Here is a 288,358-nt window from a genome sequence, read left to right on the forward strand (position 1 = left end):
ATTCATAAGTAAGAATGTCTCCATGTGTGATGTATTTGGGAGGTGGGTGGCAGTACCCCCACCAAAAAGCCAAAAGACTTAAAAAAAAACCAGCTACACAAGTCAATGCTATAGGACCAGTGACAAGAAAGAAATGCTGAAGACTAGGGCAGGGAGTGGAGGGAAACTTACGAGGTGGGGATTGATAGTCTTGATGAGTAAGTTGACCTGTAGTGTAAATGGACAATGCCATTAGCTTGACTTTGGAAGATTCCCATCACCTGTTCTAAGACACTTAACAAGAGACCAGGTATTTGTAGATGTTAAAGAGGCAGGAGGAGAAACAGTCTGATGCTCTATTAAGTGGTCAGATCTTGGTTATAACTGGTGCTTCACGGTTGTGCTATTCTGTGCTGGCATTTGTGTAAGAACCCTCACTTCATCTTCGCAGCAATACTACGGGGCCAACATCAGTTGTACTATGGATAAGAACAGAGTCTTATCTCTACTAGGCATCTTTTGCTGGATGTCAGTCAGCCTACAAATGCTAGACCTGGAAATCAAAAAGATTTGCCTAAAGTCAAAGTAGTAAATTCCTACTGACTTGCTTATTGTCTTAAAGAAATGCTTGCCAATTGTGATTCATGCTTGAAAGACACCGGAGAAGATCATCTCTTTAAATGAGAAGAATTTCCCTCCACAGTAATAGATTCCTTCACTTCATTTAAGATGCAAGAACAATTCAGACTGAAGCCAGCCTACCCTCCTCTCTCAAATTGCTTTTTATAGAAGTGGCATTTGACTAAGACAAGCATGATGCTTGCACCCCATCCCTTGTCTGAATTCATTTGTTTATTTGTCACTTAGTCACCTACCACCGATTGAGAGCATCCTACCAACACTCTCTGTTCATTGTGTGATGTGTGATGTTCTAGTACTGTTCCTCTTGTTTGAAGATGTCTGGGATCCTTAGGAAACCTGGGTATTTGAGAGTTCAATGAAGAATGAGCACTCTTTTGGGTATCTTACTTATTTCTGAAATCACTGGAAATGTTGTAGGTCACCATTTGAGGAAATATGCTGGGATCTGCCCCTCTGTCTTCCTGTAAATGAGGGGTTTCATTTCAAATCAGTCTTCATGACTGGCTGGCTTACTGATGGGCTAGGGTGACTTAGGTATGGACAATTCATCCACAAAACATGTTTGCTGACAAGTGTTGGTAGATACTCTGATCACTCCATGAAATAATCAAGAAGTTTCTGCCTGTTGGTCTTTGGCCCACAAACTGAATGAGGAGACAACGGTTGGGTGGGGGCCATCATAGTGCTATGTGCTCATCTCTTGTAGGATCTAGATGTAAGCATTGCACCACTTCCTTGGTCTGGTATATCCAATATATTTTACCTGATGATTTTTATACACCCCTGTACCTCTACCATCCAATTTTATCCTGATAAATTCATAGGGTCATATACTTTCTATTTCCAGGAATAAGTTAAACTCTGTGACTTGTGGATGGTGCCAGGCAGGTAATGTGATTTATTACTCCATCCACATACACAGCACCAAAATGCAGTTAAAACCTGCTTATAAATTGGAGTCTCACAGGGCAAGGCAAATTTTAAACAAAACAAACAAACAAATCCCTGTTTTATGTTGTATTTCTGTTTGCTTTCTGTTGCTGTCAATAAAGACCATGGCTAAAATCAACTTGGGAAGGAAAGGGTTTATTTCACTTTACAGGTTATAGTCCTTCATGAAGGGAAGTCAGGGCAGGAATCTGAAGGCAGAGGCTATGGAAGAGCTCTGCTTACTCTCTTGTTCCCCATAGTTCCCACAGCCTGCTGTCTTATACAACTCAAGACCACCTGTCCAGGAGTGGCATCACCCACAGTGGCTGGGCCCTCCCACATCAATTAATCAAGAAAATACCCCCACAGGCTTGCCCACAACCAATATGGGGGAGACAATTTTCTCAGTTGAGGTTCCTCTTCCCAGATATGTCTACGTTTGTGTCAATTTGACTAAAGCCAGTCAACACACACTATATGGAGTACCCCAGGACACACAAAACCTGATCTTGACATTATACTTCAATTTAAGGCCGACATTCAGGGCTTTGTGAAGTGCGCATTAGGGACTGAGCTGCAACCACCTTTGAATATCTTTAATAAATGGTGTCCACAGATGCTTCTTTAGTCAAAGCTGTTGGCAAGGACAACCATAAAGCTCCAGAAAACAATTTAATTTGCCCAAGATTTTTCCCTACACTAGTTTTACCCAAGATGTCCCTTGCAGGGAAGTTGGGTAAATGGCTCTCTAAATAAAGACAGATGATAATATTATAATATTGTTCTTTTACTATATATCTAGGATGTCATAAGATCTCACTAATGAAAAGTAGACAGAATTACCTTTGGTCTTTTCAATTAGCGTAATGGGAAATCTGAATTCAGCAATAAGAAAGATTCAGACATGTCCAGGCATGTTTGTGAAACTGGTGGGAGCAGCTGCCAGAAGCCTGTTTGCATATGGAATGAGGGTCCTCTGGGGATTTTTCTCATTCTGAAGGAACTAGTTGCCTGGCAACAAGAGTTTGACCCATGGAGAGGTCCTTACTCAACAGAAGAGCAAGGAAGTCTGAGTACAGTGTGGTGCTTGTCATCTAGATATCTAGATTCATCTGCCAGCTGGACAGCGTGAAATATATATATGATTATCCTTCAGAGAATGGGGAGTGTGAATGTTGAAAGTGAAAAAAAATGTCTTTTTTTACAACATAGGAGTAAAAGGCAGTTCTTCTGGTTCTATTTAACAGACTGACACAAAAATATGAGGAAGGTATCCTTCCCTTCACCACAAACTTTTCTTTGATTTTTGCATATGGTAATGTCACCAAAGCATTCATAGCAATGCATGGCCCAACAGCAGAAGTCCTGTGAAAAACGCCCTGAAGGCTAAGGCAGCATGAAGAATTGACACTTGTGGGATGTAGTAGCATCCAGATGGTATTTCCTTTTCCCACCATTCCTGTTAAGGAGTTCATGTTGCTATTGGGCTAGGAATTGGTACTCCAAATCCAGCCATCTTACTTTCACAATATGGTTCAGCATTGCCACCAGCATGCCATGTGAGTCTCATAGTCACTGCAGAATCAATTTCTACATTTCCTGTAAGCCCAGTCCTGTATGGGCCTGTGAACTAGGCATCAAATAAAAGCTTTTCCCAGCATAAAGAAGAGAGGAGTGATGAGCAAATTGGCAAAGAATGGGCTGGCAAAACCAGCAGAGACAGCTGATGTGAACAGGGGAGAGCTCTTGGATCCCAGACCGACAGTGGGGAGGCCAGCATGGGACTGATCTGGACCCCCCAAAATGGAGTGTCAGCGAGAAGGCCTGGGCAACCTATGGGGCCCTGAGCTGTGGATCAGTGTCTATCCCTGGAATACAAACAGTCATCGTGTGCCTATAGCACAAAGAGGGATGCTCTCTCAGCCTGGACTCTTAGGGGAGTGCCTGGACCCTACCCAGAGTGAAATGACAGACTCTAGATATCCCCTATGTGGAAGGATTTGGCAATAGGGTGGGAGGGTGGGGGGGAAGGGGAGTGCGGGAGGAGAGAAGGGAGAGGGAACTGGGATTGACATGTAAAACAAGCTATTTAAAATTAAAATAAAAAATGATAAAACAAAAAAAAGCAGGAGAGGCTTTGGCCAATCTAACTTACTTGGAGCAGTATTTAACTCTAGGTTCTAAGTGTTAAAGCAAGTAGAACACATGAGAGTAAAGGAATCAAGCAAACAAAACAGCTCTCTACATTTCCAGAACACAGATGTGGCAGGACTTGTGCACAGCTGGAGTCCCTAGGGATACAATGTGTGGGTAACCAAATTCTATGTTGGTGACTCTGTGGAGGATTTTAAGGCCAGACCATTTATTCACCACAGGAGTAAGAGCAATGGGTACCCAAGAGTCGCAGGAAATTCTCACTATACACCCTTCCATGGAAGAAGGCTCTCAGAATGGGTACATCTCCAGCCACTCCCCTCAAAGGGTGGCCAAGATTGCCAGCAGTTCTGAACGTCTGTAATCTCATGACACTTGCAGAGACTAGATGTGACAGTGAACTTTAAAGTACATGACCAAAGGTGCCTCCATACTCCCCTTATTTGTTTGGGGATGGTGGCTCAAGATTTCAAATCTAGTTCGGCCCATCTTCTTTATTCATGTTTTGTTATGTATGAACAGCACAACACTAACTTTTGAGTGTACTATAGATTTGGAGGCATATTTAAGAGACATGTTCATGCACCCAAGGAAACAAACATGGGAAAGTTGTTCATGAAGCATTCATGTTATGGTTGGATAAGGCACTAAGGATGTTCACGAAGGTGACTGGGAAGAGTTTGTACTAGCCTGAGCTTTTAAACGTTAAAGGCTACACAAAAGGTATAAACAGATAACCCTAGAAGCAATATGGTAGTTAACTGAGAATCCTAGTACTAGGTGTGGGTTACCTCCCTAGGAGTTGTTGACCACAGAACTCTAGAAGCTCTTGAAACAATAAAGGCTACTGCCCCAGTTACTTGTACATCCCAGTACCAAAAGATAAGAGCCCATTGCTGAGGATGTTGCATGTCTTGGCTTCTGGATTTTGAGAAATAAATCTGGACTTTAAATGTCTCCCTCTGAGCTAGCTCCTATAGTACCAGAAGTTACTACCAGTGATTTAACGGAGAATTAAGCCCAATGTCCCTAATCAGCTGTGGCTCCTGCATGCTTCACAATGGAAGTCAGAGGCAAGAATTGCCAGCTACACATTGTAGCGTGAGTGGTTATGGGTAGAACCAATCTTCTCATTGGATTTAAGGCCCCCAAAGGGAGAAATTCACACCTGATATGGAGAACTTAAATAAAAGCCTGTGGTCAGAGAAGTCATAGGCTTTGGTGGGGAAGCAACTACTATTGACTGTTGGATCATGTAACAGCTAAAGTCCTCCCTACATTTGTGTTTATAATCATTATCCCTGAGGCCCATGTCTAGATATTTTTCCATTTCTCAATTTTTTCCTCCTTTTTCTCACTTGTATCTTATAGTAGGAAAAATACACCCATGACTTGCCAACAGCTGCGTTCTGGAGATGAGACATGACAAAAGGGCACAAGGTTGGTACTTCACTGCAGTTGAATGAAAATAGTCAGACATCTGTGTCAACTCACCCTCATCCCACCCCAAGGCTCAAGAACAGTTGCAAAAGAGGCAGGCAGAAAGAATGTAAAAGCCAGAGGAAGGGGTGAAGGTGTTGTACAAGACTAACTTCTGAATCAAAAAAGAAAAAAATACAAACCAGATGGGGAGTGTAACTGTGCCTGCTTTCAAAAGATCATCCCATCTGGGTTTGTTGACTGTTTCCCTCCCCCCAGAGTGGATGGGGAGGTCCTGAGGACCTCACCTGAATATCCAGCCACTCCCTACCACCAGCTGTACACAATTCTGCCTTAACTGCACCCAGCCCCAGAGAGGGGCTAGAGGGTAGAGATCTGGGAAGGCTGCTGGTTGGAGGGGCTCAATCCATGAGGCTGTGGGGAAGCCATCCTGCTTTCTGGGCAGAGATTTTCTAACTCAGACTTTTGTGGAGTAGCTACCACACCCCCGTAAGTAATAACTCACATATTCGCTGTGTGTAAGCCTAATGAACTCAGTGGTTTCTGAGTGAACTCTAGTGGTATAGTGCCTTGGTTTGTCATTTGGACTTCAAGAAGAGGATACATGTTGCATTGCTTGTTTCTACCCTGTGACGAGAGAGTTTAAGCAAGCTCACTAACAGTAGCGTTGTTTCATATTTTAGATTCTGGGCTCTATCAAAAGATTTTACTAGAGAAGTTGAAGGAGTTGGGGTACCCTTGTATCACAGTTGTATCTCTTTAAGCAAAGTTTTGAGAAAAGTAAATGCGAGCTAAGTGACACACTGTTGGGAAGGAATGAGGCAGCTCTGTCACACATGATCATCTTTAGATGTTCTCAGTGCTCATAAACTTTTAATTACTGGGTAACCCATGGTGACTTCTGGGTCTCATGGGATTGCTTTGTGGGGCAGTCTGGATGATGTGATAGGTAGGAGGGGACGTCCCAGTTCCCTTTCCCCACAGAGATTTTGCATACACCCTTCTTTTCCTATGGCACAACGAACAACTGTCTTGACTTGTTAACTCATGAAACTCATGCTATTGGCAGGACTGGAAGTGAGGGAAATTGAAATACATTGAAAATATGGTTGAAGGAAAACAGCTATTGAGATTAGTGAGAACAGGTAAAAAGTAGCCGAGCAATACAGCTAACAGAAAGAAGCTTTGATCAGAATGGAGATTCTGGGGGTAGGGAGGTGGTTGTGGTGCTGGTGGTAATTGTACCAGGTGGTAGGGGGGTGGTTGTGGTGGTGGTGGTAATTGTACCAGGTGGTAGGGGGGTGGTTGTGGTGGTGGTGGTAATTGTACCAGGTGTATGAGTTTTGATGCAGGGTGATTGTGTTGTAAAGATCCGGTGTTGAATACTGTGCCTCTATTTGACAACAGTGCATTTATGTTTAAAATATGTTAAGCTGGTAGAACTCCTGTAGAACTGTTCATACCACTGTGAAAGAGCAGGGGTATAGAAACAGAAAACAATGGGGAAAGGTACCAAAATAACTTGATATCTGGCTTAAATTTGTGAAGAAAGCCTTCTACAATGTAGCTTCAACCTATTGGTGGGGCAGCTTAGCAATCCATCATGTTTATGGTAAGAGACTTATCATGGAGTCATTAAGTAAGTAATGAAGGGAATATCTGGCATAACAGAGAGAACTTGGGCTCCCTTCAGATAGCGGTGTGTCGGATCAGCCAGAAGATAAACCGACTCCTAAAAGAGCATGGCTTCATTATGAGTGAAATGAGTGAACTTGCCAGGTCAGGGACAGGACAGTCACAGTGTCAGTCCCTGGCTAACAATGCATATCACATGCTGTTGGATTTTTGCCCTGACCCCTTTCAGTCTATATTCCCACTTAGTGATTCCTTGTTTGAGCTTTTGCTGCTAAAAGCTAACAGTGTTCAGCCACAAGAATACTGTGCCTTCTCCAGGATTTAAAGCTCCAGGTGATGCTGGTGAAGAGCCATTGGCTGACTAGTACCAGAGTCCAGGAACCCAGTTCCTTTAGTAGAGATGGAATGGTGACCTCCAAAGCCATATTAACACTAGGCTACTTTGTTTGGTTTTGATTTTGTTTTTTTCCTTTATCCTCCTAATTCTGTGGCCTCTGTTACTGATTTTGCCAGGAAAATCTTACTTAGTCACTGCCCTGAGCTCTTTGGCTCTGTATCTCCTGGGACAAAAATGGTTATAGTGGAATGGTAAAAGTCTCGGTTCTAGTAGAGATTAATATCAGATCATGTTGCTTGCTGTTGCTATTCTTGTACTGTGATCACACAGTCAGAATACTTGCGATGATGACAGAAGCATCTTGATTTTCAAGGTTTCTATGGGGGCTTTATCCATGAGAAATACTAAATGACCCATAATCAACCCAATTTTACCATGCAAGTGCAGCTACTCACCAACTAGACTAAACTTGTGGTCTACTTACATGTTTTCAAGCAGAGGTGGCATGCTATGTAATTTGAGAAACTAGTTTTGAGTCCAAACAAAAAAATGGTATGATTAACAAAATAAATCCTAGGCTTATACAGAAAGAAATTTTAAGAGTAGCTAGACAATGGAACACTTAGGATTGAGGAGACTTTGGTCTTCACTCTTTCTGGGGAAGTGTGCTAGCTGGACACTTTGCTTCTGAAAACAAACTTCTCCTGCCCTGGAAAGTTGCCTTGAGAATGAGATAATGTATATAAAGTTCTTTGTGGTCATTAAGAAACAATGAAATTTACAGAAACCTATGGGTATATGCATGTGTGTGCAGGTGAGTGTTGATGCACATGACCATATATGTATGTCTGAGACCAGAAGTCAATTATTGGTCTCTTCCTCTAGTATGTCATTGATCCTGGACTTCAATGATGGACAAAGCTGGCTCTGACAGTCTCTCAATGCTAAGGAGCACAGCACACACTTTACAGACAAGCACTGGAGATCTGAACTCAGAACCGCAAGCTCTTTACCCACTGAGTCAGTCCCTAGCTTCTATGTTTCTCTATTAGGAATTACATCATATTGAGATCCACAACCATACAAATCTGTGGCCTTTAGTTTTTGGAGAGAATGTTAGAAATATTATCACTGTTGTGAGATGGAGGGGCAAAAGTTTGTTTATTTAAATGTAAGTCACTAACATTTTTACTTCTGGTAAAGTAAGACAACTATTGGGAGGATTGCTAGATTTATTTATTTCAATTTTTTTTACTCTCTATTGTTTCCTAAAAGCAAACCCTAAATCCACAAGGATGATGCCGGCTAAGACTCCTAGCAATCTTGGAGAGGATGTCTGAACAGGCCTTCCCCATAATCAGATAAATGACAATCCTAATTGTCATCATAGAACCTATATCCAGTAACTGATGGGAGCAGATGCAGTGACCCCACAGGAAAGCACTGGGCTGAACTCCTGGAGGTCAGTTGAGGAGAGAGAAGGGGGATCATATGGAAAAGGGGGGTCAAGACCATGATGGGGAAAAAACTACAGAGATAGCTGACCCGAGCTAGTGAGAGCTCTTAGACTATGAACTGACAGCTGGGGAACCTGTATGGGACCAAACTAGTGCCTCTGAATGTGGGTGACAATTATATGACATGATCTGTTTGGGGGGTTTGGCTGTGGCACCTATCCCAAGGGCATAAACTGGCTTTTTGGAACCCATTCCCTATGGTGAGTTACCTTGCTCAGCCTTGATACAGGTGGGAGGGGCTTTGTTGATGCCCCCAAGGAAGGCCTTACCCCCTATGAGTAGTGGACTGGGGATGGGGATGCAGAGGGCAGGAGAAGGGGAGAGAGGGGGAACTGGGGTTGCTATAGAAAATTAAAAATAACTTTAAAAATCAATAAAAAGAGAGAGGAAAGAACGTAAAGTTGGATGAGTAAGGAGATAGGAATCATCTGAGAGGAATTGAGGGAGGGGAAACATGATCAAAATTTATATTACATGATGAAAGTTTCTTGATAAAACCATAGTTATAAAAGCTGTGCACTGGGTGCCCCCAGAACTTGGGAGACAGATAGGAGGGTCTCAGTGAGATCAAGGTCAGCCTGATCTACAAAGAGAGTTCCACAATAGCCAGGGCTGTTATACAGAGGAAGAAACTCTATCCCAAAAAGACAAAATAAATAAATAAAAGTATATAAAAAAAGCAAATATTTTTATGTAAGTGTACAAATGAAAGGCAGATACTTTCTTACTCTACAATCTAGTGGAATGTAGAAATGGATACATCTTTGATTATAAAGCTGAGAGCATAGTTTCTGACTGAAAGAGTTATTTGTTCATCATGTCACCTGGACCAATATAAGTAGGAAATTTAAGGCTATTAAAAGAGAGCCTACTGCAATCCAGGTAACACATGGAAAAAAGATGATTTTCTATTAAAACTGAATTGCTCTTGTAAAGATCTTTTCTATGTGTCTGTTAATAGAAGAATAAGAAAGATACATATGCTGCTTAGTTTTCATCAACTAGACACAAACCAGGTCACCTTGGAAGATGGAACTCTAATTGAGAAAATGCCTCCATCACATTGTCTCTGGGCAATTCTGGCCAGACCGGGGGGGGGGGCATTTTCCTCACTAATGAATGATGTGGAAAGGCCAGGCTCACTGGGGACAGTACCACCCACCCTGGGCAGATGGTCCTGAGTTGTGTAAGAAAGCAAGATGAGTATGTCATGTGGAGCAAACCAGTAAGCGGTGCTCCTGCCTCCAGATTCCTGATCTGCTCTTACTTCGTCTTACTTCAGTGATAGACGTGATGAGGTTATGTAAGCCAAACAAATCCTTTCCTCCTCTTACTGTTTCCATCAGTGTTCTACCACAGCCATAGATACACAACTAGGATAATATACAAAGCTGCTAAGCTTATACATTTTCAGAAATTTATTTTTCTATTTTAAATATTAAAATATAATTACATGAATGTTTCCCCCTCTATCCTCTATGTTCATCCTCCCTGCCCCTATCTCAAATTCATAGCCTCATTTTCTCTTTTAATAATTACCATTGTTTTGCACATGTGTTTGCATGTGTATATTTTTTCTTTATTGCATAACCAATTAGGGTGTTAACCCCTGGTAAAGACTGCTCCCTGCCTCAGGACTTAATTGGCTATAGTTCATCACGTAGTGATGAGTCCCTGTGAGATTTCCCCTTTCAACGTTAGCTTGTCTACTGGTGTTGTTACCAGCGTGAATAGAAAAGCTATTCATTTGTGCAAGTCATGTGTCCTGCCACAATGCCAAACTTGTTTACTATTTCTAGAAGTTTTCTGGTAGAATTTTTGGGATCTCTAATGTAAAGTATCATGTCCTCTACAAATAGGGACAGTTTGATTTCTTTCCCTACTTGTATCTCTTTTGTTTCCTTCTCTTTGAAGGATAGTACTTTGAGCATAATACTGAAAAGCAGTAGTGATAGTGGGCATTACTCTCTTGTTTTCTACACCAACAGGATTGCTTCAAACTTTTCTTCCCTTAGGGTGATGTTGGCTGTGGTTTTCTTGTATACAGACTTGATTGTGTTGAAGTATATTCCCTCTAGCCTTATATTCTCCGGGGCTTTTATCATTGAAGGCATGTTGGATTTTGTCAGTGGCCTTTTCTGCATCTATGGGATGATCATGTGATTTTTCTCTTTAAAACCATTTGTTTGGCTTATTACATTTACTTAGTTGTGTATGTTGAACCATCTGTGCATTTTAGGGATAAAGCCAGCTTGGTCATGCTGTATAGTGCTTTTTTTTTTGTATGTCTTTATTATGTTTGCAATAATTTTTTTCTCTTTGGTTTTTCAAGACAGGATTTCTCTGTGTAGCTTTGGAGCTTGTCCTGGAACTAGCTCTTGTAGTCCAGGCTGGTCTTTATGTGTTTATACAGATTTGTCTTAAGTTCCAGAATGTTGTCTTCTTTAGAAAATCTGCTATGTGCTGCTGAGTAGCAGAATATATTTTTTTTGCTTGTATAGATAGAATGTTCCAGAGATATCGGTGAAGGTCATTTGATATTCATGTCAATTAATTCTGATGTTTCTCTGTTTTTTATCTGGATGGCTTGTCTACTAGAGAAAGATATTGGAGAAAGTAGTGGTATTAAAAACACCTACTATCAATGGATAGGTGTTAATTGGTGTCTTTAATTCTAGTAGTGGATTTTTTTATGAAATTGGGCATCTCTAAGTTTGGTGCAGATATGTTAAGAAACTGTCTTTTTATTAACTGATTAGAATGACTTGTCCCTCTTTATCTCTTTGATTAGTTTTACTTTGAAGTCTTATTTTGTCAGACATTAGGTTAACAATGCCTGTTTGCTTCCTGGTCCCATTTGGTTGCAGTTCCTTTGTCCACCCTTTTACTCTAAGGTGATGTTTATTTTTATAATTAAGATGTGTTTCTTATAAGCATCAGATAGTTGGGTTTTGTTTCTTGATCCATTTAGTCAGCTCATGTTTTTAACTGGAGAATGGAGGCTATTGTTATTAAAGTTATTATTGAAATATGTGTGCCAAATTGTGGCCATCATGTTGTTTATTTTTTGTTGTTGTTTCTGTTCTAGGTGTTATTTTGTGTTCTAATAATTAAGCCCCATATTCCTTTCCATGATCTCATTGCTATGCTCATTGTCTCTTTAGCCTGAAATATAGTTTCCTGTATTTTCTTTAGGTTTGGCTTGCTGGATGTATGTTTTTTAGGTTGTTTATATCATGCAATGATTTTCTTTCTCCTTCAATTATAGCAGATAGTTTTGCTGGGCATGTTAGTCTAGGCTGGCTGTAGTAGTCTTTTAGGACTTGACATGCATTGTTCTAGGCACTTTTGGCTTTTAAAGTTTTCCTTGAGAAATCAGCTGTTATTCTGATGTATTTAACTCTGTATGTGATTTGTGTGTGTCTCTCTCTCTCCCTCTTCCCCTCTGTTTCTCAGCTTTCTTTGTTATGTATACTTAGTGTTTTAACTATGAAATGCCCTGGAGATTTTCTTTTCTGGTCTTTTCTATTTGGTATTCTGTTTGCTTCTTGTAACTAAGGTGAGTTTCTTTATGGATTTTGTTTTTTCATCCATTTAGCTAGCTTTTGTCTTTTTATTTGAGCATTGAGGTTTTTAATGTCTAAAGCAAATATTGAAAACTTTGTGTTGACAGCAGTAATTGTGTTCAATAAGTATAGCTTTATTTTTTTTCTACAGATTCTTGGCTATGCTTAGTATTCTTTTCAGTTGGTAACACTGCTTCCAATATTCTCATTAGGGCTCATTATGTGAACATGAATTCTTGTATTTTTACTTCAACTATGGCAGGTGTTTTTTGCTGAGTAGAACAGTCTAGGTCAGCAACCATGATGTTTTAGATTTGCAGTGTATGGCACCAGGCTCTGCTTGCTTTCAAAATTCACATTTAAAAACCAACTGTTAGTCCCATAGGTTTTCCTTTATATGTCTCTTGTGTTTTTTTTTCTTTTGCTGTTTTCAACAGTTTTTCTTTGTTCTACATATTTATCATCTTAATTATGATACATCATGGAGTATCCTATATATTTAGTATTTTAACTATTATATGTCTTAGAGTGTGTCTTTTTTCTGGTCCTGTCTGAAGTTTTGTTTGTTTCTTGTATCTGTAGGTATATTACTTGACTTAGTCTGAGGATGTTTTCTTCTATCATCTTGTTGAAGTCTAAGCATTGACCTAGAAATTTTCTCTTTCATCTATGGATATAATTCACAGATTTAATCTATTCATATTGTCCAACAGTCCTTTTTCTCTTTTCCAGTATTTTTTAAAAATTCATTTTCTTTGCTTGTGTGGTTTAACTTCTCTGCTTTATTTCTGAGTACTGATGTTCTGCCTTCTACTCAATCCATTTTGCTTGTAAGAATTTCCCCTGGGTTATTGAGTTTTTAATTCATCTTTAGTTCAGCTTAGCTCTCTTCAACATTTCTGTCTCTTTATTGAATTCGGTTTTCAAATCCTGGATTTTCTCTGTTATATCATTCAGTGTTTTCTTTGCTATCACTTAGGTCTTTATTGTATTTAAGTTTGTTGAGCTGTTTATTCGTGTGTCTTCTTTAAACTCCTTGAATTTTTTAATGAAGTTTATTTTAAGTTCTGTGTTCTGGGGTTCAGGTAGGCAATTTTTATTGGCAAAACTTTCTATAGGATTGCTGGACTTTCAGGGGCACATACATCCTTGATTTTTCTTATTGTTTGTGTTTTTGTTATGAGACCTGGACATGTGGACTTCTTTCACTAATTTTGTGTCTGATATTAGACCCAGGAGGATGGGCCTGGAAGTTGTATAGAGAGTTTTTAGGGTGAAGTCAGATGAACACAAGGACTAAGGCGGTATACAGAATGAATATCCTGGCCCAAGCCTGAAGGTTGAGGATTGTGTAGGAGAGGACACCAGACTTGACTAGAGCTCTGAACTTGAGAGTTGGTGAGGTCTTAGGATTGGGGATGTTGTGAGTAGGGCAGGTTCGGGCAGACTCAGCATGCTGGGCCCAATACAAGATGTCCTGCAAAGGATGTATAAATAACTTTTCAAAGATTGTGAGTTGATCCAACCATGAGTTTTAAGTAGGAGTAGAATATGATTTAGTGGTAGTGCACCTACCTATAAGGCATTATAGATAGATTTGAGTTTTGATCCAGTGTTGTCTTGTTCTTCAACAAATCTCGCTGTTCTCCTATGCTACAAAGGTAGTGGCCATGAAGGCCTCTCTGAACAATGGTGGATTCTTTAAAGTCACAGTCAATTAAATTTTGTAATGAGGAATTAAGATACATGTAAGCATGAAGTTTGGCAACGTATCAAGCCACTCTTCCTCTCCTCTCCTCTCCTCTCCTCTCCTCTCCTCTCCTCTCCTCTCCTCTCCTCTCCTCTCCTCTCCTCTCCTCTCCTATCCATCACCCTTTGTCCTCATTTAACACCCGAAATTCCTACATTCCTTTGTTAATGTAAAGAATTGCTTTGGTAAAGTGACAGACAATGTTGCTAGAGTTGCCCAAGGCATAACTTTTCAGTATTGATTATCAGAGGCTTAACAACAGAAGGAACTGGAAAGATGAATACATTTTGAAATTTAATGTTTTTTATGGACAGAGTAAACCACCATACTCTGCCTAGTCAATAAATTTATACTTCGATCAAGACCAACACTGTCTCTTTGCCATCTGCAGTGATGACATGGGAAACAAATCACCATTCTGTTGTCATGGGAAAGAAAAGAGATAAAATGTTTGAATAGGTGAAGCCATGAAGTAGACAGATTCTGGCAGGAATGAAATGTACAGTGAAGCTAAGCTACTTTGGAAGCCTCACAATGGCGCAACAGTGTGAAAAAAAATTAAACAAGAAGCCTACAACCCTCAGCTTCAGGTAGAGACAGTTCCTTCTCCTAAAACATCAGAGCAGCCACTCCTTTTCTCTCCAGGGAATTTCTGTCTTAAGGAAGGAATTAACACAGCAAAACTCCAGCATGAAGCTGGCTTGCATGAGAAAAATGAACCCTGAATCATTAACAAGGCAATCGCTGCTACATGCTAATGATTCTATTTCCCCAACTCTCATCATCTTGTACTAGTGCACCCCATGGTATTCCCTGAACAGTACAAAGTTATTACATGCTTCGGAGATTTTTCTGTGCTTGATTGTTTTATGCCATACACTGCTTGCTTAGATTATGAGTTAAGTAATAAATCTGCTGTTTTCCAAGTTTTAAGAATTAAAGGCCCTACTCTTTTGTCTGATATCAATTCAGTGTAACTATCTCTGATGACAGAAAAACAAAAACTTAACAATGCCGTTATCATGATTTACCTCATACACACAAGCTCCCTAAAAGTTCCACTCATCTTTCCTAATGATTGAGATATGTGTCTCTGTCATTGTGAATAATTCATCCTTAGTGAAGTATCATTTGTCTCAGCTTGTAATACATTGCCTTGTGCACATTGGCCTCAACAGATATTTGCTTAAATGTGCCATTTATTCTAATACTTTGACATTTATTTGGGAGAAAATAACTAAAAAATATAACAAAAACTTAAAATACCTCCAAGATAGTCACTTTACCTTAAGATATAAGAAAAAAATACTCTCACTCTCAACATATTATTCAGTATTGTAACATCAAAATTTGTACGTGATATGGCATAGGCAAATTCAACTTTTCTTTACAGAAATTTCTACAAACTTTTCCTTACAGAATTGCTCATACAATGCAGAATTCTTCTGTGACAAGACCAATCAGGGGCTTCTCCACATACCAAGTCATTCTCTAACAGACACTACTGAATGTCTGTCTTGCTTAGTTTTGTTAACTTGACACAAGCTAGAGTCAAATGGGCACAAGAAACTCAACTGAGAAAATGCCTCCATCAAATTACCTATAAGGAACGTTTTGGAGGTATCTTCTTGATGGCTAATTGATACAGGGCCCAGACCTCTGCAGCCAATGTGACACCTGGGCAGGTATGTTATCCTGGGTGATGTGCGAAAGCAGATTGAGCAACCCATGAGGAGCAGCAAGCCATTAGTCAACATTCATCCATGATGGTACTTCAGTTCCTGCCTCTAGATTTCTGCCTTGTATTCCTGCCCTGATTTCCTTAAATGATGGACTCTAATTTCAAGGTAAAATATAACACTTATCCCCAAGTTTTTTTTTTGAGTTGTTGTTTTATCATAACAACGGAAACCTAACTAAGACTGTGTTCTGTGGGTAGACTTTGTTCAGACACTGCCTACCTAGGGAGAGCATCAGATGTCAGTTCCATGTGTGTCCTTCCCATTTCAGATTATCTACTTCTTTCTCTTGATTTTTATTTAGCACATACCCCTTATCCAAAGTGATGTTTCGTATTGACATTTTCATCCAAGCACATCATGTACTTTGTCCCATGTTTTCAGATGCTATGCTTTAAACCTGTTTTCAATGGAACCAATATAAGTTGGATCCCACTACTCACCCACCAGTTTCAATTAATTTGCTAACATGGCTCAGAGAACTTGGGGAAAATACTCTACCTATATTGACCTACAGTGACCTGCTTCCACCAGCTGTGTCTGCCATCCCCAAAACTCTATCTCCTTTCAAACCTATGCTACTATATGGGGCCCAAGTTTGCAAACTTGTGAGCCTGAAGGGTATTATGTTATATCCAAACCAATATATGGTTGAATTAGGCAAATTTACAAGGAAGCCTATAGTTTCTACGAAGCCCAACCATTTGGAGGAATTTCTAGGGTAATATAGGTTAGTGTTTATTCTCTCTAGAGTTAAGAATTGGCTCAAACACAGGTTATTCTGTAGGACCCTGGAAATCCTCTATACCAGCCTCATAGGCTGACTATTTGTTGGCAATTAATGTTGTTAGAAACTGGATTAGGTGAGTATTTAGGGGAAAGAAAGATTTATGCAATATTCCAATCAGAAGCACCTTACCTTCTAGAAAATTCTGAAGGGTCACAAGCATATGCTCTTGCTTTTACAGCAAATGGGTTAGTGGTGGAATCATATATCCTATCCAGATTGCTAATTCACAAGATTCTTCTCACACATTAGGCTGATGCTGATAAGATCATCATATTTTAGGTCAAAATAATAGAATGCTATTAATTTTATTTATTCAGCCCATTAATCTACTTTGCTGTCACTTTCAGGGACCTAGAGAAAAATCTCAACAAACAAAAAACAAGCAGCAAAAAAACAACAAATATAAATATTTATTCTTACTGATGCCTGAATTTCCTATGAGTAACACAGCCTAATGTGTTTAAAGTTCTGATGAAAAAAATTAAATCTACAGCTTTAAGAGAGAATTTTTCCAAGTAAAAGTGAAGCATTTGTGCTTTCTAAAATACTCAGAGTCACTGATCATAGTAGTGCACACTTGTCATCTCAGCACGAGGAAGGTGGAGGCATGAGGTTCCCAAATTCAACATTAACTTGAACTATATAACAGGACCTGATTCCTCAAACATAAATAAATAATTTCAAAGCAAGCCTTCTTCTAAAACAGGACAAATGACTATCTATTCAACAGTGGTCACTTCCTAATACTGAGAAAACTCTTCCAGTAATTGTTACCATTTTTAACCCCTCTCACAATCTTATGAGCTGGTCATAAAACCCAGAAGCTTTATTTCCAATGCTAGAAGAGACTCACTTTAGTTGAGCATTATTTAAGTTTCTCTTAGTCATTTTAAAAGCATTGCCAAGCATGTAATTTGCAGGGATGTAATGTGTGTGAGAAGAAGGTTGTAAGAGGGGAAGAAAGGAGCAGGAGACTGTCAGCTCTATATTTTACAGAATTGTTAGCATACTTTTGAAGTAGACTGGTATAATTTAATATTGTATTATAGAACCCAGTAGGTCAAGAAAGTGGCAGAGGCACAACCAACTGACACACTCTGTCTCTCCATGCTTCTCAGATCAAAAAGACCTATTTTTCTAAGCCCCTCCCTACTTTTTCTTGTGCCTCTCTATCTGCCAAAATCTCCATGGCTAATTCTGGTCAGTTAGTCATTGACTCTGCCTCTGATTCAAGGTTAACTTAACAGTCTTGGAGTGTCATAGTATCATCAAATACACTGCAACATATAAAGATGAAGGTTTACAACTTGGAATGTCAGAGTACCATCAAATACTCTTCAACATATAAAGATAAAGGTTAAGATTGATGCAACAGGATGGAAACATAAGTACAAAAGGCATGTGCTTACATACACCACCATATTTTCAAAGATGCTATGACAGCATAGTAAGGAAAACTGTCCAACGATTGCAACCCATGGGTTGAGAACCACTGATAATGCCTTACAAACCTGGCAGCCTTTATCTGTCCTATGTGGTAATTTTAAAAAGCAGTGCACAAGACAAAGATGCCATGGGATAGAGCTTGGGTGGAGGGGTTTTTTATTGAAAGAACGTGAATGGGAAAAGGGGAGTGGGGGTGTAGGAAGGAGACCAGCCTATGGAGAGAGACAGAGACAGAGAAGCAAAGAGAGAAAGAAGGATGCGAGGTGGGCCAGGCCCTTTTAAAAGGGACCATAGTGAATGTGCACAGGTGGTGCTCTTAGTAGCTACTGCTGAAGGTGTATCCTGTCAGAACCCCAAGAGCAGGCCAGTACAGATGCCTGAATACTAATATCCTATTTATAAATCAAATGTTTTTACTTTCCCTGTTGGCACAAACACATCCCCTCTTTTCCTATTCACTCTATGGCCCCCTCTTGCTTATACCTATTTCAGGGGGCTTGCGTTTTAGAGTGGAGTCCTTTGTTCTCTGTGAGGTTTTCCCAAAAGACCTTAGTTTTACCTAGTCATTCTTGCATCTTAATGGCCCCATCATTCTGGATCTGAGCAATGTCACTGTTGTATGTCTTCCTTTCCTGCTAGAGTCTAGCAGTAGCTCTCAACCTTCTTATTGCTGCAACCCTTTAATACTGTTCCTCATGCTGCTATGACCACCCCCAGACATAAAATTATTATGGTTGCTGCTTCAAAACTGTAACTTAGCTACTGTTATGAATTATAATGTAAACATATGATATACAAGATATCTGATATGCCGCCCCTGTAAAAGGGTCTCTGGACCCCAAAGTGGTCATGACCCACTGGGCAGACTGTGAACTTTGCCTGATGCAGAGAATGTGTGACACATTGTAGTGCATTGTTTCTGCTTCATTGCCTTAATTGGTGCCAGCAATCCAGGAGGTTGTCTTCAGACCTCTTCTGTCTCTCACAGCTCAGCCTTGCTTACATCCATGAACTGAGAACATCACTGTCTGCAGTACTGAAAATACTGCTCTCCAGCAGGCCCTGCATAAGATCAGAACTACCAATGGGACAGCAGGAATTATTGGTAAAACCATAATTTTTTATACCACAGGAGAGAGCACCGCTCTCAGCCTAATAGCTCAGTCTGAGAAATGTATGTTTGGGAATCACTAACAGGCAGACTACCCTGCTTCAGTGAGGAAGCATACTGGATCAGTCTGCCAGTGAACAGTCTTGCATCTCCCTCTAAGTGCCTATATCACAGGGGAAACCAACGTTAATAATCTAACACAGTGTCAGAAATAGTTGGAACACAATGAGAACAATGCCCACCAATACCCACACTGCCATCTCTTGGTCACGTTACAATTAAGGCACCTTATTTGCATTATCTCCTTTAGTATAAGGCTTTCTTGTCAGTTAGGGAATTCTCATTTTATAAATGGAGATTCCGAGACTTCAGACATTCACTAATTTGGCAAAGATGACACAGCTGGTTGTATGGAATCATGATTTGAAACAGGGAGGTCGACTCTCAATCTGCATGATTAACCTGATGAAAGGCAGGGTTTGGGGGATAAAGGAATAAATTCAGCTTACCCTTAAGTCTCTTTTGTTTAAACAGAAAAATAATAAATAAGAAGGCAGGGGATTGGTGTGATTTCATTAATAAATTTTGTTTACGTACCTACAAAAAAAGGGGTCATCTTTGTAAGCATTCATGGGGCACTTAACAGAATGAGTTCAATACTGGGCCAGAAATAAAACTTGGCAGAGAAAAATTATGCAAGCCATATTTGCTGATGATAAGAGTTTAAAAATAACAAATTTTATGCCTGGTTTGTTGACTCATGTCTGTAATCCCAGGATTTGAGAGGTCAAAGCAGGAAGATGCTGTGAGTTCAAGGCCAGCCTGGGCTACTGATAGAAAAAACAAGCAAATTTAAAGATACGAAGAGTGAATATGTCTTTCAAACCTTAGTAAATCTTTAAGAGAAAAAAATTATAAGACTTAAAGATTATGAGTGATTCAATGGCCTAGAGAGCATGCATTAAATAAGCATTGACGTGAGAGGAGATACAGACTGCATATTAACACAGTAAAAACCTGGCTTTAGAGTTTTCTTTTAAAAATAAACAGCAGTAAAAAAAAATCACAACACTCCCCTGTTTCTTTCAAGGACATACTTCCCAAATATCTTTGGGTGCTGTGGCTGGCTGGCGTGCGAGTATACCCATTTCTTCCTGCAAGTGTGGAATAGGACTGATACTTCACGAGAAACAAGGACTACTGCCCACTCATGACACTGTATGGTTATGCCTTTCCCCACTTGTGGACTTCTAGAAGTCACTAATGTGGGTCAGACACAAAATTGGTATTGTCTGCCAGTGCCAAATTCTACGTATTTGGTTTTAAAAATTTTTTTATTATTTATTACATTTTTAAAAATTAGAAACAAGCTTGCTTCACATGTCAATCCCAGCTCTCTCTCCCTCCCCTCCTCCCACAACTCCCACTAGTCCCCCACCCCAGCTTCTCACTCTATCCCCACACTCCCCCCCGCAGAGTTTTTCATTCAGGGCAGGGCCTAGGCCCTCCCACAAGAGTCCAGGCTAAGAGCACATCCCTGTTTATGATATGGACACACAAAATCCATTTGTATGCCAGGGATAAATACTGATTTTACTGCCCAGGACCCCATAAATGGTCCAGGCCTCTTCACTAACACCCACATTCAGGAGGTCTGGGTAAGTCCAATGCTGGCCTCCCAGCTGTCGGTCTGGGGTCCAAGAGCTCCCCCTTGTTCAGGTCAGCTGTTTTTGTGGGTTTCACCAGCCCAGTCTTAACCCCTTTGCTCATCTTTCCTCCCTCTCTGTCACTGGTTTCCAGGGTTCAGTTTCTACATATTTTGAAGCAGTTGAAAATTGGCAGATAAACTGCTGGTAAATTTGTGGTTTCAAATGTAGAACTAGTCAGCTATGTGTAAGACCCCCCAGTAATTTTCTCCTCCGAAATGTGTTCACATATATTTGTGTTGATTGCTATCAGCGCACACATTTTCAAAAAGGCCTGTCATGTGGTGCACTCCTTTGCAGTGTTAGACTGATTTTCCTCTTACTTCTATGAAATTCTATTAAATTTTGATGTTTCTAATCACATGTGTGATTATCTTAAAGATTCTATCATAAGATGCTATGCATCAATAGCTTCATTAGTTTTAGTAAATGGGCAAAGCATTAATTTAAATAATGCCCTTTTCAATACTTTCCAAGCTTGCCTTACTCTCCATTTCTTCTGTTTTATTTCTGTTTGGCTAGCCTGTGAGTAAGAAATAAGTATTGTTCTGCATCTTTAGGGTAATACATTAGTGTGTCCTTCTTTTGGGGTGACAATATTTTCCTGGTTCTTTGATTCAGTGTAATGATGGAATTTTTTCTCACAAGTGCTCATATTTTCTACATGTATTAGAGTTCCACATGTATAAAGTGAGAATGTTTTTTCTAAATGTGTGGTCACTTGAGAGGGAATTACACATTTCAGAGTCTTCTGTTCTTTCACACATGTATTACACATAGACAGACAGACTTTGCTTAAAGATGGGACTTCAATCTCAGAAATAACTTGATAGATTTTGTTGTTGTGCCCTCCTAGAGTGTAATTTCATGTAAGAAGTTGGCAATCATACCTGCTTGGTGCTATAATAATTTCACGTTGTCATCACATCCATTCTTGATGGAACCATTCTTATACAAATCATGACATAAATACTATATATAGAATATACAGGTGTATGAATGTATATGTATACACACAATATTGAAACAGAGCATAGATATAGTACTTTGCATAGACTACCTTTTCAAAAGTAAGGAAGCAAATGATACATTTGTGTTTTGCAGGCAATTTTCCCCCTTTCACTTCTCTTGGCTTCTCTGCATTTTGCATAGCTAATTCTACAACCCTTCAAAAAATATGTGTTCTTTGTTTGCTCTGTGGACTCTGTACTATGAGACAGATTATAAATATTAAGTATCCCTTGATAAAAAAGGCACGCTGTTATTTTGTAGAAGTCAAACTTAGCATCTTGTAGAAACAGAAGATATGTGTGGATAGCCAAGTTTGCTTTAACAATTTTTTAAGTAGTTCAGAGTTCCACCCTGTCTCAGGTTGCTGTTGCTATGATTAAAAATAATGATCAAAACAGCTTAGGAAGGAAGTGGAGGTTTATTTCATTTTACGCTTCCAGGTTACACACCATTACTGAGGGAAGTCATGTAGTGAACTCAAACAGGGCAGGAACATGGAGGGAGGAGCTCACGCAGAGCCATGGAAACATGCTGCTCACTGGCTTGCTCCTTGTGGTGTAATGTGCAGCCTTTCCTGCCAGCTGCCTGGGTCCTGTTACTGTCTCAGTCCTCAAATGACACACAAGACACTCTATTAATTATGAAGCTGTTGGCCATTTCTTAATGGCTAGCTCTGACTTAACTATTAACCCATAATTGCTAATATATATTTCTATAAGGTCTTATCTTACCGAGAATGCCAGACTTATACCCTCTCCTCCTGGGATCACATGGCAATTCTCTCCTCTTGACTACATTTCCTAGAATCCTCCTCAACTCCTAGTCCAACCTATCTTGCTTCCCTATTGGCCAACATTGCTTTATTTGTCAACCAATATGACAAACATATACACAGAAGGACTTCCCCCATCATTATGGCTTTACTTGCAAATATTAGGAGTTCTATGATGATAATTCCTGGATTTCAAGTAGACCCTCAATGGAGAGAGTCTTACAAACAATAGAGGTCCTGATGATTTGATAAGATATAAAGTAAATGAATTGATTTTGAATAATATTTTCAAATACAATTTTATAAGTTCACTCCTTTAAAAGGAAAAGTTAAATTGGGAGTCACAACCTGGTCTGCTTCTGGGAGGTGATACATTGTAATGAATATTAGCTTTTGATTAAAATTCATAATTCAAATTCTAGCTAGATATGCCCTATTTGGTATTTTAGAACTCACCTATAAAGTGGCCCTTCAACTTACTATGAAGAAACGCTTAGAAACTCAAGATAAAGTAATATGTGCCTGGAACATAACATGCATTCATACATAAAGCTTACATGTATATGTGTGTGTGTGTGTGTGTATGTGTGTGTGTGTATACTTTGCTCATATTCACTACCTGCCCATTGCTCTTTCTGTTTTCCCAATATATTTTAGAGTAGAATATTAGCTCCCATTTCAAAACTACTTTTTTAAGGTGTGGTTTTGCCTGTCTGTCATCCAAGAGTGGAAGGCAGAAACCAGAGGGTAAGCAAAGATTGAGGCCATCCTGATTTACACAGCTCATTCCATAGTTCCTGATGTGTATGACTACTTTTAACAGACAAGGCATAGCTACACAGCAAAGACCAAACAAAAATACAGACAGAAAATCAAAACCTTATTTTCTGTACCTGGTATATAAGAAAACTTAGCATGAGCAAGTTTTACCAAGGGAAGACCAGTGATCACCAGTGAAGCAAGATGATCACAAGTTTGAGTCTAGCCTGGGCTACATAGTGAAGAAAGATTATGTACTGCGACTCCAAGATCATTATTTTAACTAACCACATTGATAGGCATAGTCAAGTTTGCTGTGCAGAAATATCCTTTCGACCCCACAGTATGCCAGGTGTTGGTGACACACGCCTTTAATTCCAACAGAGGCAGAGGCAGGCAGATCTCTGAGTTTGAGGCCAGCCTGGTCTACAGAGTGAGTTCCAGGACAGTCTCTAAAACAATACAGAGGAACCCTGTCTCAAAAAACAAAATAAAATAAAATTGATCCCATAGTATGGTGGCAAATATTAAAACTAGGTGAGTGCATAGTGGCTGCCCTTAGCAAGCTGTTACTTAGTGAAAGTGTACTCCTGAAGTTACTCCTGGGTTCTGATAAACACAGGGAGGGAGCCATAAATAGGCTTCTGACCTGGTAAGCAACGAGGTGGGTCGGGGGTATCCTAGGAGGAATAAAAGGAGAATTTGACCCCCTTCTTTCACTTGTATCTCTGACTTTGGGTGTGTCCTTTGCTTCCTTATGGTTGGTTTTTATATTAAAGACCATACCAGACTCCCTCCAGCCTTAAATCTGGCCCAGCCTATAGGATCTGGTCTCACCACACACTTACCTACAAAATAAGCTACATAAAAATAAGTCTGGTTGGAGGGAACAGCTTGGTATCATTGCTCTCCCCACAATCCCCAGATATTTCTAAAATAGTTCACCTGCAAGGTCATTGTGCTGTTTCAGTGAAGGAAGCACATGTTTTTCCAAGCTTCTTAATTCTCAGAGGGTAATATGTTGAAAAGTAAAGTGAATGATCCACGTAACCATTGTATAACATAGGAGAGCCTTAGGGTTGAGTTGGTATGGGAAAACTGTCAGGAAGCTAGCCTAAGGATCGTTTCAACCCCACCCCCAAAGCCTAGCTGTCCTGTGCTCACACTGGGGCACTTGGCAGCCAACAGGATCTGAAGGCAATCAAGGAAAGTGGCTATTAAATGCTCACAAGCTTTACTGCATGGAAAAAATGGCTTTTGCTAAGAGCTGGATCTGTGGATATCCTTGAAGCTATTTTCCCTCTTGACATGTCTGTGTGGCCCCATGCATGCATCTTCACATTTTTCCCTCTTTTTTTGTGGCAATAATCTTCACACATACTTAAATGTGACACTTTCTGAGCGCTTACATGGCTGAGTTAAATAAGAAATCTCTTGAGTGATTTTGGCTCCTTGCCATTCTTTGGAATTTCATTGTGGAGGTTTAGCTTGCAGGACAGAAGCCAGCTTCTAATTGCTTTATGTAATCAGAACACTTAATGACGAAATGAACTCCAAGACCTGGTTCCTCTGCATGTCATGAGTGGAGAGGTGACTGTTCTAGAGATTATCTAGAACCTTTCCAACACTGAACAGTGGGATTGGGAGGGATAGGAAGGGTCTTTGCATCTATCTGCAGGGGCATTTCTCAGGTAGTTCCCCATTTCCGCTCCTCTACTGCATTCTATGTGAAAATCGATCAGATTTGCCTTATTGCAACCAAGTGGAGGGTTATATATCACTGAGTCTATAAAATCCTCCAGTGGCAGAGCCAAGGAAGCAACTGTCCTAGATGAATTCTCCTTCTCTTTTGGCCACCTGAAAGAAAAGAAATTGTTCAATTGGCAATTCATCATGGAATTGAAATAGTAATGGAAAACAGCACATTAAAATTGTGCATGGAATTACTTTGAGTCATCTTGACATTGACATTATCAGGCAGTAACTGCTCCACATCCTAAGACTCAGAAGGGTTTTCTTTCCTCTCAATGTTGGGATTATATGACAGAAGGCAAAAGAGTCCATGACTTTTCTAAGCAACGCTGAGAGGCACAAATGAATGGTAGGAACACTTGAGAGCTGCTTAACCAACTGAGATGAGTTCTTTTTAATTATCATTTGAAAACTAGCTCTAAAAATTCCAATCATACGTACTTTAATTGCATTTGGATGTTGGAAGCAGTGTGCTATGGTCTGGACAAGTGTCTCACAGAGGTTCATATGCTATAGCTTTGTTCCTCACCCTGTGCCATTGTGGGGTGGTTGAGAACCTTTGGATGGTGAGACCTACTGGGCGGTTAAGGTCAGGGGGCCATGCTGTGGAAGAGAACTGTGCATCCTTTGCCCTTTTCTTTCCCTGGACTTTCTGAGGCCATGAGAGGCGCAGGGTCTTCTTCCATGATACATTGACTTCTCACTGGCTCAAAGCGAAGGTCAACTGACTGACACTCACAAAGCTGTGAGACACACTATCACTTCTCAAGAGTCCATTTGTGTCAGGTATTTTGTACTCCTGGGCCAGTAGGTAAATGAGACCAACTCCTAGGGAGATTGCTAAGGACTGGGAAACTCAAGGTCTCTGATCAAATCCATTGGGATTCTTCATTAGAAACACAGATTTGGACAGCTCAGAAAAGTTGAAAGAGATATTCTCTATATGTTTACATCACCGTTTCCATATAAACTAAAGCTTAACCCTCTAATCTGAATGAATGTGTCTGAGAGTGCTAAGGAGACCCTGGATCCTGAAGTTTATTTTCATGAAGGTTTTCTCTCTGGAGTATGGTTCACATACCAATGGGGCTATTTCCTGCTTCCTGGAGGATTTACAAGGTTTACCCAAGGGCATTTAACAGAGTAAAGTCATCTTAGATTCCCAGCAGCTTTTCACACTAATCCAGCATCATGTTGGTTTGGTCTTGTTGTCTCTTCCCTTCATCTGTGAGACTGACTCCATCCAGCTGTTACTCCTTGTGATTCTTCACAAGACAGCAGTGACACCTGGTGAAGGCTTGTACATCAGTAGCATCCCCACCCTGTGCCTGCCCTGTGAGCAGCTAACTACCCCAGGGATGACAGTATCCTCCTGATCAACTTGCCTAGAAATTTCTTAGGGCAGCCTCATCACTTACTTACAGGAGGAGTGGACAGTTCTTTGCTAATAAATCATGTGTGTGTGTTGTAAATCTGGATACCTTGCCACTCTGATGGCAGAAAGAACGTGATTTCCCCAAAGGGCAAGCAGTAGACAGAAAGTAACTCCACCCTCATCATAGACGATGGATGAGGCTTTTAGTTATCTGTATATGTAGAAAAGCTGGCTCATGCTCTCATGGCCCCCATCATTCTAGTTGTTCTACACCAGCAGAGGTTAGCACTGGAAGGCCTCTATGGGTCTATGAGCAAAGATACAAAACAGAATCATGATATGTTTATTGAAACTTTGAGAAACCAGGGATTTGTGCTAAGCATTTACAATATTTCATATTTCAAAAGCTGTACTGTGTTCTAAGAGGCAAGCACCATTATAATCACTGTTTGCAGTGGAGAAACGTGAAGCTCCTAAAGGTAATCATTGAGTAAGGCCTTGCAACCAGAAAAAAGAGCCAACATTGAATATGAACTGTTTACATGTAAACCCCGCATCTGTGGCCTTCAAAGAATGACCTGAGAATATGATGATCTAGGTCTCTTGCTTCACAACTTAAAGCGCAAAACCCAGATATCCAGGTTAGTGGAAGAGAATTGGTATCTGGTGGAGTGGTCTGTCTTTGAGTCCGGTTGCTCACTGGCCATCAGTCTTAGTAAAGTCATCTATTCTTATGGCCATTTGTGGACAAAGATGTTGAATCATTTGTCTTCTAACATCTTCACCAGTTCTTGCTTACTGTAGTCTGTGTGGATGAGCCTAGGACAGTAGGTTAATCACTAGATTGAATAAAATGGTCAATGTCGCTCATAAAACCAGTACCTATTACAGAGAAAGTTGCAAAGCATGGCTTGTAGACTATATTCTGTAAGAGCTTTTAAAAAGGACTTATTAGATATCATATTAATTTTCTTCCTGTAAGTTTATGATTATTGAATTGAAAATGCAAAAGAATGAAAATTAATAAAAACTATAAATATTGGCTACAATTCCATCACAGTTTTAATTTATCATATATAAATTAATATAACTATTAATATATAATAGTTTGGTGACTACATTTACAGGATACACTCCTTTTCTGAGCCTCTATGTGAAGGCTGTTCTTTTCTTTCTTCTTATTTTGAGTCTTAGTTTTGAGACAGGGTATCTATACATAGCCCAGACTGGCCTCAAACTCGATCAACCTCCACCATGTCTAGAAAGCTACAATTATTTCTTTTTCTTTCTTTCCACAGAATGAGATAGCATATAAACTTGAATATATATGTATATGTATGGGTATGTTTACATATATATATACATACACACATGTACACATATTAGAAATAGTTGCATAGTGTTCTACAGAGCATGTGAACAGCGTTTGATGACATCTCTATTCCTAAAAACTTCCATTTTTAGGAATCTCTTTGACTTTTTTTTTCTATTGTGAGTAATTTGACAAACACTCTCAGAAGTATATGGTAGCTGTGTTTAATGGAATAAAAGAATGTGAAGCATGCCCTATCAAAGACTGTGGAAAGTTTATTAGTTCCCATTTTCACCTGTAGCATGGGAGAATGCTGAATTTCCTATTTCTTATCTAGTCTAGAACCAGCTTTATCAAGTACCACTAAATGTGCCTTCCCAACAGCGCCATGACACAAAATACAATCTGGAAAGTCTGACTGCTTAGGTAGCAGTGTCCACTTCTAAGTATGGCTGATATTTTAAAATTCTTACTTTAGCTTACAAGATAGTAAGGTCACCACTTGCAGTGGAGAACATGAAGCTCAAAATGTTATTGTTCCATAAGGCCTCTAAAGTAGCAAAAGGAATTGGAATTGAACATGGGTATCTCTGTGCCTGAAAGGATGTAAACCATAAGCAGAACTGACCCGAGGGTTGCATTTTATCCAAGATAACATGGGTAAAGGAAGCTAGCTTGCAATTGATTATTATGATTATTCTTTCACTATAAATACATCTGAGCCCTTTAACTTCAATAAACTCGTTAATCATTTGTTTCTTGTTTTCTCACCTACTGATTCTTATGTTTAGTCCATTGGCCTGTTTATTTTATCTGAGAGCTGCTTGTCACCCACAACATAATTCCTGTTAACTAGGCAGATTAGACCCAATCCGGGATTACTGTGCTAAGGTAAAAAGCAAAACAGAGTCATGGTGGTACTTTCCAGAGTATGGAAAACGGAGGCAGGAGGATTACCCCAAATTTAAGTCCAGCCTAGTCTACATGGCATGTACCATACAGGCCAAGACTATATAACAAGACCTGTTTCAAAAAGAAAATGTAGCAACTGAAACTAATGTTCAATCTTTCTATAATTGTTCTTTTTTGGACCTTTCATTTCTAGGAATGCTGTACTTTCCAGAGAATGGAGCCTGGCTGGCCAGGTCATGCTTAAGCCATGTGTCTGTGTTCAGTCTGCACCCTCTTGTGCTTTGAAATTTATGTGGCCACTTTCCCAGTTACCTGCTAGGTCACTCCTCATTCTTCTTCCTTTCTCAGAGTGCTGCAGGCTTCTTTCCAGTGTTTGAAACTCCTGAAGTAAACGACAGGAATATGTTTAGCCTATTTTCATACCTAGGCTCCACTCTCATAAAAATCTTCCACAGGGTTTTAGGGGAGAAAATCCTGCTCAGTGTCAGCATTTGCCTAGCATGTGATACTGTTAGATGCTGGGGATATTTTCTGTTGCCTCAGATATTGCAAATAAGCACCATGTTTTCAAGTAAGAACCCCGAGACCCACACAGATCAGCGCCCATGGAGATGAGCTGTGACCTGCTCAGAGTTGCTTTGTATTTTACAGAGCAGTAGTGTTCATGCTGCAGTCTGCCCTCAGATGATCCAGGATGCACAGGGCAGCAGTTTTCTGGCTGTGCTTTGCATTATGTCCCTCTATTTTTACAAAATGGCAGCTGGCTCTCTCTGTTCTGAATGCAAATACATCTCATTCAGGCAAGTAAAGAACTGCCATTTGTCCAACATGGACCACATAGCACAGACCAATAGCTCACCAATCCAGGAACACACGGGCATGGCAAAACCATGTAAGGAAAACCAGGTCTATGAGGGCCCAAGACATATTAGACTGAACCAGAATGGAGCCCCATCACTAGGGATAAAAGAAACAGTGCCCCAAGAAAGAGCTATAACAGTATACTGACCTGTCATCCAGACTTTGGTCGTGAGTCATATGTAGGAAAATTGTCATAGTAAAAGATCTCTGCCCTTGTCACCAACTCCAGATCATGCAGTTTCTCCTGTCAGTGACCCTCAACCCATGTTGAACTGGCTTATGAAACTGCCTCCCACTGGGTTTGCACTACACAGTTCTGCATTGGGAACTACTTTGTACCTGATTGGAAATGTTGTGTATTTTATTACCACAGAGCCACAGAGCTCTTGGCTTTTTTTTACTGTTCTATAAGATGTTTCTCATGGCATGAAGCAGAATATGTGAGCTGAGGTTAATAGTCAATGATCTAGATTGGGATTGAGGAATACCCATACTAGCCAGCAAAATCTAGATGACTTGATGAAGTTTAGTCACCGAAAGTGACAAAACTTGTGAATCCGTTATACCCAATAAAGCCTAACATTGTGGGAAAGACACAGCTGCCTATGTTTCTGTCATAGAGAACTCCCAATACCCCGTCTTCTACAGCTCTAGCCAGGGTTCTTCATTTTATTTTTCATTGACTCTTCGAAACACGCAGATGGCTTACTGTTTTCTACTCTTGCTCACTTGTCTGTGTTATTCTCTTTTTCTTCCAGTTCAGTTTAACTTGGGTTTAAATAAATGAAATGAGACCTTGTGATCCAAGACCTCTTGAGAGATAGTAATCTTAAGGAAATTGTAAGACTAATTTGTCTTTTCAGATATTTGCTTACACTAGTCTTTGTGCTTCAGTATATACCTTGAGAAACTGTGCTAACCATAATCTGTAAAATGGTATTGGGCCTGTGCTATAGCCTCCCTGGAGTGTGAAATGGGCCCATGAGTGTAAAGGGTTTTCCCTTCTTTGTTTCTTGACATTACATAACGAACTGGGCAAGCTTTCTGAAGATGTAACAAAAGCCATGGCTTAATTAATTTGGGGGTAGCCAAAAGGAGGCTAGCCTGAGTAGTCTTGACTTAACAAAGAAAATCACTTAAAAGGGGTGACTACTCAAATGAAAAGCTTGGTCCTCCTGGCAATTGATAGGATGAGTCACACCCAACAGAACTATAAGTAGCCCCTGGGGCTGAGACTCGCCCCTGGTTAAAAGCCAGCAAGGAAGTAAAGACTTCAGTCCTGTATGCACAAGAGACCGAGTTCTGCCAACAAGCATGTGCATTTGGAGGAGGCCTATGAGTCTTTGAGAGGAACACAACTTGGCCAACACCATGGCTACATCCCCATGACAACCTGAACGGAGGACTTGACTAAATAGGCTAGAACTCCTGAGCCATGGAAAATATAAATGTATACGTTCTTAAAGCCACCAAGTTTAAAGGCATTTGTTATGTAGTGACTAACACTCCTCAGCCTTGCCTACACAGGATGCTTCTTCCATGGATGTGCACCTTGGCATATGTTGACAGCACACTCACTTTAGAATTGGATTTTTTTTTCTGTGTATGTGTTGGTATATCTCAGCAGACTGATTTTCATAAGACAAGAAAGCCAAGTTTCCTTTGCCTTGTCATCCTGGGCACCTATGAGCACTTGGAGGATGCTGATTCAGAGCCCCAGGACAGGATGAGTGTTGGCAGAGCTGCATGTCCATGTGCTGCTGGAGAGCCTCCTTCCAGATGAGTCTTCAAGACAAAGTGGGCTAAATCTAAACTTAGCTTTACTACAGTAGAGGTATTAGGAGTTTAAAGAACACATGCATGTACACACACACACACACACACACACACATGCATGCACACACATACATACACACAGAGGCATGCATATACACAGAGTGCCTAATTCTTAGCATCTTTTACTAATTTACTGTATGATCTTGGGCATGCCACTTGACCTTTATGCACCCTGTTCTCCTCATGGACCAATGACGTATTTGGGCTCGCTGCATGCACTCCAGGTAAAATTCCAATCCAAGACTTCAAACTAGAAAACATGTATCTGAAATGAAAGAACTAAAGGAACTAAGGAGTTGATACCCAAAGAAAACAAAATAGTCATGGAAATAAAATCAAACCAGGCTTCACCCTGTAAGGGTGCATATCTGATGAGAAAGTCTTATCTTCCTTTTTAATGGGGTTGAAATGCCCTTCCCCTATCCTCTCCCTATCCCATAACCCTCTTCTCCCAACTCCCTCCTTCCCTGTTCCCCTGCTCCTCCTCCCCTGCACTCCTACCCCTCCTTGTTTTGTACAGCTATAAAGAACCTTAAAGGGAAGAATAAGGAAATCACGTTTGTGGTACAGCCACAGCAGCAGTTGCTCTGGTGTTCTTGTTCTATTCCAGTCATCCCCACTCAGCTCATTTCTGTATGAAAATAAAATCAATCAGCTCCAGTGCATGAATCCCCATTAACCCCAGTTTCCAAGTGATATTTTCCCCCAAAGGTCACAGAGGGCTGCCCAGGAGCAACAGGAATTTTGCAAGCAATGAGTGTCACATTTGCATATGGTAATTAGTTTTTCTATAAATACAATTTGTTCTGCAGATTAACATTTTGTGTCCTCATTAGATAGCAAACATTTCCATATTAAACCCACAAAGCTCCCAGAACTGGTTTTGCTTACATTGCATGATGGTGTTAATACCTCTGTTTATATGAATGCCAATTAGTAGTGCTCTGTCTTGGAAGAATAAAAAAGATCACTAATGCTATTAATATAAACAGTAATAAGAAAGCTGAGAAGCTCTTGCAAACCTTGTTAACTTCAAAGATCATTAGCAGTAAAGTACCTCTGGGTGGTAAATGGCTGCATCGGGAAGCATAAAATGCAAGCATGTGTAGAACTCTTTGTTCTGATCGGTGTGATAAAGAGGAACATGCAATTAAAATATTTTGTTTTGCTACAAGCATTTATCCAATCAGGCGTTAGATGTGCTTTTAAAATAATTTCTTCAACTTGCTGGGCTAAGTGCAACACGGTTTGCTCTGGTTTAGGAGGCCACCTTCTCCAAGGGGATGAGGTATTTTATGGTCCCATAAAAGGGTTTTATAAAGCAAGATCTACCAGAATTTCCCATGAGAGGATTTCCTTTTGTTCTGGGCAAGAATGAAACATTCTCTGTTGAGAATATTTTGGAACATATGAGCTAAAAGGAAATGTTTGTCGCATGTACACACACATATCCTCACACACACAGATGCTTAGGTTCACACCACTGACCTGAAGCCGGATTGGAGGATACTGCCTTAGGCATCTGATGAGGTGCAAGTGCTACATTAGTAGGCAGACTAAGGCTCCACTTACTCATGAAGAGGACCCTACAGTCACCACTGGGGAGGGCCCAAGAAGGGGAGGGAGGTGAGTGGGATCAAGTTACATTGTGCGGATACATCACAAAGAAACCTAGTATTTTGTGCAAATAATATCCACCAAGAGTAAAAGGGCAAACCCTGCAGAGATAAACTTTGCTTCCCTGGTCAAGTTTTGTTTTGATACAGCACACACACTTTGGTTCATCATGATTTTAAAAGCATTTGTGATGGGAACAGGTAGTTAACTTTATCTTTGTCTGAAACCTAAGTACATTGCCATTGAAAACTAAACTGCACTGAAACATAGAATTTTGTGTAATTTCAGACTTAAAAGCTCTATAAAAATAGCCTTGTTGCAGTACTTCCATGACTGACTCCAGTTTGGGATGGCATAGTTTCTGTGGGTCTTCGTTTTCTCATCTGCAAAGTGGGGATGAGAATTGCACATAAGCCATGGGGTTGGATTGAAAACTCATGTTTAACCCTGCACCCATACAACACCTGAATCACAAAATGGGCACAGTGGACAAGGGCTACTGTTATTACTGTTTGTGAAATGTTTTGCCTGCTTTGCGGGGAGAAGAGTAACAGAACATCTTTGGTAGATTAGTAAGAACTCTACCTTTCTCCTTCAGTGTGCTGAGGATCAAACTCAGGGCCTGGTGCATGATTGGCAAGCACACTACCTCTGAGCTATCTCCATAGCCCTCTTCCTGCTGTCTCTTAACCTCTCCTGTTACTTTAAGGCAGTGGTTCTCAACTGTGACCCCTTTAATACAGTTCCTCGTATTGTGGTGACCCACAACCATAAAATGACTTTTGTTGCTACTTCATAGCTATAATTTTGCTGTGGCTATGAATCATAATATAAACGTCTGTGATATCTGTTAAAAGGTTCATTCTCTATTTCTATCGCTGTCCTGCTGTAGAGTTTATGCTGCTCCTCTTACATAGCATGATGATCTTCTTTAGCCCAGTCCTTCCCATCTTAGCTGATGTAATCAATCAAGGTTCCAAACCATACTTTGTAGCCATGTGCTTTCAGTGTTGACTGAATGTTTTTGTGTAGCTGGCCTTTAATTCTCACCACTCCATCTTCCTAAGCCTTAGGACACATGGAGGAAGTAAATCCATAGGTAGTGAGCTCCTTCCCTAGTCAGTCTTCCTTTCTCATGATGACTCCCAGTTGGCTAGTAGGTATGGTGGCTTGGGTGTGGTGCCTGTGTCCTTCGGAGTTCAATGTAGTAGAAACTTGATCCTCTAGGTGATGCTGCTGAGAGACACTGAAACCCTTAAGTGGTAGGGACTGTGGAATTTCAGTCTTTCTCAGAGACATGTCTGGTGAATTAAGTTTTTCTACCAATGTTTTCCTTTACCATGATGTACTACAGCTAAAAGAGAAGACCCACACCATAACTGAGAAGTCCAGTTGCCATAGCCTTAAACTTCTAAAACAGTGGTAGGTAAGACCTTTTCTTCACATGTGCAGCTGTCTCTGGTTTTGTGTTGTATTAACATAAAGCAGACTTATATTTGTAGTTAGCTCTTTGGTCCTTCAAGGAAGTGGATCCCTTGCTGGTCTACTCTGTCCGTTCATGTTTCAGTTCACAGGGTGAATAGATACAAGATTCCCAAGCTTAGATTTCTGCGATACATTTCTAGGGGGAAAACAGGGAGATTTCGTATACAGAAGGCCAACTTTAAGAGGGAAATGACAGTTTCTCTAAGTACCTGAAGGATTTCCCAGTAGAAAGATTGATTTGGTCTGACAATCAAGCCTTATGGGTGGAGGCTGTAGAAAAATAAAAGATGCTAGCTAATGGAAAAGAATATTACAACCATTTAAGTATGTAATAAAGACTGCTTTTGGGACCAAATGAACTTTCTGTTCATAGTGTTGTTCAAGCAAATAATGAATAATAACTCATAGGAGATAGAACCACACAGCCTTGTGTATCAGAAAAGCATTAGTCTAAATGACCTAGGTCAGTCATAGCTATGTGTTTCCTTACAAGGTAGTTTTAGAGCAATGGTACAATTTGAAATTCATACTGGAGTTGAAGAAAGCTTTAATAGTTTCCTCCCAGGTATAATTTACATAAGATTATCAACTATCCTTATCACATAATGGAGTGAGAAACCAAAGGTGACTGTTTATGGCAATCATTTGTAAAACATTTATGGATGTGGCAGGTGTGTCTAGGTTTTAAAAGAGAGTGATGAACAAGACAGAGTTCTTGCCCACTGGAGCATGTGTTCTGCTCAGAGGCAAGGATGATCCTAAGATAAAGGGAAGGATGGATTGTGTAACATACATATTGTCTCAAAACACTACAATCTCCCATTGCCTCTTCTTCCAGGGAAACTTTGTAATCTTCAAGTTCTCTGAGATACTCTGCAGCATCTCACAGACCAGATTAGAGGGGATGCTTTTATGGGATTGATCCTTTGCTCCTGCAATGTGATCAGTAGAATTTTTTCTTAATGGTTTGTTTTCTAATGCAAGAAGTGTGCATTGGTGGTGGAAGAGTTGCAACTTCTCTTGCACACAATTGATGTTAAATGATCAATGAAAGAATGCAGAATGGGTTATGAGGAGTCACTATGAAGCTCTGCTCTATATTACCTGGGAGAAAGGTGACATTAAATCATCTCTCTGGGTCAGGTGTTTGTGAATTTCCAAAAATCAGACTGCACACTTCCCTGAACCCTCACTATTTCTACCACAAAACAGATTCTTGGAAGTGAAACAGGCCTGTTAAAAACTTTTTTTTTGCACTGAAGGATGTAAGGAACCTGGAGGAAGTTCAAAGAGGAAGAACACGAATGATTAAGGGGTTGAGTGCATGATTTATTTTGAGTGATTAAAAGGATTAAAATGCAGAACTTGGCCAGTGCTACATATTCAGCTATAAAAGAAAAATCAAAATTAAGTGCCAAAGCTCTTAGCCCCCATGAAAAATACGAATTTGCATATAATTTGGCACATGCTTTGACTCATAGTTCAGCAGATCCTTTCTCTGGCAGTATTCACAGTGTCAAAACCACTAGTCGATTTGGTCAGTTGAGAGTGCAGCTGATAATGTCAGGAAAAGCTTGCCATGTGAGAGACAAATAGACTCTTGAATCCTACCATGGCCACACAGAGCCACCATGTGCAAACAAGTTAAAATAATGTAACCCATCATAACACCTAAGGATTGTAGACCAAAGCCTCATCCTAAAGGTGAATAATTAGGAGGTGAAGACCCCTTGGAGGGGAGCAGTCACTCAGATCTCAACAATTGTCCTCATGTAGGAATTTTAGTCAATAACTGATCAGTCTTCTTGTCTGTCCAATGAAGCTTGTGATTTGGCACCCAGTGAAGGAGGAGTGGGTGGAGACATCTCCTCTCAGAACTGCCTCTCTCCAGAGAAGAGAGATAGGACATAGGTAGCAAGAGGCTATGTGGATAAATATAGGGAGAAAGCCAACTGATAGTGATTGGAATTGAAAAATTATATATTGGTTATTCTATTAAAATTTCATTTTCTTAAAAATAATTGTCTGTTATCTTTAAGCTTTCCCCCAATTTATATTACCTGGATAATTTCTTTGTTTTAGAGTAAGGAAAACTTGGTTTCAAAGAAAGGAATCACTGCTGTAGGCACCAGTGAGGTGCTGTGGGTTGGCAGTAACTGGGTTTGAGTAATAGACTCAGAGCTTCCAGCTTTCTCTTTAATGCCTCCTCATGTTGGTGAAACAGACAGCATCATGTTTTCCACCTTACCTATTAATATTGAGGGATATTAATGACCATTGATTTCTTCGATTTGCAATGGTTGTTGTTGGTGGAATTATGTGTGGAATTTCACCCCTTTGTTCTTTTGGCTGTTGGTAGAGAGGGATTCTCTAATGCCTATGTTTTTCTGGTTGTAGTTAGCTTCCTTGGGTTGGAGTTTTCCTTCCAAAATTTTCTGTAGGGCTGGGTTAGTGGACACATATTGCTTGAATCTAGTTTTGTCATGGAATATCTTGTTTTCTCCGTCTATAGTGATTGAGAGCTTTGCCGGGTATAGTTGTTGAACAATTAAGTCCAGCTAGAGCGCTGTTGGTTACCACCAAGATAAGTGTGCCACTATTTCACCCTTAGGGTTATCAAGATTGTTTTTGCTTACTTCTTTTTGGAAATTTCATGGCTCCTTTTGCAGTTATAAAAGCTAGTCCTCAGGTCAGTTTCATCTCAAGGGTCTCTGGGGCCCTGTTTCTGAAGTAAATGGCGTCTTCAACAATAAAGATTTTCTACCTCTGGGGGATAACCAAGGGCAAAAGCAATAGGATATTGGCCATATATATATGGCCAAATGAATCCTGTATACTGGCTACTTACTGTGGGACCTGGGCTAGAACTTGTGGGCTGTGGAAAAACTCAGAATTGGATGATGGGAGGTATTCAAAGACTAGTTCCTGGAATAGGATGTGAAATGTCTGGGTATGGAGTGGGGTAAGAGAGGCAGAACAAAGGGGTAATTTAATATCTTAAATCTCTATATTGTTTTCCGCACCAACTGTATCATTTTACACTTACATGTATAAAGCATGTAATCCCTCAATCATTGTTAATCTTTTTTTCTATTCCTTTTTATATTGCCTACTGTGATGGATACAAAGTGATAACACTGAGGAGATTGGGTTAGATTTTCCTGATGAATGTTGTAGTGATGTTGAATACCATTTGTTTATCATTTATGCATCTTGCAGGAAAATGTCCACTTGTTACACTGGTTAGTGTTTAGGGTTCTAGAGAAGAAGTCATGGTTTAAAGCACAGCCTCAGTGTCAGTGGAGACGGAAGCCTATTGGAGATGAAAGGCTGTGGTGTGTTCACCAAGGACAATGGCAGGTGTGGTGTGGAGCAGTCCTGCGCCTCGGAGATATGCTGTGTGTGCTGCAGATGGCAGAGCTGAAGAAGAGGAGCTGCACACATCATCTGGAGCCCATGACTTGATGAGTGGGTACCAGATGCTGAACACTGAGCTACATGACTTGGATATACACTGCTGGGTTTTGGTTTTGGTTTGCTTTGATTGTCCTTACACTCTGGTTTTTCTCTTGTGGGATAAGAAGTATTTAATTTTTTTTAAATTTCTTAAGAGCCTATAGGCAAAGCATTGCATGTTTTAAAGAAACGTTGAGTTTTTAAAGTGTTGGAATTTTAAAGGCTGTGGGGGTTTTTACAGTTTTATTATAGTTTGTATTGTGATACTACTATGAGATCTTGGAGACAGAAAGGGAAGATTATGGTTTAACAATGGTATTTACTTCTGTGGTGATGCATTTCCTTCATCAGGCTTCAAGTTACTGTCTAGGCTCCTTTCACTTAACCCACAGGCATCCTTATAGAATCTCTAGCAGGCAGGTTCTAGTGTTCATGAATCTCTTTCAGAGATTTTTGTAAAAATCTGGGGGCATGCCAGTTTTTATGTCACCTAAGCAGCAAGGTTGACAGGTATATAATTCTTGTTTGACCTTTTATTTGTTCATTTTGCACCTGATCACCTTCTAATATCCGATGTTTCTAATAAAAAAATCCACTGATAGTCTTGATGAAGAGTGTTTCTATCTGCCAATTCCCTTCTCTTTTGCTTGTAAGATTCTCTCAGTGTCTTTGACTTTTAGTAGTATGGTGTGGTGGTTTGAAAGAAAATGGCCCCCAAAGGGAGTGGCACTATTAGGAGTGGCCTTGTTGGAGTAGATACAGCCTTGGAGGAAGTGTGACATTGAGACCTCTTCCTGTTGCCTACAAGATGTAGAACTCTCAGCAACTTCTCCAGTACCATGTCTGCCTATATGTCCCTGTGTCCTACCATAATGATAAGCATTTGAACCTCTGAACTCTAAGTGAACTACCCCAATTAAATGTTTCTCTTTGTAAGAGTTGCTGTGGTCATGGTGTCTTTTCACAGCAATAGAAACCCCAACTAATACATATGGTTGTAATGTGCATTTTTCACAGTTTATTGAGTTATTGCATGTTTATGTTTATATCCATGGTCTTCATCAAATGGTAATGGTTAGCATTTGTCTCTTGACGTGCTCCCTTTGACTCTTACACCAACTTTTCCATCTGGTACTCTTTGTGATGCATCTATTGGCCCACTTGACTGCATTTTACTGGTCCCTTAGATTCTCTCTTGATTCTTCTTTAATCTACTAGTCACTGATATTTGAACATTTCAGTTGTTTATCATCATTTTAGTTGTAGCACTTTTCAGCTCTTACATTTCATTTTTGTTTCCTTTTAGGTTTTTTTAAATCCCTTCATTGCTATTTCCATTTTAGTTACATACTTTTTCAGTTATTTGAGCATCCTTAAATGGTTGTTTTGACAGCTTTGTCTGGTAGTTTTCTTCAAGATGTTTCTATCATTTTTTTCCTTTGAATGGAGCACATTTACCTATTTCTTTGTATCCTTTGTGATTTAGTGGTTGTTCTGAACACAAGACATTTGAAACTAATAATGCAATTCTAGACATCAGACAATTCCTCCTCTTCCCTGGAAACTGCTGCATTTTTTTCCTTGATTTTTGTAGGCTGTCCTTGTACCAAATATTACTCTGAAACATAAACTCAAGGTTTTTTCCCCTGGGAATATAGTGACCTGCCTCTGCACATGCATAGTGTTTTTCTAGTTTCCACTGTGTACATTATTGTTTTTTAGTATCTAAGTCTTCTCTTTCTTGTTCCCTATATTAGTTACTTTTTGGTTACCATGACCAAAAGCATCTTGAACAAGAGTTTACTGTGGCTTATAGTTCGACAAAGATAGAGAATCCCTTATGGTAAGGAAGGCATGGCATAGTGGTAGAAGCAGGAAGCTGGAAAATTACACTTTACCCACACCCAAGAAGCAGAAAACAAGCAAGAAAGGGATGAGGCATTCAACACTCAAAGTCTGGCATTATACTGCCTCCATCAAGACTCTACCTCCTAAAGACTCCATAACGTCCCTCAACAGCACCACCAACTGGGAACCAAGTCTTCAAACACATGAGCCTATCTTTGGTGTTAATTTTCCATTCAAACTACTATACTAGTATAAGGGAGAAGAAAGAAAATATTTGGAGAATAGACATATCAACTCTTTAGTTTTCTCAGAGGTCATTTCAGTAAGAAGGTGAGAGACTATCAGCAATAGGGAGTATTTGGACACAGTGAGCACATGTTCTTTATCTATTCTTCCATGATAATAAACAATGACTAGACATTGGAGAATAAATCCCTAATTTGTGGGGTATGGGTGGGTGGACACCACCTTCACTCCTTCTGGCTGTATTCAAACTCTTCCAAGAACATGAGACTATTGCCTTATCATGGGCTAAGGGAGTGGATTGCTCCTACCTGTAGAGCTAGGATCTGAAATTGATATACATTAACAAAATGGACCATCTAGTTCTTCACATAGAAGTTGCAAACCTTTAATAGACTTCATATTCTAAAATTATTCCATCAGGCAGATTCTGCCAATATAATTATCTGAGAGGGGAGGTAGATTCCTGGTGCTTTCTATTCTCTCATCTTTCCAGAATTGTCCCATAACTTCTAACTTTTCTATATATGTTAACTGTGAAATACAGAGTGTGGATTAGCTAGATTTATAGCGCTGTGGTCTACTAAGATACTCACAAATATATACTTAGGAGTTGTAATTGCAATCCTAACATGTATAATCATATTTGAATTTTAAGTGTACCATAAACACTCATATGCAAAAAAGTAAATGGATCCTTAGTGAAGATAAATGATAAAAACTCATAAATGAAGAGTTTTAAAAATAACTTTATAGGAATGTGTAGATCTGTTGAGGATATTGTACATCCTTCCTTCCCTTCTCCCCCTCTCCCCCTCTCCCCCTCTCCCTCTCTCCTTCTCCTTTTTAGATGAAACATCATCTTGTAATGTATTTCAGACTTCAACCCATGATGCTCCTGCCTGAACTTCCTGTATGCTAGGTTGGGATTACAGGTGTTTACCACTGTGCTCAGTAATCATTAATGAAGATACAAGTATAAAGAATCCATTCAATATGCATCACAGTAGGAGAACTATCAAGTTAGCACTGTAAACGGTACAACTGTGGGAATAATTCTGCTGTTAGACTGCGTAGACCTCCAAATCAGGCTGAAATGCACCTGACAAATTGCTACCACCCGCTTTATATGTCTCCTGACCATCCATTGCTATGATGGCTTCTAGAGGGAGAAACGAAACAAAAAGTCTCAAAAGGGTGGAGTGCTTATTCTGACAGGTGAGACACCACTCCAAGTAAGAGAAAGCAGTTTCCATTTCCAGAAAAGGAACATTTGCACTAAACACCATGAAACATTTTGACAGCAGGAATTATGACTAGAGAAATATGCAGTAAAGGAAGTGGTGGAAGTCCCATCCCTGGAGACATCTGAAAGTCAATAGGATAAAGTAGTAGAAAAATCTGTACTGGGAAAGAATCCTCCATGGATTCTCCTGGGACTGCAGGATGACATCATGGGTATCTTCCATCCCTAGAAATAATGGTTCTCAGACTTCATGTGTTTCCCAGAGTTTTATAGTGTTAGATCAAATGGCTGTGCTCTCTCCAAAATGAAACAACAACAAATCAACAAAACTTGAACTACAAACAAATCCTAACCTTGTTGTTCCAAGGAGCATAAAGACATTCCCAAATGGGAATCATGCAACACAAAATTTTTCAGTATGAATTTACTATGCCCCAAAGGCGGTCCGCTGAAAGAGGTGGCTTCATATAGCTTGTGTTTTTTTTCTTTATGATTTCTTTCAACTTCATGGGAGAAAAACCAATGGTATAACAAAATTTCATAGCAGCAGCTGAATGGTATCTGTATTTTTCTTTCTCATCCACTGATTTTTCAATAAAAAGCCTGGTTCCCCTTATTGACAACAGAGAGAGGGGGATTAAAACACAGCAAGGAGAAATGGAGGCCTCATGCTTGTCCTTGGACACTGAAAAACTGAAGAGAGAGCTGGATCCTTTCAGTGAAGTGAACTTGGAGTTTGCGGGAAGCAGTTCTGGTTGTGCGTGATACTACTGTGGTCTATTTACACATATTTCCCAGAATGCCTTTGTGCTTGCCTGTACATAATACTGGTAGCTTGCAGGCTCTTTTGGAAGATACATACATTCATTCATACATACATACATACATACATACATACATACATACATACATCATGGCCAGGTACATAGTCTTGATATTACAGTGTCCCATCTGTGGTTAGCTACAGGGTATCCTAGCAGCACAATCCAAAACCATTTCCAGGATGTGATGAGAGGAGCAAATGTGTTCATACAATTCAGATGCAACACAAATTACAATTTGCATTTGTGATAAACAGGTGGGAAACCTGGCATAACATTTATCTCATTTTAATCTAGGTCATAGAGCAGTGGTCACAGTTCAGCACCCACTAATGGTAGTTACATACCTTAATTTTGCCTGTATATCAAAAAGCTATACTTAGAAACCTACGTTTGATAAAATTTTCAAAATTGCTCTAGATGTATGGTAATTTTTAATTTTTTTCATGGCTATTCCTTTAGAGACTTCCGTTTGATCTGAAGTCATGGGAGGTCTTCTTACGGATGATGACCCTAGAGTATCCTAGTGACCATGTGTTCATATTGAAAATATCGCTGATTCTAATAGGAGAGCTAAGGACCATGAAGTATTGATAACAAAGAAGATTTGAATAAAAAAGAAACAAATTATTTGAATGTTGATATCCTCCTATGAATATCTGTTACAATTACTTATAGAGTTACTAGAACACCAGAAACAACAGTATAATCACATCATTAAAAATGTACCAAAACAGAGAGATCCAGCAAAGACTACCATAGAACCAAATATTAGATTGATAGTTTTCAACTGTATTTCTCCATGTCACAGTGACTACAGTAGGGTAGTCACTTCTTTCTCTTCCTTTTCAGAAATGTCTAAGGACAGCTTTCTCTTAGGATGATTTCTCTACACAATTTTGGAGCTTTATTGATATGTTTCCTCTCTGTTGGCAACAAGAAACATGTCTTTAGTATCTAATCATAAAGCCTGCATGTGCAGTGACAGTGTCACAAATATCCAACGATGTCAGAAAACCCTGGAAGAACTGGCGAAAGCAGAAACCTCCATTTCGTGTCCTCAGAACATTTATTGGTACCAAAAGGACCGTCACAGCTCTCTTCTGTGCACCAGTTGCAGAAGTAGTAAGGGCCTAGTTAACTTAAGGCATTAGATGTTTGTCCAATTTCTGTAAAATACTGTGTAGAGAATACAGACATAAGGAGATGAAGTTATTAAAATGGGGTGGAGTAAGAGGAAACATGCCAATAAAAACAGACATTGTGACTTTTTAATCCTTGCATAGGAATCCAGGCAAGAAGGGAATAGAACAATTCCACAGGGTCACTTGTAATTCAGCTAAAACTAAGCTCTAGAAACTGAATAATATTTCTCAGAGACTGATTTATGCACTTAAAGTAACTAAGTCCCAGGTGCCATAGGAAGTAATACAACTTCTATCCATGTCCTAGCCTGCATGCTCAAGTTAACTGCCTAAATCAATTTCTAAAACATTTCAGAGTGAGTTCTGTGGGGACTGCTGCAGCCTTGGGTTCTCTGTTAGCAATGGCTTCAAAGAGGGACATTTCAGGGACCAGGTAGACTGCACATTACAAACAAGGCATGTTCCAAAGCTGATGGATGAATCATTTCTTTGTGAACCCTAAATGTGAGAGAGGGAAAAAAGAGAGAGGGGGCAGACGGATAAAGAGATAGGTGGATAGATGGTTAATTGATAGATAGATAGATAGATGATAAAGAGAGAAAAGGGTATGAAAGAAAGAAGAAAGGAAGAGAGAGAGAGAGAGAGAGAGAGAGAGAGAGAGAGAGAGAGAGAGAGATTGAGAGACCAGAAACAGAGGTAAATACAGTGAGGGCCCCTGACTCTTCAAGCCTCTGAAGTCTATTTACCTTGTGCACAAGCCAAAACCCCTCTACTACATAAAAACTAGATGATAATCACACAGCTCGACAAGAGGGGATGTGATTTAGTAAATTTCATTTTTTACTCCCCCCCTCTATGAATCTCTACATTAGGAGAGGATAAGAGATTTTTGGGTATTTCCTAGACATTCTGATTCATGTTTTTCAACATTTTCCAGTGTTTTAGAGACTTAGGTGGGTTACAGACTCTTTATAAGCAAGTATGGAGAGTTGGCGTTTTCTGATATGGGAAGTAGCAAGAAAAGCATCTCCACAGAGAACAAAAAGGAAATACTTAGCATTCACATCCACTCCTGCCATGGCAGGGCACGTATCAGAATGCAAGAATTTCAAAGCAAAAGTCACCAGGCACCATGAAGCTTCGTTTCTTTCTCCTTGGTTCCAGTGACCTCACTCATCCGGGTCTTTATTAGGCATGCTAATCAAGAGTGAATAAAAACACTTCTGGCAATCTATGTAAGTTCTTTCTCCCCTCAGAAATGGCGTGCAGTGGTAGTTCAGTGTGAAACTAACAAATCCCAAATGTAGGTATGCAGAAGGAGGTAGAGGGGCCAAGGAGAGCCTGGAGGCTTTACATCTGGATTAAGACCTGGATAGCTTGGTTGGCTGTTTGGAATTTCCCTAGTTCCTTCTCAAAGAGACCCTGAGACATGCATGAAATGCTTATCTAGGATGTGTCAGAACCCGCTAAATACGTTGATGCAGGATGTGTGTGAAGCATGCTGCAGGTTCTGGCAGGTATAACAGGGGGCATAACTGGTTGAGTGTATTTTCTCACTGTGAGTCAAGTTGTACTCTTCAGGTATCTAAGGAATAAGGACTTCAGATAAAGTCTTCAAGGAACTCTGCTGGGTTCATTCCTCATGAGGAGCTCAACATCTCAACTGCAAGATGGTAGAACTGAACTTTTTTTTTAACAATTCCTATGAGGAAAATCACTGGGAAAGCTAGCTAGGCGTAGAGCCTTTGGAATAGTCTACTTGGAGCTTAGGGATAAAGTGATGGATCATTCCTAACAGGTTAAACCCACCCTTAAGTGAGAAGTCATTTGAAAAAGTGCAATGTGGATGTCACAGGGCAGTTTTTTAGAGGAAGAGTGATGAAGGCAGTGAATACAAGTGAAAAAGTTTAATTCATAGGAGCAGACTGAAGCAGTACACAGCTCACACCCAGAGCTTCAAAGAATATATTGTATATTGGCCAGAAGTTCTTAAATCTTGGCTCACAGACACACACGGAAAATTTTCCTTTTCCTTCTTCATAAATCATAGGGATTTTTAATGCAGATTGAGCATTTTTAACCCCAAGATTGAAAGCCCAAGACTTCACAAGTTCTGACATGCTACCACAAAAGAAAAATTTTACACCTGGCTTCAATGACAAGCTATAGCTAAAAGGTAAAAATAGTATCTAAAACTAACCTCAATCTATGTGCACAGCTGTATATCAAATGCAAATGAATTCTGTGCTTGAGTTAGCAAGACATTTCATTTCTTAAAATTCATTTTTATTAATTCTTTGAGAATTTCAAACACTGTTTCCTTGTATTATTATTATTACCTCCACTAACTCTTCCTAGATCTGTATCAACCTCCCTAACCACTAAACTTTGTGGGTGCTTCCACAATAAAGTTCAATTTGGATGCCCACATATTTTTGGATATGTGATCTTCCATTGGAGCATAGTTGACTCTTAGAGGAAACTGACCCTATCTCAGAAGCTGACAATTGCCAATAGTTCATCAGCTAAGATCATGCCCATCTTCCCAATTCATGCTGGGATTAGGTCTGGGTTTAGTTTGCACAGGTCTTATGTACAATGTCACAGCAACCGTGAGTTCTTATATGCAGAGTCCCTGCTACAACCTGAAGATAACAGTTCCTTGTAGTTATCCACCACCTCTGGCTCCTACATTCTTTCATCCCCCTCTTCCACAATTATTTCATAGCCTTAGCAGGAAGCTGTATGGTGTATATATTCTCTTGGGGCTGAGCATTATTCAACTTATTATTCTCTGAATCTTGTCTACATGTGGGTCTTTGTGTTACTGTCATCTCCTCCAAATAGAAGTTTCTCTGGTAAGTGATAAGAGAGATATGTTAACCTATGGGCATAGCAATAAGTCATCGAGAACTGGTTTAATACTATGTTCATTCAACAGAATAACAGCACAAGGTTTTCTCCATAAATTCTTGGCTTGATAATGGTAGCAAGTATGGGTTTTATCTTGTGGAGCAGGACTTATATCCAATCTGAAAGCAGTTGATTATTCTCATAACACATAGACCACTCCTGCACCAATTGGCATGTCTTTCCAGGTCAGTCAGTATTACAGCTCACATGGTTCAGAGCTAGCTACTTTTTCCCTCAGGTAGTGTACGAAGTACAACCAGCACTATGAAAGCTAGCCAGCCAAGCCAGAGCCTGCAAGTCAGTTCCAGCTTGATTTTTGCATGTTATGTGATCCAAGTATGTGGTGTCCTTAGTAGCAGGGTCTTACCATCATGTTTTGGAGTGTGACCAAGAATATTGCAATAACCTATAATGTCTGGGGACATCTCACCTTTTACATGTAAATATCCTGAAATCCCAAAAGAAAATTCCAATTTCCAAACATAATGGATGCTCAACTTAAATTGAAAATATGGGGGAATGTAAAGAACATTCTTCCCGCCAGCCTGTTCCCAGAGCCGCATCAGTCCCAAATGAACACACAGGATGCTATATTAATTATGAAACTGTCAGCTGTTTACTATGGTTTCTTATTGGCTAGCTCTGACTTAATTATTAACCCATAACTGCTAATCTGAGTATTTCCATGCAATCGTCTCTTACCAGAGAAAGGGTCCGAACCTCTTACTCATCTCGAGTCCTACATAGTGACTGACTGTGCCTCCGTTTTCCAGAATACTCCTCAGCTCCTAGTCCCATCTATCTTGCTTCCCTATTGGCCAACAGTGTTTTATTTATCAACAAATAAGACAAGCATATACACAGAAGGACTTCCCCATCAGGGGAAAATCATGTACCAAACTTACACAAGACTTGAGTAAAATGGTAGTAAAATAGAAGAATTTTTTATGGTAAAAATAACTTTGATATTGCACCCTATAGTGCACTTGACATTGAGGGAGCATAAGATGAAGTTATATTTTTTAAGTATGAAATCAAAGGCAAAAGGAAGAGCTTGTGGTAAAGAGCAAAGATGAGAGATATCATGGTATGTACAGAACCAAGAGAATCACACACACACACACACACACACACACACACACACACACACACGCAACACACACACACACACACACACACACACACACACACACACACACACACACACACACACACACACACACACACACACACAGAGACAGAGAGAGAGAGAGAGAGAGAGAGAGAGAGAGAGAGAGAGAGAGAGAGAGGTAATATAGAGGTAGTCATGAGTATACAACAGAGAAGGTAAAGGAAGTGACAGGTGTGCAGCATGCGGTCAGAGAAGAGACTGCAGTGGCCACACCTCTGGTAAACATAACAACCATATGAAACAGGAATTTATACAGTAAACAGAGGAAGGAAGAAACCAAAGCTTAAATTGAATGGAGAATTTTGAAGGTGTCTGGCCTCTGAAATGTGGATTTGGGTCTAGATACATCTTCAAACACTGAAAGGCCTGAACAGACCAGATTTATTGAAATAATTTAATTTTTACTTTTAACTTAAGTTTTAACTAAATTTTAATTTATATGTACACTCAGAGGATGCTATGATGAGATATACAGTAAGGCTTCATGAAAACTACACATATTCTCTCCCAATGATTCCAGATGAGATTTTTTTCCCCTAAACAAATGACTTCATTTCAGGGTCTTTATAGAGAACATTAGGAAATGCATGAGGTGACTAACAGATAAAGAAATGTTTTTTAGGGATATTTTCAAAGCTAGAAGAAAGATAATTTCTGGAACCTATTATTTGATAAGGTTGTGGTGGGTTTCTTAGCAAACTGTAGAAATGGTTGTTCCATGTTGCCTCATTTTGCAAAGTTGAGGATCAGTTCCAGGTCTCGTGAAAACTATGCTAGGCAAGGGCTCTACCCCTTAGCTATATATCTCTTGCCCTTGTTTTTTTTTGTTTGTTTGTTTGTTGTTTTTGTCTTTGTCTTTTTTGAGAGAGGGTCTTATTAGGTAGCTCAGAGTGGCCTTGAATTCTCAATCCACTAACTAGAATGATTTCACTATGAGCAAGTTGGAATACTTACCTATGTTTTTAGAAAATTTTCGTTTTAAAATAATTAAATTGAATTTAAATTAACAAAATGAAACTAAGGAGTTTTTACTATGGCATTAGAGTGTGCATGTTTCATAAGACTTAGTGTAAGTTCATTCCCCTCCCTCCCCATACACTGGCTGTTTTTCTCCTGGCTCCCAAATAGTCTGCCCACTTTTGTTTCATGTCACCTGTATTCTACTATCTTGTAAGAGCATTTCTGAAGTGATAAAGACAAGTGACTCTGGCCTGTTCTACATCTGTGTTGCCTTAGGCTGTTTGAAAATTTCCTTCACTGAGCATCTGTTTTCAACAAATTGGTTTTAACTGTAGTTTAGTTTGTGAGTTGATGACCCGTTCCATGAGACAAATGAATTGGTATCAAAAAGAAGGCATTTCTTTTTGTGGGAAGACTAGAGCAAACCTACCATGAGAAGTTGCGATTCTTTTTAAAGAATTGCACTGTGGAGGTTCAAGATGTGAGAAATGTGTTTTTAATAGCGATAATTGTGAAAAAGACTTTGGGATTCTAGTTGGCAACTCAGTATGAATCATAAGTGGGAAAACACAGGATAAGTTGGGACAGAATGTGTTTATCACAAGAGAGGATGGCATCCCACCCCAATGTGTACTGCTAAATCTGCCTGGAGAATTAGGATCAGCTTTGCTCCTGATTTTCAGGTAGACACTGACAAACCATTTCTTATCCAGAAAAAGATGAGATGTGGTGAACACTTTTTAAAAGGAGATGCTGGGATCTCTGGGTTTGTCAGCATGTCCTTCATATAATAAAACCACGTGTGCTCAGCAGAAACACCAGATAGCATATACAATTTTAAATTAATCTAGGGAGAATGAAAATTACACACAGGGGTCAGAGATCATGTTTCAGTAAGTTAATTGATTTGAGCATTTGAAACATGAAGGGGAAGTATGAGAGGAAGGCACAGATTCAGGGGTAGAAAGCTTCCAGTTTTAATGAAATAACTAGACAGTGTTTGTTGTGTATGTTAATTTCCAGGGATGCATTTCTTTCTAGTGGGTGCCTTCCTAGCTTCAAGAAGCTAACTTGTGCTTGTCTGTGTAAATCTCTGGGGAAACAGATTATTGTAATGCTCAGACTCCCAAAGATTTCTAAGCCCTAAAATTGAAGCATGTACAGTATTCAACCAGAAAGATTTTGGCTCATGCAAGGACACTTGAGAGACACCAACCTTCACTGGATAAAACTGTGAATAAAAGAATGGAAAGAGACACAATGATAAGTGGGAAAGGATGAAATGGTAAAGAAATTTGAACTGCTAGGAATGACCAACCGGTCAAATACTTCGGAAAGCTTTCTTGAGACAAGAATGACAGCATGAGTGGAAGGGGTGAGACCCACCAGATGGACGTTGTACAAAGAGACAACACAAGACCTTTCTGTTGCGGGATGTTTGTACACTGCATGAAGGTGTAGTTCTGCGATTGGTGTAATAAAAAGCTGAGTGGCCAATAGCTAGGCAAGAGGTATAGGCAGGACTTCTGGGGAGAGAAAGGAAGAGCAGAAAGAATCTAGCCATCTCAGAGATGCCAGGAGACAAGGAGGAAGCAGGATGGATAGTAGTGACAGAATGTAGATTAATACATTAATGGGTTAATTTTAAGTTACAAGAGCTACTTAAAAACAAGCCTAAGCTACAGGCCGAGCTTTTATAATCAATAATAAGTCTCCATGTCATTATTTGAAAGCTGACCACCGGTAGGACAAAGAAAGACTTGTCACAGTCGTCAGAAGCCATGTGACAGACCAATTTAAATAAATGGTGCAGAGAAGGGCTGCAAGGGGAAATAAAGGAAGACTTTAGCAGGGAAGCAGGAGGTTTAAGGGACACAAGGACACAGGGGGCTGGAGGAGGCACTAAGGACAAGGGCACCCTCGCTTTTATTCTTAAGGAATTGTGTGAAAATTTCATTTTCTTAAATATTTTTCCAAGAAATTGCTCATTCTTCATGCAAGAAGGCCCTGGTGGATGCAGATAATGCTGTGCCACCTCTTCAAATTTTCTACTTCTTGTTTTGAGTGTTCTCCCTCCATGGGAAGGAATGAAGCCAATAATGAGCTCCCTCTCAGAGACTGTAAAAGGTGTCACAACTGGTCTGGAGTCAAAGTCAAGAGCTTCATCTAGATACTGTCTAAGACTTATGCCATAACAAGTCGCAGCAAGAAGGTAAAAATAAAGGTACAGGAAAGTTTGGGGAAAGTCCAAGTGTGGCTCTGTTATGGCTGGTCTCCTACCCTGACAGTGGACACAGGAAAGGAAGAGCAGATTCGAGAAGCTCAGACGAGGATGGCAAAGCAGGGTCTGACTGCTGGGTGAGGTGAGGGCCTGACATTTGGGGATGGACATGGATGCACACATGTAATCCCAACCCTCGGGAAGTGGAGGCAGGAGGATCATGAGTTTGAGGCTATCGTAAGCTACACAGTAAAACTCTGTTTTCAAAGACCTAAAAGTTGAAAATGCATCTCATTTGTGTTTTGTCATCTGGCTAGAGAAATTCTAGGGGGAAGAGTATGTTAGGGTTGTCTCTGGAAGTGTTCTAAAGCTAGCTTGGACACTAAGCTAAGCTCTCTGTGCATGCTCTGTACAGGGAAGGGAAGAGAAAAAGAATGGAAGGGACTGGTCACACATGGCTGAGATCAAAATGGTATTCATTGTCCATCATCTATTAAGAGGCAGCATTCTAACAATAGTTGTTTAAGCTATAATAACCCCCACAAAAATAATAAACTATAAGGGAAGAAAAGAAGAGTCATACCTATGAATCTTGCCGGCTGGCTTTAGTTGCTGTAGTTGCTGGTAAAGCCCCTTTCCTGTAGATAAGTAGCCTCCTCGTGTGGAAGCCTGTGCCTTCTAAGGCAAGGGGAATGCTCAAGATAAAGAATCAGGAGCTTTTGAGAGGAAGGCCTACCCTGTGAATGTGACCTGTGCATAAAAACTGTCAAGGCTAGACCTCAGGATCAAAGAGTATTTGCTCATGCAGTGGACAGGGTCATGAGGTCCTGTGGTCCCCACCCTCTGTGACGACAGTGCCGTTATCACTATGCTTTGCCTCTAAAACAGGGCACACTGGCCAGGTGGAAGGAGAACCAGAAGTGCAATGAGCACTTGCTTCCTGCTTTGGACCTCTGCAGCCACCCCACCCCCACTCCCATAGTGGATGTCTTTGCCAGAGTTAGTGAAGCATAGTGATGCAGGGCTCTGTTATCCCAGACTCTATATCCTGCAGAGGAACTGAGCTAGCATCTACGGTAAACCCATACATTATCAACTTGGATAGCTGATTTATTTGGTCTTTATATATTTCATCGTTCCCTTTCCTGTTGAAGAGATAGGGCTACAATAGCGTGTAGCCCTCTCAGGACCCACGTGGAAAATGCGGTGAGGCCGTGGGTTAGCCACTTTCTCTCAGAGATGGAGCACTTGAAAGAAAACAGCTACTTGCTTCCAGAGCTTGCTAGAAAATAAATGTAGCTAAATCCTTTCATGCTGGGTAGATTTAGCTGCACTCCCCTGGGGCCAATATTTCTTCTGAGGGTTCTTCGCTTGAAATCCTTGTGAATATTTGAAAAGAGGTCCCTGCAGAGAAAAATCACCTCAGTCTTCAGGCACAACAGCCCCTGAATTATGCTGCACATTCTAGTGTGAATGCTATGTTAATGCAGTAGCCTGGGCTACAACAAAAATGCACCAAGTCAGGAAATTCAAATTTATGATTTCAGCCACAGTTCTAACTTCTCTGACTCCGGTGTGCTTCGTGGGTTTTTTTTTAATGTTGTATTGCAAGTGGAATTTATGTATTGTTATGCCTCATGAGTGAGTTATGGATACTTTGGGAATGTTAATTTTGCATTTCTCAACTTCTGTGTGTTCAAAGGGACAGGGTTTCCAAAATCACCCCTCAAAATAGCAGGCCAACCTAGAGGACATGGTTGTTATGTACTAGTGCATTGGAAGCCAGGGGCTGGCTCTGCCTTGAAGCTGTTCTGGGCCTACCATCTTCAGGGGTAAAAGTGACACTCAGGGTAGGGAATGATCTGCCTCAGGTAGGCATTGAACCCAGCTGACAAAGCTAAGGCAATGGGAAAGGAAGCCGATAAGAATTTGTTATTATTAGTAGTATTTATTGAAAAACCATATACCTGGAATTGTCCTAGGCATTTCAGTTTGGTGTTTGCTTTATTAGCTTCGTCTCATGCCTTCGGTGTACATCCTATCATCCCAACCTTAGGACAGTGAAGGACACTGGGGGAAGGAGGGAATCCATAATTTGGCCAGAAGAGACAGAAATTCTACTAGATCTGTTGACCCTAAAACCCAGACTCCATCCAAGGTACCTCTCCAGGCTTAAGTCCTGAGTCTTTCTAACCAGTCTCCGCTGGGTGTGGGACAAAGGCTTCAGCCCGGGTTTCTACTCTTCTTTACACAGCTGACAGACTGCTGTTAACGTGAGTGGGGTCAAGGTTGTTTATTACTTCATTGACGTAGTTGGCACTCCCGGCTAAGGATTTCAGGCTCACAGGATTGGACCAGTAGAAAGAAGAAACAGCCAAGAGTGAAAGTTATATTTGGTTATCCGTTATTAAAAGCTGTCTGGTGACCAGAATTACTGTCACTTTTGATCATTTTTGTATGCCTAAGGTTTAGAAGAGTTCTTTCATACAGATGTTGTGTACATGTTGACTAAGAGAATGAATGATTTACATTAGGCCACTTCTCATTCTATGGTTTCTTATCTGCCAGCTCCCTGAACACAGCCTAGTTAAGAAAAAAACAAAAACAAAAAAACAGTGTTCCCCCAATCACTATAGCAATTGACATTCTGTTTGGGAAACAATTTAGTGTATTTCTCCTCTTGGCCACTTGTAAAGCAGTGGGAGTTCCCTGTAGACTATCAGAACACAATGGTATCCTAATGGTGGACTTCTTAAAGCCATGGCAGGCTTTGAGAGGTCTATTTTGGAGGCAGCTACTGACAACTGTCTAACCCAGATGGATAGGAGTCAACATTTAGGTTCCTGAAAGAAAATTCTTACTAAAAGCAAAAGGTGGCTCAGTGGTTTAAGAGCACTTGATGCTCTTGCAGAAAACCTGGGTTCAGTTCCCAGAACCCACACGGTGGTTCACAACCATCTGGAACTCCAGTTCCAGGAGATCTGATTCCCTCTTCTGACAGTACCAGGTGCTGTACACACATGGTGCAAATACATGCATTCGGGAAACACTCATCTACACAAACAAAGAAAATCAACAAGTGTTGGCTAAATATTGTTCTCCAGGGGAACTAGAGCATAAGAAAACTGTGGGACGAACATGTTTGTTGGGACTGTGAGAGCTTTGTTTGAAAGAATTTTAAAATGTTTCATGTGTCTCACTTCAGCTGAAAATTTCTTTATCTTTCAAAACACATTTAGTCATCCATTTCAGCAAACAAACAAAATAAAACCAGAGTTCCTGCTATGTATCTAGTTCTTTGTGAAGTGCTGGCTAAAACAAACTCCCTTACAGTCACAATAAATGATAATACACTGTGACAAATGCCACCATAATGTCACATACAAGAGATTGTTTTAGCAGTTTCTGTCCAGGAAAGGACCTGTTCTATACGGTCCCATATAGCTCCTCTCAGTGTCAAAGGCATTTCCCTTCAAGCATTTTATGTTTTTGGAAGTCAAAGCTATCATTAAAAGCAAAGGCAAGTGTAAGGAGGTAGGGTAGGAATTCATTCGGAATGTTTGTGCTGGCTAGTTTTATATCAACCTGACACAGGCTAAAGTCATCTGAGAAGAAGGAAACTCAGTTAAGAAAATGCCTTCACTATATCTGCATGGTAGGGCATTTATTTATCAGTGATAGATGGGGAGAGAGCCCAGCCTGTTGCAGGTGATGCCTTCCCAGGATTGGTGGTTCTGGCATATATAAGAAAGCAGACTGAGAAGTCCATGTCTCAAGTCAGCAAGCAGTATCCCTCCATGACCTCTGCATCAGCTCCTGCCTCCAGGATCCTGCCATGTTTGAGTTCCTGTCCTGACTTCCTTCAATGGTAGACTACAATGTAGAAGTATAAATCAAATAAATCCTTTCCTGTCTAACTTGCTTTTTGGTTATGGTATTTCATCACAGCAATAGTAACACTAACTAAGATACTATTGTTCTTGTATAATTGTTTAAGTAACTCTTCTAAGATTCCTGAAAGCTGGAGAGGGTGGTGAAGCTTTGGGGCAAGCATTATGGCCTTTCTCCCCTCTGCCAATGAGATCCTACAGGAATGGGGACCTGGTTCAAGCAGTCAATGGAGAGAATCAAAGACCTCCATGTTATAGGTCAGTGAGTGCTGTTTGTTTGTTTATTTGTTTATGACTCTAGCAGTTGTGAGTCCTTTGAGACCTACTGCCTTCTGAACAGGTGTCTGTACATGCGTGTGTATACAGAGACAGTGTCTCTTTCTGTAACATGCTCTTGTTAATGTAGTAGGATACCTAAAAAGCAACCTCAGAATCTGGCATGTCCATGAATTAAACAGTGCCCGTGTGCCTCCTTCAACATACACATGTGTGTGCATGCACAGGCACATGCATCAGATAGGTTCTTACAGCAGCCACACCCCTAGGCTTCAGGATCAACAGAATTCTAAACATTCTGCTCTACTTTCAGACTGTTTCACTCTGTGTATTCTAACTTAAGCCTTGCAAGTAGACAGTCACCCCAGAAATACCATACTGTGGGAGGATTTTTCTTACAGTTCTTCTTGGCCCTAGTGACCCTTATCCAATTCCTAAGGACTTTTCGGGTCCCCTGGAGAACTTTCTCTAGGTCCCAGTTTCTTCCATCTTGGTGACTCAATTTGATCCTAGAGAGCAGTCACATGGTTGGGAGAGGTATGGTTGGCATGGGAAGACAGGGCTGTGGACGTCCTTTCAACTGTGCAGCCTACTTCCCTGTAACAACAAGTGGCTTGGGAAGGCAGAGATTAAACCAGTGTTTCTCAACCTTTCTAATGTGTGTTAACCCCCTGCCATAAAATTGTTTAATTGCTACTCCATAACTATAGTCTTGCTGCTGTTACAAATCATGATATAAACATCTGATAAGCAGGATTATCTGATATGCAGTCCCCAAAGCAGTCATGCCCCACAAGCTGAGGACCACTGAATTAAACAGTCCAAGTTCCTTTAGTTCTTCATTTCCTTGTGAATCTTATAAGTGACCTTGGATAAGGCATTACTATGAGGCTCAGTTTTCTTCATCTGAAAAACCGGAATAAAATCAGAACCAACTGCATGGTGTGTTCTAATTCTTTAACATACACAGTGAGGACAGCAGCTGGAACACAGAAGTCACAATGTTAGGGCTTGTTTTTAATGTCGCCACCACTGCAACCCACTCTCTAGTATCATTACAAGTGGTCGTTAAGTTTGCAATGACACACACAGAACCTCCTGACAATGACAGGTGATAGAGGACAAGGGAGAAGGGAGGAGAACAAGGGAGAAGGAAGGGGCAGGGGTATTTGTCCTGGGGTGTGTTTGGAGGGAATGACAAGGACTGGATAGAGAAGAGACAGATGTGACACATAGGAAAGGGAAACCCTGGGTTAGGGTAAGGTGTGTTTCATTTTAATTAGGCATGTTAATTTGGTGAGCAGAAGGGTTTTTTGATTGCTGAACTTCAGCACTTTGTTAGTTGAACCTTGGTAGTCAGTCTCAGGAAGAAAGATTAGCCAAATAAGGCTATAGACCTTGGGGGCTACCTTTAGAAATGTAATCTAACAGTTTTAGCAAGGCAGAGGGAGGGTGGGAGAAGGGCAAGGTGTGCCAGAGCCATGCCCATCATACTTTGAGCTGGCCAGAGTCCCTTCACTGGGTCTCTATTAATGTACCCCCATACCCACACTTTCCTTCTCCATGACCAACTCCGTAGCAAATCGTGGCATTTGTGTTACAACTTGGCCTGGAATCCGAGCTCTGCGTTTTACCCCCGAAATTTATGTATTTCTAAATATTGACTTATAATTCGATTTGAGTCTGAATGGCATGTTCGTATATTCTCTGTCCACTCAGATTACTGGTGACTGGGCAATTGTTTCCAGGTTGTTTCATTTAAATCTAACCTCATCCTCTAACCCTTACTAATTGTTTTAGAGGTACTTTCTTTTTTACTTTTTAATTAAAAACAATCTTATTTTACATACCAGTCCCAGTTCCCCCTCCCTCCCATCCTCCCACACCCTCACCATCTCCACACCCCACCCCATCCACTCCTCAGAGAGGGTGAGGCCTCCCATGGGAGATCATCAAAGTCTGTCACATCATTTGTGGCAGGACTGAGGCCCTTCCCCCAATATCTAGGCTGAGAGAGTATCTCTCTATAGAGAATAGGCTCCAAAAAACAGTTCATGCACTAGGGATAAATGTTGACTCCACTGCCAGCAGCCTCTTACTATTTTTTTGTCAAGAGATCAGCCAATTTGTGTTTGGTTGTAGGGGCAGGGAGGTATTGTATGACTATTAGAAAGAGGCCAGCTTGCTTTTGGAAAAATTCAGTCTTAAGATAGGGAACATGCTCACTTCCTGTCTTTGACACAACTATTATATTTTATCTAGACCTAATTTCCTTATGAAGGACATTAACCTAGAAAATAGGCCTGTAAAATGGAGTCTATCTTCTTTGACATTTACCCAGTGTTGACTTAAAAACAACACACAAGTAAACAACTAAATCCCACCATCTTGGTGATGACAGAGTAATAAATGGTGTCATTAAATTTAAAACATAACAAAAATATAACAAGAAAAAGGAAAGGGACATCCTAGCCAAGGGAAAAATGAAAGCAATATTCCACCAACGGTGGCTGCCAAGAACAAGTTGGGTCCTCCGTGGCCTCTGTGGGGGATGTTTCAGATGTTACAGAGACAGGCAAACCCAAGACAGTGATCAGTGTGACTTTTGCTGTGGTCCTTATGAAAAAGCACGCCCTAGGAAGCATGGATGGTAACTGGCCCCAGGGACTGAACACAGTGGGATAGGAAGGAACATTCTTTCCTTTCTCAGTGTGATCTGCTTGTGTTTAACCGTCCATCCTAGAGAGCATCACATGTAGAGGATTGCCACCGTTTCTGCAGATGCAGAAACAGGCCGATGTTTTGAACACTTGGTTCCCCACCTTGTGAAACTATTTTGAATGGGGAAGAGCATTAAGAGGGTAGGCCTACATGGCAGCATCAGGCCACTGGTGTACATCTTTGAGGGTCGTATCTCTGGCTCCAGTCTGTGTGTTCTGGTTCTAGATGGACTATGGGGCCCTTCTACTGCACACTCCCAGCATTCTAGTACCTTCCCTTTGCCATGGACCGAAATACTCCAGCAATTGATAGCCAAAAGATAGTACCCTATGTTGCATCTGTGCGGAGTTTTGTTACAAAGATGAGAAAAAGCAAGGAACATAAGGGGTCCTTCATGATCAGATAAAGCCTTCACAGATCTCTGGGAAAACAAACAGGAAGTCTTAATGCTGAGAATCACCCCCTTCCCTCAGCCTTATCAACCAGGAGGAACATAAGGGAATCTTCACGAGACAGTTTCTCATGCCGCATCAGCTCTGACTGGTAAACATGGCATCACAAGCCTTCTGGAAGTGCCGCTACTGGAATTAAAGGTCAGGGCCCTCACACACAACACTTCTGTTCTCTACTGATAATCTAGAGACTCAAGTGTATTCCAAGTTTCACAAACCAGCCGGACACACTCTGAAGAAATATGTTGTCAATTGTCAGTGGCAATGAGACCATGACTCCCTGTTCCCACAGGGGGCAGAACCAACAACTACCTGGCCAGAATTAGCTACAGGGGAGCCAGAAACATGGATAGAGAAGATGAGTGGGAAACAGTAGGAAGGAATGAGAGATTTTGTGGTCTCTTCCATCTCAGATGTGGAGAGAGAGGGTCTCCAGTAAGAAAGTGTAGGTCAGCTGGTTGCTCCTCTCTGCTTCTTTGATCTATTAGGTTTTCACCTCAATATCTGACTCCCTCGTCTGTATTGGTAATAAAACAACTTAGGTAAAAGCAACTTGTGGTGCTCAACGTGGGCATGAGGTTACAAGGGGCCTTCAGAAGCCACCACTTCTCCTCACCACAGCGGCTACTCCTTGGGTAACTCTCAAGTGTTCATTGGTAATAGAACAACAACACAACACCACAACAAAATACACAAACTTAAAAACAATTTTCTAAGTGTTTATTAGTCCAATTTATTAATCTTTTCAAAGAGAAAAATTCATTGGGATACTAGTTATTTAATGCTAAATAATCCTAGTGGAGTATCTATTCATACTGCTAGTATTAGTCACACTTCAAGTATGAGAACCCCTGGAATGGACCCTCCCTTTCGCAATGCCTATGCTTGCATCCTGGAAGCCATGCTTTCTGGTGGGGTCCTTACGGGGACCAACCTTAGTCATCACTCTTCTTCAGACAAATTCTGTGCTTCCATTTCTTTAGTGTCACCTCCTGCGCTGCCCCCAACACAACTAGAGTCCACATCTGGCTTTAAAGCACAGCCTCTATTTCGGCATTTAAAAGGTGTTCTGCTTTCTGCTCTTTAAATTATTTCTTCTATTTTTTTTAGATAATACTATAGTTACATTATTTCCCCTTTCCCTTTCTCCCTCCAAACCTTCCCATATCCCCTTCCTTGCTCATTTTCATATTCATGCCCTCTTTTTGTTCATTAATTGCTATTACATATATGTGTATGTATATATATATGCACATATTCCTTAATACTTAAATGTAGCTGCTCAGCCTGTGCACATTACTTGTATGTATGCTTTCAGGCTGACTATTTGGTATTAGATAACCACTTGGTGTGTTCCTTTGTTGTTGTTGTTGGTGGTGGTGGTGGTGGTGGTTTTGGCCTCTACCATTGCTGACATTCACAATCTCCCTTATTGGTCCTTTTTATTAGTTATTACTGTTATGTGTCTACTTTGTGGCTGTTTTTAAGATTCTGTCTTGTCTTTTGTTTGTGGCAATTTGGCTGTGACACATTTTGAGGGGATTACATCTTTCAGATACTGGTCAACCTTGCTAGATCTGTTGGTGTTTAGTTTTCTATAACCTTTAAATCAATTTGGTTATTACTATTCCAGATAGTTTTTCTCCTGCCATCTGTTTTCATTTGAGTAGTATAGAATAGCCTGTTATTTTTTGTCCCACAGGTCACTGCTTCTTTTGATTTACATTCTCAGTGGTTCTGTTTCTTATGGCGTTTGCTTGCTTTCTGTTACTCTACCTTCAAGTTTTCAGTATCTTCCACAGCATCTAATCAGCTGCTAACATGATGCTAATTTTATCAGTGGACTTTCCCCATTTTCATAACTTTTAGTTGTAGATGTTTCATTCTTTGTTTTGTTCATTGGAGCCTCCCAACTCTGGTGTTCATAGTTTCCCCTTAAACCACAACAGTATGTTTGGCAACTATTTTAAAGCCTACATAGCCTGAACTGGTCGTCTCCTGTGAGCAGATTGGTGCCTAGCCCATTTGTCATCAGAGAGGCATTATCTAGCAACTGATGGCAACAGATTCAGGTCCATAGCCAAACATTAGGTGGGGTTTGGGGAATCCTGCAGAAGAGGTAGAGAAAGGATTATAAGAGCAGAGGGGTCAAGAACACCATAAGATCACAGAATCAACTGACAAGTAGGCAGACAGAGACTGAAGAGACAACCACAGAACCTACATGGGACTGACCTAGGAACTCTGTGTATAAGTTACAGTTGTGTATCTTGGTCTTCTTGTGGGACTCCTAACAATGGGGACAGGGGCTGTCTCTTCTCTTTTACAGGTCTTTGGAACCCTTCTCATACTTAATACATGGGGAGGTGCTTAGTCTTACTGAAACTTGATATGCCATGTTTTGTTGATACTCATGGGAGACCTGCCATGAATAGAAAGGGAGGGGATTGGATTGGGGGCTGGGAACAGAGGGGGCTGTGGGGAGGGACTGGGAAGAGGGGCGGAAAGGGAAACTGCAGTAGGGATATAAAATAAAAAATAATAAATGAATAACTTTATTTTTTAAAATGCCCATAGAGTACATTAACTTGAATGTTTCCTTTTGGTTCAATGTCGTTTTAATCTAGGTTGTTCTATTACCAATAAACACTTGAGAATCACCCAAGGAGTGGCCGCTGTGGTGGGGAGAAGTGGTGGCTTCTGAAGCCCCCTTGTAACCTCATGCCCACATTGAAAACCACAAGTTGTTTTTACCTAAGTTGTTTTATTACCAATACAGACGAGGGAGTCAGATATTGAGGTGAAAACCTAATAGATCAAAGAAGCAGAGAGGAGCAACCAGCTGACCTGCCCTTTCTTACTGGAGACCCAGCAAGTACCTCTCTCTCTCCACGTCTGAGATGGAAGAGACCACAAAATCTCTCGTTCCTCCCTACTGTTTCCCATTCATCTTCTCTATCCATGTTTCTGGCTCCTCTGTAGCTAATTCTGGTCAGGTAGTTGTTGGTTCTGCCCCCTGATTAGAGATTAACTTTATTAACACAGTCCTGGGGTGTCACAGTACTATCAAATATCTCACAACATTCCACACATTTCTTTGGCTCACTCCATCTCCCCATCTCTTTGCAGACTGCAGTATTTAGTGAGGATGTTGAATACTGTAGCATTTTTCAGTCAGATGACTGGACCTTGTTTGTCTTAAAAGAATGCTGAACTTTGCTCAGGAAAGCTTAGTCCTTCTGTGGTTCCCTGTTAAACGTTAGGGGATGCCCAGGCCAGGTCTCAGAATTACTTTTACTCTATTGCTAAGTTGTACCTCTTCAGACATTTATCCAGAGTTCCTGGGTATTCAATTTATTATCTGTGCCCCTCCCCCAAAGAATATTGTCTTCTATTTCTGTGTAAATTCTGGGATTTCTTTCTAATGGAAACTCCAGTATCTTTTCCCAAGTGTGGTACATTTTGTGCAGTAAGTGGCAGAATCTTAGATGTGTTGGATTTATCATATGATACTAGCTCAAGTACAGATTTCTGGACTTCTTCTTCTGTGCACACTGTTCCACTCATTTCCTCTGGTCTTTGTGTCCCAGCCTCCTCTGTTACCTTCAATCACTTGGCTTCAATCACCTCCACTTCAGCTCTTGTCCCGTCAACTCACAGAAAGTGTTAGGTCTTACTTACACGTTCTCACTGATGTGATGGGCAGCAGCGTGCTATAGGTTGAATACAGGGTTATCAGGGAGCTGGCCAAATTATTTATCTTTCTTCCTAGTCCACAGACCTGACCTTATTATCAACGGTGTAATGTTCTAGTTATTCATGACATGATGACAAATCAGTAGACATATGCCAATATGGCCAGAAGTGAGAATTTTATTGACAAAATGTATTTAAATTTCCAGGTTTGCATAAAGACCAAATTATAGTCTCCATTTTAAAAATAAGAGTCTTTATCTGCTTTTAACCTTCTGTGGGCTACATTGCCAAGGGGTGATTGCAAATACCAGTCTTCAGTGGGGTATGCATAAGTCAGTTTAGTGTCTCTCAACTTACTTGTTTCTATTTCATACTTTTTTAGGATTGCTGCATTAGGTTTATGTTACTATAATGTATTACCAGTGGGTATTGTTGCTCAAACGGTTAAAGCCTTTGAAATATGGACACAAAAACAAAACATTAGGATTGTGGCATTTTACGTGATAGTCTAGACCCTAAAATCAATGTTGCAGAAACATGCAAGGTGTTATGATGACATAAAGATACAGATAAAGTGAACTTTAAATGGAATAAAAATACTTAAATATTCTGAGACAGTGTTATAAAGAAGCTGCTGCAGGGAAAGTGCAGTGGAATGACACTGTTCAAACATGAATCACTTTACAACGTCTGTGTCAGATTCTTCCCCCAAAATTCCTGGTGGTGACTAGTTCAAGCATAGCTGGGTGCTCCCATACAGATCATGTCCCCTCCTTTCTCCCTCTCACTCTTCCTCTCTCCTTCCCTCCCTCCCTCCATCCTTCTCTCCTTCCTTACATCTCTCTTTCTCTCTCCCAGTCTCACTCTCTTTCTCTAAGATTTTTTTCATTTTATTTATGAGTAGTTTGCCTGCATCTATGTCTATGCACCCTGTGCATGCAATACCGGTGTTGGCCAGAAGTGGGTGCCATAGTCATTGCTTTAACCACTGAGCCATCTCTCCAGTGCCTTGCCTGGTCTCCTTTTTGAACCTGGATGTCCTGTTTCTAGAACCCCTAATGTTGTCTTCCCCCTCAGAGTCTTGCACCTAAATATTCAGTCAATTTTTTTATTCCTCTTGATGCTTGATATATAATTCACGAACAAATCTTAATAATTTTTTCCTTTGTAGCAGTTTCTTTTCTAAGTCTTCTCAATTGTTTTATTTTTATTTTTTTGAGATAAGATTCATTATGTAGCATAAGCTGGAATGGAATTCATAATTGGAATTCATAACTCATGATCCTCTTGCTTCGGCCTCTTGTGTGTTGGGTTGATAGGTAATCTACTACCACACCTAATTCTTCCCACTCTGTACTACTGACATCATGATGCTTTATTTCCTTATGTAGACAGACAATTTATATAATATATTACCAACTCAGATCATATAATCTTCCTGTTTATAATACCTCTGTGCTTCCTGGAGGTTACTAAATGAGATAAAAAGCTTTTTAGCCTTCCAGATTCTTTACAATCGAGCCAGTATTATGCTCATCTTTTTCTTAGTATGACTATTTCCTGATCTTGTGTTCAAGAAGTTAAAATAATGGAATTGAAATAAATGCCTGAGTGGTAGAGGCATCTGCCCTTCTAGATTCCCACCTTTGTGGCAGAGTGTCTGTCTAAATTATATTTCATGTGTCAAACCCAAAGTCACTCAGCAGATAGCCTATGTCTTTACCCATCCCAAAGCTTTCCCTCTGACTATCGGATGGTATAGGCAGTTTGCCTATTGGCAATGTGTTGCAAATTAATCACTTATCATGTTATATTAATGCTATTTGCATATGCTATCCATAGTCCTACATGCCTGATCCTTTGTTTTCATGAAAGCAAGATTTAAATTCACAATTCAGTCCTTCACATATGCTTACAGAATACTTTGTGACCTTTGCTAGGTAAGAGCTGCTCCTTGTGCTGGTTAGTTTTCTGTCAACTTGACACAAGCTAAAGCCATCTGAGAGGAGAGAGCCTCATTTGAGAAAATGCCTCCATAAGATCTGACTTCCAGCAATCTTATAGGGCATTCCCTTAGTTAATGACTGATGGTGAAGGACCCATCCCACTGTGGGTGGTGCCATCCCTAGGCAGGTGGTCCTGGGTTCTACAGGAAAACAGGCCGAGCAAGTCGTGGGGAATAAGTCATTAAGCAGCTCCCCTGCATGGTCTCTACATCAGCTCCTGCCTCCAGATTCCTGCCCTGCTTGAGTTCCTGCCTTCGCTGCCTTTGATGATGAACCATTACAGGCATCTGGGAGTGAAATAAACCCTTTCTTCCCCACGTTGCTTTTGGTTGTGGTGTTTCATCACAGCAATAGAGGCCTTAACTAAGCCACTCCTTAAATCAGGGGAGGGAAGAGATATGTAAGTGTGGCTATAATAATACCTGAAAAAACTCTGACAGAGGTGAGAATAGACAAGGACAGTTTGGAGCAATTCTGCTGTAGGACTTTTTGCATAAACATCTTATTTCTTTTATTCATGTGTTATAATCATGATTGGCACTGCAGTTGGTATATTGTTACTAGGAAAACCATTCACATTCATTATTCATTCTATTGTGCTGTGGTGACAGTCTATTTTTCCCTTAATGTGATTTTTTTATTCTCCAGGAGTCCTAATTACAAGACCAAAAATTAAAATAAAATAAAAGGAAAAGGAAAAGAGAAGGAGGTCTGGAAGCCCAGGGCTCTTTTCCTTAATCATGTATCTTGGCAGTGAGAGTTGCAATATGTTGCCACCTATTAATTAAATCTGTACTCTGGTGAATTGGCCAAGAGAGAAAACATTTTTTTTTAAACAACAGGAACAAGAAAGAAAAGGAGGGTGATATGATTAGGAACCACGGGGATGAATGAGGACCTTTGATGCAGCAATTCTCTGCCATATTGTGTATGGTATATCCAAAGGCTGTTAGGAAAATAGGAAAGCCAAGAAGCCACCTACAAAACTTGGCTGACTAAAGTACCCTTTAAACTTCACATTGAATCAATGTTAGCTACCAATTTGTTGGTAACTAATTCTGAACCAAATAGTTGAGCTAGTTTTGAGCTTAATCTGCATGAAACATCTGAGACACTTTAGACTTCTGAATGTCACTACCCATCCCTGCATCAAACATCACTTCAGAAGTCTGTTGAGAGAGAGCCATGGAGACTATCAACAGAAAAACACACATCGACACAGTTATTCATAGCTCCAGCCTGTGCTTCAGAACACATTTCCTCACTAAGGGCAAGAGAAACACATAACAGGAAGAGCTGGCAATTTGTTCAAGACCATGCCGGAAGTTGGTGACAGCCAAGTGGTGTCCCTAGAAAGTGCCAAAAGACCTCGGCCCCAATCCTGAGTTTCTTCTCAAAATATTTTCTTTCGTGTGTAGTAGTGTTCAATAAATAAAGTTGTTCATCTTAACAGAATAGAATACTGCGATTTTTGTTTCACAAGAGGGAAACTGAAATGAAAATGCAATTTCTTCTATGCTGGCACCCCACCAGGTTCTTCAACACATACTACTTCAGCTAGATAACATTTTTTACTTCACAGTGAGGAAGTGCAGATTAAAAGAGGTAAAGGGACTAGTGACCTCTCCAAGCTGACATAGGAATTATGAAACAGGACTCCAATATAAATTTCTAGATCTTAACTCAATTTGCTTTGTTTTCTAAGCCTTTCTTTCTTTTTCTTTTCTTAAGTTTTTATTTTTCAAGACAGAGTCTCTCTGTGAAGACCAGGCTGGTCTCGAACTCACAGAGATCAGCTTCCCTCTGTTTTTCATGTGCTAGAATAAAAGGTGTGTGCCACCATCTGCTGCCCAGGTTTATTCTAAGCCTTCCTACCTGCCTTGCTAAAGCTGATCATCTAGGAAAGTTATATTGATATTGTTGTTTTGTTCTGTTGATGCCACAGTTAAATAAAGCATTTGTTACTACTGGAGCAACTGTGGTTAAATATAGTTAATGAAAGAAAACCTGTGAGAAAACCCATCAACCGAATGATTTGGTAATATCTGTATCTATGCATATTTCTATGCAGGTTTTCCAGGTGTTATACCAGCTGAGTCTGTATATTCCCTTTCTGTTTAAAACTTAGTTATCCCCAGAGCAGAACCATTCGGAGAGCCACTTTTTGGAGGGATTCAGAGCCTTGTGATTTTGCCTGCGTTCTGTCTCCTTAGCTCTATGCGTATCAGTTTCTGAATACCAAACAGCGTACTGAGATGTATGTGTAAAATACTCAGTGTGAGACAGAATCATTGATAAGGGTACAGATGAGTACAGACCAGCATCAAAAACATGGGATCTTCACACAGGGTAAATATGCAGCCATCAGAGACAATGCCAGAGACATGCTTGTCTCATGTGACTACACGTGGGACAGAACATTTAGTTCAATGTATTCTACACACAGTTCTGTGATCTCTTATCCCATTGTTTTTCAATTGTAATGCTATACTGTGCAACAATATAATATTTACCTTTTATGTCAATATATGTTGGCTAGTTCCTTTTCCTTTATTTTTTGACAGCACAATGGACCTCATGTCCCTTTCTCAGGGATGTAGAAAAAGCCTTGACCTCAATACTTCACTGATAAATACCTCTTGTTCCTCCAAAGGAATGAACGCCACTTTTTCCTCACCATTTGTGAGAATTTTCTTGCATGGGTCTCGTGTTCCATGGTCAGTTTTATGACCTAGGCCTGTAAGACCTCATTGTCAAAATGTACAGGGTGGTGTGAAGCTTTGGAATTGTCATTTTTCATTCAATAAAATATGAACTTTAAGGAAATTTCTTTGTTGTGGAATTAAAATTTCTCTACTTGAGCTTAAAATAGGAATCTTCAGGGTTTTTTTCTTTTACTTTCCAATTCTGCTTTAAAATTCTTAATTCACCTCCAAATCAGTGAAGATCTCTGGATAAACAGGTCACAAAGAAGGAAACAGAAAAAGATAAAAGCATGTTCACGTATTTTAAAATCATTGTTACCACCAAAAACAAACTTTGTAGTTTAATTTGAAAAGCAAGCGAATCTTCATAATGAGTGTTCCAATAGAAAAATACGTTGTATATTTTCATAGCTTAGGCCTTACATTCCCAGGAATTTTCTATTATTTCTCTATAAAATCTTATACATCAATTATTTAATCTGTAGGCAATTTCAGTGATGGTTGCTTTTGTAACTGATTTCTTTTTTAAGTTTAATTTTTAAATTCTCGGATGTTTAGGAAAGCATAATTTTCATTTTTGTGTATATGAATATGTGTGTGTGTTTGAGTGTATTTTTGTACTATATATGCACATATAGATCCGCCATGTGAGGAGGCAGTTGGGGTCCTGTTCTATCCTCTTCTCCTCTTCCCCTGAGTCAGGGTGTCTCCCCGATTGTGGGAGAGTTGGCCAGAAAGCTTTAGAGATATTCTCATCTCTACCTCTCACCATGCTGGGGTTACAGGTGCATGTGCAGCAAAGTCCAGGCTTTTATGTGGTGTTGGGGCTTGAACTCATGTTCTCATACTTGTGCAGCAAACACTCTTCAACCTCAGAAATTTCTGTGTGTTTTATTCCCTGTCAATTTTTGTTTGTTGAGGCCTTTCATCATTTCTACTCTTTTTCTTAAAGGTAGGATGCATCTTGTATGTCCTGGACAGACAACAGTGACAATCTCTCTTTCTTCTGAATGTTTATTCTTCTTATGTCTTGTTATGTTTTTTTCGTTGGCTAAAACCTGAAGGAAGATGATAAACTATAAATAGAATGATACAGAACAAAAATATCACACACTGTAAACCAAGCAGTTTTACTATAAATGATTCCAATATTTCACCACTAAGAGTGATGTTTCTATTAGTTATCTATTCAGGCTGTGGGGTTCCCTTTCTGTCCCAACTGACTAGGGAAGGATTTTCATTTTAAAAAGAATTAGAAATGGGTGATGTCTGCCATGAAGATGAACATGTATTCTTTATCCTTTAATCTTTGATCTAGTGAGTTACAAAGATGACTTCCCCAGTGCTGATAGTGTCTTACATGCCTTGGTCAATCCTAATTGATCATAACATATTATTAGATTTAATTTGGGTGTACTTTGTTATTTGATATAATGTTTGATAGTGAGAAATTTTATAGTTGGGAAGCTGTCTATAATCTCTATGCTTTGGATAGTTTATGTTTCCTTGATATTTTGGCACAGTTTAAAGCAGGGAGAAAAGAAATTTATAGGCTATTATGTATAATTGGGATCTGTTTTAAAGATAAGACATGCATATAAAAATATGGGTAACTACTAAAAATATCAAATATTAAAATAGTGTTTATTGTTAAACTATAAGTTTTGACTTGACTATATTAGATGTGGTAGTTGTTTTGGGGGGAGAAAATAAAGGGCATTGAATGTCATAAGGGGCAAAAGCCTTTACAAGCATGCGACTTAGAGATCCCTTATTTCAGGACCACACTCCCAGGCCCTCTGAGCAAGCACCTATTGATTAGATTTCTCTGTGTCAGCCTTCCCATCCCAGAAAATGTTTGTGTATGCTTCTTGGGTGTGGTAGTATTATCTCTGCGTATTTTCCCATGGCTCCATGCATATTGACCTATCCCAGCACATTGCCTCTTACTGAGAATTTGACACTCAACCGTGGTCAAAGAAATAGTTACAGAAGACCTTCTCGGTTTCCTTTCTCCACTTTTAGGGTATGTGCTTCTATATATGTGAAGCAACATACTTTTGTATTTTGATTCAAAAGCTGTAAAGTGGTTCTATTGACTAGACATGAAGACGTTGTGAAGTTCCTGATTATGGTGCTTCAAGCTTTCATTTACTATGTAATTTTAGGCTTCTAGTCATGTAGAAATCACCCAGGGCAGCACACTGGCTTCAATAGTTGGAGGTAGTTTGGACTTCAGCACAACAATGAAGCACTGGGACACTTTTCCTCACAGTCATCCCTCTCAGGGCTGTGAAGCTGCAGGATGGATCTTCTCAATTACCCCATTAGCACGTGAACTGCCACTCAAGCCATCAAAGTGGTACCATTCCCAGAGAATTGGAAATGGGACTTCCCTTCTTCCCAGCTATTTTACATAAAGCAGATTTGCCTGTCTCTTGTGTAAAGGCTTGCCTCCAGCCTCTAGAAAATCTTAGTGACTTAAGTGGTTGGGATATTGCAATCTTTTGTCTTCCCCCTCCCCTTTTATTGAAAATAGATTCTTTTCTCACATATTATATGATGATTATGATTTCCCTTACCTCTACTCCTCCAAGTTCCTCCCTACCTCCCCTCCCATCTGGATCCACTCCCTTTCTCTAGAAAAGAGCTTGTTTCTAAGGGATAATATAAAATACAACCAAATAAAATATAGTAAGATAAAACAAAAGCTATCACTTTGGCATTGGACAAGACAATCAGAAGGAAAAGAACCCAAGAGAAGGCACAGGAATCAGAGGACCGCTTGTTCATACACTCAGAAATCCCATAAAAATCACTAAACTGGAAGCCATAATATAACACAGAGGATCTGGTGCAGATTCATGCAGACCCTTGCAGACCCATGGAGACCTGTGCAGACCCTGTGCTTACCACTCTGTCTCTGTGAGTTCATATGAGCTCTGCTCATGTTAATTTAGAGGGTCTTACTGTCTCGGTGTCTCTGTCTCCTCTGGCTCTTCCACCGTTTCTGCCTTCTCTTCAGAGAGGTTCCCTGAACTCCAAGGGGAGGAATTGGATGGAGACATTCCATTTAGGGCTGAGTGTTCCAAGGTCTGTCACTCTGCATAGCTTCTGGCTGTGGGTCTCTGCTCAAAGGGGCTTCTCATGTTAAGCATGTTTACTCAATCAAATGTATTTATTTATTTTCTATCTATATTCACTCCTCCTTTCTTTCTAGTTGTTTTAGGGATGCCATCTCATTCTGTACTTCAACCTGGCTTAGAATTTACTGTCCTCCTACTTAAGCCTCTCCAGTGCAAGGATTACAGATGTGTGCCACCAAGCCTGCCTCACTGCAAATTAATCTGTCTTCACCTTTCTTTCCCAATCAGTAAACTTGAGGGATTATAGCACTTTTTGTTATGCTTTAAAAGTAAATAGAATCATAAATGCTAAAGGGATTATATGGCTCTTTGCAGAGTGTCTGGCTTGTGGCAATTCCCCAGTAAATATTCTCTGTTCTGATGTTTGGAAGTGTGCCCAAGGCCAGGGTCTAATTAGGAGGGCTCCTGGCTGGGTGTTCACTTACCATCCTTATTGCTTTCATTGTACAAACACATCCTCCCTTCCAGTGCATGACTCCACATGTGATTCATGGGTCCACCTTTTCAGCTGTTCCCAGCATCCCCTGAGTTCTTGAGCTGATTTGAACAATTATACACATGACCCAGGCAAAGCGGAGTGTTCTCCTAGTTCTGAATGTCTTCTTTGACCATCTTCTCTTCCATTCCTCCCTTGTCATCTGTAGGAACCACCTCAGCACCACTATGCTGCTACTCAGATGGGGAGCTGATGCACCTCCCCCTGGGACTTTTGTGATTCCCACTGACTAGCTACGGCATCTTCACTTCAGTAGCTCTGGCTCCTCATCACATCCTCCCCAGCACCTCCATATTCCTGAGCTTCTTCTTTTGTCCCTCTATTTGGTCTGTGCTAAATGAGCTTTTATTAGAATACCATCCTTGTCTGTCTCTTCTTCCATTATAGCTACTTCCAGCACTGTTGCCTTTTAGACAAATACAACCTCACTTCTCAGACAAAGCTTACAGAAGAAAAAAAATATGAAATAAACTATGTCAAACAAGAGGAAAATAAAACACCAATCTCTTCGTAAGAAGCCATCCAAGGTGACCATGTTGCTTGGACATTCAGAAATCTCTATATATGTCTACCTGTATCTCAGCTACATTTATACCTTAAATAAGTCAAGTTCTATTTTCTTGATGAAACCTAAGCAAAAGGTTTGACATGTGCAGCTGCCTATTCATCTATTTATTCACTGATTTGATTTTTAGATGAAGTGCGCATCAAGCAAAAGCAAAGTGACTTGAGAAAGCAGTGAATTATTTAAATCTTGTTTAGATTTATTGCTTCTTCTGCCTCTCCCAATGTAGTGAAGAGCTGGTAAACTAATATTAGAACAGCAATCGAACTAATATGTATATTCTAGAATCTAGCATGAGAGGCTTAAGATTGCTGACACTGCTTGGAAATAAATTTGAATCTTGGAAAATTATGAATGTAAATTGAATAGGATTAGATTTTAAAAGACTTTGCTGCAGTGGGGCATTTTCCAATTATTAGGAAATAGATAGCCCATACCATGCTTTCTCTACCACAGATTAGGTCTTTTTCAAGTTTTCAAAAGTCCTATTGGGAATACAGTGTGTGTGGGTTTGTGTGCATGGGGGCATGGGGGGGGTAGCTAATATCAAGGAAGAAGGCTGAGCATTCCTTATGGGAAAAAAACTAACTACACAAGAACATATATAAAGAGCAATAAATACTATAGAGGCCCACCATACACCAAATTCAGGATCCTCACTGTATTTTATATTTTTGACACTGTAATATAACTGTGTCATTACCTCCTTCCCCTTTCTCCCTCCAGCCACCCCCATGGACGCCTTTGTCTTCTTTCAGATTCATGAGCCTTTATCTTCCATTGTTGTTACACATATGCATCCATAGTCTTAAAATACATAAACCCACTCTGCTCAGGCTTCGTAATGTTAACCATACCATAGTTTTAAAGGAATTGCCTTTTCTTTTTCAAGGTTTTATTTTTAACGAAGTGTATCAGCACCTCTGTGTGTATGCGTTTGTGTTCACCGGTACAAGCGCTTACAGAGGCCAGAAGGGACTATCAGATCCCCAGAACTACAGTTCCCAGCAGTTGTGAGCCTCCAATGTGGGCCCTAGAAATCAAACTCAAGTTCTCCATGAGAAGAGTCCATGCTCTTAAGTGTTGAGCCACTTCACTTAGCTCTTCCCCTGCTTCTTCTTTTTAGATATAAAAACTTTAGTTCTGTTTTTTTTTTCTCAACACACAATCTTGCTTTGTAAACTCTGGTTAAGATTTTAAAGAAGACATTCGTCACACTGCAGATGAATGTCTGACCACCAGCAGGCTGTGGAATGAGCACGGCTCAGCGGGAGAGCTGTGTTTCACGGAGCACGAATCAGTCCACCTGTGTTTCTTAAGAACTTTCATTATCCATGAAATTTATCCTTGGCACTTTATTTTCTAAGTCCATTCATCACCTCTGCTTACTTTAGGAATGAGAAGCTAGAAGCCATATCCTTTGCCAGAGCTCCACTCATGTGGACATGTTTAGTACTTCGTATGATTTGATTTATGATGGTGCTATTACTAAGGGTTGAGAGAATGGTAGGAGGAAAACAGAGGGAGAGAAAAAGAGGAAAGAAGTCCAGGGGAATGGTTTGCAGGATAGCATGCAGTGTTTATACTTACACTTACGCAGAGCTCCATGGGTAGAGAAGAAGCAGTGTGAGCCTCCCTTCTAGGGCTGCCATGTCCAATTTCTGCAGCCTCTGCACAGAGACAAACCATGGAGAGCTCTTTTTGGCTCATCACAGTCACTCAGCCATTTAAGCAACTAAGAGGCAAATAGAACATTACAGAATGACCCTCAGAATTCCCCGTACTCCTGACTATGTCATGCTCTTGAGCATCAGTGTTTAGTTCTACATCCACAGGTTCAACAAATGGCAGATCAAACTTGGACAGAATTTTTGTGTAGGGTCTTGATTCTTTAACCAACATAATATAATAGCTCTGTATCGTATTTACACTGTGTTGAGTGATATATATATATACGTATATATATATGTATTACACAGTATATAACTCAAGTAATTTAAACTATACATGACTTGCCAATATTAAGTGTCATGAATTTGACAGGGAAGGAGAATGGGAGAAGTTGGATGAGGGGAGGGATTAGTAGAAATGATATTAATAGGTATTCTTGCATGCAATTTAAAACATTTTAACTGTAAATGAAGCATATAGGTGGATTGCACATTTACAGACAAATAGTATACCACTGTATATAAGGAACTGAGTGACTATGGAGTTTGGTATCTGTGTGTATCTGAAACCAATCCCTGTGTATACTGAGGGATAACTGTGTGCAGACAAGGGAGCTGAGGCTCAGGGACAGGAAGCTGTGAAGACAGAGTTGTTGACATTGATGATTAGAACCAAAGATCTTGACTTCTTTTTAATAAATATTCTGATGTCACATGAAAGACCAAGGGATTATAGGGTACATTTTGAAAAGATTATACGTATATCCATTTCATCCTCTAGATCAGGGTCAGTAAACTATCGACTATTGATGTAATCTGGCCCACTGGCTCTTTTCTCTGGTTTCTTTAGATCTCAGACACACGCAGAGTTCTCTAGCATCTATGGTTCCTCTCATGCTATAGTGACGGGACTGAATGATTGTGGCAGATAGTGCATATTTGCAAAGGGTAAAATGTTTACTGCGTCTCTCTTCTCGGAAAAAAAAGTTTACAGATTTCTATCCTTGCTTATTACTCTGTGAATTAAAGGAATATTACAGTGTCCAAGCACCAGGCCTCATGAATGCTCAGACATTTGTTGAATAATAATTGGGAAAATGGAGCATCTGTAAATGTCCAAATTGAAATTTTAGTGGGGTGGCAGAGATGTACAAGTGATCTGGATAAAGAGCCCAGCTGAGGCATCTGTCAGGGTTCTGGAATGAGGGCTTCCTTTTGATCCTCCTGTAGTATCTGAGAGTCAAAGATGAGGCTGGTGCCTCCTAGCCTGCTAGATTCTCCCACTGCTCTCTGTAATGGGCTTTACTGTTGACCAAATGTCCAAAAGTTCTTCACCTGGGGACAGGCCATGAAACTAGCGGTAGAGAGGTGCGTAAGTAGAAGTTGGTTGTGTCACTTTTCAACTGTGACAGCTCCGGTGGTTAGATAAGATCCTCCAATGTTCATTTTCTTTATCCACATTACTGACAAGCCTCCCAGTAGTGACTCATCTATCATCCTGGCTCTCATACAGACATTGGCCAGTAGAATAGAGTTCTCTGCTGACCTGTGATGACATGTAATATGAGACTAAAATGAATCACTGCTCTACAGTGCCAAGGCTGTGTGCTGTTTGTTCTGAGAGGAAGGAGCCTATATTGATGGATGTGCTTTTTCCACCTGGGAGTCAGAGCAGATGGGTGCTAGGTTCTTCCATGTCCTCACCCTTGTTTGTGGTTTTCTTCCCTGCTTTATCCTTTTCTTCCTCCTCACCACTCACAGAGGTCTTCATCTTTCTCTAAACATCTATCACAAAAGAGTCCCATCACCTATTTGCCTCCAAAGCCTGTTCTGTCCTCTGTGCTCATGCTGGTCCTTTCACAGAGTTCCCAGGGTTTTGATTACCTGGTTTTGTTTCTGTATGCTATCATTTTAAGGGCACTTATGGCGATCCCCCCCCCACCTAAATGTAAGTTCCTTTGAACATCTGAAATATCCCTCAAGGAACCACTTACTTTGAACTGGATTACTCACTGCCTTGATTCATCTATATAACCAATGTGTTGATAGGAACCAATACAAGCTTCTTATGAATATGGAAGAGAGCAATTATTAATGAAACCCTTTTCCTTTTCTTCTTGAACACATTAGATCACATTTCCCAGTTTCTTTTATAGATGTGTTTAGCATAGGGACAATGAAATATGTTTTCTTTTAGCATGCAAAATAATACTGATAAATACTAATACTAGTACTGTGCTCTGGTACTAGTATCTTTATCTGTTGGTTTCTGTGATAGAAATCAGCATGATACTAGTCTTACCTGAAGGACCATATGGAGCAAAGCCTCCACCCCACTTCCCAGGAGCTGCCACTTGGACCTTATGTGAGTGAAAAATCATGCTTTGGGGAAAGTCAAGTTAGACTCAGCATTTTAACTGTTAGGCCTGTAATAATGAAGAAATCTGGAGTAAAGGGCTGTGGTTTTTACTATGGTCAGAGAACCATCATTCACTATTGGTGGAATTGAAAACTGGTGCCGCCCCCATGAATATCAGTGTGGAAAATACTCAAAAAAAACTAAAAATAGGTCAACTATATGACCCAGCTATATTACCCCTTCACAAATACCCAAAGGACTTTGTTGTTTCCTACAACAAAGATACTTGCTCAGCCATGTTTATTGCCATTCCATTTACAATAGGTAGGGCAAGGAAACAACCTAAATATCCTTCAGGTCATGAATGGGTAAGGAAAATGTGTAATGGAATTCTATTCTGCTGAAAAGAAAGACATTAAAATAATGAAATTTGTGAGTAAATGGATGAAATTGGAAAATATACTGAGTGAGGTAACCCCAGATGCAGGAAGACAAATCCCAATGGTTTTTCTTGATTGTAGATCCTAGCTCCAAATCTTTAGATTTAACTATATGACCTGAAGTAACCCCAGAAGTCAGGAAGGTAGAAAGGGAAGTATTCAGGCAGATAGGAAGGATGAACTCTTGAGAGGGGGGACACAGGTGTTGAACCTCTTAGAAGAGAAAGTGGGTGGTACCCTTGAACGAATTGGTACAGGAGACAGCTTCCTGAACATAACACCAGTAGCACAGACAGTGAGATCAACAATTAATAAATGGGACCTACTGAAACTGAGAAGCTTCTGTAAGGCAAAGGACACAGTCAGCAAGGCAAAAAGGCAGCCCACAGAATGAGAAAAAATATTCACTAATCCCACATCTGACAGAGGGCTGATCTCCAAAATTTACAGAGAACTCAAGAAGCAAATCTCCAAAACACCAAAGGACCCTATTAAAAAGTGGGCTGCAGAACTAAATAGAGAGTTTTCAATAGAGGAGTCTAAAATGGCTGAGAGGCACTTGAGAAAGTGCTCAACATCCTTAGCCATCCGGGAAATGCAAATCAAAACAACTCTGAGATACCATCTCACTCCTGTCAGAATGGCTAAAATCAAAAACACCAATGACAATTTATGCTGGAGAGGATGTGGTGAAAGGGGGACACTCCTCCATTGCTGGTGGGAGTGCCAACTGGTTCAGCCACTTTGGAAATCAGTATGGAGATTCCTCAGAAAAATGGGAATAAACCTACCACAAGACCCAGCAACTCCACTCTTAGGCATATATCCAAAAGATGCCCATTCATACAACAAAGATGTCTGTTCCACTATGTTCATAGCAGCTTTATTTGTAATAGCCAGAACTTGGAAGCAACCTAGATGTCCCTCACCCGAAGAGTGGATAGAGAAAATGTGGTACATCTACACAATGGAGTACTATTCAGCAGAAAAAAATAATGGAATCATGAGATTTGCAGGCAAATGGATGACACTAGAAGAAACCATCCTGAGTGAGGTAACCCAGTCACAAAAAGAGAAACATGGCATGTACTCTCTCATATATGGATTTTAGACATAGATCTGGGGAGTGCCAGCCTACAATCCTATGGCCAGAGAGTCTGGGAAACAGAAACTTCATTTAGTGGCTGATCGAAGAAGAGGCAGACTCCCTTGGTTAAGTACTGAGCTGAACTCAAGAAAGCCAGTAACAGAGAGGGAGGACTGATGATCAAAGGGATTAAGACTGGGCTGGTTTAACCCCCAGAAACAGCTGACCAGATAAAGGTTAACTCTTGAATCCCAGGCATCAGCCTGGGAATCCAGCATGGGACTGATCAAGACCCCCTGAATCTGGGTGTCAATGAGGAGGCCTAGGGAATCTATTGAGCCTTGGGTAGCAGATCAGTACCCATCCCAAGTATACACACAGACTTTGGACTCCCATAGAACAATGTGAGGTGCACTCTCACCCTGAACTCTTGGGGAAGGGTCTAGGCCCTGCCCTATATGAAATGACAGACTATGGACACCCCCATGGAGGGCCTCACCCTCCCTGGGGGAATGAGGGGATAACGGGGGGGGGTTGGGGGGAGGGCACGGGAAGAGGGGAGGGAATGGGAGAGGGACCTGGAACTGACTTGTGAAGCAACCTTGTTTCTTATCTAAATTTAAACTGGAAAATAAAAGAAAAAAAATAATTTAGTGGGAAAAATGACAGGGGTGAAACTTTAACTAGGAAGAGAGGAAGGAGCATAATATAGATGGAGAAAGAAAGAAGAGATAAGTAATGCTAAGAATGCTTGAAAGATCCACGGGGAAACATGATTTTACATGCTTAATAAAATATGCATATTATCACAATATATGCATATATTTAATGGTGTTATGACACATGGAGTGATTAGGTCTCTCTAAGAGCAACAGATTATTTAACAAAAACGCCAGTGCCAGGCCTGGGGAACCTCCCTTCAAGTTGTTGTTTGGGGGACTCCAAAGACTACAGAAAAATTTAAGGTATTGCCATTGCCCATAGATGCTTCCCAGAACTTGAAGGTATGACATTATTATGGAAGACTTCAGGTACAGGACTGAAGAGTATTTGAGCTGGAGCTGATCTAGAAGTCACAACTCTGAGAAGTAGCTCTCATAGTATCAAAAGGGGTTATGCCAGCTGCCAAGGGAGAAAAACCATTAAAACAATTTAAAAAATCCTACCAAGTATTTAAACCTACAAGCCACGACAACAGCAATAATCATAGAATAGTGTAACTTTTTAAAGTTGAAGACAACCAATGGCCATCTAATTGGACATAAAGCCCACTCAATAGCATGGAATTCATGGTTACTACTGTAACCTGAGTCAACACTACATGGCTGGAGAGATCATAACCTAAGTGAAAGCCTACTACTACCATTTTCCTAATGTAATTCCCAACGGTATTCTAAGCAGTTATCTTTATGCCCACAGGTAAGTGTAGTCCTCGCTCTCATCAAAGATACTTCTGTTTTCAATAGATGGAGCCTCTTAGAGAGACTCACATCTGGTCAAAGTGCAGAGAATAAGTAGCTACGGGGTGCCCAACTTCAACTGATAGTTCTACAAAGCAATCCCTATGCCCAATACACAGGGAAATGCTCAGAAGTGAGGGTGACAGGAGTGTAAGAGCCAGAGGACCATGATGCCTGCTTAAAAACTGTCTTCTAGACATGATAGAGAAACAGCAACCATGAAGTCTCAAGAAAGGTTGCCTCCAGACCTGCCAGTGACACCAGTTATCAGACCAATGTGGATGTAAGAAGTTTCAAAAGGACTCCCACCCATAGATGAAGAAGTAATAGATCACTGCTGAGAAGGGGAAAATCAGTTTCCTCCAGAGAGCAACCCCTATAGGTTATCTAATTTTAAGTTGTCAGCCTTCGACACATGTGCTTATGAAGAACAGCAATAAGTAGACTCAGTAGGTTATATGTATGCATGCATACATGTAACACATACATACACACACACACACACACACACACACACCAAGAATAGTTAAAGTAGTCATGAACATGAGAAGAAATAGGAGGATAGAGGAGAAGACAGAGGCTAGAAATGGTAAATGCATTGTACTCATAGTACTCCTTGTACAATTGTACTCATTTATGAAATGCTCAAAATTTAAATTAAAAAAGAAGCATACCTTTCTTCCATGAGGATCTTGGTATTTTGATTTGTGTGTGTGTATATATATGACCTGGAGAAAAGACTGATGGGCTGAAAATACTGTTGGTGGCTGCTTTTTATTAAATAATGTTTAATTTATTAAGGTGAAAAATGGAAAAACTTAGTTTTCCCTTAAGCTTTTAAGTTCAACTTGAAATAACATTATAGTTACAAGTGTGGTAATGTTGGACGATCACCTCCAAGGAAACTTTGATTAATATTTTATTCTCCTAAATACTCTTTCCCATTTATAAACTTCTTTAAATTGTTTTAAGTCAGTATAAAGTATAAAAGATTTTACTTTTATACATTTTAAATATCTATTCAATGAACAACCCAAATCTTTTGCTTTGACACTGCAAGGAAATCTATTAAATTGTACTTAAAATATGTAGAATCTTAAATGTTTATAGATTTAATCAAAATCTCAGACTTTTCAACCTAAAATTCCAAGTCTAAAAATGAATGATTTTACATGAATCCCATTTGCCCAGGAAGCTTATCTTCCAGAATTTCAGATACCAAATTATTTTAAATATAGCAGTCTTTTGAAAGGAAATAAAAATCCTCACAGATGATTCCTAAGCTTAATGTTTAGGAACAGTTCCATGCCCCTGTTTTACTCTCCCATACATATACTGTTATGAGCTAAATTTTATCCCTCCCTCCTTCTAAATCCACATATTAAAGCCTTTACCCTCTCAGTGTTGGAATGTAGCTTTATTTGGAGAAAGGACCTTTAAAGGGGTGATTAAGTTGAAATGAGAAGGCAGGGGAGAGACCACAGGAAGGTGGGAAGGTGAGAGAAGCCACTTGGAAGACCAAGTTGAATGTTACACATTATTGAGAACAAAGGACCTTCAAGCCGAAAGGAGAAAGGTCTCAGGAGGTGGCATTAACTTAGCTGTTTGCTGGAAAGAGTTGAAATGTGTTCCATTGGAGATACGTAAGGGAGTCAGTGTGTTCATCCACTCCCACCTTTGCATTAAGAACAGTGTCTGCAGACCCCACTTATACCATGCCCACAATCTAAGTGCACAGACCAGCTTCTTTGGTCCCTCCTGATTCTCATCTGGTTGTGCTTCAGTTCTCCACCCCCTGGGAATCCCTGAGAATTCCCACACACATTAATGCCATGGGCTCAATTTCTAGTTTAAGGTTGGCCTCAGACAAGACTTAGTCTAAGATAGTAATGCACAACTTGCAAGATTGTGTCCCAAAGAAGAAAACTAGATTGAATATGTAGTGGGTTTGGAGAGAAATCTTTCATTATATGGTGGAAAGGAAAATCAACTTAAGAGTCCAAAGAATGTGGATTCAAACCCTAGTCCCATCATTGTCAGAGTGTAAACTTGGAGAATGTGCCTCTTTTTAAATTCCAGTGTTCACCTTTATAAAATAGAGGCAATCAATGTATTAAATGGGGATATTGGTAGGTACTCACAAAGCAATAGTTCCATTCTGTTTGTTTATATCTTCATATTAGTGTGTAGTTCTGCGACACTCAGAAAGAATGTGTATCAAATAGGTTGACATTTTCCTTCAGCCCTGGGTTTTCTTTTTTCTTTCTTTTTCTTTTGTTTTTTGTTTGTTTTTTCTAGACAGGGTTTCTCTGTATTGTTTTGGAGGCTATCCTGAAACTCGCTCTGTAGGCCAGGCTGGCCCGAAACTCACAGAGATCCACCTGCCTCTGCCTCCCGAGTGCTGGCATTAAAGGCATGTGCCACCAACGCCCAACCAGCCCTGGTTTTAATATAAGCTCTTGTCATGGAATTCAATCAAAGAAATGGTACCTTTCCTCTCTTCCAGAAGTAGGTTCTTAAGGTCTTTTTGTATTAGAGATATATAGAGATCTTTTAATGAACATTATGAGATGGACTTTGAGACTATCCAAGACAAACTGTGCAAAGTTGTGTAGAACTTGGTTTTCAGTATCATCACACAGAGTAAGAAACAGAGCTCCCAAATGACGTAACTAGACCTTTCTGAAAAACAATATGAGACAGAGGAAAATAACTACCCAAGGTTTTCTTGCCATTCTACTAATGATAGTGCAAACTTTATGTAATCCAGCCTGTGCCTCATGCTTTTCTGTGTATATTAACTTATTTAAATCTTATGACAGAGTAAGTAAATTGTCCAAAGTCACACTGTCAGGGATGGCCATATCTCCTAAAGACAATACCATAAGAATGAACTGTGCTTCAAAGGCCTCTTAAGAAAGATGCCAAGGTCCTCTCTGGCACGCTTCAGAAATGTAAGCTGTCCACTTAATTCTTTAATAAGAAGGTTCAGGACAAAATGCAGTGGGATTTTTCTGTTTGGCTCAGAGTGTGAACCTTCTGTGGATGTAACTGGTTGTGACAGACAAGAAAGTGACACCATCCTCAATTCACAATGTCTTTCTATGTCTTTCCTGGAGGCAGCTCTCGATCTCCTCTGCAAATAAGTGTGAACAAATGATCTGAAGATCCAAGTATGAAGGGGCAGCTGGGTCTTGGTCTGTCAGTGTGTTGTTATTAGCTCACATGAATTGCCCATACATCTCTGTCAGAAACTTGGCAGGCTCAGTGTGTTTTAATGGAGCTGGGCTCCCAAAGTCATTTCAAAAGTGAGAAAGGAATGGTAGTCTGGACAGAAACACCTCAGGCAGTGCCTGGCATTGTGATGATGGGATGGTATCCACCTCCTTAGTTCATAAGCACATTCAGAGATTCAGTAACAGACTTCTTCACCCTGATGAGAAGGACCCTGCTGTCTCAGGGATTTGCTGTAGAGCAGGACTGCTTTTTCCTTTTAGTGAAATATAAGTTCTCTGCACCAGTATTCATACAGCAGTTTGCAGATAAAGTAAGCTGTCATTAGGTAAGAGGACACAGGAATGAACCTAGTATTTTGACTACAACTGTAATCTCAGCAATTGAGTAGATAAAAAGATAATGAGTTCAAGGTCAGCCTAGGCTATAGAGCAAGACTGTGTCTCAAGGACAGAGAGATAAAGGGAGTGAGGGAGAGAGAGAGACAGAAACAGAGACACAGAGACAGAGAGACAGAGACACAGAGAGAGACAGAGATACAGAGAGACAGAGACAGAGAGACAGAGAGAAAACAGAGATTGAACTTGATCTTAGGAAAAACCTGCCTCACCTACATTAAGAAACTTGTAGGCCAACTGAGATTTACTTCATAGTAAATCTATAAACAGACTTTTGTACATGTACTATTAGGAATATGCCACTATTACTTATTATATCATAGATGTCTTCACAATGCCAGGCCTATCTTCACAGATTCACCCTGATGTTGGCTTGTTCCAATGTATCCTGCTTTATACATTAAAAACAACATCAACAACAATAAAACCCATGAATCTTTATAAGGTTCTGATTCTGTTTAGGAATCTATGGTGAATAGCAATTGAGTCTTAAATCTGATTCTGTTTAGGAATCTATGGTTAATAGCAATTGAGTCTTAAACATAAACCCTATGCTGAATATATTTTTATGACTCTATCAAGGCCAGTACCCTTTGACCTGTATTCCCAACAGGCTCAACTTTTGCCCCTAACCCATTAGAGCTAGCTTAGGTCCCATTAGAGCCAGCTTAGGCATTGATGAAGGGAAGTCCGTGGTAAGGTCACTATCTTGTAAGAGGGTAAGATCTGGGACATTAATGTCATATAGATTGAGCCTGCTATCCAAAATTGTCATCACTTGACTTGGTTTCAAAGTCTGGAGTTCTCCAGGGACACACACAGTTGACACTGAACAATTTGAACTTCACGTGAAGGAGTTCCTAGTTTTGTTTTTGTTATTTTGAGATAGACTCTATGTAACTCAAGCTGGCTTGCTTTGAATGAGAGGAAATCCAATTCATCACACTCATTACTCTCAGAAAATGGGGACAACAGTCCTTGAGATGATGGTGAGACTGTCATCTTCTAATGTCCCAACTGCCTTAGACAGACTAGAAGCAAACATGACACAAATGTTTACAGCCTGCTAATTGTGAAGGGGACATTGTTGGTGAGACATAGGATCTATACTTCCTGTGAGAACTGCACAGAGTAAAGACTAACATGCTATTAAGAGTTCTAAAATTAGTTTGTCATTTTAACAGTTAGAAAATCTACTTACTGCAAAACACAATATTTGACAACAAAGAAACAAACCGTTTTTCTTACAGATGAATTTATCAAAACCAAGACAACTTTGAAAAGATTCAATTATTTCATTGTTTCATTTTGACTTTGGGTGTAAAATACTTTCTCTTTTCTGTCAACATTTTGCATCTTTTGAAACCACTCAGCATTGTCCTCCTAATCCTTTTCAGATTTCACATTTGGAACAAACACATTCAGATAAAACACTTTTTTATCTTAAATAATAACATTTTGCCAGATACTCATACTTCTCTGCTACTGTTATTCCCAGCATTACCTCAAAATTCATATTATAAAATTAGGTATCAAAGCAATTAGCTTTTATTTCATGAAGAACATTGGGATGTAAGAGGTTGATCCCTTTGTATCATATAGGAGCATTTTATTTATGGGCACAGACCACACAAACTTTTGCAGCCATTTGAGTCTTTTCTACACATTTTTCATGTTAGAAAAACTAAACGTATTTACCAATGAGACCAGAGATATAAATATTCTACACACTGTCAATATATCACTCAAGATAAACACATTTAAATTATGCCTAATAAACTGTGTTTTCAAATGTAATCATCCTTAAAAAATCATGAGTTTCTAATGGTTATTCATTAATTAAGTCAATTTTAGCCTTAGGTTTTAAGTTATCTGAGGATGTTGGATATTATGTTCATATCATAAAATGATTACTGATTCAATATGAAGCTTTTCAGAATATCTATTTTCAAATACATTTTAACAAATTAACATTTTCACAGTCTTCAGCATTATAATAGCAGCGTTATCTTTTTCTTGATAAATATCATAGGTTATTTAGAAAGTTGATTAGTTTTTCATTAGAAAGCAAACCCTAATCTTATAAAAATAAATGAATTCTTCTATTATATTTCATGCTAATAAAATTTGGAAATAGATATGTAGCTTCATGTCTTTTCTTTATTAAACTCAAGTTATTAAACCAAAGATTATTAGCCATTGGTTGTATAAACATATTTTATATAGAAAGCTCATGCTTTCTGAAGAAATATTTTCATTACTTTAAATCCAGTACATTTTAAGCTTTAGCTTAATTTTCTTTTTTCCTGTAAATTTTCGTAAAGCATTAAGTCTGGGGCTCCTTTAAGAAAATTAAATTTTAATTCTTTACATTCCCCAAAGGTAGGAAAACATTTCATATTTGACAGCAAGACCAAAAGGTCTGCTTGGATTACAGCCTTTATAGTTTCAGCCCTAGACCAAAGCAAACAAAGAAACACAAAAATTTGTTCTCTGTGTCACAACAGAGTTGTCCTGTACCCCACTGGACATTGAATTTATAATTGATTTGAATTTACAAGTAGAAAATGACACAAAGTAGAGAGTATGAGAAGAGACTCTGTGCTGCTCCCATTTAGCTGCAACAAGATGTCACTCATCTAATAGAAATCACTCATGGGCTGGACTATGATATCAATTTCCCAGCCGTAGGTGCCACCAAACAGTGAATAACTTATCAGCTGTGGCTGAGGAAACAAAATGAGAGAATCAATGGCCTAGTTCCTTCAACAAATAAAAGTCAAGGAGTGAGTGAATCTGGAGAGCAGAGTGTGGAAGTGGTAGCAATGATACACATGGGAGTCTGGTGCAAACACAGTATTAGTTGGCATACACTTCGAGGCATGCATATTTAAATTGTACTGAAGAGTCTTTTAAAATGTGATCCTCTTAAAGTCACCTGAGTATCCAATGGTCATTCACTAATTAAAAATTATCTGTGTGCCCAATGGCTATTTATAAATTAAGTCAATATTATTCCAAGGTTTTAGGTTACCTGAAGGATGTTGGATATCATGTTCAGTCTGACACATTATAAAATGATGATTGATAATACAAGAAGCTTCTCAGAATATCAGTTTTTCAAATTAATTTTTCACAAATTAACATTTTCATAGTCTTATATAAGAACAATAGTAGTCTTTTCTTGATAAATAATGTAAATTATTCAGAAAGTTCCAATTAGTTTCTCAGTGAGACCCAGAGATACAAATACCCATGTCAACGTATCATTGAAGACACACACATTTGAGTTATATTTATAACTTGTGTTTTAAAATTCAATCATCCTTGCAAGCCCTAAAGGAAAGAAGAAGGGGAACACAGAGTTGGCAAGCTGAAACATCTGCCACATTAAAGGGGCCAAAGCAAAACACAAAACAAAAAGGAAATAGGCTTCTGTACACAAACAGCTGACTTCTCTAGTGTGTGTTTTACTGGGTTCTGTCAAGGAAATCCCTTTCTCAATTTTGGTACAGCAATGCTGTGGACTCTATATGTTGGTCAATTAAAACTTCCTAAAAATTTCATTATAAACCATTTTAAACATATAAAAAATAGAAAGGATAGTATAAAAACATATATATATATATATATATATACACACATAGATATCTCTGAGCTTTGTCATCCGTACCAATTTTTCTTCATCTAAACCCATACTTATTTCCCCCTTATCTTGATTATTTTGAAGCAAATCTTATACCTTTGACTTCATTTTCCTGATATTTCTCAAAATAATGCTCATCAATAGAAAGGTAGAACTCTTAAAAAACAAAAACAAAAACAAAAAACAGAAACAAATACCAGTACTGAACCCTACCTCTGCAGACTGATAATGACAAGACAGGCTTCAGATGTCACCAACACACCCACCAGTGATGTGTTCTGTTATAGTTTGTTTTCATCATACACAAACTCTTTTTTTTACATTTACATGAGGTTTTATTTCAGAATTCATCTTATGAAGCAATAATTAAAAATTACTATAGAATATATCATAAACAAATGCCAATTTGAAGTTAATGAAATTTAACTACTCATACAGCTTTTTGTAACATTCAGATGCATTCTTCTTTTTCTAGATGTGTGTGCCCCCCCTCTCTCTCTGCATACACAAACTCTTATATCATTCTAACTAGTTACATACACTGCCCTTAAGAGTCATGTCCTCAGTAAAGTATTCCTGTGTGTGTGTGTGTGTGTGTGTGTTTTACATTTGTCTTTTATTTGTTGAAGAAATGGGATCATGGGATCCTTTAAATATTTTGATATTTTGAATTTTGCCAGTTGTGTCACTGTGGTTTTGTTTAGGATAGCTCTCCAGTTTTTGAGTGTTTTTGTAAGCTAATCATTTAATATAGGTTCCAGTTGACAAGAATCCTTTATAAGTCTAGTAGTGCTTTGCTCTGGAGGGTGAACTTATGACCTCTCTTTTGTGATGCTAAATTTGATCAGTGGGTTCAGGTGTAGTGAGCCTGAAACTGTCATTATTGCATACTTTTAACAACCTTTTACTCATTGATTTTAGGTTAATGATCAATGACTGGATTCATTATTTCATTTTAGAGTTTGAAAAGTTATGATATTCTATCACAACTTCATGACTTATTGAATTAGATGACATTATCTAGGTCATATTTGAAGAGAATAAATAGTATCAGGAATGGAAAGGAAAAATTTGCCATGTGAACTGGAGTTAATAATTGTGGAGGGGCAAAGAGAGAGGGGGGAAAGAGGGAGGGAGAGGGGGCTGGAAGACAGACCTCACCTGGTAGAAATGGAGATTTAAAGAACTTGACATGAAGATGTTGCTGCCACCACCAGTATTAGAGAAGTAGCTGGAGGAGGGGAGAAGATGGGTTGTTACTGTGTTTGTTTCCATTCTCTCCTGTCGCATTTTCTGTTGCTTTCAGGAGTGTGATTTCTAGGACCTTCACAGCAGTTTCTGTGAATTCCCTCAGGGACTGCCCTCATGAGCTAATGTGTCTCACCATTTGGAAATGGAAAGCTGCTCTTCAACTTGGAACCAGAATTTTTATTCTTCAGCTTTTCCTGCCTGACCTATAAACATGATCATTTCAAGGGTTTTGGGGCTGGACATTTTATTTTATTTTATTTTTTCAGTTAAGGGTCCATGATGATGACTCAGCTAATTTGGAATTCAGAAGATTGTCCCTGAAGACCTTTCGGATACATAAACAAAGGCTTTCATTCCATTCCATTGCCCCTACTTAACCTCTTTTTATGCCCCTCTAAAAGCTTCTTTTCCCTCTAGTGTTCTTCTATTTCCGAGCTGTCACTTCCAAGTCTGGCCTCCTGCTTGTGGTCTCCATGTGGACAGTATTTAGTTCTGTGAGTCTCTGCCCATAAATCACTTTCCAATCTCATAAGCATGTATGTCTATTGTTGCTGTGCCCTGGTCTAAGGTTACTTCATATTAGGTAAAAGTAATTTTTCAAACTATGCTTGCTTGGGGAGATGCCGTTTTTATGGGGAGCACTTGACTGCACTTTGAGCACAGACATAGAGCCAGGAGGGCTCAGCACCTGATTGGTACACTGTCTGGCACCTCCCACAAGCACAGACTGATGGATACATAATTCTTAAAGGGAAAATGGTCATGTGTCTATCCATTTGTCAAAGGAAATTGGAAGCATGGGAAAACCAGACCTGAAAACTAATCATATTGAGGAAAAGGGTACAGCATCCTTACGTGGGTACAGCATCCCATGAAGAGGACAGCACATAACACTGTGATGACAAGTACCCCCATTGATTTGTCATCTGATTACTCAGTGTGTGCATCAAATAACCAAATGGCAGACAACTCTCAGCTATCTTAAGGTCTTCACCTCAGCTAAGTCCACACTGCTGAGCAGCCTCATGCCTATTTGTCTCTGGATCCAGCGCTGCTCAGGTGGCATCTGTAACCTGTGGCTTAGCACCTCCAGGGATTCTCCAACAAGGGTCCTTATCCAAAGCCTCCACCTCCCACAGACACTCTTTGCATCTCAAACAGCTATTTGCCTCTGTCCCAAAGTAGAGCCCTTTCAACTCCTTCAAATCTGACACAGCTTCTTTTTCTCTTTTGTAGCCATTCTATCTTACACACACACACACACACACACACACACACGAAAGAGAGAGAGAGAGAGAGAGAGAGAGAGAGAGAGAGAGAGAGAGAGAGAGAGACTGAGGGAGAGAGAGAGAGACTGAGGGAGGGAGAGAGAGAACAAACATTGAGGAGTTGTTATCAGTTAGGACGTTAGGACTGGAATAAAATGACTTGTGTTTGTTGAGCAGTTATCAAGAGAAATCAGGATCACTTGGCAAATTGCAGCTGGCAAAACCAATCTAGCTTGTGAATTTATTGTTATTCAATATGTTTTCACATTGCAGAGAGAGAGACACATGCATTTGTCTATTCCTGACACATCTCCCTCACAAATATTCCCAACTTGCAAGTACATGAGGCCAACTAGTCACTTGCTTCCATGGGCCATATCCAGGCTGCACAATGCACAATGACTGGAGGTGATGTTTTCCAGACCTGTAAGTCTTCCCACCAGTCAAGAAGGGCAGCTACTGAGAAAGAAGAAGCCAGCAGATTGTTCAGAAGTGTCTGGGGTTTTTGCCATCTGATGACTCTTCAAATTACAAAGAAACAGTTGGAATATCATAGTAGACATCTTTTGGATACTCTGTAAAACCAAATGAGTAGCCTTTCATGCATAAAAATAGCAAAGTGAATCCTTTTTATCCCTGGCTTTGTAAAGGGAACTAGCCCACCCCTAGTATTTTCCATATAAAATCCCATCCCATAGGCCATGGAGTGGAGAGCTAGCCCTATAAAATCCTGATCTCTAGACTGCAGAGTAGAGAGCTAGCCCTATAAAAATCCCAGTGCATAGGCCGTGGAGTGGAGAGCTAGTCCTATAAAATCTGATCCACAGGCTGTGAATTGGAGAGCTAGCCCTTTATAATCCCAGTCCATAGGCCGTGCAGTTAAGACACAGCCCTAAAAAATCCTAGTCCATCAGCTGTGGAGTGGAGAGCTAGCCCCCTATAAAATCCCAATCCATAGGCTGTGGAGTAGAGACTGAGCCCTATATAATCTCAGTGAAGAGATAGCCCTATATAATGCCAGTCCATCGGCCGCGGAGTGAAGAGCTAGCCCAACAAGACTGGAGACATCACCTTTCTATTTTCTGCAGATGATAAACAAGTAAGTACGAGTCGGGTTCTTTCTAATCTTGGGCCAAGGCAGATCACAGAGACGCAGGACTGATTTGCTGACCAATGTACTGCTCAGTGTGCTGGGTTTATGAAACCAACAGGATTGATGATGACTGACTGAGCTCATTACAGTCGTTTAGTTGTTAATATTTTAAATATCACCGACAAAGCATTCTTTAGGAAACTAAAACAACAAACAAAACAACAGACATGTACTGGAAGATAGAACAACACTGCGCTACTCACTACTGCTCATTCAAAGAGTTATTTGAGTGTTATTCAATTATATCTCACACTCCCCCCCCCATAATGTATTATGTAGAAGTCCCAATGTAGCTCAACCCTCTAGGCATAAAGGGTGACCCAATTAGTGAAAAGCAGTTATCTGATTGGTTAGAGATTCATTTTACTGCTTGGTATCTGTTAGTGAATTATAAACACAAAGAAAAAGGCAATTTTCCCAAAATGTGTGCTGGGAAGCTCATCTCCCCACACCAAACGTAATAGCTAAATGGGTCATATCCAGTCTGAACAACTCTAAGCAATTCACAGAAGATGATAGCTAACCTACTCGCTTTTTAAGCCTATGTTTAAAACCCAGAGCTGGGTGTAATAGTGTACATCTTTGATCCCAGCATTTGGAATGTAGAGCCAGGTGGATCTCTGTGAGTTCTAGGCCAGCCTGGTCTATATAGGGAATTCCAAAACATCCAGAACTATTATAGTCAGACCCTGTTTTGAAAAACAACAAAATAAAACAAACGAATAAGCAACAGCAACAAAAACAGTGAATTCTGGTTAAAATAGGCACTTCAGACAGCTGATAGTGAAAAAAGCAACTCATAGGAGTGTATTTAGAAGAGGGGGTACACAATTACAAAAATAGTCCTAGTTCTATTTTCTTGCTTTAAATTGGGGAAGTGGGATTTACTAGTAAGCTTTCTGCTACTGTAACAAATACCCAAGACTCACTAACTTATAAAGAACAAGGGTCTATTTGTTCACAGATTTGGGAGATTAAGTTCATGCCCATTTGGTCCCACTGCTTTTAGGTCTGTGCAAGGCAGACTCACAGTGGAAAGCACATGGTAAAGCAAGCTGCTTGCCACATGGTAATGGAGAAGCAGAGAGGAACAGTAGGGAACTGAAGTCCCATTGCCCAGTTCGGATACATGCCCCCAATGACCTAACTTCCTCTCTTGGAGCTAACCTTTAACCTACAAGTCTTTGAGTAGCATCTAACCAAATTGTAACATGGAAGACAGAGAGGCAGGCTGGCAGGCAGACAGCCTATATAGAATATGAGAATATGATGTAGCCAAGTCACACGTCCCCATTGATTATTGTGTATTTCATTTTAAATGACTATCCATTTAAATGGTATTGTTTCTTGATTTGCCATTGGAGGCCTGTACTGAAATCCATAAATGCTAATTCGGTGGACAGGAACACTATCTCTTAATTTCCTTATCCTAACATAGTTCAATCATCCCTTTGTGATTCTTGATTTCACTTAACCCATCTGTCTTATATAAGATAACAAGTCTGATATAAGATAAAAAGGCTGACTATGGAGCTCCCACAAAATATTTTCTTCATTCTTAAAAGCCTAAATGAATCAAAACTCAAAATGGTCATGTGTATAATCCAGACCATGACCTAGGATTGTTGATATGAGGTGAATCATACAATCCTAAACAAGGGTTGGATCAGTAACCCAAGCACAAAATGTACATGGACAAAAAGTCCTATGCTGGTGACAGGCCACCAGGACTTATTATAGCCTGCTTAATAAAAGATGTTGAAAATACAGGCTGTCTACAACAGGTTCCTGTAAAATATATTCCCCTGTGTGATTTGTGAATTATCAGTAATGAATTACAGAGACAATTAGCTATACTCATCTAATTTGTTAAAATTCACAGTTAAGATTTTAATTTACAAGTCAAGTGCTGCAGCTGTTTGGCCTTGCAGGGTACATAAACAGTGTGATTTCTTCTGCATAATAATTTTAATAACACTGGGTTGGAGCAGAAGCCCTGTAACTGGTCACCCTGAGTATTTTTGTACAGCAGAAAAGAATCCAGGCAAACATTTGAACATGGAGCAGTGGGACCAGCTTCCATATACCCTGAGCAATTGTCTCAGGCCACACTGCATCAGAATGTGGTCATTCACCACATTGCTAGCCAGTGAATTTACTGCATCAGGACCTAAGAAATTTAGGGAATGGAGTGGCAAAGTTTTCCAAGGTTCAACCCATAAAATCTCATCTTTTTTTTAATGTGACTACTTTTAGAGTTTGACCTACCTTTTTCTGCAATTTCTGTGAAATATGCATAAATGCAAAGCAAAAAATTACTATTTAAATAAAGATCAAGGAAAGTTTTTGAGAGTGGTCATTTGTGTTACAAGAAAACAAATCATAATTATATCCTTTTCTGTTATGAGTCAGTTTGAATGACTCTAGAACTTGTTTAGATGAAATACTTAAGGTTTTATTCCCTTTGCAAAGTTTTATAATATAAAATAAAGTGGTAAGAATTTGATGACCACAGTCATAGGATTGTAACATAATTCACCATTTGTGGGTGTGTATCATCCCTTAAATTCTTCATTTTAGTGGATTCAGTTTGTGTGTTGATTTATATGTATGCACACAAATATCCAGTCTGCTATCACTGAAAAATGAATTAGTTATTTTTTTCTTCACAGAGATCAAATATATAACAAATAATTTAGGAAGGAGAGTTTCAATTTGTTTGTGGTTTCAAAGGGTTCAGCCTGCAATTTCTTGGGTAGAACTTCATGACGAGAGAGCATGTGGTGAAAGACAGAATCACATCCTAGTGGATAGGAGCAGAGATGGAGAAACAAGAAATGGCTAGGGACAGGATACCTCAAGGACCCACTACCCTAGTGATTTTCTTCCTTTAAGCAGAACCTATCCACTAAAGATTCCAAAACCTTCCAAAAAAGTGTCACCAGCTTGGAATGGAATCTCTACTCCATGACCCTCCTCACACTGTCCCTTCTCCTGTGTTGTAGATGTACCTACACAAATCTGACCACAACACCAGACCTTTAAAATCTAGGTGCTGCCTACAATTACATTTAGAACTAGGCGAACAGTATGACACCCTCTACAACAAATTTGTTAGGCTGAAAAAATATGATGCATAGGGCAGGCATGCCATCTTGGTCACTAGGTGTGTGACAACTCATTGACAAGCACAGCCCTGACTTCAACAAAACCAGGAAGGACCTTGATCTTCTTATATGTGGTGTTGTTTATGTGTCCCAAGTTCACTTCAAATGAAAGATTTCAACTGGATTAGTTTTAAACATTTTCTGATATAGTAAGATATGGTCCATCATCTGGATACTGAAACAGCCTTAGGTATCAATATTTGTGATAAATTTGAAGAATGTATTAGACACCTGTTCTCTTTTTTTAAAGTGGAGCTTGTGAAATTTTTAGTCCATCCATAAATCTTGAAATTTACTCATTTCACCATGAAAAAATTAATTTCTGCTACTAATTATGCTAGTTGCCTACCCCTTTAGCCAAAGGATCCTCTATTGCAATATTTATTGTTCTATTGTTAAAGGCTTTGCTTAGGCACTCATGAAACCAAAAACAGATGGTCCCATAGAAAGTGAGAGTAGAACAATGGTTACCAGAGGTTGGGGCAGAGGGTGAATGGGTAAAGTTGGTTAAAGTTTACCAAAATATTGTTAAGGGAAGTTCTGGAATTCTGTTGTGAGTAAAGTAGCTATAGATATTAATGATATAAATTTCAAGACTAATAGAAGAGAGGATTTTGCATGTTTTTACTAGAAAAGATAGGTACTTCAGAAGATAGACATGCTTATCCTGAATTAAAAATTACATAAGGAATGCCTATTTTGTAGTGTCACTATGTTTCTATTAATGAGAAAGTTTGAGGGACTCATTGAAAAAATTCTTCTGCTGTTAAGCAATGACCAGTGTAATTGTAGGAGTCTTTGGTTGACTGCAAGCAACATAGATTGTATGTCTTCTATCACCATATTGTGGATAATAGCAACACCAAACCTTGCTATGGATCTGTATAGGGTCAAATATTTTAGAATGATCATCATCAAATATCACATACCTAAAAAATGTGAAGGAAACCCATGGAAGACACTTTTCTATGGTTATAAAAATTAAAACTATTTGTTAACAGCCTTTTCCAAATGCCAAAGTCATCTGTGTAACAATATCAAAGTTCAGCAGAAAGTCTACCCTTTCTTTATAAAAAACAAGACTAAACCAAACTCATGCCATTCTAAGCAAGCGTCAGTGGTACTGCCCAGAGAGAGATGGAGAATGAAGGCTTAAGACTGGTCATTTCAGTACTGTTTCATTTTATACATTCCAAGATTCATTTTTAGTGTGTGTGTGTGTGTGTGTGTGTGTGTGTGTGTGTGTGACAGTGACAGTGTATATGCATATGAATGTGTGTGCATACAGAGATCCTCTGGGGTTGAGGTTATATGTGGTTGTGAGCTGCTTAGCAGGGGTTCCCAGAACCAAACTCTGGTCTTCTTCATGAGCAACAATCACTCTTAAATAGGAAGCCTTTGCTCCAGATCCCAATACTCTTTAAGAATAATAGCATGTATTAATTGTAAAAAAGCAAACAAACCAGGTTTTGTCATGACATTTCCATGCATGGGTGAAATGTCTCTTGATTGGTTTTGTACACATCCATCACCCTCTGTTGTTCTCAGTCATGCTTCATGTTGACCCCTTTCTTGTTCCCAAATATTACCCCTTCTACCTTCATGTGTCTGTAGTTGTGTCTAGATTCAAGCAAACCAAGGAAAGCAAACTAGTAGGCAGCACTTCTCCACATCCTCTGTGTCAGCTCTGGCCTCCAGGTTTCTTCCCTGCTTGAGTTCATGTCCTGACTTCCTTTGATGATAAACCATGATGTGGAAGTATAAGCCGAATAAACCCATCCTTCCAACTTGCTTTGGTCGTGGTGTTTTATGACAGCAATACTCACCCTAACCAAGACACTAGGACACTAGAGGAGAAAAAGTCAATAGTTATCTTCAAAGTTCCTTCTAGTTTCTAAAAGATTATATCGGAATTATAATTGTATAATTACACAGTGTGTGGCTCATAATTCTAGGAACGTCAATGAAAAATTTGGAAAGAAATAATTAGTTGTCTCTGTGCTCTGCCAGCATTAGTTAGCAATATAGAGCCTACCCAGGTCTCTGGTTCTTCAACCCTCTTTGATGCTCTTAGAAGTAGTCTGTTTCTCTGAAGCAGGGAACATAGTGAATACCAGGCTGACATCTTTGAAAAGTGCATACACCGTGTGGAGTATTCAATATGGAGAATACATTTGATACTGAAAGAGTTTCATTGGAACCTTCTTCATGCTTCCTTCAGATTTAAAGACAATGTCCTACATAGTCATTCCCTTGGAATGTACAGTCTACAGCCTTGATACTAAATTTCTTCAAGTGGACTTTTCTGTACAGCTAAAGCACCACACATGGCAAGCTCTGACTCTGAGGAGATTTCCTTTGATTAAACTCGCTTCAAAATGTCTGTGGGAGTCACATTACTTAGCCCTTTGTTTCTGTGAGAGCAGTGGCCTTTGCACAGCAAGGTGAAGATATCCAAAGCAATTTTCTAAAATATTCCCATTGGTTTCTCAGACTGATAGACTGCCTTATTCTGACATCTAAATCAAGTGAGGCTGTAGCCTTCAGGGTGCAAATTAGACTGGCACCAGGCTAACACAGAGAGACTGTGGAGAGTGAATACAGGCCACTTAAACATCACAATTATGTTTCACTTTGGACACGTGAGTTTACATTTACTGAGTGGGAGAGCTTTTTCTCCATAGCAGCGAGAGACTCATTAGGAAGTGTCACTTGGGATTGTAATGCATGCTAAGCAAATATGGTCACTACTGAGACAGCCTCATTAACTGATGTGTCTGCATGTGGAAGAAGCTTCAGAGTCTTAGTTAGAGTGGGATTTGGAGATACCTTCTCTCTCTAATGGACTTGTCACCGGGCTTAAAATACAATATTAAAAAAGATGGTTAGGGTAGAAAATTCTTTTGATTTGAGACGTCTAACAAAATGATATGCCGTGTGTTTAAGAAGACAAGGTTTTTGTTTTGTTTTGCTTTTCATGTATTGGTTAAAAAGAAAAAGTGAAAATGAATTGGACATCTGGCAAGTCTTTGTCAGGTAGATAATCAAACATGCAGGCTGTTTGAGGAAGCACAGCGCCCTTACTGGCAATGTGATTTCCAAATGTGAGGCTTTGGAACAGGGTTTAAAGGAACAGGGTTCACATCACCCTCAAGGGCAGAATGACAGAGAACTGAACCAAAAGTGCTGATGTTAGCAGCACCCACGGCGCCTCCTTTATGAGATATCCTTGTGGTCCCCCAGCCTCTCATTTTCTTCGTCTTGAGCCCGTACTCTTGGCCCTTGCTCTCCTGGCCTGCACCTTTCTTTGTGCTCAATCAATGGATGAGGACTGGGGCAGAAGACAGCAGTCAATGCAGAAGATGATCTTCCAGCCGTGATGCCCACTCCAGCATTGCTCGTTCTCTTATCAGCTCTGTTTCTGCAGAGGATGTTGACACCCCTGAAGCTTTGCTGTCACCTCCTCTCTAGGTCCAGGAAAATGCCCCTCATGAGAACAGGTTCCTTGTCGTTTCGTCTGGTCTTTTGTTACAGGGTCTTATGTAGCCCAGGCTGGCCTTAAACACTATACTGTAGCTGAGGATGACTTTGAATTCTCCATCCTCCTATCTCCTCCTCCCAAGATCTAAGATTACAGAGATGCTACCACCTCACTCAGTTTTAGGTTTTATGTGGTGCTGGGGATAAAATCCAGGGTCTCATATACGTTAGAGGAGCATTCTATCAATTAAGTCTCATCTCCAGGTGCTAGGTAATTAAAACCTCTTTTAAAAGGTTTATTTATTTTACTCCATTTGTATGAATATTTTGCCAATATGCATTCATATGTATCACATGTGTCCCTATTGCCCCTAGCATTATGCATGGTTGTGAGACAAACATGGGTGCTGGGATTGGAACCAGGATCCCAGGTATAATCTGGTTAATTTTAATAGCTGGGACACAGGACCCAGTTTATGTCTTTTGTTCTGTCTTTCTTGAGTAGAATGCTTTTTCTGCCCTCTTCAGCTAACAATTCTCTGCTGCCTTCTAGCAGTCAGTTATTTCCTATTCCCCTAGAATGGCTGTTAGTGATGTCAAAACATAGCTTATAATTGAAGACAAAAGAACTTACAACTATAATTGGCCTTGTAGATTTCTTTAGGATGTTCATGAAACAGGACATAGAATTCCAATGGGACCTGCAACTTATGGGCCCATTGTATCTTTCTGTTTACATTTTCTGAGTAAAAATTTGAAAATTCACTCATTCCGCCCAAGTTGTTTCATCATCTACATTACAATCTGAATTTGACCTAATATTAATACTTTCATCAGTCCAGAGATAATCAGTGCTGGTTTTACCACCTAGAAAAAGAAAACTTGAAGTTCTCAGCTGGAGATACTATATGTTTAAATGTTAAAATATTCAACTGTCTCTAATAATGAATTGGCCTAGCATACATAGTTTTATTCAATAAGAAAGTACTTTGTTTTAATAAACAGTAATAAAACCATTTACATATAAAGTGCTTGGAAAACGTCCTGGTCCTCCACTAAGAGCATTTCATGATCATTCTCCATCTGCCTCCCCAGCAATCTTTCTCTGGTCTCCTCTCTTCTCAGGACTACAAGCCACAGTGGAGAACTACATAACCCAAGATGCCTTACCAGCTTCATCTGGGAGTCAGCCAATGGAAGGAAACATCATAAGGCCCACAATTGTAAGAGAGAGGAGATAATTAAGTGCTGCTGGATCCTAATTTTCTCACTACCTGGAAGCAATCCAGTCCGTCCTTGCTAAACTTCGCAGGCTGCTCTTCGTTCCCTGAAGTAGGACTGTTTCCTCCTTTTGTTCCTGCAGCCTAGGTAAGCTAATGCTTTTCCTCCATTTGCTGGTCCCTGAGTGCTTCTATTTCCCATTTTTACTTTGTAACTCTGCCCAGATCCCTGTGAGTAGCCCTTCCTTGCAGTCTCACTGCATACCGTGGTGGTTTGCAAGCCATGCTGCCCATTATAATCACCATGGAATCCTCTGACAACTACCAATGCTTCGGTTCTCAAGCCCCTGAGAGCCCTGTAACAGGCCTGAATCTGGACGTGAGAACCACTTAGTGAAAACATCTGAGTGGATTCTGTTTCTTACCAAGACCTAAGTGGTGAGAGCTCGGTGAATGTTATGTGTTTATTGTTCAAACTACCACCTCGATGCATATGTTGCTATTATCCTTTTATCCTCTTCGCTCATTGATAGGTGAGACACCTGGAATTCTTGTTCATATACAACTTTTCATTCAGTCCTGGGGGTTGAGAGTGCACGCCCAGCGGACTTCCAACTGATGCTCATATTCCTGGCCTAATGACTTCTCACACCCTCTTGCAAATATTTCACCCCAACTTTACCATTTTCACCTGATGACATTCTCACTTCACTAAGTACCCTAAAGGGATTTGGCCAAACATTTCACCATCTCCACCTGTTTCTCTATATCTGCATCTTCCATCAGAGGCTTGACCATGAGTGCCTATTTGCATCCACATTCCCAACTACTCTATACTGCACAGAATGTCCCATTTGCTCTTGCTTCTCTCCAAGTCAATGCTATCCTCTTAAATAGCTTTCCCTGAGGTCATTGATCAGATTCACAAGCTTAGCCTAGTGACCAGCTGTGGCCTCCACCTGACTGTTGGTACTCGGCGTGTTTTATAACTTGTTCACCTAGGTCTTAGAACATGGTGTTATTTTGGCTTGTTGTCTATGTAATCAGCATCTCACCTTTATCCTCTTTATTGGGCCTTCTTCTTAGTCCTGTTAACTTCAACGTGTTCTTGAGCTCAACACACTCACACACACACACACACACACACACACCACACACAGAGGCTGTCTTTGAACTCAGAGATCTGCCTGCCTCTGCCTCCTGAACGCTGGAATTAAAGGCACACCCCACATACACATCTGGCTTCAGTCTTTGATTCTTAACTGTAATTATCTTCCAGAAGCATGACTTTGGATGCTGTACAATTCCAAAGTTGATGCCTCTGTCTCACATCTTTTGCCTGAAATCTGGGTTTTATATATCCACTTACCTGTGCAACATCTATATGAGGTTATTAATAGACACTGATGGTTTTTTCTGAAGTGTTTCCCCACCCTACTTGTATGTCTTCACATTCTCTCTGGGTCAGAACATCTCAACACAGCCTTCCCATTCCCTTCTTTCACGTGTAGCTAGTGTAATCATATTGACTCTTCAAAGCAATGCAGAATCCTATGCTCCCATCATTACCCACTTTCCTAATCCTCTTGTTTAGATGCCCAGCCTCTGTAACCATTCCTGGATGCTACACTGATTGCCCAATATCTACAATCTATTTCCACAAGTCATCGTTTTAAAATAAGATTCATACATCTTGGGAATGCTTATTTCATTACACCTAAAGAATCTCCATAACTCCCCTCCTTCCTCCTGGCCAGTCTCTCTGATGGTACACCTCACTTCTTTCCTGCAGGCACTCCTCTCTAGACACATTAGTGTCCATGTTGCTCCTTGAACTTCCTGACATGCCATTTCTGTCTCCCTTGATTGTATTTCCACATTTGTTTGACCAGCCCTCTCACCTTCTAAGCTTTTGCTCAGTTCTCTGGGCTCCTCATTCTGGTAGTCATCCTCCAGCTGTCTTCTATCATTACTTCCGTGGCTTTCCTGATTACCTTTTCTTCTCTACATTATACAGTCTTCTTCTACAGAACAAATGTTATTTATTACCTGGAATATAAATTTACAGGTCAGAAATTATGAGATTCTATTTCCTAATATTCCTTTAAATACAACAACAGCAACAAGAAGTTTCTGATAAGCTACAACACTCAAAGTTTTCTTGCTGGTTGCTCCAAATTCAGCCATTTGCAATCTCTTGATCATTACAATTACAGCTTGCTCTTTTCCTTATCCATCCCCACTACTGCACTTAAGCAGCCTTCAAAATATTTTATTGAAACTTGAATGATAAAAAAATGTTTATTGTGATTTCAGAAAAGCCAAAGTAGAATACATTTTTATTAGCCAGGAATCCAGGGTCAAAGTGTTCTGCATATGGTAATGAGATGCAGATATGAAAAATAAACAGTCAATCTCTTTCTAGATTTCATTGTCACATAGGATCTAAGAAATGAGTTCTGGAGTGGTTTATTAATTGAGAAAGTATCTTTTCCTTAAGCTTTGGTCTAGTCTAGTCCACAACATCTCAGAGATGTGGGCATCTATTCTCTACTTTCTGTGCTCAATAACATCTGCCAACATTTTATAGCATGAAGCAATGTCTTGTAGCATAGAATTTGGGCTGATGATGCATAGGGGAATCGAGAGGGTTTGGGGTAATGTTCAATATATCACAGTACAGAGCCCTCAGGGTGATATTCTCTAGAAGGATACATAATTGGAGCTGAACTAAATAGCTTTGCTCCCCTCCAATCTGAGCCTGGTTACTTTATCAAGGAAACAGATGTTTATTGCTTTCAGGCAGAAAATAATAAGTTGGGAAGGTTTACAAGCCTGTTTTCCACCCGGAAAGCATTTCTGTCAGCTTCTGCATCCTCAGGGAAAATTGCCAAATCAAGCCTTGAAAGGTGGATGATTAGTGGGTGACATTCATGTCATCTCATTTCTTCTTGTTGACTAGGGATATGGAGATGCTCTTGACCTCCCACTAAGGGTACCTCACCTTTTTGACAGCAGAGTTGTCTTGAGGGCATTTTCTTGGAGCAGAGAAATCAACTATATGCTAATGTAGAAAACCAATAGAAGCTGGCATGAGGCATTCGACGTATCTTGGGTCGTGGCTTACGAATAGTGACTCAATGGCTGGCACCTATTATAAAAGAGAAATGGATCCAAGTAGTTTAGAACATGATGGAGTCACCTAGTAACCCCTTTACCTTTTCTAGTATTCATAATTTTCAAGGGCCAGTTGTTATAACAAGCTCAGGAAAGAGTTATGGCAGTGATATAGTTAAGGATGAAAGTCTCTGGTTGTCTAATCTCAGTTCAGAGAGCACTAAGTTCTTCAAACATATGGGGACATCTTTAAATGGTTTTGAATGATAATACTTAAACCATTTTAATGATAGTCTTAAACATATATGAGATGACAGTGTGGAAAAGAATATCTTATGAAGTCTTGTATACAATCAGAATCACAGAAGCCTGGAGAGTCCTTGCTCACACTAAGGCTCATGGACCAGAATCAAGTGGAATGGAAATTTAGAAACTTCTATATATCCATGTTGCTAAACATTACTGTAGTTTTCATCTGGGTACATCACTGTGTAAAAGTTCTGAGAATCCTTCAAGTTGGTGTCAGGGTTGCTTTGGAGTTAACCAATGGTAAAATATATGCTCTGGTCTCATCAGTTACATATTGGTAGTGGACTCTTGAAACTCACCCAGTATTTCCTTCACTCTTATTTTAAATGTATGACTATATATATATATATATATATATATATACATATATATATATATATATGTTATTATAGATGAGGCTCACACTTGACCATAAATTGAGTGACTCTTTGAATGTGATGTGAAAGTATGGAATTTGGAGATGGACATGTGAATGTGGTCCAGGATTTGTGTCATCCATGGAGGGAAGATAAGATCTTTCCAAAGCTATGACTTGGTTCATGGATGAAGTCCCCATAACAAATGATAACCCAATACAAGAAAAACATTGTAGTTTTAATGAAAAACGTCCTCCAGTGATTCATCTATTTGATCACTTGGTTTATGATCACATTTTTTGAGGAGATTAGGAGGTGTGTAGAGCCTTGCTGGAAGAAGTATGCCACTGGTGGTGGGCTTTGAGATTGTATAGCCTCATCTTGTTTCCTATACACCACTCAGTGCTTCCTGTGTGTTGGGCCCCAGCCCCCATGGGGTCTCTGTGAGTTGCTTGTCAGCCAATAACCACAGATGCATACGATTTTCCAATCCTGGCTTCCAGCCCCAGCCTTGCCTCACTGGCATCAACATCTAATTATAAAAACATGAGCTCTTACACCTGGGGTTTTTCCACTGTGCTGTAAGTCTGTATATAAGGCTGCTCCCTCCTTGCAATAATGACACACCACACACACACACACACACACACACACACACACACACACATTCACACACATTCTCTTAGCACAAATGCCGGATGTCTTGTCTTTCATTTAAATTTTCAGGCCTTCGCCCGATACATTAGACTTGCTTGTGGCACAGGTGGCACACCTCTGTGTGGAGAAACTGTGGTCAGCCAACTTCCTGTCCCTGCTGCCATGCTTTCCCTGTCTGTGCTTTGCCTGCTCCATCATGTTGGACTCCATCCCTCTACAGGGGTAAGCTAAAATGAACCCTTTCTCCTTTAAGTTGCCTTTGGTATGTTATCACAATAGAAAGTCACTGGTTCAAGCATACAGTTTTATAAAATAGAGGAGCCTTCACAAGAAAACAGGGCCCTAAAATGAATAAGCCTGTGCATTTTCAAGCTGAGTTTGTTGGAAGTTCATAGTCTTGGATAAGAATAACTGGACACAGGTATTAAGAGTATAGTGATAAACTGGGGGAATTTTGCCAGTCCAAATCTGGTCAGATTCTCTTCTTTACTGTGCGTTGAGATATAAGTATACTCCTGTCCTTTGAGGACAGAGTGGGTACATCTGGGTTGAAAATTTACTCATCTATTAGAGAAGGGTAGATTAGAAGATTAACAGTAACCTTTTCCCATTTATGCTATATTCTCAAGTTCTAAGTAGCCATACTTTGCAAGCCTGTGTGTGTATGTGTGTGCACAAGCATGCGCATGCACTCATGCACTCACGGTCTCATGAATGTTTATGTGGGTGAATATGTTCAAGGATGTACAGGTGTACATACATGCCAGATTTCAATCTTGACTGTCCTAAGTTTCTCTACCTTGGCCTGAAGCTCACTGATTAGGCTAGGCTAGCTAGCCAGCAAGCCTGGGAGTATCCCTCTGACATTACCTCTCCAGCACCAGGATCACAAGCACATGTGTTAGCGTGTGCTTGTGGGTATTGTTTTTGTGCTTGTATGTAGTTTCTGTGCATGTGTGTCATGAACACACATTCATGTGTATGAAGGCCGGATGAGGACACTGAGTGTCCTGCTCTACCACTCCCTACCTTGTTTCCTTGAGGTAAGGTCTTTCACAAAATCTGGAGGTAGGTTTGTGGCCATCAAGTACAGCCAATCCTGTCTCTGTCCTCCTCTGCAAGCCCTAGATTTACAGTACACACTGACCACACCCAACTTTTTACATGGGTTCTGGAGATTTGAACCTACATCTTACTTGTGAGCCGTCTCCCTAGCCCTACACCTGGTTTGTTACATGGGTTCCAGGGATATAATTCAGGTAAGGCAAGGATTTTACCCTCTTAGATACCAGCCCATTCTCCATAGCAAGATGTCTTGAACCTCATTATTGAGTATAAGTAAAGGGCTATTTGCCTAAATTTATTATTTTTATTTTTTTATTTCAATTGAAGAATGGGAAAATAATCAAGATACCTCCAACACAGGATGACTATAAAGACTGATTGTTGAAGGTGATTAAATTAAATGTTCCACAAATAGTGGTTGCCCAAGTGATACAAATTCCATGTTGTTCAAAGTGTAAGTCAATTATCTATAGTTGTTTACCCGATTTTCTTGGTCTTTGCTGAAGCCTCGGAGTCATGTTACCTTAACAAATTGAGTTACCTGGTGGGGAAGGAGGATATAAGAAAATGGGATTTTTGCCTCTCTGAGTGATACAACTATTGCTATCTTTCTGTTGCGTTTGTTTACATAAACATTTTACATTTGCTCCCTGCCTTCTCCCCAAAATAAACTCATGCAACTCATTCATTTTCAGTGCAGCAGTTTCCTTTATAGCATCTCACAGGCAGATTAAGTCACAAAGCTGGACCAGTACAACAAAGGTTTCCTTCCCTCCTTACTCTAGCTGCATAAATCAAGGCTTCTGAATGGTATGAAGAATGACACTTGCTCATTTTCTTTTAGTGTGAAGTCCATTAGTCCATTTCTCCCTATTTGCTTTACACACACACACACACACACACACACACACACTCCAGTTCTGGGTAGAGTTGCTATTTGTCATAAGCTTGTTGTAGAATACCCAAATTGCTTTTCTTACAAGCATTATCACAGAACCAGCCAACAATGTTAATAAATTAGCTAGAAGGTTGCATAGAAAGTTTAAGATAGGTGTATTTCTGTTTTGGACAGTGTCTACTCAAGGTCCCACATCTCTTTAATATTCTCTCTCTCTCTCTCTCTCTCTCTCTCTCTCTCTCTCTCTCTCTCTCTCTCTCTCAACTTAGGTATGATTCTTTTAGGAAACATAGTATATCCTCAAAGTTACTGATATTTCCTTTAACAATTAAATTAGAAAAGCATGATTCCTTATGGCTAATAAAGAATGTACCAGCTGCTCATGCAAGTCCTTCTATTCTTGGATGGTCCTGCAGTGAGCTAGAGGCTGCCAGCAATAACTCACATGGCATCCTGTCATCATCTTCACCACAAAGAAAAGGGTATGATTTTAAAAGTCAGGGGAGGAGGGGAGGGAGAAGGAACTAGGACTGACATGTAAAACAAGCTTGTTTCTAATTTAAATAAAAAAGAAGGAAAAAAGAGAAGAGGATTATATACAAATTCTGCCCCCAAAGTTCAGGGCACATCAAAGAAGAGATGGTAGGAAGGTTGGAGAAGCCAAAGGACCAGAAAGTCTGGTGTGAGTTTAGATCTCTTAGAAATGATATGAAAGCTATACTCTCGATTCCTCACAATATGGCTACATAAATAAGAACTGATGAATGTCTTCTATTCTTCTTATGTTGAAGCCTTCAGCTTTTTATTCCTATATATTTTTCCCTAATTTTCCTTCTCAGTTTGAGGAAAAGTATAAAGAACAGTATAGTACAACTTTCAATGATCATAAACAATACAATATTTTTGTGTTTTCAAAATCTGAAAAAAATAATCATTTGAGGAAAATTAGTATACCAATGTTGATTAAAAGGAATACAGAGAACCAAAATATACCAAAAGTTGTAAAAATAGAAAAATAAAATGCTATCCAAAAATATTTCTTACAGACTCACAGAAGAAGGTTTCAAAGTTTTGGCAGATATAGAAATATTTTAATATTTATATTAATATAGTTAGATATTATGTATTTATTATGTATATGCATGAACATAAAAATTGAGGTCTAACTTAATTTGACCAATTATAAGTGTAGGCAGACCTAAGTGAAGAAAATAGATGCTACTTATCACAACAGAGAGCATTGTCAAATTTGAAAACATTTAAAAACTTATAGAATGACCAAGTTTGGAAATAATGTCTTTTATTCACTTGAGTTTATCCTGTATTTTTTTTTAATTTTATTTTCCAGTTTAAATTTAGATAAGAATCAAGGTTGCTTCACAAGTCAGTTCCAGGTCCCTCTCCCATTCCCTTCCTTCCTCCCGTGCCCTCCTCCCCCCCCGTTATCCCCTCATTTCTCCAGGGAGGGTGAGGCCCTCCATGGGGGTGTCCATAGTGTGTCATTTCATATAGGGCAGGGCCTAGACCCTTTCCCAAGAGTTCAGGGTGAGAGTGCACCTCACATTGTTCTATTGGAGTCCAAAGTCCGTGTGTATACTTGGGATGGGTACTGATCTGCTGCCCAAGGCTCAATAGATTCCCTAGGCCTCTTCACTGACACCCAGATTCAGGGGGTCTTGATCAGTCCCATGCTGGCTTCCCAGGCTAATGCCTGGGATTCAAGAGTTAACCTTTGTCTGGTCAGCTGTTTCTGGGGGTTAAACCAGCCCAGTCTTAATCCCTTTGATCATCCGTCCTCCCTCTCTGTTATTTTATATATATATAATTAATATGTATATATATATATATATGTGTGTGTGTAATACATTTGATACTATACATTCTGATTATGGTCTCCCCTCCCCCAGCTCCCCCCACATTCTCTTCACCTCCCATCTAATCCAACTCCACTCCCTTTTTCTCTTTCTTCAGAAAACAAACAGCCACTAAAAGAGAAACAAACAACCAGAATAAGAAATGAGTTAGAAAGAAAAAAAAGGCATAGGAAACCCAGAAACACACACAAGGACACACCCTCCCCCATAAAAACACAAAATCTGAAACTATAAATTGTTCAAAGCAGTACAAGTCAAAAGCCTACAAAATGCAAAATTTATATTATGTTGGCCATGCACTCCTAGGTATGGACCTACCCTTAAGTGCGGTTAATATTCCCAGTGAGACTTCATTAAAGAAGACATTTTTTTTTCTCTGCAATCAAGTGTCAGTTGCAGATGGCTTTTGGTTAGAGATAATGAGAGCTTGTTTTCATTCCCCTCTCCTGTCAGCATTGGGGCTGCATCAGGTTTGAACCTGCACAGGCCCTGTCATGCAGCAACATATATGTGACAGCCCTGTTGTGTCTAGGCATCATCCTTTTTCTCTCTCCATGGCTCCTACAATTTTTCTGCTTCCTTTTCTACAAAGTTCCTTGGGCTTTGTATGTGTGTGGGGGGGAAGGTGCAGATTTGCTAAAGACATCCCATTTAGTACTGAGTGTTCAAATCTTGTAAATTTGACTCCATAAAATTTAAGCTCTTGAACCCCAGACTGATGACTAAGAAGCCAACAGAGAGCCGGGCGGTGGTGGCGCACGCCTTTAATCCCAGTACTCAGGAGGCAGAGGCAGGCGGATCTCTGTGAGTTCGAGGCCGGGTTGGTCTAATAGTCTCCAAAACAATACAGAGAAACCCTGTCTCGTAAAAACCAAAAAAAAAAAAAAAAAAAAAAAAAAAAAGAAGCCAACAGGGGACTGATCCAGTCTCCATGAATGTAGTGTCAGTGAGGAGGCCTCAGAAATCTCTGGGGCCTTGGGTAGTAGATTAGTGTTCACCATGGCATACAAATGAACTTTGGGAGCCCATTCCACATGGAGGGATGCTCTCCCATTGTGGACACATGAGGAAGGGCCTAGGTCCTGCCATGGATGAAATGACAGACTCTGGATATCCCCCCAAGGAGGGCCTTACCCTCCCTGGGGAATGATGTGGGGATTGGGCTGGGAGTAGAGGGGTGGGATTGGTGGAGGGAGAAGGGGGGAGCTGGGACTGACATTTGAGGCATGCATATTTCTAATTTAAATAAAACATACATAAAATAAAAATAAATAAATAGATTAGCAAAAAAATTTATTATTATAGCTGATATTCTTGAACCATGAGATTATTTGATGAACAAGATGATATGAGCTGCAAGGTTACGGAACAGTCACATGGTAAAGAATTAGCAACTAGTTGCCAATGGATTCTTCAGATAAACTGATCCAGAAATCTAAAAGAATAACATAGGCATAGTCTGGCATCAAAGCCTGTGGCCAGCAACCTCTGAATCAGTGATTTGCTGAGTCATTGCTTGGGAAGTTTTCATTTGTGAGTTTGTCACTGTTAGCTTTAGGGAGACCCTGTTCTCTAATGTGCTGTTGTGTGGCCTTAGCAGGAGTTTTCCTTCTCATTGTTGCTCCCAAAATGAACAATGACATATCTTCCAACCTACCTGAGGAGACCAACATAGACACAGTTACTTAGCTTCATAATACTGTGGGCAAGTATTTCCTCTCTCTTTTCTTTCTTTTTGATCCCCTGAAGATTGTTTGACTTTCTATTTCTATTGAGTGGTAGGAAGTGAAGTTACAGGGCTATTCAGTACATCTTTTTTTTTAACCTGTTTTTTTTATTTAAATTAGAAACAAGCTTGCTTCACATGTCAATCCCAGCTCCCTCTCACTTCACCCTCCCCCACCCCCACCCCCAACCAATCCCAACTCCACTCTCCAGGGAGAGTGAGGCCCTTCCTAGGGCATCTCCAAAGTTGGTCATATTATCCCAGGGTAAGGGCTAGGCCCTTCCCTATGTGTTCAGGCTGAGAGAGCATCCCTCTATGTGGAATGGGCTCCCAAAGTTCATTTGGATGCCAGGGATAAATACTGACCTATTGACCAAGGGTTCAAAGAATATGGAAACCTCCTCACTGACACCACATTCAGGGGATCTGGATCAGTCCCATGCTGGCCTCTCAGCTGTCAGTCTGGGGTCCATGACCTCCCTCTTGTTTGTGAGTCAGCTGTTTGTGAGTTTCACCAGCCTGGTCTCGACCTCTTTGCTCATCGCTCCTCCTTCTCTACAACTGATTTCCAAGAGTTCAGTTCAGTGTTTAGCTGTGGGTGTCGGCCTCTGTTTCCATCAGCCATTGGATGGACACTCTAGGATGGCATACAAGGTAGTCATCAGTCACATTATCTGGGACGGGCATGTAAGGTAGCCTCTCCACTATTGGTTAGATTGCCAGTTGGTGTCATCCTTGTAGATCCCTGGGAATCTCACTACTGTCATATCTCTCCTCAAACCTATAGTGGCTCCCTCTATTATAGTATCTCAACCTTCTTGCTTCCCCATGTCCTCCTCTCCCCTCCTCTTTGACCCCTGTCTTTCTCCCAGCTCCCATCCCTTCAGGAGATCCTGTCCTGTTCCCTTTCTCTAGGTACCATGCATATATCTCTCTTAGGGTCCTCCCTGTTTCCCAGACTCTCTGGCAGTGGGATTGTAGGCTGGCACTCCCCTGTTTCATGTCTAAAATCCATAGATGAGTGAGTACATACCCTGTTTGTCTTTTTGTGACTGGGTTTCTCTTCTAGGGTCATCCATTTGCTTGCAAATTTCAGGATTCCATTGTTTTTTTTTCTGCTGAGTAGTACTCCATTGTGTAAATGTACCACATTTTCTCTATCCACTCTTCATTTGAGGGGCATCTAGGCTGATTCCAGGTTCTGGATATTACAAATAATGCTGCTATGAACATAGTGCAACAGATGTTCTTGTTGTATGAATGTGCATCTTTTGGGTATATGACTAAGAGTGGAATCTTGTGGTAGACTGATTCCCATTTTCCTGAGGAATCTACATACTGATTTCCAAAGTGGGTGTATAAGTTGGCACTGCCACCAGCAGTTGAGGAGTGTTTCCCTCTCTCCACATCCTCTCCAGCATAATCTGTCAGTAGCATTTTTGATTTTAGCCATTCTGACAGGAGTGAGATGGTATCTCAGAGTTGTTTAATTTGTATTTCCCTGATGGCTAAGGATGTTGAGCACTTTCTCAAGTGTCTCTCTTTAAAGAAAGAAATTAAAGAAGATACCAGAAAATGGAAAGACCTCCCAGACTCTTGGATAGGTAAGATCAATGTGGTAAAAATGGCATTCCTACCAAAAGCAATCTACAGATTCAATGCAATCCCCATCACAATTCCAGCACAATTCTTCACAGACCTTGAAAAAACAATTCTCAACTTTATATGGAAAAACAAAAAAGTCAGGATAGTCAAGACAATCCTACTCAACAAAGCAACATCTGGAGGCATCACCATTCCTGACTTCAAGCTCTATTATAGAGCTATACTCCTGAAAACAGCTTGGTATTGGCATAAAAAGAGACAGGTAGACCAATGGAATCGAATTGAACATTCTGAGATTAATCCACAAACCCATGAACATCTGATTTTTGACAAAGAAACTAAAATTATACAATGAAAAAAAGATAGCATCTTCAACAAATGGTGCTGGCATAACTGGATATTGGCATGTAGAAGACTGCACATAGATCCACGTCTATCGCCATGCACAAAACTTAAGTCCAAATGGATCAAAGACCTCAACATAAATGCAGCCACACTGATCCTCTTAGAAGAGAAAGTGGGTGGTACACTTGAACAAATTGGTACAGGAGACAGCTTCCTGAACATAGCACCAGTAGCACAGACATTGAGATTGACAATTAATAAATGGGACCTCCTGAAACTGAGAAGCTTCTGTAAGGCAAAGGACACAGTCAGTAAGGCAAAAATGTAGCCCACAGAATGGGAAAATATATTCACTACCCCTACCTCTGACAGACGGCTGATCTACGAAATTTACAAAGAACTCAAGAAACAAGTGTTCAAAACACCAAAGGATCCAATTATAAAGTAGACTTCTCAGTAGAGGAGTCTAAAATGGCCAAGAGACACTATTCAGTATATCTTATATATAAGCCTGCTCTGAAACTTTGAGATGGAAACAGACTATAGTAGGTCTCTAAAAATTAATTTCTCATAATGTTCAATAATATGTGTTTTAGAAAACCCTAAGAATATTAGGTAAAGAACACACAAAAGAAAATCAACAACAGTAGAAACATGTTTGGTACCTCTATTTTTAAACATTATTTCTGAAGTGTTAATACAAACAAGTATATAGTTTAATTGGTACTAACAATATTAAAGGAAAGGAGAGTGTATGCTTTCATTTGGATATTATAACTTCCTCCTACTAAATGCTAAAGAATTAACAAAACACCAGTAAAATTAATAAAGGAATGGAAGAGAACATTATAGCAGCAGGACACCCTGCCATAAAGGGCTGCAAAGTAAATTTGGGAACTGAAACTTTCTGGTTCTCAGACTTGTCAATTTTGTAAATGAATGTGGAAATATAAACACCTTTCACTTGGTAATGACTCGTGTTTAAATACTTTTATGAATGATTTCCTTGGTTTCCAAATGCCCATCCAGGAGTCTCCATCATGCCATGGGCTTACACTGGCCAAGTTAAACACTCCACTTTACTTTAGTTTCCCAGTTAAAATGAGCACTTCTTTGGTGACTTCTGTGGTTTTTCACTAGCACTAGCAATATTTTATTTATTTCATTTTCCCACAAATACGCTGTTGCATATTAGGGTAGGTAGAGAATACAGTTACCACATATTAAGACAGGCGAAGAACACAGCTACTGCTTATTACAGAGGTTGGAGAACACCTATCATATGTATTGGGAGGAGTGGAGAATACATCTACTGCATACTAGGAGGGTGAACTCAGCAAAGGTGAGAAGCCAGCCTGCTATTTTCCTATATGCCAGGCCTATAGGTGAGTGTAGTTTAAGTCCATACTATCAAAAAATTATTCATTATTCCATGGCCTGAACCTTTGAGACTGTAATCAAACATCGTAAGTACTAAACCCAGTACTGATACTGAATCCCAGAAGCCCTAGCGTCCTATCAACAACAAATACCATGAAGATTTCATCATTTGTCAAAACCCTCAAATATTTCATTTCAGTCCACTTAAACCTAATTCATCACAGTTAAAAACTTTACACAGCACCCATCTGGTTGCACCCTATCAAAATACATGTAATACTGGAAAATCACAAGCCCCGCCCATATTCTAATAATGCAAGTAAGTGCATCAAGTGATGAATAATGGATGGGAATCTTCAAAATAGTATGTGAGGGCAAATTATAGGTCATCTAGTCTTCAATAATTCATCCGTTTACTGCCTTACATCATACAGGTTATGAGTCCCACTTTACACAAGAGGAAGCACAGTCATCAAGAGGTTAACTGGACTGTTCAGGGCCACCTGAGATATTGTTTGTAGACACTGAGCTAAAGGTCAAGGATAGCATCAAACCATTTTCTCTGACCCCTTTCCTATGAATAGAAACGTTTGTTTTCCTGAGTGATGCAACCATGGTATGTAGTCACTCCTAAGTGCGTATTAGACATGGAGCAAAGAATAACGAGCCTACAGTCTACAACCTCAAAGAAGCTAGGAAACAAGGAGGATCCTAAGAAAGACATACATGGACACCCCCTGAGCAGAGGAAACGGACAAGATCTCCTGAGTAAATTGGGAGCATGTCAGGAGAGGGTTGGCAAGTAGAACAGAGAGGAGGGGACAAGGGGACAGGGGAGGAGAACATGAGGGGATTGGGAAGGTCGATTTGGAGGAAAGACAGAGGGAAAGCAAGGAAAGAGATACCTTGATAGAGGAAGCCATTGTGGGTTTAATGAGAAAGCTAGCACTGGGGAAATTCCAAGAAATCCACAAAGATTACCCCAACTAAGAATCTAAGCAATAGTGGAAAGGCTACCATAAATGCCCTTCACCTATAATGAGACTGATGACTACCTTAAGTGTCATCATAGAGCCTTCATCCAGTAGCTGATGGAAGCAGAAGCAGAGATTCACAGCTAAGCTGAACTCCTGGAGTCCAGTTGTAGAGAATGATGAGCAAAGGGGTCAAGACTATGTTGGGAAAACCCACAGAAACAGCTGATCTGAGCAAGTGGGAGCTCATAGACTCCAGACTGACAGCTGGAGAACCTACATAAGATCAAACTAGGTTCCCCGAATGTGGGTGTCAGTTGGGGGACTTTGGCAGTCCATGGAGCTGCTGTGGAAGAGACTTTATCCCTAAATGCTTTTGAGTCCATTCCCTATGGAGGGATCCCTTGCTCAACCTAGCTGCAGGGAGGAGAGCCTCGGTCCTGCCCCAATGATGTGACAGACTTTGATGATTCCCCATGGGAGGCCTCACGTTCTCTGAGGAGTGGATGGGGTGGAATGGGTAGATGGGGGGGGGAGTGGGAGGATGGGAGGGAGAGGGAACTGGGATTGGTATGTAAAATAAGTTTTTTAAAAAAACAAACATTTTTTAGCTGGTTAAATATTGGACTGTGCAATATTGAAATTACCTTAAAGCAGAAGCAGTGTACACACACACACACACACACACACACACACACACACACACACACACAGACACAAATGCAGAGAATCACTTAGAACAAGTCTAAGTGACTTGGAGCTGTAATTATGGCATTTGGAGAGAGAATCGTCCTTATCCTTAGAAAACTTGATCAAGATCCAAAATAGTGAAATGCTTTCCAAGCTCCATTGTGCTCAATTTCTGTCCTCCTGACAATATTTCTTTTTTAGCAGTTACTACAGATGATCCTAAAGTAACTATTATTCCACAAGCCATATTTTAAGAGACATTGCAGGACAACCTGGGGATTTAGGTGATCAACTAGATCAATATTATATGAAAGTGACCTTATGTAACACAGTGCCACATACAGTGAATATATCCATTGGTAATTAAAAAATAACCAAAGTTAACCAAATAAAAAATTAAAAAGACATGGGAAGGTATGGGAACAATAAGTAAAGAAAAAATATCCTGTCTTAGCTGAGCATGGTGATGGATCCCTACACTCCCAACAGTCAGATTGAAGCCAGCTTATGCTGTACAGTGAGTTGAGTCCCTGCCACAAATACACACTCTGCCAAAGGAGATGCTCTGTGTTTGACTAGATTCCTTTGGAAGCAGCATGAATTGGACTTCAGTACTAAGTGACTGGAGGGGTGATTCCTGAGAGCAGAGCATGAAGCCCATGGGGTAAATAGTCACCTTTCACTGAGAGAACTTCATTTTTAAGTCCACTTTTGGCTTCTGAGTGGCTGTTGCACCTCGGAGCTGTTTTGCTCACTGGTAAGAAAGCAAATATTCCTTCCAAGGTCATTGCTGAGGCTGTATAAAGGGAGTCCATGTTCCCTCCTCTCAGCCGGTTCTCAGTTAGAGTGGCTTCCAGGTGAGAAGGTGGGTTTCATGTTTGAACCTATGTATGGGTGTGAATGGCATCCAAAGCCACAAAGACCTAGGGACTCAGAGGGAACACAGGCTGCAGTTCACCCTGAGTGTGTCTCAGGGACACTCATGTCCCCTATTGAGTAGAATGCGTCCCATTAGGGATTCTTCAATGGCGCGTCCAGACAAAAGTAACTTAAAAAATAACAACAGGGGGATGACTGTCACCAAGCTAGTTTCCTTTGCCATCATGACATCCCTTCATTGCAGTCAAATACGACTTTATCTTCCAAATTCTTTTTTCTGTCACTGTTGTTCAAGCACATGTTCCTTAATTTGCATTCGTTTGTTAACCTCCCAGTTTTCCTTTTCCTCCTGATTTCTAGTTTTAGTGTATTATGGTAGGAGAAATAAATATTGGTATGGTTTCACTTGTATGAAGGTTGTTACGACTTGTTTTTATGGGATTCAGAGACGGCTTATCTATTAAGAGCACAGGCTGCTTTTTCCACAGGACCCAGGTTTTGATTCCAGCATCCACACTGTAGTGCACAAATGTCTGTAACTCCAGTTCCAGGAAATCTGATGCCTTCTTCTGGTCTCTGTAGGCATCAGGCATACATGTGGTACACAGGCTTACAGGTGGTCAAAATACTCATATAAAACCAACACAAGGGCAAATTTGTTTGTGGTCTAAAACGTGATCATTCTTGGAGAGTGTCCCATGTGTGCTTGAAGAGAGTGTGTATTGTACTAGGATGGGCGGGGGCTCTGTGTACATGGTTTGGGGCTAATTTGACGACATGGTAATGTTCATGTTTCTCTGCTGTCTTATCTGAGATAAGCGATAAGCGCATTACTGACTGTGCTGTTTTCATCATTATCTAGATCATCTTTATCCTTTCAGCCTGTGTGAACCTTTCAGTGTGCATTGGGTCTTCTTCAGACAACACAAAATTGGATGTTGTTTTCTTTGTTTTATTTTTCATTTACTCAGCCACCCTGTGTCTTTGGGAAGTTTAATCATTTGCACTTAAAGTAATTACTGACAGGGAAGGATTTACTACTGTCATTTTGTTAATTTTTTAAACGAGTTGCGTAGCCTGACTTTCCTTTGGGTCGCCAGCTCACAATGACATGGAGACATGTTGTTAATTAGGAAAGCTTGACCTTAGCTTAGGTTCCTAGCTAGTTCTTATAACTTAAATTAACCCATTTCTATTCATCTACATTTTGTCTCCTACCACCATCCATCCTGCTTTTTCTGTGTATCCTGGCATCTTTCTCCTGCAACTTGATTCCTCCTCCTACTTCCTCTCTGCCCAGAAGTTCCATCTATACCTCCTGCCTAGCTGTTGGCAGTTCTACTTTTTGTTGCACCAATCACAACAATAAACCTTCACACAGTGTACAAATATCCTACAACAGATTTGCATCTTCCAGTGTCCTTTTTTATTTATTTTCCTTGGTGTTTTAAAGTTTTCATTGTGCAGGTGTTTTCACTTCCTGATTAGGTTTATTTCAAGCTATTTTCTTTATTTGAAGTTATTATGAATGAGCTTGTTGCTCTCAGTTTGCTATTAGGACACTCCTGGTTCTGTGGTGTGTGTGTGTGTGTGTGTGTGTGTGTGTGTGTGTGTGTGTGTATGTGTGTGTGTGTGTGTGTGTCTTTGTTCAACATATTTGCTGAGTATGTTCATTAATTCTGGTGGAGTTTTTAGGGTTCCTATTTGCAGGACCACATCATTGGGAGCATAGGGATAATTTGCCTTCTTACTTTCCTACTTATTTTTGTGTGCTTAACCCAAACTACAAGTGCTATATTAAATAACGAAGAATAAAAGAAGACATCCTAGTCTTATTGCTCATTTTGGTGGAAATGTTTCAGTTCTTCTCCACTTAGTGTGTACTATGTTTGTCATATATAATCTTTATCATATTGAGATATCTTCCTTCTATTTATGATTTGTTTGGAGCTTCTATCATAAAAGGATGTTAGGATTTGTCAAATGCCCTTTGTACATCTATTGAGATAATTGTGGTTTTTGCCCTTGAGTCTATTGATATGGTATGCTAATGAGTTTACAGTTTTTGAAGTATCTCCATATCCCTAAAATGAAGTGTATTTGGCCATGATGGATGATGCTTTTGGTGGGTAGTTGACTTTTGGGAAAGTATTTTAGTGAAAATTCTTTGCATATATGTTACCAGGAAGATTGGCCTATTGCTTTCTTTGTGTGTGTGTGTATCTGTTTTTGTTTTGTTTTGTATTTGAGTAATACTGGCTGCATAAAATTCAGATTGGTAGTATTCCTTCCCTTTATATTTTATGCAGTGATTTAAGGAAGTATTAGTGTGAGTTCTTTAAAGGTCTGGTGGAATTCTGCAGTGAATCCATGTAGACCTGGCTTTATTTTAATTGAGAGACTTTTTCTTGCTAGTTGATGTTGATTACTGACAGCCAGTTAAATATGTCTATTTAACTTATTTAAATCTTCTTGCTTCAATTTCTGTAGACCGTATGTGCCTGTGTTTTCTAATTTACTGGAACATAGGTTTTCATAGTATGTTTTAATGATAATGTATATTTATTTGGTGTTTGCTAAACTGTTTTCCTTTTCATACCTACTTTTATTAATTTGCATCTTCTCTTTTTCTCTCTGGTGTCTTTATTCCTGATGACTTGACTTTGGATTATGATGCACAATTCTAATAATTAGGAACCTGGGAGCAGTTTATTTGGATGGTTCTAGCTCAGGGGTTTCCATGTTGCTGCTAATAGATTGTGGTTTTGTTATCTGAAGCTTTATGTGAGTCTCACTGGAGGAGCCTGTTCCATGCTAGTTCGTCACATAGATACTCACTGGAAACCTTAGAATCTTCATTATGGCATCACTGTAAGACAGAATGTCATTAAAACATGATTCTACAAGCTCCCAGTCCATCTAATAGAATAGAGAGCAAGATGAAAGCCATTTTGCCTTTTATGGCCTGTCACTTTATGCCTATTCTTTCTAGGCTTAAGTTTCACAGTCCCCATTCAAGGGGCAGGGCTTTAAATTCCAGCTCTTGAAAAAAAGAATAAAAACTAATTTATTGACTTATTTTAAACAATTACATAAGATCTTGATTATACTTTATACATTCTTATGTAACTGTTATGCATAGCATTTGACTCTACATAAAAAGTTCAACCATTTAGCAGTTGATAGATGAAGAAATATATGAATTAGAAGATATATGACTTAATTACAAGTTGGAAAGCATATAATGAGAAAGAAAACACAGTTGAAGGTCTCTACTTCCTATTATATTGTTGGTATGAATAATTTAATATATAACTAATTTGCATTTGTTACTTAAAAATAAAACTAAGATATATATATCTTTTATTTCTATACAAATACTTCCCCATGCTACTAGTCTATGGAATATCATTGAGAGATAAATATGATTATTCAAAGAACCTCTTGGTTTGGAGTTCTTTGGTAAAGAAAAGGACCCAAGGCAACTGGAAGACATTAAGAATATTGTTGTCCAGTCTCTGAACCTGCCAAAGTATTGTTAAAACTTTGGGAGTTTTGTTTAAAAGTATCAATTCCTCCTTTTTTCTAAAACACATTTTTTCTAAAAGTCTAACTTACTCATTTGTAAATCTCTAAGTTCTGATATAGTAAAATTTCAGCTGCAATTTTCTTTTATATCTTTTTTGGAAATAAGACAAAAGAAAAATAATTAAGCAATTCTAACAGTCACCTAATTTTTTAAAAAAAATGAAAGAAGATATTGAAGGAGAATTGGATATTTTGCTTCAGGCTAACAGTCTTAAAGACTATTTGATGGGTTAAAAGGTTTTTGGATTTTAACTGGACAGTTGACAATGATGGCACATGCCTTTAATCCTAGCATTTGGGAGGCAGAGGCAGGCAGATTTCTGAGTCTGCAGAATGAGTTCCAGGACAGCCAAAGCTACTCAGAGAAACCCTGCCTTGAAAAATCAACAGCAACATAAAGAGATTTCAGGATTCTAATGGCTTTAAATACTCCTACACTGTTGTAAAGACAGAATCTGTGTCTCTATTGATCTACTTGTGGTTTGTTTGGTCTTCTCCAGCACTTCTGCATTTTGTCCACTCTCCTTTCAGACGATAAGATGATTACCAGTGTCTTTTCTTTCCATTCCTATTCCTAGGGGGTCCAGCATGGTGACATGCTATTCACATTAATTCACCCATGAGTTTAAAACTTGGAGGAGCACTCGTCTGTTGAAAACAGACTTTTGAGTTAGGTCATAAATGACACATACTTCTTGAGGGTAATTTTAAAATAAGCTAGGCTAACTGGAAAGGTATTATAGTTAATTGACAAACCAATAAAATACAGAGAAGTCTAAAGCAAAGTGTAGGTGGCTAAGAAGTAGAGACAATAATGTAAGACAGACACATGTTGTGTTTTAAGGGCCAAGAGAGTGATAAACAGCATTTTAAAAAGGAAAGAGAGAAAGAAAAGGAAGGAAGGAAACCAGTGACTCCATCTGGACTTTGGGGTCAGCTTTGGCCAGGCAGGACCAGTGTCCTAATGGCATAGAAAGATGAGGTAACACTGTGTGAGGGATACAACATAGTAAGTGCACCGGGAAGTAGATTACTTATGGAGCGTACCAGCCAGGAAGAGCAGATCAATGTGTTTCCTGCATCGCTGACTTACTTATTTGGTTATCATAAATACTTAAATCTATAAAGCCCCTTCTATTTTGCAGTTACTTAACTCCATGACATATCCTGTCATGGTCATCAAGTTGGAGGGGAAGGAAAAACACTACATGAAGAAGTGATTGGGGCAGGGTATGGTAGTGCATGCCTTTGATCCCAGCACTTGAAAGGATACAGTGGGATCTCAGCATTCTAGGCTAGCTAGGTCTACATAGCAAGTCTCTCCTAAGAAAAATCAAAGTGTTTGTGTTACCATGTTAACAAGCAGGGACAGGTCAAATGACAGCAGCTATTTAACATCATATTTGAACAACTTAATGGTTTAACAATCAAAGCATTTCCCAAATCAGCAAATCTAACTTAACAAATAGGGATCACCTGACTTGCTTTTTCCATGACTCTTGGAGGAAGATTTCTAAATGATAAAATAAAAATGTAATGTATTTAAGGTTTTTTATAAAATGTCCTGGAATCTTAACTCAGAGGTTGGGTACATACACTTTCTAAAAATTTCATGTGCTCAGTGTACTTAGGAGAAATAACTTCTGAATCACTCAGACATCTTGCAATCAAGATTTGTGAGTAGAATGTTGAGTGAGGTGAGGGGGAGTACTATGCCTAATGGTATGTGAAAAGAACTGTAACGGTGAGGTATAATCTGCTCAGCTGTGGAGCACCACTCAGAAATACAGTTAATTGTAAGTAGTTATGAAATAAATGACTTGGAAGGCTGTGGTATCATTGTTTGGTTTATTTTATTTATTATTCACTGGTGAGAATCAATTCTAAGCCAGACACAGCAGGAATAGTGGAGATAAAGTGATACCTAAGATGAACAAATTCTTGGTATGATGTGAGAGACATTGATAGAGTTTACCAAATAGTCCTTATCAAAAGGAAAAGTCACCTTTGGATTATATCAAAACCTTGTACAAACAACCTCATTCAAAGATGTGTAGACCACAAAGCAAGCTTCTCATTTTAAAGCAGAAACTTCACCTTTTGATTCCATAAAACCAAAAGCATCTTGCTTGTGTTTTCATTTACAAGTTTTGGTTTTGGTTTCTTTGTTTTTAAACATTTTACACATCAACGAAGTATTATATAGATTCTTTGGTTCTTTGAGACAGGGTCTCATTATGTTGCCTAGTTGGATAGGAAATACCTAGGTAGACCAGGCTGGCCTTAAACTCATAGGGATCCACTTACCTCTGCCTCCAAGTGCTAGGATTAAAGCTGTGCACCATAATGCCCAATTGTAGTGGTAGTATAGAGATTTTTATTTAAAAGCATACTGTATGCAATCTATCCCTTGAGATGACTAAAAAACAATCTAATGTGCAAGAAAAATAAAAAAAGACAAGTATTTTGTTGTTTAAGGGAAACTTATTTATTTTTGTTGTTGTTGTTGTTTCTTGGTAAATCATAGGGGTTTTATTGCAAATTATTGTCATTTAAGTAAAGAAAGAATCAAACATTTGAATTACTAGTGTGAATGTTACTGTTCACTTTATTTTACGACATTAATTTTGAGGCAATCCTAATAGCATTTCATTTATTTGAGGATGCATGTATGCTTTGTTCTTGCCCAAATCACCAAGTATTGCAAAATATTAATTCAGATGTTTTTATTTAATTTCCTTATGTACAAATCTTCTACAGTTAATTCACTAATGTGTCAGAAAAGATAGAAAGGTCTAGGGATTTCACATAGGAACAACCTTTTGTTTGATTCTAAGTAATTTTCAAACTAAGTAATTGCCTGATATACGGGAGAAATACACATAAGATAGAAATTAGAGGTTCTCTGGTCATTAGCATTTTGTAAATTAAATTGCCTTCCTTTTAGATTAAGATCTATTTTTCCAATGGCTTCATTGATATATTAGTCAGCCTTTTATCAAGGCAAGCAACATAAACAGAAAAGGCTTACTTTAGCTCATGGTTTTGGAGGTTCTGAGCCAACAACTGATGGTGCATTTGATTTGGGCCTCTAGGGTTGGTGACTTCTTATTGGGAACATAGGGTGTAGTGATGAAAATGAGGTTCTATAGTCTCTTTAAAGGGCATGGCCCTAGTGACCTAAATACCTCCCTCTGGGGTTCACTTCTTAAAGCTTCAAAAGAATCTCCCAATAGGACAAGCACTCTGAGTACCAAGTCTTTATATATGGAAGACATTTATCCAAACCATAGTGATAGGTCTCTCAGTACCCCCACTTAGTTGTTGACAATAGCAGTCAACTTCAGTAGTGGGTAATGCATTGTGATTCCAACGGAATTTGATGGTGATGAACATTTATCATCTGCAAATGGAAATAACAAGACATCCATATTTTGTCTTCTTATATGCATGTTCCACGAACCATTAACTTCATTTATGAATTCAAGTTCAATGCAAAAATATGAAAATTATCAAGAAGGGTACACCATAACAGTCAACCATTATATCCTTCTGAATGTGGGACCCAAGGACATGGCAGAGGTTATTTGTCTCTGAGCTAGTCTCTGCGCACAGCCTTGCACAGAGTAATTGACAAACGCAATGGGAGATCATGTAAAACTTCCCATAAAATCTCCCAACCATATTCCTAAAACTACTGTTGATAGAGAACACATCTTAATATGTATGTGCTTTAGAGAAAAGCAAATCCTTTTATTTAAGTTCAGATGATGTGAAAGTAATTATATTAGTTAATTTTGTTTGTAGATATTTTGTTTCTAGGAGTTTTACAAAACTTTTGTCACTCAGCCAGATTAAAGCTCCATTTGGGTTAATTCCCAGTTCTGAGGATTGTGGACCCAAGCCCAAACTTAAGGGTCAAAGACTAGGGACTGTTTGGCTCCTTGGAATTATTAGAATTGAGGAAAGAAATGGTTCCAATGACCTCAGTGTTAGAGAGAGAAAGCTGAAGTCCCGTTGCTTTGCCACACATCATCCCCTGCTCCTTTGGGCTTTCACAAGGGGAATCCATTAGATTTATGATGAACAGGACTCACTGCATGCAGAAGTTGTTGTTTTTAAACTGTTGGATCAATGTACGTGAGATAAATCTTGGAAGTTAGGGTCAAAGCTTGGTTTAGTCTAGGTTACACTAATGAGAACCTGGCCAGATGTGGAAAAGAGTAGATAACTGTGAACTTGTGTTCTCTGCAAATGACCTTAGCTCCAATGTCAATGCCTCAAGAATCTTGCTTGTTGCATTGTAATACTGTTGATTTAAAGGCCAATACTTGCACTATTTAAACATGTTATTTCATTTGGTCTAGGGATATTAACGTAAAGATCAGAATATTCTTCACACCTCTGGAAGGCAGTACATAGGTTATATGAAAAATGAGACCAAAATTCTGGTAGATAAGAACAACTGCACATCAGGTACAGAGTTGGGCAGAGACAAAACAATGGATGCATGATGAGGTCTCTGACATTCACACCCATGCTCTCCCCATTTATGCACATTTTGATCTGCAGTTCAGATGATTTTCCTCTGTGCTCTGAAAAGGCTTGTTATAAGGTCTGCGGAGTTTCTGCATGCTGTTTCATACATTTTAGTGCTGCTGATATTCAGTTTTGCATGTGCTTTATTTTATTCCCCTAATAGTCTTAAAAGTAGGACAAGAATTATTTAAAGGGGAAAAGAGATTATTATTTCAGTTTAAAAGTCCCAGTAGGATGGAGGGAACTTGGAGAGTGTAAAGAGTTCTCGATTCCTATTAAGTGTGACTCAAGAGCCACCCTTGGTTTTACACCCTCTCTATTTGTAATTTGCTTTCTCCCTAGCATTCTTTTGCAGAGTTGTACAGCCACTAATCCTCATAAAGCAGAAGCCACACATGAAATTTAAATTCCAACACATTTGCTGAAATTCCTGCAGGACACTATCGCCCCCCTCTCTGTGACCATATTAAATTGACTACATGGAATAGAGTCAAGCTTTTTTCCTACAACATTCACATCTGGAAGGAGTCCAAGATTTAACAAAGAAATGCATAAAGAATCAGGTATGATCAGATGTGGACTACCTGGACTATGCTTTTATGGCCTTTACAAGTAACACTTCATAGAGGAACAACATTGCATACATAAAGAGAGGACCTCTAACTACACCACATTTACAGTCTATTGGAGTTTAGTAAATGTCAAAGCATGTGAGATGTGTACATCTACACAAGTGAAGAATCCCAGAGACTCCCTGAGAAGGGCCAGGCTTTATGTTTATTATGCATAATGGTCCAGGTGCTGCAAGGTTTCCCTCCCCCAGTCCTTTATTAGCAAACATTGAGAGAAAGACAAAGGCTTATGAATAGAGCCTGCCTCACTCTTTTCCACTAGAGACATCACACCCCGAAATGCTAAGTTTGAAAAACATCAAGAGCCATAGATTTTACATTCTCTTCCTTGTAACCCTCAGAGACCTTATTGATTCAAAAAAGAAAGTCCAGGTATGGGTAGACTCTAAGTCTGATAGGGTTGGGATCCAAGCCCACTGCCCACAGGGCAGGCTTATTAACGTTGGTATTATCTGGGAATCTACAAACATTGCATGTGGACATTGTTAAATGTGCTGGGAGATGAGTCCCAAGTTTACAGGTAAAGCAAGAGTGAGAGAAGAATGACTTTTAGTTTTTGTTTTGGTATTTAGTACAGTAGTTGCATCCTAGGGCCTCAATTACCTGCTGACAACAGTATCTGCAACCACATATGCTTGTGGTATCTATAAAGTTATTTATGTACTATTTTTTCATAATTCTCAATTTCCTATCTTAGATATTGACTGAGGCTTTTTGTTTTCTTCCCAAGATCAAACCTCTCACCGTGTAATTGTAACAGAATCCTGGCTTTTTGTCTTGTTTGTTTGTTATGTGACAGTCTCTGTATATATAGTCCAGGCTGGTCTCAAACTTGCTGCATAGAGGAGGATGGCCTAGAACTTCTGAGTCTCCAACTTCTGCCTCTCAAGTGCTGGAATTACAGATGTGCATCTAATTTACTCAGTGCTGGGTACTGAACCCAGTATTTCTGCATATGAGGCAAGGCTTCAGCTGAGCCGTCTCTCTTCAGCCCTATGACTCTGACCTCACTTAGAGTGATGGTGCTCCCTGAACAGCACACATGACAACATTCTGTGAAGTAATCAAGCTACATGGAATGTTGTTGACTTTTGTCATGTACTAGGCATAGTGTAACATACCTGCAATCCCAGCACTTGGGAGATTAGGGCAGAAGGATTTAAAGTTTGTGGCCAGCCTGAGCTAAACTGTGACATCCTGTAGAAGAGTTTTTAAACAAAAATGAGAAAAAAAGGTGGGGGAGAGGAGAAAGCCATAACTAGCCAAGACTCTGACTTTGAAGATACAAGCTGAAATTCTGCCTATGAGCAACCCAGGAAGGATAATGCTGATTATATGTAAGGCTTAACATTAGTGCAATTTTCCTATTTCCTGACTTGATGATGAAGATGATGGATGGGCCTGGGGAGTCCTTCAAATCCTCTAGAGATGAGCCCTTTGCATCAAGGAATGCTCACCCGTGTCCCTCTCCAATACAAAATCAATATGAATCCTTCCTTGGATTGTGTATCAGGTGGCTCCTGGCTGCTTGCTGCAGTCTGCCACACTCTCCCATGCAACATGGTCCTGCCGTCTTTGGGAGCTCTTTCTGTCCAAGAACAGAGTCAGATTTCTCATTAGTCTGTAAAATAGCTGCTGGACTAGCTGTAGTCTCAGCTGAAATTCCCGGCACTGGGTGAGTCATGCCTCAGATCCTGCTGAAGCCAGTCTGAGCTGTGTTCTGTGTTTATGGCCACAGGGGAAAAAAAATCAAGAGCTTAACGTTTGTAGCCAGGCTGCCTTTAGATGCATCCACGAGGACCGTTGGCACCCAATCATTTGAGCATTGTTTGGAGCTCTCTCTACTTTTAATTATAAGCCATTGAAATCCACCTAAGAATTATGACTGAAGCCAGGAGCCTGGAGTTATAATATAACAAGAATTCCTGTGTTTTTCTGTGAAGGAGGCAAGGAAGTTAGAGTCACTCAGTAAGCTCTGAATAAATCATGTCCCTGGCTCTGGCGCATAGGGACCCAGTACTTCCTCTGTTAGGCCCAGCTGATGGACCTCTATAAAAATCTTAGCAGGCACTTAGGTCTCAGCAAGAACTCTGTAGGGATAAATTCATGGAGCACTGGAGGACAGCGTCCCATCCCATCCCCATGGCAACTTTCAATCTCATAGGAACACAGGCGATGTCTGGGGTTTGCAATTACTCTGGGAATGCCCTCTGGGATAGAGAAGCCTTATTAAATTTCAAAGATTCAAGTAGTAAGACTCAAGGGAGAAGGTTTTCTCTTCTGATATACTGGGTAGGGAAGAAAGTCATTTTTCTTACTGGAAAGCAAGCCTTAGAGACTGGTATGGGTTAATGGTGGGCATATTTTGCTTGAAACAATGGATGTCTCCACATAAGAAGTACTGTTCTGTATTGGGATGTTCTATCTTGGATATTAAAGCCTTCTTTGACATTGTAAAAATTCAAGCAGAGGCCAGATGTCCCTTAGTCAAGGGGGATGTAAAGGAAATGGATTGTGTGAAGTTTCGGGAGGGTGGGATTCTCCTATAATGCTTGGGAGGGGATCTATTAGGATTCATCACTTTGGTATCTATGCACACACACCACTCTCCAGGAAGACTACAGTGTACAGAAGGGAGACTTGGAGAACTGAAAGACAAGATATGAGGGAAGAAAATCAGAAGACACGGGATAGGGGCTGAGTGTACTGTTTTTTTACTTCATTGCTAGGTGACCAAGTCATCTCTGACTAAAGACTCAAACACCCAAGATTTCCCTATATGATGTAAAATGAGAGTCAGCTAGATATTTTCAGGTTTCCTCATCTACTCTCAGACTCCAACAGAGATGCTGCAGCGCATTTAGAGAACGACCTACAGAGCAGTGTCATTTGGAGTTTGTAGTTTCTGAAGGTAAGCATCAATGACAGCCCATCTCAGGTCATAGCACATGAGAAGCTGGATGCTGGACTTCTCAAAAAAAGGCAGGATGTAGTGATGGTTCTGAAGCTGATTTGTTTGAGTGGTATTATTCCAAGCACAAAGAAATGATGGAAAGTAGCATACATGTCCATCTATCTTCCTGTATTCTTTTTCCTGGTATTCTCACCCCCAACCTAATGATTTCTAGAGAAGGGTGAGGTATGAGTAAATAAAGAAAGCATAATGGTTAATCTTCACTGTCAACTTGACAGTATTAAAATGACTAGGAGGTTCAAGCCTACTTCTGGGTATGTCTCAGAGGGTGGTTCAGAGTGTACAAACTGAGTGAGAAAGACCTAGATATGGGTGGCACCATCCCATGAGCCAGGTACTTGCATACAGTGAAAGCAAGAAAAGAGAAAGTGAGCTGAGTCTCAGCAATCATGCTTTCTGGTCCCTAGTTCACCGAGATGTAAGCCCACCGCTTCATGATCCCAAGTCCACATCCACAGGGATTTTCTGCAGTGTTGCTTCTCCAACCACAACAGAATACAGCCTAGACTACAAGCCAGGATGAGTCTGTTCCCCCTCAAGTGTTCTACCACAGCAATAAAGTAACTCATTTAACGAAATCCTTTCCCATTTCTGTTTTAACATGCGCAATACACCAAGACATGGGGCACTAAGAACATGGGGACTCTTTCTGTTAATTCTGGCACTGTCTTCTTGCATCTGCACAGTACAAAGTACATGTTAACACTAGAGAGTGCAAACTGCTTATACTAGGCAGGTAAGGTCAGAATTCTTGGTAGGTAGTCAAACTCTCTGCTGTAGAGAGGTAAGAGTACTTTTCATATTTTTTCTGCAAAGAACAAAGACTAACACATTAAAGTCAAATGTCCACCTGAAAAGGGGGCTTCATTAAGGGACCAAGACATTTTTGTTAATGTCACAAATCCCAGAAGATCTTTAGGTTCAGAGGAGGGCAAGCTCTGATCACTTGGGTTGTATCTAAAATTGACTGCATTTCCTGTAAAAACCTATAATAAAGGAACCAACAAGGAAATATTAGAAAGCATATTTAATGGATGTAAGTTTCATATTTCTATTACCTTCAATACATCTTGTCTTTATTGAGTGTAATAGTTACATGTGTTGACTAGAATGGAGAACTGAGCTAGTTTACTTCTGTCATTCATATTTTATGATTAGGAATGGCATGTAATATATGGACATTTGGAGTTTTTTTTTAAGAGCCCAGTTTTAAGCCAAATAAAACCTTCAGTTACTACAGATTTGAGTTAAGTCAGCAGCTTTTGAGTTAAGGAGGGGGGGAATCAATGTCAACTGCCATTTCTTAATCTAATAAAGATGAAATGTTTCTCATTTGCAGTGATAATCTCTGGGATTTCCTGGTACTTGTATTTCATCTCAAAGAATTCCCATACCCCTTACACAAATCAGCCATGCCTTTTCCACTTTCAGTGTGATTACCTTTCAAAATTCAAATATCTTCCAATATAGGAAGGAAGATGCAAATCACTAAGCAACAGGTACATACTATTGGTTGTAAGTTTACTAGAGCAAATAGTGTAAGCAAGCAAAAATAAAAAATAGAAGAAAAGAAAAACAACAAAATTGCTACCTCAGATTTTTCAAAATCTTTCCCCCCTTTAGCTACACAGCCTCATTGTGCTGGATAGTTTTATGTCATCCTGACACAAACTACAGTATCTGAGAGGAAGGAACCTGTATTGAGAAAATGCTTCCATAAGATCGGCGGATTGATGGGGGAGGGCCCAGCCCATTCCTGGGCTGTTAGTCCTGGGTTCCTTAAGAAAGCAAGCTGATACAATCCACACCTCCAGAGAAGCTAGGAAACAAGGAGGGCCCTAAGAGAGACATACATAGTCCCCCAGGGAAGGGGAAAGGAACAAGATCTCCTGAGCTAATTGGAGAAAGAGAAGGGGAAACGAAGACATGAGGGAGCAGGAAGAATTGAGTCAGGGGAAGAATACAGGAGAGCAAGAAAAAAGATACCATAATAGAGGGAACCATTATAGGTTTAAAGAGAAATCTGGCACTAGGGAAATGTCCAGAGATCTACAAGGTTGACCCCAGCTAACAATCTAAGCAATAGTGGAGAGGCTACCTTAAATGCCCTTCCCTGATAATGAGATTGATGACTACCTCAAATGCCATCCTAGAGCCTTCATCAAGTAGCTGATGGAAGCAGAATCAGACACCCACAGCTAAACACTGAGCTGAACTCTGGAATCCAGTTGCAGAGAGGGAGGAATGATGAGCAAAGGGGTCAAGACCAGGCTGGTGAAACCCACAGTTGACCTGCTCATGAACCCCACACTGATAGCTGGGAAACCAGCATAGGACTGTTCCAGACCCCTTGAATGAGGATGTCAGTTTGGAAGTCTGGTTATTCTATGGGGCCTCTGGCAGTGGATCAGTATTTATTCCTAGTATATGAATGGACTCTGGGAGCCCATTCCACATATCAGGATACTCTGTCAGCCTAGACACATGGGGGAGGGCCTAGGCTCTGCTCCAAAAGATATAACAGACATTGAAGATCCCTCATGGAAGGCCTCACTCTCCCTGGAGAACAGAAAGGGGATGGGAGATAGGGATTGGTGGGGGGAGCAGGGGAGGAGAGGAGGGAGAGGGAACTGGGATTGATGTGTGAAACAAGCTTGTTTCTAACTTAAACTTTTAAAAAAGAAAAAAAAAAGAAAGCAGGCTGAGCAAGCCATGAGGAGCAAGCCAGTAAGCAGCACCCCACCATGGCGTCTGCATCAGCTCCTGGTTCCTGCCCTGTTTGAATTCTTATCCTGGCTTTTTTTCAATGATAGACTACAGTGGGAAATGTAATCTAAATAAACCCTTTCCTCCCCAACTTGCTTTTTGGTCATGGTGTTTCACTGCAACAATTGAAACCCTAAATAAGAAACTTACTATAATCTTTCTCTTCAAGACCGAGCACCTTTTATACTCTTGTGTCTAAGTATTCACGTGCATTTATGTGTCTGTGATTCCACTCTTACTGGCATCATATCTTTCTCCTTGGAGCTCATGGCCTGAAAATGACAAAGGATGGAAACACGTTTCTGAAAAAGAAAAGAAAAGAAGCATCAAATAGAAGTGCTTAATTCTGATTCCTAGAGGAAATGATTTTCTGATTCTCAGTTAACTGTCAAGAGCCAAGAAAAAGGGAAAACATCTTCAGGATATGTGAGCATTTTCACTTACTGAAGGTCATTTGCATCTTACAACAGGGAGGGTAAAAAAAGGGAATAGCCCTCAGGCTGCTAAAGAGATTAAGTCAAGGTCTTTTGGAGAAGGTCTCTAACCCCAGCTGCTTAAGAGGCTGAAGCAGGAGAATTACACATCCTAGAGCACCCCAGAATACAGAGGGAGTTCAAAGAGTAAAAAGAGAACTGAGCATAGCTCAGAACCATAGAGCTTGCCTAACATGTGCAAGGTCCAATTCCTCATACCTCCCAGTGAGTAATTCTTTATTACTGGAACCCCTTTGTGGGTTACTAGAGAGAAAAACAAAATACAAACAGAAGTTTCCCATAGGAACCTGTCTGGAGCACGCTTAGAAAGATTCTTCTTTTTTTTAACATTAAAATTTTTTTCTTTTTACAAGCCAGGTGTTGGTGGCACACACCTTTAATCCCAGCACTCGGGAGGCAAAGGCAGGCGGATCTCTGTGAGTTTGAGGCCATCCTGGTCTACAGAGCAAGTTCCAGGACAGCCTCCAAAACAATGCAGAGAAACCCTGTCTCGAAAAACCAAAAAAAATATTTTTTTACATTCCAATCCCAGTTCCCCTTCGTTCCTTTCCTCTCACCTCCTCCTCTTCCCCCTCCTCCCATCTGCTCCATAGAGAGGGAAAGGCCTCCTCTAGGAAGTCTACTAAGTCTGTTCCATCATCTCATTGAGGCAGGACCAAGGGTCCTCTCCAACCCTACACCTCTGTGTCTAGTCTGGGCATGGTATCTCTCCATATAGAATGGGCTCTGCTAAGTCAGTTTGTGCATTAGAGTTAGATCTTGAAGCCACTACCAGTGGCCTCATATACTTTCCCAGTCACCCATTGTCACCTATATGAAGGGAGTCTAGTTCAGTCTTATGCAGGTTCCCCATTTGTCAGGCCTGAATCAGTGAGCTCTCACTAACTCAGCTGATTCGGTGGGTTTCCCTGTCATGGTCTTGACTCCTTTGTTCATATTTTTGCTCCTCCCACACTTTGATTTTACTCCAGGAGCTTGACTCAATGGTTAATTGTAGATTTCTGCATCTGCTTCCATATGTTTCTGGAAGAGGGTTCAAGAGTTTCTAGGGTTATGGATTGTAGGCTGAGTATCTTCTGCTTTATGTCTGGCATCCATTTATGTGTGAGTACATACTATATTTGTCTTTCTGGTTTTGGGTTACCTCACTTAAGATGTTTTTTCTAGTTCTGTCCATTTGCCTGTGAATTTTTGGATGTCATTGTTTCTTACAGCTAAGTAGTACTCCATTGTGTAAATACCACATTTTCTTTATTCATTATTCAGTTGAGGGGCATCTAGATTGTTTGCAAGATCTAACTATTACAAATGATGTTGCTGTGAACATAGTTGAGCAAATGTCCTTGTGGTGTGTGTACCATGTATTCTTTCCTGCCAGATGCCGCTGTCTCTGCCCCCAAATATCACACGAGGCACTATATTAATTATGAAGCTGTTGGCCGTTTGCTATGGTTTCTTAATGGCTAGCTCTGACTTAATTATTAACCCATAATTACTAATATATATTTTTATAAGGACTTATCTTTCCAAGGATGCATTCTGGCATGTCCTCTCTTCCCAGGATCATATGGCGACCCTCTACTCGACTACACTTCCCAGAATCCTCCTTGATTCCTAGTCCCAACTATCTTGCTTCCCTATTGGCCAACAATGCTTTATTTATTAACCAGACAACATATACACAGAAGGGCTTAACCCATCAGGTGTGAATGTGCCTCCTTCAGGTATATGCCCAACAGTAGTATTTCAGGGTCTTGAGGTAGGTTGATCCCTAATTTTCTGAGAAATCACCATACTGATTTCCACAGTGGCTATGCAAGTTTGCACTCCCACCATCAATGGAGGAGTGTTACTCTTTCTCCACATCCTCTCCAGCATAAGGTGTTATTGGTGTTTATTATTTTAGTCATTCTTATTGGTGTAAGATGGAATCTTAGAGTGGTTTTGATTTTCATTTCCCTGATGACTAAAGATGTTGAGCATTTCCATGTCTTTTTGCCATTTGAGATTGTTCTGTTGAGAATTCTCTATTTAGATCTATACCCCATTTTTTAAATTAGATTATTTTGTAGTTTGATTTCTAGTTTCTTGAGTTCTTTGTATATTTTGGAGATAAGTCCTCTGTCAGATGTGGGGTTGCAAAGATCTTTTTCCATTCTGTAGGGAGTCTTTTTGTCTTGTTGACTGTGTTCTTTGCTTTATAGAAGCTTCTCAGTTTCAGGAGGTCCCACTTATTAATTGTTCTCGGAGTCTGTGATACTGGTGTTCTATTTAGGAAGTGGTCTTCTATGCCTATGTGTTCAAATGTATTTCCCACTTTCTCTTCTATGAGGTCCATTGGATGGATTTATATTGAGGTCTTTGATCCATTTGGACTTGAGGTTTGTGCATGGCAATAGATATGGATCTATTTGAATTTTCTACATGTTGATAGCCAATTATACCATCATCATTTGTTAAATATATTTTCTTTTTTCCATTTTATATTTTTAGCTTCTTTATCAAAAATTAGGTGTTCACAGGTGTGTGAGTTGATAGCAGGGTCTTCGATTTGATTTCATTGGTCTACCTGTTTGTTTTTATGTCAATACCAAGCTGTTTTCAATACTATAGCTCTATAGTAGAGCTTGAAGTCAGGGATGGTGATGCCCCCAGATGATCCTTTATTGTACAGGATAGTTTTGGCTATCCTGGGTTTTTTGTTTTTCTATATGAAGCTGAGTATTGCTCTTTCAAGGTTGGTGAAGAACTGTGCTGGGATTTTGATGGGAATTGCAATAAATCTGTAGATTACTTTTGGTAGGATTGCCATTTTTACTATGTTGATCCTACCTATCCAAGAGGACAGGAGATCTTTCCATTTTCTGATATATTCTTTAATTTGTTTCTTTATAGACTTGGAAGTTCTTGTCATACAAGTGTTTCATTTGCTTTCTTAGAGTTACCCCCAAGGTTATTTTTAATGTTATTTGTAGCTATTATGAAGAGTAATGTTTCTCTGATTTCCTTCTTAGCCTGATGTCATCAGCATATAGGAGGGCTACTGATGTTTTTTTGAGTTAACCTTGTATCCTGTTACATTACTGAAGGTGTTTATCAGTGGTAGGAGTTCCCTGGTAGAATTTGGGGGTCATTTATGTATACTACATATTAGAAAGATTCTCGTTTGCTTGCTTTCATTTGTACAAAAGCCCTCATCTATCATTTTGCTCCCTTACAAGTTCCCTTTGGTCCCTTAGCCTCTGAGCACCCATGCCCTAGTGGTCTTTTAACCTTCAGTGAGGAACTGAGATTTCATTCATGTTTACACCCAGGCATAAGGACGGCAACACACAGTCTGTGCCATCTGACAGGTTTCAATGACCTCAGTCAGCCCTCCCTCTCCAGAAAGCATCTCTGATACACTAGTATCAAGAGTGAGGCCTTTGCTGGGTGTGGTAGTCATGAGGGATAGATGGTCTCATGAGAGAGACCTCACCAGACCTTCAGCCTCTTGCCTTTTCCTTTCTCCACATAAAGAATGTGCCAACCAGGCACCATCTTACAGCAGATAACTGATTTTTACCAGATACTCAAAGGGCTAATGCTTCTCAGACGGTAAGAGAGAAATTTCAGTTTCTTAAAATCAATTTCCCAGTCTGTGATATTTTATTATAGCAGCTCCAATTGGTTATAATAAAGGTTACCCATTGTTAAGAAGCAGGATCTTACTGTGTTGCTAAGATTGGTTTTGAACTTTCGGACTGAGGATATCCTCCTCCAGCTTTCCAAGTAGCTGGTGTACTAGGCACACACCACCACACCATGCTTCAGTTAAAAAATGGAAAAAAGAAAGCATCTTCAACAAATGGTGCTGGCATAACTGGATGCTGGCATGAAGAAGAATGCGAATAGGTTCATGTCTATCACCATGTACAAAACTTAAGTCCAAATGGATCAAAGGCCTCAACATAAATCTAGTCACACTGAAACACTTAGAAGAGAAAGAAGGTGGTACCCTTGAATGAATTGGTACAGGAGACTGCTTCCTGAACATAACACCAATAGCACAGACAGTGAGATCAACAATTAATACATGGGACCTACTGAAACTGAGAAGCTTCTGTAAGGCAAAGGACACAGTCAGCAAGACAAAAAGGCAACCCACAGAATGAGAAAAGATATTCACTAACTTCACATCTGACAGAGGGCTGATCTATGAAATTTACAAAGAAGAAGCAAGTCTCCAAAACACCAAAGGATCCAATTAAAAAGTGGGATACAGAAGTACATAGAGAATTCTCAATAGTGGAGTCTAAAATGGCTGAGAGGCACTTGAGAAAGTGTTCAACTCACTAGCCATCCAGGATATGCAAATCAAAACAATTCTGGGATACCATCTTACTCCTGTCAGAATGGCTAAAATCAAAAACACCAATGGCAGTTTATGCTGGAGAGGCTGTGGAGAAAGGGCAACACTCCTCCACTGCTGGTGGGAGTGCCAAATCGTACAGCCACTTTGGAAATCAGTATGGAGATTCCTTAGAAAAATGGGAATCAGCCTACTATAAGACGCAGCAATTCTACTCTTAGGCATATATCCAAAAGATAAACATTCATACAACAAGGACATCTGCTCCACTATGTTCGTAGTGCCATTATTTATAATAGCCAGAACTTGGAAGCAACCTAGATGCCCCTCAAATGAAGAGTGGATAGAGAAAATGTGGTACATTTACACAATGGAGTACTATTCAGCAGAAGAAAACAATGGAATCCTGAAATTTGTAGGCAAATGGATGGCACTAGAAGAAACCATCTTGACTGAGGTAAACCAGTCACAAAAGGACAAATATAGTATGTACTCTCTTATATATATGAATTTTAGACATAGATCTGGGGAGTGCCAGCCTACAATCCCATGGCCAAAGAGTCTGGGAAACAGAAACTTCATCCAGTGGTGGATGGAAGCAGAGGCAGACTCCCACAGCTAAACACTGAGCTGAACTCAAGAAAGCCAGTAACAGAGAGGGAGGAGTGATGAGCAAAGGGGTTAAGACTGGGCTGGTTTAACCCCCAGAAACAGCTGACCTGTCAAGGGTTAGCTCTTGAATCCCAGACTGATGGCTGGGAATCCAGTATGGAACTGATCAAGATCCCCGGAATGTGGGTGTCAGTGAGGAGGCCTAGGCAATCTATTGGGCCTTGGGTAGTAGATCAGTATGTATCTGTAACATACAAATGAGACTGCCCATCCAACAATGAGAGATGCACTCTTACCCTGGACTCTCGGGGGACGGTCTAGGCCCTGCCCTGGATGAAATGACAGACTACGGACACCCCCCCATGGAGGGCCTCGCCCTCCCTGGGGAAATCAGGGGTATTGGGGGGGTTGGTAGGAGGGTGTGGGAGGAGGGGAGGGAAAAGGAGAGGGACCTGGGATTGACATATGAAACATCCTTGTTTCTAATTTAAATTTAAATTTAAAAATAATATTAAAAAATGAAAACAAAACAAAATAAGAGCCAAGAGATGTCTCAACAGTTAACACACCAGCTGCTCTTCCAGAGGGCCTACACTTGATTCCCAGCAACCACATGGCAGCTCACAACCGTCTGTAACTACAATTACAAGGAGCCTGCCACCTTCTTCAGGTCTCCGTGGGCACCAGGCATGAATGTGGCTCACTGATATGCACCTATGCAAAACACCCAGACTCAGTAAATTAAATTTAAAAAGGCCTACTTCATAGTGAAAGAATGCTTTTTTTTCTGAGAGTAGTGGTGTGGTGGTGTCTTAGTTAATGTTCTGTTGCTGCAAAGAGACACCATGACTATAGCAACTCTTTTACAGGAAAACATTTAATTTGGGGACTGGATTACCGCTTACAGGTTTATTTCACTATCATCAAGGTGGGAAAGCATGGTAGCATGCAGACAGACATGGTGCTGGAGAGGAAGCTGAGAGTTCTCCATCGTGATGGGCAGGCAGCAGGAAGAGAGAGACACTGGGCCTGGCTTGAGATTCTAAAACATCAAAGCCTGTCCCCAGTGGCATGCTTCCTCCAACAAGGCCACTCCTTCCCCAACAAGGACACATCTTCTCATAATGCTACTCCCTAATGACCAAGCATTTGAATATAGGAGCCTATAGGGGCCATTCCTATTCAAATCACCACAAAGTGGTCAGAACAGTTTGTTTTGGAGAACCCAACCTTCTCTTCATCTGGTACCTTTGTGAAAGGTCAGTGCAGAGCTCGATGTCTTTTCCACACCGATGCTTAAGAACCAACCACCACCTTAGTCACAGTGATTGCAGCAAGGTAGACAGATTGAGAAGTTGAGCAAGCAGGCATTTGAATAGATGTTGAGAAGCCCCGCTGCATAGCAAGGCTCAGAGAGTACACTAAATGCACCTGCTTCCCATTGCAAACTGCCATCCAGGAATGCACCTCTGGCTTCTGTTACAGTAATCCTTTTATGGTCTATAAAATCTACCCTAAAATTAATTTCAGGGAAGATACGGTGACTTCGCCCTCATCTGCTTCTCCCTTGACTGCTCACTCAAAGCTGGTAGCCCCTGGGGAGAAGTGTCTGGAATGCTAGGACTCACACGATCAGTTTCCTGGGGTTAGCAACTGTCGCTTTCTGTCATCTTCACTGCTGCCTTTACAACCTCCACATGGGCCAGCACACAGTCCAAAAGTGACAAAGGGTGGCAGACATACCTCCCAATAAAAACCATACTGGAAAAGCTCTAGACTCCCTGATACCTGGAGAAAATTAACCTTTGTACCTGTATTAGTTGTCTAGTCTTTCTCAGCGCTGTCCTGGTCTGAATTCTTTGGATGGCTATGTGATCAGATGTCTTAAGGGATAGCTCCCTCATATCCAGCTCTTAGAAGCAGGTAGGTGACATGCTGTCCTCTGTGTCTTCAGGTGAAGGGAGTATGTACCCCTTACCACAGGGGTGGCCTGTTCCATGCAGCAGGAAGAAGGCACATTCATCACCTTGTGCCTTGGGGAGAAGAGACCAAGGGCTGTCCCTTCTGTGACTAAATGAACAAGGCCCAATGAAGGGCCAGCATGCCTTGGTGTGGTTAACCTCAGGAAACCAGAAAATCCTTCCATGGTCCCAGACCATGGATAAAAGCAACACCCTCGTGCTTCCCAGCGTGACTGAGGTTTGTACTCCTTCAAGTAGCATTCCCTACAGTCCCTGGGCACTGCTTCCTAAATGAGCCTGTTACAACTTTTAGGCCCTAAAGCCTCAAAACCAAGTTTAAATCCCTATAATTCTTTGGCACAGGAAGGCGAGCTGAGGTAAGTTTTTATTTTAAGACTCTATTTTCTGGCTTTTGCTGGCTTGTAAATTATCCATGAAATATTGGGGCCATATTTTTGATCATTTGTGTTTCTCTCTAAATATCTGGGGCTAACACAGCAGAGACAGCTTTTGGGGGCAAGGATCATTTGATGCACCAAAGCCTAGAGAATAAAGACTGAATTTTGGTTGAAGTTAGTAAGACAACATCTCCAAAAGCTGCAGTTCTCAGGAGCTTCTATAGTCTTAGACTGGTGCAAAACCAAATTTTCATTCCATATGTAAAGAGCACGTAAATATTCCTCAAGAATTTTCATTCCATATGTAAAGAGCACGTAAATATTCCTCAAGGTGTAGCATTGCCCTCTTTGTGGGTCAGAGCCCTGTTTATTGTTTGTACCCTCAATGCTTGTTTTCCTTTCTGAGCTCCCGCTGTGTGAACACAGGTTTACAAATATTTGTCAGTTAGCACATATTTGCTGCTAGAAATAGGCATCAATCCAGCTAGCTAGGTGAAAGTGGAAGGATTAGCATGGGTCTGGAAATTCACATAATTGTGCAAGTGTTAGAAGGGGCTTCAGACAGGGCACCTGGTTGTACTGCCTGTAGGACCTCCTAACTGGTCCAGAAGAAGGGAAATCCATCCCTGTCACACTGAGACACATGGCCCTGGGGAAGCTACAGAATTAATGCCTACTCAAGGAGCTGGAATTCAACATTTGGGGATCTTTTGCTACTGCCTCTAGTTCATTCTCAAGCCTACCAGTTTAGTGCCTGGACATGAAAAGATTAGTCCCTTTAAGCTAGCTTTCTGGCATCATTATGTATAGCATCAAGCAGCCGGCTCCTATCCCACTCCTACCAAATCTCAGAGCATGAGATTTTCTCAAGTCTCAAGCATCTCAAGCAGTACTCCTTCCTTCCCCCTTCTAAAACACAGTCTGGCTGTGCAGCCTGGGCTGGCCTTGAACTCTTGAACTTGCTGCTTCAGCCTCTTGTGCTGAGTACTGCTGATAGTGTTTGTGATTACTGGCATGTATCCCCAAGCCTGACTAAAGTGGGCTTCACTGGGATTGTCTCCTTCACAGCAGTTATAACGCTACTTGAAGACATCTAAGAAAGCAGGATTTTACCTTTCTATATTGTTTAGCACAGAGAAATACAAGAAAGAAGTGAGTAGTTGATGACCATTATTTACTACAGCAACCATGAATATGTTACTATCAGTTTTTGTTTTGCTCCTTACTCTCAAATTTGTTAAGATAAAAATCGCCTCAGAACAAAAGATTATTACTCAGTCTTCTGGCTTCTTTGTAGTGCCTAGAAGAACACATGATCTGTAATTATAGATCGATTTCCTGATCATTTACCAAGATAGTGAATGGCCGTTCTTCCTTAAGGGAGTTCTGACAGTAACTTGAGGCAAACATTCAGAACATTTATGATCACTGTACAAACAGTAATGGAAAAAGCAGTTATAAAGGCAGATTGTGTCTGCTCCGATGTGTACTGACACCAAGGCATGACTATTTCAGGAAGAACACATTGATCTGAGTTCTTTCTGTTTTATCTTTTTACTAAAAGCTGACTTGCAAAAATATCTGAGCACTTCAGCATTATAATGAGTATAATTATAGCTTATCTAAACATAGCTTCAAGAGCTCAAAATAAATACATGATACAACCTAATAGCAGCACATTCAATATCTGTATCTAGCCAAAAACAAAACAAAAAAAAGTCCAATCATTTCTCAGGCTGTTTATGGTGGTCAATGGAAGAAGTCCATGAACAAAAAGCATCTGCATTCTGTAGAAAACCACAGCTTTAAATAAGTTTACAGTGAGAACTCTCAAAGTGTGTGCACATGAACCAGAGGTAGTGTGATATACGCAGGACCACACATCAGATAAATGGGAAGGCCCGATCATAAACTCATGTGTTTTGAATGTCCATCACCATATATGTAAAGCTTTATTTCATGTACTCACAAAACACATGTGCATAGACTATCATCTGCTTGAGTGATGGCCTGAAAAAAGATGTTAACAAGAGCACTCGTGATGACAGAGGGAAAACCAAAGCCCCCTTCTGCTGATCAGTTCTGAGAGCTGTAGTTTATCCATACAACAATATACTCGAGATAAGTACGCACATGATGAATATCGGAACTTTTTCCTAAAGGGGTCATTTCAGTGTATGGTTTACTTCAGCGTATGGTGAGATGAGGATGGAAAGATTATTAGCATGCCCTCCTCCTCTGTGATGGGGAAAATGAGGGTCTTAAATGCCATGCATTGGCAGTAAATGTTATGCCGCTGTGATGAATTGTTTCCTGGAATTAAAATATCATAGATTTAGTCCTTCTGGGAAGAGAGAGCATGCAGCATCTCAGAGAAGCAGAAAGGATTGTGTGGCAGGCATGTTAGTGGGACGCTTCCCAGGACTAGCAAAGAGATCTTCCATTACCATCTTTCTAGTGCATTAGTTCATGGAGGAGTTTTTAACCTTATTTCCATTGAATTAAGTAATTGTTCATAACTGCAAACCTGAAATCCATATTGATCAATTAAAGAGAAGACAAAAAACAGATGAGGTAGTGCCCTATAAGAAAGCTGTTCCCCCAAATGTCATCTCTGCTCTCTCTCAGAATGTCTAAAATAATGTCACCAGTATAATGTGGGTCTTCCTTCTGTCTTGAGAGAACATCCCATAGCAAATGTGTATTTTAGAGCAATGTGTTTATTAAACAGTCTCAGTGAATACAATAGAGAAAACACCAGTCTATGTTAGCTGCCAAGACTAGAAAACCTGGTGACTCTGATTGTAGTTGCGAAAGAACACTATTGATCTCTCTTTGTCTTTTTCAGAGGTGAAATATAGTTATCCATACTGCCAAAGCATCAGAGGGACTTGGAGTAACAGTATAGGGAGCAGATGGGCTGGGCTAATGTTCTCTTCACACTCTCAGGGCCCCTAAGCCTTGGGGCTGATGGTCCTAGTGATCAGAGTTGAAGAACTGTATTGATCTGTCTTTTTTTTTCTTACTGGGGAGGAAAGTAGGAGTACTTAGGCTTAATGTATGTATGTGTGTGGGTGCCTTTTCTTTGGAGAGACAGGCCTCAGTCCTTGCATCAGGACTATTAGCTTGACAGTTTGGGTGAAGACCCAAGTCACATTCTAGAAGCTTAGGGTTTAGGATCCTTTTGCTGCTTCAGAGTAAAGTGACTCCAGTACCTTGCTTAATGTCAAGATTTGTATGTTTGAAGCAGTTCTAGTACCCAGAGAACTAGATGAAGTGATGAATACTTCAATTTTGGTTGGGTCGTTAGTCTATAGTACCCCTACCAGCCAAAGCTGAGGGCAAGCAGCGGGGGCTCAACTTTGAGACCCAGCAAGAAGAGGATGGCCAGGGCTCTGGTATTAGCAGGTGTGTAGGGGGTTAGGGTCCTTGCTGCTCCATTAGACCCTTAATGCTCAGCAGCAACTCCCTGAACCCCTGTCCCCACTGGGATAGGGAATCTAACCACTGGGCTTCCGTTGATGGATGGTGCTATGGAGCTGTTCTTTGTCCCCAGGAAGCCAGACTAGGGCTAAGTCTAGGCTTAGGAGATCATTGACATGTGGAAAGTGGTCTGCTGCTTCTCTAGGTGGTGACACTGGGACTCAGTCATCAGTTCCAATAAGGGCTCAGTCTTAGGGAGAGCAGAGAAGCCAACAAGGAACCCAAGGCTATGGGGAAGAACCAAGGAGACGGAGTCAACACAGGGGGACAACCCTGTTCTTCCTGCAGGGTGTCCCCACTCACCACCCTCTTCTTGTGGGGGTTTTTATAAAGGGAAAACTGGTTTTCAAATGTTATTGAAAGCAGAGTGCAGGTTCCACAGTTGTGTGTGGGGGGTGGGGAGGCAAAAGCCCTAAACACACAGAAAAGAGATCATCAGATCACATCGATTGACTACGTTAAGAACTTTACATAATTTATTTCCTCCAATCCTTTTACCAGATTTATAAAAGAGGGACTATTAATAAAATGTGATATTTTAATATTTATGACCCTCTGGGGATTATTTTAATTATTTTATGTAAATTCACTTTGAATCATCAGATCCTGTGATAGAGGCACTATTTAATGGAAGGAGAAAGAGCGCAAGGATGCTAAATAATTTGCCTGAAGTGCTGCATCACTAAGAGCTGGATTTTGAACCTATGCAGTCTTCAATACAGAGGCTGTACTTTGCCATACTGTCAGTGTTTAGTAAGAGGCTAATGCGGCTGCTTTTGTTCCCCCATCTTCTAAAAAAGGAAAGTGACCACACCTTCATTCATCCATTTTCTTAGCCAGTGCTTGTTAGATGCTGCTATGAGTGGACTCTCAGCCACCAAGACTGATTCTTTCTGCTCCTGAGTTTTCAGCTAGGCTTGACTATAGCTCTTTTCATCTCTTCTCTTCTCTTCTCTTCTCTTCTCTTCTCTTCTCTTCTCTTCTCTTCTCTTCTCTTCTCTTCTCTCTCCTCTCCTCTCCTCTCCTCTCCTCTCCTCTCCTCTCCTCTCCTCTCCTCTCTTCTCTTCTCTTCTCTTCTCTCTTCCCTTCCCTTACCTTCCCCCTTCCTTTTCCTCCTCTTCTAGACCACAACTGGAATGCTAACACTGCTGCCCAATTATACTGGACAAGCTACTCATAGGGTGAGGTGGATTCACATCATAGGAATTACAGGTGCGCGTCAAGGGCTTTGCTAGAGAAAGGGGTGGAAAAAATGTCAGGTAGTTTGTAGTAATTCTTACATAAATCCTTTCCAGTCTACCTCTAGGTTCTATCATCAGGACATTCCTCTTGATATTTGACAAGCTGTTTCTGGATTATGATGTACTTCCCTACCTACTTGAGCCTTTCCCAGCCCCTTCATCATCTTCTGAAACCATCCCTACCCATGCCCATCTCCTCTCTCTGAATGTGCATTGCTCTTGCAACTAGAACCATGGGTAATACATTAAAAAGCTTAAGCAAGGGATGGGCTTGTAACAAGCTTTCAGTAAATGATAACTATCGCCATTACTCCTCTTCAAGTTACAATGCATCTAAATGTGTTCTCTAATTATTTTTAAGTGGTGTTCTTGTCAAGCTCAGCTGCCATCTCCTTAATGAGAAGTAGAAATCTTCAGCATCTCTTTGCTAGCAGTCGAAGGCACATAATGAGTTCTCAATAAAATCCTGTTAATTATTAAGAGCCGATGTAAAGTCTAAACAGATCCTTGTACCTTGGAGATTAGGGCATAGTCAAAATGTCTTCCAGCCACATAAATTCAGGAAATGCTAAGAAAAGTACACATTTTGGCAAGCATAGTGAAAAAGATTTTTTCCCTCTAAGGAAATGATGTGAACTTTAAAAAATCTTTTTTGTAACAATTTTTATTTGTTATTATAGGAATGAACCTGGGGCTTCTTCTGAAACCTGTTCAACTCAGATACTATGCCTGTCCCTGTAGCTTGTGCATTGTCTCATTCATTCAACACCGTGCCTGGGATGTCAAAATAGGGCTTGCTCTTACTGCTCAGCTTGGAAGGCATGAAAGAAAATACAGGTTCTCTCAAAAATGAAGTGAACAGTTGTGACCAAAATAAAAGCAAGCATACAATAGTGGGAAATGTTAGCAAGTATTTTTAAATTATGGTAACCTCAACATCTGTTTTTGGGTTCTGTGTCTTTTGTTGAGTCATGGACATTACTTATATATCAAATATACCATAGTTTAAGAAACAGAAACTACAGAATATTTGATGTGAGTAGGAGGATGGTAGAGGTCAAATGTATGATAGTCACTGAACCACTTCCTTAGACTCAAAATATTCTTTGAGATATTGAATTTGCCACATAAAACACAACAGTCATGGATTTAAACACACTTTAAGAAATCAAGTTGGAATCAAAATGTCTTAGTTGCATAAATACTCAGTGAAATTCCTTGTTTTTAACCACACAGTCCTCGGTAAGCTTCACTTGGAGCACAATCCCCCAGCTGCAAATATTTGGGTTAACTTTTTTCTTTGTGTATTCCAGTCTGGAACAAAACTGGAATGCAAAGAGAAGAAATCAGAACACTTGGCACATGAGTGCACTTTTCATCTTTTAGATATTTCTATAGATCTTTGACTCTTCTTTCATTTGCTAAGGCCCTGGAGCTCTGTCATTGTGTGGGTACATATTTCTATTTACTGTTACTGGACATGAGAGCCTTATGTGTGGGGGATTTTCTTTTATAAATGTTTGGCTTCTATAGGACAAGACTTGCAGATTCCTTTAGATGCCGTACTAAAATGAATGTGCTGGAGCAGCGTGTGTTTTGCAGCCAGTCCATCAGTTCAACTACCCCTTAGCTACATTCCCCACTTCCACTGCATTAGTTCAAAGCCTAGAGCTCTACCCTGACACTGAGACAGGTTGTCCTTCGGCATCTTGAGCAGTCCTCATGTCTTTCTCTTCCAACTCATTCTTCATGCTGTCAAATTCATCTCTCTCAAGCAATAGGTTCATAATATCACAGCTTGCTTTGAAACCTGCAATTATTCAATTTGACCTTGAGAATAAAGGTGAAGGAAGAACCTTAACATAGTATTTAAAACCTGTCAGAGTTTGGATCTGGAAGGTTTCACAAAGGATTTTGTGTCAAAAGCTTGGTTCCTAGGTGATGGAACTATTGGGGAGGGCTAGAAGCTACTGGAAGTAGAACCCAATTGCAGGGAGTAGGTCACTGAGGGAGTGTCTGGAAGGATGCAGTTTGTGTCTGTACCCTACCTTTGCTCCCCTCCTCTGATGTAAGAACAGCTCTATCCTGACAGATCCTCATTGCCATGATGGTCAGCCTCAGCTCAGACCTAGTGTGACTGGACCAAGCATGAACCAAAACCCTTTGAAACCTCCAGCCTAATTCTTCCCTCCTCGTCCTTTCTCTGTCATTTTGTCACAGTGACTAAACAATCCTCCGATGAATTATATCCCACTTTTCTTGTGTTTCCTTGTTCTGTCTTTGACAACTCTTTGGATAGTTACCCCTGCCTTCCTGCTCTTCTCAGTACACTGAATACATTTTCTCCCTTGAGAATGAGGAAGACCTATCCCAGAGGTCTTTAAGCCCAGCATGGCTGCCCCATGTCTGTAATCCAATTCTGGTGCTTCAGCTCAGGCCATGTTCTCATTGATAACACTGGCTCATGAGTGGAAAGGTGCCAGGCACCTGCCCCCAGCCAGGTTCCCATTTTTCTTTTAGCAGAAGTCTGGTGGTTTGTTTTGTGGCTATATCTAGTGGAGAAAACTTAAAACCTTTCATCCCCACGGTGGTCTACTCAAGGCCTGTGAGGTGTGCATGAGAGCTTCATGATAGACCATCCAGAAAAAGTTTTAAGAAGCAACACATTTTTCTGATGGGCATAGTTTGTCTATTACCCATTTCACTTTTTGGAGAAAGTTATTTTCTGAGGAGAAGAATGGAGAGAAATGCTCACTTTGCAGAATGTAGAATGATCGTCCTAAAAATAATCACAAGAAGCTGGGTGGTGGTGGTGGTGCACACCTTTAATCCCAGAATTTGGGAGGAAGAGGCAGACAGATCTCTGTGAGGTTGAGGCCAGCCTAGTGTACAGAGTGAGTCCCAGTTCAGCCAGAACTACTCAGAGAAACCCTGTCTCAAAAAAACAAAAGTGGATGGATGGATGAATGGATGGATAAGAATATTAGTCACATGAAAAATGTACACTATGTTCTTAAACACACCTTATGTCTCCTCTCCTAGGATTCCTATCACAAAGAAACAAGGCTTTCTGACACCATCCCATGTATCATTTATGTTTTATTTGCTTACTAAGTGTGTTTCTGCTCAGTCTTTTTGCTTGCATTGCTTCCATTGCACCTTCTGCTTTTTGATCTTTCATTCGGCTGTGTCTAGTCACACTCCATTCTACTCACCCAATATGCTCTGTGTTCTAAGGCTCCATTTATTGCTTTCCTTGAAAATCTTATTGCGTATACATGATGTATGTACATGTGCATGCATGGGTCAGAGACAACTCTGTGGAGCTGGCCTCTCCTTCCACCTCTATGTGGATTCTGAGGAGCGGAACTCAGGTTGTCAGGCTTGATTGACAAACACTTTTTATCCCTTGATCCATCTTTCTGGCCCAAAGGTGTAGTCCAGATTGGCCCCAAAATTAATTCTTGATCCCCTAATTCTGCCCCTTCAGCATATCTTACCGGCACATATGTACCACCACAACTTGCTAATTTTTTCCACAGAAAAGTTTCATTTATGCTTGTTTTCATTGTAGTAAGAACAATCTGACACATGAGATGTCAACAGATGTATAAGTGCACAAAACAATTATTAAAGGCACACTGATGGATAGAGAGTCTATAGAATGAATTCATCTTCTGCGACATGCTCAATGCTGTCTGTTGAATAACAATTTTCTCCTCCCCACTGTCCAAGAAACCCCACTTCACTTTCTCTGTCTGTGCATTTCACTATTTTTAGAGACACTGTGTAAGTGGCATCACTAAGCATCTGTTCTTCTGTAGCTTGTTTCCCTTGGCACAATAACCCCAATGTTCATCCATGGTTTACACAAGACAGACTCTTCCTTTGAAACTTTTCTGTGTTTTTCTGTTTAATGTGTATTGATTGTACACATTCATACTGTTCTGTGTGATATTTCAATACCTATACAGTGTGCAATGCAGTCTCCTAAGGCTCAATAGCATGCCATAATAGGGTATGGGGATGTTTGTTTCTCTTATCTCTTCAACTGGTGATGGACATGTGGCTCATGTCCCCATTTTCTCAATTGTGACTAATGGTGTAGTCAATAGTAACACAAATATTTCTTGAGATCTTTATTTCAAATCGTGTAAATTCCCAGAAAGAAGTATTTGTTGGACAGCATTTTGTTGTCTTGGTCCTCATTTTTTATTTTTATTTTTTTAGGAACAGAAGTAACTGTTTACTAGTCTCTCACAGATCCTTTGTTTTTCTCCTGGGTTTGAGTATTGTTTTACAAATACATCGTGCTCTATGTATGGGATATTATACTTTTTAGAGTGTATTCTCAGTTTTTTTCAAGGTTACCTGTACTCATTTGTTCATATTTATCCTAGAAAACATCCTTAAGTACCATTCCCCAGGTATCATTCACCTTGGTTTTTGAGACCTGTGTCTCTCTGGCATGGGCTTTGCTAAGTCTGTTATAATACTTGTTCAGGAAGCCCCAGGAGCCCATCAGTCCCTGTCCCCCTCCAGCACCCAGATTATATACACCATCACACCTTCTGTTTTGGTGATTGTTTTTGTTTTATTTTCTTTTATGGGGGTCCTGGAGATCTAGATTTCATCTTGAGCTTTATTCTTAGCCCTTGAATGCTTCCATTTATCTATTGAAATTCTTTATCTATTCTGTATTTTTCCTATTTGATTGCATAACAGTTTTTTAAACAGTTTTTCCACAAATTGAAATATTTGGGTCTTTTGTGGGTCTGTTTCTATTGGCTACTTTGTCTTTGATTGAATCTGAGACTTTGGATTGTCACATTTTTTATTTTTTGCTGTATTTAAGATATAACATATAACACGTGATGCTCTGTACATATTATTATCTACCCCAACCCTCTAAAGCACACCTAGCAACTAGTTACTTCATGCCAGTTTCATCTGGATGAAAGTCAGATTCATTTTTCATTGATTGCTGTTTGCTTTTAGTTTCAAAAAAATGACACCTGTCTTGAAATATCACACGACCTTCCCTTTTGTGCTGCGAGACCATCAGAGGCTCTCTCTCTCCAAATGAGCCCTTATACTCCTCCGTTTCCAGTTGTCATAAAAAAGTCCTGCAGGAAAAAACCAGCAGGAGTTGGAAATTGGCTCCATGTTGGAGGCTTCTTCATGTTCCAATCTGTCATGCCTACTCTTCACAGCAGTTAAAAACTACCAGGGCTTCTTTCTCCCCTCAAGTAATCTATCTAATTTGGCAAATCAACTTTCTGTTCATACCCAGATTTGGCAAATTCAGTTCACCCCTGGGGAGAATGGATATTGAGGAATAGCTGTCTCTCTCTTTGTTTATCTGGGAATATCTTTTCCTTCTGAGGAATTTAAAATTTCAAGTCGTTTGCATTCACAGCTCTACGTAAGTTTTCCTAAGTGTTTTCATTGGGGGCAGTGGTCTTCTAGAAACTTAAATTCTCATTGGAAATGAAATTGCATGTATGAGTACTTTACCTGCATGTATGCATGTATACTATGCATGTGCCTATTGCTCCCAGAATCCAAGGTATCAGGATCCTCTGAGTGAGTTAGCCTGTGGGTACTGAGAACCAAACCCCTGTTCTACACCAGAGCAGTAAGTACTCTTAACTGGCCATCCATCTCTCCAGAGTTTTTTCCTAATAATGTTGTGAATCATCAAAGTCTAGAGATATTCCAGAACATTCTAGATATTTTAGAATAGGCAGTAAGCTTTGCTTGTATTCTTGTCCTTGGAAGGAACACTTAAAGACTGGTAGCTATGCCTTCGGCAACTCTGATGATAGGTTTCTTAAAGCTGAATCACTTAAACCTTGGGTCACATAACTCCAGTGATGGAAAACGAACCAGCTTGGTATAACAGCTGTAGCTATGACCGAGTTTCAAAGTGATTAATGGTAGATACAACAAAGAATAGCTTGCTGTGTTGTAGTGGCCCCTCAAGTCCTCATGGAACTCAGAAGCAGCTCAGTTGAACCAAACATGTTCCTAAGAGGACAGGGGACAATGAAGTCATGAAAGATAAGGTCTGTGAAATCCTTCAGAGTACATGATAGGGGCACAGCTCTATTTCAGTATAGATATTTTTTCTCCTGCAGTGAATTGAGATCTACTTGCAAAGGCTTTGGGCCACATTTGCACTGTAATGTAAATGTAAATTGCTGTGTTTCTGAGTGCTACAAGTTTGAGAACAGGCCAAAGCTACCAGCCTTTAGTAAAACAGGAAGAACATGTTTATCTAATATTACAGACTCTCTGAGAATAACAGACACATATTTTGAATGAGAACATCTGCCCTGCCCCACATATAGAAGCACACTAATGTGCATATCTTTCCTTGTATCTGAAATCTTTTCTCAGTATTAAACTGTGTGTTTACAAATATTTTTTAACCTTATTGGCTATATTTGTGTACCTGACAGTATAATCTTTTAATAGAGGGTGTTGTTTTAATTTCTATGAAATTAGCTGGATAGTTTTTACTAGCTTCAGTTTACTTTTAGCCACTATAAATGTCAAATTTTATTCAGTCAATAGAAACGCTAGACTGTTTCACTGTGCATCTCACATACAAGATGATGCTACTCCATGACATCACCAAAGAAATTTGTACTTTTTAAAAACACAATTACGAATTCTCTCACCTAATGGCTTGTTCTTGAATTTCCAAATTGCTGAATGACATTTTTGTTTTCTCTGTCCCCAACACAGTCTTGCTTAAATCCTATTCATCCTGAGGTTTTAATTTACATGTTGTTTCTCAGAATTTCTGTGACCCCCTCCCCCAAAGGCATCACATTACTTCTGCATGTGATTTTCCTCTCACACAATAACCTATTCTTCTGGAGTTGTGTGTTTAGTTAAAATTTAAAGTATCTAATGTTGGCTTTGCCACAGGACTGTGAGCTCTATGAAGGAAGAATGCTTTATCTTGTTTCTCACCAATGCTAAGAACGTTTTTGACACATAATACTCAATTGTTTGTGATCAAAGCAATGAAGCATATATTCTTTATATGTGGAATAGGAAAATGCCATATTCATGGGAACAGAGAGTAGAACAACAATTATCAGAGACTGGGGCACAAAGCTTCAGACATGCAAACTAAAGTAATTCTGGAGGCCTAATGTACATCAGTGCAATCATAATTAACAAGTATGCTGTGCTTCTGAGATGTGGTAAGGGTGTACATCTTCAGCATGGTTGCCACACTGGGGGAAAAGAGAGAACTATGTGAGATGATGCATATGTCTGTGTGAGTAATAGTTAGCTGATACGATAAATATTTGTCAATCTATTTGTATACCATAGCATCAAGTTATAACATGAGTTTTAGGACATGCCATATGATATTTTTCTCTCAGTTGAAACATCTCCAGGAAGCAGGTTGTGGGAGGGAGCTCGTGAGAATTAGAAGGTAAACAAAGTGCCCAGGTTTGGGAAATCTTAAACTTATAAGATTCACAATGACCCATACTGCCTTTTAGAAGCATTAAATACTTACTGGAAGAAGAGAGTGGTCAGCTGAGCTGCCTAGAGGAGATCTCTCAGATCTGTTGAGCTGCCTGCAGGTTGCACAGAAAGCACTAGGTAGGCTGCAGTTGTCATGAATCATCACCCATATTAGGGTGGGCTTCTTTGTGATACCTGCTCCTGGAAGTTAATCCTCACCAACACTTCTGTTATAACCCCAGGTAAAGTTCACTGCTTCACCAAGTTGGACTCTGGTAGAATTGTTACTTTGATCTGTTGTGGGTTTCTTTTCTAGACTGAGTAGACATGTGTGTTACGTCTCCCTAGCGAAAGTTTCTCACAAATGAGAAAATCTCTGCCTATAACAATCTAAGTGTGGAAATTGTCCCAGTGTGCCAATTAAAGACAGGGATATAATGGTGAAAAATAAGTTGGAAGAACAAAAAGGGGCCCCCTAATCCCAGGTCTGTCATGAACTTCAGATTTAAGTAGAGAAGATTTGGGGCAATGACCAGAGATATGTGTGCTTAGGCTGTCCCAGTCAAGGTGTGGTTGTGTTGGTGATTATCTGGGATATAGTCATGGGAAGTGGTTCACAGAAGTCCTTATTTCTTGAGGATGCAAGTTGGTTCTCTCCAACGGTGATTACTTGTACTCTGGGGTACATGTGACCACAGCATCATGGATATTTGTCCCTATTTTGGGAGTGATCTGTCCTTTGCAACTCTGGTGTTGTTGGAATCCAAAGTGACTGTAATTTTAGGACAATGGCTGGAAACTCTTAGGGTCTGGAACATAACACAGTATGAAGTTGACAAGATGCTTCAGCCTCGACAGGAAGTGAATTGGGCTAGGTAGAAAGACACTCCTTGGTGACTACTGTGCCCATATAATGTTAAGAAGTACATGAAATGAAGGCAGAGATGCCAGGCTTTCATCATGCTTTTCCTTATCTTGTGGCCTCAAGTAAAAGCCAGTGTTCCTTGGCAAAAGTAACTGGGTGTAGCTGCTATATTCATCAGGGTCCAGTAGAGGAACAGAACTCATAGAGCGAATCTATATATAGAAGGGTCATTTGTTAGAGTAGTCTACTGGCTGTGGTCCAGCTAATCCAACAGTGGCTGCTTACTAATGGAAGGTCCAAGAATCCAGTAGTTGTTCAGTTCACAAGGCTGGATGTCTCATCTGGTCTTCAGTATATGCTGAAACCCCAATGAAGAGTCTCTTATGCCAGGGAAGGAATGGGCTTGTCAGCAAGAATGAGGGCAAGCAGGCAAAGAGCAAAGGCTTCCTTCTTCCATGTCCTATGTATAGGCTGCCAGCAGAAGGCGTGGCCCAGACAGAAGGTGGCTCTTCCCACCTCAGAATACCTTCATTAAAGGTGGGTCTTTCCATGTCAAGTGATTTAATTTAAAAAGTCCCTTACAGGTGTACCCAGCCTCTTGGGCTTTTGTTAATTCCAGATGTAGTCCAGCTGATAACCAAGAGTATCCATCACAGTTGCACATGCTGAAGTGTGTATAAAGTTTAATTTTTCATTAACCCTTAACACATGCGAAGAGTATATGCTCAAGCAGTTCTCACTTTCATTACATAATTTAATTCTAGCAAAAAGATGTTTGAATTGACAGACCCATCCAGCAGTATAGTAGATCTGTTGACATTCCCCTTAGCTTCAAAGTAAAAGTCTGTGAATCCCAAGGAACGCCTTGGTTTTTATAATTTTTCCCACAGATTGGGAGTTTTAAATATAAAGGAATCCGTAAAAACTTCTACTGCTGTGACTTTTCTGTGTAGCCTGGCTACATCCCTATGTGCCTGGTTCTGAAACTTGTCTAGACTACTTCAGGATTACCATTGCTTCTCAGAAAGAAAAAAATAAAACAAAGCACTGCTGTTTATTCCACAAAGGCGGTAGTTTTCTATAGTTTTGTAGAGCCCACGGGTAAGAGAAGTCTTTGTAACTGTTGCTAATGACTGGGAAAGGTATTCAGGACAAAGTGTGTGAGTTTTAAAGGCATTCTGAAAATACTGTGAGATGTTGGAAGAGTTCCCCCTGCCTGCTCTTCCTGGGAAGCACCTGATGGGATGCTCAGGGCTGGGAAAAATCTCAACCTAAAGATTAAGTATTTGTGCTTTTCCAACAACAAAGGCTATCGTGGGAGAAAATAATGCATTGCATTTATCACTGCAGCCGAAAAAGGTGGTGATGGGTAATGAAGGCTCTGAGCTATCTGCTGTCTTTCTGTTCTTCTCCTCCAGCCTTCCAACACTCATAAACATGGTCCACTAAGGAGAAGCTACTAACCACTCTATCAGTCTTAAAGCTATCTTTCAGATGAAACATCTCTTCTTCGTATGATACTACGTCTAATTCCAAGATAAAATGCCTTTATGTTTGTGGCTTGGTTCCACTAGGTTTGAACTGACATAAATTGACTCATGTGAGACAATTTTAAAGGGCCAAACCTCTATAATGAATAATTAGCTAATCATACAATTTTTACAGCTGCAAGTTATCTAATCAAAGGTCTTCATTTTGCAGATGTGAATTAAGTCCTTGGCTCTACTCTGAGAACAGTCATAAAAGTTCTTGGCTGCTTCAAGAAACAATTTCAATGACTTCTCCTTACCTTCTGCATTAAATGCAAGCCAATGTTGAATGTATAGAGACTTAATAGAAGCCAGAAGTGTCTAAAGTGACTTCTTAGATGCTGGCATGATTTTTTTTCCAGAGTAACAATTGTTACTTCCTGGGCTGGCATTCCATATGCTAGAGCCTATAAAAAGGGACTTATAAGAGTATCCTTCCAAAGCCGGGCAGTGGTGGCACACGCCTTTAATCCCAGCACTCGGGAGGCAGAGGCAGGCAGATCTCTGTGAGTTCGAGGCCAGGCTGGACCGACAGCCTCCAAAACAATACAGAGAAACCCTGTCTCGTAAAATCAAAAAAAAAAAAAAAAAAAAAAAAGAGTATCCTTCCATTGTTTAAATGTACCACATTTTCTCTATCCACTCTTCATTTGAGGGGCATCTAGGTTGCTTCCAAGTTCTGGCTATTACAAATTATGCTGCTATGAACATAGTAGAACAGACATCCTTGTTGTATGAATGGGCATCTTTTGGATATATGCCTAAGAGTGGAGTTGCTGGGTCTTGTGATAGGTTTATTTCCATTTTTCTGAGGAATCTCCATACTGATTTCCAAAGTAGCTGTACAAGTTGGCACTCCCACCAGCAGTGGAGAAGTGTTCCCCTTTCACCACAACCTCTCCAGCATAAATTGTCGTTGGTGTTTTTGATTTTAGCCATTCTGACAGGAGTGAGATGGTATCTCAGAGTTGTTTTGATTTGCATTTCCCGGATGGCTAAGGATGTTGAGCACTTTTTCAAGTGCCTCTCAGCCATTTTAGACTCCTCTAGTGAGAAGTCTCTATGTACTTCTGTAGCCCACTTTTTAATTGGATCCTTTGGTGTTTTGGAGACTTGCTTCTTGAGTTATTTGTAAATTTTCAAGATCAGCCCTCTGTCAGATGTGGGGTTAATGAATATCTTTTCCCATTCTGTGGGCTGCCTTTTTGTCTTGTTGACTATGTCCTTTGCCTTACAGAAGCTTCTCAGTTTCAGGAGTTCCCATTTATTAATTGTCGATGTCAGTGTCTGTGCTATTGGTGTTATGTTCAGGAAGTGGTCTCCTGTACCAATTCATTCAAGGGTACCACCCACTTTCTCTTCTAAGAGGCCAGAAACAGCTGACCTGACAAGGGTTAGCTCTTGAATCCCAGACTGATGGCTGGGAATCCAGCATTGGACTGATAAAGACCCCCTGAATGTGGGTGTCAGTGAGGAGGCCTAGGGAATCTATTGAGCCTTGGTTAGTAGATCAGTATTTATCCCGGATATACAAATGGACTTTGGGCGCCCATCCAACAATGAGAGATGCACTCTCACCCTGGACTCTTGGGGGAGGGTCTAGGCCCTGCCCTGGATGAAATGACAGACTATGGACACCCCCATGGAGGACCTCACCCTCCCTGGGGAAATGAGGGGATATTGGAGGGGTTGGTGGGAGGGCGTGGGAGGAGGGGAGGAAAAGGGATGGGGAACTGGAATTAACATGTGAAGCAACCTTGTTTCTAATTTAAATTTAAATTTAAAAAGAAAAAAAAACAAATGGACTTTGGGCACCCATCCAACAATGAGAGATGCACTCTCACCCTGGACTCTTGGGAGAGGGTCTAGGCCCTGCCCTGGATGAAATGAGGGACTATGGACACCCTGATGAAGGGCCTCACCCTCCCTGGGGAAATGAGGGGATATTGGAGGGATTGGTAGGAGGACGTGGGAGGAGGGGAGGAAAAGGGAGAGGTACATGGAATTGACATGTGAAGTGACATTGTTTCTAATTTAAATTTAAATTTAAAAAAATATATTACTCATAAAAAAGAGTATCCTTCCGCATAATGCCACACTCACAACCCTATTTGATTGTTTTCTCCTCTCTTTTTTATTTAAATTAGAAACAAGCTTGTTTTAAGTGTCAATCCCAGTTCCCTCTCCCTCCCTTCCTCCCCTTGCCAACCAGCAATTCCTTATCCCAGTCCCTTTCTGCTCCCCAAGGAGGGTCAGGTCTTCCATGGGGGATTCTTCAAAGTCTGTCATATCATTTGGAGCAGGGCCTCTCCCGTGTGTCCAGGATAACAGAGTATCCTGCTATGTGGAATGGGCTCCCAAAGTCAATTCGTGTACTAGGGATAAATACTGATCCACTACCAGAGGCCCCATAGACTTCCCAGTCCTCCAAACTGACATCCACATTCAGGGGTTCTCAAACAGTCCTATGCTGGTTTCCCAGCTATCAGTCTGGGGTCCATGAGCTCCCAATTGTTCAGGTTAGCTGTTTCTGTGGGTTTCTCCAGTCTGGTCTTGACCCCTTTGCTCATCACTCCTCCCTCTCTGCAACTGGATTCCAGGAGTTAGGTCAGTGTTCATCTGTGGGTATCTGCTTCTGCTTCCATCAGCTACTAGATGAAGGCTCTAGGATGGCATATACAGTACTCATTAATCTCATTATTGGGGAAGGGCATTTAAGGTAGCTTCTCCACTATTGCTTAGAATCTTAGTCAAACCCCTTCAAATTTTAAGATGATCCCCATCAATTTTTCTTTGTGAATATCTTGACTTGAATGTTTAATTGTACATTTTAATGAATAGAGTGTATTTCTACATAGGTGTGCAGCTGTTCTGATCAAACCCTGTCCCTGCTTATCTGTCATCTCCACAGATACTTTTTCCAACCTCTAATAATTACAATTATCTTTTCAGATTGACTTTTTTGCATCCACATATGAAAGGGAACATGCATTACTTGTCTTTCTGTGCCTGGATTATTTCACTTAATTTAATATCCTCTAGTTTTATTGATTTTGCTGCAGTGACAGATTTCTTTTTTCCCCCAATAGCCAAGTTGCTTCCTATTGTATAAATATACCAGATTTTTAGAAACCTTGCTGTGGGGAACACCTATGCTGATTCTATGTCTATTGACAGTGTTACAGTAATATAAGGCTGTTGAGTTCATGTATTATCATGCCGTAGCTTGTTCATAAGGGAGATCTGTTAGATTTTTAGGAATTTCCACACTATTATCCATAGTAACTGTTCTAGTATATTCATCTCAAGTGTAAGAGTTCTTATTTTCCTATATCCTTAACAAGTTTGGTTAATTTTTTGTTCTTTGGATAAGAATCATTTTAGTTAAGGGGTGAGATGGTATTCCTTTGGGGTTTTAAAAAATGAATTACTTTTGTTCTTTGACATTTTTATACATGAATATAGCACATCCTGACTACTCTCTCACCCCAAGACATTTTTCTATCTCCTTCCATCACCTGTGAACAGTACCCTCATCTGTAGAGGTCCTTATCTGTATTCCTATCTTTTTGGGTTTTGACCCATTGAGTTTTACCAGCGCCACCCAACTGACTATTGGCATATCTAATGGAACGTGGTGGGTCCACAAATAGGTACAGCCTCTGAACTGGAGAGCAGGTGAGTGTTCTATATCAGGGTCTGAGAAGTCAGGGTTTTGTGTTATATCCCCACCACTGCCCCTTTTTTGAGACAAGTCTCCATATGTAGCCCTAGTTGTCCTGGAACTGTCTGCATAGATCAGGCTGACCTCTGACTCAGAGATCCACCTGTCTCTGTCTCCTGAGTACCACCCTTATATATGAGATCTATGTCCCCTTTCTTAATCTGAGATGTCCATTATCCCTTCACACCCTTATATCCTTTAATTCCATTACAGTCATATGTACACATATATAATATAATATCATCTCATCTTGCCTCCATTGCATAGTTTGAGTCCTTCCATGGCATTGAATGTGAATTCTCAAGCACACCTGGAAAGACTAGGGACTTTCAAGTGTATTTAGGAATGCAACCAGTTGGAAATACAAGCATAAATCTTACCATTTCTCTCCCCATAAAAAAGTTATGGGCATCTCTAGGTGTTTCTTCATTAGGTTCAGAGAAGTTTAACAATTGCTGTCGATAGCAAGAAAATAAGCAATAACAACTTTAACTCATCCCCTGTCTTATTTGTCTATGTGTGCCCTTCCTGTTGCATGAAACCTCTTTTCAAAAACACCAACCTTATTATAAACCTTGGGTTAGGCTCTGCATCTCAAGCTCATACAACATTCCCCAGCCTTTACCTTTCTTAGTGAGCTCATCTCAGCAGCCTGCATTTCAAGAGTTCATGGTCACCTAGCTGAGGTAGTGTCCTGCAAGTCTTCTATAAAGTTGCCTCTTCATTTCCTCCTCCCTATATTGATCCATTTGGGAGAAAGCCATGCGTATGGTTCTCACTAGAGTGAAGTCATGCTCTGCCTTGGGATGGTTTATTTGTACAAATCATGTGCAATTCTCTATGTGGTATATTCTTCTTCATTCTAGTTTTCAGTGTGTTCAGCAATTTATTTAAAGCAGAACAGAGTCATGGATGTGTATTTACTTTTGGTTTTAATTAGTAATGCCTTTTGTTCAAATTGTCCAGTTTTTCCCCCATGGAGAATCGTCCTGTCCCCTTTGACATGCTCCCATCATAATGTGGTTTATTTTTAATATCTTATGCTTTATCACATTATAATCAGCTACTTTTTAATACTGAACACTTGCTTTGCATCCCAATATGCTTTATAAATTTGTTTCTTGTTCATTTGTTTCTCTAACGTTTTAGTTATCAATAGATTTCAAACATTCTCTGATATTATTCAAATGCACTAAATAAGATGCAATTTTAATGACAAAATCCTGTGACCTATTAAACAATGTTAGCCCCACAGTTTAGTTGATCTTTTTCAGTCATACTCTGAAACCCTAGTGAGAGTTCATTTGGTACCTTGTTCATCCTGACTTTAAAAATGGGCTTCAGAATGTTCTCTTCCAGCTCATGCTTTATCCTGTTATCTACAAGAATAAATAAGAGAACAGGAAGCCGAATCGGAGCGTTTCCTGTGGAGAATAATAATCAGGAGGTAGTCTCACTGCCCCAAAGTAAAAGAAGAATGGAGTTTAGATCGGGGATACTCTGGAATTTTATCTTTCTAAGGAAGGAAACAGTTGTCAGGCTTTAGAGGGCAAAAAGTAAGACATAGAAGATGAATTGGAGTGACTTGCAGTTCTCCACAGAGACCTCGTAACATCTAAGCAGCAGAGAAACGATGCCGAGCCCCTTTAGGTTCACATTTGTTTCCAGATTCTAAGAAGTGGGGACGAAAAGAAAAGAGTCCCCCTTGAATGTGATGGATGACAACAAAGCCAATCATAATATAGATAAGTGTGCACGTGTAGTTTAGAAATAAGTGACTGTCACAAATTCTTAAAGTTAAAAAAAAAAGCCTCATCACCCATGGTTTTAGTTTCAGCCTCCACTCACCACTCTGTGTGCGTTCCGGTGCTTCTGAAATTGTCTATTCATTAAGGGAAATAGCACCGCTCCAAAGGAAACTTTGAAAGGACGGGGAACACTATTAAGAAAAATGGGATTGTGTGGATTTCTTCTGAGCTCTTAAAATACTCCTCAAAGTGAAGCCACCAAATGCATTTTGTGACCTGAGACATTTCCAAGAATAGTTGGACAAAATGAATGTGCAGATTTGGTCATTTTTCAATCGTGCTCATGTAGAGAGATTAAGAGAAACAGCTGCTGCCCGCAGAATATCTCCTATGTGCAAGCTCTTAGGTTCCTCCTGTTTCTCTCAGCAATGTGAAGAGAATAGAAGACAGTCTTACCTTTTCAGATAAAGAACAGAGTGTCAGAAAGCTTGAGCCACCTAGGTATGATGTCACATGACAGCCTCTTGACCACTCAGGTGCCTCTGGGTTTGTGGTAACTATCTCAAAAATACAAAACAATTGATCACAAAGGAAGATAGATTTTGTCTGATAAATTGACACACTTACCTCTCTGAATATAGGGAGTATAAAAATGAGGTCTTGAATGTGATAACTCCAGACACATCAGGTTTGACAAAGTAGTCATTTGCTCTTCTTGATACACATGGGTTGGGCTAAATCATAACTGCTATATGCTACTCAGAGCTCTTAAAAGTCATGGCTACCTAAAGATTGAGAATCCTACTCGTTAAGCTGATCTTTCCAAAGAAAATTTAGAATGGTAACTTAGGGGAAGGGGAACTTAAGAAAGATGGATACTAACCTTCAGGAGCTGAGACTTAAAGATAACTCTGTTTTCTGAAGGTAAAGAACATTTATTTAAGCTTAGAGGTAGACCAGAAATTGCCAAGTTCATTCTGGGGGCACCATTTTTCTTTCTCTTTGCCTCTACCTCCTGCATAGTTTACACTCAACTCCTCAGAGCCTTAGGTGATATTTCAATCTCCTCAGTAACAAGTTGAAATAAAGTTATTGCAAGCATGAACAGGCAGCCTATAATTGGAAGCCTGACCCTGCTGGTCTTCTCACAGGAGGGTTTGTATGTTCTTCCTTACACCTGTCAGGGGATACTGACTTCATGGGGAATGCTTTGGAGATCCTAGCTGATTGTCATCCTGGAAGGAACCATGAGGGAACTACTGTTCCCAAACATTTCTTGCTGGCAGATTCTTCTCTGGAGATAGTGCTCTGTAGTCTGCAGTCTGATTATTCTCCAGTCTCAGTCTCCTGGCACAGGGCCACTGTAAACTGGAATGCCTGTTTTCTCAACCTCGGTGAAAGTTGATGGGCTTAATTGTTATTGCTTTTCTTAAAGCATAGCCAAATCCATTGGCATTTGACACAGGCTGTCTGTCCTGCCACAGACAGACTTCCAGAGCTGTGATCTCATGAAAATTCTTCTAACCTGTGTTGGACACTTAGTTTAGTGCTCTGGCATTGTAAGGGATGATGTCACAACTGTCTTTGCAAAGCAAGAATGAGAAACTAGATAAAGGGGGTGCCAGGGACATAAACAATCTCTTGGTGTAAACTAACTTATGAGCAGAGGGTGTAGACATTTGTGAATTATTTCAGTTAGTTGTATGTTGCAGAAACTGAACACCTTTTAGAACCAGAGGAAGGATGCAGTCACTGAAGCCCATGTGGTGTATTGTTCATGACCCCAAGGATGCCTTTCCTGGCTTCTTCCTCTGTAAGGGGATGAAAGTAATGAGTTCTGTAATTGTCACAACATAGTAAGTCTCATTGATACTCTCCTACTCCTTCACAGGACCAACTCCATTCCACACTTGTTGGCAATTTTCTGGACTAGTATGCATTCAGGACACTGCTCATTGACATTGTTTGCAAAGTAGAAGCTTAACTGTTGACACACTCATGTCATAACTTTACTATGGGATTCTTCAGTGTGATTTAACCTGGAAGATTCAAAACAAGTTTCTTAAATCTTGCAATGTCAACACTGGTTTGTTTTTCTATTTTATCTTTTGCAATTCATCCTAGTTCCCTGAGCTAGCATTGCACTATACAATATCAGACTGTTGTAAAACTGTTTATTAGGGGATTGTGACCCTCTTCCCTGGGTGAGGAGCAGGTTTAGGTGGGAACCAGTACAGGATTTCTTGTGAGCAGCCCCAGTCAGGGATTCCACTTGATTGGATTGTAGGGCCATACAGTGGGGCAGAATTTTGTTTGTCCCTCATCCAGAGGCTAGAGATAATCTAGACCTTTGTGAATTCCTCCTCAACTACCATATATTGAGCCAGGATTTATACAGGGCTGCTTTGCTATTCCTTCTCTAATACCTGAATATGTTTGTGTTCTCAGCTGGGTTGTCAAACATTCCTGTCTGCTTACAATTGGGAATGAGAATTTGATTCTATTAATGTGTCACTCTGGATCTCTGGTGTTGCAGTGGGTCTGAAGTCCATGTTTGGTCAGGGCTGTGGAAAGATCTGACCTCCAGAACTGGTTATCAGCTGCTGCAATGTTTGGAAACTAGACACTACAAGGGTGTGAAACTACCAGGAGGTGGTATCTTGATATCACATAACATGTCTAGGTTTTCACTTTTTATTAGGAAAAATGGGATTTCACGAGTAGAAGAAAATATCAGTAAACACATCAAGCCATACTGTTTAGTTTACAGAAATAATAAAGGAGCTTTTTACACAAAAGGATAAGCTTGTACTCGTGACTAATTTTCATTTTTATAACCATCATACACCCCCCAAAAAAGATCCCTTCTCACATCATAGCCCGATGTTTTAACTTTAGCTTAAAAATGTAATAGAGTCATGGAAAGTTATATAAACACATTTGATAGGTCTCACATAATCTTTTACACAGCTTCTCCTAATTATAATATCATGGTATAAGTAAAGTTACCCAGAATGTTACAAAAGCCAAGATTGACATTGAAATTCACATTCTGTATTCAGATGTCATGAGTTTTACATACACTAATAATATGGATTGTGTTATCTGTTGCGTCTTATGCAGTTTTATGATATGTAGATTCAAGTACCTAACACCATAATCAAGTTAGAGAGCTGTTGTAAACCTGGAGTGATGGTGCACGACTGTCTTCCCAGTAGTTATCAACTTTAAGGTCAGCCTGGGCTACATAGTAGTGAGATTCTGTTTCAAAAAAAGCAAACAAAACAGAAAACAAGAAAGCAAACAATGTAACCTTGCAGAGCACTATTTCATCATGGTAAGACTCTTGTTACATTAATCTTTGTAGTCACATGTCCTTCCTTCCTCTCTCACCCTGGGCAATCACTAATCTGCTCTCAATGTCTCCAATTTTATTGTTTCTAGACTACTATGAAAATGTGCTAATATAATAAGGAACTCTTTCAGACTGCAATTTTTCATCTGGAGTAATTCCTCTGAGATTTACTTAAAATTTATACTAATTTTACTGGGTCATTCCAGTCTATTTAGTACTTCTTTTTTTGAGTGGCTTCTAATTATTTCTAGTTAGTCAGTCATAAGCAAGATGGCTATAAAGATTTGTGGGGTGTGGAAAGCATGGGACTGACCTCTGAATGTGGGTGTCAGTGAGGAGGCCTAGGTAATCTATGGGGCCTTGGGTGGTATTTATCCCTGGAGTACAAATAGACTTTGAGTGTCCATGCCACAATATGGGAGGCTCTCTCAGCCGGGACTCTTGGCCCTGCCCTGGATGAAATGACAGTCACTGGAAATCCACCATGGAGGGCCTTACCCTCCCTGGGGATTGGAGTAGAGTCACCTAGGAAAAAAAAGCCTAAGTTGAGGAATCGCCTCCATCAGATTGGCCTGTACGAAAGTCTAAGGAGCATTGTTTTTATTATTAATGATTGTTATGGAAGGCCCCAGCATAGTGTCGGTAGTGCTACCCCAGGGCAGGTAGTCCTGAATTGTTTCAGAATCCATGGACAGCAAACTAATAAGGAGGTTCCCTCTCTGGTCTCTGTTTCTGATCGTGCCTCCAGATTTCTGCTTGAACTCCTTCCCTGGCTTCCCTCTCTGGCGTATTCTGATGGGAAAATATAAACCTAATTAAAACATTTCTTCCGCAAATTTTGTCAGTGTCTTATCACAGAAACAGAACACAAAATTAGACACTATACAATTTTACATTTCATATATGTGGAGAAGCATTGTGGTAGCAAGAAGCAGGTTTAGCAGCAGGGGCAGGAACCTTCTCTGGAAGGTCACATCTTCCAGAGAAAGCATGAAACAGCCATTTTTAAAATGTATTTTTTGCCAACTATTAGTAATCTGTTTTTCATTTCAGCTGCTCTAATGTATACATAATGCTTGCCTCTTTTCTTCCCTATTCCTCTCTCCACTTCCTTTCCTTCAATATAGTCTTAACCTGTAGCCCAAGTTGCCCAGGAATTCACAATTCACCAGCCTCCTCTTCCCAAGTGTCACAACTAACAGCATGTGCTCAACACCCAGCAGCCATCTCCACTTTTAAATAATATAGAGTCATTTTGTATTTGCCATCAAATCCAGGTACACCAAGAAAAATATAGGTTAAATCTATGAACAATAGGAGCATTGCTGCATGTATAGTATGTATAGTTCATGTTCTGTTTCAACAACTTAGTTCAATCCTACAAAGATGAAAATTCAAGTCTGTTACAGGTATTTATCATGTAGCAAATTTTGATTGGACTTGTGAGGTTCTTGTTAAAGTTATTTTTCTCTGGCCAAGCCAGAAACCTTGCCATTTACTGGATTTATTGCATTGAGGTAGAAGGTGACTGGACTAGAAAGTGCTTTTAGAGGCCACACAGACTTTAAATACCTATTATCATCTCTTTGCTCCTTGGCTGTGTCTGTGTTTGAGCAATTCATTGTATCATTTTCATTTGAAGACAGTAAAGTGTTGAAGGGTGGATTCCACTCACTTCCTTGTGGAGACCTAGCTATGCTATTGTTCTCTGGATCCCACTTATCAACTGTGATATCATCATTCTTTCACTTCTGGGGAGTTTGTTAACTCAAGTCCTTGCATCTGTCCCTGTTGCAAAGCGAAGCTCATGAGTTAACTCCCCTGGTTGTCTAGCATTAAAACTGGCATGTATTATTCTACCTGGTTCTATTTCCCTATCCTATCAGACCCCTGAGAACATGATTAGCTGTGAATTTTGTACTTAGGACTTCCCTTCAAATATATGAGGTCCATATTTTAGCTTTTATGTATTTCAATTTTGAGGAAGAGTGATCTGAACAACAGGAATGCAACTCAAGGCAGCCAGTTGGAAGAGAGTGGCATCATAAATCCGCCGAGACACAGAGAAGGGGTCCAGTGGGAAGGAGAGAACTGCAGGCTCCAATAGCTTTCAACTGCCATCTTTATAACGGAGTGCAAATCAAGGAGAGCCCTAAATCATTCTGCCTGCATGAACACTCACTCATTTGCAATAAAGGGAAAAATTTGAAGAAATCTAAGGTAGCAGGGCCGCTGAGAGCCTGTCTCCATAAATCCTCCCTCAGTGTCACATGGCAACTCTGCTTTTTGCAAGGCTCTATCTTCTTCTGCTTCCAGAGAACTTGGGGGGAAATGTCTTAATGGAGACCAATATGAGAGGTGCTTCCTTCTGCCCTTGTATGGACAACAGCATTGTTTTGAAATCCTTTTTATCCTGGAAGCTTATAGTTGAAAGCTGCCTCCTAGTAAACATTAATGGTTGATTATGGGAATACTTTGCTTGCTGATAAGTTTGAACAAGTGTCTTTTTTGGGGCAGGCCAGACAGTTTTCCCAAATTGTCAGAATTCCCAAGTTCAAGGTTAATAGTTGTACATGGCATGTTTTTCTACTCAGTGGTTATCAGAGAACAAAGTGTAGAGAATACCAAGACTTGCAATTCATAGTCCCAAGGGAAGACTATGCAAGGCCAATTTTAATGAGTGAGAACAACAGGGAAAAATCCCTATGAATTCCTGTGGCCTCATGTAAAACAATGTGGGAACTTTTAGCACTTACTTCTTTTAGTGTTCTCTGAAACAGTTAACAGACTCAACCTATATCTCTGTGGATCTGATACTTCTGTTGATTTCCCCTGGTAATCTCACATATTTGAGACTCCTGAATTAATACAGAAGAAATGGATTTTGACTTGACCAATGATTGTCTTATTTATCTCTAATCTTATCCCAGACCTTTAATGTTTAAAGTCAGTGTTATGTACAAATGATAGATCATTCTATTGACTTACTAAAATGACCCGGGTCTCTAAATTCTATTAATCACATTTTTCTTTATAGAAAAGCACAATTCAGAGATTACTTTAATATCTTACTAACTAATAGCCACGAAGATGGAACACTCTAATCACTTCTTTAGATATCAACTATTCTTAATACTATACTTACCTTATTAATCTTGATATATGAGAAATAAGAAATAATATATAAACATGCCTCTGCATACATATGGGTTTCATGGAGCTATGCCAGCACCCTATACTCTCCCATTTAGCCAAACCCCCATCCACATGTGTGTGTGTATACACACACAATTCTTTTAAATGAAGAACTCACAATCTGATGTGGTTTGAGATGGTCCAATACAGTTTCCTGGTGTTTTGGTGGCTCAGACTGAGATGGTCATATATAAGGCTATAGGCTATAGTTGTCATATGTGCTTTCTGCTCCCTTACACCTTAAACATTGATGTGGTCACTAATTCTTTTCTGCCACCACCATTTCTTTTATACATGGACACTAATGTTTGCTTGTTTTCTTGCTTTTTGTTGTAGAGGGAACAGTCCTTGACCATGCTAGATAACTGCTCTATAACTATAAGATGTCCTCCTCTCTGGTCCTGTACTAATGCTTTAAAATTATTTTTGGTGCATTAACAAAGGAGTGCACTTAGAATGTCAGGATGGTGGAAATGGAATGAGTGAACTTTGCTTCATAGGTTCAAATGTGTCACCTCTTTGGGTGGTTCTTTCTACATTTGTATACTACTCCTTGGCTACTCCATTCTGTACATGTCTTTCTGCTCTATCATGCCTCCATTTCCTATATTTTAGGTTACAATCTATAGCCTATCCTTCCAATGTCTTTCCTTATGTTTACTCAAAACCTGTGCTCCAGACTCTAGCTATGGATCAAAACAACCACCTGCCTTCTTGGACTTGTTTGCCTAGGCAATAAGTGTTATTGAGAACAATTCAAATATAACAACAGTGTTTTCAGAACTCTGCCTTTACAGTGGAATCACCCAGGGAAAAGGTCAGGGGTATTCAGTAATACAGCCTTTACATAGTATGAAGAAAACCAAGAATTCCATCTCCTGTCCAGAGGGAGGGAGGGAGGGAGAAAGGCTATACCACAAAGAGAATCTGAAGGGACAATAAGCAGGCCTTATCTAGCTAACAAAAATTCAACACGCACATACACACTAAATTCCATGGGGGCAAGATCCATGTAATACAGATCTTGCCCGAGATCTAGGAAGCAGATGAATGAGGGAGCCAGGATGGAATTGCATGGCTACTTTCTTTCTACTTTGCAGATTGACTCCATCCCTCCTTTTATAAAGCATCCCTAAATGAATTATGAAAACTCACCTATACAAACCTGCATAGGAACTAAATGATGAAAATCGAGGGCTTGTGGATAAGTAGGTCAATGCTTATGATCTGAGAATTAGATCCAGTAAGAGGAATCTGGATCTTTCCTCAGTACTTTTAGTAGAGATTAAATAGAAAAGAAAAATCTGGTTTTTTTCCAAAACACAGTTTTGTATTCCTTGTGCAAACAGGCATATAGAGAGAACAGTCCTTAACCTTCTAGAAAGCATTTTCTTTGAGAGCATCTTAGGTAAGTGAAGAAGTGATTGGAGTCTTCAGCCTTTACATCTATCTCAGAGGTTCTCAACCTCCCTACTGCTGTGGCCCTTTAGTGCAGTTCTCGCGTTGTAGTGATCCCAACCTTAAAATTATTTTTGTTGCTACTTCATAACTGTAATTTTGATACTGTTATGAATAATTATATAAATATATGATATGCATGATATCTGATATGCAACCCCTATGAAATGGTTGTTCAGCCCCCAAAGAGATCATGACCCCTCACTGGTTAAGAACCACTGATCTAGAGGATAGCTACAAGCTAAAAATGATTAGCTAATCTTGAAGTCGTTTATTTTACATGTATAGGTGCCTTGTCTGTAAATCAAGTGCATGCATACAGAGACCAGAAAGTGGGCATCAGTTTTCTTGGAATTGGAGTTACAGATAGTGGTGAGCCTCCATGTTGATGCTAGGACTCGAACCTGGGTCCTCTGGAAGAACAGCCAGTGAGTGATCTTAACCAGAGGTGATTATTTTAGAACAAAGTTAAAAGTCTGAACTTAGCTGCATACAGCTCATCACAGTCTGGAGATAGCTTAAGTTCTCAGGCTCACCTTTGACCTTGCCTCCCTGTGCTGTGAGAAGTCCAGTGAGACTGAGTGACTTCTGATGCCCAGCATGTCACTTGTTCGTTCACTCGGTGCTTTATTATTCTCCTTGTTTGAAGAACTCTCCCATCATAACCTTTACAGATTTCTTCCATTGTGGAAATGTTAGAAACACACTAAACATTGGTTGTGTCTTTTTAAATAAAAGAAAAAACATTGAAGGAGAATATTCCCTCACAAAAACATGCCAGTTTTTACAAATGAAAAGGTCAGGGAACAGGCCTACGTGTCATGAAAATGGAATGGGGAGCCTGTCAGGAGGGCATGTCTATGGCAGGCTGGGGGTGACTGTGCAAGTGCAGAGAAATGACTTTGTAGATGCCCCTAGAGGAGTGAGGTACAACTTGCAAGACCATGTCTTACCACTGCTCCAAATCTGCAGGTTTCTCTTCACATTGGCCTTAATTTACCTCACTGATTTTCAGCCCAATGCATGAGCACAGATTTGGAGACCTTACTGTCACTGACACCCCACAGATAACATGCACTGCTGCTCCCTGTCTATTGAAAACTTCAAAAGTGCTTGCTTTTAGAGTTTTCGCTCAGGGTTCAAAAAGACAAACTACAAATAAGGAACTAAAATCTGAGGGGAAGAAGAATCTACTTACACGCAATTGCTCCTCTGCATCTTCCTTTACTTTTCTTCTGCTCTCTTTCTCTCTTCTTCTCCTCTCTGTTTCTCTTTTCCTCAGTTCCTCCTGGTTCTTAAGGGGCATTTTCTATCTGTGGTTCCTGCCTTTCTGTTCCCCCAACAACCACAAAGAGCAACCTTTGTTTTTATTTCTACAGTTGCTGTTCACAAAGTGAAATACTACAGTACTTACTCTTTTGTGGCTTGTTTAGCATGCCATTCATTCATTTTTCATTTTTTTGTTTTCCCCTTCCTCTTCTCCTCCTAGTCCCTCCCTCCACCCCCTTTCTGTCCCCTCATCTACTCCTCTTCCATTCAGAAAAGGGCAGGCCTCCCATGGATATCTATCAACAAAGCAGGGCACATCAGATTGCAGTAAGATTAATCACCCCTCCTTGTATGAATGCTAGGCAAGTCAACCCTAGTATGAGTAATAGGAACCCAAAAGCCAGCAAAAGAGTTAGGGACAGCCCCTGCAACCACTGTTAAGAGTCCCACAAGAAAAGCAAGCTACACAACTAACTGTCACATATATAGCTGTGCACTGAAATAGTCAGCAGACTTGCTCTTTATTGCTTAAGACTAGTTTACTACTACATACTATCAGCATAGTCTCCTTCGATGGGCGTTTACACAGTTTCCAGTTTTTGTAATGAATGAAGATGTGAAGCACATTTGTTATAAGATTTTAGGTGCCCATATTTTTTGTTTCTAGGCTGTAAATCACTAGAAGTGCCATGTCTGGTTTATATAACAGGTACAACTTCAATCCTATAAACACCAATGGCAACAGATTCTCTAGTTAGTGTGCTGATCTCTTCTTTGCCATGGTCTTTAAGAATTTGGTTTCTTTGCCTCATCTTCAATATCAGGAGTTTTTACTAATAGTTTTGATGGTAGAAATTATGATCAGTATATGCAGTATCCTACTACAATTAATGATATTACATTTTCATGCTTGTGGACTGGTTTTTTACATAAAAATAATCTCTAAGAATTTTCCTCATTTTAAGTAGGTTCTCAACCTTTTATTGATTTTAATAGTTCTTAATTTAATTGTTATATTACACACTACAGATATTCTTTGTAGTACATATTTTGAGAAGATTCTTCTTGATTTTGTTTTATTTTTAATTATATCAACTTTTTTGTTTGTTTTTCAAGAAAGAGTTTCTCTGTGTAACAGTCCTGGCTGTCCTGGAACTACCAACTTCTTTTGGTGAAAAAGAAATGTTTTTATTTTGGAGAAGTTGCATCTGCTAGGCCTTTCACATAGTGTTTGTAAATGAGTATGTGGTTTAAATTGTCTACCTGCTTTGATGTAGCAAATCAATTCTCTGGGTAGCAAGAAGCTTTATATTTTCAACCTTTACATGTAGGCCTATAACCCATCTTGAGTTTGCTTTTCTGAATAGTTTGACATACAGTTCAACATGGGTTTTTTTCTGCAAAGGTATTCAGTTGGAACAAAACTGGTAAAAAGATTCCTTTCTGCCCTAAATTATGATAGCACCTTCATCAAACAGTATTGCTGTCTGTGTGTATTGGTTACTCTCTGCTCAGCTGCTTGAGTCTACTTGTGTATGACTACATCAGAGTTCACTGTCTTTATGGTAGTTTATATTATAAAAGAAGCATTTTCTTTTTGTACTGTTGTGCTGATGCTTTGAGAACTTTTATATTCCCATGTAAATGCTATTATTAAGAATTTGCAAAAACAAGCTAAGTACATTTCTTTTTACATCTCTAAATTTATAATCAAGTGTATGATTTCTTTTTAGTTAAGATACACACACATATATATGTACACACTATATATGTATATATACTGCATATATATATATTGCAGTTCAAGCTTACTTTTGACACATGGCAGATCCCACTTTGATGTATCACGAATCAAAGAGTATTCTTTTTCTAACAGTTTGCCTTAACAACTTGCTCAAAGATCAGATGACTGGATGCTTTCCATAAGATTGCAGATCCGTAGCATATATCAAGCACCCAACACTGAATTGGAGGTCCTTAAAAAGAAATGACTATAGGAAATTCTAGCAACTATCTAAGAAACTGGAATGGCTAGGCCATTTCAAACCGTGTAGCCTCATCTCAGAGATCCTTGGAACCCAAGGAGAAAAAGAGCTAACCTTGACACTGAAACTCAGACTTGTCAGCAGGTCACACAAAGGGGTGATTTGTGTCCCCTAAGTTAGAGTACCTGGGAGACCATGAGCACAGAAACTGCTGAAGGCAGAGGCAAGCAGCCTCTGAGAGAACGTCAGTGTCACAGGGAGATACTGGGTAGAGAAAGGTTTCAAAAGCCCTAGATCACCTAGTTGGAATCATTCTTAAAAGTCTCCTGCATTTCTGGAGAGTGCCAGCCTACAATCCCATGGCCAGAGAGTCTGGGAAACAGAAACTTCATTCAGTGGATGATGGACAAAGAGGCACACTCCCATGGCTAAGCACTGAGCTGAACTCAAGAAAGCTAGTAACAGAGAGGGTGGACTGATGACCAAAGGGGTTAAGACTGGGCTAGTTTAACCCCCAGAAACAGCTGACCTAACAAGGGTTAACTCTTGAATCCCAGGCTGATGCCTGGGAATCCAGCATGGGACTGATCCAGACCCCCTGAATGTGGAAGTCAGTGAGGAGGCCTAGGTAATCAAATGAGCCTTGGGCAGTAGATCAGTATTTATCCCTGGTATACAAATGGACTTTGGACTCCCATCCAACAATGTGAGATGCACTCTCACCCTGAACTCTTGGGGGAGGGTCTAGGCCCTGCCCTGGATGAAATGTCAGACTATGGACACCCCAATGGAGGGCCTCACCCTCCCTGGGGAAATGAGGGGATTTGGGGGGGTGTTGAAAGGAGGGCACGGGAGGAGGGGAGGGAAATGGAGGGGGACCTGGAACTGACTTGTGAAGCAACTTTGTTTAATTTAAATTAGAAATTTAAATTTAAAAATAAATAATTAAAAATAAATAAAAGTCTCCTGCGTATAGTATACAATGGTGTTAGTGTTTTCAAATGACACAATTTCTGCCGAATACACATAGATATAGGTCATAAGGCACACCGAGAACAGAGAAACACGGCTCAAATGGAAGAGATGAAGTCCCTGAAACCACCACCAAGGAACAGAAATGTAGCTGCCTAAGCACATCTGTCATCAGATGTGTCATGAAGGAAACAAGAGAACAGGGAAATAAATAACACAGTCCATGAACAAAATGAAAATATCAACAAAGAAATCAAAGCTGTAAATAAGAACAGCAAATTCTGGACATGGCAAAATAAAATAGTTGAACAGGAAGATTTATAGCAAGGCTTGGGGATCACACTTGATTGGGCAGAAGAAAGAACCAACAAGCTTTAAGATAGATAAATAGTTCAAATTCTTGAGTCATGGGGGGCAAAACAGAAAAGAATGTAAACTTAATGTACTTATATGGCACTCTGAAGTGAACATTATAGTTATTGTGGTAATCCCAGATAGAGATAAGAGACATAAAAGGGGAGAGTTTACTTGAGGAAATAATGGCTGAATGACACAAATCTGTGGAAAGAAATCATCACACAGATTCACAAAACTCAGAGAACTAGTAGATATTACCCCTGAACTGTGCAAAGTCAAAGAGGAGTCATGAAAGCAGAAAGGAAATGAGTAAGTAAATAAATGTGGCATGCACAGGGCCTCCTGCAAGATTATCTGCAGACTTCTCAGAAAAAAATTGCAGAGTAAAAATGGTAATGTGGTCAGAGTTGGCAGAAGAACCTATCAACCAAGAATACTAATATTGACTTTGGCCAAATTGTCCTTTAAAAATTAAAGATAAATTAAGATAATCAGATAAGCAAAGCCCAAGGGAATCCATTGTCACCAAGATGTCCTGCAAGATGAAACTGAAGGACAGTTGTCAGCAGTGTGAGTTTATAGGGGTATAGGGTGTTCTCCAGTAACAGTACATGCATGAAACCCATTTGTAGTGTTCTGATATATTTAAATTACCAAAACAAAATAAAACACCCTCCCAAAAAACAACATATAAACATTTTAATAGACACATTATATAGAAAGTTGTAAATAGTCACAATAATATTCTATCTACAAGAGACTTACTTATTTCACGTGAATGGTAATCTAAAGGGTGCAGAAAACGGGGGTGGAGAGATGGCTCAGTGGGTAGGAGCACTGGTTGCTCTTCTAGAGGACTTAAGTTTGATTACCTGCACCCACATTACATAAAAAAAAAATCCTTTAAAGAAAGGAAATCTCAACAGACTAAAAGTGTCTGAGTCCCTCCTATGAACATGCATGTTTAACACAAGAGTCAAGCAGGTTTTTTGTTGTTGCTTGTTTGTTTGCTTTTGTAGTTAAGAAAGGAAGCTAAAATAATCTTTGGACAGAAAGGAAAGGAGTCTATGATTTCCAAACTTAGAAAACTGTAGGAACTGAGTCTATAATGTTGCTGGAATGATAGAAACATGAATCAATGAGATAGACTAGATAACCCTGAAACAGACACAGAAATAGGTCCACTGATTGTCACATGGGTAGAAAAGCAGCTTGAGAGAAGGAAGGCACTTTCCCAACAGATAGTGAGGGAGCAATTAGAGACCTGTACCACACCCCTCCACCTCTCTAACTCACTGCCCAAATCCCCTAAACCTCCCACCTAAAATCTTACATTTAAATGGCAATTTACAAGAAACTTTTGAGATGAAAATCAAAGCAGGGAGTTTTGAACCTAACCCCAAGGGGTTGGTTGTTTATCTCAGTGGTTAAATGTAGAACCTTGGGTTTTGGTCTCTATTCATGCTATTGTTGGGCCTTTATAATAGTTTCATATTTAAACTTTTAAGAAAGTTTCTAGAGCGCCTGGGTAATTTACTTTTCCACAAGTAATGGAATATTTTCTCTCCATCATCACCAGCATTGGTTGTTAACATTATTTTTTATTGTATGCATTCTGACAACACATTGCTAGCCTATCATGACTTTGAGTTGTACTTCACAATGACCAATAACAAACAACTTCTCGTGTACTTATTGACCAATAGCTTATAGTTTCAAAGAAAGGTCTCTTAATGCCCTTTCCCACTTTCTAACAGGAAAACTTTTACTGATGAAGTTTTTTGTTTTTTTGTTTTTTGTTTTGTTTGAGTTTTTGTTGTTGCTGTTGTTGTTTTGTTGTTTGTTTATTTGTTTGTTTGTTTGAGACAGGGTTTCTCTGTAGCCATGGCTGTCCTGGAACAGGACAGCTCTGTAAACAAGGCTGGCCTTGAACTCAGATATCTGCCTGCCTCTGCTTCCTGAGTTCTGGGATTAAAGGTGTATACCATCACCACCTGGCAGAGTCACTAGGTTATTAAATGTATTTTTTTTCTTATGAATGTCTGGCCTTAGCTTGGCTTGTTTTCTTTCTTTCTTTCTTTCTCTTTCTTTTTAAATTTAAATTAGAAACAAGGTTGCTTCACATGCTCCCTCTCCCTCTCCCTCCTCTCCTCCCATGCCCTTCCACCAGCCCCCCCATTCTCCCCTCTCCAAATCCCCACTCCTTTCCCCAGGGAGGGTGAGTCCCTCCATCGGTGTGTCCATAGTCTGTCATTTCATCCAGGACAGGGCCTAGGCCCTCCCCCAAGAGTCCAGGCTGAGAGAACATCTCTCATTGTGGGATGGGCACCCAAAGTCCATTTGTATGCCAGGGATAAATACTGATCTACTACCTAAGGTCCCATAGATTGCCTAGGCCTCCTCACTGACACCCACATTCAGGGGGTCTTGATCAGTCCCATGCTGGACTCCCAGCCATCAGTCTGGGGTTCAAGTGATTCCTCTTGTTCAGATCAGCTGTTTTGGTAGGTTAAACAAGCCCAGTCTTGACCCCTGTGCTCATCAGTCCTTCTTCTCTGTCACTGGGTTCATGGAGTTAAGCTCAGTGTTTAGCTGTGGGTGTCTGCCTCTGCTTCCATCAGTGGGGTTCCATGGTGTAATGGTTAGCACTCTGGACTCTAAATCTAGCCAGCTTTTCTTTTTCTTTCTTACTTTCCTTCCTTCCTTTCTTTCTTCCTTCCTTACTTCCTTCCTTTCTTTCTCTCTTTTTCCTTCTTTCTTTTTTAATATCTTAAAAAATTTTTATTTTAGAAATAATCTTATTCTACATATCAATATCCCCAGTCCCTCACCCCCGCACTGGCCCCCCCAACCCACCCCCTACCCACTTCCCAAGGATAGTGAGACTCTCCACCAGGGTTCATCAAAGTCCTTCACATCATTTAGGGGAGGGCCTAGGCCCTCTTTTGTGTATCTGGGCTGCAATAGTATCCCTCCATAGGGAATGGGCTCCCAAAGTCCATTTGTGCACTAGGGATAGACACTGGCTCCACTGTTAGAGGTCCCATAGCCTTCCCAGGCCTCCTAGCTGACATCCACATTCAGAGGGCTTGGTTCAGTCCAATGCTGGTTCCCCAGCTTTACAACTAGGGTCTCGGTACTCTCACTAGGTCAGGTCAGCTGGTTCTGCGGGTTTCTTCAGCACAGCCTTGGCTCCTTTGCTCATCCCTCCTCCCTCTCCACAACTGATTCAGGAGTATGGCTCAGGTTTAGCTGTGGGTGCCTGCTTCTGCTTTGATCAGCTACTGGATGAACATGCTAAGAATGGCAACCAAGGTAGTCACCAATCTCATTATAGGGGAAGGGCATCAAAGGCAGCCTCTCTACCACTGCCTATATTCTTAGTTGGGGCCATTCCTGTGAATTCCCGAACAAAACTTATGATGTTTTAATTTGCAATGAGTTTGTCAGGTCATAGCCCATGGCATGTCAGGAAGCACCTACATTCTGAACACTAACCTGTCACTTCAAATGTTTGCTTTTCTTCTTAAGACTGGCAGTTAACTGGCAATTGTGTCCTTTGATGTAGTGAGGATCCTAAGTTTGGTGCAGTTTTGGTGGCCTGTCTGCTTATCTCTGGCTTTTGGTGCCTGTGACTTTAATGCTATGTCTAAGAAAGCTTTGCCAAGCCTAATATCACATTTATTCTCTGCTTCCATCTAGATGTTTACAGTTTTAGATGTTCAATTCATTCTGAGCTCTTCCTTGTATATGGCATATGACAGGGTTTATCTTTACTCTTGTAAAGGGTATATCTTGTTGTCTCATACCAGTATAAGGAAATATTTCTTTCCCCTGTTTAGCAATATTGGCATGTTTTCCCAAAGATCATTTGCTCACATTTGTAAAGGTGTATTACTGGGTTGATTTATCCCGTTGGCCCACTTGGATGTTGCTCATTCCAGTAAACACTGCTGAACACTACTTCTAATATTGTTTGTAATTGGGAGGTGCCGTTTCTTACTATGATAGACACCACAACCAAAAGCTGCACAAGGAGGAGACGGTTTATTTGCTTTATGCATCCCTGTGTATCATTATAGGAAGTCAGGGCAGGAACTCGAGCAGAAATAGAGGAAAGAAACATGGAAGAAAGCTGTTTTCAGGCTCACATTCAACTACTTTTCTTAGGCCTTTCAGGACTACCTGCCCAGGGATGCCACTTCCCACAGTTGCATAGTCCCTCCCATACGCCACATAGACATGCCTACAAGCCAATCTGATGGAGGCATTTCCTCAGTTGATATTCCCTCTTCCCAGGTAACTACTTTGTGTCTAGTTGACAAAACCAAGCAGCACAGAGACTATGAGTTCTCCAAGTTCATTCCCCATCTCTCTCTCTCTCTCTCTCTCTCTCTCTCTCTCTCTCTCTCAACTATTTACAGCTATTTGGAGTCTTTGGAGACTTGGTGTAAGCTATAGACCTTTTATTAACGTTTCTATACAAATGCTTTTGGGAATATGATTAGGGATTGTGTTAAATATGTAAGCCAAGGGAGATAGTGTGATACTCTTAACGTAGTGTTTTCAAGTGACTATGGGGTAGCTTTCAGTGATTTTATGAAATGCTTATTGTCTCTTGAGTTTTGTGACAAGTGTGGTTGTGCACCTCTGAATCAGACAGTGATACAGTAGGATTATAAATTCTAGGCTGCCTTGTTTTCGGTAACAACATTCTGTCATGAAATAAAATAATGTAACAAACAGGGGTGTCTTTCCCCTTCTTGGTTACATTGATTGCAGTTTTTTATTGCAATTTTTTTGATGCTGCTACAAATGGAGTTTTTTTTCTTTTCATGTTTTACATAGTTACTGTATGTAATACAGCTGAATTTACATATTGGTTTTATATCATGGACTTTGTTGAATTTATGAGTTCTAACAGGATTTGGGGGAACACTTGGGGTCTCATTCATATTGCATTAGAGACAGCTGTAGTTCTTCATTCTAATTTTGCGTTAGTTGTTTTGTTTCTTGCATAAGTGCCTTGTGCAGAAAGTCTAATACTCTGTTGACTAGGAGTGGGAAGAACAAGATGTTCCCTGCTCCTGATCATGGGAGATAAGTGTCCTGTCTTTCACCATTGATTAGGAGGGCTTCAACAGACGGTTTTTACTGTGTTGAGTTAGTGACCTTTCATACCGACCCTTTCAAGTTTTGTTTCAGATAGTTGAGAGCTCTGAGATTGGTGCAGAAATATTTATTGATAACTTGACCTACTTAGCACTGTTCATTGTTATTTTTCTTGTTACACTTGCATGCCTGATGTTCATGTAGGCCAGAAAAAAAAGGTGTTGGATCCCCTGGAAGTGAAATTACATAAGTTTGTAAGTGGAAGAGAGAGAAATAACCTCTGTGAGGGCTTGAAGGTCACAGCAAGCTTTCTCAGCTCTGAGTGGGAAGACTGGTGGACCCTGACATTAGAGACAGAACAGCAGACAGGTGATCTGTGAACTCACAGCCTTGAGGAATGATTGAGAAACTTACTCCTTTTTTATGGTTTATTTTATTTTTTAACACTGTGTGTGTGTGTGTGTGTGTGTGTGTGTGAGAGAGAGAGAGAGAGAGAGAGAGAGAGAGAGAGAGAGAGAGAGAGAGAGAGAGAGAGAGAGAGAGAGAGAGTACTTGCATGAGCATGTAAGCATGTGTTAAAGGTTTCAGATTGCCTGGAGCTAAAGTTTTAGGCGTTGAGAGCACCCTGATGTAGGTGTTGGGAACTGAACTCAGGCCTTCTTCCTTTTATTAAGCACTGAGTCAGCACCAAGAAACCCTCTTCTCTCCCTAAAGGAAAACCTATTTCTACAGCCCCAAGTTCTCTCCCTAAGGAGAAAAATGAACTTTAGCAATAGTAAGCCACTTTTATATAGAATTATACTCAAAACCGATTATAACCCAATAATATACCACCAGTGACCACAAAAGTGAAATGTGTTATGAAGATGAAGCCTATTTAGGGTAGGAGGAGAAACAGGAAATTAATGAGACAAAAGAGATGGAGAAAGCATAGAAATGGGTGAGAAGAAAGATTAAATGAAGGAGAAAGAAGAGGGGTGGGAAGGGTGTGGAGGGGTAAAGAGAAAAGAGTAGAAGCAAAGTAAAACAAGGCTAAACAAACAAAAGGAGGAAAGGGGGAATTGAACTTATATGTTATGGAGGAGGAAAGTGTGAGAAATTCGAAAGAAGGAAAAGCCAGAAAAGGCTTCCCAATAATGAAAAAGTCCATCCAAAATTTGATAAATATAGGAAGGTGAATAAATATTGAAAACACATGATAATGTTTTTCAAAAAGGCACGGTGAAAATATTATTAAATATATACAGGGGGACAGATGCAATACAGGAAGTCAAAAAACAAAATAAAACCCTTGAGTGCCTATGCACGCATATACAAAATCAATGCCCCAATTAAAAATCAGGCAAAATTAAATGGTTACATGTAAGAGGACAAACAAATAAAAACATTGTTTGAAAGAGAACAGCACAGTAAAACCCCTACTAAGCATAATTTAAGTGAACAAAGGAAGATGAAATATTAGAACAGATTCATTTTGTGCCCGCAAAAACAGAAGACTTCTACTTACGTGTGTAAAGAGCAGGAGAGTCGGTTGAAATTGTGCTCTTTCTTTCCTGTGGTTCTGACTCCTGCTGAGTCTTTTTTGGACATTTGATGTCTACCAGAACTGTCTTTACTGTGGTATTTTTCCTTCATTGTTTATCATGGCCTTCTGCTGACCACACTAAACCTTTGCATTCTGTGGTCTAGGCAGCCTACTTAGGATATGCCCCACACCCTACGATCATAGCCCATGGGTTGATGGATTACTTGGGTGTTTTTCCTAAGAATATCTCCCAAAAGAAATGTGATATACAGCCCCTGCAGTAAATTGGTCCTAGCAGAGGACCTGCCTTCATAGCTTTGAGACCTTCTGAGAATTTATCACCTAGCAGGAGGAGGATGTTGTAGGTAGCATGCATATCCCTGGACTTTCCTGAGCTCTGTTACAGTTAATAAAAGCCAGGGAGGTCCAGCGTTCTAGCCACCACCTCCCTTAGGCCCAGAACTGTAAAACTCTAGGTTAATTCTCAGTTACTATGATTGGTTCCTGGCCTGTAAGGGAAATCCTATCTCTCTTTGTATATTCCCCAGTTTCAACCCATCCTCCTGCAATCCTGTCTCTTTTAGTCCATCAGTCCTTGGTTCTCTTCATCTCCACAATTGCCTCTCTGGCCTTCTGTCACCAAGGGTCTGTGACAGGCCACAGTGAGGGCCCCTGCCTGGCATTATCTCTCTATGTATGTCTGCCAGGGTAGCTTAGCTGTTAGCAGACTTCCTCTCGGTATACTGCCTGACCTTTGCCCTCAGATTCATGGAGTATGACATAATAGGGTTGTCTCCACCACTGACTTATTGGCTGAAATCACTGTCTCCTCAAAAACTGCCACTGGATTTGCAGGGGTGGCATCTAAACAGCACTATAACCCAGCATCAAAACTGGTGTCCATGGCCTTTCAGATGGAGAAGTCTCTGTGGGCCTTCATTCTTTCCTATGATAGTCATTTTGCTCACCAGACAAGTCGAGACTATCTTCCTTTTAACTTTTTCATTAAATTCTCTTGGTGGAATGTCAACTAGTCAAATAACCAAAACCCATGCATCAATAAATCCAAAGATAAGAGAAAAATGCCAATAACTCATGATACTCTGCGTGGCTTACAGTTGGCTCAAAATGATAAACTAAGATGTTGATTTTATATTTTTAAGTTTGAACTAATGTGTCATCTCCTTTGCAATTCAATTTAGACTTTCATGCAGTGGCTACCTTTTCTTGTATTTCTCTTTGGAAAAACCGATAACATAGTCTGCTCATGTGTGCTGACATTTTTTTCCCAGATAATATGTCCACTATACTTTTGGTGGTTTTCCATGCTATTTTTTTTGTGAATGATCTATCCACTACTCTCCGTGGAATACATTGCTCATTTATTTACTTTTCTATGGTGTCTGGTGCTTTGTTTTCCGAGGCTTTCACCCACACTTGCTCTGTCAGTCTTTGTGTCTCCTTCTGTATATACATTGTCTCACTGCAGGTCTCTGGATTCTTCCCATACATTAAGAAATCCTACTAAAGGATCTTAAGTCACATTCCTAAAAAGAAATGTTTTTGGAGTAGCAAATCCAATGAATCCTGCTAAGGTAGTAGCCCTGTATGTCTTATCTTGGCTAGCCCATTATCTCTGCAGAATTCTCAGTATTCAAAGTGTCTTTGCAGAAGTATGAAGACTCTGCTTTCTGTCAGTCTCATGGACCAGCTTGGAATTCTAAGCCTTTATTTATTTTTACTGCTTTGTTTTTGTTTTGAAACAGGGTCTCACTATGTACCCCAAGATGGCCTGGAACTCCTACATAGACCAGGCTAGCCTTGAACTCATAAAGATTAGCCTGCCTGTCTCCCAAGTGCTGGAATTAAAGATGTGCCACCACACTGGGCCCTGAGCCTTATTATTAAGTATCACATGACACAGAGCAAAGCACAGTTATAAACAGATGATAGTTTGGATTTTTTTCTATGTGGGGGGTAAAACCAAGATCTTTCATATCCTAGGCAAATTCTTTACTCCTGAGCTACATTCCCAGGCTCTCAATCTGGTTTCAATAGTCAGAAATAGAGGCATCAAAATGTGGTAGAAGCATCTATAAACATATTGAAAACAAAATGTTAGCTCTGCCTCATGGCATAGACCTGTGATCCCAGTTATTGGAGAGGAAGGGGGGTCTTGGGTTCAAGGTCATCCTAAAGAGGTCAGACTAGGCAGCATAGACAAGACAAAACAGTTTAGACTACACAGCTCAGACTAGAGAGCTCAGACAAGGAAGCTTAGACTAGATAAAACAATTTAAATGCCAAAAATGGTGGTGCACCACTTTAATCCCAGCACTCCAGAGGCAGAGGCTGGTAGATCAGTGAGTTCGAGGCCAGAATGGTCTATAGAGCAAGGCTCCAAAGCTACACAGTGAAACCCTGTCTGGAAAAACAAAACAAAAGACAGTTTAGACTAGACAACTTAGACTAGACAGCTTAGATTATTTCTGAAAATAAAGTAAAAATCAGAGAAGCTCAGTGGTACAGTGCTTGCTTAGTGTATGTGAAGCTCTGGGTTCAATCTTAAGTACTTTAAAAGGACACGAAATACTGCGTCTGGAGAGATGGCTCAGTAAGCAAAAGCACTTACTGCTCTTGAAGAACTGGGTTCAGGTCACAATACCTGCATCACAAGGCTCACAGCAACCTATCACTCTAGCTCCAGGGGAACCTGACAGCTCTGTAGGCATTGGCACTCATGTATATTCATGCACACATTCATACGCAAGCAAGCTCACATACACATTTTTTTAGAAATATGAAATTCTGAAATGTCAATTTAATAGATATACTTAGGAGAGAATAAAAGTATAATTCAGAGAAGACCCGATGCAGGATATGTGTAATATGTCAGGGAAGGGTCTTCTGATGAGGCTGCTTGAGGTGTAGTGTATGAAATGGGGTGATACACACAGATTGTCCTGGAATCTCTTTTTCTCATATGTCTCTACCTAACCAATGCCATTGAGTTCTTTTCTGAGGCTATAGAAGTCGAAGGACAATCTATTCAAAGCTTTTCTGGTCTTCATACTCACTTGTGTAAACTGCATTGTAGGCACCCTGTCTATGTATATACAGTGAATGATCAACCCTGGGATTGTCAGCAGGACGCCTGAATTCCTTTCTTGCCTTTTTTCCCTTTTTAAAAAATTTATTTAATTTTATTTTATGTGCATTTGTATTTTACCTGCATGTGTGTCTGTGTAAGGGTGTCAGATCTTGGAATTACAGACAGCTGTTAGCTGCCATGTGGGTGCTGAGATTGGAACCCTGGTCCTTTGGGAAAGCAATCAGTGCCCTTAATCACTGAGCCATCCTTCCCCCTTCTTGCCTATTCTTAAAACTAGCTGACTACCACGGGCAACAGACTTCAAGACCCTGTGATATGAATCATGAATGCATTTCTCACTTAAATGATTTCACATTATAATGCAATTCAAAACCAAGTAGACATGAGCACTCTGGTATCAGTGATGGCTTATAAATTTTGTTAGTTATCTTTTAAGGACATTCCCATATAGTTGACCAATCATCCACTAACTGTGGCCTTTACAGTCATGCAAGCTGTTGTATATGTGGGTTTAGACAACACACTGAGTCACAGGGCAACTTTTATTTGCTTTGTTGCAGACTAGTCTCTACTACCAGCCTGGCCTTTGCCCAGTGAGGCATTTTTGAGCACTTGTTGTATATAACACTCTTGTCTTTTTGGTGGGAAGAATGTTCTCAATCTTGCATTGAAGTGCAGAAGGGTCAAGAGATACAGGTGGCTTGTGACTAAGAGGTCATTCCTCTGGCACAGCTCCTTCCTTGTCTCTGCCAAGAACTCCCGAGAGGTTCCTGGGTCATCCAAGGCTCAGCTCTGGACACAGGATAGGAAATTAGACAAGAAACAGAAAAGTTCTGTAACATTCTCTGTCCTCTTCTGCTTCTTGAGCCAAACAGAAAATTGAACTTTGGTTTCAGGAACTAGAGAGAAGGAAAGAGGAGGTATTAGCATTTCTCCACCCTCCCCCCAATCCAACACCCCCACATGGTTCTGGCCACTGCCATCCTGACAATGGAACATCTGTTTCCAGGTAACCGGATGATCATGGGAATAGTATTTCTGGACTCCGCCTCTCTGTGGTCCCTTGCAATGTTCCCACAGAGTCATGTTAATTTTTTCCAACAAGATGTTTCTCCACCCTAATTCAATTCTCCCTTCAGTTTGGAACCAGGGACATTGATAATTTTGTTAGGAATTGAATCAGTTGTGAAGCACTGGGAATAAGTATGGCTTAAAACCTCAGGTGAGTTTCTTGGAATTCTGGGCCAACTCCCTTTCCCAGTTGCCCACAGGAAGTTTCAGCTGATGTCATTAGAAGTTGAATGTGGTCTGTGCATGAGAGAGGGGGAAAGGGGTGGGCTGGGTGGAGTGGGGATGAGATCTGGGTTATGGCAAGACCTTAAGGATCCGACAAGCATTCTTGTTTCAGATCAAATATTTGTAGGAAACTAATATTTAGCAGCCGTGTGAGGCTAATGAATCCAGCACACCTTCCTAGGTTTCTAGTCTGAGTTTACACACTACAATGAATACATTTTATGGGGCAGGAGTGGGGAGGGGGAGTGTGCATCAGATAAGTTTCTGTTTGACTCAATGTTTCACAGGCGAGAGTTTTCCAGAATCCTCTTTCTCACTCTCAGGATGTGTATTTAGATCTTTAAGCCTGAAACTTGGTATCAGCTCAGAAGAAATTACTAACGTCATATAGATTCTACTGGGAATTTTGTGAATAGTTGATTAGGCCTAATCTAAAAAGGGTCAAAGCCCTTTGGTGTAGACAAAATTGGCCTTTCTCTGTATTAAGACAATTCAGGGGGAAAGCCAAATCATGCATAAGGTGCATAATTCTATAAAGATTTAGAGGGGAGAGAAGTTGGTGTTACACAAGGATTACTTACAGACAGCAAGCCATACTTCATTTTGTTTCCTTCATTTAACCAATTTTGCAATTCCTTTGCTTCATCACAACCAGTGTCTAGATTTGATTAACAGGAATATGCAAAGATATTTTGCAAGTCTCTTATTCCTGAAGTGCTGTGAAACAGGGGTCCAGTGTTCTAAATTTAGTGGCTTCTCTTGTTTGGTTGGAAGATCTAACCAGATAATATGGAACTCTTGGCTTGTCACAGTGTAGCTCATACCTATGGGCTCTGTTTGGTTTCTACTATGTTGATCATTGTTCTCCAACACACACACACACACACACACACACACACCAACACCAACAACAGCTTCTTAGTTCTGAATCAGTCACAAAATGTAGCAAATCTGAGTTTTGCTTCTATTTTGACATAACTTGTCTCTGGTGATTTTTGCTTCAGGTTTTAATGCAGATAAAGCCTCTGTTTCTCACCATGGTGTTTCTTGTAGAAAACCTTAACTTGGTATTCATCTATCCTTTTCTCCTCCCCTCTACCACTCTCTACCCATGACCAGTAAGTTCTACAGCTCCTACCACAAAGAACATTAAGACCTTGCTGACTGGTCCCTGGATTCACAATATCTTGCCTTTTCTGGGATCTGTTTCCTTTCTGGTGTCTCAGTATCTGTTCACTCTATGCTTAGGAAAGCAAACCAAAAGGGGAATGTAGAACATTTCCCTGGTTTGATCGAGGTCCCTTTTCCAGTAGCATGGGTCTTCCTGGCATCACCAAATGTCCCCAGATGGCAACCATCCTTCCATTCTAAGATGTGACAAATCTATGCTCCACAAATGTGGAAATTTCAATAGTCTTTGTTCACAGCACTTAAAACAGTGTCTAGATCATAGTGAAAATTTAATATATATTCCGTAAATTGGCAGGTACTTTTTTTAGGCATCAGTTTATACATTGGAGGATAGTTTATATTTTTTAAAACTTTATCATAAAAAACATCTAAAGGCATTTTCCTGAAAGAACAGTAAAAATTTAAGTTTTGTATTTCATTAACCAGTAAAATTATTTAAAAATAATGAATTGGGAGATTGAGAGGTGACTCGGGAGCTAAAATCACTGAAGACTCTTCCAGCAAACCCTGGTATGTTTCCAGCACTCATGTGGTAGCTCACAACCTTCTCTAACTCTAGTTCCAAGGGTTCTGATGCCCCTTTCTGGCCTCTACATGTGCTAGGTAAGCACATGGAACACAGACAGATTTGCAGGCAAGACATACACACACACACAGTGAGAAATAATATTTTTAAAACTCATAATGACAACAAATCAATGCTATGTCAGATGACAAACTTCTGAATGAATCATCATGATAGCTGCTCAAACAGAATCAGAAGTTGTGTTTAAACATTATGGTGACATTGTGGTAAAACCGTATTTGTGAAATGACATGTCACATATTAATTTGAGAACTATGTGGTCACTTTATTTGGTAAGGATCATCTCTTGTGTTTCATTCCTACAAGGAACATTTACATTCAATGTCATACATTTGCAGCCTGAGAAATTTCTATTGTGTCCAAACTTACTCACCACCAGTAACTTTAAGCATGAACTTAAACATCACGAACATCAGAAGAGAAACACAGGGAAGAATCCTGCAATGGTGCTTAACAACATAATAGATGGAAGGGGAGAGGAGATTTAGGAAAAAATGTATCTTCCGATGGAAGGAGAATCTTTACTACTATGCTATTTCTGCCAGAAGCAACAGAGACTCGGAGAAGGCCATTCTATTGACTTGGTAGGAAGTGAGCTGGAAGCCGTGACCTTGAGGTTGTCACGGGCCATCTTTAGAAGTTCAGTGCTAAGACAAATGTTCTCCTGACACTGGTTCCCTGTGCAAAGACACTGGTATGAGCTTGGTGTTACAGAGAATTATTTTTGGCTGTCTGTGATATGGTGGAAATGCCACTTTCGTATCATCTTAGTTTGTTTTCCGACTAAAACAAAGCAGCTTGGAGAGGGAAAGTTTTATTTAGTTTATACTTCCAAGCAGAGTCCATTAGTGAGGGAATTCGGGACAGGAACCATAGAGGCAAACGTCTTCTTGGCTTGTTCTCTCTGACTTATGCTCAGCCAGTTTTCTTATACAAGGAAGACCACCTACCCACAGACATCCACAGTGGGCTGGGCTCTTCCATATCAGTCAGTAATCACGACAGTTACTTCTAAACATGTCCACAGGCCAATATGGTATGGGAAATCCCTCAATTTGAGACTCACTCTTTCCAGGTGACTTCTTGGTAATGTCGTTGACAATAAAAATGAATTAGGTAGTCTATATATCAATATAGAAAATGTGTCCAGTCTTTGGGGTGCTGAAGGAAATGAATGGCATCTAGGGTGTATGTGGCAATTGAAATATATATTCAGTGAGGCTTGGGGGTACATTCCTGTAACCCCATCAATGCTCAGGAATCTGACTCAAGAGGATTGTGAGTTTTATTCCAGCCTGGGAGATGAAGCAAGACCCTGTCTAAAACTAAGTAAAATAGCAAAATGCTTTGTTTTTTTAAACCCAAATATTCAATTGTTTGGACTCCAGAGTTTCCTTCTAGAGTTATAGATATGAGAATGACTTACATAAAGACAGAACAAATTTCTGGGCTTGGGCTTTCTTCTTTAAATGGAAATATATAAATGAATCAAATATTCCTGAAAAAAGCGAGGAACTCCCAGAAAGTTCATAGCTTAGTGGTAAACCATGATATGGCGACTGCTTTAATAGATGTGGTGATTTGAATAAGAATGACCCCCATAGGCTCATATACTTCAATACCTAGTCACAGGGAGACATACTGTTTGAAAGGATTAGAAGGATTAAGTGGTGTGGCCTTGCTGGGATAAGGTTTTGGGGTTTCAAAAGTTTATGCAAAAACCAAAATCCCAGTCTCTGCTTATGAATCAGAATGTAACTCTCAGCTCCTTCTCCAGCACCATGCATGCCTGCTGCTGTGCTCCCCACCATGATGATAAGGAACTAAACTTCTGAAACTATAAGCAAACCCAATTAATTCTCTTATAATAGCTGCCTTGGTCATGTGTCTCCTCACAGCAGTAAACAGTGACCTAGGCAGCATATTATAGCACACAGAATGAAGATCATTAAAACTTTTGGGGGTCTAGGGAGATGCTTCCTTTGATACAGTGCCTGCAGCCCTGTACCAAGCATAGGCATCCAAATTAAACCCCTGGAACACACAGAAAACCCAGCTATACCAGTGTGTGCCCATAATCTCAGCACTGGAAGGCAGAGACAAGAGGATCCTGGAGCTTTCTGGCCGGTCTGCTTAGCCAAATTGGTAAGCTTTGGATGCAGTGAGAGACCCTGTCTCAAAAAATGAGATGAAGAGTAACTGAGTAACACAGCCAACATCTGACTATGACCTTCCCATGAACAAACACACAAATATTTGTAAAAGCATAAGAAAATACTGATGGCAAATTGTTAAGTAGGAAGAAAGGAATACAAACTATATGTATTATATGTACATAAGGTCACAGGTACAGTTCAGAATTAAAAACAACTAAAAAATACATTTTAAAGGATGATATGATAGGATCATGGGTTTCTTCATCTATATGATCTTAACTGACAGAGAGATCAGATATACCCACGTGGAAGCATATTTTGATAACACTTTTTTATTTTGTTTTATTATATTGGAGGAAAAGTAGACTTTCAATTCAATTAGCAAAAAGCAATTATTGTACTTCAAATATTAAATAACAACACCACCAACAACAGCAAACATGTAAACTGGCATATCAGATTACTGAGAAACATTTTCAAGTGTAAAAAGTTAATGTATCGTTTATCTCCATAATAAGAACTAATTTAAAACCACATGGAAACATTGTTCTGTGATGATCCTGCTTCGGATGGAAATTCAAAATAAAGCTTTTGGTAATCAAACCAACACAATTTTGAAAAATTGTTTATATCCTCTTCTTATTTATTCCCTAATATGAATTGGGGCCATGGCTATTTAAAACTAATTAACAACTGAGTGGGTTTATTTACTATTCTAAGCCACACCCCCTCCCAAATATATCCCAGCTTCAAATTAAGGCAATTACTTTATTAGAAAACTATTTCTAATAGCTTGGCTCACCAACCTTAGCCTGATTACTGTAATTACAAGCTATTTACCACAATCTAATGCTATTTGCTCCATGCTGACTGAGTTTTACAATGTCCAATTCCTTTTTGCCTTTTTTAGGAAAGAATAAATAACTCTATAGTGTAGTTTACATTCAAAATAGTAAAATGTATTATTTTCAACAAATTTCCCTGCATTGAAATTTGAAGGACTCCCTGACCTTGTGCCTTCATTGGCTTCTTTATCCTGAGATATTTTTACCTAAGAACAGTTTGATTTACAGAATGAGAACAAAAGGAAAACCACTTACAAAGATAATACATAGCTTATCATGTCATGGCCAATTTTCTTTGTTGTTGATATCCTTATATCAGTATGTTTTACTAATCAGAGTGGAAAAAACTAATACCAATACACCATTGCTGACCAGAGCCTGTTCCAGGCTTATATAATTCCTTGGTTGTAACTCCTTGTGCCTTTTCTGTTCTTAGAGCTCCTCTAGGATACCGTCACATCTAACTGTATTGTCTCCATAGATTGCTCTGGGCTACAACAGCCTGTCTTGTCTATAAAAAACAGCAAGCACTGTTTATAATTATCTATTAGGTTTTGCCTGATGTTTGTTGTAATTGAATGGTGGCTTTTGGAGGAAGAAGATCAAGAGATGACAGGCTAGGCACACTAAGGACACACATTGACAGCAAATCGCCTCACTGCTGAATGTTGACCTTGTTTGTCTGGCTGAGTTAATATTACTCTTTTCCTCCATCGAATGCTGTACTTTTTGCAGAGCAGACAGTGTTCACTGCTCAGACATGAGTATGGAGGTCATGCTCCACTGAACTGAGCACTGATAGTTTATGCTCAGATAGTAGTTGGACTTCTATGTATAAGATTTGTGTGCTCTCTTCTATTAATTGATTTGGTCATTTAGTTTCATCAATATGAACTCATGGAAATGAAATTTTATGTTTTGAGTAACACACCAGTATTTTATTTCTGTGGTTATTACCAATGTAGCTATTTGGAGGATTTTCAGCTGGCTTTAGTATCCCTTTAATATACTTTCATGCTTGTGTCGTTTGGGGGTTTGTTTTCTATACATTTTTCTATTTTTTCTATACATTTATTTATTATTTTGCATGGAGAGGATTGTAGACGTCAGAGGACAACTTGCAGAGTCAGCTCTCCTCTTCCTCTATGTGGGACCTAGGGATTGAATTCAGCTAATCAGGATGGCTGGCAAGGGCCTTTACCTCCTGAGGTATTTCACAGACTCCTCGTTTTTTCTTTTGGAAACCAACTTTCATGATTTTTCAGCCATAAGAAGAATGGAGTTGTGTTTATGCCCAGGAAGATGGATGCAATTGAAGATTAAGCCCTTCTCAGAAAGACAAATCCCATGTTTCCTCTCATTTGTACTTAGATACTATGCATAGATACATGATATATTTCATGTGTATTTGACACAATAGCAGTGGGACTGTCTAAGGAAACAAAGGGAACTAATGGAAGTAGAGAGAAAAGGGAGGTTGGGGGATGACGTGTATGTAGCATATTACATGCACAACAAATATGCATGATGAAAAATTTTAAAGCTAATGTAGTCATATTAGAAAAAGGAATGGCTGTCTCCAAATGGCAGCACACCAGTTGTTTGCTCTGCTATCTGTGAGATTCCTTTGAAAGGCCATTCAGAGAGACTGAAATCATAACTATATTAGAAAATACTAGAGAAGAAAAAAAGTAAGATATATTCATTAATTTGAATCCAAAAGGATCCTAGAAGTGTTCTGTATGTACATAATAAATGCATGTAGACCAAGAAAGATTCAAAATCTGTAGTTTGTTTTTTCTGACAACCCTAATTTTGTAGAAAAGGAACATCTGTATCTAAAAATACCCTTGTGAAATATAAAATTAAATCCATAATAAGCAAAAGCATTAGTGAGATGTCTTTTTGAGTACAGAACTAGGGAAGATGTAACTGAGAGAGGGGCTTAGTTAAGCGTGTATAGAATGGATATTGACCCGCAGGGAAGCAAAAGTAGAAGCTGCACAGAAACCCACATTTTTATGTTTTAATTGACAAAGGCATATTTGCACAACTTTCTAATGTATATTATGATAATACACATATAAAATATAGTCAATCAAGGTCATAAACATTCCCATCTCATCCAAGATATTTATGTAAATGGCAGCTTTGTACTCTTGAGTCATCTTAATATTATCAGACTATTTTAATCAGGAGTTATTCTATCCTGCTTTGGAAGAATGAGAACTAATGTAGGCCCTGCTTACTCGCATTTTCCTTAGCGTCCTCCTATTATGACATCCTTATTTTGCCCTCTAAATTCCACAGGCAATACTGAGCTTTGTAGTCAGACTTATTTTGTTTAGCACGATGATCTTGAGTTTCAGCTACTTTCCTCTCAAGATGAAGGGAGGCTGATTGCATGTCTCAGGACTGGATAATGCATCACTGTAGGCATGCAGGTATCTATAAAGCAGTGGTTCTAAACCTCCCTAATGCTGCAACCCTTTAATACAGTTCCTCAAGTTGTGGTGACCCCAAACATAAAATTATTTCATTGCTACTCATAACTGTTATTTACTACTTTTATGCATTGTAATATTAATATCTGACATGCAAGATATCTGATATGTGACTCCCCCATAGGGGTCATGACCCACAGGTTGAAAACCACTGCTCTAAAGGATGCTAACCATGATTCCTTTGGAGACACTCCAGGAACATGTACCACCTAAAAACAATCTATTCATCTACTGATGGGCATCTTAGTTGGATACATCTTTTATCCATCTCATGGACAGTGCTACAAAATCATGGAGTGCAATGGTGTGATGTTTAGGTTCTTTCTAGAGACACACTCAGCAATGGAGTTGCTGAATCATATAGTTATATTTTAGTTCTTTGAGTAGGTTCCTTATTGTTTTCCATGTCTGCATTACCTTAAATTCCCATCAATAGTGCATTAGCTGTCTGCATACTCGCTAGGACATTTTCTTTTTCGTAACAGACATTCAAACTAGGATGAGGTACTCTCTCATTGACATTTTGATGCATTAAGATTTTTTTCGCATGTATTGTTAGCTGTCTGAATTACTTTTGAGAAGTGGCTAGTTCTTAGGCTACTTTTTTAACTGGCTTGTTTCCTTGATGTTCAGCTTCTGGGGTTCCTTATATATTTTGGATATGAATTTCTTGCCGGATGAATAGATTCTAGATATTTTCTTCATTTATATGTTGTCATTTAATTCTGCCATTTCCTTTGCTCTAATAGGCTTCTCAATCTGATGTAGTCCCATGTGCCTGTTTCACTGGTGATGTGTTCTTGGGTCCTCTCTAACCTGTCATTGCTTACATCAACATCTTGAAGTACTCAATTGCATAGACTTAGAGATTTGTGTCCCGAACAGCAAGAAGAATGGCTCCAGGTTTAGTCTTTTGTGTATATTGTGTGTGTGTGTGTTTTCAATTTACCCAACACTATTAATTGAAGAGAATACATTTTCCCCATTCTATGTTGGAATCTTTGTCAATAATCAGTTGGCTACATGAGTATAGATTTATTTCTCGTTTCTTTATTCTGTGGTGTCCATGTGTTTTATGCCAGTTCCATGCTGTTTTGGCTATTAAAGTTTTGAAATATGCTTTGAAATCAAATATTTTGATGCCTCCAGCTATATTGTTTTATTTTGTTTTTTCCTTGGAATTGGTTTATTGTAATCTCTTGCTCATTCCCTATGGTTATTAACATAATTCCCTTTTAATTTTTGTGAAGAAAAACAGTGGGGTTTTGATGAGAATTACACTGTCTATTCATTGTTTTTGTTTGTACCGACAGTGCAACAATATTAATTCTTCTGAACTATGGACATACAAGGAAAAATTCCCTATAATTCTTTCATTGGTATTTGACAATTTAACTGTTCAGAGATTTAACTCCCTTGCTTAAACTCATCTCTAAATATTTTATATTTGTATGTTGAATTGTTTCCTAAATTGCTGATCAGCAAGCTCATTATTTGTGTGTTAAAAGGTGCTACTGGTGGTTTTGATGCTGATTTTGTACTTTATAACTTTTTCAGTGTATATAGGCTTTTGGGTGGAGTCTTTGGTTTTTTCAATGTGAAGAATCAGTCATCTCCATATTTGAAGACTTTAACTTTTCCTTTCTTTGGAGTAACTGCTCTTATTAATATTCCCAGTTGTTGGGGGAAGTCCTGTGCATTTGTCAATAAAGTACTGTTGAGCCTATAGGGAACCAAGATAGGAGGGACTAGGAGCCCAGGAGAACTCTGGGAAGGAGAAACACAGAGAGTCAACATGTAACGCCATGGGGGTAGGAAGCCTGGAACTATTAGATTAACAATTATGGGGTAATTACTTAAGTCAGAGCTAGCTAGTAAGAAACAAGCAAGGCCAACAGCTTCATAATGAATATAGCCTCCTGTGTGTTTATTTGGGACTGATGCGGATCTGGAACCAGACGGGCGGGAAGGTTCCTCTCAAGGAAAGCTTCTCTTAACACCAGTGCTATATTGAGTGGTGAACGTGTTCATCCACATCTTGTCTGTGATCTTAGAGGAAACAGGTTCAACTGTGGGTTTTTCGTTTGAGTCTTCTGTTCCTAATTTGTTGAAAGGTGGTTCATTTTCCAGAATAAAGTGTCAAATCATGTCAGATGCTTTCTCCTCATCAGGTGAAATGATGACATGATTTTGTCTTTCACTCTGTCGTTGTGTTGTGTAATGTTCCTGATATACATTATAGAATAAACCTTAAATCCCTGGGATGAGTCTCATTCTGTGTATTTTCTGTGTACATTAGCTTTTTTATTAATGTGAGAGAATGCCAGACTTCAACAGCCTAAGTGAGGGATGGTTCATTTTGCTCACAGTTTCAGGAGATTGAGTCCATAATGGTGCAGGAGTGTTATAGCAGGGCAGTCTGCAACAGCAAACAAAGGGGACTGCTGGGACTCAACTGACTTACTCTTCCTTCCTGTTTTTCTCTCTAGGCCCCAAGCACATGCATGGTGCACCCACATTCACAATATATCAGGTAGTTAGTCCCCACATATATATCCATAGGTACCTCAGAAGACCCCAGCAAATTTGACAATGACGGTTAACCATCACAGGCATGTGTTATTAAATTTGGCTTGCTAGCCCTTCAATGAGAAGGTGTTTATGAGTGTTCATCAGAGATTGGGATCTAGAGACTTTTGGGGGGAAGTATATCTTTGTCTGGTTTGACTATCAGAGTAATGCTAGTCTCATAAAAAGAAACTGATAGAGTTTCATTTCCCTTTCTTGGAAACAGTTTAAGAAGAATGGCAATGAGTTCTTTACCTGTTTTGAATAATTCAATAAAATTATTAACCATAAGACCATAGATTACTTTTAGATGGTAGATGTTCAATTACTGTTTCACTGTCATTACCCATTGTTGGTCATTTAGATTTTCAGTTCCTAATCAACTTTAGAAGATTGTGTATGATCAATAATTCATTTCTTTGAATTTTGCAGCTCTGTAAGTGTCATTATTCACAGTAGTATCTGTTATAGTGTCTCCTTTCTCATATCTGACTTTATTGGGTTTTGTTTTTTATATCTTTCTTTTTTGGTTAGTGTAGCTAAAGACTTCCCAATTTTATTTTCGTGAATTTTTCCTTAGTTTTAATTTCATGTACATCTTATTTGATCCTTGTTATTTCTTTCCTTTAATTAATATTGGGTTTACTTTGTGCTTCCCTACATTTAGGAGATATATTGTCATGTTTGTGTAAGTTTTGTTTTTTATCTTTTTATTTAAATTAGAAACAAGCTTGCTTCATATGTCCCCTCCTCCCCCACCCCTTCAACTCCCCAACCCCCCACCAAATCCCCATCCTGCTCCCCAGGGAGGGTGAGGCACTCCATAAGGGATCTCCAAAGTCTGTCTCTGTCATTTCATCTGGGGCAGGGCCTAGGTCCTCCCCCATGTGTCCAGGCTGAGAGAGCATCCCTCCATGTGGAATGGGCTCCCAAAGTCCATTTGTGTGCCAGGGATAAATACTGATCTACCACCCAAGGCCCCATAGATTTCTGAGGCCTCATCACTGATACCCAAATTAAGGGGGTCTGGATCAGTCCCATGCTGGCCTCTCAGCCATCAGTCTGGGGTCCATGTGTTCCCCTTTGTTCAGGTCGGCTGTTTCTGTGGGTTTCGCACACCCAGTCATGACTCCTTTGCTCATCACTCCTCCCTCTCTGTCACTGGGTTCCAGGAGTTCGGTTCAGTGTTTAGCTGTAGGTGTCTGCCTCTGCTTCCATCAGCCACTGAATGAAGGCTCTAGGATAGCATTTAAGGTAGCCATCAATCTCATTATCGGGGATGGGCATTTAAGGTAGCCTCTCCATATTGGTTAGATTGCCAGTTGGTGTCATCCTTGTAGATCTCTGAAAATCTCACTAGTGCCAGATCTTTCCTCAAACCTATAATGACGCCCTCTATTATGGTATCTCTCATCCTTCTCTCTATTCTTCCCCCAAATCAACCTAAGCAATTACTACTGTAACTACCCTCAGTAATGCATTTGCTTCAATGTGTTGTCGTATAATTGTTATTTGCAGGATTTTTCAGAGTGTTTTAATTTTCGTAGTTGAATATTAGGAACATTGTTGTGTCATTTTTTTCTTGGAAATGTGTGAACAGGTGTCTACATTCACCCCAGATAGGGAACCAGTGACAAACTTAAAGGAGTTATTCCACCTGAGTCTCCTTATTGATGAGTCTCCTGGGGTGTGTGACAGGACAATGAGTGAAGGATTATTTGCAGGAGCATGGGTGACTTGATGCTAGCTGCACCACCAGACGTGCACTCTAGGGTGGTGACAGCTCATGAACCTGGAATCCCTAGAGCTCCTGGTGGGACTTGTACTTGGGAGATTGTTACTGTTTATGTAATGTGTGGGGGGCATCTTAGGAAGCTTGTATGTTTCAGGAGCCTCTGAGACTTGTAAATTTATTCATTTCCTGAGTCTGAAGGAGTCTTCCTCTAGAAGAGACTAGTTTGATTAATAGGAAGCAGCTACACAAAAACTTCATTTTATCATTCCCATATGTTTGTTTATTTTCCACTTTATATTGATTTTCAATTTGATTATATTGTGGTCTGAGAAGGTACATGACAGGATTTCTTTTTTTCCCAGTTCTTCAGACATTATCTTTGGCCTAACATATGATCAGTCCCGGAGAGCATTCTTTGTATTGGTCAAAAGAATATGCTGTTGATGCTGGATACAATGTCTGGTGACAAATTGAAATATTTCTTGATTTTCCTGTATGATGATCTGTATGTTGAGGAAAGTATAGTGTTAGACTTTTATTAAGGTCTGTCTTTCCTTTTAGATATAATATTTGGCTTATATATTTGTACAACATGATATGTGTGTTGAATCTTCTTTAGTAATTGATCAGTATATAATTAATTTCTCTCTGCAACTTTAAAAATTTGCTTTACTTAATGTGAATATCACTTCTCTTTCATTTTTAGTCTTTGTATATTCCTACCAATGCAGTGATTACATTTTATTCTTGATGTCTGCATATAGTTTGGTTTTCCTTTTCAATTCAGCGTGTGCCTTTTTGTGGTTCTGTTTTATTGAGAAAGGTCTTGCTATGCAACACAGACAGACCATAAACACTTGCTCTCCTGCCCCAGGTTCCCAAGTGCTGGCCTTAAAGCCATAGGCTACCCTTCCCTGTCAGCTGGGAGATTAGTTGGTAGATTTAATCCTGGGTTATACTTAGAGCTGTACATACTCCTATCATAGTGTGAACTTACTTATCTTATTGCTTTTTGTGATTTTGTGCTTGGTGTCATGAATCTGTTCTAGTAAGTTTGTATATTCACATGTTTTCAGGCTGTTAGCTGTCATGTTTTTCTTAGTATAGGACTCTCAGGTAGATCTTATAGGGCTGGGTCTTGGTGACAGATTTCTTCAACTTTCGTGGAATGGATTATTTTGCATTTTTGTTCTGTTCTTCTAGTCCTTCAAATATAGCATCATAGTCTCTTTCTGGTCCAGAGTCACCAAAGACTATTACCCTAACTGGGGTTGTCTTAACTCAAAGTAAGGAATTCTTCCTTCAGTTCTGGGCTGTTTCCTCAGCTCTCTATCATGCTTCTTACTGTATTGATTGATGTTTTCAGCTAAAACATCTCTTTATTATGATTTTTGCCTCTTGGTAAATTTCTATTCCTAACCTGAACTGCTTTCCTAACTTCTTTGTATTGTTATATCTGTTCTCTAGCATCTCACTTCGTTTTCTTGAGATCTCTTTTTCTCTCCAAGTTCTTTTTCAAGCATTTTACAGATTTTCTTCAAGTTGGGATCTACTCTGGAGAATTATTGTCTTTTTGTGGTGGTGTAATTTCATAATTGTTATTTCCTAACATCTATTCATCTTGTGTAATATTTACCTCTTATATTCCTGTGTATGCATTTTATGGTTCTATGTGAATTTGGAGAGCGTAGAGATTGATATTGGGGTGTCTTCCTCAGTTGCCCTTTACCTTATTTTTTGAGGCAGAATCTCTCTTTGAACCTGGGACTCACCAATTCAGCTAGACTAGCAAACCAACAAGCTCCTCATCCAGCATAGTGGTTAAAAATGTGCACGTTGTACTCAGCTTTTTATGTGGGTGATGTGAATCTGAACTTGGATCCTTATACTTTCACAGTAAGAAATGTATTAACTGAACTATCGCATGGGGTAGTTTCTGTAACAAAAGATTTGTTGTTGTTTAGTTGGGGGCACTGAATGTCCTTTGGGTAGGTGCTTTGTGTTTGGTCAGCATTTCTATGAGTGGCTTAATAATATAGACTGCAGCAGTTTGGAAAGGCAGCTGTCAGTGGAAATGAACTTGCAGATTGTATGTCCTATAGATCACAGGGTTGAACAATGTGACTGTTGGCTGTGACAGCAGTTGCCATTTCAGTGGTTTGGGATATGGAGAGGCCTGCCTTCACAGCCACCATAAGTGATAATAGCAGTAACCTGTTTCCCTGAGCCACAAAATGGACATTGCTTTTGTTCACTGGAATGAAGTCAGGTGATTTGGGGAATGAGTAACTGTAGACTTGATGTTGTAGATCACATAGGAGAACTTCCATGGGTTCTGTGAGAATGACTGCCACTTCTTTGGGAGAGAGATCTTCTAGGCATTTTTATGGAGATGTCATTCGTAGATACTACACTACCGAGAGAACCAATACACACAGCATTATTCATCCCAAAAAGGGAATCCATTAAAGTCCAAGTAATGGTTACACCAAAGTCTAACTTGCTATCCCAATGAGTTTTTATTGAGGTTAGTATCAGGGGTATGGGTGAATGGTTACTTACAGAAGCAGGGGTGGCTGAATCTTCAAAAGGTCTGCCACAACCCAGGTGGAGCTGAACAGCTTTGAGGCAGCTTGCTACTCTGAGAAATCTCTACTATGCAACTTGGTTGGTCAGTCTCCTCTCTTTGCATCTGTTTACTCTTTCTATAAAAGGGTCTTGGAGAAACTTCAAAGTGCCCACTTTCTCATACAATTGATATTTTGCTTACTTCTCGAATCTCATGAGCTGCCTCCTCTCCCATTGGAATGAATGTTTCAGTTCGGAACCAACTGCTATACAAGAACAAGTGTGCAAGGATTTGTAGCAGTGGTGGCCAACACTTTCCCTGGGGTCCCTTGGGCCACGTTCTAGGAATGATTGGTTGGGGGCAGTTTCCCATGCCTCTGGATATACGCTTTGGAAGAGATGTTTTCTAGATCACATGAGACAAGCGATGGTGGTGGTGTGGGCAGACTTGGGTTTTGGTATCTGTGGCCCTAGAATGCAAGTTATGAATGAGCATGGTCATGAGTCGTAGTCCTATAGCTTCAGTGTATGGATGGAACATTCATTTGCTCCATTCGGCAATTTCAGGGCTTCAATTTTTTTCTTAAACATTTTAAATTAAAATATAGTTACATAACCCTTCCATTGTTCTCATGCCCTCTCCATTCTCAAATTAACAGCATTCTTTTCTTTAGTATTGCAGCACACACCAGACTCATGAACAAATATTTAAAGACATCCTGAATATGGTTTTGGTTTGTTTGTTTGTTCATGTATCCATGGTCTTATGGCTGACCACTTTATATTACATAAACAATACGGGGTTTGTCCCTGATAAAAGCAAATTCTCTCTTTCTAAGCAGTCATTAGTTGTCTGTAGTTCTTTGTCTATGGATGAAACCCCATAAGATTTCTCTTACACCTTAACATGCCTGATGGTATTATCGTTGTCTGAGTCTTATTTATGCAGCCATTTCTGGGAAACCCTTCCTGGTATTCTGTCTCTTGAAATCTTTCTGCCCCCTTTTCCCATGATGTTCCATGAGTTATAAATGCAGGGGCTAAGCTGAAGATGTATCCACTGGGGCTGGGCTCGCCACAATCCACAAATCTCTACTTTGTGTGCAGTTGTGGTTTTCTGTGATAAGTCTCCAGGTGATGTAAAGAGAAGCTTCTTTGATGACAAGCGATAGCCACCCTTACCTGTAGGTATAAGAATAAGATTGAGAATGTAGTAAGGAACTATGCTAGTCTAGCAAAGTGGCAGTTTACTCTTTCTCAAGGCCCATGACATCACTAGCCCTGGGAAGAGTAAATGAGTTGTTGTTTTTTTTCTTTTTCCCTGCATCTTCTCTTTCTTTCTTTTGATTAGCAGGATCATTTGGGCTGGCAATGCTCCCCACCAAGAGCCTTAGGCTAGTTAACCCACCACATAATGAGTAAAGTCATTATAACTCATCGGTAATAAGAAGCCTCAACCTCCCCTGGTAGCAACAAAGTGGTATCTCATCACCTGTTGAACAATGCCAGAAAGAGATGCTAAATCAAGTTTAACAATAACTGGAGTTATATAAAATACCCAGGGTTTTATTTGTAAGACTTTTTATATGATGAACTAGGTAAGTAAAACAAACAGATAAACAAGCACAGCCCTTAGACCCAGCTATTGGAATAAGCTGTCCAAGATTTCGAAGCATTCATCATGAAACTGCTACCACAACTACAAATACATAAGACAAACTACAGATGTCAGGTAAGAAACAATAGACATGAAGAACCAAATAGAGACAATAGTACAGAAACAACATACTGTTGTTGCTCTGCCATGCTGGTCCACAACTGGGAGAGGAACATCTCCCTCTTTTAGGGATACGATAAAAGAGAAAATATCCACAGAGAATGGCAATCCCACCCACCCAAAAATTTTACAGATCATATAGCCGCTCAGTTAGGAAAGCAACCTGAAATCTGCACAGTGCATCTCAGATCACCTTCAGCAAATACCCAGCTACCATTTTGAAAAATGAGTTAGGTTAGACCATTCTAGGGTTCAGAAATCCTTGCCTATCTCTATCTCTGGAAATCTACAGACATTTCTGTTGTCATGGAAGGCTGCTTCCATTCTTGAAAACACAACCTGGCCAAGCAGAATGACTATGACCTAAGCCTACTTGGTATTCTGAACCTTTGGAGGAAGGTGCTGGAATACAGAGGGGAATGGGCATGCTGCTTACTCTCGGAGACTTAGCGTGTGGCCCATTGCTTGTGGACACCTCAGGGCTGGATGCAGATATTTATCAAGTTCCTGTGACTATTCCTTCTGGTGCTGTGCTCTGGTAACTGACAGCTTAGAAAGAAAACCACCCATTCTTGCTATTAATAGAGGCATAGGATCATATTACGGGGCCATGAAACAACTGCTCCCATCTGTAGCTGAGGTCGAGATGGCTAGGCAAGGAAAAACACAACTCTAGCTGTCACCATATACTAAGACAGAGAGAAATTAAACTTAAACTGACCAGGAAACTCCCTGCTGGATAGGGTAGGAAAGACATTTTTAGGTTTATTTTGTGCTGGACCCTGCATGCTACAATATCAACTTGCCAGGCAAGCTGTATCCACTGTAACCAACCTCTTGATTGGATCTGGGGCCTGTTCCACAGGAAGCTGATTTCATAAACAAAGTCAAAGCCCATAGCTATAGCCCTCAGGGGCAACTACTGTTGTTTTGCTAAATGATCTTGGTCTAACTGCCTTCTAAGATGCCATTATCCTGCTCTCAACCTTGATCAGAGAAGCTTCTTACTGTGCCAGGTAGTGATCAGTGCAGAGACTTGTAACTGTTTAAAGTGATGAGAACAAGCAACAGTGACCTTCCACTGACGATGACAGAAATGACATCTGTAGAAGAGAAGTGGGGAGAATCTAAGAGTTGGAGAATGTTGGGAGGAATGCTATGAAAATGCCATCTTCTGGACATGGGTTGACTTTGCACGTGTGAACTTGCAGCAGCTATAGTTACCTGCAGGAGACCTTGTGTACCATCAAGCAACTTAAGAGTCACAGGTGGGTGGGTAAGGTGCTGCTGAGGTCACATCCCTCATGAGGAACTATTGTAGGGAGAAAGAGTCGGTTTTTCTTTGTGAGAAATGGCCACTGCGCAGTTGTATGTGGCTTAGGGTATAAACCCACTCCATGGTGGTATTGATTGCATTTAGTAATTAATAGGACCTTAAGTTGGAAAGGAGATGTATTGTGGGTTTCTGAAGGAGGATATCAAGGTACACTGTATGCATATGTGAAATTTTCAAAGAAAAAGTAAAAAATATTGGAGGCAGGTGGATCTCTCTGAGTTTGATGCCAGAGTGAGTTCCACAACAGCCAGGGCTGTAAAACAGAGAAACCCTGTCTTGAAAAACCAAAAACAATAAATAAATTCATTAATTAAAAGTATTTTAGGGCCGGATGTTGGTGTCACACACCTGTAATCCTAGCACTCAGGAGGCAGAGGCAGGAGGATCTGAGTTTGAGGCCAGCCTGGTCTACAGAGTGAGTTCCAGGACAGGCTCCAAAACACTGCAGAGAAACCCTATCTCAACCCTTCCCCCCAAAAAAGGTATTTTAGGAAGCCATTTCAAAAATAAAAACAATCTTATATCTTTCTGATCACAATGAAATAAAAAGAAGTCAATATCAAAAGAAATTTTATAAATACCTTTGAACAAAAAGCCATAGAAGCAGAAGCTGTATCAAAGGCAAGGAGCCCATCCATTTAAACAATAGATTATTTTCTTGACTTCATTCCTATAATGCATCATAAGGGCGGAGAAAAACAGGAACAAACTTAAGCCAAGAGGAGAAATTAGAGCAGAAATAAAATAAATAGAATAGCTTCAAGAATAAAGTTTGTGGTTAAAGGGGAAACACCATAATCAGTTCCTCTGAAATACAAAGTATCATTGAGTTCCTGTGGAAAGATGTGTCAACAAATTATAAAACATGGAAGAAATGGAAAACTTTCAACTTCATACTTTGTAAAATTAAACAGTAAGGACATGAAAAACCTAAGTAGACCAATAACAAGCCATGACATTGAATGAGTAATAAAAAGTTTCCAACCAAGGAAAGGCCTAGGGCTGATAGCATCACTGCTGAGTTGTACTAAATTTTAAAAGAATTCCAATGTATCTCAAATATTTCTTCCAATTAAAATCAAGGGAATCCTTCCTGACTATTCTGTTCCCCTCCTTTCCCTTTTATTTTCTTGAGACACACACACATACTAGCATCCTCATTTTTGCCCCCTCTCTTTATGGGAACAGAAACTGTGACTACCTTATTTGATGGTTTTCACCTGTTTCTGGTACACTAGTACTTGGCGCTGAGTGGATGGCTGCAGTCGTTGGGAAATGACTTCTAAGAAATGTCGCTTAATATGAGATCTGAAGATGGAGGCTGGCAGGCAAAGGTGTTGGAGCAGGAGACTTTTCCAGAAGAAACGAAGGTCCTGTTGCAGCAAGGAGAGGGCACACAGAAACTGAAGAAAGCCTATGTCCTAGAGGCATATATGGGATACTGGTTGGAGATGATATTAGAGGCAGGGCGGGGCAAGGGGCAGATTGGATCTCCTTGTAAGTGCTTTTGGAAGGAATATACGCAAAGCAGTCTTGTAACAATCTGAGTTTAAATAAAAGCCTTCTGCTTCTGGGTCTATGACAACTACTGGCAGGGGATGGAATATAACCAGAGACCAGATGTGAGGCTTACAGCAGCAGTGAGTGATGCCAACCAGTATCCACTGAGCACCTACTACTATCAATCCGTGCTCTCACAATTTTAAACATTGTGGCACTCTAAAAACTTAACAAATTTGATCAATATTTTTTCTTAAAATTCGGTTTTCTGAACTATAATTTGCTGCCAAAATTATATATATATATGTATATATATATATATATATGAGAGAGAGAGAGAGAGAAATTTTAGCTCTCTTGTAAGGTTCAATGGTAGCATTGAATGGGCCTCCAAAGAGAATCTTACAAATCTAAGGTATTCTCTACCTTTAAGGACCATAGCTGATTTGAGACCTTTTTAAAGTGGTATTTGGGAGTGAATTTTAATTCAGCAATGTGTGAGATAACATGGGTTAAGAATATTCTGAAGATGGAACTCAGCTGGAAAATAGGTAAGAACCAGGCTATACAGTAGATGAGAAAGTTTAGGCAAGCATGAAATAAGCAAACCTGTAAAACAATGGATTATGTGAAGGTAGGTGGGAGAGAAACTGATGTCCTCATCAGGGCTCTGAGAAAGTGGGGTGCAGGGAGACCATGTTCAGGCTCTGCCTCCTGTATTACAATCTAGGCAGATATGAGTCATCCTTCCAACTGCTTTAGATATGGTCTAAAAGCCCCGTTACTCTCTGGCATGGAGACACGTTCTCCAGGATGGTTCTTAGCACAGTGACTGTGGCTGTCCATCTCCTAAATGCCCTGGGCATGAGGCTCTTCCTCCTTGGGGAGCTGTCAGCTTGTGCCTGACTGCCACGCCTTGAGTTATCCCTCAAGCTAACGCGAGATTGCCCAGCAAGCCATGACCTGAGCTCCCTGAGCAATCAGGCTGAGGCTAGACTTCACGAAGAGCCCTATCTTGCTTAGCTTCTCCTCCTGCCTTCCTTCCTCCAGACTTCTGAGAATCCTTCCTCGATAAATCACTTACACAAGAATCTCTATCTTGGTCTCGGCTGCTATGGGAACTGCCTGAAGATAGAAGCAGACAAACATGAGGGCAAATGACAGAAGAGTAAGCAGGAGAGGGGTGTTAATTTGGACTTCTCTGATAGGTGCTATCCATCTTTCCTGAAAGGTCTGAGCCTCCCAGAACACTGCTTGCACAGGCAAGGTCTGATCACAGTGGGAGGAGGGGGCTGCAAGATGTCGAAGAAGTAGACATAGTTCAAGTGCCCTGATCCATAATTGACTTCTGCCATCTGTTCTTTAGCTCAAGAGCCAAGTGCCCACTGAGCTTGTTGGAAGTGCGTTTCATTGGGTGACCTACATTTTAAAATCTAAGTCATTCCCAAATCTAGAAAGGAGAGCCCACGAGCACCTGGGGATCAGCAAAATATCCCAAACAATTTTTTCAAGTGTTTTATTTTTGGCAAAACTTGATTTAGCTCGTTTTGCAAGTGCTCGTCTCTTCGGTTTTTTTAAACCCTTGGGTATTTCAAAGGAAATTTAATCCACATGTTCCTTATTCATTTACATTTTAAGTCATAAAAATGTTATTTTTATAAGAGCTGCTTGATATCCAAGAAACTTTCTGAGCCTTCTAAAAAATCTCTTTAAAGTCTTGGTTGGAGCCAGGGAGCAGACATAGTGTGTAACGCACCACCCAAAGAAGTGGTCCAGCCAGCCTCCACCAGAGACCAACCTCAGAACAATGCTAGCCACAGCCAGCCAAGAAACTGATGACAATGAGATGATCAAAAAAGTTGGTCTGGACACCAGAGAATCCTCGAGAAATGCAGGAACAAGCAACAGCAAAGGCAACAAAGCTTACAGTGGGCTTCATTAGTATGTTAGTGAAGTGTTTGGGCAAACAAGGAATAGATCATGTACATTACAGCAAGCTATCCTTTGTGGCAGCTTCCAAGATCTTCTACGGAACATAGCCATCTATCACCGCATAGAGAATGTTGTGTCTTGCCTCAGTATTTTATGTAAGCTCCAAATAGCATCCATGAGTGTTAATAATATAAGTTCTTTTGGTAAAGTGCAAGGGAGGGCTTAAAATGGTGATTGCAATGTATATCTAATAATATAGAAAATGTTGATGTTATACTTACAAGTTTGAAAGGTGATAAATCTGAAGACAGACCTATGTTTTTGTTTTGAATAAATGAATGTCAGAGCCATGCTTATGCACACTCATTTCTGTCAAACAGTAATTCTCACAGGTAGAATGGCAGTGTTGTCTCTCCGTTTGCTTGGTTAGGCTCACTAACTTTCCCGAAATATGTGTGTGTAACTCAAGCCTTTTTTCTTGAACTTTAAGTTTCATGGAAAGTATTCCCATCATATGGAAAGGGAGCAGTGCCCTTCTCAGTCTTCTCCTGGGGTGGGGGTGCACATACAAGCACAAGATGACCAAATCGTCTGGGAGTCAATGGAATGCGAGTGATCATTTGGAATGGCTCAATCTGTGGTGACCATGCTTTCTGAACCCAAAATTGGTCACAGGATCGAGCATGGCGGGACTGCAGCCCTGTTGGTTATTTTAAGTTAGAACTGTTCAGAGAGCCCTGGGGCATATGGGTGTCCTGGCTAGGGGGGCTTAGAAATGAAGAAACATTGTAAATGACAGGAAAATGAAATACTCTGTGAAGCAAAAGTAACAGCTGCTAACTTATACAACTGTAGCTACCGGTACTGGACACTCACTGAATGGGGACCCTTGAGTGTCCCTCACATAAATGGATGTGGCCATTTTAATCCAAAAGCCACTTGTGTTCACTCAGCTGGCACCTGGTCAGTTGCTGCTTAAATTCTGTGTACAACTGCCAGTATTAATTACCTGTGTAATTCTCCTGAAATCTGCTCAGTAAGTGTTTCCCCTTGAAGAAGTGCTCTCTAAAATCATTGGTACCTTCCTGCTGGTCTACCATCCACCAACCTCAAACAGGACTGGCTCTGTAGAGAAGCCATTTTCTCCCTGCTCTTCTGTGCTCCTTCTATGCTCTTAGAGTACATATGGAATAAAGGAAAGCAGAAACAGCCTTTTCCCAACTATGGTTGATAGAGGCGGTTTAGATAAGTAATCTGTCCTCTAAAAACTGTAACTCCCAACACTCAAATCCAATGAACAGGGTAAGTGGGGAGTTAACTAAAATCAATTTATCCCAAAACCCTGGGAAGACTTTGTTTTAACAGTCTGTGATGAGACAATTTTATGTCACTATATTGTAGTCTTACATTCTGGAATGACTGAATAGATCTATTCTAAATAGGCATGAACTTGAAAGTTTGGTTTAGCCTCTTAATTTTTCAATCCCCTACCACGGTTAATTATTTTCTACCCAGTGCTCTGTGGTCAGTTGACAATATGATGAGGTTTAGGTTTCATGTAGTATGGAAAATTCCCACATACTAGCATTTCTTTCTTCCAATGGACATTATTTTCTTCAAAAATTTACAGCTGCTCTAGTTATGAGTAAATATTACATAAATCGCATGGCATAAATGAATGCCAAATGTTTTATTTCATAGCAAAACAGAAGGAAGGTTATTGACCCATTCTCTGAGAAAAGGTGTGGGGAGACACCCCATTAAAAAGTAAATATATTTTAGTTAAATAATGTCTCTGATGCAAAAAAGAAAAACTTTTTTTAAAAAAAAGTTAGAGGTACAATGGCATTTTGTACTGTTGCTACTACTAAATCACTTAAATCCAAGCTCAGATGTTTCCACAAATCACATGAGAGGTTGTACAACATATGCAGACATTATGCTGTTCAACATAGAATAGTGTTTGAAAGAGAAAGACTTCCAGTTTGAACGCCAGCTTGCTCAATTACAGCCGTGCGACTGAGCATATTGATTTTTTTATAACTCAGTTTCCTTAAACTGAACAGTGACAAAACAGTATTCCTTTTGTATACTGCTCAGAGAATCTAGTTCAACAGTATATCTAAAGGTCCTGTCAGTGTATGTCACTTAGTCTATGCTAGTCTCTCTTTTTCCCTTTGCTATTAGGATGGAGGTCTTAGCCAGGGGAAGAGGTGCCATGGACTCCCCATCTTGGAAGATCTGCTCATATTCCTGAAATGTATGTGTCTGTTAATTGGCTTCCTTTAAGTTAGCTTATCCTGACTCAGTCTGGTCATATGCCTTTGTATCTGCTGCAGAAAGTAGTATTTAACTACAGATTTGGGGCCAACAGAGAGTTTTCCCTCACCAGTCCATTTCCACAGTGGAGAGACACCTGCAGTGGAGTTCCTACAAGGGAATAGACTTGTTACAAGAAATATCCTCCATGGCAGCAGACACACACAGAGATAATGAGCTCATAAATACTGTCAAGTGGCCTTTCTCTTGCCAAGTATTAAATCGTATAGGACAGGGGAAGGGATAGATTAGAACTGCATATTTACTACAGAGTTCAAATTCAGGGCTTCTTCTAGCTAACTTTTATTATAATTGACCATATTTTAGGCTTGTCAGTCCTCTAATCCCCTCACTGCTTCAAGACAGAGACCTCTGTCTTACAGGCTCGTGTCTGGAAGAAAGCACAGTGATCTTCAGACCAGTGAGAGTCCTCTGCAGCCTATGTCTGCTAGAGCAAAGGAAAAATGATTGCACTTCTCTGCTGCAAAATTATCCTTGTTTGGTCTCATTTCCTAGTCCTGTTTCTCTCCAAAGACTGTTATGAACACTTGTTGACAATATTTCCCTCAAAATTTATGAATTTAGAATTTCCAGTCCTGATACTCCATCCCAAATATCCAGTCTGTTCCAACCCTTTTTCATCAGACTAATAGTACAACTTCTAATTGTCGATTCACCATCTAATTATAGCCAGTGTGGGGGATTAAAAGGCATCCCCAGATGCTTGGATTCCTTCCAAAGGTAGACTCTGATTCCCCTCAGCTGGACAGAAGGCTGCACTCCAATGACTTCTAACAAACATGGTGATGAGGATGGTCTTGGACTGCCAATGTGTGTAATCAAGGCGTTGTGTTTAGCTTTTGTTCTGTCTTGTGGATTATGTACTTTGGTAGGTTAGGAGTGGGAAGGATAAGTGGCATGCTGGAGAGTTCTCAATTAACCCTGTAGAGGGGCCCACATAATGAGAAATGTAGGCTTTCTTCCAACAGCAAGTGAGGCAGCCATCTTGAAGTGGGCCCTCCAGCTCCAGTCAAACCATTAAATTATTACAATCTTGGGTGACATCCTTTTGCTACCTCATAAAAATTCCTGATCCAAAATGACCTTGCTAAGCTGCTCCTGTATTCCTGAAACACGGCAACTATACAGTAATAAATGTTCCGCTTGTGGAGCTACTACATTTAAGGATGCCTTTTTTTAATGCAGAAGGTGGTAAAACATGTTCTTGCAACCCCTGGGGTCATTGGAACCCATTAGCCCGCATGTTTTTTCAGTCCCTCCCTTGCTTCCTCATGGATAGTAAAAATCATTCTGCTTTGAATCTTTCATAATTTTCCCGATAAAATTATGAATTTCTCTCAAGCCTTTGGAGAGCTATTTCAGCGCCTGTCTCTATGGAAGTGATGGAGCATTTCATTTGGCCATCCCAGGCTTCACACAGCTGTGTGCAGAAGGGTGTATGTTATCCCAGCAGGACATCTCCTTTTCCTTCACTTGTGTTCACTCTCTGCTATCAGGTTCTGCCTACAAGGCGAGGGCTGGCTGAGAGAGGGTACTGAGAAAGGACAGTCCTGTTAGATACTAGCTGGGGCTGTATACAGAGATTAAGCAAGAGAGAATGAATTTGCCATTTCTAAAATAGAGAAATTGAAACTAGTCAACGAGGGCCTGGCTTCCACGCAATGGAGGGAGTAAAACCCACCTCCAGTTTGAGGTTCAAGTCAAAGACAAGCCCAGTGGGGGAGTCCACTGGAGGATGTCAAAGGGCTTAGGAGAAATTTTTCATCCTAAATGGCATCAAGATGTTGTGAGTTGCGATTACTCTTTTCCTGGTTAATATTTTTAATTCTCATTGGTGAGATCACAGGCTTTGCCTGGCTTTGCTTCCTCAAATCTTGGAATCTTTTCTGTCTCCTCCACTGTTGGCTGACTAAATTCTAAAGTATCTCAAGATGTCCTCTGGGGCCTCTCTTTCTGTGAACTCTCCTTAGGTGAAACACTGCACCTCAACAAGTCCAAGTCTCCACAGACTTTCCTGTAGGCTTCAGACTCATGCATCCAGAAAAGCTACCAAATCATGAGATAAACCAAATAAAAATCCCTAACCCACCCATCAGGTGTAGGTTTTGTGATTGTGGTTTTAGTCTGTGTTTTTGCTTCAAGCATCTGAGCCCAAAGTCTAGATCTCATTCTTGATTTTTCTTTCTGTTAATACCCACATTTAATGCATCAGCAACTACTACAGTTTACTTGCACAGTTCAACTTTCTCACCTGGCCTACTTCCTCAAATTGCACATTATGTCTTACTTTAACTGTGTACTGCCACGATGTATTTACCATTCCATAGCTAACTGAAACCATGAGTAATTATTCAGACCACATTACCATAAGAACAAAATTCCAGGTTTTTCCTCTGCCGTTACAGAACCTTCCATGACCTGGTTTCTGTATTACACTTCCTCCTTCCAGGCATTCCTGCCTTCTGGTTATGTCCCCCAGCATCTCTCCCACACTCAGGGCCTCTGTACTTGCTGAAGCTTTGGTTTGATTCCTGTACTTTATATGCCATGTTCAATATTTACAGTCTATCCGCATCCCCGATATGATTCCGCAGAGCTTCCGTTCCCAGGTAACTGTGGGAGTTCCCTCAGCCTGTTACTGCTTCGTTCCCATCATTTCCTTGCCCTGCTCTCCCTCCATCATCACTTTCTATTCTCTTCTGTAGATTTCCTCTTTTACTCTATGAGCCAGGACAGTTCCTGACACCTAAGGACAGACATGAGCAGTATGTAGGAAATAAATTATTAAGCTGTAGCCTGTGTTCTTCCTGAGGTAGAGTAGCATTCCCCAGGTTTCTCCTGTATTCACACACTTTGGTTGTCAGAGACCATCAGAGTGGAAAGGAGCAAGATCTTCTCTCTGCACACGGGCCCCATTATGCTGTGAGAGCAACTTAGAGTCTTGTTTCTGGAGTACTGAGTGACTGGTTAGACAGGGGACAGATAGATACACTCCTGCCATGCAGAGGTGAACAAGAGGAGAGCAGGAAGTGACCACTGCAGAGGACCTGACATTTTGCCTCACAGGTCTGAAGGGAAAGGCACGCTGTTGAAACAGACTGTGTGCATATTAATTGACATGCCATGCACCAACCCCAAGGTTAATTTGAAAAGGAAAATCTCCAGCATTTTTATAGCTGAATACCAAGTATTATTGCCTTAGTGTGCACAGCAAACCAAATCCTCAGACATCTAAAGTCCATGTGTGTGATGCATACACAATAATTCCTGGTGCTTACCTGAACATATCAGAATGATACTCAGGAAGGTCTTTGATGGTTCTGGGGATAGATACTTCCAGCTTCTAGGCAACTGATCTCAGTATGTATGTCCTCACTAGATGCCATCAGCATAGGACAAAAATGATTCAGCCTACTGAGGTTTGAGTGAGAATGGCCCCCATAGGCTCATAGATATAAATGCTTGGTTACCAGGGAGTGGCATTATTTGAAAGGATTAGGAGGTGTGGCCTTGTTGGAGGATGTGTTACTAAGGGTGGGCTTTGAGGTTTTAAAATCCCATGTCCAGAGTCTCTCTCTGTGTGTGTGTGTGTGTGTGTGTGTGTGTGTGTGTGTGTGTGTATAGCACGGTGGAGCTCCTAGCTACCATTCCAGTACCATGTGCGCCTCAATGCTCCCTGCCATGCTGATAATGGACTAAACCTCTGAAACTGTAAGCAAACTCCCAACTAATGCTTTCTTTTATAAGAGTTTCCATGACCATAGCGACTATTCACATCAATAGAAAAGTAAGTAAAACACCTACAGTCCAGGTTTTAAAGCACAGCATAGATTATCAAAGAAAACATACAAATCTTTTGGTCCTGTCTTCTTAATCTATAAAACCAGGAGTTCTAAGAAACTTCATGACTTCCCAAAAATCTATTAGGACAATGCATAACACATACTACTAGAACGTAAGTGCATGCCAATTTGCTCATTAACACATTATAATGTATTACTTTTGAGATAATAATCAATCAGTTAATGAAAGGTTTTCTCTTCCCTTGCATATTAGTCAGTTCATCTTGCGACATGGAACATAATCAGACCTACCATACACAGACACTAGAAGTCTGTATCCTGCTCTTTTACACTGGCCTTGGTTTTCATTTGATAAGAAATGACTACATTTCAGTGTCATTAAGAAAAGTTTTCTTCCTAACATAGATTCTCCACCAGAGAAGGAGCTAATAAGTGATAGCTCCCATGATTTACAGGTAAGAGCACAGTGATATATCTTAACATAACATGTTCCCAGGGACTAGTTAGAAGTTACAGATGGATAAAACCCATAAGTGGCATATTCTCCCTACCCATCTTTCTTGTATCTCACTCCTCTAAGGAACACTGACATCACTAACAAAAGCCATATGCTGTCAAGAGGATAAAGCATGCCTGGTTGCTCAGGAAGACTCTTCACTATACGCCTGGCTAGAGTGATCAAAAGCCAGATACAAGTTGTTACTTCAAATAGTATTAATGCACTAGAGATTTTAGTTAGAAAAAAGCTAAAAAATGTCCAATAATCGATTCTGGGTGAAAATTTTAATTTTAATAGGGAAAAGGAAAAACTTGATAAGATGAAATAGTTATTTTATGCAGCAGGCAATTAGAGAGATACACAATTGGGAAAGAAAAATTGTCTCTTGAAATTAGAGTGCTGGAGATACCCAGCTCCCAGAAGCTACATGTGAGTATCACTTGCTCTTGGTGGTACTGCCAAAATTCTATTTAAAAGTAATGTGGCTGCAGCAGTCCTACTCAAAGCATCTGCTCTGAGCTAGCCTCGATACTACATTTAGCAATCCAATATTTGCCTCATACAGCATATGATTTATGTGTTCTTGGGACTAAATTACCAAATCTTGCCTTTGTTTGTTTGTTTGTTTTAGAGACAGGGTTTCCCTGTGTAGCCCTAGCAGTCCTGGAGCTAGCTCTTGTAGACCAGGTTGGCCTAAAACTCACAGAGATCAGCTTGCCTGTGCCTTCCTAGTGCTGGGACTAAAGGTATGCTCCACCACTACTTGGCATCCCCTTACGTTTTAGATTTGCTCATACAGCTTGAGGAAACTTGTGCCTTCCCATATGTTTTTTGTAATGGAAAAACAATTGTTGACCAGGAACAATTGAGGAGAAAAAAGTCCCTATCTTAGTAGAACTGGAACAAACCTCAGAAATCATGTATTCCACAGTCCAAAGGCCTCAGAGAAGAGAACAAAGTGCTGATAATTACTGAAGCTGGGTGACAGAAACAGGGAGAGGGGTACTATAATGCCCTCCCTAAGCTCTGCACATTTGAAAACATGAGAGAGTGAGACAAAGAAAGAGAACAGAGAGGTAAAAGGATAATATGAAAGAAAAAGACTTCCTGGACACAAATTGGAAAGAAGAGGTCAAACTTTCACTATTTGCAGATGATATAATAATTTACATGAGTGACCTGAAAAATTCTACCAGGGAACTCCTGCAGCTGATAAAAACGTTCAACAAAGTGGCAGGATACAAGATTGACTCAAAAAAATCAGTAGCTCTACTATATACAGACGATAAATGGGCAGAGAAATAAATCAGAGAAACATCACCCTTTACAACAGCCACAAACAACATAAAATATCTCGGTGTAACGCTAGCCAAACAAGTGAAATACCTGTATCATAAGAACTTTGAGTCTTTAAAGAATAAAATTAAAGAAGACACAAAAAATGGAAAGATCTTCCATGCTCCTGGATAGGTAGGATCAATATAGTAAAAGTGGTGATCTTAACCAAAAGCAATCTACAGATTCAATGCAATCCCCAAAACAATTCTTCACAGACCTTGAAATAACAACACTCAACCTTATATGGAAAAACAGAAAACTCAAGATAGCCAAAACAACCCTATACAATATTCATGGCAGCAGCATTTGTTATAAGCAGAACCTGGAAGCAATCTAGATGCCCCTCACCTGAAGGATAAATAAAGAAAATGTGGTACATTTACACAATGGAGTACTTACTACTCGATGGAAAAAAATAAAACAATGGAATATTGAAATTCACAGGATTTAACTAGAAGAAACCATCCTGAGTGAGGTAACTCAGTAACAGAAAGACAAACATGGTATGTACTGATTCATATATGGAAATTAGACATAGAGCAAAGGATTACCAGCATATAACCCATACCTCCAGAGAAACTAAGAAACAAGGAAGGCCCTAAGAGAGATATATACATAGTCCCCTAAAGAAGGGGAAGATGACAAGGGCTCCTGAACAAATTGGAAACATGGGGGAGTGAGGAAGGGAGAGGAAACCATGAGGGATCAGGAAGATTGAATCAGGAGAGGAATAGAGGAGAGCAAGAAAAGAGATATCATAATAGAGGGAGCCATTATAGGTTTAAAGAGAAATCTGGCACTAGAAAAATGTCCAGAAATCCACAAGGATGACCCCAACTAAGAATTTAAGCAATAATAGAGAGGCTACCTTAAATGCCCTTCCTGATAATGAGATTGATGACTACCTTAAATGATATCCTAGAGCTTTCATCCAGTAGCTGATGCAAGCAGAAGCAGACACCCATAGCTAAAGACTGAACTGAACTCCTGGAATCCAGTTTGAGAGAAGGAGGAGTGATGAGGAAAGAAGTCAAGACCATGCTGGGGAAACCCACGGAAACAGTTGACCTAAGCAAGTGGGAGCTCGTGGACCCCAGACAGACAGCTGAGGAGCCAGCCTAGAACAGACCCAGACCTCCTGAACTTGGGTGACAGTTAGGAGGCTTGGGCAGTCTGTGGTGCCTCTTACAGTGGACCTAGTATTGATTCCTAGTGCATGAATGGATTTTGGGAGCCCATTCCTCAAAGGAGGGATACTCTCTCAGCCTAAATACTCAGGGGAGGGCCTAGGCCACATACTTTTATGATCCCCCCATAGAAGGCTTCACTCTCCCTGGGGAGTGAATAGGGAGTGGGTGGGAGGTATTGGAGGATGAGAGGGAGAGGGAACTGGGATTGATTGTTCTAATTTAAATTAAAAAATATCTAACAGGAAAAAAAAGGAAGGCTTCCTGACTTATGGAAAATAATGACTGACAATTCACCCTCCAGTGAAGGATAAAAAGGAGTCATCACTGGATATGAGGGCAGTATGCCTGTGGCATCTGTCGCCCCATTGTTCTCCAGGGTTGAATGTGCTGATCTGGCTGAGGCAGGTGTCACCTTCCTCCATAGCCCCTCCAGGCGCACCCCTCCTGTATCTTTCTTTAAGAGGCTAGCCTTCACCAATGGGGAACTAATCTTCTTGTTCCTTGGATAGAGTCACCAAACCCTCAGGAGGAGCCGCAAAGGCAGTACAGTGTCTGTCTGCAGCCTTCATGCTGACTCTACCTTCAACATGTCTGTTTGGCTGAAATCACCCCCACAGAGTGCCTCAGCTCTTAGGAATAAGTAGCTGCTTCTGAGAATTTCCACCAGAAGAGTCTGTATATAGCTAGGGGTGAGAGTTCAGATGTCAAGTCACAATGTCCATCTTGTCCATCTGGCACAGCCGGAAAGGCAAAGCTACACATATGCCTCCTCTTGCACAGCTGCTCTGGCAGCCACCGTACAGACTCAGATTGCATGGATTCGGTTCACCAGCATTTCTTTGAAAACCTGTCATTACTCACTAGGATCCAGTGATGTGTGTCAGCTTGTCATATGTCATGTCAATGTCTTCAGATACTGAGCTCAGGTGGAATTGTTGGGACATTACAATATTTCACTTATTACACAGGCATGGTTGACGTTTGTGGAAGGCAAAACCAGGCTAGACCAGGCTCACATGTTCTTTCTGCTGCTGAGTGTGGCCACATGCTGACTGGGAGTATTCCCTCAGAAGCAGATTTCTTTTCACCAGATAACCAAGTATGCACACTGGGCACTAAACAACAAGCTGTATACTGAAAGGAAGGTACACATGGCCTCTAGCCAGGTCAGATTATGGACATGACACCTACATGCACTTCTGGTAGAGATCACATGACAACAACTAAAGAATGATCAACACAGCATTTGAGCTGAGTCTTGTGGAGAAATAGAAGTTCACCATGCACAGAACATGGGGCAGAAAAAAAGGGGGCAATATGAGTAAAGCCCCAGGCCACACACTACTGTCAAAAATGTGCTTACCTTGTCACTGTAAGAACCAATGCATCACAGAGTAACTTCAAGGAGATTCCATGCTGGGTGAGGGATACAAACATCAGTCATATGTAGTCCCTACACAGATGGGATTAAAGTGAAGCTTGCTCACCATTCTAATGGGTTCCCCTGCACAGATGCAGGGCAGGAAAGGGAAAGGGTCCTGTTCCTGCCCCCCCTAGAGAACAGCAGGATGCTCTAGTATTCCAAGATAAGGGCAGGGTAAAACTTAGACCTAGAGTAAAACAGTCATTTATGGCTCTGATGGGCTTTTCTTATCTCTGTGGATTCTCTTAGATCCTTACTTTCTTCTCAGCCTCCTAACAGCCCTCCCAGTAAACATAGGCTCATCTGCCATGCCAATACCCACAGCACCTTTACCCTAGCTTACTTTTCCCAGCAATGACTCAAATTGTGTCTTTGACCCACCCCCACCCCAATATTTCCATGCCTTAAACTACAAGAATTTGGCCTTACCAGTAAGTGGAAACTGAGCGAAGTGGTGTGAGAAACACTAAAATGTTCTCAAATCTTCCTGGGGACTGATTCTGTTATCTTTCCGTTTCACTGTTTAACTCCAAAGATCTCAGGTAGCATTTCTCTACTTTGGAATGGATGGTTTCATCCTAATGATCTTCACAGTCCAGGCAGAACACGGGCCTCTGCCCTCACTGGAGGACATCCCTACAGACACAGCTCATGCACAGCATTCCTAATGCTTTCTGACACACACCTTTGAAATAGGAGACCAAACCAGCTATTGAATTTGCCCTATTAGTTTATGGTGAGCCCTGATACTTGGGCCATTCTTTCTTTAGGCTAGCAAGGCCTTATGTGCATAAAGTGTCCCACTCCTTTTGTCAAACCTGGAGCCCAGGGACTCCTTCCAGAGTGGCATGGAAGCCCAGACCCCTTGAACAAGCATCTTACCTTAGCTACCTTACTAAAGTTCCTTGTTCCTTCCCCAGGGAACTAGACATTATATAGATACCTAGGGTAATTTCTTCTATTAGGAGAGTCTAGTAGATGCCCAATCTAGACTTCCTACTAGACCTTGGGTTGACAGGACTCCATCAGAGGTGTGTTGAGTTCCCCATCTTTCTCTCTGGCTCACATTCTACTCTAGCTGGCCCTCCTCTAAATAGAGGCCATCTTATAGGAGATTCAGCAAGAGGCCTTCCTCAAAGCCTTGGTTTGAAGATCCACCAGCAGTTAGCCCACATCCAGGAGCCCCTGTGGTAATGTCCATGGGCATGTGGGACCCAATGCTCAACCTCCTGTAAGCAGAGTTAAGCCATATCCCTGCTTGCCTCACTGGAAGGGACAGTTCCAAATGAGACCATGACCAAGCTCCAGACACCATGGGAGGATCAGCCTGGGACATCTTTACCTTGATATATCTCCACTCTCAGCAAAATAGACAAAAGTCATCTCCAGGATAATGGGACTCTATAAGCCACAGGGAACTCAAGGAAAGCTCAGCTGTTTTGCAGGATCTTTTGTTTATTTTCTGTGCAGTCACCCTGATAGCCCCCACTGGGCTCACTTCTCTTCCTTGTAAACAACTGGCTGTAATTAAACATTTTCTGTTGGAGAAAAAAAAGAGTCTATATAACCTTGGAGAGGCCATAAAAAATGGCCCAACTGCTATGACTTCAAAAAGCTCATGGTCCCTTTGTCAGGCCCTTGACAAGGTCAACGCATGTCATCGCTATCTTCCTCTGAAGGCCTCTGGCTCGCTTCACATCTGTTCCCTGTCTAATCTTGCAGGAGCATGGAGGTGGTCTTGGCAGCTCGGCACATCTCATAGTCCCTTAACTGCTTCCTGCCCAGATCGTCCAGCCATCCAGGCCTGGATTCCTTTCCCCTTCTGGCTTTGCAAAAACCTTTAAACTTTGCCTCTTCTGACTTTTTTATGCTCTAACTCCAGCGGGGAGGAACTACTTTGCACCCCTAACTGGGTGACCTCAAAGTCTCCCTAAAGAGGATAAGGTGTCTTTTCTTCAATTTATGAAAGGAGGAGAAAAGATTAAGGGAATTGTATAGAAATGTGTGTGTGTGCATATATAGTATTTATGTACATATATATGCACACATACTTTAGAATCCATGTCTATTAAAATTATTGATTTTAATGAGTTAATTATATTACATTAGTACTGGCATTCTTTTATGGAGCCTTTAGTTGTGTGGATGTACACTGGTGTTTGGAGTCACGATGTCCTTTTTCTAAGTTGTGGTCAAGAGTTTAAAATGGCTAGTACAGTAGGGGATCTATAATAGCTTTCTACCAATATGACCACAAGCACATCATTTGCTTCTCTGAGTCTGTTTGCTCATCTGCAACTGGGAATTATACATGTCTTGTTTTCCTCACCGTGTCAAGAGGCCCTCCATAAACTCACATGTGTAAGCTGTATTCCAAAGCTTTGCATTTCAAACAGTCAAAAATCCATGCACAGAGAAGAACACCTCCATGGAGGACCATCAGGTATGACACTAGATGGGGAGTGGGAGGCAGTCTCAGGCCCGGGCTATGTGTCATGCTCTTATGTCTCCACAGCTTCATTTATGTGACAATGTTTATCATATGACTACTATGTATATCAATCTTTGATGCTGATATTCTAGTAGATGAAGGCAAATTGGTAACAGAGTATGTGATGTGGTAATGTCTACAGGAAGGATGACATATGGGCTAGTGAATCTGTTAGGTGTGTTACCTAATACACAATAAATACAGAGTTGTTTGCTTTGTTTCTGCTCCAGAAAGGTTTGGAGGCTAAAATAGTAGAAATGAGTTGTCTGATAATATTGCATTGGTAAAAGCTATCCAAATATCTATTTTGCAGAGAACATTCTCAAAGTGCTTTCTCCCTATAAGTTTTATGGGACAATCAATCCTTGTAATCACTCAGTTATGTCAGCAACAGTTTTGATAAAATATAGGCTCCAAATTAACAAGAAGGCCCTTCTAGTCTAGAAGGGAAGTACACATATGGGATGGATTACCCGAACTAGTTATAAAAGCCAAAATGTAAACAAGTTCAAGGAAGGTTTAGATAACAAGTAGTTTGGCAATAAATATATAATGGCACTAAATATTTTAAGAGACATTATATAAATGATGGTAAGGTCCTATGAGGCGGTGAGTGCCCTCAGCTTGTGTACAGAGCTCCCTCCTTGCTCATCATTGTCAGTGCTCTGTGTGGCTTTATGACTGACATCCCTCATGTCAAGTTTGTGAGTGCTTTTAGCAGCCAAATTCAAATCATTAAGCCATGGCAAGGAGTTCTAGACCATCTGGTGGAAAAACTGCCAATGAATGGGGTGGACGCACACTTGGCATTAACACACCAGTTAAAACTTCTACAGCTTACTCCCCCCTCTTTATGAAGCCCAGTTGTCTTACTTAACTTTGAGGTTCCACTTAGGGTAGGAGAAAAAGAAATCCTGAAAACTAATTTGTCACAGGGTCATGATACTATTATGAGGAGGACCCAGGAGTTGTCACTATGCTTTATGAGGGAACAATGTTCTTGTATATGACCTCAATCTCAGATCTGGCCTCCATGCTTAAGTGTGCAGAGTTAAATCCTTCAATACATTGAAAGTGAGGACACATTTCCAGTGTAGTGTACATGGACCAAATCAATGGGGATTGGGTTCTGCAGTGGGGAAGTATTTACTACAAATGCACAAAGTGTATTCTCCCAATATCTAGACCCATGGTTCTCAGTCTGCCAAGTGCTATGACCCTTTAATACAGTTTTTATGTTCTTTGGGAATTTCACATCATACACCCCAATCCTCACATTTCCCAGTTCCTCCATATCCACCCTTCAGCCTTGCAGCATCTCCCCAAAAGAAAAATTTTAAAAATATTAAAACAAAATAAAGCCTCTTTGCCTCTCCAACACTTGGTGGCATTGGGGGCCATGGTATGTAATGCAGCATGTTCTTTTGTCCAATCAGCCTTCCTTGCCAATGTTCATTGCAATGAGTCATTGATCTGGTTCAAGGCCTCTGGTTTCTGGTATATCTTCATCACTGGACACTCACTGAAACTCCCCTTAGATATCCAGTGGCTGCCCTGAGTCATGGAGATGCTACGGGTATCGTTCAACAGGACCAGTCCCTTTTCTTACCCTCCAGCAAGTCATAGGTGGGATAGACGTTAGGGTGGACCAACCCAAGGCTCTGGATATGTGTCTGGCTGGTAGCTTAGCTGGTTAGTCTGGGCCACTAGGTCTAACCCCCTGAGACGAGGGGCAGAGCCAACTTTCCTACACCTATGCCATTAGGTCACCTACCCCCAAAGAGGTCAGGATGCACAGGTTGAAAACCATTGATCTAAAATGAGTTCATCAAACAAGTCACATGGACCACCTCTGGGCAATGTGTTCGTACACATAGCATCACTGCAGACCAACAATGAGTAGCAACATACCTGCCCCTGTGCTGCTCTCCAGTGTGGTTTTACCATCCCAACAGAGATGCTAAGGCTGCAGCACCAGAAATGTTGAGGCACAATCATGCCCTTCACAGAAAGGTTCCTAAATTCTGAACTAGGACATTTTCTTCTTGAAAGAACAGAATAAGTTTGCTAATGAACACAGGGACAGACCAGGTAGGCTCCAGTAAATGATGTTAAGTTATCTCCAGCTTAAAAAACAAGTGCAGGTTTATCTTTTACGGGAATAATTTTGCCAGGAAGTTGAACATTGAAATCCACTGAATAACACACACACATACCCTGCCAAAACTTTTTCATTTCTAGCTTATTTTTGTGCCTCTGTTGCTTAGTAATTTTCAACAGATAAGTGCTTCCTGTTGCTAGAACAAAATAGGTCATTTTTCCTCCTTGAAGAACCCAACAGAACATACAATGTTATGTATATCTGACACCTAGGCCATGAAATGTGCTCCAGCTGTGGACTCACAATTCTCTCAATGGTAGAAGAGGGCACTGCTCACTGCAGCACACAGTGGCTTGTGACTTGCTCCTCACAAAGAGTCCACAGGTAACCAAACAGTAGAGGTGAGGAGGATAAAAGAGGAGAGTGAGCAGGAGAAACAGGTGAAGGGAGAAGAGGAGATAATTGCAGTTTTCTGGATTTAATTCTAACCCTTATATTTAAATAAGGAAATTGTTACATATTGAATTATGACTACCCCCATAATAAGTATACACTAAAATTAGCTGGGACTTGGCAACCATCACAAAATTTAAAAAAATTAAAACACCACCAAGCATAGTGGTTCAAGCCTTTAGTATCAGCACATGAGAGGTAAAAGGCAGGAGGATCACAAGTATGAGGAATACGAGGTGAGCTCCAGGCCATTATAGACTATAGCATGAGACCTTGGCTCAACATAGAAACCCCTCAAAAGTTATAAAGTAAATGGGAGATGGGTTTGTAGCTGTGTAGAAGTATACTTTACCATTACAAAGATTGATCATATACTTTTGTCCCTCATTTTATTAATGTGACCCATCATATTTATTGATTTGTATAGTCTCTACCCAACATACTAGGAAATAAACCTAGTTGATTATGGTGATTGTCCTTTTAATTTACTGTTAAATTCCATTTGTGGGGTTTTTGTTGAGAATTTCTATATTTATGTACATCAGGATATTGTCCTGTAATTTTCTTTCCCTGCAGTTTATCCTGACTAAGGAATGAGGTTGGTGCTGACCTCATGACACGAGTTTGCAAAAATTTCCCCTTCTTTAACTATTTGGAAGAACTTGGCAAATATCAATATTGGAGTTAGGGAGACAGCTGAGGTGCAAGAGCTTGTGCTGCAAACGCACAAGGACCCAGGTTCTACCCCAACACCCAGGTGAGAAGCCAGGTGTCTGAAATCCAAGTCCTAGGGAGACAGAGGCAGGGGGATAGCTGGTGCTCCCTAGTCAGCTAGAGTAGCCAAATCTGTGAGCTCCTGCTTCAGTGAGAAACCCTATCTTATAAAAAACAAGGTAGACAGCAATTAAGGAAGACATTCAAAATTAACTCTGGTCCCCTTGCATGCATACAGGCATGGATGAACATGAAGTATTTATGTTTACTCTTCTTTAAATGTTGAGAAAGCTCATTAGAGAAGTTATTAGACTGTGTTGCTTCATATTTTTCTCTAAATTAGAAACAAGCTTCTTCCCTGTTCCCTCTCCCTCCCCTCCTCACACCAGCCTCCTACCCCATCCCCTTTCTGCTCCCTGGGGAGGATGAGGCCTTCCATGGGGGATCTGCAAAGTCCGTCATATCATTTGGAGCAGGGCCTAGGTCCTCCCCCATGTGTCTAGGCTGAGAGAGTATCCTTCTACATGTTCTGGGCTATAGTTCTTGCTATTTGCTCTTGTTGTTCACTGGCTTTAGACCTTGAGGGAGTATGTATATTGGTTTCCCATGTAAGTGATTTTCTCTTCAATAAAATTAACTTACTTCATCCCAGTCCCATGTACTGTAATTTATACTGCTACATTGGGCTCCCAAAGTCCATTTATGTACTAGGGACAAGCACTGATCTACTACCAGAGGCCCCATAGAATAACCAGACCTCCAAAATGACATCCTTGTTCATATGCTGGTTTCTCATCTATCAGTCTGGGGTCCATGAGCAACCCCTTGTTCAGCTGTTTCTGTGGGTTTCTCCAGCCTGGTCTTGATCCCTTTGCTCATCATCCCTCCTTCTCTGCAACTGGATTCCAGAGTTCAGCTCAGTGTTTAGCTGTGGATGTCTGTTTCTGCTTCCATCAGCTACTGGATGAAGGCTCTAGGATGACATTTAAGATAATCATCAATCTCATTATCGGAGAAGGGCATTTAAGGTAGCCTCTCCACTACTGCTTAGATTGTTAGTTGAGGTCAACCTTGTAGATCTCTGGACATTTCCCTACTGCCAGATTTCTCTTTAAACCTATAATGGCTCCCTCTATTATGGTATCTCTTTTCTTGCTCTCCTCTATTCTTCCCCTGACTTGATCAAAAACACCAATGACAGTTTATGCTGGAGAGGATGTGGAGAAAGGGGACCACTCCTCTACTGCTGGTGGTAGTGCCAACTTGTACAGCCACTTTGGAAATCAGTTCCTCAGGAAAATTGGAATCAGTCTACCACAAGAGCAAGCAATTCCACTCTTAGGCATATATCTAAAAAATGCACACTCATACAACAAGGAAATCTGTTCAACCATGTTCATAGCATCCTAGATGCCTCTCAACTGAAGAAAGGATGGAGAAAATGTGGTACATTTACACAATGTAGTACTACGCAACAGAAAAAACAATGGAGTCTTGAAATTCGCAGGCAAATGGATGGCACTGGAAGAAACCATCCTGAGTGAGGTAACCCAGCCACAAAAGAACAAAAATCATATGTACTCACTCATATATGGTTTTTAGACATAGAGCAAAGGAGTATCAGCCTACAATCCACACCACCAGAGAAGCTAGAAAACAAAGAGGACCCTTAGAGAAACATACATGGTCCCTCAGAGAAGGGGAAAGGGACAAGGTCTCCTGAACTAATTGGGAGCATGGGGGAGGGGAGAGGGAATTAGGAGAAAGAGAAGGGGAGAGGAGAACATGAGAGAGCAGGAAGATTGTTTCATACATCTTTAAAAACTCCCTTGACGAGTCTAGGGAAATGTCTCAGTGGGTTAGAACATCTGCTTGGCAAGCAAAAGGATCCTCGTTCAAATATCTAGCTCCCACATAAAAAGGTAGACAGAGCTGCCGGTGCCTCTAATCCCAGCACGGTGGATGGAGATAAGAGGCCCCAAGAACTATCTGGTCAGCCAGCCTTACCATCCCTGGTGACCATTTGAACCACGTGCACGTGCGCATGCACACACATACACACACCACATATAGAAGTTGGGGAGGTAGCTCAGTAAGCAACATGTTGCCTTGTAAGTACCTGAAGTTGATCCTCCAGAGCACATGTTAAAAAACAAAAGACAAATACCCAGCCAGGTTTGGGGGCACAATCCTATATTCTCAGCACTGGGAAGGCAGAGATATGGCAATCCCTGGGCCTTGCTTAGCAGCAGTCTAGTCAAAGTGTATCTAAATGGTAGGCCTTTCTCAAAAATGAAGCTGAGATTGGCCAAGGTACACACCCAACCTTGACTCTGACCTCTGACCTCCATGGGCACACACACATGAACATGGAAACTACAAAAAATTTAAATTTTCTTTTAAGACAAATCCAGTAATGATGCCATCTTTCTGTTTTTGTCTGGGAGAGTTTCTTTCTCTGTTTGTGAAGCACGGGTTTGATAACAAAGTCTTCTGGCTAATTTTTTTTTAACTTCATATACGTCATCTCATTCTTTTCCCGAACTGCAACATTCTCCCGAGAAATCACTGCTATCTGATGTATCTTATTTTTCTGATATTACAATTCCATCTCTTTCAACATACCTTTTCACATACTTTTACATGGGGTGTGTGTGTGTATGTGTGTGTGTGTTGAAATCTCCTTGTGTTGCCCAGGCCGATCACAGATTCCTGGGTTGAAGTCATCTTACTGCCTCAGCCTGGTCAAGTAGGTGGACACCATTTCATCCAGATTCACTATTTCCTCATGTAAGACTTTAGTCTTTCCTCTCCATTGTTTTGGATTCTGTAATGTGAACAGTACTTTTCAAGTGTCCTGTGAAGCCATTAGGGTTTCCACTCCTTCTTATGACTGAATAATTTCATATAAAGATCAGCATTCACAGGTGTTTTGTCTGCTTCATCAGTTCTGCTGTTAATTCTGTTTCTACTTTTTATTTTGTTCACTGTATCTTATAGAGGAAAGATGGTTTACTGGATAATTAGAGCATTCCATTATGCCCTTTGGTGTGTCCCTTTTCCTTCGTTCGATGTTTCTCATTCTGTGTTGCTATCTGTGAGTTTAATGTAGCCATCCTTGCTTCTAGACTCTTTGATCTGCTGTGGAAAAGACCTTGGCTCATGTTAGAGCACCAGACACATGGATTGTAGCAGTTCTTGCCCTAGTCAGGGGGCAAGTCCATAAATTTCAGGCTTGTCCGTCAGCTGGGGAATGAAATGACAAAGGGCTCTGTGACCCTCGGCAGCCAAGGGTGAGGGGGATGCAGTGATAACTAGGGTATCTGGAATCTTCAGTGTTAAAGGATTCTGGGATCCTTCTGGTTTATTTTTCTTCCAATGTGGAACCCATGGATCCCAGGGTTTTGTGCTGGTTAGATTTATGTCAACTTGACACAAACTATAGTTATCTCATAGGAGGAAAGCTTAACTGAGAAAATGCCTGCACATTGTGGGTGGGGCCATTCCAGTGCTGGTAGTTCTGGGTTCTGTAAGAAAGCAGGCTGAGCAAGCCATGGGGAGCAAGCTAGTAAGCAACACTCCTCACTGACCTCTGCATCAGTTCCTGCCTCTAGGTTCCTGTCCTAGCTTCCTTTAGTGATGGACTATAATAGCAAAGCATATGCCAAACCCCTTCCACCCCAACTTCCTTTGGGTCATGGTGTTTCATCGAAGCAATAGAAACCCAAAGACACTCTTGATGAGAGGCACATGCTTGTCTTTGTGGAGGCAGTGGTTTCTGACATGTGACACTCATGGTGCAGTTGTAGATCTAGGATCCAGGTCATCAGCACATGTGAGTGACCATGGCTTCAGGGGGCTGTGATGGCAGCAGTGCTGATGCTTGAGTTGCAATGTGCTGGAGATGGGAGTGTGATAGGGGAAGTCCTTCTGTGTATATGTTTGTCTGGTTGATAAATAAAGAACTGTTGACCAATAGGGAAGCAAGATAGGTGGGACAAAGGGTCGAGGAGGATTCTGGGAAATGATCCCAGAAGGAAAGGGTGCAAATCTGGCATTCTCAGTAAGATAAGACCTTATAAAAATATATATTAGTAATTATGGGTTAATAATTAAGTCAGGGCAAGCCATTAAGAAACCATAGCAAATGGCCAACAGCTTCATAATTAATATAGCATCCTACGTATTCATTTGGGACTGATACGGCTCAGGGACCAGGCTGGCAGGAAGACTGCATGGTACAGGAGTGGAACACCTAGGGTGTAGGAGGATGGAGGGGAAGGCACACACAAATGCAAACAAACTCCAGGGATTAGAGCAGTAGCTAACTCACCATGAGGACAGAGACAGAGTGTGGAGTGCAGGTATGTTCAGAAAAAAGCCCAAAGATCCTTGCTTCGGATTTAGTCTAGCCCATAGCAGCATGGGGATGGAATGTATGTGGTACTAACATACATAGTGAAATCTCAGAACCCAGCACTGAGTCCAGCTAGACAAGCTGCTTCAGCAGTTTTGTGGGCTGACTGGCATCTCAGAAGTCAAAGGCACAGGCACTTATGGGGCAGTTTCAAAACTAAGAGTTGCAAAATGGCATGCATTAACGCATTAACCAAGACTCCACAAACTGTCTACAGAAGTTCTGGTGTTAGAAGAGCGAGTCCACACAGTGTGACTACAAATCAAGAGTATGATATGAGAGCACATGTACAGCAACTATGGAGCTGGGCCCTGGAGTAATAGCATATGCTAACTGGTTACAGCTGCAGCATCTAGAACACACACAGATTTGGGAGACAGGTCCCAAGCATCACACTGGAAGGGTCTTACTAGAGCTTATGCATCAGCATCTTTCTCATGGAAGTTGGCGGCAAGGATGTATTTTACGACATCAGTGACAAAAGATGCTGGCATTACCTGCACCAGAAGCAAGCTGCTGGGAACTATGGTGACACCTCTACGTGACTGATAGCCTCTTCCTTCTTTGTTCCTAGCTGTCCCCAGACATCTTAGTATCTCCCCAGAAATTCTTTGCTTATGTCCATTTGGGAGTTTGCCCACTTTGTTTTGTTGCTGTGATTTTTTTTTAAATGAACCCTCCCAAGGCAGTATTTGCTCAGCTTTTGTTTTCTGGAGAGAGATGAAGATTGGCTTCTCTTGCTTCTGCTATCCCATTGATGCTTCCCTCTCCCTGTTGTAATCCTGATTTTATAGTTCTGCTCTCCTGAACTGTACTCCATCAATTTCTACTGTGTGAAAGCCAACCAGTTTGTGACACTTTGTCATAACAGTCATAAAACTCTGAATCATAAAATACTGAACAAACCTCACATTTTAGTACAAGATGTTATACACACATGATCTATTTCACGGTGCTGCTGCTATAGCTGGACCCTTCGAAGGAAACTCATCTTTCTTTCCAGTCTTTAGGAGAACTTCAGCTCCAACCCCACTTACTTCCTATACCTTCAAGGGCAGGTTGTTTGTCCCGACTACAAAAATCATTTCTTGTAAACACCAATAAAGGTCATTTCAAACAGTTTTTAAAAACTATTTTTGGAAAAGAGCATATTTATTTAAAAATGTTCTGAAGTGGCTTTCCTTGGACATATATAACATGACATTTCTCTTTCCCCTGGGCATATAGTGACTTAAGAAACCAAAGCCCTTATTTCCAAGACTGTCATTAACTACCCATTAACTCTGGCATCTGAAAGCAACCTACATCGATGATAGAGACCAGGTAGATTGATACCCTTTAAGAAGCGTAGAAGTTCACACAAGTCTTGGCGCCATCACTGGTAACTAACAGTGATGATGGTAACAGAACTTTGGGGCCTTTAAAGCCATAAACTGAGCTCAAGAATTCTGATTCATAGCTGGATATAAAATACTGTGTGAATGTAGATTAGCAGGTGGTCCTTAAGGTCCCACTACCCCTCACACTTCCCCCATAGTTATTCACAGTTCATTTTCCCTCCCGGGTTTCTAGGTGAGGGTTTAGAGCACTAGGCTATTTGGGTTCTGAATGGGGAAAGGAATGCAGTGAAAATTTTGGCACTCTCTATTGAGTGATTTATGTGATGCTTCAACCAGGGCATTTGGTGTGTGTGTGTGTGTGTGTGTGTGTGTGTGTGTGTGTGTGTGTGTGTGTGTATTGGTGCAAGACTTCTGCTTCAGAGACATTCATTCAAGCTTCACATTTTCTGGCCTTTCTGGACCCTGTAACTTAAACATTTGGATGAAAAACATCCTTCCCTGAGAGGCAGTGCTAGTGCACTTTGAGAGAAAGAAATGACTGTTTTCATTGGGAGGGATCACAGAGGGCAGTGTGTGAATTTTCAGGCTGGCAGAGAAAATAACCAGCTAAAATAACTTAGAAATAGTCTAGAAATTTCTTTCAGGACCATGATCTATGAAGACCAAAGTATTACAACCCAGATCACCAAAGACCTCCAAAGAATAGTGAATTCCACTCAGGCCCCTGGTGAAAGTTTCTTTCTGAAGCAATCTGGTGACTAATAGCTTGTCCAGTTCTGAGTATGATCACTATCCTTGCCAAGCAGAAGGGAGGACTGCAAGCATCTCTAAGTTACCCTGAGAGTGGTGCCACTGAAGCCCGAGTTCTCATGGCATGCCTTGTCAGATCCACCCTCTAGTAACAAGCTAGTTAATGTTCATGGAAATAGGTCAGTTGGCGTCCTACAGGTGTAAGGTCAGCTATTTCACCATGATTTAGACACGCATAGTCTATCCAGTGTACATCCACTCAGGGAGTAAGATAACATGGTCTCAATCCTCCATTCTTAATTGAGAACCCTGCAAAGAGAAGGGTCAAGCTGAAAGCACACATAAAAAAAAACTCAGAACACCTGCAGTAACCGGGTTCATGTCTGGAAGCATGGATTTTCAAAAGTAGCCCTGGATTCACGTACAAGTACTGAGTCTGGTTCCTTTTCATCATTTGTAATCTAGGGTTATAAGTGATTTTTGTGGTGGTCAGTCATCCTGTATAGTACCATTGGAAGGCAAGCCACAGGAATCCACTTCTGTCATTAAAGAAGTAAGTTAAGTCTGGGCTCTCTCAGAATGCACATAACATTAACGTAGCAGACGGAGAGCACGCTGAACAACTTAACAAAGGGAGTTCAATGAACCAGGGCAAAGAGAACATCACGGGATGTCTAAGTGCTCTGGAATAGCAAAATAGAGTCTATTACCATTACTGACCTTGGAAAGATTGGCCAGACAGAGTCTAGAGAACTAGAGTGGTGTTGGGGGGTTGCCTTTTGCTACAAGTGGTCAACTCTTTGCTACAACAGCTGGAAGGCAGCAAGACAGTAGGGGTAGAAGCCCTGGGCCCCTCCCTCTTCCCATCCTGGTCTCTTGCATGTGCCCCACTATACCCTAGAGACATGAGGAATACTAGTCAAAGATGTCCTGGTGATGCTGTCTATATAAAGCATCTTTCTTAGGAGAGAAAATTTGGGGCAGTGTGGAAAGCAACTAATAATTGAGGGCACAATCACCTAAATGTGAAAGAAGGTGCTTTGTAAAAAGTCGGTAAGTGCACAGGTTGCCTTCGGATGGACCACTTTTGTCCTGCCAAGGGTCACTGATGCTTCATCTCTTCCAGAGCATGTGCATTCACCCTGGGAACTGTACTAATGTAGGACAGACAGCTATTCCTCACTGGGGTAGGGAGAATAATAAAAAAGAATCTTGTTTCCAGAAATACACAGAATTTGAAATAGACCTTGATATGAAAGTATGGTTTCTGTAAAGCAGTATGCGGACTTACAGAAAGGACCGACTGTGTTGCAAAGGGGAAATAACAAAAAGAGGAGCTGTCGGACTGGAAACTATGGCTTCCCCCAGGTTCCTGCAGGACAAATGACTTGTAGCATGCCTGCCTGATATAGAATGCTCTCTCAGCCTTGCCAATTTAATGAAGAGCAATGACGAGTGTGAGATAGGAATCAAGAAGTAAAGTTGGAAACTGATACAGTCTTTGCTATATCCCAAAAGAATGTCCCAGGTACAAAAGACAAATGCTCAGATTGGTACACCCAGAAGAAATGTCACCATGAACTGTGAGCTGATCCCAACCTAGTCTCCTCAAGCTTAGGAGGTAGCCTCCTGTCTCAGCTTTAAACAGCCTATTGCTTGGATATGTAGGTAAGACACAGAGAAGACAAGAAAGTGAGTCAATTCATATTATGTCCCAGGGGAACTCTGGGCCAGAGAGGTTTCTTGATTTCTGAAGGAAGTTTGGAAAACTCATATCAACTGCCATATGAACTGAGTAGAGGAGGCTGAAGCTCTATGGAGCAGAGAGAACATCAGCAAGGCTTCCCTGGGTGGAAAATACATAAGGCACAAGGGCAAAGAGATGTTACTCATGTAACTGGAGAAGAGGGTGTGAACATGTTTGGACTGAGAGAGGTGGTGTCAGAAACAGTTAAAGAAAGTCACTGCTATTTTGAGAGCCTGACGCATTGCATTCTAACTACAGGCAAGGAGGAAAGTAAGGACACTGCTAGCTGGGGAGGAGTTTAGACAAGTAAGGATGGGGTCTCCACAACAGAGTTATCACTGAACAAGTGCCAGAACAAGATGAATCAAGAGATACTGTTGGGTAAAAGTCCTTGCTGAGTCAGGTGTGGAGGCTTATGTCTGTGTCCCAGCACTCAGAATCTAAGGTGGGAACATCCCAAGCTCTAGGCAAGCCTGGGTTATACAGCAAGACACTGTCTTGATTATAGATATAGAGGAGTCTTACCAAGTAGAGGCTGGATGGAGAGGAGAAATCAACAATGAATGTTACTTTAAAAACAATAATGCTGTAAGGGAACAGCAAGGGGTGGTGACTGATAATGGAGAAACAAGTTGGATGAGTATAGCCTTTAACTCTCCTAAGAAGAAACTCACCTCAAATCCTTTTCAAGCTAATCCTACAACTGCCTTTCAAGAGTGTATTCCTGACATTGCCAATTGTCCCTTTCCTCAAATTTCCAATTAGCAATTTTCTCTATTACCCCCCAAATTAACTGGATCCTAAATTATATTATCTTTCCCCTAATCCTATCCTCTGCAGAGCAGCTCGCCATCATTTTAAGCCAGGAATCAGCAGTTAACTCCCAAATGATGCCCCTTCAGTCACTTTTCCATAGAAGCCAGGAGGTACTTGCTAAATTAATAATCAGATCCCACCATCAGCTAATCGCATACTTTCATTAACTATCTCAATATAGTCTTAACAGAACATAATCCTATTACAATTGTCACCTCTTATATCCTCTGCCTCAAATTCCGTGACATAACTGGACCTATGTGCTCAACTACTGAAAAACACTATTTGGTAAATGAATACAGAAAATAAATATAAACATGGTTACACTGATATTTAAATCCATCTGACCATTGGGATTGTGAACATGATGATAACTATGCCCCCATACACAAGGAATATGCAATTTAGTATTGCGGAGTCAGTGGCAAACCAGTCCCTACATCACCCATGAAATAGGCAGTGATAATTAGACAATCAAAAGAGTATAGTGACAAACATCTTTACCTCAAGCTTAGACTGAAGTTCAAATTCACTAACTATTCGTTGTACAATTTCTTTCTTGATGGTTTTAAGGAACTTCATATGTAAGCACTATACATCACTCCCACCCTTCCAACCCTCACCCATCCCTCAAAAATTTGTGTTCTTTATTATTGTTGTATGTATATTACACACACATATGTATATCTATACACACACACACTGAATTCATTTATTGTTGTTTGTATTGTCTATGTGTCCAGGGCTGAGCACTTGGAATGGGACCACCATTATAGGAGCTCTAACAGGAAAAATGTCAGAGTTTTCTTAAGAGCTGCTATTAGGAAGGCATAGGAAAGAGTGTCTTGGAAATAGGAAAGACACTGTTGAAGAAGAGAAAGGAATCCAGAAATGGAGTCTGGAGGTTGAGGCTGCTTCTGCAGCCTGTACTGGGCTCAAGAGAAGATGCTTGAATTTTTGAATGTTTTCCTAGAACTCAGTGGTATTCATCTACCTACTTGAACAATCAACTAACAGTTCTGACTTCCACAGTATTTCCCAGCTAGAGCAACACAGTTTCTTTATATTTCTAACACATTTCTCTTTCCCTAAAACTGGCTCCAAAGCACTTCCACATAAATGATTCAGAAAGCAAGAGCAACATCACAACAGGCTGCAGCTGACCCTGCTTCCGACTACCCCTAACCCTGTCTACTCACTGTATCTTGATTTCCTTTATTCCATTAGTTACCACCCCATCTTTTTATGAGCAACAGTTTGAGATGTCTGCTAAATCTCTTAAGAGATTTCCTTTAAAAGAAAATACAAACATCTATTCAAAAATGTCAGACACCCCTACCTGCTGCTCTTGTGGATTCTCTATGCTCATTTTCTCTTCTCCCTGTCACTCCATACAAAGATTTTCATATACTGTGGACCATGAAACCATCCCTTGTAAATAATAACAAAAACTAACCATGTAACAATGAAGAAAGGACAAAAACAAGTGAAATGAAAATAACATCAGCAGTAAAGGAAGAAAACTGAATTCCACTTATAGATGGCATAAGAATCTATATAGAAAGTTCTAAAGGAATCAATACAACTGTGAAGATTAATGTGAAACTTAATACTTCAAACAATTTTGTTTTGTATGCTAGCACTAAATATTGAAAATTTTAAACTTAAAATTGTTTGTAGAGCCCCTAAAGATTACAGCACCCGTTGAGCACACTTAACAAAGGACATAGGACAGTTCTCTCTGAAAACTGTAGAGCATTGCTGAGAGAAACTAAGGAAGAATCACATGGATAGTTAAAAAATATCATATTCAAGGGTTTATTGAGCGACTTCAGTTCATAGTTCATTGCAAGTTCATAAGTTCATTGAGTGATTCAGTTGTTACAATGTCAACTCTACCCAAATTGATGTATGTATTCAGAGCAACCCTAGTCAAAATTCAGCAGAGGTATTGTCACTGAAACTGACATGCTGATTCAAAAATTCACTTATAGATTTGACGGATCTGGAATAGCCAAAACAAATTTGAAGAAGAAGAAAGATGGAGGACTTGAGCCATCTATAGCAATCAAGATGACATCCATAGAAATCAGGATGATGTAGCACTGATGTATGATTACTGGGAGAAACAGTCTGAACAAGGGCCAGAAATGAACAAACATGGCAAAGAGAGTCAAGAGACTCCAGAATGCATGTGACCGATTCCACAGATGAGTTTTAATGTCACAGAGTAAGTTTGAAAAACCCAAACTCATACTTCTCGAGGTTAAAGGGCCTCATTTTATGTTAACCTTCTGGTTGGTAGAGTCTCAAGATGGTGAAAGACAGGAAACCCATGTGTGGTATCTTCATTGGTGTCTCCCACTCTTCTTCTGAAACCACCATAGCCAAACCTGGGCTCTAGCTTCATGACCTTGTTTAATCTAAACACACTACAAAGGCCTTATCTCTAAACATGAAAGCTTTAGTTTCCAGTCTTTTTACAACCACAATAGGGATTAAATGTCAACAGGAGCTTCAGAGAGAAAAATGCCACATTCAAACCATATCATGGAATGATTATTTTGATAGCCACATATTTCTAAAAGAATATCCTTCATTGTCTCAAAATACATAAAAATACAATCTCAGAATTGTCATAGACATAAATACAAGTATAAGTCATAAAATTTCTAGAGGAAAGCAAGGATGGAAATTTTGTTGATATGAGGTCTTGGAGAGGCTTCTGAAATAGGACACACACACACAATGCTTCATAAAGGATATTACAAATAGGATTTATGAAAGTTATATTTTTCCTTTTTTAAAAGACATTGTTAAGCATGAACACACAGCCCACAAAGTATAAAAAAGTGTTCCCATAGTACATACTCAACTAAGGGTTCACATTCAGAATATATAAGAAAGCAAACACCCCGGATGCACTTGTTTGCACATGCCTACAATTCCAACACTTGGGAGGCAAAGACCGGTCATCCTTAGTTCTATGGTGAGTTTGAGACCAACCTGAACTATGTGAGACCCTGTCTCACATAAACCATCAAAGAAGGAAAGAAAGGGGGGAGAGAAAGGAGAGAAAAATCCAATAAAAATAGAAGATCTTTAATGAAGGTAAGTGAATAGCCTGGAAATATGTGAAGTACATCATTTATCAGCAAAGTGGGAATTAAAACTATATAAGCCATGTATATCCATTAGAATGACCATAATTAAAATGATGAGAATTACAAAATGTTAGTCAATGAGAAGCCTGCTGGAATGGAATATGGCATAATCACTTAGAAAAGGCTTTTGGTTTCTTAAAAAGTTAAAACATATAATCCAGACATTCCATTCGAAGTATTTATGCAAAAGAAACATAAACATATGTTCATGTAATGACTTGTACACAAATATTTATATTAGTTTTGTGCACAATAACGGAACCTGGAAACACTCCATAGCAACTTTATGCACAATTAGCAAAAATTGGTAGTAATCCAGATGTTCCAACAGGTAATAGATAAACAGTGGAATATTATTAGACAATAAAAAGAAACAAACTTCTAGCATATAAAACAAAATGAACTACCACCAAGGTCAAGAAGCCTGGAGTGACAACTATGGTCCCATTTCTATAAAAATCCTAGTCAATATAATAAAGTTATGACAAAAAAGCCATTCTGTGATTAAAAAAACAAAGGCACCGATAACAATAGATGGGGGTCAAGAATAACCCCGGGAGGTTAGAAATAGTCACTATTTTGTTATAGCAGTGATCTCAGACACACACAGAGCTGTGCATATTCAATGAAAGCAGCAAACTACTCACCAGTAACACTTCAGTGAAGCTGATTTTAAAGCAAAGTAATGAGTTCACAAGCTAATCTCTGGAATTTGGACCCAAGTTTTTCTAAATAGCACAAGTTTTCTTCCCAGAGTTATGCAAGGTGAGATCTGTCCCCATCTGTTTTCCTGTCCCTTCTGTTTTGTGTTTCATGCCACTTTCCCTTCCCTTCCCTTCCCTTCTGCATCCCATGTCACCTTTCCTTTCCTTCCCTCCTATGTCCCATGTCACCCTTCCTTCCCCCCTCCTGTGTTCCACGCCACCTGTTGTTTTAATGTTCAAACAACTGCAGGCAAAAAAAGTTTACTTCTAACACATACAGAATCTCCAGGTTTTGCTACAGCAGCAAACATCTCTATCTGGGCTCCATGTGTCTTTTTCTCTCAACGAACATCAGCCAGCTTGGGTTGCTTTATCTACTTCACTGGATTTGGAAGCACACGGAGCAGCGAGGCACACCTCTGGCATGTCTGGGAGGGCATGTGACCAGAAGACCCACCCTGACATAGGCAGCACCATTTCAAGGGCTGAGGCCCACATGGAATGAGAGGGACAGGCCATCAGAGGACCAGAATTCCCCTTCACTCTGCTTTCTTGGAGGTCAAGAAATCAACTGCTTTCCTCGGCCTCAAGTTAAGTAAACATGGACTGAACCCTCTGGAATGGTGAGCAAAATAAACCTACATTCCTTTGTTTCTGTCAGTTATTTTGTCAAAATGGGGCAAAAGTAACTGTCCCACAACACTGTGTGGTAGAGGAGGTTCAGAGAGGCAAAGGAGGACAGGTATTAATAATCACGTAGCCCAGACTGTTCTCCCATCATCTCCACCTCCTACATGCTGCGATCATAGGTGTGTATCACCTTGTTCATTTACTTAAACTTAATGACTTTTTTGCTGAAGAATCCTGATGCTATAATTTCTTGTAATCCTAAGGTCAGTCATTTTTCTGATTCCCCAGGGCTTTCCAGCAACCAGAAAGTTTTCTGTCCATGTAATTTATATGCCCAATGGTACTTTGACGAGTGTATGACAAATATTGCTATAGTATTTGAGTTGTGCTGCTGTTAAATCTCATCTATATTGGCTAAGAGAAAGGTCACCTCAATGGTATTAGGAATCTTGTCAATCTCTGCCTCCCACTGAAGGGTAGTAGGGATTATCTATAAACTAAGGTGCAGGAAAATATGAATGTTATTTAATATGATTCTAGCATATTTAATTCCTACTAGTTCTCCTCTGCTTAAGAAGTATAATGAGAAAGTCTCCAGATAATATTGTTAGGTTTCAAGAAGCATTACAAATCAGAAGCTGCCTGAATGAAGTTAAAAATGGTTTCATTATATACACCATGTACACACATAAGAGTCCTTTAGAGAACACTGTGAGCTCTTTGCATTATATGGATAATGTATGATCCACAAATGCACAGAAGATATCAGAGAAAAACCCTGGGTAGAAATGATATAAGCACAGATCAAATTCTTAACCAGGTATACTTTGAGTACAAGTGCAGTTTATGTGATGGTGGATGCCTATAATCCCAGCACCAGGGAGGTATAGGCAGGAAGTTTAGGATTCACAGCCAATACTGACTACCTGGTGAATTTGAGGACAGCTTGAGCTATATAGGACTGTCTCAGGAGGATAAAATCAAAACATGGAGAATGAGATACAAGACTTAAAACTTAGAGAAGACCATTCACCAAGAGTTGAGATAGCAAAGCCTTTTCCCATAATTCTTGGGAGATACGAAATGGCTTAATCTAAGCCAAACAGACAAGGTAAATTAGTTGTCTACAAAGCCTTATTATAATAAGAATGCCAGCCCTATGGTTTCCATTTAATAAATGACAAAGATTGCTACCAATATATAAAGACCAAAGAGAGTGATTCACACACCAATTGAGAAATTTAGTGATAAGAGATTTGACAAGAGCAAAAGGAACATTTAGAAGAAGAGTAAGGTATTTGAATGTGCTCAAGGGATATGACCTAGTAGTCAAGACATGTTGGAATGAATGACACTTACAGTCCTTTCACATACAATTCCTGGTCATGTTTTTGATGAACAGATTTAAGGACTTCCATAAGGAGGTCAAATAAACCAGTCCATACCAGCTGATTGTGCTAACGATTCATTTTTAATCTGTATGTCTCTTTACAAGAGCAATCCTGGAATGATCATTGAAAAATCTGTCCATGTTTTCTGGATGCTAGGGTAATCCAGTGTCCAGTTTTGAGCTCGTCTTTTCCTGGCTTCACAAGGCATGAAGGGAATTACTTCAGTTCTGTGCACCAGTGTGACCCCTTCACTACCCAGACAGGGAGCCTAATTTCTACATTCTCAATGATTTTCAGACCAAAAGGAATTTCTTCCCCAAAAAATTAGTAGGAAACTCATGACCAGATTGAATTGTCTGCCTTCACGCATCACTGATGGCAAGGGCTGGCAAGCCTGTCCTATGGCTGCCTGGTTTGCGATTGTAGGAAATGTTAGCGAGTTCGAGTGATTTGGTGATGCCCTGTCTAGCTATGAATTCACACTGAATTTTTCATAGCCGAGAGCTGGGGAGCAACTGGGAGGGGGAAACATATCTCCCAGCCGGAGAGTCGTCACTGGGAGTTTTCCTCGGAGTCAGGTTAGATTTTAAAATATATTTTTCTGAGTAAAGGTTAGTTTAAAATTACCATTCTGAAAGGGTACGCTGAATTTTTTAAATACTCCTGTAATCTGAAGCTATCTCTTTGGGGTAACAAAACTGAAATTTAAGCTCTTAGCCTCAGATTTTTTTTTAAAATTTAAAGACCAACAGCATACCTTTTAAATATCTCCTGCATTCATTGGCTCTGTTGAAAAACACATTTCTCACAGGTTCTTTGCACATCATTAACTGTGGAAAAAGCACAGACCTTTTTTTTTTTAAAGTGAGCAAGATTTTTCAAAGGTCTGGGCCCTGACTTATGGAACATGTGGCTGAGACCATGTAGTTGCTTTGACATTTATGGTTAAAAACTAAAGAATGGCAGCACCGTCAGGCAAACAGGCCGGCTTCCCAGCCTGTGTTCCAGTACCTGCAGATCACCTGGGAACTGCACAGAGCTCCCAATCCCGGTGGGAGCCAAGCACCCCAGACTCCAGGTCTTCTCTCCCGCCAACGAGACCAGGAAACCAGAGGAGCCAGGGAGACCAGGGGAGTAGCTGTTCCGGATCAGGTACAACAGGACCCAGCATAGGGTCCAGGGGACCAGGTAGGAGGCTAAGCGCCCCAGATTCCTGTTCTTCTTCTCCACCCACGGGACCAGCATTTGGGCAAGGAATAGAAGAACCACCAGATTATTGGACTTGCTAGCACCCACCAAAAGGGAACTCTGGTCCCCAGACCAGTAGGGGGCTCTTTCTGCACCCACTAGAAGAAGAGATGGGAAAGAGACAATACAAAAACACCCTCAGCAACAGAAAAACAAACATGACACCGCCAGATTCTAGAGACTCCACACCAGCAAGACCCCAACATTCCAATGTGAACGAAGCAGAAGAGAATGACCTTAAAAGCACTTTCATGAAAATGATAGAGGCCCTAAAAGAGGATATAGGAAAATCCCGCAAAGAAATGGAAGAAAAAACAAACCAAAAAATGCAAGAAATGGAAGAAAAAACAAACCAAAAAATGCAAGAATTGGAAGAAAAAAACAAACCAAAAAAGGCAGGAAATGGAAGAAGAAATAAAGCACAAAATGCGAGAAATGGAACAAAAAGCAAACCAAAAAATGCAAGAAATGGAAGAAAGTACAAACCAAAAAATTCATAAAAGGCAACAAATGGATGAAAAGATAAACAGAAAATTGCAAGAAGCAATGCAAACACTGCAAGGGTTGAAAACTGAAATAGAGACATTAAAAAAAAACACAATCTGAAGAAAGGCAGAAAATAGAAAAGCTGGAAAAACAGTCAGGCACTACCGATACAAGCATTACCAACAGAATAGAAGAGATGGAAGAGAGAATCTCAAGTGTTGAAGATACACTAGGAGAAATGGATTTATCAACCAAAGAAAACCTTAAATCCAACAAATCCTTAACACAAAACATCCAGGAAATATGGGACACCATGAAAAGACCAAACCTAAGAATAATAGGTATAGAAGAAGGAGAAGAAACCCACCTCAAAGGGGCAGAAGGCATATTCAACAAAATCATAGAAGAAAACTTTCCCAACCTTAAGAAAGACATGCCAATGAAGGTACAAGAAGCCTACAGAACACCAAATAGAGTGGACCACAAAAAAATCCCCTCGCCACATAATAATCAAGACCCCAAACATACAGAATAAAGAAAGAATATTAAGAGCAGCTAAGGAAAAAGGTCAAGTAACATATAAAGGCAGACCTATCAGAATTACACCTGATTTCTCCATGGAAACTCTGAAAGCCAGAAGGTCCTGGATAGATATTCTACCTACACTAAGAGACCATGGATGCCAGCCCAGACTACTATACCCGGCAAAGCTCTCAATCACTATAGACGGAAAAAACAAGATATTCCATGACAAAACTAGATTCAAGCAATATGTGTCCACTAACCCAGCCCTACAGAAAATTTTGGAAGGAAAACTCCAACCCAAGAAAGCTAACTACAACCAGAAAAACATAGGCATTAGAGAAGCCCTCTCTACCTACATCCAAAAGAACAAAGGGGTGAAATTCCACACATAATTCCACCAACAACAACCATTGCAAATTGAAGAAGGATGAGCAATCAATGGTCATTAATATCCCTCAATACTAATGGCCTTAACTCACCCATAAAAAGACACAGACTAGCAGAATGGATTCGAAGACAGAACCCTTCCTTCTGCTGCATACAAGAAACACACCTCACTCTCAAAGACAGACATTACCTGAGGGGTAAAGGTTGGGAAAAAATTTTTCAATCAAATGGACCCAAGAAACAAGCAGGGGTAGCAATCCTAATATCTAACAAACTGGACTTTAAAATAAAATCAATCAAAAGAGATGAAGGAGGTCATTACATACTCATCACAGGTGAAACCCACCAAGATGAAGTGTCTATCCTGAACATCTATGCCCCAAATACAAAGGCATCCACATTCATTAAAGAAACATTATTAGAACTTAAATCTCATCTAAAGCCCCACACAGTTATAGTGGGAGATTTCAACACACCACTCTCACCACTAGACAGGAATACCAGACAGAAACTCAACAAAGAAGCAAAGGGTCTAATAGAAGTACTGACCCAATTGGGATTAACAGATATCTATAGAACATTTCATCCACATAAAAAAGAATATACCTTCTTCTCACCACCACATGGAACCTTCTCAAAAATCGACCACATACTTGGCAACATATCAAACCTCAGCAGCTACAAAAACATTGGAATAACTCCATGCATCTTATCAGACCACCATGCTTTAAAATTAGAATTCAACAACAACACAAATTGGAGAAAACGTACAAACTCATGGAAATTGAATAATGCTCAACTGCACCATCCCTGGGTCAAAGAGGAAATAAAAAAAGAAATTAAAGACTTCCTCGAATTCAATGAGAATGAAGACACAACATACCCAAACCTATGGGACACTTTGAAAGCAGTGCTACGGGGGAAGTTCATAGCACTAAGAGCTCACATGAAGAAACAGGAGAACAGTTACACCAGAGAATTAACATCACAGCTGAAAGCTCTAGAACACAAAGAAGCAAACTCCCCCAGGAGGAGTAGATGCCAGGAAATAATCAAATTGAGGGCTGAAATCAATAAAGTAGAAACCAGGAAAACAATACAAAGAATCAATGCAACAAAGAGTTGGTTCTTTGAGAAAATCAACAAGATAGACAAACCTTTGTCCAAACTTACCAAACAGCAGAGAGTGAACACGCAAATTAACAAAATCAGAAATGAAAAGGGGGACATAACAACAGACTCTGAGGAAATCCAGAGAATCATTAGCTCATACTTTGAAAACCTGTACTCCACAAATTCGAAAATTTAAAGGAAATGGATGACTTCCTGGATAGCTATCACTTGCCAAAACTAAATCAAGAACAGATAAGCAATTTAAATAGACCTATAGCCCCTATGGAAATAGAAGCAGTCATCAAAAGTCTCCCAACCAAAAAAAGTCCAGGTCCAGATGGCCTCAGTGCAGAATTCTACCAGAAATTCAAAGAACAGCTTATACCAATTCTTCTCAAAGTGTTCCACACAATAGAAGCAGAAGGGTCTATGCCAAACTCTTTCTATGAGGCTTCAATAACCTTGATCCCCAAGCCACACAAAGATACAACTAAGAAAGAGAACTTCAGACCAATATCCCTCATGAACATTGATGCAAAAATACTCAATAAAATACTGGCAAATCGGATCCAAGAACACATCAAAACAATCATTCACCACGATCAAGTAGGTTTCATCCCAGAGATGCAGGGATGGTTCAACATACGAAAATCCATCAACGTAATCCACCATATAAACAAGCTGAAAAACAAAAATCACATGATCATCTCACTAGATGCTGAAAAAGCCTTTGACAAAATCCAACACCCCTTCATGATAAACGTCTTGGAGATATCTGGGATAACAGGGACATACTTAAACATAATAAAAGCTATATACAGTAAACCAACATCCAACATCAAACTAAATGGACAGAAACTCAACACAATTCCTCTAAAATCAGGAACAAAACAAGGCTGTCCACTCTCTCCATACCTTTTCAACATGGTACTTGAAGTTCTAGCTATTTCCATATGACAACAAAGGGGGATCAAGGGGATACAAATTGGGAAGGAAGAGGTCAAACTTTCACTATTTGCAGACGATATGATAGTTTACATCAATGACCCAAAGAACTCTACCAGGGAACTCTTACAACTGATTAACACCTTCAGCAAAGTGGCAGCCTACAAGATCAACTCAAGAAAATCAGTAGCCCTACTATATACAGATGATAAAAGGGCTGAAAAAGAAATCAGAGAAACATCACCCTTTACAATTGCCACAAACAACATAAAATACCTTGGGGTAATGCTAACCAAACAAGTGAAAGACCTATATCGTAAGAACTTTGAATCTTTAAAGAAAGAAATTAAAGAAGCCCTCAGAAAATGGAAATATCTCCCATGCTCTTGGATAGGTAGGGTCAATGTAGTAAAAATGGCATTCCTGCCAAAAGCAATCTACAGATTCAATGCAATCCCCATTAAAATCCCAGCACAATTCTTCACAGACCTTGAAAGAACAATAATCAATTTTGTATGGAAAAACAAAAGACCCAGGATAGCCAAAACAACCCTGTTCAACAAGGCAACGTCCGGAGGCATCACCATCCCTGACCTCAAGCTCTATTATAGAGCTATAGTCCTGAAAACAGCTTGGTATTGGCACAAAAATAGACAGGTAGACCAATGGGATCGAATTGGAAACCCGGGTATTAACCCACACACATACGAACATCTGATCTTTGACAAAGAAGCTAAAAATATACAATGGAATAAAGAAAGCATCTTCAACAAATGGTGCTGGCATAACTGGAGACTGGCATGTAGAAGAATGCGGATCGATCCATGTTTATTGCCATGCACAAAACTTAAGTCCAAATGGATCAAAGACATCAACATAAATCCAGCCACACTGAACCTCTTAGAAGAGAAAGTGCCTGGTACCCTTGAACAAATTGGTACAGGAGACAGCTTCCTGAACATAACACCAGTAGCACAGACAGTGAGATCAACAATTAATAAATGGGACCTACTGAAACTGAGAAGCTTCTGTAAGGCAAAGGACACAGTCAGCAAGACAAAAAGGCAGCCCACAGAATGGGAAAAATATTCACTAATCCCTCATCTGACAGAGGGTTGATCTCCAAAATTTACAAAGAATTCAAGAAGCAAGTCTCCAAAACATCAAAGGACCCAATTAAAAAGTGGGCTGCAGAACTAAATAGAGAGTTTTCAATAGAGGAGTCTAAAATGGCTGAGAGGCACTTGAGAAAGTGCTCAACATCCTTAGCCATCCGGGAAATGCAAATCAAAACAACTCTGAGATACCATCTCACTCCTGTCAGAATGGCTAAAATCAAAAACACCAATGACAATTTATGCTGGAGAGGATGTGGTGAAAGGGGGACACTCCTCCATTGCTGGTGGGAGTGCCAACTGGTTCAGCCACTTTGGAAATCAGTATGGAGATTCCTCAGAAAAATGGGAATAAACCTACCACAAGACCCAGCAACTCCACTCTTAGGCATATATCCAAAAGATGTCCATTCATACAACAAAGATGTCTGTTCCACTATGTTCATAGCAGCTTTATTTGTAATAGCCAGAACTGGGAAGCAACCTAGATGTCCCTCAACCGAAGAGTGGATAGAGAAAATGTGGTACATCTACACAATGGAGTACTATTCAGCAGAAAAAAATAATGGAATCATGAGATTCGCAGGCAAATGGATGACACTAGAAGAAACCATCCTGAGTGAGGTAACCCAGTCACAAAAAGAGAAACATGGCATGTACTCTCTCATATATGGATTTTAGACATAGATCTGGGGAGTGCCAGCCTATAATCCTATGGCCAGAGAGTCTGGGAAACAGAAACTTCATTTAGTGGCTGATCGAAGAAGAGGCAGACTCCCTCGGTTAAGTACTGAGCTGAACTCAAGAAAGCCAGTAACAGAGAGGGAGGACTGATGATCAAAGGGATTAAGACTGGGCTGGTTTAACCCACAGAAACAGCTGACCAGACAAAGGTTAACTCTTGAATCCCAGGCATCAGCCTGGGAATCCAGCATGGGACTGATCAAGACCCCCTGAATCTGGGTGTCAGTGAGGAGGCCTAGGTAATCTATTGAGTCTTGGGCAGCAGATCAGTACCCATCCCGAGTATACACACGGACTTTGGACTCCCATAGAACAATGTGAGGTGCACTCTCACCCTGAACTCTTGGGGAAGGGTCTAGGCCCTGCCCTATATGAAATGACAGACTATGGACACCCCCATGGAGGGCCTCACCCTCCCTGGGGGAATGAGGGGATAATGGGGGGTTGGGGGAAGGGTACGGGAGGAGGGGAGGGAAAGGGAGAGGGACCTGGAACTGACTTGTGAAGCAACCTTGTTTTTATCTAAATTTAAACTGGAAAATAAAATAAAAAAGAATAGATAAACAATCTAAACAGACGTATAACATTTAATGAAATAGAAGCAATCATCAAAAGTCTCCCAAAAAAAAAAAACTAAAGAATGGACACATCAGTATTTGTTCTAACTTTCATTTCTGGTGGCACTTGTCCTCCTATGTCGCAGTTTGCAGTTCTGTTTAATTCTGATGTTGTCTAAAAGCATATACACAGTTTTCAGCCAAGAATTAGTGACTATATAATGATGCATCATTTCTGAGCACAGGATCAAGTGACTTTTCTACCATAAATTAATAAATTAAAACACACATCTAGAAAGAGAATTTTCACACAGCATTTCTTAGCCCAATGTTCACCTTTGAATCCCTTCTTCCACACCTTTTCCAGCGCGGACTGATGCCCAGCACTTTGATTTCTTCATCATACTCGGAGTTGGACTTCCTCCATAGCCCATCCTTTTGCTTTCAGTGACCATTGCAACCCCTCCTGTGAGCATCATGGTTCCTCAAGAGCCAACACAGCTCAAGACACCTGAGCCACTCTGTGTTACATATTTTGAGTTTATTAAGTGAGGATAGGAATGCTCTAAGGTCAGCTGTCCCCTTGGAAGGACCAAAGGACCTGCTCTCATGTCCCAGGGGTGTTGTAGAGGACATTGCTTATCTCCTATGTATCCAGAGACTTGCTCTTCACTGTTCTATCATTATCACCCTAAGGAGGAAGGGAAGTTTGACCACTCTCCCTGAGAATGATTAAAGAGTGACCTACCATGTTTGGAATGTACAATGGCGTGAACTGCAAAGAATGTGTCTGTCTCCTTGCCAGGGGCAGCAGAAAGTAGGCAACTCATTCTTAGTATCTCTGATTGGCTAGCTCACTAATAATCATGAACTCTGTTTGGGATTTAAGAACCAGGTTGAAAAATTCAACCCAGAGCAGAAATTCTGTTTCAGTAGACAAAGATACAGCCTAAGCTGGAGGGGGAAATCTGTCAAGTATTTACAAAATGTCTACATATGTTCCCTTACAGACATAGTCTCTGGCAATAATTCTTCTTCTGTTGCTGGTGTCCATTAGATTATATGACCCTGAATGAATAGCCTAAAAACAATAACTCAGTAAGTTGTTTTGAGATTAAATAAATCCAAGATGTTAGACACACAACATCATGTCTAGCATCCCAAAGCTGTTCACTAGTTTCTCTCCACATGTGTCACTGTAGACATACTTGGTATGCCACTTGGAATTTCATATAAGCCTTCAGGAACATGTTTGACTACCTGGGTTTTTGGAGTGCTTTAAAAGAGCCTACATACTCATTACATGATAAACAAAAGCATGTCGAATCATGTGACGATCAGGTCAAAGCTGCTTCCTGGGTCATGAAGCTAATGAAGCATTCCCCACACTGCAGCACATTGCTCTGCTTTCCCTGATCCCAGAGGCTGGAGGTGAAAGCCAGCGTGTGGCATACTTGAGCAGTCATTGATATCGAATGGAAGTTATTATTTCTATTCCCTTTCTGCCAATGCTGTACTCAAGAATGCAACAACATCGGGATGAATCCCGAAAGGGCAAAAGCCTCCCCATGGAATTATTCTACCAGCTCTTGTTGACATTCCTGTGTGCATCCTCTGTGTCTTATTCTTTGTGTGTTTGTGTGTCCATGTGTACATGTGCGTGTGGAAGCTAAATGACAACCTCAGGTGTTATTTCTCAAGTGCCATACACATTGCTTTTTAAAACAGGGTCTCTCACTAACCTAGGATTCACATGGTAGGTAATCTGGTTGGCCAACAAGCCTTAGGGATCCACCTGTCTCTGCCTTCCAGGGATGGAATTACATGTAGATACCATTTTGTCTGGCTATTTTACATGTGTTCTTAGGACTGAACTCAAGTCTTTTTTCTTGCCAACTGAGCCACCTTCCCAGCTCCTGTGAACTATTCAGGATGAATATTCTTCACATTTTTATCTTTTATTAAAATTTAAATTAGAAACATGCATGCTTCAAATGTCAATCCCAGCTCCCCCAAACCCAATCCCCACATCATTCCCCATGGAGGGTGAGGCCCTCCTTGGAGGGATCTCCAGAGTCTGTCATTTCATACAGGGCAGGACCTAGGCCCTTCCCCATGTGTCCAGGCTGAGAGAGCATCCCTCCATGTGGAATGGGATCCCATAGGTCATTTGTACACCATGGTGAACACTAATCTACTACCCAAGACCCCAGAGATTTCTGAGAACTCCTCACTGACACTACATTCAGGGGGGCTGAATCAGTCCCCTGTTGGCCTCTTAGCCGTCAGTCTAGGGTTCAAGAGCTCCCCCTTGTCCAGTCAGCTGTCTTTGTGGGTTTCAACAGCATGGTCTTGACCCCTTTGCTCAATACTCCTCCGTCTCTGTCACTGGGTTCCAAGGGATCAGTTCAGTGTTTAGTTGTATCTGTCTCTGCTTCCATCAGTCACTAGATGAAGGTTCTAGGATGTCATATAAGGTAGTCATCAACCTTATCATCAGGTAGGGGCTATTAATGTAGTCTCTCCACTATTACTTAGTTTTCCAGTTGGTGTTATCCTTGTAGATCTCTGGAAATCTCACTAGTGTCAGTTCTCTCCTCAAAGCTATAATGACTCCAACTATTATGGTATCTCTCATCCTGGTCTCCTCTATTCTTACCCTGACTCAACCTTCCTGCTCCCCCATGTCTTCTTCTACCCTCCTGTTATCCCCCCATGTTCCCAATCTGATCAGGAGATCTTGCCACATTCCACTTCTCTAGGGTATAATCCATATCTCTTGGGAAACTCCCTGTTTCCCAGACTCACTGGCCCTGGGAGTGTAGGCTGACACTCACTGATCCATGTCTAAAATCCATATATGAGTGAATTCATACCATGTTTCTCTTTTTGTGACTAGGTTACCTCACTCAGGATGGTTACTTCTAGTGCCATCCATTTGCTTGCAAATCTCAAGATTCCATTGTTTTTGTTTTTCCACTGAGTAGTACTCCATTGTGTAAATGTACATTTCCTCTATCTATTCTTCAGTTGTGGGTTATCTAGGTTGCTTCCAGGATCTAGCTATTACAAATAATGATGCTATGAGCATAGTGGAACAGACATCCTTGGGCATCTTTTGGGTATATGCCTAAGAGTGGAATTGCTGGGTCTTGTGGTAAACTGATTCCCATTTTCCTGAGGAATCTCCATACTGATTTCCAAAGTGGCTGTACAAGTTAGTACTCCCACCGGCAGTGGAGGAATGTTCCCCTTTCTCCACATCCTCTCCAGCATAAGCTGTCATTGGTGTTTTTGATTTTAGCCATTCTGACAGGAGTAAGATGATATCTCAGGGTTGTTTTGATTTGCATTTCCCTAATGGCTAAGGATGTCGAGAACTTTCTTAAGTGTCTCTCAGCCATTTTAGACTCCTCTATTGAGAATTCTCTATTTAGTTCATTCCCCCACTTTTTAATTGGGTCCTTTGGTGTTTTGGAGACTTGCTTCTTGAGTTCTTTGCAAATTTTGGAGATCAGCCCTCTGTTAGATGTGGGGTTAGTGAATATCTTTTCCCAATCTGTGGGTTGCCTTTTTGTCTTGCTGATTGTGTCCTCTGCCTTACAGAAGCTACTCAGTTTCAGGAAGTCCCATTTATTAATTGTTGATTTCAGTGCTTGTGCTACTGGTGTCATGTTCAGGAAGTGGTCTCCTGTACCAGTTCGTCCAAAGGTACCTCCCACTTTCTCTTCTAAGAGGTTCAGTGTGGCTGGATTTATGTTGAGGTCTTTGGTCCATTTGGACTTAAGTTTTGTGCATGGTGATAGACATGGTTCTATCTGCAGTCTTCTGTATACCAGTACCCAGTTATGCCAGCACCATTTGTTGAAGATGCTATCTTTTTTCCATTGTATAATTTTAGCTTCTTTGTCAAAAATCAGCTATTCATAGCTTTGTGGATTAATCTCAGAGTGTTCAATTCAATTCCATTGGTCTACCTGTCTATTTTTGTGCCAATACCAAGCTGTTTTCAGGACTATAGCTCTATAATAGAGCTTGAAGTCAGGAATGGTGATGCCTCCAGATGCTGCTTTGTTGAGTAGGATTGTGTTGGCTATCCTGACTTTTTTGTTTTTCCATATAAAGTTGAGAATTGTTTTTTCAAGGTCTGTGAAGAATTGTGAGTGGAATTTTGATGGGGATTGCATTGAGTCTGTAGATTGCTTTTGGTAGGATTGCCATTTTTACCACATTGATCCTACCTATCCAAGAGCATGGGAGATCTTTCCATTTTCTGGTGTCTTCTTTAATTTCTTTCTTTAAAGACTCTTTTATCTCTATGCATTCTGATGAAATGATAGCATGGCAAAGGGCTATTAAGGTTGACATGGATCTCTTCCTGCTTTTGGTGAGAGTGTAATGTACAAAAATCCTTCAAAAGAACTACACCCCCACAAAAAAATGTAAAGGAAAAAATATTCCTTACTTTTTTTTTACAGTAGTTCACCAGCTAAGAATCAATCACCATGGTTGGTACACTTCATTAAGAAGTAACTTCCTTAAACATGACAGCTGTGACACCCAGTTGTTCTCATAAGAATTTCCCCCACACTTCTTCCAAAACTTACTGAAGCTGTCTCCTAAGGCAGCAAGCAAAACATTTGAAACCTGTGTTGTAGCCTTTCTCTGGCTAGGGTGTGACCATGTAATGTAGTCTGGCCTAATGATTTTGAGGAGTCCACTAGAAAAGAAATGCCTTGGAAAGACATTTCTTTCCCTCAGACAGGTCCACTATGAGATGTATCTGTCTTCTGTTTGAAAATAGATATAGGAATGTGTAATCTATCCATTTCAGAACCAAAAATATGACAAGCTCCAAAAACTAGAACCAACATCTTAAAGATGTCCCCACAGAACAATAAAGGGAAAACATGAGTCTTTTATGACTCCTTCACTGTAGGCCTTCTGGTGAGTAAGCCCTATACTTCCTTTTAGTTTAAGCTATTTTAACTGAACTCTCCTTACAGCATAAAGCATGTCATGATGTAGCAGTTACAGTCAGATGATAAAAACAAGTTTGGACTAAGGCTGATAAAGACTGGGGGAAAGGAAATAAGGAAAACTATTGAGAACACATTACCTCCACCACTTCTCACTCTTTACTAAAATTCCCACCATAGGAACTGGATCAGCTTCTACACTCTTTATTAAAATCCCCACCATAGGAACTAGATCAGCTTCTACAGATAAATGTCAACTTCCTAATACATCTAGTGTCATTAGATAAATATTTGGTATATATCTAACCTAACATTTTATTCCCAACTTATCAAAAATCCAAATTAAACTTGCCCATTCAGAGTTACTATTTGATAAGCTAAGCCTGACTTCTTTAGCTAAGGCCTGTGCTGTGATAAGCTCTGAGGAGTCAACCATTCCTTGCACTTCAAGGACCTAATCTCCTTCAAAGCCCCTTGTGATCCCACTCTACAGACTGGGTGGAAATCTTCTGCCTCTTAGACCTCTAAGACTTTGATGTGATCTCTAAGACTTTGATGTGACTATATCTCATATGACTGAGGAAACTGGAGCCTGAGTAGGTCATGATCTTCCCAAAGGCAGAGCTGGAGCTATTTCCCACATTCAGGCTCTTCCCAGTCCACAGCTCTCCAGATGCTACCTCCATCTCCTGGAGACTTTAAAGATGAAATGGGATTTCAAATAATATTGCTAGGTTTGGTTAAAAAGAAGCAGGGGGATTTATAATATAAATAATCTAATTTCTAATTTTGTGAGGAAGATAATCATAGTTTAGTCAATTAAGTTTATGTTGAAAGAGCATTTCAAAAGAGGAAGAAATGTTCCCTAAATCTTGTCCAAATCCATAGACATAGTTTAAAAAATAAACTATAGAAATATTCTTACATGGAGACTATATAGTTTATATATGTATCATATGGTATGGAGTTTTTTGTATATAGCTTGTTTGGTATATAGCTCCAACTTACAACATGGCTTATTAAAAATCAATATTTTGAAGAAGGTGACTCACCTCTTTTTCTTCTGAGATATCCCGTAATATTCTTATGGTGACAAACTATTCTCAGCCTGTGAAAACAGCTTCCCTGGAAATTTGAAAGCAGTGATGGTGGTGACTCGTTACTGGAGTAGTGAAAACAGACAGCATAGACTTTGCATCTAGCTTTTTCTAGAAGCTGCTATACATTTCCAAATCAAAGACCATCATTAGAGAAGATACAGGATTTTATCTGTAAAGTTTGCCTTTTTACCTAAATCTCTCATCTTGCAATATTAGTTCAAATAACAAAATTCTAGCATTGAAAAAAGACAGACTGGATTGAGTCAATTCTCCATACTTGGCTCTAGTGTAACAGGGATTTCCTTTAGTCTTTAATCATGTTTACTTTAACCCAAGTCCCGTCATCATAAACGAAATGAATTTCACTTTAGTAAAATTAATCCATATATTATAGAGAGAATTAATTATTCTTTCAGAAAATAACATGAAATTATAGATTCAGTGTCAACAGTATAAATTCAAGTGATCTTTGGAATTTCTTGTAACAAAAAGTGACTCAAAACTCCAGCCCTTAGATCTGGGCATCCTCTAGTGGATATATCCAGATATGGTGTGCCAGGTCCTTCCAAAGGCTACCAAAATGAGTTGTGTAAGTGGTCACACTTTGCTCCTCTAATGAGAGGACACACACATTACCAAATCACAGCTAACAGCTCTGCACCTCAATCTGCCCTCACCACTGTCAGGAGAAGTGAAAAGCGAAACCAATTCTTAGATTAAAAAAAAGATTGATATTGAATTCTGTAGTGTTTACTTTTCCAATTCTTCAGATTTCTAAAGTGAATTCTCTGTTTCCTCCAAGATACCTGCATTTGGCCTATTTACAAAAAGTCAGCCCTATTCTCAAAGACGAGGTTTGTCACTTCTTAGAAGATCTCGTTATTTGATATCACATACTCTACTTTGTGGGTGGTTTTATTTTTAAATGAATTCCATTGTATGAAATCCTCATCAGCATCTGGGAGCCTCTTTTCTCATGGCAAGTTTTTCTGTGTTTGAAATGTTAGAACTGCAAACTACACCCTTGATGCTTCAAGCCACCAGATGCTAGAGGCTGCCTTACCTGCCCAGGCATGTTGTCTGAATTGAGGTCACAGTTAGGCAAATAACATTCCAAACATTTTTCTCCTACTGAATTGAAAGGGGCAGTTTGAGTTTCCCTTGTTCCCATTGGTTAAGAATTCTGACTCAGACACCAAGAGAGCTCTCCAGTGCCAGAATGGAGTGATTGCTACTCACATGACCTGAGTGAAGTGTGAATCCATCTCTCCTACCATTCTCTACCCTTGCCCTTTAGCCAGCATGACTCAACACTTGAAAACTAGGCAACCTGACGGTGAATGTTCTACTTGACCTTTGATTTCAGAAGAGTGGCATGACTTCAACGTTGTCCATTTACTAATTAACAGAGAGGACTGAATTACACAAACTGTGAAGTAATGTTTGAAACTAAAATTTGAACACAAGACAGCTTTCCTAATTCTCTTCTGTATCCTGACTTCTTTAAGTTTTTACTTTGTTTTTACTTTAGATAATGTGGTGATGATATGTTATACATTTTTTTCTTGTTCTTTCCCAAGACTTGCTGGCCATTTGAAGGTGATGTTTTCTCTTTATCAGACACATACATTTATAAAAATTATTAAATAATAACTAATGAAAAGTCTAGTTATTTCAAGCCTATGATAATCAGAATATACAGAGAATGACTATGTGTGAGATGCTTACTTGGGTGTGTTCTTTCTCAAGAAACTAAATAAAAGGAAATATTATTCCTTGATGTACAAATGCCCTTTGAATTACATCGAAGACTCTATTTATTAAAACTATCATAATTTCAAAGATGCATTTAACACACTTACCCTACAGTGCACATCCTAATATAGCAACACACTCATAAATTTTGATGGCTGACCCTTATGATGGCATAGCTGACTGTAGCTCACAGTTACTGCTCAACACAACAAGAATATCAAAGAGTATATTGCAAACCCAGGAAAGGGTGAAAATTCAAAGTATAACTTTGTCAAATGACATCACTTTAGCATCATCATAAAGTACAAAGCCTTAAGTTGAGCAATATGTTGAACCATTAGTTCTGTAGGAATGAGCAAAATGAAGGAAATAGGTAGAGATACATAAGGATAAATTATGTTACTAAGTGGAGACTAGAACTGAAAATAAAAATACCTGATGAAAGTGGGTAAATGCTACTCTTGTGAAGCCATCAAACTGTCTAGGTTCTAGGATCAGTTAATGTCATAAGAATTAACAGCACCTGGATTTAGTCTTACTTCTTAAATTCTGGGCAAGTGTTTTTACCACCAACAGTAGTCCCCAAAAGATGATTGAATATGAAAACTATCACCTAAACCTAAAATGATTTCAGCATTGCCATTTTGCCAGCTTCCTTTCAAAGCTATGCTTAATTCTGTTGCTAATAGATGGTCTAAGTTCTCTCAGAATCACCTATGAAGAGCACATGTAATTTGGTTGCGTAGAAAGGATGTTTAGTTATTTATATAAGATGCTGTAAGACTAGAACCTGTGCATTTGCTATAGCACAGTATTGTCCTTACAGGAGTAACTACTTTCAAGTAAGGACCCAACAACACTGTCTGTAGACAGCTTTTTTTTGTTACCACCTTTAGTATAAATTGTCATTCTCCTTACTACTTTTAACACACATGGAAACAAGTGAAACAGGTGACTTTCTCTGATGGTGTTCTTCCCAGTGATGTCAATTTACTAATATCCTTAATTAATTAGTATTTAACTGGTGACTAAATACCCAGTTAAAGTAATTCTGATAGGTTCACAATGCCATCTAGTGGATCATCTTTAAAATATCATCCCCACTGGCCATTTTAATTTTATAACCATCTAAGGGGTCTTTATCTTGAGGAAGTAGCCAGAGCTACTAGCCAAGAATGATGGATTAGGATCGTCAAACTCTCTAACAACTCTATGTAGCATTTCCATCACTGGCACCATCATAAGGAAAGAAACACACAGCATTAAGTAATTTTGTTTCCTCATCTGTTCAATGATGTCACCAATACTGTTGGAATTAAGGATATCTGCACAAAATGGGAATCCAATGTACTCCACTCATGCTTTTTAGTTCAATGATTACCATTGTTTTATATACATATAAACTATACATTTACTACCATATATCATTCTAACAGCTACTTTGTGATGATAGAGAGATGTACTCATGCTATACATGGGAGAAGTTAAGGTTAATGGGAACTAAATGACAGAATCAGTCAGATACCTGCAGAATGCTCAAGCTCAGTCATGACTTTCCAAAACTAGGAGTTCTGGACACTTTCTATAACCTTGTAATGATCCTCATGAGAAAGGAGTGCTTCCATCAAAGACACAGATGAATGAACATATGCTTATGTGGTAATGTGACTCACACTTCAGCAAACACAAAAGTAAAAACATACGGGTATCTCAACAGATGCTAAGAAACCTGTTCTAAATGTCCACACTCATTCTTGAGAATAATGAAAGCACAGTGGCCAGAAAAATGATGATGTCATAACACAAGGATATAGACAGGAACACTACCACAACTATAGAGCCCTGTGATGTCTCCAAATTATTTCCAGTAGCAGGGACAGCATTTCTGCCATTATCACTATTAATTCAGTCATGTACTTGCATCCTGAGGCAATGTGATGCGAAGTGATATAGATTTAGTGGGCTAGAGAGATGGCTAAATGGTTAAGAAAGCTTGCTGCTCCTGCATAGACTTGAGTTTGGACCACAGCATCCACATCAAATGGTTGATCAGCACCAGGGGACCCAAGGCATTTCCTTACCTCCAGCACTCACAGAGACCTGTGCCCACTACACACACACACACACACACACACACACACACGTAAAAAAAATAAAAATCGATCTTTAAAGAAGATATATACTTCTTTAGATATAAATAATGCTTACTGAACAAAAATAACTTGAGAAATAATGCAAGCATAAGAGCTTATATAATAGATAAACATATATATAGAAATGTGTGTGTATACACACACACACACCCAGAGAGAAGATAGAGAGAGGGGATAGTTCTCTATAAACTAGGGGGGAAACAACTGTAAAAGAAAAAGAAGGAATAGTAATTAAAGCAAGATAAAAATACTTAAGAACAATCAAATCAGAAATATAAAGGTCTTAGCTGGGCATTGGTGGTGCAAGCCTTTAATCCCAGCACTCGGGAGGCAGAGGCAGGTGAGTTTGAGGTCAGCCTGGTCTACAGAGTAAGTTGCAGGACAGCCTCCAAAACAATACAGAGAAACCCTGTCTCGAAAACCCAAAAAATATAAAGGGTCTTATGAGCTGAATTTTACTAGATGATTCTTAATGATCTATTGAGATGGCTATCATATATATATATATATATGATAATATAACTGTGGGACTGTTGAATAACCACACAATTTTAAAGTGACATGTTATGAAATTTGAAAAAGATTAAAATATTTCCAACAATTTATTTTAAATATTCTCCTTTATAAGCCTTCATTTACATGCCAGTCTTGATTCAATTTCTTTGTTACTCCTTAATTAATATTCTCATTATTTAGAACACGTATCTCACCTCAGAAGAAAACACAAATTAGGGATATTATCTTATTAACTTTCAAATTATTTGCTCTTCCACGAGAGTATGAGAAACATGAGAATATGAGCTCTGTTTTTCTAAGTACGTATTCTAGAAAGCAATATACTCAATAAATACTAATGAGCATGGTATATCATGGTGACAATTGAGCAAGATCTCCTGAAACCATCTCTGAAACCCTGATCTAAGCAGCCAATCAAGCACCAAACTACCAAGTAGGGGCCCACATTTGTCTGGTTTCAGTCAGCATAGTGAAAAAGGAAGAAACCACATCAAAGAATGCAGGAAGAAAGAGTAAGAGTTGTATATATCATCTTTTCCCTAACTATAAGCAATGTCATATGCAGAGAAATATCTCTTGCTTTATGAATAGAAAAGGAATTAAATCTAGTCTTAAGGCTTGAATCCCACGATCAGGCCTGCTACAGTGAGGTCCAAGCAAGGCCCCATGACTCCTGCCCCTTGGCCAGTGACTATGGAGCAAGCCTCAGGAACCTGATTAGGCAAATACCCCAGGGACTGAATTATGGAAGGGGTCATGAAAGCAGACAGCAGAGGGAGCAAAACTTCTTCCACTGGGGAACAAGAAAGGATAGCTGCCACATGGGCTTCGCCTTGAAGCTCAGTGCCAACCCTGTTGACGTGAGATCCAGTATTGGCCATGGAATTAGAGTCTCCCCTGTGGTTGCGAGGATATCATAAAATGGATTCATTTTTAAAAATCACCCATTATAGAGGGCCTCACCCTCCCTGGAGGAATGAGGGGATAACGGGGGGGTTGGGGGAGGGCACGGGAGGAGGGGAGGGAATGGGAGAGGGACCTGGAACTGACTTGTGAAGCAACCTCGTTTCTTATCTAAATTTAAACTGGAAAAAAAATCACCAATTATAACTAGACCTTACAAATACAACTTCCAGACCTTTCCAACATCATACAAAGACTTACATCTCTGTTGAATAGACTCATGGCATGGCCTATATCATTGCCAGTATTAGAGTGGGTCTGAGGTATATCCTACTCTTGGATTGCACAGATCCCTTCAGCTATAAAAGTCAGGTGCAGCCCACATCAGTATCATCTTATTAAACAATAATTGCCTTTACATCCAACCTCAGGCATAATGATCATCCATCCTCAAGCTCATACTCACATGTGGAGGCTGTAGACAAGGCCTGACTCTGGGTACCAGCAGCGGAGATTCCTGTTTGGCTGTCATCACTGACAACTATAGTACAGAAATGGCAGAACTGACTGATGGCTCAGAAAATCTGCAGCTAGTTTACAGATTCAGGAAAGCAAGAATAATTGAAACTAGATAATGGGTAATAGAATAAATAGTTAATTTGTGATTGTTCAGATGGTACCATGAAACAGCAAGCATCAAGAGCTTTCATAGAATTATGATCTCATAGTCAAAGCAGCAACAAAAGTTGATCATATAGTAATAAGCATGGGTGAGTCTTCACAAGTATATGAAGCAGCTTAACCCAAGGAAACTCAATGAGCTTCAATAAAAACACAGAATGACTCACTAGTCTCATAGAAACTTAGGGGTGGACATGAAAAACAAAAATCTTTGAGCTGAAAATAAACTAAGTGAATTTTGAATGTAATAGAGAACATCAGCTGCAGAATAATTGAATAGGAGAATTAATAAGCTCCACAAAACCTTTCTAAAATTTTCTTGATACAAAAACGTATCAGCATGTCCCTTAAATCTAGAGGAAGATATTGAAATGTAATCACAAAGAGATCAAAAGTCATCACCCCAATTCAACCAAAGTAACATGTATTCTTCCCACTAGCCTGCTCCCAGAGCCCATCAGTCCCAAATGAACACACAGGATGCTATATTAATTATGAAACTGTTGACCGTTTGCTATGGTTTCTTAATGACTAGCTCTGACTTAATTATTAAGCCATAATTACTAATATATATTTTTATACCCAATCCTCCCGGGATCACATGGTGACTCTCTACTCTTGACTACATTTCCCAGAATCCTCCTCAATTCCTAGTCCCACCTATTTTGCTTCCTTATTGGCCAACAGTTCTTATATTTATTAACCAATCAGACAAACATATACACACACACAAGGACTTCTCCCATCAAACCAACATACCCCATAATACATAATCAAGTCCCGAATGTAATAGGTAAAGAAGTAGACTAGTGAGGATAAAGGAGGAAAGGCATCAAGGCAAATGAGCTAGCTCACTGTAAACATAGCTGCACCCAAGCATGGTGACATGAGTTCAGTTTCAGGTCTCACATGGTGAAGGAAAGGATCTAACTTCTGAAAGTTGTTGTCTGACTCCTGCAGGCATGCACAAAAATAACTAAATATGTAGAGAAGTGAGAAGGAGGGAGGGAGGAAAGGAGGGAGGGAATGCTGCGTGACAGTGATTTAATTTGCTTATGGTAGAGTACTTTGTAGTAACATTACATGTCAATAGAACATAACAAGGAATCTTCTCAGTACTTAAGGAAAGGGGAAAGGTCAACTAAGAATACCATAGCTAATGTTGGAGAGACAAAGATATTCCCAGACAAAAGCTGAGAGAGTTTTTATCTGCTAGACCAAAACCACCAGAAATTCTAAAGGTAATTCTTCAAACAAAGAGAGAATGGTAAAGGGAAAACAGAGGCAAACCCACTTTTAATAATAACAGAATTATTCAAAACATCCTAGCAGAAATGTGAAACATAAACCATTCATATCTTTAGTATGAAGAACAAAAACAAAAATAATAGTAACTACATTAATATATGTCATATAGCAAAGAAGATGGGGCATCAAAAAATTTAAATGTGGGTGTGGGAATGAAGTCAGTGGTAGAGGACTTTCCCTTTACAGGCAAGCCCCTGGATTCAGTTACACAACCACAAGAAGAAAACATTAAAAGAAATGTTAACATGGGAAGAAATGGAGCACAACTATAAAGTGTTTCTTATCAGTATTTTTTTCTTTCATTGTCTTTGTTCTAGTCATTATACTATGTTGTTCAAAGTTAAGAATATCCTTCTTTTTTAAAGAATATCCTTCTATAATCAAAATACTTGTGTCTCATCATAACTATAGGGAAAGTGTCCATAGTAGGTGAACCAAAATAATAAACAAGGCACCATTAATAAGAGAGTAAGAAGGTTCCTATAATAAAACTACAAAACCAATTACAAAGTACTTGTGATTCTTTACTTACTGATAATAACTTTAGAAGTAAATAGATTAAATTCATATATTAATACATACAAAAAGATGAATGAATAAAATTGTAAGATAAGATCAACTACCTATTGCTGACAAGAAATTCACTTGACCTGCAAGGAAATGTATAGGCTGAGAGTACTGTATGAAATAGGTACTCAGTGGAGTCCAATAAGAGCAGGAGTGACCATACCTCTATGAAATGGACTTTAAAGCACTAAAACAAGGTAAAGAAGGTTACAACACAATGATAAAAGGATAAATACAGCAAGAGGAAACAGTCACTATATAAGCACCCAGGGCTAGGGTAACCAAATAAATAAAAACACACATGAATACACTTAAAGGGAAGTAGACTCTTATCCAGTTATAGTAGAGCCATTAAGGCCTCACCTTTCAGTAGTGCACAGACTATCCAAGGTTAATTGCATTCTAGATAAAATGGACCTAACAGACATCTACTGAACATTCCATCCAACAGCTGCTAACAACACACTCCTCTCAAATGTAAATTTTTAAGGATAGATCATATGATAGGCCACAAAAGACTTAGTTTTTAAAAATATGAAATCATACTATCTTTTTAACTCAGTGCTAAATAAAGATAGAAATCAAGATCACAAAGAACTTCCAGCAAAGTTTCAGGGTCTCACAATCAATAACACTGCAGGGGAAAATATCTAAAGTCAAGAAAACAATCTCACTTACAATAGCTACAAAATATGTAGGAATAATCTAATCAAAGTCAGCCAAGATCTCCCCAATGTAAATTACAGAATGAATTGAAGAGGGCACAAGCCAGATTCAATATTTCTAAAATTCCCATGCTCCAATAGAATCAATGCAATCATTCTCAAAAATATTTATGAAATTTATGGAACTAGAAAAAATCCTATAAACTGTATTAAATCATTTGAGAAACAAAAACCATTCTGGAGAGATAGCTAAATAGTTAAGAGCACTGACTGATCTTCTAGATTCAATTCCCAGAACCCATGGCAGCTCACAACTGTCTGTAACAACCTCACACAGACATACATAAAGGAAAAACACCAATAAAATCAAAATAAATTAATTTTTAAAAAGAAATAAAAAGCAGAAGAAATATCCAATGACAGTTTAGGCTTCAAGCATAAGAATGCACAGGCAGTGTGTGCCTGGAATCCCAGCACTAAGACGCTGTGTTAGGGGCATCTGAGCTTCTGGCCAGCCTGAACTACATAATCAAGAATCAGTATTTCTTTTCGTAAGATTTTAATATCAAAACTTCTTTCCTTCAATTCTTTGAGTCTTTGTTTTTCCAAAACATCAAATTTCTACTCAGTCTTCTGGCCTGACTCTTGTCAAAAATGACTGCAGGGTTTCCAGGCCTCAAGGTTACTGACTACAACCCAGGTCACCATGAGTACTGCCTTCCCCATTTCTGCCCGAGGAAACTGTCTTCCTATACCAACTGAGTACTTCTTTGATCATCACTCTGGACCATCTTAGCATATAGATGCATCAATAAACCCATCATTATAGAGACTGGTCCATTAGATTAACATTTACCTAAGAGTCGGAGGTTAAACAAACTCTACTGATGAGGTGCATGTGCTAAATAATGTATTTGAATCTGGAACCTAATTTGAGAGTTGTAAAGCATTTTCCTATTGCTTCTTATACATCATGGCCTCTCTTTCACCCAAGGAAATTCAGATTTCTCATCTTCATTGCCATAAGGACATGGAAGAGCACAGAAACTGAAGTCTTAGCATATGATCAGGTAGAATGAATGTCTTCCTGATGAAGTAGGAGAATAAAAGTATATGAGAAAGGAGGCACGTGGGATAGAAATCAGTCAAGACAGCCTCTCACTATGTGGAAATGAAGGGAGGAAAGGGAGAGATGGGAGAGGAGTGAAGGAGGGAGGGAGAGAGGCAGGGAGGGAGGGAGGGAGGCAGGGAGGCAGGCAAGCAGGCAAGCAGGCAGGCAGGCAGAGAATATAATTGATGAAAATTCTACCTATGATGAAATCAAGAGCTGAATGACTCAGGGTTGTTCTCTGTCTTCCTTCCCAAGCACAGGATGCCAAGAGACAAGGCTACAGCTCCCCTGCTTCAGGATAATGAAGGAACCCATGTATGGAAATACTTGGGGGGGGTAAAAGGACCCTAGGAAGCTCCACCCACACTTTGTTATAGCCTCCAAAAGGGTTGGGGAAAATAGAATGATTTTCTAAGAGATAAGAGGGCAAAAGGCATAGATCTGGAGAGCCCTTGCCATCAGTGACAGTAATCCTTGCAATTATGCTTTGGAATAGAGTCAAGACTTGAGATCTCTCCTCTAACCTATAATGACTCCCTCTATTATGGAATCTCTCATCCTTCTCTCCTCTGTTCTTTTCCTGACTCAAACTTCCTGCTCCCCCATGTCCTCCTTTCACCTCCTCTTCTCTCCCTTTCTTTTTCCCAGTTCCTTCTACCCTCCCCCCATGCTCCCAATCCACTCAGGAGATACTGTCCCATTCCCCTTCTCTGGGGTACAATGAATATCTCTCTTAGGGTTCTCCCTGTTTCCCAGACTCTCTGTCAGTGGGATTGTAGGCTGGTACTCCCCTGATCCATGTCTAAAATCCATATATGAGTGACTACATACCATGTTTGTCTTTTTGTGACTGTGTTACCTCACTCAGGATGGTTTCTTCTAATGTCGTCCATTTGCCTGCAAATTTCAAGATTCCATTGGTTTTTTTTCCCGATGAATAGTACTCCATTGTATAAATGTTCCACATTTTCTCTATCCACTCTTCAGTTGAGGGGCATCTAGGTTGTTTCCAGGATCTAGCTATTACAAATAATGCTGTTATGAACATAGTGGAACAGATGTTCTCATTGTATGAATGTGCATCTTTTGGATATATGTCTAAGAGTGGAATTTTTGGGTCTTGTGGTAGGCTTATTCCCACTTTTCTTAGGAATCTCCATACTGATTTCCAAAGTAGCTGTACGCCTCAGCACTTCCACCAGCAGTGGAAGAGTGTTCCCCTTTCTCCACATCCTCTACAGCATAAACTGTCATTGGTGTTTTTGATTTTAGCCATTCTGACAGGATGGTATCTCCAGTTGTTTTGATTTGCATTTCCCTGCCAGCTAAGGATATTGAGCACTTTCTTAAGTGTCTCTCAGCCATTTTAGACTCTTCTATTGAGAATTCTCTATTTAGTTCTGTAGACCACTTTCTAATTGAATCCTTTGGTATTTTGGAGGCTTGCTCCTTGAGTCCTTTGTATATTTTGGGGATCAGTCAGACGTGGGGTTGGTGAATATCTTTTCCCATTCTGTGGGCTGAGAACTTCAGACCAATATCCCTCATGAACATTGATGCAAAAATAATCAATAAAATACTGGCAAATTGAATTCTAGAACACATCAGAAAAATCATCCACCATGATCAAGTAGGCTTCATCCCAGGGATGCAGGGATGGATCAACATATGAAAATTCTATGTAATCCACCATATAAACAAGCTGAAAAACAAAAATCACATGATCATCTCACTAGATGCTGAAAAAACCTTCGACAAAATCTAAGACCTTCATGACAAAGGTCTGAGAGAGATCTGGAATAACAGGAACATACCTAAACATAATAAAAGCTATATACAGCAAACCAACAGCCAGCATCAAACTAACTGGAGAGAAACTCAATGCAATTCCTCTAAAATCAGGAGCAAGACAAGGCTGTCCACTCTCTCCATCTCTCTTCAATATTATACTTGAAGTTCTAGCTAGAGCAATAAGACAACAAAAGGAGATCAAGGGGATACAAATTAGAAAGGAAGAAGCCAAACTTTTGCTATTTGCAGATGATATGATAGTTTACATAAGTGACCCAAAAAACTCTACCAGGGAACTCCTGTAGCTGATAAATACTTTCAGCAATGTGGCGGGATACAAGATCAACTCAAGAAAATCAGTAGCCCTTCTATATACTGACAATAAAAGAGCTGAGAAAGAAATCAGAGAAACATCACCCTTTATAATTGCCACAAACAGTATAAAATACCTTGGGGTAACGCTAAACAAACAAGTGAAAGACCTGTATCGCAAAAACTTTGAGTTGTTAAAGAAAGAAATTAAAGAAGACACCAGAAAAAGGAAAGATCTCCCATGCTCTTGGATAGGTAGGATCAACATATTAAAAAAGGCAATCTTGACAAAAGTAATCTACAGATTCAATGCAATCCCCATTAAAATACCAGCACAATTCTTCACAGACCTTAAAAAAACAATTCTCAACTTTATATGGAAAAACAAAAGACCCAGGATAGCCAAAACAACCCTGTTCAACAAAGCTACATCCAGAGGCATCATCATCCCTGACTTCAAGCTCTATCATAGAGCTATAGTCTTGAAAACAGCTTGGTATTGGCACAAAAAGACACAGGTAGTCCAATGGAATTGAATTTAACATCCTGATTTTAACCCACACACATACGAACACCTGATTTTTGACAAAGAAGCTAAAATTATACAATGGAAAAAAGAAAGCATCTTCAACAAATGATGCTGGCATAACTAGATGCTGGCATGTAAAAGACTGAAGATGGATCCATGTCTCTCACCATGCACAAAACTTAAGTCCAAATGGATCAAAGTCCTCAACGTAAATCCAGCCACACTGAACCTCTTAGAAGAGAAAGTTGGAGGTACACTTGAATGCATTGGTACAGGAGTCCACTTCCTGAACATGACCAGTAGCACACACACTGAGATTGACAATTAATAAATGGGACCACCTGAAGCTAAGAAGTCTCTGTAAGGCAAAGGAAACAGTCAACAAGAGTTCAGGCTTTTTAAGACTGTCTGAAGTTGAACCAGGGTAGGACACACCAGTGTGGAGACTCATACCATCAAGTGGTAAAGGCAGAGAAAAGCCCAATAGTGATGATGATGCAGGCTCAGATGCACAGGTTTAGAGATCCAAATTAGATTCAGCAGAGGAGGGACCAGCGTAGGTGTGAGTTAAGAGGGTGCCAGAGATCCCAAAGGTGGAGAGCAGAGATGCGTCAGGCTACAAGGTAGCCCAGGGCTGTGGAACTCAGTTTTCTGCTAGCATACAAAGAGCTGGTTGAGAAAACTGACACAAATGACAACCCTAGGGGTGGAAGGAACCACCATAGTTCCCTGACAGAAATAATCAGACCTAACCTCCACTGAAAGCAAGGTGACATGGAGAACAAACAACCTTACTCAATGGACAAAACTCCAGGTGTGCAAGTCCTACCACAGAAATGAAAGTAACATAAAAACCAAGACATGTCTCCTCTCCAAACTACCAATCCCCTAGGAAAACTCCAACAAGAGTAACTCAGATGAAGTTCCAAATAGGGAATTCCAAAGAAAGACTATAAATATGTCCAAAGAACTCAGATGGATGAATATTTTCCAACAGAAAGCAATCAGCTGAACAGAATAAGGGAGTCAACTCGGGATATGAAAAATGGAATTTAATAAAGAGACAGAAGTACTGAAGGAGAGCCAAACTGATATGATGGAAATGAAATTTTCAGTAAGCTAAATATAAAGCTCAGTGGAGAAGTTCACCAAAAGAGTGCATCATGGGACAATATCAGGGTGTGAAGACAAGGCAGAAGCAATGGGTCAATCAGATCAAGGCTTAACCTTTTAAGATGTATGAATGGAACCTGGAGGACCCTTGGAATTACATCCACAATGAGATACCATTGTAGACCTGGGCTTAGGCTCCCCAAAAGACAAGCTGACCCTGTGAGATGTGGGGTGAGATGCAGAGAGACTGGAGTTACCACACATTGGTCAAAGCTCAACATGGTACAAAACATTTGAAAACAAAAATGAAAGAAGCACTTTTCATGTAATTAAAAGCTTACTTCTAGACATTTTTCCCAAAATACATGGAAGTGTATCTATTAAAAGAACCATGTCATGGGCTGGACAGATGACTCAGTGGTTAAGAGTATTGCCTGGTCTTCCAGAGGTCCTGGGTTCAATTCCCAGCAACCACATGGTGGCTCACAACCATCTGTAATGAGATCTGGTGTCCTCTTCTGGCCTGCAGGCATACATGTAGGCAGAACTCTGTTTGCATAATAAACAAACAAATCTTTTTAAAAATAACAAAAAGAACCATATAATTCACTGACTGATACACCCATAGTGTACAATTCTACTCAGTAATCAAAAAGAAATACATAGATACACGTACGCGCGTGCGCGCGTGCACACACACACACACACACACACACACACATATAGGGGGGGAGAGATTATAAAGGAAGAGATGCTGAGAAAATATGCTTACAGCTTCCTCTCAAGAGCCAATAGACATTACCTCCAGTACACTCCAGCCCTTCCCACCCTTTTAACGTTTGTGTACAACAAGGCATGTTTTCCTTTGTGCAAGAGTTTTGCTCTTAATATGTAATTATTAGTCTTTTATGTATAATTTGCCTTTAATTTTCCTTTGTTGCATTAGATATATTGTGAAATTTTCTCCATTAAAACTAATTTGTAATTTTAAACACAAAAAGAAAGGCAAGAGAGAGGCCTGAGATAGCAAAATTATACATGTTGATAAATAACACGAGACTGTGTCTTAGTTTACCTTCTATTGTTGCCATAAAAATCATGGCCATAAGCAGCTTGGGGATGAAAGGGTTAATTTCACCTTACAGTTTACATACAGTTCATCAAGAAGGAAAGACAGAACCTGAATCCAAGGTAGACCCAGGGGCAAGAATTGATGCAGAGGCCATGGAAGAATGCTGCTTACTAGGTAAATGGATAGCACTGGAAGAAACCATCCTGAGTGAGGTAACCCAGTCACAAAAATAGAAACATGGTATGTATTCACTCATATATGGATTTTAGACATGGATCAGGAGAGTGCCAGTCTGCACTTCCAATGACAGAGAGTCTGGGAAACAGGAAAGAACATAAAAGATATGCATGGTACCCAAGAGAAGAGAAATGAGGCAAGATCCTCTGAACAGATGGGGAACACGGTGAGGGGTGGGGGGGAGGGGGAGCTGGGAAATAGAAAGGGGGAGAAGAGGAAGAGAGAGTAGGTCATGGGGGAACAGGAAAGTTGACTGGGGGGGGGTAGGATAGGGGGAAGAGGGAATCATAGGTTAGAAGACAGATCAGGCACCATTGTGACCTCTAGTGATCTAAAGGCATGACACCAATTGGCAAGTTAAGCAATAGTGTAGAGACCACCTCGAATGCCCATTCCTGATAATGAACTTGATGTCTATAACCATCCTGGAGCCTTCATCCAGTGACTGATGGAAGCAGAGGCAAGCACCCACAGTTAAACACTGAACTGAACCCAAGGAAGCCAGCAACAGAGAGAGAGGAGCGATGAGCAAATTGGCAAAGAATGGGCTGGCAAAACCAGCAGAGGCAGCTGATCCGAACAGGGGAGAGCTCTTGGACCCAGACAGAGAGCTGGGAGGCCAGCATGGGACTGATCCAGACCCCCTGAATGTAAGAGTCAGGGAGGAGGCCTGGGCAACCTATGGGGTCCTGAGCAGTGGATCAGTGTTTATCCCTCGAATACTAACAGACATCGTGTGTCCATAACACAAAGAGGGATGCTCTCTCAGCCTGGACTCTTAGGGGAGTGCCTGGACCCTACCCTGAGTGAAATGACAGACTCTAGATATGCCCTATGTGGAAGGAATTGGCAATAGGGAGGGAGAATGGGGGGGGGATGGTGGGGGTGCGGGAGGAGGGGAGGAGAGGGAACTGGGATTGACATGTAAAACAAGCTATTTAAAATTAAAATAATAAAAAAATTTAAAAAAAAGAATGCTGCTTACTGGCTTGTTCCCCATGGCTTACTCAGCCTGCTTTCTTATACAACCCAGGATCACTTTATCAGGGATGTCACCACCCACAGCCTTCCACGTCAATCATTACTCAAGAAAATGCCCCCACAATGATGTCCACAGGCCAGTCTGGTGCAGGCATTTTCTCAGTTAAGGTTCCTGCTTCTCAAATGACTCTAGCTTGTGTCAAGTTGTCAAAAGAGCTAACCAAACCACACTCAACATAATTTGTGGTTGCTACTCATTACATCAGACTGCACACTCCTTTTGTAGTAAAAGAAGAGAGTTGTACACACTCATTTCTCTGCTGGCAAAGGTAGGTCGCAGTTTGAGTATGAAAAGTCACCCAGAAGCTCATGTATTAAAGGCTTGGTTCCCAGCTGGCAGTGCTGTTTTGAGAGCCAGTAGAAGATTTAAGAGAGTGCTTCTCAACCTGTTGTTTGCAAGCCCCTGACAAGCCTCTGTCTCCAAAAATATTTACATTACAATTCATAACAGTAGCAAAATTATAATTATGAAGAAGCAATAAAATAATTTATGATGGGGGTCAACACATCATAAAGAAGTGTATTAAACAGTCACAGTGCTAGGAAGATTGAGAACCACTGCTTTAGGAGGAGCTGAGGTTGGTTGGAAGAAACAGGTCCCTGGAGTGTGCTTTTAAAGATTTCAAAGGGCAATATCTGGTCCTCTCCTGTCTTCTCTGCTTTCTGACTTCCATAAACTAAATACTTCTGCTTACCCATGCTTTTCTAGACCAAGAGAATTCCTTCTTCCCCTCTGATAAAACTCTGGTATTTTGTTGCAGTGACAGAAAAGCTGACCTGCACAAAGTGCTTCTGGGAAATATTTTGCAAAGCATTGCTATAGTAAAACACTTATTAATCTCCTGTAAGTGTTTAGCATTCTGTGTATATCAAAGGCATTGCTGGTGTAGATGTCTGGAGGAACAGTGGGTCTGTTTGCTTTCTTTGAAGTGTCTGTTAATGCCATTTCTCCATTTGACTTCCTGTAGTTATCTTTTATGGAATTCCTCCTGGTTTTTGCCTCAAGTCCTTTTCATAGAGATCAAAGTTTACTGAAGATCTATTTTTAGTATTTCCCCTCATCATTCTTACTTTAAGACAAATGGGCAGAAATTTGAAGTTAGCTGTGTTCAAGGTCCTAGGCCCAAGTACCAAGAAGCACAGTTAAGAACAGAAGTTGAGATCGTCACCAACTTGTTACTAGGCTGGTGTGGAAGTCTTACGTCCCAGTCTCAGGTTATAAGTGGGTGACAGTTATTAGGCAAAGTACTGACATGCGTAAGCCTTATTATCTCCCCTCCTCCATGTGATCTGGGAAGGTCATGAACTACAGCATCGCAGTGTCCACTGCAGGGACCAGGAGTAAGGAGAAGTGCCTGTTCCCTTTACAACCAGTTCAACCTGGTGGTTTTTCTTCTAATTGTATCTACTGAGGCAATAGAGGCACTTTTACTAACAATTATATATACATAAGCACGTTTATCCTTGAACATTAAAGTTCTTAAATCTCCTAAGAAATATTTCTCTCCACCGGATAGTTATATTCAAACATTTTGTGCATGTTAGGAAGACCTATAATCAGCAATAACTCTGTGATCACTAAAGTAATACAATTCAAAGATAGCGTAAAAAGAAGAGTTACATCAGTATGAAAAACTGATATTTAGTAATCTCCATGCTTGCATCATATAAAGCCTTTGGGAGTGACATGGAGTTTTAAAAACTCCATGAGTTTCTCTGCTTTTAAAATGAAGTGATCACTCACATCTCTCGGTGTGTTCTGGATATCTCTGTTCCCTTCAGGTGTTTTCAGCCTCATGGTCTGTGAGGAAAGGATGCAATAGGAGGGCACAGGATTCTGTCATGCAGAGAAAGGAGTAAGGACCACGTGATCTGCTTCAGGAGAGCTAGACAACATACAGCATTTCTTTGCAAGTTTTTAACTTACTTTATAGGCTTCTATTCTCTTCTGAAAATATCAATGGATATGTGTGTGTGCGTGTATATATACAGTGTGTTCATCCCCCAACACATACACACACACACACACACACACACACACACATTGATATTTTCAGAGAAAAAACCTATGTGTGCACATGAATACACGTGTGTGAATGTGGTATATATATCCTGGTATATACATATGGAGCAGAGGAAACCACAGGTATCGTTCTGGCCTCTTACCTTTTTTGAAACAGGGTTTGTTGTTCTTCTACTATGTATGTCAGGCTAGCTTTACCCATGGAGCCATCTCTGAGGACTAGTTTTAAGGATAGTTAGTGACTTTTCAATTGGATTTTATTCAGCTTTCATCTCTGAAAGCAACTTTCTCTGTGTATTAAGCAAAAAGTTAATCTGCTAGACAAAAGCTTCTATTCCTTAATTCTGTCCATGACTAATTAAAATGGGCAAGACTTCCCCTACTGGGAACACTTTCATCCAATATGTAGATGTATGCTCATTTTCTGGAATCTTTTTCTCCTTCACTAATGGCATTTTATATGCCAGCCAATTCACATTAATAATTTTAAAAATGGATGGATTCCTATTTCTCAGAGAAAGTAAAATCTGTCCATTTCTTAGTTATGTTGTTTTAACTAGTTAAATCATTTCAGCTACTTACAGGCAGTGTCAAAAACAAATTTCAGAACTGAGTGGAAAATTTATGATTACTATCACAAGAATAACCTGGAAATAGAGGAGCACTTATACAACACCCTCTGCAAAGACTCAGACAAATGCGGAAGGTGTAGTCATAGAACAAAAAGCATCATTCTAACAAAACACGCTATAGGACAATGACCAGAACAATCTGATGTCATTTCATCAATAATTAATATGCAAATGTTCTTGCTGAGATGCAGAGTTAACTTAGAGATGCCTGGGCTTGATCTTGTATCTGGATGAGATCCACTAACAGAGCTCATCGACCAAATCCCAGTCATTACAGCTGACTGTGCAGTTAGGATGATTAAGGAGAGGACAGTCAACTTTCAAGGTCACCAGCAATTTTCAGAGAAGCAATAATGCATTTCTACTCCAAAAACTCATGAAGATGAGCAAAGTAAGCTTCTGTGACGTCCTAAACAAAGAGCGAACAACGGACACAATCTCTGTGAGCTGGGGTTTCCAGTCAGAATAAAGGCCATAACTGAATTACTGCCGGCATTGTTGTGAAAGTGCTTGACAAACACAGTGCTGTCACTGGCATGAGGCTAATGCCTATGGAGATCTAGAAGAAAGCTGCCACTAAGGAGTTCTGCCCGAAGCCAGAATGTCACCATGGCCCTGTCAGGAAGCACTTTACCTCTTACCAAGATTAAAATGACTGATATAGATATCCCCTTGGTTCCTTGGGTTGCCTTAAAAAACAGGAAATTTGTTCTCACAAATCAATACCGACTCGGGTTCTAACTATAACTCCAACAGCTGCTTCATCTATCTTAAGTAGAACTAGCTGCACCACTGAAATCTGAGCATATTCCATGTGACTGACGGGTTCTTTCCTGAAGCTAAAACTGAGCCTGTTGGAGAAAGGTTAATTGCTAACTGTGGAGTGCAAATGATACCACATTGATGAAATTACAGGATTGCTGATACAGAAAAAGGCTCCTAACTGGCTTGGAGCTAGAGGGGAGTTCTAAATAACAGTTATTGATTTGTTTCTCTGAAGGCCGCTAAGTAGCACAAACTACTCCACACACTAGAAATTATCCACAGGGCTTCCATTCATTTATAATTCATCTCCTAGCTTCCAAGCTCCTACCTGCCAATATCCAATTATAGCTTTAATAATTATGTGCCTCAAAATAAGTAGTTTATGTGTTAGAGAAAGAAATAACCACCAATTATTCTTTCCTTCTCTTATACTGAGCTCAGTCTCATCTGTTGGGCATGTTATGCACCATAATAATCAAGCAGGAGCTCCTAAATGAAGGACCAAAAGAGTAGTGAGTTGGATATATTTTAAAACAAATTCAGAAAAATGCCTCCTAGGTCTTTATTTCTAAGTTAATCTTCCCTCTTACCCAGATGTGGCCATAGATTTTACATCCACAATTTCTCCACCTGGCAACGATGTGCTTCCCATAGCTGGTGCTTTTCCCGATGTCATGTTCATCACTTTAGTGTGTGCTGAATACCTCCAAGCTAATGGTGCAGTTTACATAGATGTGCTCTTTAATTAAGTCCACCCAGAAGACTTGGTATTGTTATATCTCCAGTTGATATAATAGAAGTCAGGGAAATGAATGAGTTCCCTGAAGTTCAGGGTTGGGAATGTCACGGTTAGAACTAGACTTCTGCATCTATGTGGGCTCCCCACCAGAGACACAGGGAGAAAGTATCATGTTCTAATCTCTCAGATTTGTAGGCAGATTTTTTTCTTTGGGCCACCAGCACACACACACACAAAAAACAAAGAAATATATTATTAATTATGAAAGCTTGACCTATAGCTTAGGCTTGTCTCACTAGCTATTATAACTTAAATTAACCCATATCTAGTCATCTGTGTTGTTATGTGACTTGTGGTTTTTACCTCTCCTCCTGCATGTTTTACTCCCTCAGTGTTGCGCACGCCTTTAATCCTAGCACTTGGGAGGCAGAGGCAGGCAGATCTCTGTGAGTTCAAGCCCAGCTTGGTCTATAAAGCGAGTTCCAGGACAGCCTCCAAAAAAAATACAGAGAAACCCTGTCTTGAAAAACACAAACAAAAACAAAAACACAAAACTCCCTCAGTGTCTGGCTCACAGCTCTACCTTTCTCCTTCCCAGAGTTCTCTCTGTTCAGAAGTCCCACCTATACCTCTTGCCTAGCTATTAGCTAGTTAGCGCTTTACTAAACCAATCATCTTCACACAGTATGAAGGAAAATTCCATGATACAGTAACTAGGGTTTTTACTTATGGAAGTACCAACACGTCTGTTTTTCTGTGGAATTTGTTTAGACAACCTGAGAGAGACTTATCAGACACTCTGTGTATTTTGAGTAAGTATTTAGTTTTTAAAGTTTTGCCCCCATGAATGAAACACTATGTTCAATCACCAGTATCACCAAAATAGGTTACAAAGGAAAAGTTTTGTCGAAACTCACCCTGACAAATGTGTGGTTCTTCCACAAGAAGCAATCCCCCAGTTCCCTGCAGATTTGTGTGTCTTAGCTGTACATCATTCTGATTCTAACCCCACAGAGTCAGGGCAGATGCCACCAGAGCTCACAGTCTCTGTCAGATACCTATGGCAAGCAGCAGCTGCTCAGATCATGCCTACTTTCTGTCCTGTGGCTATAACTCAGGGGTTCTCAACCTACCCCCAGTTCCAGTCATTAGCTACAGCACCTCATAAAGCTTAGGGAAATAATATTTTACATGGCATTATTGGTTCATTACAAATTATACAGATGGATAGCCGGAGGAAGAGGTACAGAGATCAAGATCTGAAAGTGCCCTGAGCAGAAGACCACTGCCCTATGAATGTGAATTCCACCATCTTCTTAGTACACAGTTATGCTCACCAGCTCAAGAACTCTATACTCCATCTAGACATTTATAGAGGTTCCATCACAGTGACATTATTGATAAAGTGAGTAGCTACAAATGATTACTCAATCTCTAACTCTTCTTCCCCAAGACTGGAAAGGTGAGGCCAAAAAAAAGGCAACAACATTTCCTCAGCAGCAGTTATTTCACAACACAGAACTGTGCCATAGTGAAATTGGAAAACTAGATATTTAAGTGTACACACACAACTGTCAAAATACACGAGTGGCTTCCCTAGTGAGTGTTGCCTGAGAGTCCTCCCCCAGCTTTCCTCAGTAAGAACTACTGAAAAGAAGCTGACTGCAGCTGTCATGAAAACACGTAATTCCCTGGGCGGTGTGGGACTTTCATTATGTTGTCTGGTTCAATGCTGTTACCCCATATGATGGACATGAAGGTCTGTTAATATAGTAGTAGAAGAGGTAAAGCCACTGAGTGGCTGTTTCTGAACTGTAGCTAATATCCTCTGGATTTTAACTGACTACCCTTCCAACTTCACCCAGTTTCCCCCATGTTCACTTGTAGTTCAGGGTAGGCAGCTAGAACCATGCCATTCCTTCATTCCTATTTAGTCCAATAGGTCATCCAAGCAGAAGACCCAGGATATCACAGGAGACCATTATGCTGTTTATTCTATGAGTCAATTTCATTCACTTCTATATTGCTAGTGTACAGTCAGTTACACACACAGTCATACACACACACACACACACACACACACACACACAGAGTCATGCACATACATCACACATGTCTCAGATTATCTCTGCCTGCAGAAACTAAGAACTTTCTCATGGGCTTCCATAGAGAGTATTTTAAAAAATTAAGATACAACCTAGCTTTGACTGTAGGGACTGCATGTGTCCTCCAACGTCCACCTGGCCTCCTGGGTGGGGATGGGGTGCAGTTGCTGTAATGTTCTGTCTCACGTGCCAGTCATATTGCTCCCAGTCGGCTGCTACTTATGGCCCTGCTCTGCCCCTTCAGATGGAAATCAGAACTATAATTAGAAGAAATTGGAGACCTATTCTCTCTGCCCAGCAGTGTGGAAGCCTGCATGGGCTTTGTTGTAAGCTAATTTATAGACTAATATTCTTCTGCTGCACTTGGTGGTGTTCTCTTTCCACAGTTAAAGAGACCTCTTGGCAGCTGAGAATTCTTAGCTGCAAACACTGGGGACACGTAATTCTAGGTAAACTTCAGTGTGTTTCCTTTAATGCCCCTGGAAGCAGTAAGGTTCTTGTTAGAAGAGCCAAGTCTTGAAGCTTTCCTCCAGCCCACCTGATCTGTGTGTGTGTGTGTGTGTGTGTGTGTGTGTGTGTGTGTTCGTCCCATTGTCCCCCCCTCAATCCCCCCACAGCGCTAGCTCCCTGGGGTTCTTAATGGAGCCCAGGTTCCAGAGGTGGTAACTGGAGAATTTAGCAAATTCTAACAGTAAGCAGTTACTTGGACACCTTGCTACTGGGTACATGGTGTAGGACCCAGCCTCTTCTAGAAACTCGTGAGAAATGCAGACTCTATGTACCTCCACACCAAAGCTAGCAAACTAGAATGTGCATCTTAACGAGCTCCCCTGGTGATCCTGTGCCTGCGAAAACTGAGATGCCTTCTAGGAGCTTTCTGCCTGAAAAGTTAGGTATTGAAAGCCAAGTTCATTTCTCTCCCTTGAGCCTCTTGGAGAACGGCTGCCAGCTTCCCCTGCCTTTTCTAATACAGAGCTTCAGGCAAAAGCTACCCCGGATAGGAAGATTTCAAGTGATGCCAGGTACCCCAGGGCTGCCTGAGGAGTCCATGCTTTAAGGCAGATTCTCAAAGCACTGCTCAAAGAAGACAGCCTAGGGCATCCCAGACAGTGGCTCCAGGAGCATGAACAGCTTGCCCCAGGAAAGGCCACAGGATAACATCCCCACCCAGGATCTGGGAGGCTGGGTGAAGGTTGAGAATGTCGTTTGACTGTGTAAAGTTCTACTGCCGTGTTGGTCTTCTTGTTTAATTTACCAGCACACACACACACACACGCACACCCATTGAAGGCTGACTATGAATACCAAGTGACAAAGTCATAAGTTGTCTGACTGGCAATGCAGAGTTCCCAGGCTGGAATCTCCTGGTAAATGAGAAACTCGCTTAATTCTTCATACAGTCAGCTATCAGCCAAGTTAGCAGATGCTGTTTCCTTTTGAACACAGCAGTTTCCTGAGGCTTTGTGGAAATCCTTACATCCAACCTTCTGAACAGGGTGGTGTGGATCATCTACAACAGCTGCACTAGAATTGGGTACCTTGTTTTTAAACGAGGGTTAGACAACTTCTCTTATTTGTTAGCTTTACAGTGAGGAAAAGTGTTGACTTTCTCTAGATCCTTGTTTCTTTATAAATAGAGATAATAAAAGCCTTCTCTTGAGATTTCTTTTCCTTCTGGGAGTCTCTAAAAACCTGTGTTTCACACTTTTTGACAGTAGTGGTGATTGAACCCAGGAGCCAGCACGTGCTAGGTCTGTCCTGACTTCTGTCCCTGAGCCTACACCTCTAATTCTCCACAAACATTATTTTTTGAGGCTCCCCCCCACAATGTTCCCAGACTCTCAGCTCTTCTCCCTCTCATGATCTACTAATGTCAATATCAGGTTGAGACCGAAGGCTCATACCCATGGTCACCTCCCAGACACTGCCCTTAATGCCTGGCTTCCAATCTTAATCTCTCATCTTCCAGCCAGGCTTCCGTAACACAACTCCATGTCTGCCTAGTTACTGACAGTATATTTTGCAAATGAGATCCTTTGGGAATGCAAGATCAGATATTTCCCTGAAGTCTAGACACATTCCAGTGAGCCTGTTCCATCCATCATTTATGCATGGGTCTGTCACTTAGTCACCCCTGCTCTCTATGATAAAAGCCGGCTCCCACCCCCCTTTAGATGGAATAGATTAACAAATTGGAGAAGTTCCTTACATCGGCATCATGCTTTACATTTTGTACTGGTCTGTCACAGACAAGATCTCATTTTGACTTTCATGAAAATCCTGAGAGAGCTACAGGGTAGGATGTTGAGCCCATTATGTAAACCTCAGAACAACTCACCCTGATGTCACCAGCTATCAAGAAGTAGATACAGATCAGTATACAACTTCAAGCTGGGACCACCATCCCAGAATGCCTTACAACACAAAGACCAGAAATAAGCACAAAGCAGAATGCAGGATGTAAGTCAGGACCCCCTTCCTCTTTGAATGTACAAACACATGCATGATCCCTACTCTCCAAAACATGACTTATACTTCCTAGAAATGTATGCATAAAACCCACTCCACAGGCTCTCAAAGCACAGCTTTTATGAGTGCTCGTACATGCACACATGGGTGGGTGGGGGTGTCTTTCTACATAGCCCTGGATAATGGATGCCCTGGAGACAAGACTGTAGACAAGGCTGGCCTCAAACTCACCACCGTGATCTGCCTGCCTCTGCCTCCTGAGTGCTAGGGTTAAAGACATGTACTGCCATGCCTGGCCTATGCTTACCCCACATCTGCATCTCTTTTTACATATTCTTAATCTGTTTGTGGTGCTGTACCAAAATAGTTGAACACAGACCTGGTCATAAATGATGGCTGGAAACAGACATGTGTTTCTCTCACCACTCTGGAGACTTAGAAGTCCAAGATGACGTCATTGTGGATATGGGTCATAGTGGGGGCTATTTTTGTTGTTGTTGTTTCCTGGCGTTAGCCTTAGGAGCTGCTGTATTTTCTCACACAGTGAAGGAGGGCAAGCACGAGTTAGCTGGGCACTATGAGAAGCCTCTTTTTATAAGAGCCTGGATCCCACTCTCCTGGGAGGAGCCTTCATCATCTAAGCACTCCATAAGGGCCCCTCCTCTAATCTTCTTACATTGGTAACTCCTGAATTTTAGAAGGTATAGTTTCTAAATTTCCAAATTCTCCTCTTTCTCCTCATCCTTTAACTCCCTTTTCTTCTCCCTTTTTTCTTCTTTCTTATTCTTTTATTCTTTTGTTTTGTTTTTAGTTTTGGCTAAAGTAACACTCTACCACCAAGTCCTATCTCCAGCCAAAGAAATCTTTCTGTTACTGGTTTCCAGTAAGAAAATAACACAGTTTCACGTGTTCACCTTCAGACCCTGCAGTATCTGGCACCATGTTCCCCTGTGGTAATACTGATGGGGCAAATTTCAAAAGTCCCTGTGATAAACTGAAGTGAGCAGAACAAAAGCAACATGGTTGGAAACTTGTTGTCACTTGGACAAAGCATCTGACAGAAACATGTTAAGAGAAAGGAAGAGTTTATCTGGGCTCACAGGTTACAGGTTTAAGTAGACAGTCACCTGGCTGGTTACTTCCGGCAGAGAACCATGGTGAAGAGTTTGGAGCAGAACAAACTTGCTAACCTTGTGAGGGAGGCTGGAAAGCAGGGATGAGCAAAAGGCAGCTTGGCACAAGATTTAGTTCCCAAACATATTGCCAATGACCTAGTCCCTCCAGTGAGGCCTAACCTCATTTCTAAAAATAGGATCTCCAGGTAGGTATTCGGGCTTTAACACATGAGCCTTTGCAGAGTGTGGTGCTTTGAGTGGGAAATGACCCCCACAAGCTCAGGTATGTCAACATTTGGGGAGATGATGGAACCTGCAGGTCATGGAGCCCTGCTGGAGGAATTTCGTCACTGGGGGGTGGGCTTTGAGAGTTTACAGCCTTGCCCAGTTCTACTTATGCTTTCTGATTTCTGCATGCGGTTGGAGATGCGATGTCTTAGCTTCTGACTCTTGTCACCCTGTCTGCCACTTGTTGCCATGATTCCCAACTGAAGTGGACTCATCCTCCTGGAATCACACGATGTTTTCATTCCTATTTACCACTCTCTGTGTGTATATGTATGCTGGTTGTTATATTTTATCACAGCAACAACAACAACAAAGTAACTGATAGATAGGGTTACCCTATTTCTTATATTTTTGGTTGTGAGCCTAGCCTTTAACGGCTGAGCCATCTCTCCAGCCCAGGGTTACCCTATTTCTAGACCATAGCAGTATATGAAGGGTGTCTTAGTTCAGACGGGCTTAACTAGAAGTTGCTACGTAGCATAAACAACAGAAATGACCCATTATGCATCTGGAAGTTTGAAGTCATATCAGGATTCAGCAGGTTTGGATGCTAACGAGGACTCTCCTCCTAGCTCCCTCACATGGCACAGTGTGCCTCTTCCTATAAGGCCATTAATCTCAACATGAACTCCCTGCCCTTAGGGCCTGATTACCTCCCAAAGCCCCATCACCACATATGGCCCCATTAGGGATTATGGTTTCAACATATGACTTGGGGGAGGGGAACACAAACATCCAGTCCACAGCAAAACCCCATTTAGAAAATACATCTAAATCCATCGCTGTCCGTAGTAAGATTAAACCTGCAACCTTAACTTTAAATACCACCTGTGTGCTTAGCAAGGCAGCTGTCCATCTAGACATTACAGCATGGTGACTACGAACAGGAACCTTGGACCACATAAGTATAACTTTGACTTCAACAGTGTCCCTCTTGTGAGCAGTTACCTTGCCTCTTTGTAGATTACATCCCTGTGTGCTAAATGAGGGGAAATAACCCTACTTAACCCTTGAGTTTGGAAAATCTAAGTATATTGTTCTGTCTGCAGGCCAGAAGAGGGCACCAGATCTTATTATGGATGGTTATGAGCTACCATGTGGTTGCTGGGAATTGAACTCAGGACCTCTGGAAGAGCAGCCAGTACTCTTAACCTCTGAGCCATCTCTCCAGCCTCATGAATTTATTCTTATATGGCACTTAGATACATTAGTATTAGTTTTATTATACTTATAGTCATGATTTCCCATTTTGCTTTTATAAAGGACATATTGTCAGAGCAGCCAAAAAGGAAAACAAGAAAAAGCCATTAGGGAAGACTGGTCTGAGACTAGAATCTCTGACCTGCCCTTAAAGCTATCATTCAATTGGACAGGGCAGTCACCTGACCAAGGAATGGCCACTTGCCACTCGCCACTCATAAAGGAGGAATTGCCCTAAGAAACAGGACTCATCCTAAACCAGTGGTTCTCAACCTTCCTAACGCTGTGCCTCTTCAATACTGTTCCTCCTGTGGTGGTGACCTGCCCCCAACCATAAAATATTTTCATTGCTACTTCATAATCCTAACTAATTTTGCTATGATTATGAATTGTAATGTGAATATATCTGTCTTTTCCAGTGGTCTTAGGTGACCCTGTGAAATGATGTTTCAAGCCCCCAATGTGGTGACGACCCATAGGTTGAGAACTCCTGCCTTAAGCCATGCTAAAGAGGTAAGCGGAATAATTATTCTTTTAATGAGATGCTGTACTTTTCCTACCTAGAGCTCCCAGCCCCCACTTAAGTACCTCCAAGCCCCACGTAGTCACCAGGAAGGTCACTGTGCCTGAACAACATCTGGATTCAGAAGATACAACTTTTCCTTTTTTTTTCTGTCTCTCCTGATGCTGACCAGAACCTGTGTGTTTTTTTCTGATACTTTAGGTTTCCTTATTCTTCCTCTCAATCCTCACACCTCCATGCCGTATGGCTGCCTGCTGCCGTTGGCAAACCTCCATGATGGTCACTCAAGCAACATGGCTTTTCTTCTTTCTCTCAGTTCTCCTTCTCTGGGAAGTTGCTGAGACCTAGAGTTTACTATATCCTAGGGTTTTTCTTTTAAACACTAATAAATTGTCTCCAACCTTTCCAGTATGTTTTTTAAATTATCTTATTAATGAGATGAAGGACCCTGATTTCTCTGTATCATCTGGCAATCACTTAGGGGTCCCTCAAAATTCTAGTAACAATATTAACACAGGGGGTGAACAGAGAAGAGGAAGGGGGGAAATGTAATTATATTTTACTTTAAATTTAACAGTTATCTAAAGGTGAAATATAAATGATAAATAAACATATGGGAAAATGTTTAACATTCTAAGCCAGCAGGGAAATGCAAACTAAAACTGCATTGAGAGCACATCTTAGAATGGCTTCCATTCAAAAGCCAGTAACAAAACAGTGAAGGGGATGTAGAGAAGGACCAGATTTTTAAAATGCTGCTGGTGAGAATGTAAATTAGTCTAGCTGATATGGAAATCAGTATGGAGGTTCTGCAAAACACTAAAATTAGAATTATTGCATGATTCAGCTATACCACTTCTCTTTGTTAGGGTTACCATTGCTGTGATGAAACACCATGACCAAAAAGAAGTTGGAAAGGAAAGGGTTTATTTCAATCACAGTTCCACACACCAGTTCATTATCAAAAGCACCAACGGCAGGAACTCAAACAAGGCAGGAACCTGGAGGCAAGAGCTGATGCAGAGGCTTGGGGTTGGAGTGCTACCTACTGGCTTGCTCCTCGAGGCTTACACAGCCTTGTTTCTCATAGAACCCAGGACCACGAGCCCAGGGAGAGAACCACCTACAGTGGGCGGGGCCCCCACTATCAATCACTAACTAAGAACATGACTTACAGGCTTGCCTACAGCCTGATCTTAAGGGATCTGAGCCATTTTATTAATCAAGGTTCCCTCCTCTCAACTGACTTTAGTTTGTATCATTTAGTTGTGACATAAAACTACCTAGCATACACTCTTGGGCATATACCTGAAAGGACTCTTAAGTCCATCTTAAGGATACTGGCACTTCATGTTTCTTACATTATTCCCAATGGTCAAGTGTCCATGAACATGTGAAGAAATGAAGCAATTGTGGCTATGTCCAGAGTAAAGACTTTTCTAGCCTCAAGGAAGAATGAAATAACAGAAAATAGAGGTAAGTACAGATTATCCAGCTAAGTCAAACAAGCCACACTCAGAAAGTTAACTATCACTTGTCTTTTTTTTTTCTTCTCTCATTTGTAGAGGTTTACATAGATGGGTAAAACAATCTAGATACAGATTTATATGACACATGAAAGCAAAGGGAGATGAGGAAAAAGTCAAGAAACAGGGTGAATGTGGTCAAAATAGATGTTATACCTGAAAGTATGAGACTTATCACTATGTACAATAAATATACACCAGTAAAAATTAAGAAAACAAGGCAGAGAGAAATCAAGGAAGAAAATGGAAACATCACAGATTGCACATAGTATTATTATCCTTCTTTACACACACACACACACACACACACTTATTGAGGACTCATTTTATCTGGACTATTCTGGTCTCTATAGAATTACACAGCCTAATACAGGGTGTGGTTATATAAGCTTACATTTAAATCAACTAAAACTAAGTAAGGTAAAAAGAAATCAGTCCTTCAGGTGCACTGGCCATATTTCAAGTATGGAATCACTACATAAGGATAATAACTACCATATTGGCCAGTTGAAACAGGAATTCCTTAATGCAGGAAGTTAGATATGCAGAGCTATACTGAAAACACAAATAACTGCATGCATTTCTACAAGGAAATAAGGTATTAAACAAATAAATCCATGATTATGAACAATTTTATGAATAAGCACATTTATTCAGTTATTGGATTATACACTAGAAAATTAATTTTACAAGTGATTTCAAGAACTGTAATATAACCAGATATATTAAACTCCTAGCTCCTGTACCTATAACAAAAGTGCATTGTTTACCCTAGGAAGGTTAGAAAAGCAGTAACAATAAAAAATTGAAATATATAATTTTATTGTACAAAAGATCCATACATACATGTACTCGGACTTTTTCACTTGAACATGTAGCTGAAGCATATACCAGGTCAGTCCTTACAATATATTTCAACATCTATATAACACTACAATTTGTGAATGACTCATTATTTTATTGCTACCTCATTGAATTTAAGTTGTTTTGACATTTTTATTCTGATTAAACGTACATTCATATTTTGAATTTTTTGACTTCTCAATTTCTTCCTGACACATTCATAGAAATATCATTGCAAGAATGTTATATGTTTTAAGTCCTAATTAATATTAAATAAATTTTCAATATTTCAACATATATTTGTTTATTCTTGGAAACAGTATATATTTTACTATTAATTAAAATATTTTATTTTAAAATTGTGCTTTTATTAGCAGTGAAGATGGATAGCATTTCATATATTTCTTCAGCAATTAATTTCATTTTGCACTATCTGTTTCAGTTCCATTGCTATTTTTTTCACCTAACACATTCATGAGTTCTTTTTACTTTAAAAATATTCAGTATTTACCTCTACAATTCAATTTCTTAACCATGTTTTAATTATTTTTATATGTAAAAGCTTTGAAACTTTTATGTGACAAAATCTTTTAATTGCTTTGAAGTTTTCATCCAGTGTTTATGAAAATATGTGAGATATTGATACTCACAAGTATCTAAAAGCTGTGAGTTTCTGTGCTGTCATCCACTGCACGGAGAAACTTCTCTGATGTGGTGTGAGAGCTGCAGTGGGTAGGTTTCATTCTATACAAAGTGTTTTCTCCCACTTTAGACTCATTGCAAACCTTTCATAAGAATAACTATTACAACCATGTATACTTTAGGAAACTGAGAGGAGGAGACATTAGACAAAGCCTAGTTGGTCCCAGGCACTCAGCCTCCAGGAAGTCTGTAAATAAGTGGCATGTCTTAGTATAGGGGATGCTAAATCTATGTTTCTTATCTCTGAACCTGAACAATAATTACTGTATTTCACAGCCGATTAGTTGGAACATGGCAAAGTCCACAGACTTAGCAAGGAAATCAGCTGTACATCACTGGGTTATAGCTCCTCTGTATTCATTTCCTTCTCTACAATTCCCCACACCTTTGACTGACATCTCGCATGAATATTTTGTATGCACACTCAGTTGGTCTCAGTATTTGCTTGAATTTTTTTCTATCTCCAATTAACACAGCTTGTCCTCTGCAAAACCCTCTCCATGTTAAACCCGAGAGCCTCCTTTTTTAATTATTTTTGCTTACTTCTTCTCTTACTGTCAACCTTCTCTCTATGGGGCTCTCATCTCTAGACTGTGATAATGAGCACCTTCAGGCTGTGTTTGCTCTTGCTTGTTAGCTTCTTAAGATGGTGTGTGAGGTTTTCAGGCTCGTGTGTAAGCTTCCAGTATTTCTTCAAGGTGGAAGGTTTTAGTCAGGACTTTAATTTCCCTTTTACAAGCATTACTTGTTTATGTATTTATTTATTTTGTATGTGTGATTTTGCAACTTACTTGAACATGCCTATTCCAAAAATCATTTCTGCAAGAATTTGGTTAGTGTATTTGTATTGTAAAAATACTGCATAGGATCGTAGACAAAAGACTTGTCTCACATACTCCTCTCATAACTATTGGCAGGGGCAGAATTCTAAGGATGTCCTCAACTGTGGATGCATGCAGTAGAAACACAGCCTGCCTGAATTTTCAGCTCCCTGATCCTTCTTTCTTTTATTCAGTTTGGAGAAATGAGAAACATTGAGAAAGGCCCATAAATCAATATTTACAAAACGCTTGAAGAATTCTAATGCTAAGAAAGCCACTGAAATCAATAACTGGACGAGGAATTGCTTGAGATAAAATTAATGTTATTGAACAGCTTGGTAGAAATTTTACAATAAGTATACTAAGCACTGAAGGAGACAAGCAAAGGCAGACCAGCCATCATAAGAAGAACAGAAAGTCTTGAAGCAACGTGAGGAACAAGCGAGCAACAGCAAATGGGCCAACTGATTTCAACAATTGCTCATGTAACTTGAATATCAAATTCATAATGCAATCTTAAGACTGCAACAGCAGAGGTAAATTCTAACCTGGATTACATAAAAGAGATATTTGGAAAATATCAAGAATCAAGTAGGAGGCCGGGCTTAGTGGCATAAGCCCATAATGTCAGCAGTCTTCAGGAGGCTGGCAAGTTCAAGGCCAGCCTGGGCAACAAAGTCAAAGACACCTTTACAAGACAAGAACAAAACACAATCCAGTAATAACTAAAGAGAAAATAAGAGAAAATTAGAAACAAGTCCATGTACCTGATGTTACGGTTTGAATGTGCAATACTCTAACAGGCTCCTGTGTTTGAACCATTGGTCCCCAGCTAATGGCACTGTTTCAGAAGTATATGATGCCTTTATTGGAGGAAAGTGCAGGATGCATGATCTACAGGGCGGGAGTGGGAGGGGTTGGGCTTTGAGGAAATGGTCACCTGGTCCCACCCCTCATTGTCTCTGTTCCCTGTGTGAATGCAGTGTGACCAGCCAGCTCCCTGTCCCTCTCACCACACCTTCTTTGCCTCCCGCCACTCCTTCTCCTCAGTGATGGGATCTTCCCTTCTGGCTCTGTGAGACACCATAAACCCTTTCTGCCTAAACTTCTTTGGCCAAGCTGTTTTATCAAAAGCACAGAGACAGGAACTAGCACACCTGGGCACAAAGTAAAAGAAGATCCCACTGACAGAGGAGAGAAATCAGCAGCATTGATAGCCTGACAGCAGGCTTTCCCACTGGAGGTCAGCCATGCACTGTGTGAAATAATAATCAAGAATATTATATCCACTCAAAACTAAAAGTGGGCCAGGGATATGGCTCAGGAGGTAAAAGTGCTCACCACACAAGCATGAGGACATGAGTGTGAATCCCCAGCATCCACACAAAGGGACAGGGGTGGTGGCATGAGCTGAGTTGGTGAGCTCCAAGTTGAAAGCAATGGAGGAAGACATTCAGTGTTGACCTCTGGTCTTCACACTCATTTGCGTGCACACACGCACGCACAACTGGGAAAGTATACACTCATGGTTACTGATAGACTTTAAAGGTGTTTTGAAAAGACAGCTGTGTGACCGGCTGCTTCTCGGTCTGTATTTAACTTCTAGGTTCACAATGCGTGTGTGTGTGTGTGTGTGTGTGTGTGTGTGTGTGTGTGTGTGTGTGTGTGTGCGAGATGAGAGCAGGAAAACACTGTTATCCACTATGAAACAAGCTGCCTGGCATTCAGAATGACGCTCTGTCCACTTTTGGAAGAAAAGATTCTGCAAAGCTAAAAACATTGTTAGAAATCTAGTGGCATTCTGGTTTGTTGAGGTATCTTGGTTTTCATTTGATTCATTGATTAACACATCAAAATTGATTGACTAATTGAAAACTTTTCTTTTCCCCATTTTCTCCCTGCTCAGAACACCCGGTTCTACACACTAGGCTAGCTTTAGTAAGAATTTTTAGTTAATTGTAAGGGAAATTCAGGAAGTCATAGAACTTACATACTCTTTACACTTCCATGAGCACAACTGTTGACATCAGACCAACAACTTCTGTTGGCTGCAGGGGTCTGTTCAGAACAAAGGGTTCTACATGATTAGATTCCTGCTGATAAGACACTGGGGAGCCTACCTATGGGGTACTGTGTTCCAACCTTCCCTAGGTAATGAGACAGAGTGCAGCAGCCAGAGAGGTCCCAATGAATGCAGATTAAGACTAGCCTAAGAAGTACCTATACTGCAGTGTGCCGAAAAATAATCGGAACTTCAAACCAGAAAACACAAAACATGTCTGTCACTGACAAAGGAAGAATTGAGCTGAGACAGTGTGTCCCCATTTTTTTTTATCATTGGTGAAGTGACTATCCCAAGATGACATGACAGTGACTGGGCCTCCCAGAATGCCTCCAAAACACAGAGTAGAAGGTCAAAGAAGCTGCTGGGTAAATAATGAGACAGAGCAGAGCTTCATTTGAATCCACAGCAAATGTCAGAGGCCCAGGTCATCTTTTCTAGGGAAAATGGCTTGAGCTTTTGACTGAGACATCTAATAAATCTTCTCGTCTTGCTGTTTCCTGACAGTGAGACCTTAAGAGGGACCATTTCCTTTGTGTTAAATATTATTTTACAATTGCCTTTTTTTTACAGCCTTATAAGCAGGAATTGCAAGAGATAAGCTGCTTAGTCCAGGCCTGGCACACAGTAAAGGATCAATAAATGGTAGACTCCATTTTCAATAAGCTTATAATTGAAATTTTAAAAAATTAAATTGAAAGTGAAAAGGAAAACCAATAAATGTCTATTTCAATTAGCTCAGACCTATAAAGAAACCGAAATCACATCCAGTCTTTTGGACAAGGAACAGAGAATGTAATGGAATTATTGTAATTTTTCATTAAGTGTTTAGGACATATAGACAATCCAAGTCTAGCCATTCCCACCCCACCCCAAAGGCCAGGAGAATATTGTAGCCACAATAAAACTTGGAGCGTGATCAGTGTAGTTCTCCTAGTGGAGTGTTTGATGTTCACACACTCGCATAACCTTATCTGAAAGGCTCTTGGCAAAACCTCTCACCGCCTCTGCTAAGGGGCAGCAGATGCCTGGAATCAGACCTTCCTCATTACTCCCCTCTCCAGACCCCACAACCCACCCTGCTTCCTGTCTTCAGACTGCTGTCTGCTCTTCTTGCTGTCTGTAATGTTGGCAGTCTGTTCCAAGGACGTTTATCCTGCACCTGGCAGGTCTGTCTCAGTGTTTCCCACTGAGTAGTTAAGTCCCCGCTCTCTGATTTTGAACATTATTTTGTTTCTTTACCAACTACACATTTGGATTTTTCTACTTTTTCCTCTTTGGCAACAATGATGAGAAGCAGCTGTCCTCCCTGGCCCTGGGAACTGGTAAAGGGAATGTTACCATCACCGAGGGTTCAAAGCTCACCATACCCACCTACCTAAACAGAACCCTTCTGTTGTTCTGCAGTCAGAGTTCTGGTTCGAAGCTCGAGCTTCAGATCTGCTTTGGGGTTGGCAGGTACACTGCTTTCTTCTTATTTTTCCTGTTGGACATAAGGATAGGGGAGTGAGTGATGTGGGCTTAGTCTTCCTATCTTTGTAATACTTGAAAAATACAGTCTCAGATCATATCTATCTGTCTATCATCTATTTCCTTTTTCTTCCTTTCTGTAAATAGTTCTTTAAATAAAATCAAATAAAAATTTAATTGATAATTATAAATCAATATAATAAACACTAAATCAACTTAATAAATAATATAAAAGACACTTAGAAAAGCAAGCATAAAAAGGCCCAATTTCTAAAGCCCTTGTGAATCTAGTCTTATGCATATACCAAAATACTAATACTAACTTCTAGAATTTTTTAATAACCAAAGTATTGATTCCTGAACTCAAGTTATGTACTTTAGCTTTAAGTAAAATAAAATGAAGCCAGACAGTACATTTGGAGTTACCAAAGAACATACTTACAAATACATTTACATAAAAATGCATCATATTTATATATTTGTATATATTATATAATAATTTATACTCATGTCCACAATACTGTAGGTATACACACACACACACACACACACACACACACACACACGTATCTTTGAATATATTGAATAGTTATGCCCTGTTATAGTTTCAGCGGGTATCCCCAAAGTTCACTATATACAAATACTGGCTCCAGGCTAGTGTTTTTGTAACACTTTTAGAAGTGCTTTACCTTGGCGAATCAGGGTCTGATGGTCTTAGGAAATGGGGACACCCTTTTGAAGAATACCAGAGGACCCAACTCTCAAGTCTCCACTTTCTGACTCATGTGACCACTTTGCTCTACCAGACACTTACGCTGGAACAAGCTGTTGTCAACAGAAGCACAAAGCAATAGGGCTTCTGTGTCTTGGCTTAGAATCTACAGACCATTGAGCAAAAAGAAATTCTTTCTCTTCATAATTACTTTTGTTATTTTGTCATAGCAAGTCACCTACTGTTCACACTTCAAAGTCCAGCATAGAGAATATTAGAATGATTTAAGAAATTCACATGTGAGAAATCAGGAACAATTCAAAAAGGGTCATTCTTTTGTTTTTGAAATTATAATTACATTACTTCTCTGTCCCATTTTCTCCTCCAAATCATCCCATATAAACTTGTTTTTCATATTTATGGCCTCTTTTTTCATTAATTGGTGTGTGTGTGTGTGTGTATGTGTGTGTTGCTAAATATAATCCGCTCAGTCCTTATAATTTTACTTGTTGTGTGTTTCCAGGGCTGACCATTTGGTATTAGGTAATCAGGAGACTGTTTCTCACATTCCCAGCAATGCCTGTAGTTCTTTGTGGAAAGTTGAGGCCTCGTGGGCTCGCCCCCATCCACTTTAGCAATTTCTATTGTTGCTGTCTTTGCCCAACTTATGTGTGACAATCATGTTGGTGGTGCGACTTTCTGGGTACAACTTCAGATACTCCTAAGAAAAGACAATCTCACAGCAAACTCCCTGATCCTCTGGCTCTTACAATCTTCCCCCTACCCCCTTCTGCAATGTTTTCTGAGACTTAGGTGAGGGAGTGTTTTGTAAATGTATCCTTTGGGACTGGGCTCCCCCCGCCCCCATATCTAAAGATCTCCACCTTTCCCACTTCCCTAATTAGATCATGTGAATCCTGCCATTCATCTCTCTACAAAATGAAATTTTAAACACCTCTACAATAGTCCGGTAATGGTGTGTGTGGCAGGGACTAACTATTATTAGCACCCAGTTCCTCTTCATCAGTTCAAAATAGACTAGAAATTGAGACACAGCTCTAGGACTCTGTGAAGGCCAATGAGAAGCCAGTGAAGCATGAGCAAGCTCAGCCCATTAAAAAATCCCGTAGCTCATTCTTTTGCTCATTCCACTGAGGAAGTCAGTGGAAATGTTGAAGATACACAATGCTGAGTGTTAGCATGCCAGTTAGAGGATGCCTGCCAGTTAGAGCTCCTGGTATGGATGGGTGCACAAAAGACCCCGCTCTGAGGTCTGTAATTTCTCTAATAAATCAGACAGAAGGCCCCAAAGGCAGTTTCCATACTGCTAGTCAAGTTTTAATTGAGTCTAATGGTATGTGCATGAATGAGGCCACAATAGTAGGGTCCATGTGAACTAGTATTGGGGTTCTTGATAGAGACCTCCACAAACCTTTTACAGCATTAGTCCCCTGAGTCATAGATGAATATTTCCCTTTAAAACTGTAATTTGGTCTTGAGAGATGGGTAAGTGTTTGATAGATGCAAACATACGGACCTGAGTCCAACCAATCTAGATGAATCAGTGAGTTCCAGGCCTAGTGAGAGTCCCTTTCATACAACAACAACAAAAAAAGTAGCATCAATAAAGGGAAATATCCAATATTTGCCTCTTGTCTTTGCATGGGCCCACACACAACACACATACACACATAAAATATATTTGATTATGATTTCATCTATCAGGAAAAATCTCTTTTTGAATTCTTAAATAGTTAAAATTTTAACATCTCAAAAATTAAAATTTTTAGATATCACCACTCCTTTTTTCACTAGAGACAGGAAATGGGAAGACCCTAGATGGTGTTGGTTAACTGATGAATGGATAATGAAAATATGACACATTTATACAATGGTATATTATTCAGCCATTAAAAAATGAGATGATGAAATTCTCAGAAAAACAGATGGGGCTGGAAACAATCATTTTCAGTGAGGTGATCTAGATGCAGAAAGACAAACATGGCATTTTTTCTGATTTGTGGATATTAGCTTTGACTCTTCAGACATTTGTATTTCATTTGGAATAACCACAAAGGTCAGGAAAAGAGTAAGGGATAAAATGGAGGTGACTTCAAGGCAAGGGATATAGAAAGGTAAAGGCTTAAAGGGAAATAATGGAACAAAAAGGGGCTAGTTGGGGTGAGGAATAGAGGGCAAGTTAGGGGATAGAATACAGTCAAGGATAAATAACATTAAAGAGCTTTTGAAAAGGAGATATGGAAACCTACCTAATGCCATAGAAGCAGTGTATTGCAGAATGGAGAGGGATGGTGGAGAAAATGAAGACATTATAATTGGGTGACAATGCCCTTACTAGACATAGATGACACCACTATGACAAAGTTCCATCCCCAAAAGAATTGTAGTTTCCAAAGTCTTCTCTAAATCAAACTCAACATTTATACTTTTCTAAAGTCTTCTATTGTCTATCTATCCATTCATCCATCCATCTACCTATCTACCCACCTATCTATTATCTACATATCTACCCACCTATCTATTATCTACATATATACCATCTATTTACCCACCTATCTACTTATCTATCTACCCACCTATCTATCCATCTATCTACCCACCTATCTATCCATCTATCTACCCACCTATCTGTCTGTCAGTCAGTCAGTCAGTTGATTGATCTAATTTACTCTGACATGGAGCCCAAGATTTCATACAGATTGGGCAAGAGTTCCACTGAGCTAGACCTTCATTTCTCTGTATAATAACTAGCCATGTAAGTCACATTGCATATTGTTACTGCTAAAGATACTGAGAGTAAACTGAGAAAAATCTCAGATTCAAAATTAGAAAAATAACCATTTCCAAGTTGAACTCATAGTCAGAGGCCAGGTAACAGTCAAACACCTAAAGAAAAATCTCATACTAGAAAAAAATAACCTTCCTCCAAAACAAATGTTTCTAAGTCTGGTTCTCTGCATTACAATGCTATTAGGTTAAAATGGCATCTCTGCCTCATTGTTACTAAATGTGCATGCCACAGAACCTGAGTTCCTAGGAAGATGTGTAAGAAGTAACTCAATGGCTGAGAACATAGTTCTTTTTTGTGTGTGTCTAAGCTTTGCTGTGTTTAAATAATTCACATGCAATTCACCAGGCCAGATTACTAGAGGGTTTCCAGGGTCAGAGCTCACAATAGAAACTACACAAGTCAAGCTCATAAAAGCCAAAGTTAGGGGAACACCAAGTACACACTTAAGTTTCTGTCTGGCTACTCCATGCATACCCACTACCCAAAGATTACTCTACAATGTAATGGCAACAAGACTGAATTAATAGTCAGTGAATTACAACTTAACAATTGATCCTGGATATTGGGAGATTCCCAATGGGTAAAGCTCTTATGAAAACATGAGATTCTGAGTTCAGCTCTCCAGACCCCATACAAAGGTGGATGTGGTAGAACCATCTATGATCCCAGTGCTCCTGGGAGACAAGGGAATCAAAAGCTCCCAGGACAGCTCCCCTGCCATATGCAGCAATAAACAACAAGAGTCCTTGTCTCAAACAACATGGAAGGCAAGAACCAACACTTAAGATTGTCTCTTCTGCTGGGCGTTGGTGGTGCACGCCTTTAATCCCAGCACTCGGGAGGCAGAGGCAGGCGGATCTCTGTAAGTTCGAGGCCAGCCTGGACTACCAAGCGAGTTCCAGGTTCCAGGACAGCCTCCAAAACAGTACAGAGAAACCCTGCCTCGAAAAACCAAAAAAAAAAAAAAAAGATTGTCTCTTCTTCTCTATTTGAATGCATGGCATACATGCACTTGTACTCACACACACAAAGATATATGCACATTCACACATACACATGTTAAAAAAACAGCTAAAAATCCCAGCTCCACACCAGTAATTCTATTAACATAATAACTAGTGACATCCACATTGATTTGTGTTTGAAATTTTGTTCAATCCACTGGGAGGATTACTGTTTATTTTAAACCTGGTTCAGTGTTATTATTGGCACACATGCCTGGATGCTAAGCTCCACTGAAGACACTGGCAGTAAGACTATTCCCCTATTTTCCACAATAACGTATGACCAATTCACATCATGAACATGGTACTGGTGAAATGATGTGATACATTAGTGTCTTCAAACCTTCTAAAAAATATTGTGTATAATACAAGAGAATCATTCCATTTAATCTCAAAGGTTTTGATTCAAAAGATAAGTCTGATGTTGACACAGAACAGATCCTAACTTTCACTTTGTAAAAATTATTTTAAATTTAATTTTACTCTATCTTTATAGATATATATGTATAAAAGTACATATTTATGTTCTGTGCCAACTAAGCTAGAAAAGGGCATCAGATCCCTAGGAACTGGAGCTGCAGATGGTTGTGAGCCACCATGAGCATGCTGGGAACTAAACTTGGGTCCCCTGCCAGAGTAGCCAGTGCTCTGAACTCCACGCCATCTCACCAGCCCCAACTTTCACTTTTTTATTGTGGTGATTTATTTAAGTAGAACTTTATAAAAAATGGACCCTGTGTGCCATAAAAAAGCAAGCAAATAATGGTCCCCTCCCCATCTTTCTAACTCAAACTTGTAACAATTCTCATCTCAGATAAAGTTGATAAATACAGTGTCAACTTCTAAACCAATTAGTCTCGTGAAAGTTATCTTTTGATAATATCCTTATTGTGAATTAAGATTTTTTAAAATTGTGTAATTAGAACAAAGACACGTGGTGATACAAGCCTTATGTTTAGATGCCTTTGTTTTTCATATACAGATTTTATCTGGATGATCCATCATGTGACACTAGGCCTTGAAGCTCGAAGATGACCAATGTTTTTATAGTCATATATTTTACAGAGGTAACCTACATTCTTCCTTAGAAGCCTCTAAATTCTAACAGTTCCTCATTTTGTTAGATACAAATCATCCTTACTATGGTTGTTGTTAGTAGTGGTATTATTATTATTTATGAAACTGGACTCAAACTCTTAGTGTAATGCATGTCGGGCCACCATTATACCCCTGAGCTTTCCTTCCAGCTTCCAAATTTCAAGCTCCATTTCTTATTAGAGACCCATTTACAAGATATTGAACTCCAAACATCTCTCTGCTTATGGTTTTCACTTACTACGTATGTTTGGTAAAACAAGGTGAGTGTGCTTATACACAAAATGAAATACATTCTCATCATTAGATTAGCACTGTCTACACCCCTCCCATTATGAAAAGAGATCTAAGTATACTGCACAGGAGAGACTACATGGAGCATATGGGCTGTATCCAGCATGCATCTAACAGACTGCTCCAGCAGGCTTGCCAGTATCACCAACAGAAGAGAGAGGGTTTGGTCAGGAAATGCTGGCAGGTGGTGCAGCTTAGTCAGCTGTGTGCCAAGCATGTAAGTGGAGCCCTCCACCTATATTTCTGTTCACATTGATTCTCTTGGCATTTTGGTTGGGGAATCAATCAACTCTTAACTGATAGCACTAAGAAACTGAAGCAGATATAATATTCCATAAGAAAAGGGCTGTTTGCTCCTTCTACAATAGGACCCATACCTAAGAAGAATGAGTACTGGATGCTGTGTGGAAACATAGCACCTCAATTTGCTTATTTGTAGACATGGAGTTGGTGAGAGAAGCTGTTAGGGGGTCATTTACTATAGCCCAGCAGAGTTTCTCTTAGGTAGATCTCAACTCAACTTCTAGCTCAACGCTAAAGGGAATGGCATGTGAGTGGAAGAAATAGTCCTTTGCAACTTTTTGTGTCCTACTCTCAAAATCTAATAGAATGGATTATTTTACCATTTAATTCAAACCTTGGGATTAGCATGAGCCTCCTGAATCTCATGTACACACTGTGAGGCAGAACTTTTCTGTAGTTCTGTGAAACTCTAAACCACACTACCAGATAGTAATTCTTGTAGGGGCTTCTCAGTGCAAACACTCACTACTCATCTTCTTGTGCTCTTGTTTGTTTTTCTATTGCTACTATTACATACTTCCCCAAGATGGTGATGAACACATTGTAAATGCATTGCCCTTCAGTTTGAAGAAGTCTGGCAGAGAGGATACCAAATCTGTATTGTCAGCAGGGTGCATGCAGTCCTTTCCGGAGGAGACCTGTTCCCTTCTCCAGCTCCTAGAGGCTGCCCACACACCTTAGTTTAAGGGCCTTTCCTCACATATTTCCATTTAAATGTTGTGTCAAATATCTCCCTGGATGTCTACAACAGAAAATGTTCTCTACTTTCAAAGGCCCAAGTGATTGGGTTTGCCTAACTGGATAATCCAAAAATAATCTATCATGGCATACTTAATTACCCACATCACAAATTTTAAGGATTGTTACACAAATGTCCTTAGGAGTAATTATTCTACCTATTACTCATTTTCTTCCAAAAAGCAGGCCTGCTGACACCTTAGCTAATCTTACATCTTTGAATACTGTAGATGTGTGCCTTAAAGTGTGTGTGTGTGTGTGTGTTTATACTTAATGAGCAGTATTTGCTGGAAAAGAGATTATTGACTTTATAAAGTGACATGCAATGGATTTGGTACATTATAATGGCAATCAAAGAAAATCTTGCATAGAAGGAGAAAATAAATTCAACCACATGTGCAAATACATGTGTAATGTCCCATTTTCCCCCAAAGTATATGTTATAGGAATAGATTTACTGTGACTATTAATGGCTATTACCCAAGGGAACATGAGCACATAGATTTGGGAAATGTCAAGTTAAACAAAGTCAGACTGATTCCTTCTCGTAGACTTTAATGTGTTCATGTAGTCTGAATGTATGAGGAGCAGTAAGGGTTCCTATATGATAGGAAATAAGTGCTTTTGGTGGATGTACCAAACACTGGAAACTGGAGATAATCATTTACTTAAGAATAGCTTCCTTTCAGTGTTGATTTTGAAGGTCTCCCTTCCTCCCTCCCTTCTTTCTTTCTTTCTTCCTTTCTTCCCCTTTCTTTCCTTCTCTCCTTTCCATCTCTCTTCCATATTGATTCCATTCAATTCCTTCTTTAATTCTCCCTTTTCTCATCTACAAAGGAAAATAAAATGGGTGTTATTGAGTCTACATATTTTGTCTGCGGCTTTCTGGTTTACCAGACAACACAAGATTAAGCATTCCTAGTAAAAAGAAGTGAGTTCTATTTCTTAATTTCCCCTATCTTCTTTTAAAGTTCATAGTCTTTACAGCTTTATCATCCATTCAGTTCCAGCTCCTCTTGAGAATGCCCCTTACAATGCAATAAATACACTGCAAGGCTATAATACAGGGTTCCTTCTATGCCACACTAGGGAATAACGGATTCTGGTTTATTGAGCATTCCAGGTAGCTTAGGACAGACTATAAACAGTAACATTTTCTTTTACTTTAGAGTTTTGGGTACACTATAAGATTCATAATACTGTTCCCACATTACTAAGGACATTTTAAGGTTTTTTTCCCTTTGGATAATATCCTTTTGGATAAAATATCATAATAGTATGAAATTCAAATGTGTGTTTATGGCAAGTGTTACAAGATACCATGCTGAACAGTCCCAAATACGACTTTTCCATTTGCCCCCAAAAATGTATTCTTCTATCCAGTTTTTTGTTCTGTCACACCACTTCGACCTACTCTCCTCTGAGCAGTCTTATTTCATCAGCCGCTCTTGATTTCTGGATCTATTTATCTACTAGACTGTCACCTTTCTGTACCCACCAGTTTAACTCTTTGGTGGCCAATAAAAACCTGACTTTGATTCTAACAGTCTTTTATGAGTTTTAATTCTTTTATGTACAAATATAAATATTTTTATTTTATTAGTTCTTTGAGAATTTCATACAATGTGCATTAAACATATTCACCCCCTCCTCAGAGTAATTCACTGCCTCTATCTCTTGGAATTTTTCTATGTTCTCATCCACAATGATCTCAGAACCTTGGGAAGATGGGGTGTGATGCAGGGCTGAGCATTCCACAAATATTTGTTGTTCGTATCATAGTCAGTATCATGTGTCTGTACTAACTACAACTCAATGGTCTTTTAATATGCCACACATCTTCATTTTTCTTTTCAATCATGTCCTACTTTGTGCTAGATTTTATGTCTCATGCATGTTGTTGCAGGCCATGCAATCATCCCTTTGTGTGTGTTATATCAATAGAATGATAGCTGTCCTTAAACTCACATGGCTTGCTAAGAGGCAGTGCTGGGATTCAAGTCCAGGTATAATACCAGACTCCAAAGTCAATCTGTAGTCTCTCTAGTGATGGTAGTGGTCAGCTTCAGCAGCCTTCTCTTCATCATTATCATTCAATATCAGCTAGGATTCTCAATCACTATGCTCTTGGAGCAACACTCTCTTGTTTCATGACACAAAAATCAGATCCCTTCCTCTTTCTTGAATTGTGTTCTATACTTTCTTTACCAATTCTTCCCCCATCCCAAAGTGCCAACTGTTGCTAAGTTTTATAATTTCATTTCTAATCTCCTTGTAGTACTGTCTTAGTGATAATATTTGGTTCTGTAGGGTTTTTATTTTATGTCATCTCTAGAAGTGATTCCAACTGACCCTCTTCCTTGAGATTGAATAGTGAAAATAGTTTAAAATGTTACTGAGTTGTACAAAATATACAACTCCTGTAAAGTCTACTGTGCCACAATGCCTAGGCAATAGCTAATGAACACATCATGTGTTCAGTATATGAAAATAAATAGAAATGTCAGAAGATTTTTGGGAAAAGGACACATAGATACTGTTGAGGAGACTACTATCCTGCATCTAGGCTGAGAGAGGGCTTCACTGATCACTGTACATCTCTTAAGTATGTTTGACTTTTAACCATGGGCTGTACCATTTCAATACTGACATTAATGAATATATGTAATAATAGTAAAATTTCTTAAACCCTGAGGATGACATAGGGAAAACACCCAGTTTTATGTATATGAACTTCAGATGCACATGAATCTGCAAAAGGAGTCTGCTGGTAAGAAAAGTTCATGATATTATTTTTTTTTGCTTTTTTGCCTAGTAATACCAAAGTGATAATGTCCTAATATATATATATATGTATATATTATTGTGTGTGTGTGTGTGTGTTCATGTAGACACATATGCATGTAGAGGCCAGAGATCAACATCACGTATCTTCCTCAAGTACTCTCCACCTTGTTTATGAGGCAGGGTCTCTCACTGGACCTAGGGCTCACTGATGGGC

The 288,358-nt window shown here is 40.2% G+C and overlaps 1 long non-coding RNA gene across 2 annotated transcripts; it reads left to right on the top strand.

The window, feature by feature from the left end:
• The first annotated feature begins 5,503 nt into the window (after positions 1–5,503).
• Positions 5,504–228,759, top strand: LOC110340319. 2 transcript variants are annotated; one of them, XR_002382106.2, is made up of 4 exons: positions 5,504–5,634; positions 96,150–96,392; positions 100,753–100,905; positions 226,269–228,759. It is a non-coding gene; the product is annotated as an uncharacterized LOC110340319 (long non-coding RNA). The 2 variants fall into 2 exon arrangements; XR_002382107.2 differs by lacking the exon at positions 226,269–228,759 and adding an exon at positions 124,260–124,422.
• Positions 228,760–288,358: the final 59,599 nt, after the last annotated feature.

The sequence above is a fragment of the Mesocricetus auratus genome, unplaced genomic scaffold (assembly GCF_017639785.1).
Source record: "Mesocricetus auratus isolate SY011 unplaced genomic scaffold, BCM_Maur_2.0 Super-Scaffold_100026, whole genome shotgun sequence".
NCBI classification, from domain to species: Eukaryota; Metazoa; Chordata; class Mammalia; order Rodentia; family Cricetidae; genus Mesocricetus; species Mesocricetus auratus.